The sequence below is a fragment of the Panthera tigris genome, chromosome A1 (genome assembly GCF_018350195.1).
Source record: "Panthera tigris isolate Pti1 chromosome A1, P.tigris_Pti1_mat1.1, whole genome shotgun sequence".
Classification (NCBI taxonomy): domain Eukaryota; kingdom Metazoa; phylum Chordata; class Mammalia; order Carnivora; family Felidae; genus Panthera; species Panthera tigris.
In genome coordinates, this window is record NC_056660.1 from 28,012,113 (window position 1) to 28,272,965 (window position 260,853).

The window sequence follows — 260,853 nt, forward strand, 5'->3', positions numbered from 1 at the left end:
TCTGGCAAAATACCCAAGCTGTGGCTGGCTCTGCAGGTTTGGTTTCAGGCCCTTACTCCTCGCTTTCGAACCCTTGGTCTTACCCCTGGGGTCAGCTGGGCTGCTTCTTCGCCACAGGCTAGCCTCGCTTTGTTCTGATTGCCGTGGTTCTTCCCAAAGCGGCGGCCCCACCAGATCTGACGGCCCAAGTAAGGCTCATCCTTTGGGGGTGGCTCCGCCCCTTCTCTCCAGCATCTCTAGGGAGGACCACTCACAGCGCTTCAGGCCCACGGCCCTATCCGAACCTCAACAATTGGCATCAAGGGATCTCCGGGCCCTAGTGCTCACCCTTACCAATTTACGCGGCATCGGAATCAGGAAGTAAAGCATTGGTCACGGAGAAACCAAGCTCTAGATGAAAATCTAATGTGTGATTATTTACATTTGCAATCGGAAGGGCTGGTCCAGTCAAGTTGCACAGTCTCCTCATGGACATCTATTAAAAGGTGGAAATACCTGATAGATGAGAAAGGCATTTTGAAGTATATCCTCATTATGAGTTTTGGACTGTTTGGGAGAGGGGGACAGGGAACAAAGGGTGCATACATACTTTATTTCTTCCTTCAATAAGTTTTTGTTGAGATAGTACAAATGTTAGACACTACTCCATCTGTCTTCTGAGCAGTGATGAAGACAAATGAGTCTAGGTTCTAGGAAGCTTATGGGGGGAGGCAGAAAGAAAAACTATTTGTTTGCCTTAAGCTCAATGCAAAGAAAATACAGTAAATGATGTGATGGTGATTGTGATTGGGTGGCTGCTTGAGGGGCCGACCTTTGGAGGAGATGGTAAGCAGTGATTTGCCTAAGAGGCAGGCAAACATCAGAGGGAAGAGCCTTCTAGGCAAAGGAGACAGCTAATTCAAAGGCCTTAAATTGGATTTGAGGGAAAAAGATGAGAAAGTAAGAAGAAATAAGGTCGGAGAAGTAAATAAATATGTGCCAGATCCTGTAAGATTTTGTAAGCTAGGAAAGTAATTGTTGGGAATTTAAATGCAATGGAAAGCGGTGGAGAATTCTAAAGAGGGAAGAGATACCTATGCTGTACTTTTGTCTTTAAAGCTCTTCCCTGCAGAGAACTGATTGTAGGTTCTGAACCTTTTAGAATCTGAACTGATTTCAGAACCTTTTAGGTTTCAGAGGAAGCAAGGAGATTGAGACTTGTAGTCCAGGACAGACACAATCCTGAAAGACTTCATTCCCAATGACCTTGACATTATCCATTTGGTCAGAGCATTGGTGCCGTTTAATGCCTTCTGTTAAAAACATTGGCTACATCTTCATTGACTGCTATTTAATGACAGTGAAAGAAATAAATGGAAATTTTTTGTTACTTGGGCACATGAATGTCCCGAAAAGAAAGTCACATTTGATTTTTTTTCTCATCCATTTATACCACACAGATAACCACCTCTTTTGTCTATTCCTAAAGTCAGATCTAAGAAAAACAAACATAAAGTGATGTTCAATGTAGATATTTATTCCTGGGTATCAAATTTAAACAGATAGAAGTTGAAGGCTAGAAAATGAAGGTATTTCACTAAAAAACAGAAATCAGGAACAAGTTTGAATTGGAAGACCTCTCATTAACTGCTAAAGCAACCAAATCAAGGTTCCTTATCATTCTTGAGTCTCAACTTCCTCATACATAAAACAAGGCAATTTAACTAGCCTACACACAAAGTGGTTAAGCCTGAATTACACTTTGGCATGCACGCACCAGTAACACGGAAGCTGGAAAGGGAAATGTGATAAATTTGTATAAAATCTAAGAGGGTCCGTAGCACAAGACAAATGAAATTGGATTTGTGTGCACATACACCACACATACACACACACACACACACACACACACACACACACACACACACCAGCTGAGGAGCTATGAAACTGATTAATACAGATACCAGGAATGCTTCCCTAAGAAATCTTGGCCTTCTCAGAGTGTGAAAACGGAAGCATTGCCACCTGCTCAACCTCATATTCCCTGTAGCTATTTTGAACCTATGTACTATTTAATAAATAATGGTTCACATGTACCTAATCAAGACTGAAGGAATGGAAAATATTTAAGAGATCTGAGGCAACATTTTAAAGTTAGGCTAACACTTTAATTTTAATGAAAATAAGATTTCAAGGAACATTACAGGGTTCTTTTTTAAAAGGAAAAATGCTAAAAAGAGAAAAGTTCTTCTTTTAACAAATTAAGACCATTCTTTGAAAATGTTGAAAAAATGGAGCACTCTTGAGTGCTGTTTGCAGTCATGATGATTAACCGAACCAGCTGCGTGGTACTGCTAATTTAGATGAACAACGGGCTCAACTCTGTCATTCTAACATGTATTAATAGAGCCATAAATCCTCCCAACTCACCCTTAGCAGGACAGTCTTTGTGGTATCTTTTGCTAGCTACAATTAGTCAGAGTACAACGAACATGAAGGGAGAAGAAATTTAGGATTGAGATCCATTTCTACAGATGTCCCTAGTTCCTGGATTGTTTTTAAAATTATTTTGCTTTAGCAGCTTTATTGAGATATAATCCACATGCCATACAATTCATCCACTTGACGAGTACAATTCAATATTATTTCGGTATATTCCCAGAGCTGTGCAGTCATCACCAAAATCTAATTTTAGAACGATTTTGTCCCCGCTAAAAGAAACTCCACAGTCATTAGCAGTCAATCCCCACCTCCTCCCCAGCCCGAAGCAACCACTGATCTCCTTTATGTCCCTACCTTTGCCTGTTCTGGACACTTCGTATAAATGGAATTATACAATATGTGGTCATTGGCGTCAGCTTCATTCACTTAGCTAAATGTTTTCAAGGGTCATCCATGCTGTAGCCTGTGATGACTAAATGAAGAAAGTACTTCATTTCTTTTTATTGCCAAATGATGATTCCATTGTATTCCGTTTATCAGTTAATAGACATGTGGGTTGTGTCCACTTTGGGACTCTTGGGAATAGTGCTGCTTTGAGCATTTGTGTCTAAGTTTTGTGTGGACATTCGTTATTCTTTCTTAATACTTTAAAAGATAAAATGTACCCAGTTTACAAAGTCTATATTTCTTTTCCTAGCACTTTCCTAGCACTTTTCCTAGCATTTCTAACCCTAGCCAGGGTTACTTCGCTCCTGGCTTTGTCTTTCTTGCCTGCTGTTTGAACTGTGTGCTCTCTTCCCCCACAGGGCTGGCATTTCTACTCTGGCAGCTCAGATCTGACAGTGTCATCCCCCTGCTTAAAAGGCTTCAGTGGCTTCTTATGGTTCCACCAATGATCTTTCTTTCTCTCTTCTGTTGTTCTCTCTCTCTCAGAAAGTCTGGTTTTTTTTCCACTTCCTCAAAATAGGGCCAGATCCTCTCTGCTTTGGAGCCTTCCCACGAGATCTTCCTTCAGCACTGTGTGTTCTCTGTCCACCCCTTAGCCTCTGCATGCCTGAGAATCCCTCAGCATTCAGCTCTACTCTCAAGAACTCAAGAACTCTTGTACTAATTCCCCAGACTAGGTAAGCTCCTCCCCATCTGGACTCTACTTTTTCTCCAGTGCATTTAGCAACTTAGAATGATTTTGATTTGAGTGATTATTTGGTCTTTCTCCTCTGCTAGACCGTAGAATCCATGAGCAGGACCACATCTATTTTTACTTACACATGCCTGGCACATAGTAAGTGTTATTCATTACTCATTATCTATTCATTGAAAGGAAGGAAGGAAGGAAGGAAGGAAGGAAAAAGAAGGGGAAGGGGGAAGGGAGGTATCTTCACAGCTTATTCTGTGTTCTATTTTTCCTTCCCTTGATAGTGTTGAAATAAGTTTCTAGGCCCAAGGTGGAGCTGCTCCCGCCCAGGATGCCACCTCAGCAACCAAAGCTTAAATAACTTTTGTGTCTGTGTAAATGCTCCACTAGACCAAAAACACAGTATATCCAGTCAGCCAGTCCCCCCAAACCAAGCCAACTCTAGGCTCTATGCTTATTTGTTTCTTCTCACTCCAAGCAAAGCTGGGGTGCCTGGGTGGCTCAGTAGGTTGAGCATCCGACTTCGGCTCAGGTCATGATCTCATGGTTTTGTGAGTTCAAGCCCCGCATCGGGCTCTGTGCTGACAGCTCAGAGCCTGGAGTCTGCTTTCGATTCTGTGTCTCCCTCTCTCTGCCCCTCCCCCACTCATGCTCTGTCTCTCTGCCTTGGAAATAAATAAACATTAAAAAATTAAAAACAAGCAAACAAAGTTGACAATGTGGCCCCAACCAATCAGATATTTCCCACTTTTCCTTTTCCCTGCTCTTTTTTCTTTAGTCTATAAAAGCTTCCCGACTTCTGCCCCATTTTGCAGTTCTCCAAAGGAAACTGTCCACTTAAGGAAGTGTGAAATAAAGTTTATTTGTATCACCTAAGTTGTTTCCTTTAATCATTTTTTAATACTAGGAATCTTCAGTAAAGTCTTGATAAATGGTATAAACCAAATCTGTCCTGTTATAAGAGGAATTAATGGAAAGCTTGTTCTATGCCTGGGATAGTGTAGGAGGGGCCACAAGTGTCCCCTTCCCATGCTCCCTATACAAGGTGATGTGGAGAGGGGAAGACCAGTACTAAGGAGCCAAGGCAGTGTGTGACCAGTCAGAGAACACAGGCTTTGTCTAAGTGCACCTAAGATTGTACCAAGGAATAAGAAACGTCTCACGTGTCCCCAGGAGACATTTTAGTGGGCTAATTTCTAGTAATCAAGTTGGCAGTGTCTCCTCCAATGTAATTTTGCTATTTAACGGAAATGTTACTTTCATCTGTTTGCATAGTCTAATGGAGCCAAGACATTTGGATTATATGCACAGGAAAGAAATTTGGCCCAGCAAGTTCCAGTGAATTGTTCTAGATCACATAGGGGCACTAAATCCCACCATTTAGACTAAAATTAGCTGGTTTAGTCTGGTTCCACCTATACAAAACTAGCCTCTCAGCTTAATGCCCCTAATGACCTTTAGACTACAAAGGCAGGCATCGGCTTTCCCCCTGAGCTTTACACTAGCAATCTCTGACAGCCAGAAGCAGATTCCATGTCGCTTCCTGTTTGAAAGCTTAGGTCTCCCTTTGGCCCACTTGCCGAATTCCTGTTTCCTGCCTGAGTGATGGCCCCAGCTGGCAGTTCTTGTAAGAGAGAGAAGTCAAGTCCTTTTTTTTTTCACATTGCTCAGTTTTTGGATTTTGTTTTTTTGTGGTAATAAATTAATATACACTCATTATGTAGAACACCGGAAAATACAGGAAAAGATAATGGAGCAGACCACCTCTTTTGGTGGGTGATTTACATACATTATTTAATAGTAGTTAATAAACCAACGTAAAACATACTGGAAGTGGAAAACTGTGGACATTATAATTTCATCAGCCATTTAAACATATAAAAATGCTTTTCAAATTTGAAAGATAAAGTACCTTGGGGTGCCTGGCTGCCTCAGTTGGTTAAGCCTCCAATTCTTGATTTTGGCTCAGGTCATGGTCTCAGGGTTTGTGAGATCAAGCCCTGGGGTGGGTTGGGCTCTGCACTGACAGCAGAGCTCCTGCTTGGGATTCTCTCTCCCTCTCTCTCTTCCCCTCCCCCCTCCCCTTCCCACCCACCCCTCCACCCATCCCTGTGCACACATGTTCTCTCTCTCTCAAATAAGCTTTAAAAAAAAAAGCTAAAGTATCTCATCAAGCCTTTGTTTTAAACGTATGTATATTATACCACAATCTGATATGCCTTTTAATTTACATACTTACCTAATTCTTTTGTAGTGAATCTCTTGAAGAACAGAAACACATCTGAACCATTATAACATAATACCTAGTCATGGCTTCATATATTGTAGGTCTTCATTAAATGCCCAACGACTTCTAAAATCATGACTATAATTATTAGCAAATAGTACAGATGATAATTTAGAAGTGCCACTCCAAATTAGACTTCTGAATGAGCAAAATAAAGTTGACTGCTATTATATATTGTACTAGAGTAAAGTGAGTCTTCCTTTCTTTTTTAAGATTATTTATTTATTTTTGGAGAGAGAGAGCGAGCACATGAGTGAAGGAGAGGCAGAGAATCCTCAGCAGGATCCACACTGTCAGTACAGAGCCCAGCACCAGCTTGGAACTCAAGAACCATGAGATCATTACCTGAGCTGAAACCAAGAGTCAGACGCTTAACCAGCTGAGCCACCCAGGCACCCTTGAGTCTTCTGATTTAAATCATCATTGTCATAACTAAATTACTGACTCAACTTCCAATAAATAAAATACTACCTCTGTACTATCTTTTAGGAAAATGTAATACGTTCTTGTCTGAAATTCAAAAACAAATAATCATTCATAAATGTAATTACTTCATAAGAAAGTCTTAAAGATATCATTGCCCGACTGATTTTAAATGGTTGATACAGAGTTAATTATAAAATAGAAGCACAAAGTTTTATAAAAAGCTTTCATTATAGGGGTGCCTGGCTGGTTCAGTCGGAGGAGTATGTGACTTGATCTTGGGGTCATGAGTTTGAGCCCCACATTGGGTGTAAAGATTACTTAAATAAATAACTTTTTTAAAAAGCTTATGTTTGACGTCTCCAATTCAAAGAAGCACAGATGTAATCAAACATTTCAAATTCACTTAGTATAAGTAAATGGAAAAATGCTTTAATCTGCAAAAAAACATTATACATAACTCTTCAGAAATGTCTTTTGCAAAGATGAAATACACTTCCTCTTCATGTGAGCCAACAGTATACATGCTTACTACTTAAAAAAAGATATTTGATAACTTCTCCTGGATTAGGTATCTAAAGGGCCAGGAAAGTCCTTTGAATAGTGTCATAAATTTATGACAAGATAAAGCAGATCCTAGAACAAGTTGTTCCTGGGTCTATCATTCCTTGTTGCTTGGCTGCTTTGCTTTTCAAAGGAAATATTAACATGCAGATAAGAACATCCTTATTTATTAGTTAACTCACACGAAATTCAGCCGAAATGTCTTTATGTGATTAGATCTTTAAAAGTAGGTAATACTCATGCATGCAAAGCATGAATATTGATTGCATGCCTATTTATGGTCCAGGAAGCATTAAACGTTGTGATAAAAATCTAGGCCCTAAAGTAGCAGGACTTTGAAGATACCTTAAATTCTTCCTAGGCTTTATTCTACTTGGGGTTTTAAGTCATCGAACCATGCTAGAGATGTCTAGTCTAGCCCCATACTAATGTTGATTCCTATTTGTTTTGGGTTTCCTGGGATCAACCTTGAACAAGTTGGCTCCCCTTCCCTGTAATGGAACTTGTGACGTCAGCCTTCTGCAGGACAGAGTGGGATTCCTCAGAGCCAATCCTCAAGAACTCCAAAGTAGCCCAGTATCTCTGGTTTGGGCTAGACAAACCACTAAGACAAAAATGTCTTAGACTTTGGTTCTTCCAGAGGGAAGGGTGTGGATTTGGGTTCAAGTATAAAGGGGAAAATAATCAGTACTGCATTAGAATGGAAAGTGTTATCTTTATAAAGAGTGGGTATCAAATTTCTTAGCATCTATGCAATTTATTTTTAACATACCCTTTTTACGCCCAAATTTCTAAAGTCCCAATCTCTTTTTCGTATTCTGCTCTTATCTCTAAATTGATTTTAAAATTCTTCCTTTTGAAGATGTGTCCTTATCTCACATTTGATTATACAGATTGCCATCCTTATCAGTTGCTGTAATAAGATTCTTACCAAGATCTTGTTATCTTGAAACATCATGCCTATAGGCAGGGTATAATGGGCGTAACAAGATTCCTGCAGAGCTCCAATTTAACAGTTTAATGGCCTATAATTTTCTCTCTCTCTTTCAGCTGTTCAGTAGCTATTTTGAAATTGCCGAATAAATTCCTGATGAAAATAGGTGTGCAATAAAATGAAGTCTGATAAATTTTGTGGATGGCTTGAGGAAATGCCATTATTACTATTTTTTTTAACGTTTTTTCATTTTTGAGAGACAGGGAGAGACAGTGTGCATGGGTGGGGAGGGTGGAGGGGCAGAGAGAGAGAGGGAGACACAGAATCCGAAGGAGGCTCCAGGCTCCGAGCTATCAGCACAAAGCTGGACACGGGGCTCAAACTCACAAAACGAGAGATCATGACCTGAGCTGAAGTGAGACGCTCAACCCACTGAGCCACCCAGGCACTCAGGAAATGCCAATGTTTTATGGGAAACAGAAGTCAGCATTTTACATGGTTCTGATTGGATTTTGGTTTCAAACCCTGTGCCATTCAAACTTTAATATTTGCCTGCATTTTCAAAATAACTTTTAAAGTTATCAGGAGCATTTCTTGTTCACTGAACTCTTTATGCAATTCTAAGAATTCTCAACAAGGTTCTAGGAGGAATTAAAGTGCTATAATTGAAAGCTGCTGAAATATACATTACCCTATCCAAGTTTTATTTATTTATTTATTTATTTTTTGATTTTACTTTTTAGTAATCTCTACACCCAATGTCAGGCTCAAACTTGTGACCTTGAGATCAAGAGTCTCATGCTCTTCCAACTGAGCCAGACAGGCACCCATATCCTATCTGATTCTTAATCATTATTACCTCTCCACACCAGCATCCACTGAAGTGCTTGCATTTTTAGCTCTATCTACTTATAAGGTCAACGCTGTTTTCTGCTATAGCAACCCCACATTAAAATATGACCAGACAATGCCATTTTGCAAATAGCTCTTTCTGCAGAAATAACACTTGCTTCTTAGATACTGTACAGAATCCATATACCAGTCCCTTCTGCTAGTACCTGGCAAATGCTTCCCCTCCTTGTTTTCAACAATCTGATTCACCACCTCCATTGGGCGCAGGGTTCTGTGACACCACAATGTTTCATCTTCTGTTCTAGCTTGTATTGGACCTCTTGTCTCTCATCCTGAAATGTCAAATAATATGTGAAGAGACCAAGTAAATCCTCTACTTGGCCTCAGAAAGAAGTCTCTCGCAAATCACGTGCATGTCATAGAAAATTAACTTGAATTCTGCCCTCTGCTCGTTTGTTCGCTTCAGCCAACTTAAGGTTCTATTTACTTTAACTCATGACTTTTATAACCGCGGGTCAAACAGTGAAAGTAACGGAATGCAACGATATACAACACATATGCAAGAACAAACACCTGCTGGGAGAGGCAAGCCAAAGACTTTCTGTGCCCACTGCCAAGCATTCAGTTTCCCTGGGCCACCTTCATAATGGATTTCCTCACTAAGCTCCCTGCCTTTCAGTAATATAAAACCAGCTCCATGGCTGTTCCAATAACAAGTGGCTGGCTCACTTCCACCCATGCCAGGAGCCACTGGGATATATTCATATCGGTCATCTTTTACCTCCACAAAGCATCAACAACATTGCTCTGGTCTGGGGATCCCCCTGCTTTTATATTCAGGGTGACTTTATACCCTGTTTTTACCCAGTGTGATCACATACAGTCCTGGCACACTCAAAGTTTTTGCCTATTGTTAGCGCCTCTTTTCTTTCTCAAAAATATCTCAGCGTAGAAAATAAATTATCAGGACATCTTATTTATATCCTGCCTTACACAGAATCTCTTCTTTACCTCCCGGGTCTAAAGGACCTGGCCCAAGATACCACCCAGACTGCTAGCTGGGCAGAAATAACCAGCCAAACCTAAAGCTGTCTCTTCAGCTCCACTCTTCTTCCCACTACCAAGCTAACCAACTGATTGTTTCTCCTACCCACCATCTAACTTGTTTCTTTAAATGTCATCTGCCCTTATCTCAGAACACCAAATATACATGAGCTACATTTTCTAACTAAGGAACTTCCTGGGCTTTATTCTCTTTGTCAGTGTTTGTGGTCATAGAATAGGTTGAGGAATTCTAAGCCACAAAAGAGCATTCTTGACAGGATCTCTTGAGGAAGCCCAAATGACCTTGAAACCATATGTCAGCAGGGGACCCCAGGACACCCCTAGCGGGATGTTACTAGTCTCCATAACATCTTCATAACTTCTCTTCCTACAAACTTTCAACCAGCTGCATGGCACCCTTATCATCTTCTCAGCACTATAGCTGTCGTGTGGGTGACCTACAACTACAGCCCCTAAATGCTCTCAGAATCTACAGCTCTCAAATGCATCAGCCTCTCCTTTGTTTTGCCAAATTCAACTCCTACCCTTCGTGTTAACAAAGGCTATTCAGGAATACGCAGTTCATGGCATACTAAATTCATGGATGCACTGGAAACGACAGCAACAACACCACCACCACTCCAAAAAATGTAATGCAAGCAGACGGGGACTGCCACCTCACCTCTGCTTGCCATTTGGAGACCATGGCTACTACCCTGCAGAGATGATGCAGAGGTCCATAATGCTGGGATTTCTATTGCCATCTGGTCCCTAGAAAACTTCAGTCCATTTAAAGGATGTGGCATCACCTCCTATCCCTAAGGATCTGACTCCCCCTGAGAATTCTTGAAAAAATATTTGGCAGGAAGCCTTCATAAGATAAATCTCTCTAGACTCTGACTCTGCCCGGCTCCTGTTTCACCTATCATTTTTTGCTTCTTTATGACCAGTTTGACAGCTATGCCACTTGAAGGTAGGCAGGGACGATGTCTTGTTTATTGCTGTCACAGAAAAAGAGTAGGTCTCAGATTTTGGCAATAGCATCAATTATACAACAAACACGTTTCTGCTGCTCTGCTACATCTTTTCACTCTCTCTTTTCATATGTTTGCCTGAAGAATGGGCACAAAATAGCAGCGGAGGTCTGGAATCAGGGTCCATAGATTTGAAGATAATGGGGCTTCAGGTTGGGTACGGCTCAGTTGCTAAAGAAGCTAAATCAGACATGAGCCGTAACAGTCTCTAAGAGGACAATAAACAGAGGGATCTTGGGGAGAAGCAAAGAGCCCACCTAGGTAAGAGCCAGAAAGAAATCTTCAGACAGCAGAAGGGCCAAGCCGTTCAAAGGCAGAGCTATTCAGGAGACCTAAAGGAATTGCTTACAGATGTTGTATTTCACAAGGCAAGTAGCTTGGGAGCGTGCCTTCCTGGGCACACACTTAAAAAAACAATGCCCCAGTCATCTCTAAGACAAATGGTTATATTTCCAAGAAGTACTTTATCTCTAGGCTGAGGAGTGAGTGAAAGAGAGACAGCTGTGTTCTAATAAGTGGATTTCTATTTTGAGGGTCTGGATCTCAAGAGTCTTTAATTTGATCAGTCTGACACAGGTTAGGAAGGAAGTCTGAAAGCTTAGCAAGTGCTGAGAGCTGTAAATTTTCATCACTCTTAGCTGGGCTATCTATTACCCTCCTCCACTAGATTGGGACAGGCTTTAGGCAATGGAGCTGAATGGAAATCCAGTGGGAGCTTTGAGCTTCACATCCAAAGAATAGTTCATGAATGCAACAGGTGTCAAAAGATCCAATACCAGGTATAAGAGGAGATCCAAAAAGCTGATAAGACATCAAGGAATCTAGGCTCAAGAGATACTCAACAACCCAGGCTGACATCTGGCAAGCACTAAGAAAAGGTATCAACAGATAAAATGGCCTCTATCCATATGGGTGCAGGAGTAGGACATCAGCTGGCAAAGAAAAATGGCCCAAACAAGGGAAGCCTCCAATCCCCAGTCGACACCATAGTTACAAAGAAACAAGGTTCAATGAAGAACTACATTATATGAATAAGGAAACAAAGTTATTAGATTTGGGGCATAAGATCAGAGTCAACACCAAGGATATTTTGTGCATCCTAAAGAAATTTTGAAGTAAGGATAAATCCTAGAGCTGGGTTCCAGGTTGTTCTGCAGAGAGAAGATGGAGGCACAGGTGGGAGGTGGTGGAGTAGAGTTTTAAATTATGAAACACTTAAAACAAACTGAAAATAATATAACATAGTTTTGAAGAAGCAAAATGTTCCAGGTACAGATAAAGCTTTATTCTCACTATCTTTTCTGTTTCCTTTCTCTCCATAGGAAACCACCATCCTGAAACTGATGCATATCATAACCATTCATGTCTTTATACTTTTACTACATAGGTATGAACCTGTAAATAATATATACTATTTGAGGGTATAAATTTTTACATAAATGTTATGTGGTGTATATATTTAGCAACTTGCCTATTCTTAATGTTTGTTTGTTTATTTATTTGTTGAGAGACACAGTATGAATGGGGGAGGGCCAGAGAGAGAGGGAGACACAGAATCCGAAACAGGCTCCAGGCTCTGATCTGTCAGCACAGAGCCCAACACGGGGCTTGAACTGTGGAATGGTGAGGCCATGACGTGAGCCAAAGTTGGCCATTCAACCAACTGAGCCACCCAGGTACCCCATCAGTTGTCTATTTTTTTATTCAGCATTAAGAAATCCAACATACTGATCAATGCATTGATTCATTTCATTCAATTGTATTAATAAATGACTTTATTTATCCACTCTACTACTATTAAATGTCTCTATTTTATGTTACTACAATCTTGCAGTAAACATCCTTATACATATCTCTTTGGGCCCATATGTATATATGAGTGGAACTGTTGGATCATAGAACAGACACGTCTTCAACTTACTAGGTATTACCAAATAGGTCTCCAAGAGGTTGTACTGATTTATATTCCCACCTGCAGTGTGCACAAATTTCCATTTCTTTTAATCCTTATTAAAAACAGTTTTGCCAATCTGAGGGACCTAAAATAATATTTTATTTCCCTGTATTTCTCTGGCTACGGTACCATTGAACATATTTTTAGATATTTATTAACATTGATTATTCTGAATTCCTTTGATGGAAATAGCCTGTTCATATAATTTGCCCATTTTTCTAGTGGCTTGTTTGGTTTTCAAAAATTGATTTGTATGAATTTATACAGATGGCCAAGAAGCACATGAAAAGATGCTGATAATGACTAATATCATTAGTCATTAAAGAAATGTAAAGTAAAACCACAGTGAGATAACCTGACCTACTAGAACTTACCTATTAGAATTGCCTTAAAAACTGATAATAACAACTATGGCAAGGATGAGAGCAACAGGAACAAATACTCATACATCAATGATGGTAACAAAAATGCCACAGAACTTTGAAAAGTATTTGGCAGTTTCTTATAAATACATAAGTACATATATTCCATATGACCCAGAAATCCTCTGTTGTTTAACTGAAAGAAAACTACATGTTCATATAAACACCTGTATGCAACTTTTTATAAAGGTTGCATTCATAATCACTCCCAACTGAAAACACCACAATGTCTTTGATGGGCAAGAGGACAAATAAACTGGAATATCCATATAATGAAATCCTTCTCAGCAACTAAAAGGAAAAGCTACTGTTATAAACAATGAGATGGATAATTTCAAACTTTTTAAAGCTACATTAATTATATGAGACCTTAACTGCAGTGCTGATTACACAGCTCTATGCAGTTGTCAAAATGTATTGATCTGTACTAAAAGGAATGAATTTCCTTGCTTGCGAATTGTAGTTCAATAAGCCTGACTTTAAAAAATAAGTGATTTGTACAAGATATGTATATATATTACATATACATGTGTGTGTCATGTATCATGTATCATGTATACATTAGTATCATGTATACTAATCCATGGTGGTTTATTATTTTTTTTAATTTTTTAAATTAGTTTTCTTTATTTTTGAGAGGCAGAGACAGAGCACATGTAGAGGAGGGGCAGAGAGAGAGGGAGACACAGAATCCGAAGCAGGCTCCAGGCTCGGAGCTGTCAGCACAGAGCCGGATTCCGGGCCCGAACTCACGAACCGTGAGATCATGACCTGAGCCGAAGTCAGACACTCAACCGACTGAGCCACCAGGTGCCCTCTAATCCATGGTGGTTTATATGCTTAAAAACATTTTTTTTTTCAGTCTGTGGTCTGTCTTTTGACTTTTATATGTTATTTATTATTTAACAGAACACTTACATTTTTATTTAGTCAAATTTATGAATCTTTTTTTTAAAATGGGCTATGCTTTTAGTGCCTCACATAAAATAACTCTTCCTTAGCCCACTGACATAAAAATATTGTCTTGTGTTTTCATTTTGACATTTGAAGTTTTGCTTTTCATATTTATGTCTTTTATTTATTAGAATTAATTTTGACTATGGGGTGAGGAAGGGATTTAATGTTTTCTTTTCTTTATGAACATCTAATTATTCCAGCACCACTTACTGGACAGTTTTTTTTTCCCCCTTAACTATTAAGCATCAACCTTTTTTTTTTTAAGATTTTATTTTTAAGTAATCTCTACCCCAACATGGGACTCAAACTCACAACCCTGAAATCAAGAGTTACAGGTTCTACTGACTAAGCCAGCCACGTGCCCCTAAGCATCAATTTTCTTTCTTAATGTCTAGGGAACATGACTGACACCACCCAGATTTTTCTACATACATTTTTCATCCTCTAAAATAACATGACATTTGGAGTATCTGGCTGGCTGAGTAAGTAAAGCGTGTTCCTCTTGATTTCAGGATTGTGAGTTTGAGCCCCAAGTTGGGTATACAGATTACTTACATAAAACCTTAAATAAACAAACAATCAAACAAACAAGCAAATAAAATAACATGACATTCTACAAGCCAAAAACGTTGTCACTTCTGAGAGATGACATTAATAACAAATCAAGTGTTTATTATATGCTCTTTTTTAGAATAAAAATTCTAAAAAAAAAAAAAAATAGAAATCAAAGTCTCCCCCAAAGTTAGTTTTTAACAATTATTATCCATTTAAAAAAAGGAAAATCTGCATTCATGCTCGTAATACATAAACAAACTAAGAAGTATTCTGACTATATATTAAAAATTCAATATACAAAAGATGAATCTAATGCTGTGGTTAAAAATAAATACATTTCCTCAATAATATTACAGACCAGATTATTAAAATGAGGACAGTCTAAAATAAATCTAATGTGAGCCATGTACATAATTTAAAATTCTGTAGTTAACAATATTAAGAGTTAGGAGGAACATGCAAAATTAATTCCATAATGTATTTTCTTTAACACAATATATCCACAATGTTATCATTTCAACACTTAACCAATGTAAGAATTATTATTGAGACATTTTACATTCTTTTTTCGTATCAAGTTGCAAAATCTGATGTGTATATCTAAATTCATACTAGCCCCATTTCAAGTGTTCAATAGCCACACATAACTAGTGGCTACCATATTGGGTAGTGAGATTTGGTCTTTCCTTCACAACTGACTAAAAGTGCTGGATAAAATCTAAATGAAGACAAGAGCCTAGAACGTTAAGCTTATCACTGAAACAGATTTTATTTGAGGGCATTTGCTAAAAGGGCTAAATTGAGCTCACAGGATCTCAGGAGGGAGATAGTCAAACTAGAACCCACCCTAGGTGGGGAATCTAACAGGAAAACCTCCTTCCTCCATTCAGCTAAAATACCAAAAGGTATTTTGACTTACTGGGGGAGAGTGTGAGGGTGAATCAAGGTGAGGGTGAATCAGAAATTAACCTGTCCCATGGGCCAGGACTAGACCATCTCCAGGGGGGAAAGCTACCTTTAAAACATTATTGATTCTTGTGAATAAAGTAAAAAAAAAAATCATAATGCAAAGGATTAAATGCTTGAAATTGGATAATAATGAAACCACATGTTAAAAGTTGGGGGTTGCATGAGACCTTGCCCAGGTCTTGCAAGGGCCCAGTCTTTCCCATTCAGTCCTGAGCAGGGCATGGGCCTCTGCCCATTGGAGGGCTTATCATGTGGAATTAGTGTGCAATTACAAGTCTGGTGTCTGGGGGATTTGCTCTCCGGTCTGAACACCCATAGGATTTTTCCACTGAACTCCATCTCTCTGATTTAGAGACCTGTCCTGGGTTTCAGTCCACTGACTTCCCTTATGTGATTGAGCTTGTCCCTTGGATTTCTAGACAAACAGATGACCATCTTGCACCCATGAAAAGTGCCTAAAAAAAAAAAAAAAAAAGAAAAGAAAAGAAGAAAAAGAAAAGAAAAATTCTTTGTGGGATGTAGCTAAAGTAGTACTTAGAGGAAAACTGATAATTTTACATGCTTTTATTAAAAATAAAGATGATATACTAATCATCCAACGAAAGAAGTTAGAAAACTAAAACAGAACAACCCCCCCCCAAATAGGAGGAAGTAATAAAGCTATGAGGAGACAGCTTTATAGATAATTCCTTCATACATTCAAAGAGCAGACAACTCTATTCTTACACAAGTTATTTTACAGAATAAGAAAGAAGAAATACTCTCTCAACTCATTTGAGTTACTGTAAACTTGAATCCCAAACTGGACAAGGGCAGTGAAATATCACTTAAGAACATAGAGGTAAGAGTTTTAAACAAAATATTGGGTGTCTGGGTGGCTCAGTTGGTTAAGCATCCAACTCTTGATTTCTGCTTAGGTCATCATCTCAGGGTTTGCCTGAGCCCTCCATCAAGCCCCACGTTTGGGGGTGCTTCACGCTGACAGAGGGGAGCCTCTTTAGGGTTTTCTCCCTCTCCCTCTCTCTGCCCCTCCCCTGCTTGGGTGCACACAGACTCTTTATCTCTCTCTTTCTCTCTCAATCAATAAATAAATAAACTTTAAAAAAAGAGTTCTAAACAAAATATTACAAGTAAGATATTCTCTTTATTCATTCAACAGACATGTTTTGAAGACCAGCCAGAAGCCAAGCTTTGTGTAATGCAATGGGAATGTGATGAATAATATATATTCTCTTGTTATTAAGAGAAAGCTAATTTGGTGGGAACAAAGCTGCATTAATAATTATGATGCAATATAATCGCTGTAGTCAAGATATGCAATGGGAACACAGGGTAATAAGAACAGAGACTAGAATGTCTAAGTGTGCCTTGGCAAATTTTAGAAGGTTCCACTGGGAGATTCCTTGAGCTGAGAATTGATGGATAAGCAGGAGTTTGACAGGTAGAGAAGAAGTGGTGTTGGTAGTAGAGATAGAGAGGAGAGTAGGGATGTATTTTAGGGTAGTTGTGTGTGTGTGTGTGTGTGTGTGTGTGTGCGCGCGCGCGCGCGCACGTGTGTGTATGTGGAGGCAGGGAAGAATGGAACAGATGAGGACAAAAAAAACCCTAGCAATTCAGAGGAGGGCTTGGAAGTTTTCCTTTAATTTATACACAATACACAGGGGAAAGAAATGACTTTCGTTAGTATCTAAAATACTCTGTAAAGTTAACAGAGACTATAGAACAAATATGAGTAGGTATAAAAATGAATATAGGTTAGGGGCGCCTGGGTGGCTCAGTCGGTTGAGCATCCGACTTTGGCTCAGGTCATGATCTCATGGTCCGTGAGTTCAAGCCCTGTGTCGGGCTCTGTGCTGACAGTTCGGACCTCGGAGCCTGGAGCCTGCTTCGGATTCTGTGTCTCCCTCTCTCTCTGCCCCTCCCCTGCTCATGCTCTGTCTCTGTCTCAAAAATAAATAAAAACATTTTTTAAAAATTTTAAGATGAATATAGGTTAATATTTAAGTTTACAGAATTTACAATGAATTAATCCACTAATCTTAGTGTTTAACTTTAAATTTTTGCTTAGGCTTATTTTTGCTATTGTTTTTACTTCTATTATTTCAATATATTGAAGTCCATATAGAAAGTCTATGTCAAGATAACTTATTTTCTTGATGAAAATAGAAACTGATTTTTACTTTTAAATTTAAAAATTACTTCAGGCCAAAAAAACTAAAAAACATATTGCCAGCATACTATAATCACTTTCAAATCAGCTGATGTGCTTTAATAATTTGATTTCCAGTTGAAATGGCATAGTTCATCAAATTATAATTAGGCTAATTACAGTGTTCCATATTAGTGTTTCTTGTTAGTTGAAAAATTGTCATCATGTAATAATGAGCTTTTAGCCATTTATGCCTTTGGGCTGAATGAACTTTTATGGTAGTCTTAAGATATTTAATATTCTTATTATCAGTTTAATGGCCATTGGCTTCTGTCCCTTAATTGGTTATCAGTGTTGCTGAATTTCTGCAGGGATATATATTGAACAAATTATAAGAGATACATTTTATATCCTGTTTCAGATTTCTTATTAATTTCCAACTCAACTGCACTTGGTGAGTTCCCAGTTTGTATGACTTGGGTTTTTGAAATTCATGGACAACTGCTTGGAGCCCAGATCTTAGCCTTCAAGCTTCACTTTATTTTTGTTAGATGGTGGCTGTGGGTGAATGGAGAGGTTGGATCAGATCAGCGGTTCCTAAACTGGCTGCAGATAAGAATCCCCCAGGGAGGGTGATTAGAGGGTGGTCTGACCCCTCACCCAGAGATTGCAGTTCTGTAGGGCTGGAGTAGGTCCTGGACACTTTTACACATGCTTTCTGGATGATTCTCAAGCAGTCAACTGAGCACTGGAAATTGATGAACTAGTGTTGCATTTGAAAACTTGGGACCTGTGGGCGCTGACCTGTCAGTGCAGGGGTTGGGATGTGGTCTGTCTCTGTAAAGAACTTTATTGGAATATAGTCCTGCTCATCATTTATATATCATCTATGGCTGCTTTCCTGCTACAGTGGCGGAGTTGAGTGGACCTGCCAGAGACTGCATGGCTCACAAAACCAAAAATATTTACAGGCTGACCCTTTACAGAGAAAGTTTGCTTACCCTTTCACTACTGGGTTACAAAATCACTTCGATAGGTGGCAATCAGTATTAAAAAAAAATAAAACAGAAAATACCAATACTATTTAATGCATGCAAATACGTGCTGTGTTGTTAAATTTGCTATTATAAACATGCATGTTTGTATATGTGTATATGTGTGCATATATATACAGATATCTGTATATACACATACATTTGTGCATAATGGGGAATATGTATTTCTAATTGTGGGTAGCCGCCAAAAAAGTTTGAAAAAATCAACCTATAATCTGAGGTAGCTTTCATCTGTGGACTTTGAGCTGCCAGCGTGCTTTGGCAACATGGATGTGGGCGGGAGAGAGGAGGGAGTGGGACAGGAGCTACGCAGACAATATGCTTTACCTGACTCACTCTGTGCTTCTTGGGGGCTGCTTCCTACTTGGTAAGGCAGTGTCACTCCTCTAAGGAATGGTAGTGCTCAATGTCCGTGTTTGTTCAAAATGTCATTGCTAGAAGCGGAACCTACTAAAGTTGTGTGCAGGGTGTGAGGGCGCTCTAATGGGGCGAATACTAAATTTACAGGGTTGTCATAAGGAGTAAATGTACATAGAGGGCTTCAAACTGAGAGGTGCTATATGGTGCTATGATGCTACTAGCTTTTATCTGCAGCCTCTCATTCTTACAGTTGTACCCACATCCCAGTCGTAAGACTAGCTCCCGAATGTTACCAACCATAGCACTGATTGTCATGTTTTGTGAATGCACTAGTGGCGGTACAGGGACTAAGGGAGACAAACACTGGGGCCAGAGCTAGGGAAGGAAAGATGGGGTTCAAATTCTTGGACTGCTGGGACGATTCTTGTTTCTAAAAATAATAATAATACAGAAAAATCTGTATTTAGACTTCCCGGTGAAAATTCTAATTCGCTAGCACTATGCTATGGTCTGCATATTTGTTGGAATCCTAACCCCCAATGCTATTAGGAGGTGGGGACTTTTGGAGGTGATGAGGTCACGAGAGAACATCCCTCATTAATGGAATTAGTGCTCTTACAAATGAGACGCCAGAGAGCTCTCTGGACCTTTCTGCCCCATGAGGACACAGAGAGAAGATGGTCTTCTATGGCCAGAAAGTGGGCTTTCGCCAGACACTGAACTTCCTCGCGCCTCGATCTTGGGATTTCCCGGCCTCCAGAACAGTAAGAAATAAATTTCTGTTGTTTAAAATCCACTCAGTCTATAGCATTTCGTTAGAGCAACCCAAAAGGACAAAGACAGACTATAAACTGTTGGCTGCCAAGATTAGGAAATGGGCTTTCTGATTAATCAAGAATCGTAATTACGTAAACACACTGCTTGTTAAAAAAGAATTCGTATATAATAAGAGATAATTTGCAATGTAAAGTGTAAGTAATTTAATATGATTCAGAAAGCCCTTTGGAATCAAGCCGTGCCTCAGGGTCACCATGGAGATGCATAAAAGTTTCGGTTGCTTTTAATGGGATGCTGAATGACAAGCTTTTTCAGAGTTTAAACTCAGGTTCCTTTGTTTCCTAATTTGGTTAGGGCCCTGGATATTTTTAATTTATGTATAATCAATTGCAGGATTGATAAACAGACCCCAAGGTGTTCTGGTCTTCTGATCAGATGCTTGAATCACTTCTGACTTAGTCAACAAATAGGTATTGTGCATGACCATGTGCCAAGTACTTTTCCATACACTGGGTCGTACTAGTGAAAACATTTTCTTCTCACGAGGAGTTCACATTCTTGCAGCCTATGTCTGAACACTTTTCTCAAAAGGGAACACATTCTGTGACACAGCCCAGTGCATCTTTAGACATGGCAGTTTTTCTTGTCAATTTCACTTGCTTCTCACATTTAGAATGAATGCAAAACCAATCCTCTTTGATAGTCCTTCAAAGATTTGAAGACAATTCTTACATCCAACCTCCTATCCTCTTGTATCTACTCCCAATCTCCAACCTTGAAACACCCTCTACGCATTCTCTTCCTCTGTGCTCCCCACATACGTGGTGGCGTATTTTTTTCATCGCATGCCACTGTTACAATAAACTGTCTTCATCACTCGAAGCATTACTCACAGCTCATTACCACTGGAGACAACACCTGCCATGCATTAGGTAACAAGTGCTTGTTGGTGAACTTCAAGGACTCATTGCTATAAGGATAAACTAAACTATATTTTACCATTAAGAATTCCCCCTCCTGGGGCATGTGGGTGGCTCAGCTGGTTAAGTGTCCAACTTTAGCCCAGGTCGTGATCTCAAGATTTGTGGGTTCAAGCCCAACGTTGGGCTCTGTGCTGACAGCTCAGAGCCTGGAGCCTGCTTCGGATTCTGGGTCTCCCTCTCTCCCTCTCTCCCTCTCTGCCCTTCCCCTGCTCGTGCTCTTCCTCTGTCTCAAAAATAAGTAACGTTAAAAAAACAAAAAAAGAATTCCCCCACCAGATGGATCTTACCAAAAAATAAAAGAACTGAACTATTGTTACATGCAACGGTTTGGATGAAATCTCCACGGAATTGGGCTGGGGGGTGGGGGTGGGTGGGAATAAGTTGTACACTGTATGATTCCATTAATATAAAATGAAATGACAAAATTATAGAAGTGGAGATAGAGAGGATGGAGGCAGGAGGGAAGTAGGTGTGGCTATAAAGGGCAGCTTAGGGGATCCTTGTATGGCCTTGGGGTGAAAGAACTGTCCAGCATCTGGACTCTGTCAGTGTCAACAACCTGGTTGTGATATTGTACTATAGTTGTGCCGGATGTTATCATAAGGGGGAAATGGGTGAAAGGTACACATGATCTCTCTCTGTACTATTTTGTACAACTGTATGTGAATCTACAATGATCTCACAATAAAAAGTTTAATTAAAAAAATAAGACTTTCTCCCAGAAAGAAAGTAGGCTTCACACATTCTCCAAATGCATTCTTTTTATTTTGAGAAGGACGATCTCAAGGCAGTGCCCTTTGGGAAAGGCATCTCTCATCATCATATACATCGAGATCAACCATTACTCCCAGCAAAGTACAAAAATACACACATCAGTGACTTCCGTACAATAAATACATAATCATGCATCCCACAATAAAAGGCACGGAAAACTGGTCACTTAGTAGTCATAAAAATTACTAGCTACATTAACAAAGCCACCCAAATTATCTGTATAAGTAACTGTAACAATATATTCCAAAGGTGAAAACACATAAAACATCTTTAAAATAGTATGCAATAAATATCTCAATTGTATATATTTAAAAAATTATGCCATTGTAAACAGCATGTAAACAAACAAAACACATTTCCTTACCATTATTAAAAGTAATTAGAGCCAAAGTTATAACCTCTGCTCTGTCAGGTATATTTCACTGGCAAATGTGCTAAGCAGTTAAAAGTTTCACTCTTTTCTGCAGCAAACAGAGCCCATTGTGTAATAATAAATAGACATGATCTGCATCTTTCAGATACAAGTAAAAGTTTTGAAACAGACTACCAAAATGTAGTAAATTCTTAACTATAAATAATACGGCAAAGGCTAGAGTAAAACTATCTTTTGCAATGTGAGGGACAAAAGGAGCTACACTGTCAGGTTTTCAACATGATAATAAACAGGAGGCAAATAATTATGATTATCTTTATGGGAAGGTAAATTAAGTGTCCAGCCAAGTCTCCTCCTTTTGTGGACCTTTTACAGTATTGAACAAAGAGTAAAATTGTATCAAACTAAAAATTTCTTTTCCTAGAGAACAAAGAAATGGTTGATACTTTATTTATATTGATGGGAAAGAATGACTTCAAAATATGCCTATCAAAAGGTAAAAATACACACACTTAAGGTTTTTTCCATACTTACTGACAATATTTTTTTTTCCTTCTCATAGAGGAACCCTATTGCCTAACCATCAATAAATATGCAGAGAAGTTAATTTTTTATAACTCAAATATTTTTGCTTTCTTTCGTCAATATCAGTGCATTGTGGCATACAAATACTTGTAGTATATTTACTATATGCTCAGATAAGTATGCTACCTGTTAAATATTATTACTCTCTACTCCCCATTAAAAATTAAAAATAATTGAGGTGGAAATATCAACCCATTAACTTCAAACGGAGTCTTTGAACTATACTAGAAAGCATTACTTTATAATTCTTTTCCTTCTGCTGGGAGTTTACAGCCATACCTCATATATTTTGGTGTATGGCATTAATAGGGATAGATGCCTTTCTAAAATGGACTTGAAATTGAATTCATGTTCTAGAAATCTATTAGCCACTTGGACCACACATAGCACCTATAGAGATGGGGTTCTACGGGATTGATGAAACATATACTTGACGAGTGATGGTGAAAAATTATTTATGGCTGACCTCAAAGTGCAAAAACTGGACATAAAAATGGGATTAATTCTTCATGACGCAAAGTTTGTTTTTTTGGGTGGAATGAGATTATGCTAAAATAACCTGAGGAACATTTGGTTTAAACAGTGTCCCCCCAATTTCTCAGACTGTAGAAAATCATTCTGAAGACAGATTATTTTATTGTATAACCAGTATCTAATCAAGTGCCCTGTACAGAGCAGGTGGAAAAATGTCTCTTACATGAGCAAAGGAAGAGGGCATTTAATTTAATTACATGCATTTTTGATTACTATTTAACCTTAGGAATTATTAACTGTAAAGAATTTTTGTGTTGACCTCTATCACAATTTGGGGACATGGCTGAAGTCTTTTATAGAATCAGAAAACAAAACAAATGCTTAGGTAATAGATTTTAGTCTTTATGTTCTAGAAGGGGGGACAACAGGCACAAACAAGCCATCTTACATTTGCATCATAAAAAATGAAATAATCCTTAGCTATAAATGACCTGAAATCACACCAATTCAGCCTAGATCTCTGGTTGGCTATTACTTTTGAGAAACTTTCACCTTCATTATTAGTTCTGATTCTTTCCCAAATATCCTTCCTTATTTTGTCTAGGTGATCAATGCATGTGTTTATATAGACTGTAGACACTAAATGTGTCTGCGAAACAGCAAGGTGGTCTTTAGGGCATATGCATGAATTACAAACAAGAATTTGACAGCGATTTGAAAATTTTGTAAGCCTCGTTTTTAGAAACAAGAATTCAGGTTTGGTCAGATTTGGTAAACACTTCTGACGAAAAACTAACAAATGATTATCCTTTTCGAAACATTCTCTCTTCCTTGATGTTTATCTCCTGTTGGCACGTGTGCCCAGAGTGCACACATGCTCACCTGCTCATGAATACACACATCCCTCGTGTGGCTCAGGGAAGTCTAAGCTTGCATTTGTGAAAGTATAAAATTATAGAGAAGTTTGGGTTCCATAGGACCTTCATTCTTTCAAAAACATTTACTGAAGTCTTATTATATGGTAGCTTCACACTGAGACTACAAAAATGGAGAAATTTGGTAGGGGGAGGAAAGGCAGGCATACACACACACACACACACGCACACACACATATGAAATTACTGAAATGTGATGTTATTTTAACAGAGAAAGTTTCAAGATGCTATGCAACATGAATGAAATACTTAACTTTGGTTGGGAAGTCAGGTAGAGCTCCACGGAAAGTTAAATCTGAACCGAGTTTTGAATGAGTTGATCTCTAGCAAGTGATTATGCTAAGGCAATGAATTACAAAAGGCCTCTAGAGGAAATGGCAGCTGAAGATGGGAAGAGGCAAAGCCATAGAGACCCTTATCTATCACAGTAAGGGGTTAGGTTGCTATGCTCAAAAAAAAAAAAAAAAAAAAAAAAAAGAACCTACCTAAGAAATTGTAGCAAAGGAATGACAAAGAAAATGCATTTCAGAAAGACCACTCCCACTCCGTTCAACCATGTGGAAGATGAACTAGAGGTAGGAAACAATGTATGTAGGAAAACCAGTTGCTGAAAAACTACGGCAAAAGCCGTAGGAGAGAAAAATCACGAAGGTCTGTATTGGCAGAGGGCTGAACTAAGGCAATGGAATTATCACTTTACTGCATATAATTAGAAATGGAACATAAGGGGCGCCTGGGTGGCGCAGTCGGTTAAACCTCCGACTTCAGCCAGGTCACGATCTCGCGGTCCGTGAGTTCGAGCCCCGCATCAGGCTCTGGGCTGATGGCTCGGAGCCTGGAGCCTGTTTCCGATTCTTTGTCTCCCTCTCTCTCTGCCCCTCCCCTGTTCATGCTCTGTCTCTCTCTGTCCCAAAAATAAATAAAAAAAAATAAATAAATTAAAAAAAAAAAAAAAAGAAATGGAACATAAAACGCCAATGCAACTTTTGAGATGGACAAAAAATGAAATATGCAACTGCATAAATACTGAGAAAACTTTGATATATGAAATGCTTTTGCTCACACAATCCAAAACCAAGATTGGGGTTAAGCACTTGTTTTGTTCCATATTTTAGTTCAGGAGTTTCTTGGCAGAAGCAGGCAGTCACATCATGTTGCTATGAAAATTATGTCATCTCTCAAAAGCTTTTTGAAAGCTTTTCAAGTCAAAGAAGGAGAGGAAACAAAAGAACTGTCCAAGTTCGCAATTCATTCATCATTATGTATATTAAAAAATCGCTGCACAACAGATTTGTAAACAGGATAGGTTCCAACAGAAGTTATAATTAATGTTAATTATACTAGGGCCGTCTGTATATCAGGTCATTGTGAGACACAAATACCCAGAAAAATAATTTCTTCCCGTCACTCTACCAAATCATTCTGGAATTGTTTAGAGACCCGTCTTCATGAAAACTAGGCTGTGTCATTAAGACAGATCCAAATCCCATGCAAACGAGTTCTGCTTTGGTCTTTTCTCTATATCATCCAGTTTACAGCCTCTTATAATTTCAACATTTTTAGGGGAAGGGGATGTAACAGGACCTTCAAGTTATCATATTATGCTATATTCAGGACAAAATTTTTAAGTTATCAGTTAATGACTGAATTCAAATGTTAGGTAAAAATAGAAGGCAATATTCACTTACCTTCATCGATATTTAATGATTTTAACATGGTTATTCGAATTTTTTCCCCTAAATTGTACTCAGATTTCCATTATGGCAATAATTAAAATAATCTCCAGTTTAGTTTCTTTACAGGAAGTTTTGCAGGTACTTTTCATGAGGGAGTACCATTCCACAGCCAGGAAATGTAGCTAACCATCCATGCTTCAGATCAAACAGCAAGAAAACCATTCAGAATTCATTTAGTACAGAGAGCAAGCGATGTCACAGCATGAAACAAGTTAAGTCCCATATTTCATTTTTGTAACCACTGATTTAAAGTGACATTTTTCTCTTTTGGGTGTTAATCTAAGAAAAGACATGAAGGTCTTAATAAAAAAAAAAAATCAACCAATCTGCTACTATACAATGGTTGTTTGTGGTGAATGTAGAAAAAACAAAATGAATCTGAATTTCTGAAGATTTTAGAAATGAGAGTTTAGCCTGCCTTTAAATGAATAATATGAACCTGTAGTAAGTAAACAGGTGAAAATACCCATCCCCTACTCTGCTACAGAGAGGATTAATGTAACTTCACTTTCATTTCAAACGCAACATCAGGGATATTAATCTGGACTTGTAATCTTCATGCTATAGTTTTGGAAGTCTTTCTTTGTATATCAAATGACAGTGGGAAAGAACTGGTAAATTTAAGGGGCGCCTGAAGGGCTCAGTCGGTTGAGTGTCTGACCAGCTCGGGTCCTGATCTCGCAGCTTGGGAGTTGAAGCCCCTCATCAGGCTCTCTGCTGTCAGAGTGGAGCCTGTTTCAGATGTCTGCCCCTCCCCCACTCACTGTCTCTGTGCTCTCAAAACAAATACACTTAAAGAAAAAACAATTGGTAAATTTAAGTATGATTCACACTTACATAATTTCTTCGGTAAAAGAAGAATTACCAAGTACTTATAATTGATCATTTTGAGTGCTATGTCTCATTGGGAAAACTGCAACACCAAAACATACATAGTTTGTAGAAAAGGCATAGTGAGCCAGTGCCAGAGTCAGTTACAGAACCACCTAAATCTAAACCATGTATCCATCTGCAGAATCATATAATTCAGCTATTTATAATATTGTAAATTCTAATAGTCTTTTGTTGTTTCAAGTAAAAGGAAAATCTATCACTGCTAACAAATCTCAAGGTTTAGCAAGTTCATGAAAATCTCTTCAACTTGTGTGGTATGGTCTGATCCACATTTACAAATATTCTGTGGGAACTAGCTAAGTCCTTCTGACTCATTCTCCTTCTGTCAATCACAAAGTTGACAAAGCACAGACATTTGCTTTGTAATAAACACAAATGATGAGGTCATCCAAACTACCTGCCTAAATGACTTCTAAATTGCAACAGTGGGATGAGCTCCCTGAATTCATTGGCTATTTTGGTAACATACAGATACAGTCTCAGACATCATGGGTGTAACTATTTTGGGTTTTGTGGTATTGTGCCTACTAGACATGGAACACATGTTCTGTGTTTCTACCATACAAGGTGAAAGATATCTATGTTCAAACTATTCATTTCCAAATCTTTGGCAAATATCCAGCTCAAGCTCCATTTTCTTTATAATGTTTCCATATTTCCATGTAATGTTTCTCATATGTTTTTTTCTGCCTTTAATCATTGCTTATACAACAGTAAAATTAATACAAAACTCCGTATCTTTAAAATTATAGTAAATTCTTAATCTCCTACTATTGTTCTTAAATAGTTCACAATTCACCTATTGCTCACACTGTAAAACAATAAAATGGTTGAATTTAGGGCTAGTTAAATTGTTTTCTTTGGTATGCAACATTGCCTCACCTTAAGTCAGAACATGTGATTTTATTCTGGTTGGTAGGTTATGCCCTTATGTTTTCAATTTCTAGCTTTTTAAAGAGTTGAACAGAGAATACTTTTTTAAAACAAAAATAACTCAAAACTCAATTCAAGCCTCACTGACTTAATTGACAGAAACAAATAAAGCATTAATCATCACGGTTACTATTTGTAAAGTAGACAAGAGTCAAATGCAAACACGTGTTTAAAAATATTCACCCTGGAATCTAAAGCTGGCCCCTTGAAGTTCGCGGTATTTTTGGGGTTTGAGAATTTCAATGTTCAGTTTAGTGTTATATTGGCATACAATCACAGAGCTCTCTCTCTTTTAAAAGAAAAATGGAAAGTTTATCACAGAAGTTCTGACTTGAAGATAAAATATATACTGGCAAAATCTAGCACAGTGAATCCCTTGGTTACATTAAATTCTTAATATTGGTGATTTTATTTTGGCTTTATTCCTTTTTTCTATATGTATTTTAAGTATGCAAATTATTTTTTAACAAAGTCCCTATAACTATTCAGTTACCTATGATGGTAAAAACAAAAAAATACCATTTTTTTTAAGAAGGAAAAAAAACTGGGCATCTGTTTGACAGAAATGAGTACTTCAAGTATGTAAGTAAATCATTAACAGAGCTATTATACCCTAAGCCACAGCAGTAACAAAGAAAAGAGCTAGGATATGCATTTTGTATAAAGATTAAATTTCACAACATAATAAATAAATGCACTGATTTATACAACTTGAGAAAACCTTCTACTGATGATCACAAGTAATACTGTCTTATTATTCAGTTTGTTGATATGAGCACTGCCTCACACAGAGATTCAAAGGTAGAATTCTCACCTCCAAAGCCACAAAATATACAAAGCTGGTTTGTTATTAAATATTTTGTCTGCCAAAATTCCTGCAAACTAAAATACATCTTGGCAGTTTGAATAACCAGCATGATAATTATTTTGGTATCAAAAGATAAGAAAAATTTTAATATGAAAATTAATAAAACCAGTAAAAGGAGAAACCTGTTGTATAAATAGACATTTTAACACAAAAGTGAGACTTTTATCTCACTTAAGAGGAAGAAACAAATTTGATACAACTTACGTGAAGATTTGAAAATAATTATCATATCTTCCCAGCTCTAGATAAATATATTACTCCAATTTATTAATCATCTTCAATATACAATATATAACTCACAAAACTGGGAATGTTACAACACCAAAACCTTTCACAGCACTAGTTACCAGTTACCAGAACTGTAAGAAATCTTTAGCTACATATCAGCTTAATACTTAGAATATACAAATAGATATGGCTAACCTGTGGTAAACAATAGTGCAAACAGTAAGGACCACAAAATATATTCTTTTTCTTTTTAGCTTGTTTATCTAACTGCATTATCCTACTTCAATAGCATCATCAATGGAATATGAAACTTATCTTAATGCATTTTAAAAGTATCCCTATGTTCTTTTAGGTACGGTTAATTTACTCTTGAAATGCAATTCCTATGAAATACCCAGGCTATTTATAAATTCCTATACAATGAATAACTTGTAGCTAAAATGAAATATTTTAGGTGGAGTTTTTATAGCTTTTAAGTAGTGTCTTGGTTTCTATTTTTCTAACTTAAACTTGGGTGTGCATAAGAAATTAAGAGAGAAGATATAAATATATGTAAATAGAATATCTTAGTTACATAAGGGGAATCAATCTGTCCATCTACAGTAGTAATATGGGTCTTTATCTTAAACATTGTTACCGAGTTGAACGAAGTCTCAGTTACTGTTAAAGTTATTTTCCCGAAAATAACAGAAAGAAGTATACAAATAGGTACAGTCCAGCTGTCTTTTATCTCTCTGTTCTCTGTAATGATAAACATTTACAGTTTTTTCTTCTAACAGAAATATCTCAAAACAAAATCTGGAGACAATAACAAAGAGGAACAATAATAAAGGTAAAGAATCCTTTGGGTATGATAAAAACCAATAATCTTTGCCTTTTTAAAGTTTTGCGTGTTTCTTTAAGAAGGCATCCGATTGCAAAGGCATTGTGTTACCCATCTGACACGGAGATTGCTACACAAAAGTCACCTGGGAGATGCCATAGCAGAGACGGGTCCCAGGCCCCATGGCCCTGGGCAAGGGGAAGCCAGAGGGGGAGAGGTGAGGCTACCGAGTGCTGTGGGAACTGCCCAGAGAGGTTATTCCATTGACCAATAGTTAGTATTTGAGGAATCTTCACTTTTCACTCTTTCCAACTGACTTTAAAAGCTTGGTGTTTTAAAACTGCCACTTGTATTATTATCAAACTCTGAACCCATGGTTTTACCCAACTTGCATCTGAAAAATGCAGGATGAGTTCATTTGGCAGGAAGAGGGCAGGAGAGATCCTAAATGTCAAGGTTGAGAGATGTAACATTTAAGGAACTTTAGTGAAAAACTATATCCTTGTAGGATTCACATCTGTAGAACATGAGAGTCCACTGTGTTGTCAGTTCAGTCAGAAATAACAGATAATGTACTTTAGAAATGATGTATATATAAGTTTCTGCTGTAATTTTCTAAGTCATAGCTTTGCATGAATATTTTCTTTTTTGATGCCTGTTAAAAATAACTTCTATCAAGACTCAAGTGGTGCCCTCTTTATTTATTAAAATTAGCTAAAGAATCTGTAGCCAGTAATGTTTTGGTAAACGATATCAATATGTAAAAATTATTAAGTGAAGGATTATTGACAATATATCATTGGGAAAGATCTTATTACAGAATAAAATAATTTGTATTTTGAGGATCAAAATATATCTCAGGTACTATTTTAAGGAATTATTAACTGTCTGAAAATCAAGATAAATTAGCCTTAAAAAAAAAGTCCAGCAAAACACGCCTTCCCGAGAGCTTTAATGACACATTCACTTTACTTGGAATCATTTTGGCTCTTTTTTTTTTCATGCTTACTGGTTCATTTAATGTGTGTGTGCTGTTTGTATCCTCAAGCATGAACTACGTCAACAGGATAATCTGCTGATAAGAGAAAGTGAAATGTACGAGCTGTAGGAGACTGACCTGGTCTTTACTTATCTCCTTACATATTCTTCTGAAATGTTCCCTGTGACTTAAGTTGTGAACAAATGAGAATGTGACATTAGCAAGAAACTGAGCAAATGTAGATTGTTAGTGACTTCAACATGAGGTAGGGAGCTGGAGAGAGGCCAGTTACGCCTGCCAGCCCATCCCCTTTCTATCTTAGCTACCCAAATACAACTCCTGGGTAGGCAGGGTTTATCTAGAACCAGAATTAGGAATAAGCATTCAGAAGAAAACTTAGCAAAGGTGATGAATGAGCTAAAGCTCCTTTCTGGGATTTCTAGGAAGTAGTGTGTTGGGGAGTGAGCTATTCGAGGGCTTTTTGAAGCATTCGGATCCCTAATATCTGGGAGCGATAAAATGTGGCTAGGCCAGTGCTAACCACCACCAAATCTTGTTTGCAAAGAAGATTGAAATTCAGTAGGTCTGGAGGGGACCTGAAATTCTGCATTTCTATAAGCTCCCAGGTGGCATGGATGCTGCTGGCCCAGGGACCACGTTTGAGTAGCACTGATCTAGACCAGTGTTGGCCAGTACGATTTTTGCAATGATGGAAATGTTTAACACCTGCCCTGTCTATTGTAGTTACTGCACACTTGAAACGTGGCTGGTGCAATGGAGAAATTAACTTTCTAATTAAATTAATGTAAATTTAAACAGCCACATGTGGCTAGTGCCTATAATACTGGACAGCAAGGGTCTCGACATTCACAGGTCATCTCTTCTCAGCCAGAGCAATCTATATCACGGTCCCGAAATCATCTAACCCGTCGGTTCATTTAGATTAGCAAGTTTCCTTTGTTAAAATGTGAACTGTAAAATTAGTTTTCTTTAAATTGTTTTCTTCCTAGCACTTTGTTCAGAAGATCCGCAACAGGCACTCAAGCGGGGAGAGGTGAAAGCAGTCATTCTGTAGTATGGAAGTTGATGAAGAAAGGGTAACAAAGAGTAGTGAGAATCTGAGCAACCATCAGTGCATTGGGCATGTGGGAAATGGGAGGCCAAAAGCTGGCAAGGAAACTCAGAAAGGGAGGTGGAATAACACTGAAGGGAAGAATTGAGTCCTTTGAAATTTTACTTAGGCCTGACCCTGTCCCTTTCCTTCTTGAAAAGCAAGTTTTGGAATGCCTGGCTGGCTCAGTCACTGTAGCATGTGACTCAGTCTCGGGGTTGTGAGTCAAGGCCCATGTTGTGTAGGGAGATTACTTAAAAATAAAATCTTTAAAAAAAAAAAAAAAAAAAGGCAAGTTCTTCCTCACGGAAATAAGACTTGAAGGAAATGGATGCTGGCTGTGGTTCCCCTTCACCTCTCCCAAATTATCCAGGTGTGGGAGAGCATAGCAGGGAGGAACAGTACAGTTACAGCTGACAGTCAAGAGTAGGCTTAAGCTTCTCACCTCAGCTTCTGAATGGACCAGGGTACAGAGGCCACAACTGCACTATCACCTCCCAGAGAGAAGCTCTTTCTACTTTCTATTTATAGCTCCATCTACTGTAAGAAGCTGGCTCCTCTGTGAGGCTGACAGGGGCCTAAGGAGGCTCTGAGGATACTATCCTGGCAAACAGGTGTGGGCAGAGTCATGTGGGTCCTACACAGCCATGCATAGACAAAGCATACAGGAAAGATTGCTCTAATTTAACGACAAAAAAAAAAAAAAAAAAGATACTGAAATTGTCATTTTAAAGGATTTTCCTCATCCAAAAGCCATCTGCAGGAAAACTCTAGTTAAGAGTCTATTAACTGAGGTTTTACAACATAAAGAGTTATTACCTAAGAGTAAAAAGATCAACATCAGCCAAAAAAATATTAATCATTTACATCTTACTCTCAAATTCTGAACATGTAATAGCTTAAGTCTCTTCTATTGGCAAAGGGGTATTTTGGGTGAGTGAAAATCAACCCAAAATTCATTCGTGAGTCCCATGCCTCTCTGCACCTATACATTTCCCTTTTTGGTAGAGCTGGACAGGTATCTGTGACCTCAGCAGAATTCCGAGACTCTGCCATCTCTATTTTAATTTCACAGGGAAGTGCCTGGAAGAGAGCGGGACAACTTGCAGGGGACAGGGGGTGCGGATTATCAAGGGACTGGAAGAGAAGCCCTTTGATTTCATAGCTGAGGGTAACAATACACTTACTAAGTGAGTGGCTTTTTACTCTTTCATGCTACTTGATATAATTTCCTTTGAAAATTTTCTATTTATTCACAACTTAGACAGGTAGGATATATAGTCAGACATATTTGGTCAGGAACCCATCAGGCTCATTTATTTTTAAGATGTCTTAATTTTGTGATTTTACTAGTAAATATGCAATGTATAAATAAGAATAAAGTGTCAAATGTTTAAACTTCTTTGATACAATTAAATTATGTCTGACAATAGTTCATTTTAAGTGCTTTCCCGTTAATATTTCTCATTAAGCATTTGGCAAATAATTGTCTAGAAAATATCAGTGAGAGTACATTTCAAGATTATGTGTGTTAAGCATGAATATACAAACACGGTGTATGTGTATAGACACATATATGTGTCTGTGTATGTGTGTGTATTTGTATCTACAGAGCACCTGCTTAGAAGGCTACTTCATGAAAATTGTTACCACTGGGTCAATACCCTGTTTACTTCTCTTATATAGGAGATTTTGAAATATTACAATTAATTTTTGGTACATAACGCCTAAAGAAAGATGGTCTGAGGATATTTTGGTGACTTTTTAACACGTATGCCTTTGGCTTTCAAAGATTTGATAATTGTAATGTTGACTCCTAATGAGCTACACTGAAGTAGAGTGGTTTAGAAACAAGCAAATAATACCTGCCTGATATAAGAATTAGGTGAGATAATAGTAATAATGGTATAAGAATGAGATGAGATAAAAGCCCTTAAGAAAAAATGTAAATCTCTTGTTGGGAAGTTGTGTCAGTAGTCACTCTAGCTAGTGGATAAGTCTGGGTGACCAATCAGCATACGATCAGTATACAAATCCCAGCTGAGACCTTCAGAAAACTGGATGTCAACAGCCCACTATATTACAAATACAAACAGAGTATTGAATAAACACTAAATTAAAACCAAAAATAAGAACAAAATGTGGGAATTTTGGTTTGGGAAGCTATAACAAGTTTTGTTCGGCAATAGAACACATACTTTTATGAAAATATCCAGAAAATTTTCCTACTGTGCATACCTAGTGTTGATAATAGAGTGACATAAAATTGGCTTGCATAAAATGTGTATCATTTGTTGATTATGGCACAGACACGTGTTCACAAATTCTCAGATACAGAATATCCAAAATCCCACATCAAAGAACAGAAAAGTGCCTTTAACCAACAAAAAGGTACTTAGGCAGTAATAAATTAAATTACATTAAAACTGACATGGAAGCCAAGTTTTAAGATATTACATGTGACATGCAAGAAAAAGAAAGACAATTCAGGCAGGAATGTCGTGCATTAAGATTTGCATTCATTCATAATATTTCAGGGGTTTTAACCATATTCTATGACCACTGAATGCTAGCAAAGTGAGGCGATACCCATCTAACATTCAAAACACAGCTTAATTTACATCTTAATCTCCTAACCAACTATTTTAAGGAAGAAGCCAATGCCTCCAATAGTGAAACCTAAGAGTTTTAGCCACATATTGTTATGCAGTCACAGAGTAAGAACATTCCATCTGACCAGGTTTAAGGAAAGTAAACATTTCCATCTTTTAGACAATGCAATTGTCTCAGATTCCTCCTACCTTCTTACTTATATGAGCATATTTTAACATGTCAAGTTTGCACAATAAGGAAATGGCTTTGTGGAATGTATTTTTTTGGCACGAAAATATTTTCTAATACCTCAAATCAAAATTTTCACCCACAGCAAAATATCAAGCCACAGAGGTGCTCAGTGGTGCTTACTTTTCTAGGCAGAAGACTACAGAAACAGACAACTGCTTCCAAGAGCTTTGTATTAAGTAGCAATTACTTCCCTTCCAAGGAATAGCACCAATGTGATTACACCTCAGACTGGGGAGTGCTCCTTCCAAGCTCTTTAATTCCCTGGAGAATTCGCTTCATATGGCCCACTTTCGTTATCCCCAGGTCCTGAAAGAAAGAAAGAAAGAAAGAAAGAAAGAAAGAAAGAAAGAAAGAAAGAAAGAAAGAAAGAGGAAAAAAGGTGGAAAGAGAAAAAGAAAAAAGAAAGAGAAGGAAAAGAAAGAAGTTTATTGACCAGAGAAGACCGAGGTTTAAATATTTCACCAGCAAATAGTATAATTAGCATCCAGTTCATTAAGTTTAGTTTATAATCAATGATTTAGGAAGCAAAAACTATAAAAGTCAATTTATAAAGCAAAAATTGCCAACCAGTAAAAAAAAATCACATCCTACACAAACTCTTAAACGTTAACACTATCATAAATTATACACAATACAGTTCTTCAAGAGTCAAAATTGGTTTCTCCTATTCTTCTTCTTTTTAAAACACAGGTCCTTTTGGGATCTCTGAGAAAAGTGGCATGTGACATCAGGGCATCCACAATTAGTCCTAAGGCAACCGTGCACATCCTTCCTAAAGTAGTAAACTTAAAAGTAAAGCCTAATCCTAAAGAAAGATATTAGTGGCCACCACCTACATGTGGAATTTAAATGCATTTACAGTTACATTTAGAGTCTTTGATTTGAGTGGTCTATTTAAATATCCTTTCTACTTTGTAATGCAGAAGTATAAAAAAATTACATAAACATAGCTCTCTGTGGGTTGATGCTTTTCCTCAAAACACTCGTGGCTCCTTTGCCTCAGAACTCTCCTTGTTTCTTACAGAACTGTCTTTCTATAAAGAGCCAAGAATTCAATATTTAGCTTTCAGAGGTGGAGGATGGTTCCAGAGTGTGCAGCACACAGCAGGCACCTGGCAAAGAAATACTTGTTGCAGGAAGGAAGGAGATGCACACAAGACAGCCATGATGCTCACTACCTGAAAAACTAAAAGAAAGCGTGAAGGCCTCCAAACCCTGTAATTTCTTTTTTGTTTAATTAGCTTTTATTTTTTTTTATTAAAAAAATGTTTATTTATTTTGAGAGAGACAGAGAGAGAGAGAGAGAGACAGAGAGCAAGCAGGGGAGGGGCACAGAGAGAGGGAGAGAGAATCCCAAGCAGGTCCCTCACTGTCAGCACAGAGCCCGATGTGGGGCTCAAACTCATGAAACTTGAGATCATGATGACCTGAGCCGAAATCAAGAGTCGGACGCTAAACCGACTGAGCCAATCAGCCGCCATCACCCACCGCCATAGTTAATTTAAGTGTAATGGGTATGATCAATTTGCTAACAGGTGAAGTCAAACAAATTCTGTATAAAACAGAGGGTTTGGTATATTTGAAAATTAGCAAAAAGATGGCTTCCAAAGTAGCATCGAAAACAGGATTATGAGGTACCACAAAATCATGTGTCTGAGAAGATAAAGATTCCAAATATCCATACTATTTTGTAGGCTAAGAGCATTATTTATTTTTAAGCTTTAAATGAAATAGATCAGAGTATTTGAAGTGAGTGCACACATGTGCTCTCTCTTCCACACACTTTCTGGGCTCTTTGAATTCTATAGCAGTAATGCTACTGACACTTTTTTTTTCTGACAATTTTGAATCTTTCTAGAAAATACTTTTTCTACAGCAAGTACTCTTTTCCAGCCTGAGATCATTTCTAGGTCATGCTTCTACAATATGTAACTGACCCTGAAAAATATTTTCTCATATGACACCAGGTCATTCTTTTTTATTTTTTTTAGTGTCTATTTTTGAGAGAGAGAGAAAGTCAGAGTGTGAGCAGGGGTGAGGAGGGGCAGAGAGAGAGAGAGGGAGACCCAGAATCTGAAGCAGGCTCCAGGCTCTGCACTGTCAGCACAGAGCCCAGTGGAGGGCTCGAACTCACGAACTATGAGATCATGACCTGAGCCGAAGTCGGACACCTAGCCGACCGAGCCACCCAGGTGCCCCAACACTGGGTCATTCATAACCAGTCTTAAGGAAGTGTGTGCTAAAATAGCAAACTCAAGGAGCGCCTGGGTGGCTCAGTCGGTTAAGCGTCCGACTTCAGCTCAGGTCACGATCTCACAGTCCGTGAGTTCAAGCCCCGCGTCGGGCTCTGGGCTGATGGCTCAGAGCCTGGAGCCTGCTTCTGATTCTGTGTCTCCCTCTCTCTCTGCCCCTCCCCTGTTCATGCTCTGTCTCTCTCTGTCTCAAAAATAAATAAACGTTAAAAAAAAATTAAAAAAAAAATAAATAAAATAGCAAACTCAAAAGCAAGACCAAAACCTAAAGAAAGATAGCTGCTCCTGCTACCTAAATTTGAGATATAAATGCATTTACAGTTGCATTTCGATTCTTTTATTTGAGTGGGATATTTAAATATTCTTTCTGCTTTGTTAACGTAATTATCTGATTAATAAATACACTTAATATTAAATATTTTATTTCAGGCCATATGCACATTGTATTCTTGAGAATAAAAACTTCTCTGGGAGAGGCAGACTCTACTCAGAATTACCAATTTGGTGTAATGAGATGAATGTTTTCCATAGAGTTACACTAACTCCTAGCTGTATTTTCTTTATTTTGAGTTCAATACTCTCATGTCTTCTAGGAGTTAGGCTGTGATAAAGTTATGCCATGACATCTGTTACACCTTTCTTATTTTTTCATATTCTTTATTAGTGGTCTTTTCTTTCTTTGGATGAATAGGCCTGATTTGGCAAAAACATACTTTGTAGACATTCAGTTACCTTTGTAGCCACACATATGCAACTTTCCAAATGGAAAAAAACAAAAACCAACCACACAAACAAAACCACTGCATCTTTATCATTTTCTTTGGTGTCCCTCACTTTTGCCTGTCTTCCTGGAGGTTAAATAACGTAATCAGTTTATTTGTCTGCTAAAGCACCTTAGAAATATTTTTCCTTTCCCACCTTTACAGGGTCACATTGCTATCTCTAGTCATCTTGCTAATAAGAAAGTAACACTTGAGCCAAGATCTGAGCAGGAGTTAGCCAGGTGAGGAGGGGTAGCGAGGAGGGGCAGGGCTGGAGTGGGACAGCAGAATAGAGGTTTGGTTTTTGACACGTGAAGACTGACACCCCTGTGTGATAGGCAAGTTTCAAGTAGAGGTGGTGATATAATCCTAGAGCTCTCAAATGAGGTCAGGGCTGGAAATCCAACCCTGTGAGCCACTGCCATGTTCATGGACCGTACCTGAAGCAATGGAAATGGGTAAGATTACCCAGGGAGTAGGTAATCCTTTACCAACATTGGTAGACTTTATGCCAAAAAGTCTGCTCCCTCTTACAGCTACACCCAGAGAGCAAGGGGAGCTCATCTTCTACCTTCATGAAGGCTTTGTCCGACAGCTGATTCTTTCCGTAAAATTATTTTCCTTTTCTCATTCCCTCAGACCGTGTTTTAGAACCGAAAGAGTTAAAGAGGACAGTGTCAATACAGATTTCCAAAAGACAAGTTATAAGGGAAAGAATGTAGTTTGTATTAAAAATAAAAACAAAGTAGGGGTGCTTGGGTAGCCAAGTCAGTTAAGTGTCTGACTTCAGCTCAGGTCATGACCTCACGGTCTGTGACTTCGAGCCCCGCGTTGGGCTCTGTGCTGACAGCTCAGAGCCTGGAGCCTGCTTCAGATTCTGTGTCTCCCTCACTTTCTGCCCCTCCCCACTCATGCACTGTCTCTCAAAAATGAGTAAACATTAAAAAAAAATTTAAAAAATAATAAAAACAAAGTAGAACAAAAAGTCCCATGAAAAGCTAAAGAGAAAATTTACTAAAATAATTCTTAACCATTTCCTTTCGACTCTTACTTTTTTCTAGCCAAGTCCTATCACTCTAACTTTTACTTTGCATACGTATGAGCTTTGTTTCTTCATTCTGCAAATATTTGCTTTGCTCACTGTGTATGTGTGTGTCTATTTGCATGCTTATAGGTGCATATACATATATATATAACATACAGAGATATATTTATATATACATACACACACAGTCTTTTCCTTTAATATACGCTTACTCATGGCAAATGAAATGTAAAGAGAGACTGGCATAGTATATCAATCAGTAGCTAGTCAATAAATATTGCTGCCTGCCAAGGATATGAGAAGCTATCCTTAGATACAATGATGCCTTACATTTATTTTTTTGTGCACTCATTCCACGTTTTGAAGCCAACTTACTCTATGAACTTTAGCACTGTATATTTTGCTTTTTTCCAGATTTGGGACTCTCAACTGTGATAATTAATTAATCTACTTCTTTATTATTATTCTGGTTAAAAACATTTACATATAAATGGTGTCCACTTTTAATGTGCTAAAACTGTATGACTCTGCTTTATAAAATCCTACAGATTACCCATACGTTGTTCAAAGATCTCTGCTAACGTATTTATAGATAAAGGCACAACAGTTCACAAATTTGTTAGGAATTTACTGTACCATAATTCCATGAGAATCAGAATCTGGCCTACTGGAAAAGGATCACTCCAAAATATATCAAAGGCTTTGTCATTTTCTTATTACTCAATCTTGGAATTTTAAAATGGCAGCGTTTGGTAAGAAAATATAAGATGACAAAATTCTACTCCCAACCTTAAGAGAGAATACTCTACTTTGGCCACTGGCAGTCTCCACCCGAAAAATCCAAATGATATTCTTTCTGGTCATAAATGACAAAGGGGCTCTAAGCTGCATTCCAGCAAGAGTAAAGCATAATTTTTACTTCATTTACTAAAGAAAATAATACATTTATTTTTGAGCATAATACAATTTTAACAGTAAATCATGGGAAGGGCATTTGAATTTATTGGTCTAGTTGTTCACGTGACTTCTGAAAGGGCAATCAGAAACACAACAAAATCATAGGACTCTAAGTAGCCACTGCTGTGAGTCCCTTATTTAGTTCCATATATTAGGAAGACTTTGTTACTGGTATTTTGAATTGATTTTTAGTTGTTAACCTTTGGTTAGATTTTTAAGTCGTCTTCAGCAACAATTACCACCTTTCATGCCGACTCAATAAAGTGAGCTGATGGAAACATGAGCCATTTGGAAATATTAGCACAGGAACAGCCATATGAATGGATGCAGAGGAAAATTACTAACTTCATGCTAAGCTTTAGCTACAATAATCAGAGAATGATTTTTGATAGGAAAATATTGCTGACATTCTTGTTTAAAAAGCAGAGGAACTCCAACCACAGGACAATGCATATTAGATTACTGCACATTTGCATAACATAAGCCAAGCTAGAAGCACATAACAAAAGAGGTGCAGGATAAAGGATTCTGTTTTGCCAGGAAATTTTCAAAAGCAGAAGAGTAGCACAAAGGAAATACCTTAAGATCTCGCCTTTCCAGATGCAAAAGTTCAGCCCCTCTGATGTCATGACGGATGAAGATTTCTTTGTACTCTCCCAAACTGAGCAGATCCAGCCAAGCAGCAACTTCCTCTGTGCCCCATTTTTGAACTACCAAAGTTAAGAGCAAAACCCCCTTAATTTCTACATGCTCAATGCATTACAAAGCAAAGGTTGGCCAAAGAAGATGCAAAACAGAGTACAGCGGGCAGTGCTAGCAAAGGGAAAGGTTAAAGGTGTTGTTTCAACAAAACTCCAATTTCGTTGTTCCCCATGCAGGTTACAGACCATCAATCAACACAAAGGTCTGACTAGGCAAAAACATTCACTGCTGGGCACCCAAACTACACAATAGGAATAAAAAATGTATTTCTCATGATTAGGATAAATAGTACAAGGTCAAAATAAGCTCTGATGATTTCTTTAAGACCATATATGGCACTAATTTAATTTAAGTAGCTACAAGTGCTAATTAAAATATGAAATCTGAAACAGGGTACTAAATTTTACACAAACTTCTGTTTTGGGTCTTGCTGTCTTCAAGTATTGCCTTTATTGATTCTATTACTATTTATAATTATAATTATTGATAATTACAGCACCAAACATGTTGTTAGATCATTTTAATGTCCTCTAAAAGCCGTCAATGCTTCTAAGATTCGTTGGATTGTTATTTACCAATGTAGACAATCATGGTTGTATACATTTTATTCAACGTTGCTTAGCTGAATTAAAGTTTATTTATTTGCCCTATTTGGTTTTAAAATGCCCTTCAATAGCTGCTCTACGATTGTCAAAAATAAGGTCATGTATCACTTTTTAAAAGGAGTTAGCTAACTCGGAAGAATTATAAAATGACTTGATTATGAAAGACACCTACTGTCCCATACACAGAACTTGAAGGTGTTTTAGCACCAGTGCAGCATTAACGTTAATTTCTAGGGGAACGTGGAAAGGGAACCAGACAAACAACATCAAAGGCAGAGTTTAATCTTCGCTTGAGAATGCAAATGTCACAGTAGATTGTCATTACTGAAGGAATGAAATGGTGTAGTAAGTCTTCGAAACAGGAGAAAAAGAACAGGTAACTTTAGGTAGAAGATATATTTAGCAAGTTAAAAGATATATTTAGCAAGCTTCTATATTTCATTTATGAAAATCTCGATTTTGAACTCTGACGAGAAACAAGTTATCCACTGATGCCTTGAATTGTTAAGCAAGACAAAGGACCATCTAAACAGATGCACTGATGTCCACTGAAGGGAGTACAAGCAAACCTCGTTTTCTTGTGTGCATCATAACTACAGGCTCTTACTGGTTTTTGGACTTTGCTTGGGTATAATATGATTTACTTTATTATGGTAAAATGAACACAAAACTCTCCATTTTAGCCGGTTTATGGTACACAATTCAGCAGCATTTAGTACATTTGTAATGTGCAATGGTCACCACTAATAGTTCCAGAACATTTTCATCACCTTGGTGACACTGCTTTAATAAGTTATTTTTTCCATAATGTAATACTTTCCCTTCCAGTGTGGATCACCTACCAGGCTGTGAACCTGTCTTCTGTTTCTGAACCTTTTCCTTTTTAAATTTTGGCACTATACGAAATACTGTGCTTCTGCTGTTTCTCTTGGTGCAATCCATGGGGGGTTCCTGTTCGGGTTGAGCAAGAAGAGAATTTTCTCAGGACGTTAAGAGAAGAACAACTCACTCTGATATTACAGACAATGCAGGAATAAATGCAAAACACTGCTGAAATGACAATGCAGGAATAAATGCAAAACACTTCTTAAAATAAAAGTGTACAATGTTATGTACTACCGAAGATGTACTGATTCCCCGAAGATACCTCTGTTCATAGAAAAGCCTTTTCTTGCTTGTTCAAGAACAGCACATTTGAAAGTAGCGTCCAGAATTCGTTTTCCCTGGAATGTCCCTTTTTCAAAAGATGATTTCAAATTCTATTGTCAGAAAGTCTACACTTACAAAGAAACAGGCCAGATTTTACATACCTCATCTTCGTTTGGATGTAAGATATAATAAAGCCAAGGAATCTCTGTTAACTTCTGCAACTCCACCTCCACAGAATGTAAGGCATTAGATACCCGCTCTTCATGTGGGGATTCTAAGTGCTATTTACCAGCAGGTTAAAAAACAAAACAAAACAAAACAAGTCTCAGTGACCAATCTCAAACAGAATAAACATATTTTATTTTTATAGCAGACATCCTCAACTCTTACTAGGCTAGGTTATTGTTGTTGGTAATATAAAGGAATATAGAAAAGAGAACACATTATTTTATATTGAGCTCATTTAAAAAAAAATCTGAATTGATTTATCCGTACTTCCCAAAGACAATATAAGTAGTCAGTGTGACTTTAATAACGTCACAGAAAAAAAAAAGTATCACTTTGGGTGGTGTTGTTAGTTTTTTTTTGTTTGTTTGTTTCATATGTAAATTCTTTCCTCTCCCTCCCTTCCAAACCATGCATCCATCCATCCATTCTGCTGCATTCTGGTAAGTAATCTCACTATTCTACTTATTTGTGGCAGAAATCCTTCTGATTTCCATAGGTCACTACGTAAACAAATAATGCTATTTTAAAACTTGGTCAAAAACATGTCACATAATAAGAACTGGCTGGTACAGAAATCTCCTGGAGAAATAGAAGAATAAGTTTAAGTGGGGGGGGGGGGGTACCCATGAATCTCAGAAAAATTTATGACAAAAAGCTGTTGTCAAAATAAGGGCAAAAGCTAAATGGTTTGAAATCCGGAAGGGGTTTTGGAAACTTTATAGAGAATTTAACCAGTCACCTATTACCCACTTATTTGAAACAGTTATTAAAAAGCATGTAGAAATTCAATGGTAAAGGTGAAATAAACACTGTTATGTGTAGGTCAGGAAGGGAGGTGACTACATTCTAGTTACTTGTTACTATGCAACCAAAGGAAGGCTGGCTGATTTTAAGAGTCTTAGTTTCTTCCTAAAATAGTATAAAGATTATTTCTAAGGTCTATTCCAGCTAATCAATACTTCCATAAACCACTTTAAAATTGTAGAGTATCTACATATAGGCTTGCAGAATTTTACACTTAAAGTTCAGAGAAAATGTTACTGTTATTTATTATGGTCATTCTTCCCCCCCCCCCCAGTTATTCAAGGTCTCTACCATTTCTAGTAGTTAATAAAAATTTGGAGATTCTCCAGCTTGTCATGTAAAATTCACCATTTTCCTTTGAGTCTAAGAATATATGCCTTATAAAATTGATAAAATGGTATTATACATTTATTCAAGAAGCAAAATGAAGTGTAAACCTTAGTAGATCTCGAATATGAGTGACTGTATTTTCACAACAATGTTATCAAAGGTTATGGAAAAACTCACTGGTATACATTTTAAACCAAACACCCACATTTGACAATGACAGAAGCAGACTGAAATGATTAAAAGTCTGCGTGGGTGGTCCTTCTATATTAACATAATATAATTAATTAATATTAACCAACTAACACTCAGAGGGTACTTTCAGAGTAGAGGGCTAAAATACAGAATAACTTATGCTTCTAGTTCTCATCAATCATAAGTTATCTTAATCATGTTTCAAATAAGGCAACAAATACATGTCCTTCACCTAAACTTGGGACCAAAGTCACAGCTCATTGGATTTCATTGGACACATTTTAGAAAAGCAGCAAAAAGACTCCGGTTAATGACAGAAGTTCCAAGAATTGGCAAAATGTTCCATTGGTTTTATCATAAAAGATACCCAATGTTTCCTCCTAAAAGTTTTTCTTCACAGCCAAAGCATCAGCAGCCACCTGTGACCCAAGGAACTTATATTTCAGCTTTCTCTGGAGGTGGGTAAGAGCAGTGGACACCATTCAACCTTTATATATTCACTCTTCTCAGAGTAGAAGATGCTCCAAGGACGCTCTTCTGGACCCCAAGCAAACAGAAATTCCAACCACAGTCACTTAGTTAGCTAGCTAGCCTGTGACACACCTCCCATTTTCCCACTAGGCCAGATACTATGACTTTTACTACCACTTTTATTTAGGTGTATATTTTCCAAAGCAAGAGATAATATTAGTCAAGAGAAATGTTTTAAGATCACCACCGATCAGTTAATCAGAATTGTTACAAGGAAGTTAAAAACAGCTAACACATTTAGGCTTTCTACACAGTTAGGACAGCATGTGTGAAAACCCACAAGTGAACACTAGGTGACGAGAAGACCCAATATTCTAGAACATTTGAAAAAGGGGAGAGAAGAAAGGCTGACCGGTCAGACTCTGGGCAAACCAAACAGGATGTCCGTGGAACAGTTGCACTGTAGCATTTATGCTTGAGGTCCATGGACTGTGGTTAGATTCACACCTGCCCTAAACTTGATTTCCAGGACCACTCTGAGTTAATCTAGGGATATGGCTAGTTCTTGAATTTAGTTCTTGAAACATCCAGTCTAGAAAGGGTTGCCCTTTAAGCAAATCTAAAAATCATACCAATCACATTTCAAAATATCATGTTTCAAATCTATCAAAGCTGACTGGGGACAGTAGAACTGCACAAAAACACAATGGCATATGCGAGGGGAAACTTCTCCTCCTGTTAGCCTGAATCATTACTCCCTGGTTTAGCCATGTCCTTTCCTGAAGGCAAAAGCTAGGTACAGAGAAAGCTGTAAGGATGGAGGCCAGAAGGCTGATCCTGCCTTAGAATCTGATGAGTGCATGCTCCTGACTGAAAGGGAGGCCCATACATTGATCATCATTCTTGTGTTATCAGTCGTTTCCTCCTTACCAAAGGAACCCTGCCAACTAGTAAAGATTCTGTTTCATTATACAGTGCCTTCACATTGATGGCTATTTCAGTGGCAGTGTCTCTCGTAAGACTCTAGAAAAAAACACAACAACACATCAAAGACAAGTAGTTCTGTATTAAATTGGGATTCAATCATCAGCAAATACCTTAAATTTTATTCTTCCAAGAAATTCACATCACAATTTTTAAAAACCTACCAAATTTGTATTGTCATTGAATAACTTCACACTCATGTTTGTTAGTATGATTACTTCTTCTGACCTTTACAGAACAGAACCAAACAAATGCTCTGACTGTACTGATACACTCAGGACCATATCTCCTACATACAAACGTGTGCCTGCTCCCAACAACATACACATATTCCCACAAAAAAGTTAAGTCAAAGGGAATGATGCCTTAAAGGGGCATTATCAGATCATAGTCAGTTCTATCCACTGACTTTGACTCTCAGAAGTTCCAACCAGAATGCTTTTTTAGCACTTATCTATTAATTTAGGTGACTTCCATCCAATAATTAAAAGGAATAAAATGATGCTATATCAGTTTTCTGTACCCTACAGTCTTGTACTGTGAATCACATTTCAAGAGAGTTATATTGTATCCCTTTTATTCACTATTAATGTGTACATTAAAAAGTTTACAGAAGTTAAAAAATTGTAGTCTCTACATTAAACATTACCAGTTTAGTAGAACAAAATGAAGTGAGAATAGCTTCTGTGTACAACTTCAACAATGAATAAACATCGCTAATAAAATACATAGTATCTACCTGTGCCCACATCAAGGTGTAGGGGAGAAGGTAAAAGAGAAGACAAGGAGGAATGGTAGCAGCCCGAACAGAAAGAGTGGAAGGAAGATGGCAAGGTGACAGATGACTGAGAGTGAAGTGTGTGTGTGTGTGGGGGGGGGGGGGGGGGGGTGGGAAGAAGAGAATTTAAGAGCAGGAATGGAAAAATGGCAGGAAAAGAAAAATCAGGAAAAATATGGGCACAAATTTACCATAAGCTTCTGGCAGACACTATTATAGGTGTATAATGTTTTTCAAAGGGCGTGGCACATTTTATAGCATCGAAATACATGTGTAATACCAAACAATCCGTAGAATAAGAATTTACCATGAGCTCCTCACCTCTGGGAACCGCGGGTTGGCTTTATTCAGTGCGTGGGAACACGCATTCACAGCGTGGGCCAGTTCTTGTTCCAAAAGACAATGGATGGTGGCTGCGTCACAGATCCTGTAAGCAAAAGTAAAGCAGACGAACCAAAAAAACTTTGAGCACTGCTGATTTTTCTCAAGTGCAGAAGTGGTACACTAAGGCAAGTAATAATAATAATAATAATAATAAAAAGTCATTATGGAAATTTTTTTAATGAGTGCTCAATTACGAATAACAAAGGGTAAATTTAAAAACTTCAAACCCCATTGCGACAAAGAATACTAAACCAAAACTCTTAATAGGAAAAATTAGGCTGAGCATCACAGATAAGCATACTGAAGTGCTATTTGGAAGAACAAAATGTAAGAACACTTCATTTTGAAGTATCATTGTAAAGTGAGACAGGTCCCAAATGTCGGGAGCAGAAACTTAATCTTTTATTCATTGAAGCTTCGACTAGAAAGAAATAGAATGGATTAAGGGAAGAACATTGCTGTATTTGTCATCTACTGCTAAAGTTCTTTACAGACATTATCTAATTTAATATTCACAACTTAAAAGGTAGCTGTGATGAATTTTCTCTACTTTATAGACGGAGACCTTGAGGCTTGGAGAGATTCAGTACGCATACAAAGCTAATTAAGTAATAGAGCTAGGATTTGAATCTATGTCCATCAGTTCCAAAGCCTGTTGTGCCACAGTCCTCTAGAATCTCAACCTTCAAGAATGTCCTGAACAGACAGGATCCTGGAGGGCACTCAGGTCAAAGAAGAGAAAGCAGGAAAAGTTCCACCAATTGCTAGAAAATGATGGAAAGTTTGCAGATAAGCAAGACAGCCAAACTATTCAAATCCTTTGTTTCTGGCATCTTCAAGGAGAACGAGCTACACACAAGAGAAGAGACTAGTCCTGTATGGTTGAACCAAAAGGAAAGGAAAAGAGTTTAAATCTTAAAGATGATACAATTGATATCCAAGGCACAAAGGAATTTGCAAATGTCGTCTCAGTATTGCTACCAATAATCTTGAGAAATGATGAAGAATGGGACATTTATCAGAAGGACAGAGGTGGGTAAAAGTTATTCTAACTTTCAAACAAAGGAAAAGAGGTAAATCGATTTCAGATGAATACTTCGACTGCCTACTAAATCTAGAAATTTCCAATGTAGTTTAAATTCTGTAAGTCCAACATAGACCCTGTCATTTTCCCTCTCAAATCTCCTTTTCCTCCTGAATCCTATGGTTCCTTGAAAGGCTCCATAATCCATCCAGCCATTTGGTAGAAACCTTAGAGTCGCCCTGTCTCATAATTCAGGCCATTTAGCAATTTTAGATCCTAATCTATCTTAAGTCTCTCTTCTTTCCATCTCTATTACCTCAATCAGCTGTTTCCTATCAGGACCATTCCAAGAGTGTTCACCCTGCCTCTGCTTTGCTGTCTTGCAGACAATGCTCCACATTGCTTCCAGAAACATTCTGATGAAGACTTGGCTCTTCTTCACCTCTCCATCCACATATCCCACTCTCTCACGTATACCATGCCACCCTAGTTTCCTGAGATTTCCTAAAAATACTATGCACTCACACTCCTCTGGGCCTCTGTCCAGGCTTGTTCCCATGTTTAGAATGCTCCTTCTCTTACTCTCCACCCAAGACTTGGCTGGGAGATCACTTCTTCTAGGCAGCCCTCCCTTACTTTTGTGGCCTCCTTTGTTCATCCACAGCGCCCCACTGTGAGTCTTGTAAGTCCTTTGGCCACACTTTTCCCTACTACCCTGCCAGCAAATTAAGAAGAGGGACCACAACACAGCCATTTTGTCATCCCCAGGGCTTAATATGGAGGTTGGCATGTAGCAAAGACTCAAAATTATTTGCTGAATATTAAATGAATAAGTTTTGAAAATAGATGAGTGAGCCTGATTTTCATCTTTTACAAAATTAAACAAACAGACTAGTGAATATATGGGGAACCAAACTAGGTTGACCAAAAGCAAGTCTGGCCAACCTTCACTTCCCTTTTTTTGATAAGGTTATTTGGTTAGTTGACAGGAAGTTAATATAGGAAGTATATTTGGTTTCAAGGGAGATAATATAGGAAGTATATTTTGGTTTCAAGAAAATGCTGTAGCTCTATTTTTGATTTTTTGAAAAACCACCATATTGTTTTCCATCGTATGTTAATTAGCTTGATTATGGTAATTATTTTACAATGTATACATATATCAAATTATGACATGTATATCTTGTGTATATAAGTGATTTTATTTGTCACTTATCCCTTACCAACCTGGAAAAGAAAGAAAAACAACCCCATTGTAATGTGGAGTCCACAGAAGTTGTTTGTAGTACCCTAAAACTAATCTCTCTGTGAATAAGAAGCTGGGAGGTACGATAATGCAGTTCTGTGCATATAGCTGCCTATTCATTTTCCTTTACCTTGCTTCTAAGCTACTTAGTATCTTTCAGTTATACTTTATTCTAATTCTGAATGTTGGTCTCCAGCTATAGGGAGGAATGCATATCTTTTCTCTTATATCTCCAACTTCTAGTACATTCTAGGTTTCTAACAAATATTTAAAGAGCTTTGCTTTCCTTCTTTTCTTTTTCAAGATTTTTATCAGTGACCAGATGAAGTGTGGGAAGAATATAATAGCTACCACTACCCGAACACTAAATAGACCAGATATGATGCGACAAGACATGGTGGGTCTCATTAAACCTTCACAAAGACGTGCAAAGTTAGCTCTTATTATCCCCATTTGGTAGAGAAGATTTAGGTGAAGAGGTGGTAGGAAACTTGTCCATGGTTGCCCACCCCCCCTTCCTCCATTGAAGTTTACTCCTGCTCATAGTGATTTATATCTGTTCTACATTCATGGAACTTGGTTTTTTGCTTGTTTCTTTAATCTTTTCCCTTTTTGTCTACTAAAATTAATTTCTGTGCTGTCTCCCAATCTCCGGATATGTCTTTTGGAAACCGATTCTCAGACTCTTCCCACCCCCACACCCCCAAACCTCCTTGCAAGCAGGATTAATGTCTGTATTTCTTTCTACATTCCATAACCATTTAATAATTACAAGGTAACATATCAGTAAGTAGTATAGTGTAAAGATTGTGTAAAACTGGGGAAATAAACAATAACAGAAAGAGCATTGTGTGTTAGGTAACATTAGGCAAGCTCCCCACTGGGGTTCAGGAAGTCCAAGGTCTGTTCGACAGAGAACACAGGGTGTGCACCTGTACGTGCTGGCGGGGGTCTAATGAAGGAGCGCAGTCCTTAAGGAGGCATGAATGAGGCAGCAAATGAGGAAGGGGAGTAAATGCATCTCTCTTAGATACCCTCGAACAACTGAAATTATGTATCAAAAGTAAAAAAGCACATTTGCCAAGGCTAGAGTTCTCCCCGCCCACAGCTGGTAGGCCCTCCATACCTAGTGATGAGCTCCTCTGCCGCCTGGGAGCATAGCTGCATCTGGGATACCTCCTCTGTTGCCAAGTCAACGGCATGCTGGATGTACAAATGGGTTCGAAGAACTGGTTTACCGGAATCACACTTCTGTTTATCTTCCCAAGATTTTAGAGTGCTTTCAAAAGCCTATTTATAATCAATATTGCAAGGAATTGTTAGTTTGAAGCTCTGAGACCCAAATAAATGTGTATTTAGATGTTACATGAATGACTTTGAAACTATTGCTGTTTTCCTAATCTAAAGCCTCATTAAAGAAATCATAAGATACAAAAAAGGTATCTTAAAGTTTTCCTGTGTTATCAGAACAAATAAGTAATGTGATCAATGACAATGAGTGTATCACTGAAAGTTTTTAAAAAGACAGCTTCAATTTATGCTTCAATCTTTACATGCATAACGGATAAGATGGGTGTCGGCAGTCTTATCTGTTATGGGTGTAACCTTAATTAAAACATGTATTCTGGAAAAGGCAAAACTGGGGAGGCAGTAAAAAGGTAAATGGTTGCCAAGGGTTGAGGTAAGGGAGGGAGTGGTGGATGACAGGTGGAGGACAGGGAATTTTTAGGATAGTGAAACTATCCTGTAGGATACTATAATGGTAGATACAAGTGATTACAGATTTATCAAAAACTGTAAAACGTACAGCATGAAGAGTAAACTATGAACTTTAGTTAATAATTATCAATATTGGCTCATCAACTGTAATAAATGTACCACATTAATACAACATGTTAATAATAAGGGACAATATGTCCATGAGGTAAGGAGGTATATGGGAACAGATTTAGAATTCTCAGTATTTTCTGATCAATTTCTCTGTAAACCTAAAAGAAACAATAAAAATATAGTCTATTAACTTTTTTAAAAAATTAAATGTTGATATTTAAAACTACAATGACTTGTCAGATTTAAGAGACAATTTAAATATTTTTCCGTGGTTTCTATTTTTCATAACAATTGAATATTTTTTAAAACTCTTGATAAAAATCTAGAAGAATATTTTTTTTACATACCCTGTCCCTTGTTAGCATCTGAGCTCTGTTTTTGTGCACAATTTTGATAATTCCTGGAGGCTGAACCCATGCTTCGCCATCTACCTGCACTGGGACTCCCTCATCACCAAATATAGTGATTTTTACCGTACGGCACTGAAATAAAACAAGTCATTTTAGAGAACAAATCATCCTGAGAAACCGACAATCGGCATTCAAGCTTGACTTTTTGTCCATTCCGTGGAATGGAATGTCTATTTTTCCACTTACCACGGCACGGTAACAACTGACACGACAAGAAAGTTCATATTTTATAGATGAACAGACAGCGTAGGAGTCATTTGGAATAGCTTCCCCAGTGGCCCGAGTAGTGAGGTCAGGTCTGATCAGAGAAAACCAACCTGGGCTATTCGATGATGCTGCAGTTTAATGACCCTGGAAACTGCCATTTGCATGCTATCAAATATTGCAACGACTTCCAGGATCTTGTCATCAAATGATGGTGCAGCAAATATCTGAAAAGAAAACCTATATTACATTTCCCCTGATGAGGTTAAGGTTTCGATGAAGTGGCACATCAGCAATGTAAAGTCTGCAATATACATAGTAAAACCTACAGAAATAGTAAGCAGGAAAGTAAGTCAATTTTAATAGGAAATGATAGTCCAAGGACCACCCCCCCCCAAAAAAAAAACCCACTGTAGATGATTTAATGTAAACAAACTTAATACAAAAGATTTAAAACCCACATGGATAAAATGTTCATGCCCTTCATAAAGCACTCTTTAAACCAGCGAACTATTCTATTCTAAATAATCCATCTTGGGGGGACCTGGGTGGCTCAGTTGGTTGAGCATCTGACTTTGGCTCAGGTCATGATCTCCCCATTTGTGACTTCAAGCTCCGTGTAGGGCTCTGTGCTGACAGCTCAGAGCTTGGAGCCTGCTTCGGATTCTGGGTCTCCCTCTTGCTCTGCCCCTCCCCTGCTCATGCTCGGTTTCTCTCTCTCTCTCAAAAATAAAATAAACATTAAAAAATTTTAAATAATCCATCTTGGCATAAAATGCATCAAATATCTGTTCACACATAACTCAGATGTCTTGATAAAATGATGCATGTAATTTCAGGAAACCTAAAATACCCAGTTTACCTGGCATGTTCTAAGGGAAATCCTTCAATGTTTACAAGCAATATGTATAATGTGCTTTATATATTAATATGACAACTTTTTAGGGCATTTGAGAAGATGGTAACAGACACCTCAGAGGATAAAAATGATGCAGGCTTACTTTGTTTTGATGTTAAATGCATTCCCACAAAATCAATGTAATCAAACAATTTAAATTCTGGCTGTCTTACTTTGTCCCCTTTATTCTCTCTTTGAATATATGATAAACAATTATGCCTCGGAAAAAAAAATTATTCAGCATAAAGCAGTATCTAAATTAAAACTGAAAATATCAGGGCATGAATTTGCAAACATTGATGATTTCTTGTCATTAAAAAATTTTTTTTTCAATGTTTACTTATTTTTGAGAGACAGAGCATGAGCAGGGGGTAGAGAGAGAGGGAGACACAAAATCCCAAGCAGGCTCCAGGCTCTGAGGTGTCAGCATAGAGCCTGACATGGGGCTCGAGCTCACAAACTGTGAGATCATGACCTGAGCTGAAGTCAGAGGCCTAACTGACTGAGCCACCCAGGTACCCCGATTTCTTATCATTTTTGTTAGCAGACTGGTGGTTTTATTTTTTTAATTAATTAATTAATTTTAATTTTATTTTTTTAATTTACATCCAAGTTAGTTAACATATAGTGCAACAGTTATTTCTGGAGTAGATTGAGACTGCGTGGTTTTAAATCCTGTCTGTGCTACTTCCTGTGTGAACTTTGTGTCAGTTTCTTCACTGGTAAAATTTAGATAAAAATCGTGATTGTCAGTAATGAATGTGAAGCTCTCAGAACACTGTCTGATTACCTAGGAGGAGTCATTAGCTTTATTTACCTTTATCGCCTTGATTTCTTCCCTTTAAGATATTTAAGAGTGGAAGAGTAGTTATAGGGTGACAAAAAGTTCACAGCTAATGTAAATTTTATAGTTGTTACATTATTTACATTATTATATGCGTTACATTGTTAAGTTGTGTTTTTTAGTCCTTTGACAGGAAAGTCTAAAAGGATGACAAACATAGACCTAAATGTTAACGGCCAAATGAGCCCTGTTAACATTTCTAAAAATAAAAATAATAGCCACATAGATGTAGAGTTAAAAATACAGAAAGGTATTTTGGCAGGCAGAATAACGTCTCCCTTTCTATTCCAAAAATGTCCATGTTCAAATCTGCAGAAGTAGTGAATGTTACTTTACATGGCCAAAGAGACTTTGCAGATGTGATTACAGGGGGAACCTTGAGAAGGGGAGATTACCCTGGATGATGCAGTGGGTCCAATGTAATCACAAAAGTCATTCAAAGTGGAAGAGAAGGGCAGGAGGGGAGATCAGAATGATGCACTGTGAGACTCAACCTGCCTTTGTTGGCTTTGGAGACGTTGGAAGGGGCCATGAACCAAGGAATACGGGCAGCCTCTAGAATCTAGAAGGCGCAAGGAAATACTTACATCATCTTCTTTAGTTCCACCCCAAAAGTTGGTGCCTCCGGCATAGCTGGGAATGTTCAACACTGCTATTCCTTGCAGACTGGGGAGAGGGATATACTGCCCATCACACTGTAAGGTAAAAAGCTTAGAAGTTAGAGAAAAAGAGCAAAACCACTAGTTGGGAAGCCACTAGAATGCCAAAGACAAAGGGTGATGGCGGGAAGTGTGTTGGTAATGTTTGCTCTCCTAGAAACATATTCCTACACATTACCTTTATCTTATTTTTTTAACTAAAAAAAAATTAAGGTGTAAATTACTATAGTTGTTACAGAAAATGAACCTTAAAAATATTAACTTTTCTGCCCAGATCAAGCGGTACTTTTCTTTTTTTTCAAGTCACTTACATTTTCACTTGTATTATGGTCATCTTTGTGCTTATTATAAGCATCCTTTTGAAAGCAAGCTGAGTGAGGGCGTCTGGGTCCTAGCCACCCCATCTAGCCCCTCTCAGAACTCCTGCCACTGTGCTGGCACTCTGTCACTAACGGTGGCTGGCCAAAACTCCGGGTGAGTTTCTCCAGTAGCCAAAACCAAAGCCAGGGAGAGAAAAACCATGCACGTCAGGAAGTATCTTATACTTACTGTGTCTTCTAATTAATCACAAAATGAAAACTAAATTACCACTGAAACAGGAAACAAATATCATATGGCTGGTGAGTAATTATACATGACATGTAAGTCAATTCTCAATCCTTCACCTTAAAAAAGAAGAGCTTGCAGATGTCATTCTTAAAATAGGGGCTATATTGTCATTAAATAATTCCTGCAATAAAAGATAATTAACGTAACTTTATAATATTGCCTTTTAATACCCAATCAAAATCATCTCCACTCCTTAGAACAAATGAAAATCCAATTCCAATCCATATTCAACCATTTTAAATAACTGAGAACATTTTATGCTTGATGGTACTCCTATAGGTATTTTTTACACCTTCTTTTCTTTTTCATAAAAACACATTCAAAGGTCTATACTCTATCCAAAGGGCCAATCATGGTACACAGCAGGTGCTCAATGTGTATTTCTTAAAATGAACACACATTGCGTATTTAGTAGAATAATGAACTTTTTCTGAATCCAATAAATTGAACAGGTAGCTCTGCGTGATTTAGAACAGCTGTTCAAATCATATCACTAACTTAAAGGAAATGGAAAAAATGCCAGTAACACCCATCTTAATTTTTAAATATATTTTTTAATGTGTATTTGTTTTTGAGAGAGGGAGACAGAGCATGAGCAGGGGAGGGGCAGAGAGAGGGAGACACAGAATCCAAAGCAGGCTCCAGGCTCTGAGCTGTTAGCACAGAGCCCGACGCCAGGCAGGCTCGAACTCAGGAATCACGAGATCATGACCTGAGTTGAAGTCAGACCCTTAACCGACTGAGCCACCCAGGCACCCCACATCCATCTTAATTTTATAAGCGGTGATAAATCAAACTAGCTGATCATGTGGTTATGTTCTAGGGTGGAAGGCATAACGGGTTTATCTTTACTAAAACATTTAGTTGATAATGAATGAGCCAGTGCTCATTCCAGTATTAAGATAACACCTAAAATAATAACACTCTGTTTAATCTACATACTTCTCTGTACGTAGGCTATACCTTAATTTAAAATATCTGGCCATAAAAAGACACAAGAAAGAAAGACATGCATATTGGCATAAACTATGACTCCTGGACCAAGGGTGAAAGAAAATAAAAGTCACAGAAGTTAGTAGACTTTTCAGAGCCATGTCTCCAACCATCTTTCTCCTCTTATTGGAGGAGATTAAATAACTTTTGCTGTCCTTAGTTTCCCATGTAAATTAGTAAAAACTACTGAAAAATTTAAATGCTCAAGATCTCTTTTTAGTTTACTAACTATTGTTAGAAATAATTGGAACGAATATACATTTGAATTAAAAGAGTCTATTTACTATAAATGTTTTTTTCAGGGATTTCTGAAACATCAGGCCATCATAGAATTGGGTCAAGATTTATAAACTTAAATGAGAAAATCTGTGAGAATCTGTTACAAATGCTCTCCTATAAATGCACTCTCATGGCTGCACCTTCTCACGGGGCACCAAGACTCCACAGTAGCATCCAAATTTCAGGAGCCAATGATAATGATAAGTGTATTGGTCATATCCAGGGTCTAGCCCTCCCTTAGTATAAAGTTGGTAATCACTTCCACTGAGTGTTTAAACACTCAAAGAGGAATTGAAGCCAATTGAGTTGCCCAAATGAAATTATTTTTCTAAGTAAGATAACATGAAATATCTTTACTTCAAGATGAACTTACCTCAAGTTGAACTCTCTGTTCTAAATTCTTATACGACCTTTGTAATAACTCCCGGGTTCCGAGGACTCCATACCACATCAAATTTTTAGTTCGGCTCCTGAAAATAAATATTGGCAGACATTTCAATAGCTGTTATTTATTCATCTTTAAAGGCAGAGCAAGCAAAAGAGGTAATAAATGAAATTAAAGTGAAATTGCCTTCCTGTAATAACATTATAACTATTACCCAAAATTACCTGCATTTTTCAGGGTGTTCTTCTCTCTTATTATTAAATTCTAATGAAATTTTTGCGTCTAATCCAATCCCAAAGTAATTGTTCATGACACATTTTTCTGAATATCCATCTCTGTGATAATATGGAAAAGTACATAAGAGTCAATTTCAGATTCATAACAATTACAACTTGCACACAAAGCAGCACTTAAAACCATTTAAGTTTCCATTCCTTACAGAAGAGGGTAAAACTTAGCAGGAATTATTTCCTGTTCATATGCCATGTGTACAACCCCAGTACATATGTGTAATTTTTGGTACATGTGGTAAAAGGGATAGGGGGCCAAGCAGAGACAGAATCATAGTAACGCTTTTCTAAAACTTGTAATAAAACCTTGGTTCTTTTACTTCCTACGTGAACCCTTTACTACATACATAAGTGGGAGGGTCTTGCAGTCAGGTGCCAATCCTCCTTTCTTGATCATTAGAAAGTCTCATCCGCTGTACTCTTATCAATGGACAAACTATATGTTAACTAACATGAATTTCAATTAAAAAAATATGGTGACATCTTTGAGGAGTGTCATTAGAGAAATGAGATGTAACAAGAGAAAAATTATATGCAGAAGTAAAAGTTCATACTGAACTGCCAAAAAAAAAACCCCAAAACAAAAAACAAACAAAAAAACACCTGTACTTTTAAGAAGGGAAGAGATCAATGTGGGCCAGATGCTTCCTGAAATAAATAATACAATATTCCAGAGAAAAGTGAATACAGGTATGCCTCATTTTGCCATAGGGAAATGGGCTAGACAGGAGCTACCTCGAGAACAGATCCTGAAAACAACTGTGTTTCAAATGCATCAATGTACTCATCATTATCAACTTTTGAAATTTTCTGATGACCCCCTTTTTTTTTTTTAACGTTTATTTATTTTTTGAGACAGAGAGAGACAGAGCATGAATGGGGAGAGGCTCAGAGAGAGAGAGGGAGACACAGGATCTGAAACAGGCTCCAGGCTCCGAGCTGTCAGCACAGAGCCTGACACGGGGCTCGAACTTGTGAACCACGAGATCATAACCTGAGCCGAAGTCGGACACTTAACTGACTGAGCCACCCAGGCGCCCCTGATGACCCTTTTAATATGGGGAAGCATATTTCTTATAACACATTGACAATTTTACCGTTCGTATAAAGTAGAAACAAGAAAAGTCAAAACGAGATATTTACAAAAGTATTTCCTTACACGGAATCTGGATCTGGGTCAATAAATGGCGTTGCACCAAAAGGATCAATATTTGCCAGTAACATTTTGTTGATAATAGAACTCCCAGCAATTGAGGCAGCTAATCCTGCTCTTAAACCTGGACAGAAAAATAAATACATACAGGATCACATGTTAAGAAAAAGGATAAAGAAAGAGCCAGTGCATTGTTTTCAGGCTTAATCTCAGATACCTTGCCCCCAAAGCATGATTTTCGGTGTCTAATCTCATTATTCAAAACCAAAAACTATAACATTGGTGATTACAACCAGGATCCGTATGTTGTCATAAAAAATGAAGCTGATGAAGACTCAGAGTCTCTTTGTGACCGTTTCTCATTTACCATTCTTGTGATTCTATACTTCAACAAGTAAATATTACCTCCTATGTTATAGCAAATAAGGCAGTAAATCTGTAAGGAATTTGCAATAAAGGCTGAATTAGCAAGAATGTCACGGTGTTACTACTTCCATACGCTCAAAGCATAGATAATAATATTCAATTAAAAGTATTAACAGATATACTAAGTGAAATCCCAGTGTTGGTATCAACGGTAAGTATGAAAATATTAAGCACAGGTATTTAAGAGCAGTATTGAACGTAAAAAAGTGAAGCATTTATCTTACCTCTAAATATGTAAAACCTCAAATTTATTTCAACAAGTAGTTAGCTTTCTACTAAGTAGTTACGATATTCAAAGCTAATCAATTTTATGACCTACCCAACCCAAAACTGAGGCTAGAAGCATTAAACTCTGCAAAGAAGAAAAATAACAAGGGCCTAAGGGAATAAACAAACAAAAAGGAAAGAATAGTGAAGAAAAGTATGTCCTGGAATTGAGAACCACTAGGAAATTAGGAAAAAAGTCCTTTTTTTAAGCCAATATTCCTTTCCTCAACAGTGTGTTCTTCTTAGAAGATAATTATTCATTATTTCAGCTACAAAGTTTAGCTGGTTATTAAATAATCAAAATGAATTTTATTCTGTCATTTATTTTCATAGTTTTGAATATGCCACGGCAGACTTAGTTAATGCCAGTTTCTTTTATGTCTACATAAGTAAATAAATGGACAAAGCCACTATTTTGGTAAGAAAAGAAGCACAATTGACAGGTGAAGAATCAGGCTCCAGCCACAGAAAAGGATAATATTTTCTAAAATGTTTTAAGGTCAGGCATATTTACAGCTTTAGCCAGAAAGGTCATCTCATGGTTTCAGGTTTGAATAGAAATATAACCTCTAGACGTGGAGGTCTTTTTCCAGAATCAAACATGTTATGGATTTATCTACTTTAATATTTCACTGAGATATAATTCACATACCATGAAATTCACCTTTTAAGTAAGTGCATAATTTGGCTGTTTGTAGTATATACACAAAGTTGTGCAATGATCACTACCATCAAATTTAGAACATTTTTTATTACTCTACAAAAAACACCCCATACCTGTTAGTAGTCATTTTCCTTGCCCCCCCACTCCCCACATCCTCAGACCCTGGAAACCACTCACCTATGTTCTCTCGGGACTTGACTACTCTGGGCATTTTATATAAATGTAATCATATAGTATGTGGCTTTTTATGTCAAGCTTCTTTCACTAGGCATAATGTTTTCAGAGGTATTCATGTTGTAGCATGTATCAGTGCTTCATTCTTTTTTTTAAAGATTTTATTTTTAAGTAATCTCTACACCCAGCACGGGGCTCAAACTCGCAACCCTGAGATGAAGAGTTGCATACTCCCCTGACTGAGCCAGCCAGCACCCCCGTTCTTTGTTCTTTTTAATGGATGACTAATAGTCCACTGTATGGATATTGTACATTTTGTTTTTCCATTCATCAATTGATGATTATTTGGGTTGTTTCTTCTATTTGGCTATTATGAGTAATGTTGCTATAAACAGTAACGTACAAGTTTTTGTGTAGACGTGTATTTTCACTTCTCATGGGTGTATACCTAGTAGTGGGTTTTTGGGTTATATGTTAACTCTGTTTAATTCTTTGAGGAACTGCTCAACTGTTTTTGCAAAATGGCTGCACCATTTCATATGCTAACCAACAAAGTATAAAAGTTCCAATTTTTCCACATCCTTGCCAATATTTGTTATTATCTGTCTTTTTTGATCATAGCCATCCCAGTAAAGTGAAGTGGTATCTCAATGTGGTTTTGATTTGCATTACCCTGATGACTAATGAAGATGAGCATCTTCCCATGTGTTTATTGGCCACTTGAATATCTTTTTGCAAGAGATCCTTTGCCCATTTTTAAATTGAAGTATTTGTCTTTACTGTTGAATTTTAAGAGCTCTTTATATATTTTGAATACTAGTCCCTTATCACATATACTATTTACAAATATTTTCCTTTATCTTATGGATTGTCTTCTTTCTTTCTTCCTTTTCATTTATCCTTTTTGATTTATGAGAGGAGAAAGTTTCATGGAAAGCCACAACAACCCAGAATCTGCAAAAACTAAAAATCAATGTATCATTTTGATGATGGCATATTGTCAGTTCATCAGACCAACTACCCCTCCTTACTTTGAGGGAAAACTGAGCAAAAGGTAAAATGAATTTATTTGAAGATCATTAAAGAGGTAGACCAAAGATGAGGGCTTACCAACCAACCATTAGAAAAGGAGAATGACTCAGTCAGGTGAGCCCAGGACTCAGGGATAGCTCTTTTTTTGTTTTGTTTTTAACTTTTTTTCTAATTTTTATTTATTTTTTTTGAGAGAGTGAGCACATGTGTAAACGGGGAGGGGCAGAGGGAAAGAGAATCTTAAGGTCAGCATGGAGCCTGATGCAGGGCTCAATCTCACAACTGTGAGATCGTGACCTGAGCTGAAATCAACAGCTGGACGCTTAACCGACCGAGCCACACAGGCGTCCTTAACTTTTCACTTTATATTATTGTGGTAAGAACACTGACTATGAGACCTACCCTCTTAACAAATTTTTAAGTGTACAAGGCAGTATTGTTAACTCTAGGTACAATTTTGGACACCAGATCTCGAGAACTTACTCACCTTGCTTAACTGAAATTTTATGCAGCTTGACTGGCAACTCCCCATTTCCTCTTACTTCTAGTTGTTGGCAACCACCATTCCACTCTTTGATTTTATGGTTTTGACTGTTTTAGATACTTCATGGAAGTGAATCATGTAGTACTTGTAATGTTGTGACTGAATTATTTCACTTAGCATAATTTCCTCCAGGTCCATTCACATTATGACAGATTACAGATTTTTTTTTTTTTAAGCTGAACAATATTCCATTGTATGTATATACCATGTGTTCTTTATCCATTCATCACTCAGTGGACATTTAGGTTGCTTTCACGTCTTGGATGTAGTGAATAGTGCTACAATAAACATGGGAGTGCTAATATCTCCTCAAAATTCTGATTACAATTCTTTTGATAAATTCCCAGAGTGGGATTGCTGGATCATATGGTAGTCTTAATTTTAGTTTTTTTTAAAAAAAATTTTTAATGTTTATTTTTGAGAGAGAGAGAGAGAGAGAGAGAGCAAGCAGGGGAGGAGCAGAGAGAAAGGGAGACACAGAATCCGGAGCAGGCTCCAGGCTCTGAGCTGTCAGCACAGAGCCCAATACGGGGCTTGATCCCACAAGCTGTGAGATCATTACCTGAGCTGAGATCAAGAGCTGGACACTTAACTGAGCCATCCAGGCACCTCACATCCTCCCCAACACTTGTTGTCTTTTGATTTTTTTTGTTTGTTTGTTTTTTGATAATAGCCATCCTGAGTAGTGTGAGGTGACAGCTCATTATGGTTCTTAATCTGCATTTCCCTGATGGTTAGTGACTTGAACATCTTTGGTTTGGTAACAGGGTAACACTGGCCTCAAAGAATGAGGTGGAAAATGTTCCTTCCTCGTTTAGTTTTTGGAAGAGTTTGTGAACTGCTGATATTAATTCTTTAAACACTTGGCAGAGTTCATTAGTGAAGTGATTTGGACCTGGCCTTTTCTTTGTAAGAAGTTTTGTTACAGGTCTAGTTAGATTTTCTATTCTTGAATCGGTTTTGTGGGAATAAGCTTAGGAATTTTCTGAGCCTCTCACAATGGGTTAACGAGGCATAAAGAATTAGAAAGTCATGGGATGTTCACACCCAAGTTTGGGTAAACAAGATTAGGTAAGTAAGATTAGATAAGGTGGAGCAAAGGACCCAGTATAGATAGGGCGGGGCAAAAGCCCCAGTATAGGTAAGGCCTGGGCACAGGCCTCAGTATAGATAAGGTGGGACAAAGGCCCCAGTATAGGACAAATGTATATGAGGTAAACAAAATTAGGTATTCAGGGTGGAAACAACCCCCAATTTAGTACTTACAATAGCAGAAAGCTGCTTTCGCAGGAAGGAAGGACCAAATTAGGTAAACAGGTAAATAAGGCTGGAGACTGAAGCAGGGCAAAGTTGCCCAGAGGGGAGCTAATTAGCAAAAGAAAGGTGCCTTGTTGACCCTGAGGTATCAAGCTCTGTCTTTCTTGTCCCCTGGACCAGTTTAGGTAAACAGAGGTGGTGCCTCATGTCTGCTATAAACAACCTTCTGCCCAACACCAGGATTTTGTTTTGTATTGAATCAAATCCCTAACCTCCCCCCCCCCCCCCCCCCCCGCATATCTTCAAAACCCCCTTTCCCTCACGCCCATGAGTTAATGTTCACGATTTCACTGTCTCTTTGTGCACACCCATCACCACGTTTGTAAGCCTTCTGATCCTAATAAAAACAGAACAAGGACCCTTACTCGGGGCTCTTGTCTTCTGGATATCAGCTTCTCTCTCGCATTTTTAATTCTGCATCCCACTTTCTTGCTAGACAAGAAAGAACTCCAGACCCAGAGTCTACGACACAGTTTTAGTAGTTTGCATGCTTCTAGGAGTTTGTCCATTTCATTGAAGTTATCTAATTTATGCCATGTAATGTTGATAGCTTTCCCTTATTTACAATCCTTTCTATTTCTGTAAGGTTGTTAGTGATATCTTTCCTCTTTTATTCCTGATTTCAGTAATTTGAATCTTCTTTTATTTCCTTGGTCACTCTAGATAAAGACTTGTCAATTTTGTTAAACTGTTCACAGAACCAACTTCTGGTTTCATTGATTTTCTGTATTGTTTTGTATTCTCTTTGTCATTTATTTACACTCCAATATTTCTTCCTTCCTTCCTAGTGATTGCTTTCAGTATGTTTGCTCTTCTTTTTCCAGTTGATTAAGGTGGAGAGTTAGGTTTTGAGATCTTTCTACCTCTTTAATATAGGCCTTTACAGCTATAAATTTCCCTCCAAACACTTCTTTAACTACATCAAGTAAGTTTTGGTATGGTGTATTTTTGTTTTCATTCATATCAAAGGATTTCAAAATTTTTCTTATGATTTTTTTTTTCTTTAACCCACATATTGCCACATTCCCAAAATTTCCATCTGTTATGGACGTCTAATTTCATTCCACTGTGGCCAAAGATCATCCTTTGTATAATATTTCAATCTTTCTAAATTTATTGAAAGTTGTTTTATGGCTTCATATATGGTCTATCCTGGAGAATGTTCCATATGCACTAGACAATGTGCATTCTGTGGCTGTTATGTGGAGTGCATTGTAGACATTTGTTAGGTCTACTTGTTTTATGTGTTTTTCGGTTCTTCTATTTCCTTGTTGATCTCTCTCTAGTTGTTCTATTCACTACTGAGAGTGGGATACTAAAGTCTCCAACTATTATTATTTTTGAATTGCAATTCACCTTTTAAAAGAGCATGTAGGAGAAACTGACTTTAAGGGTGTAATTTGGGATCCAATCTACCCTGGAATAAATCTTGACAGTTCTCACTAGGTCAAACAACTGGAACTTAAGGAGACATCTGAGACATCTCTATTTTCCTCCTTCCCTGCTGTACAAGTTCTTTGGTTTTCACTAGCACTGACTGAATCCCGAGGTAAATTCATCTCATCAGAGCTGGCATAGACGCCTCAGATGTTCCAAAACGAAGCAATATTAGTAGTCTAAAAATGACTACAGAGAGACCTGTGGCTTACAACTAAAAGGAAAGCTGTGGAGATACTTAAGAGGTAGTAGAACATAGGATTAGATTTACCCAAGGTGTTTAATAAATGCAGATTCTTGAGCTCTATTCTAGATAAAATTTCTCAGGACAGGGCCCCAAAACATATATTTTAATACTTCCAAGGTAATTCTTACACACACACACACACACACACACACAAGTCTAAGGATCTAGAGTCTGGTTGATAAGAGTGCCAAGAACATTCTCTCAAAGGGACATTTATCTTTCAGACCACATTTCAATTCATGGAAGTGAATACTTAATACATTTTCACAGAAATACTTAAAAAAATACCATGTTTCAGAATCTATCCTACCTGGGCAGATTATTCTGGTGTTGAGCACAGGCAGGTTTTCTTTGCTGGTTGCCACAGCTGGACCAGGGCCAGAGTCAGTTTGGGAACGACTTGCCCGGCCATCTGGAGACCGAGGTGCAGGTGCAGTTTTAACTGTTGGCAAAAAGTCCCAATTATAAAAAAGATAATGATAAAGCTATTAAAGTAAGCAAGTCCTTATAAATTCAGGACATAAGATAGTTTAATGCATGTTGAAATCAATTAGCAGAACTGAAAATACTACATTGCATTTACCTATTCTTTTCCCATTGTTTTCACTTTCTTGAGATTTACTGAACGGAGGGATTCTGCCATGGGTCTTGATCACTCATTTCAAACAGATGGAGATCAGTAGAACATAGATGCCTACCATAATTAAAGCCCAGTAATACTCATAATTTGAATGTGACCAACCCATATGGTGTTTTATGTAGGTGATGAATCGTGGGAATCTACCCCCAAGACCAGGAGCACACTGTATACACACTGTATGTTAGCTAACTTGACAATAAATTATATGTATATAAACAAAGATAAAAAGAAATTTTGAAGCCTGATGATTTTTGCAAATGGAACATATGTGTTATAATGTATACTACCAATGCATTCTTTTTGTCATAAATGTTGAGTGAATGATCAGAATTAATTAACGTAGTTCCTACAGCTAATGTGTGAAACATGAGTTAACATCGTCTTCTATACATGAAAGGAAGATGGCATTTTTTTTCAAACGAAACCAACATACGTTTCCTGCACTTCTCAATTAATTATAAATTCATAACAATGATTCACCCAGAACGGTTCTATCATATTCTTGTAAATGCTCAATACATTTAAAAAGTTATACCAAAACAGAATTTTTCTCAAAGAAAACAACAAAAAAGGAGATTTAATTCTGTCTAAACTGGGGTAATTTTTAATGGAGAGCAAATAGGATCTTTAACTCAATTAGGAGCTATTGGCAGGTGTTTTAAAAAAACCAGTAATCCTCAAACTCAATTTAAAAATACTTGAAAATTTAATTATCTTTACTCTCCCTTAGACTAATTACAAACTAACCATATTAATCTTACACTCTCTTCTGTCTCTTCAAAAACAGTCCAGTTGTACTAAAGAAAACTAGCAGAACAGCTCACTGTTTTCTTTTTTTTGGACAGATGTGAGACCTGGGGCTAATTTCTAATAAAAACAATCTTTTGATATTCATCTCTGATCAAAAGCAGACAGCATCTTAGTGACTAAGATTGATGTAATATTGCAGGTAACTAAATTACTGTTTCATGGTTTTTCTTAAACATAACATCTCATTGATCATAGTAACATACTGTATTATACATTTCAGGCATATGAATTATTGCATAATTTAATAATATAATGAATGTTCTTAAAAATAATGATTATTTAATACAGAAATTTTTCAATTGCTTCAATTGAAATGCTTCAATTGCTACTGACTCCCACTAAATTGGATTACTAGCTAGAAAATAAAATCAAATATTGCAACATTAAAGACTTGTATAAATTTATGTCTATTTCAATATCAATATCTATAGTTGCATACCCATATGTTTCAGTTTTCTTTGCAGACTACAATGCAAGTGCTCAGTTCATGAGACTATAGTAAGATGGGGTGGTAGCTGGTTGGAAAACCAGCTACCGTTTTATAGTGAGTGCTGAAAAACCAATCATCCCAAGAGAGCCTTCCTTATCTTAGGGAAAATTGCCATGCAGCATATTGTAAGAATGCCATTTGCAGTCCTGCTTAAGTCAACTTCGTTAAGGGATGAAAACATACAAGTCAGCTTATTAAATTCTAGATGAAGTAAATTTGAGACGATACAATGAAGCTTCCAAAGATTTTGACAGGATGTAATGGCAGATCCATATTGAAAAGATAAAAGTTCACAGGGATGAGCATAAACTACTATAATTAGATTTTAAAAAAATCACTTGCACAAAACAGGAGGAAAACAGGCTTATATGGCATTACTATAGAACACTCCATAACAAGAACTCTTAGGGAAGCCTTCGAAAATCAAAATTGCCCAGAATGTGTAGTGTATGGCTAGCAGTGTGCCATTATCTGGAGGGCTGCATTCAAAATGGGGCATCATATTGACCAATTGAGTGCAACCAGAAAAACAAAAAAGTTTGAAATCAAGTTAAAAATTGGTAAAAGAATTAGGAGATAATATGGAAAAGAAGATATAAGGGGTAGAAGAGGATATGATGCCATGAAAGCTGTTTTCAAAGGTCTGCCACATGGTAGAGTTATCTTCAATACTGTGAGGTAATGTATAGGAAATTGTTTTTAAGCTATCCATAAAGCACCACACAAATGCCAGCAGTTGTTACTATTAACATTATCACACATAAAACTCCATTAGTTAGTGTGATCATGGGTAGATATTTAAGAAGAAAATATAAAGCTGAATATAGAGAAAAGCTTTCTAACAATTGAGAGCTGATGTTAAGAATGGGATGTATTGAAAGTGAGTGGTGGGGCATCTGGCTGGTTCAGATGGGAGAGCTTGGGACTCTTGATCTTGAGGTCATGAGTTCAAGCCCCACGCTGGGTGTAGAGATTACTTAAAAAAAAAACAACAATATTAAGAAAAAAACAAAAGAAAGTGAGTGGCCATCTGTCAAGAGGGTTATAAAGTATGCCTGTATTGGATTATATGCTGCGACAGGGACCGTTAAGGTCCCTACAGTCTAAGGTTATAGAGTTGGGTCGTGTGCTGAAATAGGTACACGTAAAGTCTACAAGGGCTAAGGTTGTAGAATATGTATGCATTGGTTGCATGCCAGACATGTGAGGTCTAATTTCAAAGCTGCGAAGAGTTTCACATATAATTAAGGAGAATTCTTTGGAAGTTAATGTAATTAGTAGCAACGGCAGTGGCAGGAATAGCACTGGTAATTGTGATAATGACTGCAAACACTCTTTCAGAGCACTATGTACCTGACTCTATTCTAGGCACTCCACATATCTTAACTTCCTCAACCTTCTCAACAGGTAGGCATGTCATTATCCACATTTCACAAACGAGGAAACCACAGAGAAATGAAGCAATCTGCCCAAGTGTATGTGTAATGAAAATAAAGCAAAAGCTTAATGAACGCAGTTCTGATTTAATAGTGTTGACTTTTCATTAGTATTATGCGATTACTTTCATATTACTTCTCAGCTTCGTTAATACTTTAATTTCTGCTTTGTTTTATTCTACTAAATTAACAGCTATTCCTTTATACAATCTGAAATATTAAAAATATAAATTCATCTTTGAACTTCAACAGGCAACTACATATTAATTTCCTGGAAAAAATAATTTTAGTAGAGATAGGGTTGTAACTAGATGTCCAGTGATTTTAGAGATTAATGTAGCAATAGGAAATTCGCAAACCATCCGAGCTGATCAGTGGAATTCAAGGGACCGCTAAACTACTGAAATGCCAAATTTTGTGCCTGTGGGACCTACTGCTTTCACAGAATTCTCAAATGCATCTGTAGGCTAAAAACAGGTTAAAATCTGTTGATTTAGGTGTTTCTTCCTTTTTTCTTCAGGAAAATGAAGATATTTAGCTATGGTTGGTCCCAGAATCCTTAGTTTATTATGATGATCTCCAGATTATCTGATAAAAAAGGGATGTGAGTACTTGACAATACTCTAAATGTTACCTTTATTATTTTACTATTCACGAATATCTAAGCTTTAACTTTTGAAAAGCCTTGTTAAAATTAAAATACAAAGTTTATTACAAACCGATAAGCCTTTGGAAAAGTAAAAGCAGAATTACATTTTATTGAATTCCAAAATAATTAGTTTTCTTACCAGTTGAAGGCTCTTTTGCACCATCATCTTTAGATTCTTCTTTAGATTCATCTGTTTCTGTGCTATCATTTTCGAATGACTGGCTAACTGGTTCACAAGGGTGAACACTCTGGTCATCCAGAACTTTAAGTAGTAGGAGAGAAATATGTTTGGACAAGTAAAAGTAAAATCCATAAATATTAATGTATGCTTAAAAAGGAAAATGAAACATAAACCAAAAGAAATTCCATATTCACAAATTAACACTAGTTGATAAGTTTGGGGTGGTGTCTCTAAGTACTAGAGATTATACAATTAAATATTTAAAATTGTAAAAGTTATATTTTTACCAGAAGAAAAAAATAAAAAATTTGAGAATGAAATACAAGTCCAACTACAAGTTATAACCTATAAAAGGGATTTCAATATTAATTTTTAATTAAAGTTAACTTTAGTCCACTATTCAAATTCTAAGAGAGGTATATACATTATATTAATACAAAAAATTAAAATATAAGTGGAGCTTTTACAAACTCTTTAAAAAACAATATAAACATTCAGGAAACAAATTTAAGAAAGTATTTTCAAAGTAGTTTACAGGTTTGATTTTCTTTGAGAACTCAACAGATTCTAATGACATAGAAGATATTTAAAATTTTATAATTATTACTTAATTTTCAATATTTCCAGTGTACTTTATCTCTGAGATGTTACTTTATTTAACATCTTTAACATATTTAACAATAAATATGCTCATCCTTACTACTAAAACAAGAGAGGGGATAAATTTCATTCTAATGGCCCTATCTTCTGTCTTGCCTGAAAATTTTCTATGTGTGTATAGCCTGACCAGTGTGAAAATTCCATTGTGCTTGCAATATAAGAATGCTGCTAACTTCTTCAAAAGCTAATTTCGTTCATGTGTACCTTTGCCGGCTTCTTCAATGACTTGCCTCACTGCTTTCTTTAAACTGTTTGCCCGCAACATTATTTCGTTTGGTCTCACAGCTTTCTGGGAGGAAGGTTTTGCAGGGTCATCGGTGAGTTGTTCTTTGTTTTCACACAAAGATTCTTCACTGGAAGATTCCACGGTATCTTCTTCTACAATGAGAGAGCTGATGCCTGGGAGAACGGGGGCAGCCTGGGAATCTGTGTGCAAAGCTTGAAGCAGTTGTTCAAGCTTTTCATTTAGGACTGAACACTAAGAAAACAAAAATACACTAATGAATCTCCATTTGGTGGGAATGGAAAATGATAATTTAAGTGAATGGCTTCTGATTTTAGAGGAAAGATGCCTATATTAATATTTACCATTAATATTTGCCATCTATTATAAATTATACTTTAGATAGTTTATGGACTAAGTAATCTATCATTTTTAAAAGAAGTACAGTTATGTGAATTTTTACATGCACGTCCAGAATATTCCAATTCTACCATCTTTATATACCTATTTTCCCTTAAAAGAAAATCTCTATTATCTTTATATAGTTGTTTTTTCTTAAAAGAACAAACACATTAAAGTGACACATTACGCAGAAAATTTACACGTTACACAGAAAATGTATGCATTATACAGAATATTGCATAAACTTTTAAAAATAATCAATGTATGGTACTGTTTTGAGCATCACAAATTGCAGGTCTGGCTGAGCCTTGGTAAGCTCTCCTTCAAAGCTGTGGTTTTAAAAGGAGTGAAGGGCACCTAAGGGATTAATGGCTCAAAAAAAGAGCAAAAAAGGAAGATGCACAATGATAAAGAAGTAAAAGAAGATGGAGAAAGAAAAACCAGCTCTCGGACCTTGTTTCTGTCTGCTTCTCTTGAATGACTATGGGTAAAGAAATATTTAGGACGGAAGCTGTTGATGTGACTGCCTAATTTACCTTTTATTCCACACAAGTTCCAGTTCGTTCCGCCTCCATTTATTGGCCTTTGATGTCATGCTAACACAAGGTTACAGTGGAAATAGTTAACAGAAAAAAGTGTGGCTACAGAGGCCTTTCTGAAGCTCTCCACAGAGTAGAAAAACAAGAAGAAAAGAGGCTGAAAATGTCAAATGTATGTTTACTTCTATATTCTTTTCCTTTCACTCAGTTAAATCACCATCGACAGCATGAATCTGGAGGAGACCATTCCTTTTCAAGCCCAAGAACCTTTCGTAAGAACTCCCTGTCATGAACATATGAGAGTAAAGAGAGTAGCTTTTAAGTTTCTTATGTTAGCCTCAGAAAGCTCATAAAGGGGGGAAAAAACCTATAAAGAAAAAGGCAAAGCAAGAAACAGAACCCTGAAAGGGACCAAGGGCCATACTGTCTGGGGAACTTAAGGAATGGCGCTAAGATGGACGGACAGAGCCTGACGCCCAGTTTGCCTGGAAATGGAAAGCCATTCCTCTCTCTGCACTGGAACACCAGTGGCTCTGCATCTCCCACCTGTGACCCAACTACTGTGCATTTCTCCTTCAAGATGTCAATCAGTGGGAAAAGGGAGTTGAGTTATAAAATTCGTGTTGTCAGATGGTCTTCAGTAATGCAGTTTTCCTACCAGATAACCATAAAATAGAATGTTTTAATCCCTTACATCTGATTCAAAAGGACTTTTTCTCTTGATTTAAGATGTTTTGGTAAGAAAGCCACTTAATGAATCTAGCTGTAAAACACCGTTCAATGCCAGCATTGTTAGTCAAAACTTTCATGCTCTAGAGGTGACCTGCTTACTTTATTGGCCACAGCATCAGCTGCAACAGCATTTTCCAACGTTTTTTCGTATGCCTTCTCTACTTTGGCAACAAAGTCCTTTACAGTTTCACATAGGATCCTTTGAGGAAAAGAAATGGTGAAATTCAGTAAACCCAGTAGGCTGATTTGGTTTGATTGACAAACATTTTAAAAACAAGCACAATTAGGTAAACTATACCTAAAACAAGCACAATTAGGTCAAAATATAGGGACCATTTGTATAAAAAGCCCATACTCTATCTGCTGTGTAACACGTACTATAGAAGTTCAAGACATTCTAAGTGATAAATGCAAATGTACATGAATAAACTTTGCTCTATATAATTTAACTAACAGTCCTTTTAAGGTTATAATAAGTCCTTCTCAAATATTTAAATTAAATTCTTGAGAGGAGCATTTGTAGATTCCATCTAGAAATTTAAAGCATTATCTCCGGCATCTTATATATTTTCATAACAGAACTTGCAATGTTGAAAAAACAAGGATAAATTTGTCACTTAAAGTTGTCACTGTCACTCTAATGTTCATTATCTGGGTATCTTGAAAGTATATTGTTCCTAAAGAGGAAAGAGATTGTGTAACCAACCTGCCGCTTGAATTGAGTTATATTCTCTGGAAATCTATTCCCTTAAGGTGACCAGTATAGTCATAGGCAAGACTAATTTAATTTAGATTTTGTTACTGTCAACAATATATGCTTTACTTGTTCCTTTTACATAAATTTCGTTTCTTTGCAATAGAAATAGATTAGGAGAAAAAATAATCTGAAACCCCAACACTGACAAAAATCTGTCTTTCAAAAGTCTTTGGGGCTGGAGTTGAAACAATCCAACAGAATGGTATGTGACCAGCTTTTTGTAGCATGGGCTTAGTGAGTCTGAAAACAAAATCAGAATTATTTTAAAACAATTATATTTCTCTTTATTATGGATACAGTTTAGGAATTTGAAGGAAAAAATAAGCAGGTTCCAGCAATTATTTTTTTCTATTATACTCACAATTTTCTCTGGTATGTGAGTGATATAATGATTAAGTTTCCAGATATTTAAGTGTTATGAAATCAAGCCATTCAATAGATAGAGTGTATACACACACACTCCAAACGTTCACATTTATTATCTAAGAAATAAATGAATTATTCCTAACAATTTAACAATTTTTATTTTCTTTGTTGTTTTTTGGCAACCATCTCTAGATTTCACTCGGACAAAAAGTAGTATTTCCTAACCTTCAACCTTTCTGTTGGCTTTTTCAAAAATTTTTAAATTTTATTTATTGTTTATTTTCTTAATGTTTATTTATTTATTTTTGAGAGAGAGAGGCAGAGTGTGAGTGGGGGAGGAGCACCGCGAGAGGGAGACACGGAATCCAAAGCAGGGTCCAGGCTCTGAGCTGGCAGCACCGAGCCCAACGCGGGGCTTGAACCCATGAACCGTGAGATCATGACCTGAGCTGAAGTCGGACACTTAACCGACTGAGCCACCCAGGCGCCCCTCTGTTGGCTTTTTAAAATCACAATTCTCCAGAGACTCTAGCTTACTATTTATTAGAGACGCATTCATGTGCTCCACCTCAAGGTTTGTCCTCTTTGTTCATGCATAGCACTTTTACAGAACTTGTTGAAATATTAAAGTGAGGCTATCGTGAAAGTTTTTCTATGAAGTTTACTGAAAGTTTCTCTAAGATGTCCCACCTCTAAGAAGAGGAGACACGGACAGTTTCCCCTCTTTACAGAACTCCAAAATAGACCTTTTCTTTGCTATTGTTACAACACTGCCCCGATATAATTTTCTGTCGGAATTTGTGAAATTGCATATGCCATAACATTATCATAACTACTTTTGCTGGCATTTTCCTAATTCTTAGGGACAGAGCTTGTTGGCCCATCGGCCTAGGAATGCAAGGGGCAACAAAGGTACCATGTTGTTGAGGCAGGTGGAGGCTGGAGGGGAGAGTACGATTCTGTGTTAGAGAATACTTGCCATGGAAGTTGTGGGGAAAATCAGAAGAAATGGTCTATCTTAGGATCCAGTAAGTTTCATATTCCAGAAGATATAAGATACGTACACTCAGGAGAAATGAACTAACTTTTTACTACACCTAAATAGTGACTGTAGAATTCTTAAAATTGAAATAAAACGTACACTAGTATGATTTCAAAGTCATATACTACCTGGGAACTTGCAAACTGGACAAAAGCAATTTAAAGACGTATTTACTGTAGGGGTACCTGTGTGGCTCAGTCGGTTAAGCATCCAACTCTTGATTTCAGCTCAGGTCATGATCACCCTGTTTGTGGGTCCAAGCTCTGCATTGGACTCTGCACTGAAGGCACAGAGCCTACTTGGGATGCTCTCTCTCTCTCTCTCTCTCTCTCTCTCTCTCTTTCTCTCCCCCTCTCTCAATGTCCCTCCCCACTTGCTCTCTATCTCTCTCTCTCAAAATGAATAAAAAAATAAATAAATGTATTTACTATAATAACGTAAAAGACATTCTCCAACTGATACAGTTTCTACTTTAATGCATAGACTTCCAGAAAACAGGTTCAAAAATCAAATAAACGAAAATGGAACATGGATTTTCTCATAGAGTTATAAATATTTTTAATCCCTAATTATATTTTAAATTAATGTTAGTCATAACTTTGACAAGCTATTTCCAAGCATTTTATTTCTTTAGTTTTGTTCTCTTCCTTCCAAGTTGAACACAAATATGTAGTTGATTTTGCACCAGATATTCAGTTGGAGCCAACAATAGTCCACATTTAGCATGCTTGATGATTTCCACTATGATCTCAATCAGATTGTATTCATGGCATCTATACTTTTCATCACTAGTAGCAGTATCTTCATTTATCAGTTTTTCACTTATTTTTTTAATAGTGGCAAATGACAATAAAACATGCAAACACTACATGCAGAAAAATATGGCAATGGTGCCCAAACAGATGTGCATATTGGCAGGCAGGTATCATCTGAAAAATTCATTTTCTATCTGATATAAAAAAGTTCCAATCAGAAATTAAAGATGATTTTCAAATATCAATGCATAATATGTAAAAAAAACCCATTACCTACTTTGTGTTCTGAGGAAAGATTGTAATAACTACATATCTTATCTCATCTATTTAATGGGGGAGAGGAGCTAGCCCAAATTATCTCTAAGATAGATTCCAAATCTAAAATTCTATGGTTCTAGGGGCATCTGGATGGCTTAGTCGTTTAAGTGTCCGACTTCAGCTCAGGTCTGATCTCACCGTTCTTGAGTTCGAGCCCCATATCAGGCTCTGTGCTGACAGCTCAGAACCTGGAACCTGCTTCTGATTCTGTGTCTCCCTCTCTCTCTGCCCCTCCCCTACTCGCACTCTGTGTCTCTCTCAAAAATAAATAAACATTAAAAAATATAAATAAAATAAAATTCTATGGTTCTATGGCAATAGTTCCAATCTTACTATTTTTTTCTGGCCAGCGATCCCATATTCTAAGAAGTTTTATCCTCAGAACAACTTGCATTTACTTAATAACTTTGCTTTGTATTTTTATTAATAAATGACATCTATAATTGCTAGCTAATACTTCTGATTCTTAGAAGGTAACTCATGTTTACAAAATTTCAAAATCAAAGAAATGTTGACATTATGTTGGTTAGTTCATAGTAACTACGTTAGTTAACCTACATATTAGCTATGCTAATGGAATATAGTATTTCCATAGTATTTTCAGCATTTAAAAAATAGTTAAAACAGCTTAGTCTGCTGGGAATTACTATTTTATAAAACAAGTTTAAACCTGCACAAGGAGATTAAAACATTCTTCCTGAATATTATATCACTTAACAAGTAACTAGCATTATCAAAGGAAGGGAATTATTTATGTTATCTAGGTGGTGGTTACAAGAATGTGTATGTGAATGTGTGTGTGTATTTTCTCTCATCACTTAAGTTATACCTTTATGATTTGGCTACTTTACCGTGTATATGTCATGCCTTGATAACAATTTATTTTACCTTATTTTATTTTTATTTACTTTATTTAACTTTTATTTAATTTAATTTAAATTTAATTTTATTTTAGAGAGAGAAAGTGAGAGTGAGTGAACATGACTGGGGGAGAGGGGCAGAGAAAGAGAAAGAATCTTAAGCAGGCTCCATACTCAGCATGGAGGCCGACGCAGGGCTCGATTCCATGACCATGAGATCATGACCTGAGCCAAAATCAAGAGTTGGATGCTTAACTGACTGAGCCACCCAGGTGCCCCGAAAAAAAAATTTTTTTTTAAGCAGGGAGAACTATTTTATACTTTACAAGTCTTAAAGGGACATATAACCCAAATGCAATAATTGAACCTTGTTTGGTTCTTGACTTGAATAAAACAACTGTTTAAAAAAAAACTTTGAGATAATTAGGGCAAATGGAATATGGATCGAGATGGTCTTAGAGAATTATTACTAATTTTATTAGACTTTTTAATAAGATTATTAGGTATATATACTGAAACTAGAATAAAAGGATTTCTGGGATTTGCTTAGAGATACTGTAGCATGGAAAAGTGGAAGTGGATGACAAAATTTTGACAGACACTGAAGCTGTGTGATGGGTATGGTGGGAAACCATTATACTAGTCTCTCTACTTTTATGTATGTTTGAAAATGTTCATAACAAAAATTAAATTGAAAATATACTATATTAATGGTACAAATTTACTACATTTTGTCCTTTCTTTTCAGTCTTAAATCTTTTTATGGCAAATCCCCTAAAATTTTAACCTGGGGTTATAAAGGCAGCAAGACAGCTGGGCAATATGGGAGCACACAGGAGTGACAAGAGGGGACCAGGGTTGGAATATAATCTGCTTAGAGGCAAACGAAGGTCAGAGAGAAATCCAAAGCTAAAGTTAATAATAGTGGAGCCTAGACAAAGAGCCAGGCCAAGGTCAAAGAAAAATTTGAATGTAATTGATTAAAACATGAGATGATGATACCATAATTTAATATAGCACTCTGGAGTTTATAAGCTCTATATTTATTTTATTACTCAACTTAAATCTCCTAGCAGTTCCATGAGAGAGGAAGGACATTCCTACACTTGATAAAACAGACCTGGGCCACAAAGCTACTAAATGGTTGAATCTCAGCTAGGACCTCAGATTTACTTCTACTTGGCCCAATACTGTGACTTTCAAACTGTGTTTTTCAATACTGTGTTTTTCAAACTGTTTTCCAGAAAGACTTCAAGGATTTTGCAAATACTTGATTCAAATTTCACTTAGAAATATAGGATATATATATATTTTTTACATGCTCAAAGAATCATTAGAAATATGAGAGACAAGTAATATGTTAGCTTTCACTTCAGAATTCACAGTTTTTTTGGGAAAATCTTAGACTATATTCGATGCAGTTTTCAGATATTTCTGTATTTTATTTTGGTTACATGTTAGTAAGGAAATTGTCTTCAATAATCAAAATAAAATACAGAAATAATTAGAAATTGCATCAAATAAAAAATTATAACTGTTATCTATAATCTCATTGCTTAATTTTTCTCACAAATGGCTAATAATTTAATCTTGTCCAATTTATTAATGACAACAAAATAGATTTTTAATTATTTAAATATTAGAATTCTACATAATATTTTGTTTAAAAGAAGACAAGGTTATAAGCCAATTATATCTCAGTTAAGAAACATATCAAATGTATAGAAGGCAGTAATCAAACACATCAAACACATGAAGGCCAATATCAAGAGATTTGCTAACATCCAAATTTGAAATATTTAAAATATTAACTGCACTAAAGAACAATTCTTTTTATAACTTGTTATAATTTTAAAAAGTTTCCAATCAGCTTTCCATTTTTTCTAGCAATAGCTTCTAAAATGTCCTATAAAAAAAGCATTTGATTCATAGAGCAAGGGTGGCAAGCGCAAATGTCTTCCTTGTAGAAGTAACTTAAGAAGTACCTAAGGAATGACTTGGGTATATTTATAAATTTGGCCCAGTATGAGGAAGGCCTAGGGAGTGCTGAGGCTTGGGAGGAACTGGAGATTTTTACATTTCACCATAAGCCATGCAACTTGTCAGAAAACACCCAACCAGGGGTGCCTGGGTGGCTCGGTCGGTGGAGCGTCCAACTTCGACTCAGGTCATGATCTCGCGGTTCATGGGTTCAAGCCCCATGTCGGGCTCTGTGCTGACAGCTCAGAGCCTGGAGCCTGCTTCCAATTCTGTGTTTCCCTCTCTCTCTCTGCCCATTCCCCACTTGTGCCTCTGTCTCTCCCTCTCTCTCAAAAATAATAAACATTAAAAAAATTAAAAAAAAGAAAACGCCCAACCAAACAACAGCAGCAAAAACCCACCAGCAGCACTGTGCATCAGAGCATCTGCTGCCCACCTCTCTGGGCAACCATTCTGCTCCCCTGCCTTAAGCTGTTCCTTCCTATTATTCCTTAAGCAATACCCTTCCTATTGCTCAGCCCGGTTTCCTATTCCTGGGGGTTATGGCAGCAAAAGCAGTCGTTACTTTGTACTCTGTCACAAGCAAATTTGTTTGTAATGATTTATCTGGTCTTCCCTTGAGTTTTGCAAATTAAATATATAATATACTAAGGTTTGTGTATTTTTCCTCCCACTACTTCCCCAGTCCCTCACTCCCTTTCTTTACTTCTTCTTTGTCTCCTCTTTCTGTATAACAGTAATATTTCCTTGCTAAGCCAGAATCCTAAAGCATGCTTTGACCTTTGCTTATCAGTTGAAAATTTCAGCGGGTTTCACCCCTTACTCTAGTTGACTTTCCAGCTCTCAGGATATCAGTATAGGATATTTCAAAACTAAATTCTAAATTCCGGGCAGGCAACATTTAAGATAATAAAATCAAGTAGCTTTGGCTCCATGTACAGAATCAACTTAACTAAAATCTGATAACTTTGAATTAAAATATAATTATGGAATTCTAACATGCTGATAAATGTCACTTTGAAAAATCTCTTCAATATTTTCCCTTGCCTGATGTAAACAGTTCCTAAAGAGTAGTGTTTATGGAAATAATAAATTATGGTGAAATGTGTTTTCCATGTTATAATCATAAATGCTTCTTTAAATAGGAACTTAGATTAATTAAACTCTAATTCATATCACACCTTTCTGATAAAAATATTTCAAATTAAGCATTAAAAACCCCCTCTAAATATATACTTCACTGCAAATAAGATGCTAAAGTGATTTTTAAAAAAACCAATGCAAGTTTAGTATATCTAACTTTATAAGCTACTCTAACTTTATAAGCTACTTCACCAATATTTTTTGGGGGGGGCGGGGGAATCACAAAAAAAGTGACATAAATGGTAGGAACAAGCTGTCCTTTCATTTTCACCATATAACTCTTTCATGACTTGAACTCCATTACTCACTTGGCAGATGATATGACCACGGCATGTTCATCAGAATTGAGGATTTTTGTAAGATGAGCTGCAACTGAGTCCTCATAAATTGTCATCTGAAAAAGTAAAAAACCTACACTGTATTATTGTTGCTGGCATTTATACAACTCAGTTTATTACCACTTCCAAAATGGGATCATTTAAGACACATGTGACACAGTGCCGTGACTATAATGAATTATATGAAAAGTCATCATACAAAATAGATAAATACTTCCCTTCTATAAAAGGCTTTTAGTTTCTGAAATTCCTTAATCTATAGTCTTAGAAAAAACCCTAAAATCCATTAAATTAGAAAAAAATGTCGAATGGCTGAACACATAAAGAACTCCTCCAGGTAGGCACAAAAAAAAGCCAGACAACCCAATGAAAAATGGGCTAAAGACTAGAAATTTAAAGAGGAGGATAAAAAAAAAATGGTCCACAAACAGATGAAAGGAAATCAGCCTCATCAGCTGTCAGGCAAACACAAAATAAAACCACAGTGAAGTTCCACTGTATTTGCCAGAAGAGTTAAAATGAAATAGCAGCAACAATGCCTGGAAAATGCCAAATATTGGCAAGGTTGTAGAGCTACAGAAGTCTCATTCACTGCTGGTGGGAGAGCAGGCATTGGTATAAACACGAGAAAACTGCTGGGTGTCTTTCAAAGCCAAACATATGCATATAGCATAGGATCCAACAATCCGATTTCCATACACACACACACACACACACACACACACACACACACACCCAGAGAAATGTGATGTGCGTTCACCAAAAGACATGTGATAGAAAACGTTCATAGCAGCATTCACTCAAATGCAGAATGGATAACACATTGTAGTATATCCTCGCAATGGACTAGATGGGGGCAATGAGAATGCGTGGTTTACAGCTATGCCATAACACGGATGAATCTCACAGACATAATGTTGAATAAAAGGATTCAGAAAAGAACTGCTTACAAAATGATTCATTTTATAAAGTGCAGAATGGACAAAAATAATCTATGCTGTTAGAAACCGGGAGAGTGGTTCCTGGGGTGGGAGGGGAGGGTGGTGAACGGAAGAGGGCCTGTGGGGGCTCACAGCACGCTGATAATACTGCCTTGTGATCTGCATGTTGATTACATGGGTGTATTCAGCTTGTGGAAACTTACCAACCGTACATTTATGATTGGTGCACTTTTCTGGGTGCACAATTCAATAAAAAGTTTTTTAGAATGTTGAGTACCCTGTCATACAGCCATGTAAATAAATCTCTCAAATTAGGAAGTAATCAAAATGCTCAGGGAGTCCTGTCTCCCCTTTTCTGTTTGACTCAAAATGTAAGATTCTGTTGAAAGAACAGATCTTCCTAATATGCAAACATGTGCACAGTATTTAAACAGCCTCTATTCAGAGCCTTCCATCAAATGTTTGCCTCCAATATCTACAACGTCCTACAGCTCAAAAATTTCCAGTGTAAACCACCTGCTCTGTTCCAGCTGGCCTCCTGTGTTCTTCCGCCCTTCTCTGATATCCTTTTGTTGCTTCTTACCCATTGGCACCATGTCATTCAGACTTAAATGCAGATTCAGTTACCAACCCCCCTCCTTAAAGCCTTCCTGACTAGCGTCTTTCCAAAGAGATCTCATTCCCGATTTCTGCCCAGTTCCATGAGTGGCTAATCAGTATGTCACTCTTTTACATTTCTATCTTACTTTCTTCAGAGGCAGACCACGTATAGAAAGGAATTCTTACATTAAGGAAAGGATGGGAGGGGAGGAGCCTCAAAGCCTCACGCAATGTTGTGTTCACTTGCAAATCCACTTTATTCATCTTCCAGTGTAAACATTAAAAGTTGTATCTTTATACTCAAGATCAGAAAAATGAAAATACATCTTTTAAAAAAGCAAAGAAAGGAAGTATTTTTCAAAATGATTAGTTTCATTTCTTTTCCCTACAGGATAGATTGTCATAGAGCCTAAGAAGGTAGGGGAAAGTATTTTATACTGTCAGTAATTCCCTTTGAAATTACATGTAAAAATCCAAGTTTTTGCCTGTTAAAAATAAGCAAAGGCAAAGAATACAACCTCTTCCAGAGGAAAATGAAATAACCTCTATGTCCAAAGATAAATTATTGATGTCCCTTATTAAGCTATTATGTAGTCACTTAGAGTCAGGAAGGTAAGGTAAGAATAATAGTTAACATTTTTATTGTGTACAGACACTGTGATGAAATATTCGATACATATTTATCCCATTAATTGTCCTGTTTTACAGCCAAGGAACCTAAGGCTCAGTGAAGTTGTGTGATTTTCCCACAATCCTGGGCTAATGAAGAAAAGACAAACTAGGGGGCCAGGTCTGCAGCTTATCCAACTATTATTCCCGCCCCACCCCCCACCCCCCCACTCCAAGCAAGTCCTGATCTTTGGTTAACTGTCAAATATAAATTTTGTCATTTCTCAAGTGCATCATTATACCAGCCTTGTAGCTGGGATCCCTATATCTCTCTAACCCCTTTCAAATCATTCTCCACTTCATGATGCAATGATCTTTTTCCAAAACACAAATCTGAGCATGACACATCTCTACCTAACATGTTAGAGGGGATCTTCCTACTTTCCAGACAGAGTCAAAATTCTTCAGCTAACACGCAACACCTTCCACAATTCCCAGGATTCTCCATGATCTGAACCCTCTTTCTCTCCACTGTCATGTCTTTTGATGCTCTTCCTTTGCACCATGAGCTCTAACTCAACAGAATTACTTGTAGTGTCCCAAATGTATGAAGCTCCTTACTATCAAGCTCTACATGATGCTCTTTTTCGACTGGCTAATTCCTACTTCTCTTTGTGCTGAAAACCCAGTTTAGGTACAATCTCTTCTGCAAAGACTTCACTGAACTTACCAGACTGAGAGCCCTCTCTTCTGTGCAGCCATTATACCCTGAAAATAACCTAAACATAGCTGATCATTTATTGTCTGTCCCTCAAAATATATTCTCCAGCTTTCTCGCTTTGTGGCATCCTTAATGTCTGAATGATTTTGTCACATACCCCTAGGCCTAAAGGAACGGCTAACAGTAGTTAAGTACACACAACTTAGTATTTATGTCCTAACAACTTAATAGCCACTTGAAAAAATAATACACATAAATTAAAAGAAAAAATAGTATCATATTTAACTCTTAAATAACGAGCTGTGAGCCTGTAGGCACTGTGTACGTCTCAAGCCTTGGAATCAGGTTGGACAAGAACTCTCTCATTTCCTATTCAACACTGACTTTTGTGTGGTGTTTGCTTTTTGTCACAGTGACTACTGAGAACCCAAGCTTCGCAAAAATGTGATGTCATCAAAAGAAGTGTAGTGCAATGATGTTTCAACTGTCCAGTACTTCAAGCTGTGTGCTGTCCAATAAGATGTTGAGTATTACAATTAAATTCTCTTTGAAATTTGAACACATCTTATGGTAGCCCTCTGAATTCACCAGAGTGAGTGCCTGGAGGCCCCCTGCACACAGCTTGGGAATCGGCACTCTAAGCTGACTGGAGCTGGAGGGCAAATCTTCTATGTCTACTCCCGGATGCCAACAGGCATTTAATATTGTTAAGTGAATGAAAAAATAACGTTATAACATCTTAGCATGCTGTTACCAAGCATCTAGGAAACAAAGAATTGAGGGGAGAGGAGCTTTCTCTAAGAGCAAATTAAAAAAATAAACTAATAGGAAGAATTTCGTTTCCAGGGATTTGAAGCCATTCGTTCCTGTTGTCAGGATGGAGGTACAGCAGTTCACATCCTCTTTTTTATGACCTTACCATCAATAAGTGAGCATCTATTGACTCACTAGACTGGTGTGATTTGGGTATGATACAAAAGAGACTAAAAATATGACTCTTACATCAAAAAGCTTTGAAACCAATTGGAAAGCAATAGGAATCTGGCTTCCGAGAAACAGACAAGGTCAGAAGGCTTTGATGCCAAGATGCTCCTAGTTCCAAAAGTGTGTGGTATTTAGACAAAAAATTAACAATAAGAATTTTTTATTAATTGCCCGCTTTGTGTCAGTCATGACACGAGATGACAATATAATGGTGAATGGATAACACGTTGCCGCACCGTGACAGTACAATTGCACCAAGATAATGGCAGGTGATAATGGAAGGGGGCTATGGAACTCCCAAGAAGGAGACAGTAGTGGGACTTGGGGGATGAGGGGTGGCTGCTTGGAGCAAGTGATACCTGAGGTGAGGACAGGAGTGAACTAAGCATGATATCGCTGGAAGGATACATATCCATTCATAAAGGGGTACGGGAGAAAAGGACATGACAGCATGGGGATTTCACACTAAATATCAACAATGTGTTTTCTACCAGTGAGTATCAATAGAATCATTGTTACTGGAGGAAATCGTGGAATCACTACTTTTTCAATGTTTAAAAAGTATAACAGGAAACAGAATTACTTAATTATGGCCATAAGGAGTTCATCAACAAAACTGTCACAGTTCTTTAAACTCTGCAATTCTACGGTGCCAGCGGAATGCTAAGTTAATAAGATAATCAGGAAGTTCAACCACATTTGTGTCCTTTTAAGGAAAACTGAAAAAGTAGTAATTTCACAGTCACGCATAAAGGAATTTAAAACGGATAAAAAATATATAAGCTGGGAAATTAGGTTGGGCCTAAGAAGGAAGGTTCAGCTTGCTGTTCTTACAGTCTTAAAGGTAAAAAAGTCACATGGTGATGAGTCAGAGTGATGTAGAACACTCACTTAACGTGTATTCTGAAGGCATGCTATTCCTTTGTTATGAAATATTTTAATAGGAAACCAAAATAAACTGTTTCATTCAAAACCTTTTATACTAAAAAAGAGATTTCTTCCATGTAGTTATAACCATATCCCGTATTTAACGACTATACATATGCAATAAAAGTAAAATGGTTTACCTGTATTTTTCATGCTAGGAAGTAGACATCTCTTAAGTAAGTAGAGCAAAAGAATTCCCCCTTTTGTCTCTTTGGGGAGAAAATTAATAGCGTTTACAAAAATACTATTAAGAAAAAAGACTGGTTCCTATAAAAACATGTATTATATTTGTAGTTGGATAAAATAATACTATAAATAAAAATGCTGCTAGAAAGAAAATAGTAAATATATTAATCCTTAATAGCAATTATCCTTGGGTGTTAGGACTAGAAGTAAGATTATTTTTTCATACATTTTTGTATTTTCCATATTTTTAGAGGCAGTTTTTGCTACCTTTATGTGAGAAAAGGGCATTATATAATTAGCTGGTTTAAGGCATAGCCCCATGTTTCTAGTTATCATTCCTTTCCTCAGTTTTGACAAGACCATAATTTTCTTAATGACAAAATAAAGATTTCAACTATAAACAGATGAATTTTCCTAGAGGGAAAAATAAGTTATTATAGACCAAACGGTCTTGTTAGTCACAGAGTAATCCTTTGAAAAGTAGGGTCTGTTTTAATTCTCCAGTGCTTTGAGGTTTAATCAAAATGCTGAATCTTTAAGAACATCTAAAAACTGTAGTTAATGGTCTGTACCAGGGATGGAAAAAAGTGCACTGTCTTTTTTCCTTTGTTTTTATCATGATCAGCAGGCTTAAACTGGAAACCTATGATGGTGAACACTCAACAGAGCACGCAAAGTAGGAAGAAATTATATAATACTCTGGCCACAAGTATTAGTGTGTTTGCAAATTGCTTAAGGGAGCTGAGCTAACACCTAATAGACAGGTGATCATGGCCAAAGCAGAAGTTGAGTAAAAGCTAACAGGAACCTGTCATCAGCTGGCCTGCCCTGGAGCCCTGTTGGTAAAATGAAGCAGGCAGGTGGAATATCAGGGGGAACCATCAGGGGTGAGGAAGGGGAACTTGCATGCCTGGTCCTTTGCACACATTTGTTACTGCATTAACTCTTTCCAACATTGCAACCTTGTTCTATAGATAAAGTAACAGGGGCCCATGACAGTGAGTGATGTGGCTAACTTCACGTTTCCAGTGTGGGTGGTCATAGAACGACTCTAACCTGCATCGTATGAATTCTTCCTTCTGAGAGAGAAGACTAGAAGCGGTCAATGAACCCATACCCAAAATAATAAAAAATAAAACTAAGCAAGCATGCTACCGTATCTTATAAAGTTTTCTTACTTGGTCAAGATATTCACCCCTATTTCCAAATGATAAATAGGCAAAAGGTTAAAGTCTTACATAAAATTCTTCGGACGCTTCTGGAGGTTCTGGAAGTAGAGAAGCTTTTGGAGGCAACTTGAGTTCATAGGTCATTATACTCCACCTGAAGGGAGAAAAGTCTTTGGTCTAAAATTCCTTTAAAATTTAATAAACAGACTCTGTTCTCATACATATGCACAAGTCTGCACAAACTATGGTTTATTGTATCTAAGACAACCAGATACTGGAAAAAAGAGATGGAATTTTTGGCAATCTCATAAAATGCTGAATTCATGCTTTATGATTTCCATATCTTACCAGTTTTCTGGTTAGTGACTTCCAAACTCCATGAAGTAAGAAATGCACATACATAGTAAAACTTCCCCTTCTTCACTAATGCAATGAATTCTGACTTTTCTATTCTTGGGGTGCAACGAGAACAGTGTTTAAATTTGCAGCAAAAAGCCATTTCAAATACCCTGCATAGTTTGGTAAGCACAGAACTGGGAAATCACCTCTAGGGTCTTATAAAGACTGGAGACAGAAGCCCCTTTAGGCACCTAAATGACCGGGGTATCCCTCTCCTGAATAGTTTGGGATAACCATAACTTTAGACAAATGCTGTACCACCCAGCTCTCTTTTGAAATATTCTGTCAGCAAAAGAATCGACCATTACAACATTACCTTAGGACAGGCAAGGTTACAATTAATTAGGTTATAGCTCATTTTAGAGTAATTACATTTTAGATTGGTGACTCCCTGATGAGATTTTGTTATTTTCGGGAACAGTTCCACAGATGGCTAATCCTATCAAAGTTGTTTTGATTCATGCTAGCTTAAGTCCATAATGATATTTTGACATTTGTCTTCTACTTATGGTGGTGGGGGGGGGGGTTGGTTACTGCGTACTGAGTCCTGTTGCTCCTAAACTCCAATCCTAAACACCTCCTCTAGAATATTCAGGGTACACATACGGTGATTTCTTTTTTATACGTGGGGCGTTTAGAGAAAAGAGGTTGAGATGTGGTCAGGACATCATAAACACCTTGATATGAAGAGGTCTTTCTAATATTTCTCGGTCCCTGGGAAAGGATTATCTTTTTTAGTATTCAGTTCTTTGTTGGTTCAATTCATTCTTAGTATGCAATAATTGAGAAGAGATATTCTAACAAATCTAAACTTTATGTGTCTTCCGTAGCTTTAATGAAGCCACAAGATGATGGGGCCTGTTATATGACCTATTATAGTCATCAAAAGCCCCCACACAAAATGAACTATTGAAGCTTTCTGACCTGAAGAACAAGGACAAGTAATTGCTGTATCAGCATAGCCTTCTGTTTTTAAAATAGAGAATAAACTGAGAATTGATGGGGGGAGGGAGGGAGGAGAAAGTGGGTGATGGGCATTGAGGAGGGCACCTGTTGGGATGAGCACTGGGTGTTGTATGGAAACCAATTTGACAATAAATTTCATATTAAAAAAATAAAGATAAAAAGATATCTTCTGTATATAAAATAAAATAAAATAGTGGGTTCATTAGACTAGTTTTCTCAGTTATTGTTACAATTCATTCATTCACTCAAAAAATATATTTATTGAGTGTCTACTCTACTGGGCTCTGTCCTAGACCTCAGGCGTGAAAAGAGTAGGTAGGACCAGGAAGTCTCTGTCCTCATGGGGCTTACAATTCGTAAAATTTAAACTGCCAAAAATGATTTAGTAGGCCATATTCAGTCTGGTTTTGGAAGAAAATTCTCTTTTACCTGTCTAGCATTTTGGTACTGGCTCGTTCCAGCTTCTCTAGTATCTGAGGAAGTTGGGTGTCGTCATCATATGAACCTCCCCAGCCCAGAACACGGGCAAGGTCATTTCCTGTACCCAAGGGCAATACTCCCAGCTGACACTGAAAGAGAATACAACAGGGAGACCTCAGACACGCTGAGAAACAGGAGCTATGGCATTTCTGCACCTCCCTGGTCAGCAGATTAGCATACGTGCATGCTAATGAGTACATGTTAATGTAGTTAATGAGTCAGGAAAGACTGAGTACTTGCCTGTTTATTCAAGTTGAGCTTATCAATTTCTGACAAAACCCAACCTACACTTCCATCTCCTCCACAAACAAGAATTCGAAAGTTGTCAAACTTCTGGAATAATCTTAAACTGAAAGTAAAAAGGATTTTATTTTAATACAAATAAATGAAAATCACTTCCCCCAATTCTTTGTTATTCTGTATTTGTTGGTATTCATGTTCAGATAACTATAAGAACTCTTACATATTAATTATACTATAAAAATTAAAGTGCAATTCTTAACTCAAGAAAACTTCTTAATCGTAAGGAGGAAAGGGGATTATAAGTAGAAATGGGAGATAAAATTAGGTGGAAAAGGGAGTTGGAAATGAGAAAACAAAGAAGCAGACCCGGGAAAGAGAATGAAAGGTAAGGGATACAACATGGTAAAAGTAGTGACTTTTTTTTCTTTCCATTATAAGGATATGTTATTTCCTTAAGAATAGTATACTACCAACCAGGGATGGTGAATCTAGGGCACTGATACTATTGATGCTCAAGGCAGTTTCTAAAGAGACCCACCAAACCTTGTCGATGTATCACTTTTCGGACACCCACTCGCTTTTCCTCCGCCTCATCCCCTAGACTTGGGTCAGTCTTTTTTACTTTTATATTCCTTTTCCTTCATCTCAACTTTTGACACATTGCACCTTCTGAATGTACCTTTGTACACCTCAAGTATTGTGGGAAATCTAAAAAATATAGAGACAATCTCAAGAGGTTTCACAAAGGGCCTTCCTTGGAATTATATAAGTGAGAAAAGGAAATGTTAAGAATGTAAGATATTGGAACTGTGAAGGATTATTAAACAGATGTGCTAGAAAGGAAGACACAGCTAACCAGCAACGGAAAAGACACAAGTGAGGGGAGAAGCCAGGTAAGGAAATACCAGAACCCAGGGAAGGGGTTGGAGACAGATGAAAAAGATGAACATCCATGGGCTCAGAAGGGCCTGAGACTTGGCAAGAAGGCAGTGGGAACAAGGAGAAAGACTCTGAAGAGCTAAAGTGGAAAGAAGCACAAAGACTGAGGCAAGAGATAGAAAGGACAGGAAAGGGTAAGGGCCTTCTGGGGGTACCTAAAATCTCCATTCCTACTTCTGTGTTCATGCTTTAAGAGAAAAGTTGAGTTGACAGAAATAAATCATGGAGAGGTTGCAGGCCCTTGGTTCTAATGACACTGTATCACCTCTTCAACAAAATCATATGCATACACTAAAAATGTATTTAAAGTACTGGAAGGTATATTTTCCCTCACTGAAAATACATTTAATTTTTTTTCAGATTGTAAGTCATAGGATATTCCAGAAAGCTGAAAAGAACAATCAACAACAGTATTTTTTGTCATTTGTATGAATGAGTCTCCAATCCCTGGGACCTGCAATAGTATCTGTGCTTTGGTTAAATAATTGATTATTTGTATTACATAAAAATCAATGCTAGCCTTCCACGCAGATCATTTTCTAAAATTATCACGTATTTCTATATTAACATAGGTTCCTTCTCAAAGCTAAGTAAACTGTTAGTACTATTTGATGTATGATATATTCTGAAACATTTTCTAAACAAATTTTGGGATTTTCAGCACATAAGGAAGTTGTATAAATATCAAAAAGGGGAAGTTAAAACGTATAATTAGAGCTTTAAAAAGGGAGGAGTGGGAAGATCAACATAGAGATGTCTAGATGAATTGACAATCTTCATGAACTGAAAAATCAAACATTTCATGCTTGGTGCTACATTTCATTCTAATGAGATTAATCAATAATCAATTACCCTAAATGAGGACCTCCGTTCATTAAATCAAACACCTGAGCCGGATTTAGCAACTGTTTAAATCGACGAAGGAACTTTACTCCCTGATTATCTCCACTCTTAGAATTGACAAAAACCAATAGAGGACTAACACAGAATGAAAATGTCGCTCTACAGAAACCTGTAAAAAAAAAAACAAAAAACAACAACACAGTACAATATGTACAGCTGTCTCTATTAAACCATTAATGAAACTTCAGAGAAAAGAACATAAATTCATAAAGAACCTTGTTTATTACTTGAACAATAAATTATAATTGAGCCCCCAAAATGGAGACAGGTTTATTATTTACACAATAAGACTACAGAACTTATGTCTTATAATATGCTCTATAATGAAAAATCCTAGCACAGATGGGAAAAGTGTTAATCATAGATATTTGAGATATACCACCTACCTTAACACCCAATTATCAGAAACCGATCACAGTCTGTAAATTCACATTTGTCAAAGAATTCATATTCATATTCAGCATTATAAGATATTTTAATTTCTCCTTCATGAGGCTTTAGAAAATATTTTGAAAGTTATCATGAGTAATAGAACTTTATTATAGCAGGGCTTGGGGGAGGGCTGTTAACAGCACAGATTTTAAAAAATTACATATTCTGCAGCCAATATTCTTGTATTTATAATACCTATTGGCATAATTTATATAAAAAGTTTGAAAGCCACAGGCACTTTTTCAATGCAAAACATTACTAACGGTATACGGTAAAAGCCTTTTGTAATATGGTTTGCTTAGAAGGAAGACAGGTTCTTCAGCACTTAACAACCAAGTTGTAAGATTCCGGAAAAAGTGATGGAATTTACAGGAATATAAATTCCTCAAGGAAATTATAGAAAAACAGATTTCAATAAGTGCTATGCTGATGGGTAATTTCAAAATTATGGAGGGAAAAAAAAACACAGAAAGTTAACCTTTTTGGATTGCGTTTTGTTACAGAGTAATTTTATTTTATTTACTGAAATGTAAAATGTGAAATGTAAAAAGTCTTATATGTAGGAATTTCACCAGTGTAATAATAACTATGTTAAATTTTAATTTTAAAATGTTATTATAAAAGTTAAATGTACTGGGGCACCTGGGTGGCTCAGTTGATTGGGCCTCCAACTCTTGATTTCAGCTCAGATCATGATCTCATGTTTCAAGCTCCCTGACGGGCTCTGTGCTGACAGTGTGTAGCCTGCTTGGGATTCTCTCTCTCCGCCTCTCCCCTACTTACACAAGCTCACTTGTTCTCTCTCTCTCTCTCTCTCTCAAAATAAATAAACTTAGGGGCACTTGGGTGGCTCAGTCGGTTGAGCGTCCAACTTTGGCTCAGGTCATGATCTCAAGGTTTGTGGGTTCGAGCCCGGCGACGGGCTCTCTGCTGACAGCTCAGAGCCTGGAGCCTGCTTCGGATTCTGTGTCTCCCTCTCTCTCTGCCCTTTCCCCGCTTGCACTCTGTCTATCTTTCTCTCTCAAAAATAAGTAAACATATAAAAAAAATTTATTAAAAAAATAAATAAACTTAAAAAAATTAAAGGTACGATTCAGCAATTTGAATGAATTATTATATAAAAACTGACCAAAATAACCAATTACAGTTCAATTTATTCTAGGAAAGTGAATGCACATATCAACATTTAATACCAAGAATATACATATTTACACAATGATACATACCATCAGAATCGGTGCTGTTCAGTGCAATTGGAGGTATGACAGACACTTTACACTGGCCAAGGGGACACACAGGATGGTATAAATCTTTGCAGGCAGTGTGTACCTAATAACAAACAAATAAGCCTTCAAGAACCATAAAAACACACTGATGTTTTCTTTTGGTATAGATTACATCTATGGGACTAATAACTGAAGATCAACTATATCACAAGATATTCAGTAACTCATAAATTACTTTCATGGTATAATGTTTATAACTCTAAGGAATGAGCTAATTATTTTAGAGATGGGAATCTGATGTACTCTGTGCAGCCTACTTTCATGGTGGCCTCGGGCAAGTAGTGTATATCGAGAAATGCCTGGTGAGGGATGCCTGGCTGGTTCAGTCAGCAGAGCACGTGACTCATGATCTTGGGGTTGTAAGTTCGAGCCCCCCACTGGGTGGAGATATTACTTAAAACACAAAAATAAATAAAAATTTAAAAAAGGAAATGCCTGGTGAAGGCAAGGAGAGAGGAAGAGAAGAGAACAGAGTACAGAGGAAGGGAGAGAGAGAGGAAGGAGGCAAGCTAACTAGTACTTGTCAATATCATCGTCCATAAAAAAGATGATGGGCTCTACCTTATAACATTCTTACGGAATTTCATGAAAATCCGTGAAATTTTTAATGTGTCTCCTCTTTCTGCAGTGGTCCTATAACTTTCTATTCACATCTTTTTTTAAAAATAACATTTTCATGTTCTTATAGGTATAAGTACATCTGTGCCTATGGGCTCCGTAGAGAAAAGGAAAAGGTCCTATCATTATACACTTATCTTGGAAAGTGATAAATATCATAGACACCCAGTAAACATGTGAATTCTGTAAAAACAAAGTTTCAAGGGTAGTCAATATACTATTTCAAACAAGAGCAGGGCTAACTTATTAAGTAGAACCCAGGGAATTTACAATACTTTAGGTACTTACTCAGAGAGACTTAAAATGTTTTAAGCAGTAAAAGCAGACACTTCATAAAGCATTTACTTAATACAGCTTTATTTCATTAGTCTTTTTAGAAAATTGGCATGTTAATTAAACACATATTTATCAAAACTTTTGAGAAAATAACTAAAATTAAATACTGATTCTTATTCTACTGATGACCTAATTTTGGACAGTTCCTTATTATTATTTATAATAATTAACATCCCCAAATGGATTTCAGAAAAAACAAGCATGCACAGATAGTTTTAAAAAGATTTCAATGGGGAACCTGGGCGGCTCAGTCGGTTAAGCAACCGACTCGATTTAGGCTAAGGTCATGACACATAGAGCAAAACAGAAAAATATTTACAGCAAAGTTAAATGAAAAAAGCAGAGGACAAAATTGTATCTTCACTTTTTTTTTTTAATTTTAAAGAGAAAGAGGGAGTGTTAGTGGGGAAATGGGGCAGAGGGAGAGAAAGAGAGAATCTTAAGCAGGCTCCATGTCAACGTGGAGCCCCATGCAGGGGCTTGATCCCACAACCCTGGGGTCATGACCTGAGCTGAAACCAAGAGTCAGTCATTCAACCACCTGGGCCCCTCAGGCTCCCCTCTTCCCTCTTTTTACAGAAAAGGTAAAACTATGTCCAAAGACTGGATGACAACCGAAAAAATTAGCAGTTGACTCAGTAGAGTTGTGTAAGACCACAGTTGTGTGAATACCATAGTAAAGACTATGGTCTTACTTTGTTTTGTTTTAAAGTAGATGACTGTTTTACAAATTAGACACTCTGTGGGAAACATTATTTTAAAGGCAAAATAATATGCAAAGACGTATACAGGAAGATCGTGTATAGAAAGTACAAGACTGAGAAGGATGTAACAAGGTGATGGTGGTCCAGAAACCCGCGTGTCTAGTGGACGCAGTACAGGTCAGGAATGACTTCAAGATAAGGTGATATCTAGGTTTGCCAGAAAAAAAAGGGAGAAGACATTCTAGAATACCCGCTTCTACATCCTGTAAAAATCCTTCTATCCTGTTTGTGAAAAAATTTAAAGGTAGGGGTGAGTAGGGTGAGAAAGCAAAATATCTAATCAACTCCTACTGTTAAAATTAACAAAGTTTAAAAATGACTGGACCAATACAAGTAGAGTCCTATATATTGTAGGTAAAGACAACTTTCATAAAACCTTTCTAAAATAATTCGTCACACACAAAATCTGCTTTCTTTTCAACAAGTTAGAAAGAAACAGCTGAAGTTCTAGAAATAGAGAAATAGATCTACAGACTAATGAAAATAGCAGTAGAAGCATACATCAGTGGTTGCACCCTAAAAAAGAAGTCTTAGGTGGGATAAAGTTTTAAAATCTTATTTATGAGAGCACTTTACTTATTTGTTTATAACGTTATCTTACAGGCCTTTGGAGAGTACTCTTTATATTATTAAAAAAAAATTTCTTTAACATTTATTCATTTTTGAGAGACAGAGAGTGATCAGAGGAGGGAGACCTAGAATCTGAAGCAGGCTCCAGGCTCTGAGCTGTCGGTATAGAGCCTGATGTGGGGCTTGAACCCACAAACTGCAAGATCACGACTGGAGCCGAAGTCAGATGCTTAACTGACTGAGCCACCCAGGGGCCAGGAATACTCTTTTAAAATAAGGAATGTGCCTGGCTGGTTCAGTTGGGAAAGCATGTGACTCATGATCTCGGGGTTGTGAGTTCAAGTCCCACACTGGGTGTAGAGATTACTTAAAAAAAGAATTTAAAAAAGATAAATAAAATAAGGAATTCCACAAGAGGGTTTTAGGGGATATGGTTGCACCAAAACTGCAAAGAGACATGTCTAATACAGTTTATATATTACATGGGATAAGAGAAATTAGAAGTAACACCTGTGGCTAATAAAAGGGGCAATTGATGAAGAATAACAAAAGCGTAAGGATAGAGGGAATCACTTTGATTTATAAATAAAAAGGAAAACAGGGGTCCCTAGGTGTTTCAGTTGGTTAAGCATCTGACTTTGGTACAGGTCATGATTTTGTGGTCCATGGGAGCCTGCTTTGGATTCTGTGTCTCCCTTTCTCCCTGCCCCTCCCCTGCTCATGCTCTCTCCCTCTCTCTCTCTCTCAAAAATAAATAAACATTAAAAAGTTTTTTTAAAAAATAAAATGAAAAGGAAACAGATTACCTATCAGGTTTGACGAAAAAGCTATACAGGACTTATCTTCTTTATGGCCTATGGGATGAATCTCACTCATTGTGAAATCAACGCATCATACTCACATCTTTTTCATTTGATGATCTACATCATACTTATTAAAAGAAATGAGTTTTCCATATTTTGGGGGGGCTGGGGAGTGACTTCCAAGACTCAAAACAAGACCAAAAAAATCAGCCCAATGCAAGGCAATCACTGTCATAGTTGGACAGCATCGCCCAGTGCTAACATGAGCACCCACAGCGGTTGCCTCCTCACCCTCCACGCCACCCTCTGAGTGGCCTGCGTTCACCCTGTAAGTTCCTGCTCTGACTGCCCTCGTGAAGTCTAGAGCCCAGCACTCACATAGTATGGCATGGACAGGACCATTCCTTGCTGTTGATTCCATGTTATGCTGTGTGTACTTCTCACTGCTTCCTTACACATGCAAGAAAACTTTGTAATATATAAATATATATATACTATGTAAATACATAAATAATATATACAACATATAATATATAAATATTATATAATAATACTTATCTATATAACATACATATATCCCAACAAAACTGTGGGAAAGAGGTCTTGACAAGGGAAATATAAAACAACAGTATTGCAAGAAGGATATTTAAAAAGTAACCAGACTGGAAGGAATACTTTGAAAAAAATGAACATTACAATGGGCAGGTATGCTACCAGGCTTTATTATACCATATATTCCTTTCCCCTAAATCACATAGGTTAAAAAAACTATGAAAAGAACGAATTAAAAGGGGCTCTCACCATTGTCTTACACCAAAGGCATTTCCAATCTTGTAGACGCAGAACACTCCCGCATGTTTTGTCACAGACAGCACATTTGGCACTCACTGGCAAGTTACCCTCTAGCCATTGGTGAGGCATAGCTACCTGTGCATCAGGAGTAAAGAGCAGTCAAATTAAAGACTGGAGGACGTCATTCTCACCCTAGGGAAGATCTAAAATATTTCTTACTCAGTGGAATCAATATATGTACCACTCATGGCATCCATTCATTTAGCCCACATTTATTGACATCTATTGTGCCCAGAGCACTGTAGCGATACAAAAATAATTAAGACTAAAGCCCTGACCTTCAGGATTTGTAGTCTAGCTGAGGAGCAATGAATGTAAAGGCATTATCATAAAGTGATTACAAAGTGCTGTCAGAGATTTGAATGCAAGGTGCAATGGAGACAAGGTTTTGAAGGTGGGGGTCACTGTTGAAAGGAGGCCCCAACATCTGAGGAGTGAACATCTGAATAAACACCTGAGCTAAGCCTTAAAGAGTATCTTACTTGTCAGGTCGGGGTCTACAACACCAGCCCAGCACAGCAGCCACTTGTAAGCTCTATTCACATTTCCCTCAAAATTTAAGAGCTGAAGGCAACTATGAAGGATCTAACTGGAAATAGAAACTCATAATTAACCAAAACCTTCCATTTCATCCTGCTAGTAAATATTCCCACCAACTCTGTCATTTTTCACAGGGCAGACAATAAAGAGAGGAGGTACTGGGAAGAGACCAGAGACAGAACTGGGCTTACTCCGTCTTCGTCCTCTATGATGTCCTTCCCAATGGAGGCCAGAGTCGTCCATTTGCAATTATTTGTTGCCCTCACTGCACATCTTTTGTGAGCCTTGAATTTACACACTAAAAAAAAAAGTCAACCATTTCTAAATGAATATATACTTCTGGAATAATGATTAAAGGAAATCATAGCATGAAATTAAAAAGGAGGGGGTAGAAGAAAAACAATAATTTAAAATCTTAAATTACTCTTCAACAATAATAAAGGTATTCTGAAAATACCTTTCCAGAAGGTATTCATGTATTTATGATACATATGGCTATGTATATATAAAGCTTTTTATCAATCTATAGATTGCTACTTAGAGAGGTTCTACTTGTTCATAAATAAAACGTAAAGGAAATGAATACAAAAGAATTAGTTCTTTAGGAGAAAGGAGACAACAGTCACATACGCACACAAACACAGAACTAAACAAAATTTAGTAATACAGAGGTGCTGGTAACATCCTATTTCTTAATCTGGATGTTGATTACATAAATGTGTTTCATTTGTGAAAAATCCTATGTGCTGTACTCCTCTGTTATTTGTATTTTTCTGTCCATATAATATATTTAAAATGAAAGATTTGAAAATATCAGTAAGATAAAGAACAGGATAATTCAGAGGAGTTTTAAATTGCAAGTATGTCGAGAAAATATCCAGTCATCATGGGAAATAGGTTGATAAGGGTCACAAAGATGGCACTGTCTTTTAAAAGCATTATTGTTGGGATTACTACATCATAATGTAGACTAAAGTAGTGATGAAGAAATACGCTACATGCATCACTAATTGGCTCAGCAATAATATCAAAAAGGAGCCTATAAAAGAGACATAAGAGACACTGAAGCCTACAAGACATTGATGAAAGAAACTGAAGACACAAATAAACTGGGGAAAATATTCTATGCTAATGGACTGGAAGAATTAGTAATGTAAAAATGTCCATAGGACTGAAAGCAATATACAGATTCAATGCAATCCCTGTCAAAATTCCAATGGCATTTTTCAAAGAACTAAAACAAATAATTCTAAAATTTTTATGGAACCACAAAAGACTCCAAATAGCCAAAGCAATCTTCAGAAGGAACAAAGTGGAAGGCATCATGATCCCTGATTTGAAACTATGTTACAAAGCTATAGTAATCAGAGTAGGACACATAGGTCAATGGAACAGAATAGAGAACCCAGAAATAAATCCACACATATATGGCCAATTAATTCATGACAAAGAGACCATGAATACACAATGGAGAAAGAATGATGTCTTTAATAAATGTTGCTGGGGAAACTGGACAGCCATATGCAAAAGAATGAAACTGGACCACTTTCATGAAAACTGGACTGAACTGTACATAAAAGTTAACTAAAATGTATTAAAGACTTGAATGTAATACTGGAAACCATAAAACTCGTAGAAGAAAATTCCTGGACTTTAGCTCTTTGACATCAGTCTTGGCGATGATTTTTTGGGTCTAACACCAAAAGCACAGACAACAAAGCAAAAATACATAAGCAGGAATATATCAAACTAAAAAGTTTCTACACAGCCAAGGAAGCCATCAATAATATGGAAAGGCAACATACTGAATGGGAGAAAATACTTAAAAATCATATATCCAATAAGGGGTTAACATTTATATACATTAATATACAAAGAACTCACACAAGTCAATAGCAAAAACCAAGCAGTCCACTTAAAAAATGGGAAGTGGATCTGAACAGACATTTTTGTAAGTAAGACATACTGACGGCCAACAGAGAAATGAAAAGATACTCAATATCACTAGTCATTGGGGAAATGCAAATACAAAACCACAATGAGATATCACCTCACACCTGTTAGGATGGCTATTATAAAAAAGGTAAGAAATTACTAGTGTCGGCAAGAATTTGAACGAAAGGGAACTCTTGTGGACTGTTGGTGGCAATGCAAATTGGTGCAGCCACTATAGTAAACAGTATGGAGTTTCCTCGAGAAATTAAAAATAGAACTATAATACAATCCAGCAATCCCATTTCTGGGTATTTATCTGAAGAAAATGAAATCACCAACTTGAAAAGACACCTGCACCTTCGTGTTCATTACAGCATTATTCATAACAGGCAAGGTACAGAAACAACTTAAGTGTCCATCAATAGATAAATGCATACAGAAATTGTGGTATCTGTATATGTATTTACACATTGGACTATTATTCAGCCATATAAAAAAATGCAATCTTGCCTATTGAGACAACACGGATGGACCTAGAGGATATTATGCTAAGTTGAAAGAAGTCAAAGAGAGAAAGACAGATACCTTATGATCTGACTTTTAGGTAGACTGTAAAAACAACAACAACAAACCCACAAAAAAACACCAAGCTCATAGAAACAGAAAACACATTGGTGGTTACCAGAGGTGGGGGTGTGGAATTGGGCCAAATGGGTGAAGGGAGTCAAAAGTACCAACTAAAATAACTAAGTCACAGGAATGTAATGTACAGAATGGTGAGTATAGTTAATATAATGAATTGAATATTTGAAAGTTGCTATGAGAGTAAATCTTAAAAGTTCTCATCATAAGGAAAAAATTCTGTAACTACGGATGGTGACATGTTCCATTTGGGTAATCATTTTACAATGTATACAAATATCAAATAAAAAAATGAGAGAGAAATAAGAGGAAACAACCAGGAAAGAAGCAGCTCATATATGAAAAACAAGTAAACCACAGATTATTTGAGAAATTAACCCTTACTTATGAAAATCAGTACTTGAGTACTACTAAACTGATTTATCCTTTTAAGGACACCAATTATCCAAGCATTAGTGGATACTGACGTTACACCTGTTTCTGACTTCTCAGAATATATTTTTTTATTGTACTAAGTTTTATTCTAAAGAATATAATTAAAAGTTTGAGATCACTTTAGTGGAAATAACAAAGATAACTGCTGCTAAATGTTACATGTAAGGTGACTCCTTTTCACATGATTTTGTAATGTCTAACTGTAAACTGCTAACAAATTTAAAATGATGGGTTATATGCCACTGGTTTAAGACAGTCCTAATTTAATGTGGCATGCAAATGAGAGGGTCAGGTAAAATAATGTTCAAAATGCTTCAGATGTCATGGATAGCCAATAGGTAAAAGGTCACTTAAGCTGAACTGTTTTTTTTTTTTTTTTGAGAAATATTAGTCTACATTAGTTTCATTTATCTGTTCTTTTGTGCACCTTGACAAATGCTTTCCTGGAAATCATACAGCTTTTGTTCTAAATGATTCTGTGACTCAAGCACAGATTTATATAGAATAACTAATTTTTTAATGGAATCTCATTGCCAATAAACAGTAGTGTAAAGAAACAGGAAGTATAAGCTTATACTATAGGAAGTATAGGAGGTATAAGCTTAGTTTGAAAAACAGTTTTCGCATGACCTGCTCCCTTTCGCTCTCATGTTCTATTTTAAAATTGAGGTTAATTAGCATCCCTAGGTCTTTTCATCTGTTATGGTGTTTCTTAAAAACGTGGTCCTAGTTTTAGTTTTATTCGCAACATAATCCCCAGGCTTGCTTTTTAAGTACAAGTAAGTATTTGGTATTAATAGTCAATAATTGTTTTTTACAGAGAAGGAAGTAAAAGAGAGCAACAGGGAATAATTTCACAGCTTTTTAAAAATTTCGCCATTAAAAATCAAACAGCTCAGTAAAAACAAAAATTACTCTTGTAATAATAAAGTGCTTCATGCAAAGAGTCTTGAAAATTGCGAAGTTGCTTAATATAGCATATAATAATAAAAAAATAAACCAGACTGTGATTATGGTCACTGAGGAATGGAAATTATTAATAAACACTTTAATTTTGTTAGGCGACAATTAGATTTCTCCAAATAAGTTATTGTGAAATAAATCACTTTTCCCTGACCTATAAAGCCATTATCTCAAAACCACAGAGCTTAAAAATATATACTGACAAGTAACCAAATTATGATTTTTTATCTGCAATTTCCAGTCTACCACACTGAATCTTTCTAAGTGTTCAACACTGGCTATGATAAAAATTCATAGAGTCCCATGTTAACATATTTGATGATATTGATTAAAAGAGAAAAAAAATCACCATTTAACTTTTTTTTGTTCAATTACTGTTTAAATAATTGTGAAGAACAATTATGCTTTGAAATTATAATTAACATTCTCAATTGATTTAGGGAATTATTTACGAAAAGTATTCTATCTTCTATTTTTCATTCATTTATTTCATGTATGCAAGGCTTTAAAATAACAATTTTAGTAGTTATTCAACACAAACCCAGAAGACAAATCATTACAGCTTGTTTTACTGTGAAACACATTAAGTAAATGTAGTGATGGTTTCACACACTGGAAACTGATTTCCATTCCAATACAAAGTTATTCATGGTCACAGGTGAATGAAATTTTTTATGTGTGTTTGCATCTTTGTTATGTCTTTTAAAGCTTCTTGTATCCTATGCCTTTGGTTTTATCAAGCAAGCAGCTTATTCAGATTTGGAGGTAGTTTCTAAAGTTTAAGTATAACTTGGATTACAAGAAAATTATGCTAAATAACCACATTCTCATAAAATAAAAAGGTAACTTCTTTACACATTCATAAAACCCTTGGGATTTTTAAAGCCTTCTGGTGTATTTCTAACAATACCAAGGTAGGATGCCACAGATTTAAAATTTTTATCAGCAGAGGGGTGCTCCTGGGTGGCTCTGTCGGTTAAGTGTCCGACTTCAGCTCAGATCATGATCTCACAGTTCATGAGTTCAAGCTCCACACTGGGCTCTGTGTTGACAGCTCAGAGCCTGGAGCCTGCTTCGGATTCTTTGTCTCCCTCTCTCTCTCTGTCCTTCTCCTGCTCAGGCTCTCTTTCTCTCTCTCTCTCTCTCTCTTTCAAAAGTAAATAAACATTAAAAAAAATAAAATAAAATTTTTATTAGCAGAGAAAATGAGTACTAACAGACATTCTTCTAAAACTATTATTTAAAAATACAATAAAGAGCCATAAAGAAGTCAGGAAGGCTTCATTATTAACAGAATAACATAACAAACTTATTTAAAGACTTTTAAGTTTCTTATTCTCATCAGCTAATGTAATTTTCATTTTTCCTTTAAAATGTTTAGAAACGACTTAGTCATCCCAGCTTAAACTCAATTCACAAACAAATATATTTAATAATGCCTAATTCTCAAATCGGAAGGGTACCACAGAGTAGCTCAGATCTGATATCTTTTTTTAGCTTTTTTTTTTTTTTTTTTTTTTGGAATAAGAGGTTAGGAGGCAACACTAAGGGGACCTTCGAAAGAACACCTCTGAGTATTACAGACCGGGTAAGAGTAGACTCAGAGCTAGGAACCCTTTCAGATTACTAAAGTCATAAAGAGTAATTACACCTGATTTGCAATCATTGTTTAAATCTAAAAAACAAAAAACAAAAAACAAAACATGTGTAATGGCTCTTCCAAGTGTTTGTTTTCATGCATTTTCATGCATCAATCAGGCCATGCTGCAATCTTCAATTATTCACTGGATGGATTTCTTACACAGCACAGCTACTAACTTCCCCAAGTTACTTGACTAGAAAAGTAGCTTTCCTGTTTATATTCTCTCACTTAATTTTCATAGTATCTATACATAATATAAATGACTATTATCTCCGTTTTACATATGAGGAAATGGAAGTCAAAAACAGTGGAACTATTTCTCCTGGTCACCATTTGTAATGCTGGGAGCGGAACCAGAACCCTGAGGGTAAAACTGAGGAACTCTATTCTCAACCTCTGTGCTGTCTCATATTAAATAGCTGAAACTATGACGTATCTCAGATTTTATACCTTAAAATGAACGAAAACTGTGACTCTATTACTATTTTATTATTCAAGAATAAAAAGCTATTCAAAATTAAGACGTTTCTGTATTAGAGAAAAAAAAGCCAGTATTAATATTAGATATAGTTCAGAAAGTAAAGTGTGCTCACTGAGGTACGGAATTAAATAAATCTAAAGAAGTTATGAGTTTTCTTTTGGTAATTATTAGTATATTTGCTTCTAGTGGTCACTGCTTTTTAATTAAAAAATGCACAAATCCTAATACGGAAACTACAGCATTGGCCTTATTTTTAGAAAAGGATGGCCTCCATGTAAATGAAACATAAAATGAAATAAAAGAAAACATTTAAAATAACGAAACAGAGGGGCGCCTGGGTGGCTCAGTCGGTTAAGCATCCGACTTTGGCTCAGGTCATGATCTCAAGGTTCGTGGGTTCGAGCCCCTCATCGGGCTCTGTGCTGACAGCTCAAAGCCTGGAACCTGTTTTGGATTCTGTTTCTCCCTCTCTGCCCCTCCCCCTCGCATTCTGTCTGTCTGTCTGTCTCTCTCTCTCTCTCTCAAAAATAATAAAAAAACATTTTAAAAAGTTAAAAAAATAATGAAATAGAAATAACAGTAGAAATAACAAACACCAGAAATTCTGTCAGCATATGTGCTGTCCTCACTGAAAGTTTTGTTCTCCGCAATCAATTCAGAACAGAAAAAGAATTCTAGAAAACCAGCATGACAGACAAAGTCTAGAGATGTTTTGTGGAGCACCTGCTAGTTCCTCGGGAGCGAAATGCTACATTTTGGTTTCTACTTCCTTCCTAATGATTCGTATCATCTTTCTCTCGGTAAAATATTTCCCCATCAGTCCTGTGTGCTCCGAGCTCCACTTTAAGCTGCAGTGAAACTTAAACACTGTGTTCCCACTGAGGTGCTCCCAGATGCAGCTCCCACCCGAGGGAAACGTTTTCCTGGGGTGATGTTTCTCTGTTCGCAGCACAGAAGTACCCACAAGATGTGGCAGCATCTTGCCACAGTGGTCAGTGCAGAGGGAGAACGCAGGCTGGGCGCTACAGTACCTTCGCAGGACAGGCCGTGGGAGGTGACTCCAGAAAGACTCTCTCTGCACACGTTACAGAAAGTGGGTCGGGCATGGGAGCAAGCGTACCAGTTATGCATCCCTGAGAAATGTTCCACGTTAAACTGGGCCACCTAGAAACGAGACACAGGTTTGGCAAACAAGAGAAGGAGACGACAGCGAGTTAACATTTGGAATGCATGAGTTATGATTAAAGTTTCAAATCCGTAATTTTTACAAGAACATTCTCCTTTAAGTAAAAAAAAAAAAAAAAAAAAAGAAAAAAAAAGAAAAACAAGGAAGAAATGTCAATATCAGATTTAAGCAAGTTACTTAATGAATCTACACATACTTTGCTTTGTGGAATATAGCTTTAGTTCTTCAGATAACATTGGTTTTCTAAGAACATGAGGCGCCAGAAGAGAAGCCACTTTACCTCGTAAGGCTCTCTGGTCTGGACAGACTTCAGTGAGCTCATCCAATCCTCCATTTCCTTCCTGTTCTCAGCGCACAGCATTAGTCTTCTGAAGGGAGTGATTATCTGAAAGGGGAATTCAATCTAATGATTGTTAATCACTGAAAGGACAGATTACTGCAAAACTTAGCAATCGCGCGAGGAAATTGTATTTCTAAACTCAGAGTCCTCATTTCCTTGATGAAGCAAGTGAGAGTCTCTGTAACGTAAATAATTTTCTTTCTCTGAGTATGATACAATGGGGTCTAGGAAAGAAAACTTAGTTCTGAGGAGGAATTTCTTGTCTTTAAGCTCACTGCTATTTACTTAGACTTTTTTAGTCCATTACCAAAGACTGTGAATCCAAATCAACAATGTATTCTTACTTCATGGAAGGTATCTTGAAAAGTGATTTTAAGTATGCTTCGAAATAATTCATGGTAAGCTTCAAATTAGTACATAGTTTTCGGTATGGAAATTTAAAAAAATTGAAAACCAGAGGCATGCAACATCGAATGATTCATAATTGGTTTTTGACAATATCAACAATATTCTGTTATTAAATAATGTGGGATTTACATACCATTTCCACTGTCTATTTTAATATGATTTATATGAAGGATTGTTTCTTCGTTGTATAGAATTCCCCTATACTACTTTTTAGCGAGAGCCAGGGAGGGAAGAATTAACATAAAAACCCTTCGGTTGGCTTTAAGGGAAGAAAATAATTGTGACTCTTATCTTTTTTCATGTCACTAAAGAACACAGACCAAGAGTCTTACAGCAAATGAAATGAAGGCTTTGTGCTGTTATAGCATCAAAAGTGCTCCAAAGTGAGATTCTGAAATGGCTTGAAATTAGCCCTATTTATGTGTGAATACAATATTCTGTTTGTAATCTTGAAGTTGCTAAGTCCTAAGCATTCACTGCAAAGAAGGGACTACTTATATACTTGTGGAAGAAGAGCAAAATTTACACACACACCTAGAAACTATTTCCAAATAATAAGTTATATATTTATATAGCAAATAAGAACTTTTCTTAAGTTAGAAGCCATTTGATCGAGTGATAATCTACATACTTCATTATAGCACAGATTTCTGAAGTCATGAAAAAGGAATAATCATCTAAAAATAAAAGGAACAATTCCCAACAGGAGTAAACCAGCGAGCCTCAAATCAGTACTGTTCATCATAGGAAATAAGTCCATTATTTAAAACTGTAGAGACCAGCCCAATCTTAGCTACTCACCGCTCATTGCTTCCTTTCTTTGGTCTTTAGTGTAGACTGCACAATCCTTCCTTAAACCAAGGGGCCCTTTCATACATCTGACAGGCACTCACACTTAAATACAGTCAGCCAGAAGTCACATGGAGGAGAAGCATCAACCGTTCAGCTTTGGGTATTTGTTAATTGCATATGAAACTGAACAGAACCTCACTTCTGCATTTTCTTCTGTTTTCCACTACCCTCTTTGGATAAAGCTTTTCAGCAGTTGGTCACTTCTTTTCCTGAATAAATAGTTAATGAAAGAGCACTGACTCCCTCATTACTCAGGAGCTAAATGGATGCTTTATTGCTTCAAAACGTTTTTCTAGGACAGCTCATCCAATGCAGCAGAAGAGATACCATTATATCATAATACTCTCCTGGCTCTGATGACTGGCATGGTACTCCAGAAATCTCCCACTGACTGACTGAATAAATCTGACATTTACCTGAATAAGTATTTACCTCTAGCATTTGTTTTTCTTTCTTTCTTTCTTTCTTTATTTAGTTAGTTAGTTACTATACTATATGATGAACTCTAAGGATTCCCTCTCTTTCACTATGATCTTGTAGTGAGACAAATATTATTCAGATAAATAAACCAGGCTTGTTATTTTATTCTTTGATTTTGTTTTGTTGTTGTTGAATTCGAAGGAAAGCAGTATATTTGGTGGTTTTAACTATCTTTAATGCCTTTATATTCATCATAAGTCATCGTGAATTCAACAACAAGGGGAGAAAAAGAATAGGGAAACAGCTTCTAATTTTTCTTATAGCTTTTGGAACTACATAAATGGCTCAATCCTAAAAAAATTTCAGCAATGTATATCACACTGATATGCCAATGAAGTAAATGTATAATTTTGCAGCTTCCTCCTTTTAACATAAATTTGTTTAAAAGTGGTCAATAATAAGCAAGTAAACATCATAACACGTTCTTGGGGCACCTGGGTGGCTCCGTCAGTTAAGCGTCTGACTTTGGCTCAGGAGGTGATCTCACACTTGGTGAGTTCGAGCCCTGCATCAGGCTGTCTGCTGTCAGCACAGAGCCTGCTTTGGATCCTCTGTCTCCCTCTTTCTCTGCCCCTCCCCTGCTCATGTGTACATGCTTGCTCTCTCTCAAAAATAAATAAACACTTAGAAAAAAGATCGTAACACATTCTTAAAAGAAATGTTAAGTTTTTAAGAGCCAGAAATAACTATAAGCAATTTTGATTTACAGGCCTTGTGATCAAGGGTGATTAACAAAGCCACTGATTATAGTTATAAGAAATATGCATGAAAAAGAAAATCTTTTGCAAGTCATGATGCAGAGATGTTTGGTTTTGTGGCTACCATATTAAAAATGCTTCCTCCAAAAGCCTGGAGTAGTCTGGGCCTAACTGAAGAGAAGGCTGGTTTACCAACCAAACCCATAAAGTCTCCCAGATTGACCCTTTCTCCTCTGGGGTAATCCCTCACCAGCCCACCAAAGCTCTGAGTTCTCTCCCCACCTTTTATTTGAATTCTTCCTCATGTTCCACCTTTGTAGGAAAGAATAGGATAATCATAATTGTTAGCTGACAGGCTCTGGTTGTATCCTAACTAAACTCCCTTACACTACAGTGGTTTCTCATCCAAATCTTTATTAGGAAAATATTTGAGAAGCAGCAAACTCTGAAAATTATTTGCTTCTCACTCTGAAAGTATATTGAACTCAGCGTTTTTATTATGACAGGTGAGTAGTGTGGGAAGGTGGAAAGACAGAGGTGTGGGAGGGGGCTATTCCCAGGGAGGGTTCTCTGAGCCTGAGGGGGAGGACGTAGGCCAGGAAGTCTAGAAGACTAGAGCCCAGAGCCCAGAGCCCAGAACCCAGGGGTACAAACCATATGGGCTTTGCCTTAACAGTCCAGAAAGGAGATAAGGAGGTAAACCAAGGTTTGCTTGTCTGAAAAAGTGCTGTATAAGATGAACACATAGGAGAGCCATCTAAATCAGTTTCCTAAATGCTACCTCAAATAATATACAAACTCTCCATTAATAGAGATATTGCTCCATTTGGAGAGTTATTGGCCTATTTACTATTAATCCAACAACACTATTACCTATGGATAAGAATCAAAAATTTTTCAGTCTGCTAAAGCATATAAATACATAAGAAAGGAGACATTAAATACATAAAGTTCTATAGAAGAGTAACATTATAGTTAAGACTTTAAACACATAAACATGCACAGGGAAAAAACCCCCACAAATACTGTATTGGTGGTCATCTTTCAGTGAGGGGATTACAGAGAAACATAATTGTATTTTTTTGTTTGTATATGGTTTCTAAAGCAAATATGTAGTACTTTTGTAACAAAAACACTAATTTTTTTACTAACGGAAGGATGGGAATTCAGAATTTAAAACTTTGCATTGTTCTGAAGCAGTTCTTTTTTTTTTTATTTAAAAAAATTTTTTTAATGCTTATTTATTTTTGAGAGACAGAGAGACAGAGCGTGAGCGGGGGAGGGGCAGAGAGCGAGGGAGACACAGAATCCGAAGCAGGCTCCAGGCTCTAAGCTGTCAGCACAGAGCCTTACGCGGGGCTCGAACCCACGAACTGAGATCACGACCTGAACCAAAGTTGGACTGAGCCACCCAGGCGCCCCCGAGGCAGTTCTTAAAGTTGGCTGCACATTAGAATCACCTGGGGGATTTTTTAAAAAATACCAATGTCCACGCCACACTCCATACCATTTAACTCAGAACATCTGAGGCTGGAACCCAGCCGCCAGCTTTTTTTTTTTTTAACTTCCAGATAATTGCAAAGTGCAAGTATGTTTGAAAACCAGTGTCCTGAAGATATTTTACTTGTTCCCCACAACACTGTTAGAACTTAAGAAATGACAGAAGTTTCTGTAGCCAAGTGAATTACAGGGAATTGCTAGTCTGCAAATTCCCTACTGGAAGCCATTAAGGTAACAGCAGAGTGATTCAGCGCCCAAATTCTGGAGTCAGGCCCACTTAGAATGAAGACCAACAGCGTCCTTTCTTACTTGTGTGGCTGTGAACAATGTTTCCTCCTCTCTATGAGCCATCGTCTTGCACCTGCTAAGTGAGGATAAAGCATTAACTCCCAGCTCTACAGAGTGTGGTGTGGGATTAGTGAGACCATCCAAGTAAAGCATTCAGCACAGCGTCTGTTAGGAAACCAAAGCTCAGTAAATACTAGCATCACAGTTCTTGGCGCTGACAGCAATTATGTATCTATTTACAGACTTCTTCTGTAATGTATATATTTCTTTTTTAAGTGTGGTCCACAGTCCAAGACAACACAAACTGGAAGCAGTTCGCTAACAAAATAGTCACTGACTAGCAAACCACCAAAACCAGAATAATGATAATGAGTTTTCTTTAGAAGATACTAGGAAAATATCAACAAACAGATTAGGAAAAATATTGTCTTCCCCCCCCCCCCCCCCAGCCCCTCCCGTTAACTGTGCTGGGTCTCAGCTTCCTCACAGCAGGAACATAAGATGGCAAAAGGCTTGGCAGAGTGGAGGGCATCAGATCCCTGTGTAGTACTGAGAGAGTTCAGCATGCCCTCTCTAGTAGGTGTCATGCTTAAGACATTCAAATAGAGAGTTTCTTCTTCTAACTTAGATTTTTGATTCTGCAATGAAGGGCACTTTACAAACTTTTGTGGTAATTTTTTTTTTAAGCTTACTTGTCAGTTTAAAAAAAAATTTTTTTATGTTTATTTATTTTTGAGAGAATGAGAGACAGAGCATTAGCAGGGGAAGAGCAGAGAGAGAGAGAGAGAGAGAGAGAGAGAGAGAGAGAGAATCCAAAGCAGGCTCCAGGCTGAGCTGTCAGCACAGAGCCTGACGCGGGGCTTGAACTCACGAACCTTGAGATCATGACCCGAGCCAAAGTCAGATGCTTAACTGACTGAGCCATCCAGGTGCCCCAAACTTCTGTGGTAATTTTAAATGTCCAACAAACTTTTTCCACTAGGAAATCCTTATTTCTTTACACCAAACTGATCATCTCTGCTCTATCAAAATACTTAAAAATAAACTATACACATTTCCTTTTCCTTTTTATTTTTTAATACCGGCTTTATTGAGATATAATTCACAATACTATTCAATCCATCTGCTTAAACGGTACAGTTCAATAGTTCTTACTGTATTTACAGCATTGTACAACCATCACCATAATCTATTTTAGAATGTTTTCACGTCAAAAAGGAACCCTCTTAATAACAGTAACTCCCCATTTTCCTCCGAATCTGGCCCCACCCCCAGCCCTTCACAACAACAAATCTACTTTGTCTCTAGTTATAGAATGAATACATCATGGAAATAAAAGGCACAGCATAAGGAATATTGTCAATGACATTGTAATAGCACTGCATGGTGACAGAGGGTAGCTAGCTACCCTGGTGGTGAGCATAATGTTTACAGTTGCCAAATCACTATGTCATACACCTGAAACTAATGTAACATCGTGTGTCAACTACACCCAAATAAAAAAAATCAAATATTTTTAAATTAATTTTTAAATTAAAAATTACTTTTTTTTAAAAAACATTTAAAAAAAATTTTTTTAACGTTTATTTATTTTTGAGACAGAGAGAGACAGAGCATGAACGGGCGAGGGTCAGAGAGAGGGAGACACAGAATCTGAAACAGGCTCCAGGCTCTAAGCTGTCAGCACAGAGCCCGACGCGGGGCTCGAACTCACTAGCCGTGAGATCATGACCTGAGCTGAAGCCGGCCGCTCAACCGACTGAGCCACCCAGGCGCCCCCAAAATTAGTTTTTTTAATTAAAAAATAAAACTAGGTCTGACATCAAGCAAAATTGAAGCTATGTTTGATAATGACTACATAATTAATCTGTTTAAATCAAATCAGTTTCTTGACCCAAATTCATCTATAACGTTACCCTGCTCTCCCGACTTGAAATTCAAAATCAGTATCACTTTCTAGAGATGTCATGGCAAAAATAAAAAAGGGAAACTTTAAAACATGGAGTAAGAAAAGAGATGGACAGCATTGCAACATGGATGAACCTTAAAAACATTATGCCAAATGAAAGGAGCCAGTTACAAAAGACCACATATTGTGTGATTCCATTTATATGAAATGCAGTACTTATTTTTTTTATCCTTAGTGATTAATCCTGAACTGTCTGATTGAAATAAAAATTCATATGCAGTGAGAAGTCTTTCTTGGATAGCAGAACTAACAGGAAGTCTAAGTTTACTCGTAACAATTTTCTATTGCCTGAATTTTTATAACTTAGGGGATATAATCTGACTTTTGTTAAAGCCAAATCAGGTAGAATTATGTCTTTTTAAAACTAGGTTTGCTATACTTGAAGTTGCCAAATGCTGGGTCTTAACATACCTGCCTCTTCCATCCTCCCTCAAATATATTATCCAACTCTTAAGTGGTGTATGTTGATTTTTTCATTCCTCTTGTATGAAAGGAAATAATTCACTTGAACAATTGAAATGCGCCAGAATGCAATGTAGTCTCTCATCCTAAGTGAGTATCATGAGGGTAGAGACATTTACTCCTTTATTTCAAAGTGGCCCGGGGCACTCTACCTCCAAGAGCACAGGTCCTCAACCACATGGGTGCACCTGCATGGAGCTAAGAGTTTTTCCAAAATATACAAAACTTAGCTAGTCATGCTCCAAACCAGACTTGGTAAATCGAAATCTCATTTTGGAGGGAGGCATGGATAATTTCACACGTAATCAGTAGTTTGGCAAAGCTATACAGGTGATTCTGATGCACATCTTTGCTTATCAGCCATGAAGGGCAATGGAAGCATCCAACCCGTCCATTAATCAAGTCAGGATCTGGTCTAAGTAATGCAGAGAAAGTGCTGTTAATCTTTACGGCTCCGTATCTCCCTTTTCAGGACCCTTCTGCTCCCCAGTTTCCAGTGTTCTCATCTGTACTTAACAGTATTCCTTTGTATGCTATCAATCTGAAATAGTCTACCACCTACAGCACCCCAAGGGATATAACAGAGGTCACCAAATGATGACCTCTGATGTTTTTGTTTGGTCAATCTGTTTGAACCCAGAAGTGGTGAGTTATAAAACAACAACAAGTTAACATCCATTTTAGACAGGTACTTTGCTCATCACAGTACAAGCAGCTTAGACCTATTTTCTTCAGCTGGCCACTTCATACACTTAAATTACCAAGTGGCCCCTGGAGGCATTTGAGTTCGCAAGTCCTGCATAGATAGACTGACTCCTTTTTCTTCTGGGATCAATACTTCACTGTTTCATCATCCAATTGCCCCGAGTCCCATCTATTTTCTAAGATGACAACTTCTGACCTAAAAGTAAATTTTTCTGAGGCACTACCAGATGATAAAGGTTCAATGTGTATTTTCTCCCAATGATGCTTGAATTTTAGTGGGAGACTAAGAAAAGTACAGTCACAACAAATGCGCATCTGGCAAAGGAAGAGCTATGGACGTTTTCAACAGATAGTATAATTTAAGTCTGTAAAATAACAGAATTGTATATTAGGAAGAGACATTATTATACTGCTGCAATATAGTAAACACTCATGATATAGCTGTAAACACTGTGGAATCTGCATTACGTGCTCGTGAAGAGAGTAGTTCCATAAAATCGCAGAGCACACATTTAACAATATGTCAAATGAAGTAAAATAACATACAAAGATGTAGTGGGCTAACGATAAGACTGAGGTTGACAGGTAATTCACATACACTCAAGAGCCAATTATTAACCCATTGCTGGAATTTATAGGGAAATCCTGCCATGCCGATAGCACACTATTGTGAACAGGATCCTAAATCATATGGCTTGGATGCTGAACTAAGGTCTTCCTATTCCCTTTCAGAAAGCTCTACAAATTTTTTCAGATGTCTATTTAGAACTATATTTAGATTTATACACAAAACACACGTACACACCCTTTACTAAAAGTTAAAGAGGATCTTTGAAAGTCATTCTACCCTTCTGGTTTTGGCTGACTGATCATCCCTCCAATGGATGAGTCATTCTAGCTGAATAACAACGTACTGATCTTTGTGGGCATTCCTGTAATGTAGACTAGGAAGTACCAAACATCTGCATAGGTTCTCAAAATAAAGAGGGAGGCATTAGTCATGAACACAGGGAAGTCTGCCCCAATGCTGCTTACTTTTCTAAGGAGAAGTTATATATCATTTGTATATATAACATTAACTTCAAAAATGAAGCTATAAATCAAGTAATTACCTAAACTTTGGTATAAATAATTGAGAATTCTGTAGCATAGGGGCGCCTGGGTGGCGCAGTCGGTTGGGCATCTGACTTTGGCTCAGGTCATGATCTCACGGTTCGTGAGTTCGAGCCCTGCGTTGTGCTCTGTGTTGACAGCTCAGAGCCTGGAGCCTGCTTCGGGTTCTGTGTCTCCCTCTCTCTCTGCCCCTCACCCGCTCATGCTCTGTCTCTCTCTCTCTCTCTCTCTCTCTCTCTCAAAAATAAACATGTAAAACTATTATTCTGAGAAATGTACTAATTATAGAAAGGAAAAAGACCTCTGGACAAGAGCAGACGTCTTTGCCAAGAAGATGTCTGTCTTCTTATCTACAGGAATACTTGACTACAAACTTATGGCAAAAAGACAGTATCTCATTGATTCTTTAATCAGCTCTGTAAATTAAGTATGGAATTAGTTTTGTTACAATACATTGAAGAGAAAAAAACAAATGTAGATACTAAAGGGGTTGTCTACAATTACAAGCGGAGTTAAAATCTAGCACCGCCTACTGAAGAATGAGGGGTCAAGTAGAATGGTGTGAAAGGTTTGCTTTAAAACATTCCAGAGAAAATAGGGAAAGAGAGAGACGAGATGAAGCAATGTGGCAACACGCAGACGGCAGCAGGAGGTGGGCAATGGGAATGTGGGGTTCACAGTTACCCTGAGTTTGTATATATTTGAAAGTTTTCACAGTGAAAACAACTGTACCCAAACATTGGGGAACCCCAAGCAAAACTCTTCAAGGAACTAAGGAGGTGAGAGACCTGGGAGTCTTAGGGATATAGGCTCTATTCAATCCTTGCTCTGTACTCAACTTGCAGACCATACCTGCCAGGACTCAAGTTTCTGACCTTTTATGGCCTTCTCCTGTATCAAACTCAAATTAGATGAATAATGTGGTCTCCTTAATCAAATGACCTGAAATGTCCATAGAAGCTAAAGAGGTAAGTCTTCCAACCACTGAGTGAGATGGGGTGGGATGGACTGAGCTGAAGACAGCGTTGCAAATCTTACTTCCATATTCTTTTTTTTTTTTTTTAGGTTTGTTTATTTATTTTGAGAGAGAGAGAGAGCATGAGCAGGGGAGGGGCAGAGAGAGAGAGGGAGATAGAGAATCCCAAGCAGCTTCTGTACTGTTAGTGAGGAGCCTGAACCGGGGCTCAATCTCACTAACTGTGAGACCATGACCTGAGCTGAAATCAAGAGCTGGATGCTTAACAGACAGCCATCCAGGTACCCCAACTTCCATAATTCTTTTTTTTTTTAATTTTTAAATGTTTATTTTTGAGAGACAGAGAGAGACAGAGCACCAGCAGGGGAGGGGCAGAGAGAGAGGGAGACACAGAATCTGAAGCACACAGAGCCCAACGTGGGGCTCAAACCCACAAACTGTGAGCTTGTGACCTGAGCCAAAGTTGGACATTCAATTGACTGAGCCACCCAGGCGCCCCATCGACTTCCATAATTATTGAGCTTTGATGACTCTGCTTAAGATTAGGTCGGCACAAAACCTGCTTCTTGACTAAGAATAATGGCTTCATAACAAAGTCATTGTCCATGTTAATCTGATTTTCCTCTATAACCTAATGTTGTTTTTTTTTACTGCCTTAAAGTATTAAATATAAATAAAACATAAATTCTGATATGTTTCCATGAAAAAAGGAAGCACAGATTTCAATGCTATCAAGTACCAACCTTCTCATTACATACCCAGGATTTCCAATGTATCTCACATTCTAAAAAGTAAATTTTTCCTTTATTTCAATGTAAAAATCCAAAATACTCTAAAATCAAAATGTTACTGAAAGCGTTTAATAAAATATTAACAATAAAATAGAGACATGTAAGCTGGCAGGATCCAGGTTTCAAATAAGCAAATGAATTCAACATGGTCTAATTCATATCGTGTTAGAATCTATACAGAAAGTGTTAAAGCAAGCCATCTATTTAAAATCTTTTGGGGACTATCTAGTCTTTAAGATTCTGTTTCAGAGTAAAGGACCTACCTGGAACTTCCCAGAAGCCTCTGGTCCACTGGAGAACCAAAGACAGAAGGACATAGTGAAACCACAGAAGATAAAGACAGTCCCTGTGCAGGCTTCGCTGCCCCGCCCTGCCCTGCTCTCTCTGGAGAAAGGCCATGGCAAAGTCCTCAGGGAGTCTATCAAGAGAGACTTTCCGTGATGCTTACTGGGGTATCCTATTCTATCATTTATATAGGTAAATTACATGTATAATAATAAACCACTGCTTCTCTGAAGACTTTGATAAAGAAAGTTTGGATTCAAGTCGGTATTAACAGTTTCTTAGAATTCAAAAAAACTGTAGTTATTAATGTTTGATCAATCCCTATTGCATTAGTTTCCTGTTGCTGCTGAACAAATTATTCTCTTCAGTTGTGGTGGTAAGAAGTTTAAAGTCAAGGTGTCCAAAGGGCTGCATTCCTTCTGGAGGCTGTAGGGAAGAACCTTGTTTTTTCCTCTTCTAGAGGCTACCCTCATTCATTGGCTCATGGCCCCCTCCTTGCACCAAGCCAACTTCACATATTCTCTGACTAATTCCTCCTGCCTCCCTTTTACAAGGGCCCCTGTGATTACACAGGACCCACTGATAATCCAGAATGATCTCATCGCAAGATCCTTAACATGATCAAAACTACAAGGTCCTCTGCACCATATAAAGTGACATTCACAGGTTACAGACATTAATTAGGATGTAAATATCTTTGGGATCCATTCTTCAGCCTGCCACACTCACAAAATAACTATGATACACAATTCCAGCTTTTGCTATTGTAATAGTGAACTGGGAAATCAAGGAGACTATAATCTATTTTCCTATTATATTCATAATTCTAATTACTATCCATGGATGCAAACAACCTTTCCTCAGAAGAATTAATAGTTAAGTTCTTGAAAAATAAGAAGGGTGTAGGGGGCTATAATCTTGATAAATAAGCAGAATGATTACTTTTGCAGATCTTACACTTTCAAAGTGCTTTGCTGTCAGTATGATCACATATATTATCTCATTCCATCTTTCATATGAAAGGTCCATGTAGGATTTGAAAATGAATTCTGTCTGCCTCCCTAGCCATCTACTAGCAAGGAAGGAATATCAAAGAGTTTACTGACATTACCCTGGACGAACAGGCAGAAAAGGCTTCACATGATGCTCACTTTTTCTTCTCTTAAAAATGATCAGGGCAACTGTACAGTTATATCTCAATCCTATACATACTTGGAGATTCTTTAAAGATGAGCAAGAAAAGGTGCTGGTAAATTAATAATAATGATAATGATAATGATAATGATGATAATAATAAGAAGAAGTTGAAGGAGAAGGAGAAGGAGAAGGAGAAGGAGAAGGAGAAGGAGAAGGAGAAGGAGAAGGAGAAGGAGAAGGAGAAGGAGAAAATTTGCTAACATAGATAGGTCTCTGCAAACCAGGCACCTTTACAAAACAAAATATTGACAAGATATATAATCATATATAGTATCGGAAAGTATCACACTGTACATTGGAAACTGAGAGGGTTTTTTCTTAGCAGTAATTATAATAACAAGGATCACAGTGATTTTAGAAATTATTTATGTAAGCTATCACACACACTTCTGCTGTAAATTAGCCATAAGTACTAGTTAATGGACACATTAAAAGTTTTACCACACATTTAATATTTTCAGAATGTACCAGAGATTGGAACAAAGCATTAGCCTCATTCCCTTGGCACAAGCTCTATTTGTTTGTAACCGTAAATTGCTTTGTACAGAACACATATGTAATGGGAAAGTTCAAAACAAAATAATTATCTTGTTTGTACCAGTCACCACAAAACTAAAACATTTCCAAAACCTAAATTTTCCATTACACCACAATCATACTTAAGGAACAGAGAAGACACCGGATATGCTAGAAACTTACAAAGAGCCATGAAAATGATACCGAAGGAGTACTTTAAGCCATTTTAATAGTTTTTAAAGCATCTTTCAATTGCCTACTAGACATTGCCAAGATACCTTACCATCATTTCAAATTCTCAGTGTCTAATTCACAGTGCCTTCTTTTCACTCCCCACAAGCCTACTTGTATTCTTGTTTTCTACCCGTAATTAAAGGCATCATTTATATAGCAGTCCTCCCAAATTCAACAACTCTATGTTAGTCTCCTCCTCTCCTCATTCCTTTCCTGTTGGCCATGGCTCTCCAGTCTTTCCCACAAGATCTCTCATGCACCTCTTCCTTCCCTCCCATTACAGATGGCCTTTATGATGGTTTGCTTGAACAGTGGAGCAGTGTCCAACATGGGCTTCCTGCTAAATCCATAACTCTTGTCAAATGCATCTGATAAGAAGTTGCCAGAAAGGGCTCTCATGTAGCATTTAGAACTTTTTTTGAATAAGGAATAAGGATTTGTGACACAAACAAAAAAGTTCAAAATACATTTAGGACGAAAAGTACATCTCCCTCCCAAGCCTGCCCCCAGCTACCAAGTCTCCTTCCTGAAGGCACATATCTGTCAGCTTCTACGTATCTCTCCAGAGAAATGCTCTGTATTTACAACAAATATACCATCTTTCAAGGTTTAAATGTATAGCTGCCTGCACATACACACAAACAAGCACAGAGTAACAAACACAGAGTAACATTTTACACATGCTCACTGTTCTACATCTGGCTTTTCACACTGATCACAACTTGGGAGTTCGGTGTGCATTATTATACGCAGAGCAGACTCCTTCTTCTTCACGGTTGCGTAACACTGTACTCTGTGAAATATTTCATAATTCATTTCAACCAGTCTCTAACTTAAACATTTGGGGTATTTCCAATCTTGTGCTATTGCAGTGGGTAAGTAGCCTTGTCCATATGCCTTGGCATACATAAACAGTACCTTTCATGACCTCTGCTAATTCTGGATAGTGTGGGCAGGGAAGGCACTGATGAACCCAAGGACTTAAAAAACCTTCTTTACAATCTATCCCGTGAAGTGTGTATCTTGGTCATATTGTATTAAACCTCAGGTTAAAGTCTTTTGGAGGTTTTTCAGTAGCACTTTTGAGGACAGACCTGTGAGTCCTTGGTGGTAGGCATGCTTTTATCCATCCTGAAAAGGCATGTACAACCTGAAACATATTCACGTGAACAACAATCTACTTGTACAAAACAGCAACTCTAAATTCCTACAAGGGTTCTCAAGGGGAGAAGGATTAGCAGATTTGCCCTGATAGCTTTTCTTACATTATGAGCCTAACAAATAGAGCACTCCAAGTTTTTAGTTTAGCTACAAAAGGACCAATGGTTTCTTGTTTCCTAGAACTTTGGTCTGAGGAAGCTCATAATAACTTTAAAGAAGTATTTCTCCAGGCTATACTCTTGGAAAAGATGTTATATCATTACGTGAAAAGATAAACATGATGTACTTACAGAAACAATGATAACGCATTTCATTTCTAAAAGCCTGATGTCCAAGTGAGAGAAAAAAGAATGCAAATTTCAAACTCCACTTTTAAATTATCAGCTTTCATAGTATAAAGCCATCTATACTGCATATAAGTCAATTTTAAGAGGCAAACAACCACTCAGATTGCATTAATGTGGTATCATTTTAGAGCGCTATAAAATAGGTTAGCCACAGAGACATAAAAAATATGTGGTTTGCCATTATCAGGCATCAGATAATTTTGAGACCACTGCAATCATCAGTCACAGGCAAGAATCGTGTTTTTAAGACTTACTGTTAGCATAAACATCATCTGGTCATGATGTAAAGAGTTCAACGAGGATACAAATATTTATGGGTATATTATAATCTGTCATCATTGAGGAGAAATGAGGAAACTGTGTGCTTTAAGCTAAAACTTGAAATGACACATTTCTCTGAAAGGAAAACTAGGGTTTACAAATATCATTCATTCATTCAACAGCACATTCCTTCCTTCTTTCAACAAATACTTATTGTCTTTCCCCTCTGTTCCAGGCCTTGTGTTAACCCTGGGGATCCATGGTAAAGAAGACAGTCTTTGGGTATGCAAGAAATTTGAGTCCCCACCATCTCCCCTCACTCCTTGCCACATACACACACCATGCAAAGGTCTCTCCAATAGCATTCTTGAAGGATGGTCCCTTAGCTCTTGCTGTTTGGTAGAATGAGACTGTGTGCAAAGTGCCTGGGAATCTCTAAATCCACTCCTTGCCTACTCCCAACAAACCCCAAGAGCCGGGAGCCCCAAATTCTACATTAGCTGTATATAGCTATCAGCCATCCAACCTTGAGAAATTCATTTCAGCCCTCTGAACCTGAGTCCACTCTGAGAACTCTGTTCTTGAAGGCCCCTTCCAGTTCGTAGGGAATGAGAGGGCTACAGATTTCTAATAATGGACAGAGGCATTACCTCACAAGAGGCCTGTTCTATCAGATGACTCACGTTAGAAAGTTCTCTTTTAAGTAGAGCTAAAATTGTCCCTCTGTGAATTCAACTGTGAATCTTTTTCCTGCACACTGCAGTAACATAAAACCTGTCGACTGCCTCTTAGACATGAGAATCCATCACATATTAAAAAGATGTCATTTCCCCAAATCTTTCAGATAGAAAGTGGCCTCTAAAGTCAGTCAATCTCATGATTCCCAGACCTTTGTATAATATGGGTTGCCTTCCTCTGTGAGCTCTTGATCAACATTTCTATTCAAAATATAGTGCCCAAAATAAAATATAGTATTCAAAATCGGCAGTATGACCAGCAAGTGTTTAGCAGTATATCAGGCAATGCTATAGAAAATTCTGTGATTGACTTGGAGGAGAAGAGGCAACCGAAAACATAAAAAAAAACAGAGGAATACTATCTGACCAAACTCATTTAAAACTCCACAATAAATGGGGCACCTGGGTGACTCAGTTAAACATCCAACTCTTGATTTCAGGTCAGGTCATGATCTCAAGATTTGTGAGATCTGCTGTCTGAGCTGGTGACGCAGAGCCTGCTTGGGATTCTCTCTCTCTCTCTCTCTCTCTCTCAAAATAATAAACAAATATTTAAAACAATAAAAAAATAACTCCACAATAAAGAGTCACAATGGCAGAGTGGTCAGAGCACAGATTGAAGCCAGATGACGTGGACGGGTTCAGATTGTCACTATTTACATGTATTAGGTGTTGCTTCTCCATTTCAGATTTGTCATCTATAAAATGGAGAGCATAATACTACCTACCAGGACTGATATAATTAACTGAATGAATTATCAGCATTTCGAGACGGCACATCGTAGTTATAGTAAATATTATCATCAGAGTAGGTAACTTATTTATCTAAGTGATTATTTATTTAGATGATAATCTAAACACCTGTTTTGTGACATGCAGTCACAGATGACATAAAAATAACTTTTCATTCCTTCCTTTGTAATTGAAGATTGAGGTATTAGTGGATAAAAGTAAACTAACACTTCCTTAGGTTCAAAGGATCTGATATCTCTCTTAAGAGAGAAGATGAACTGAATTATAATAGAGAGGAAGCTAAGGGGAAAACAGAATCAACAAAAAGTATACATTAAAGAAACAAGTTCTGGGGCACCTGGGTGGCTGGGTCGGTTGGGCATCCGACTTTGGCTCAGGTCATGATCTTATGGTTTATGAGTTCGAGCCCCGTGTCACGCTCTGTTCTGACAGCTCGGAGCCTGGAACCTGCTTCGGATTCCTTGTCTCCCTCTCTCTCTGCCCCTCCCCTGCTCGTGATCTCTCTCTCCCTCTCTCTCAAAAATAAATAAGGATTATCCATTTCATCAGTTGATGGAATACTACATGGCAACAAGAAAGAATGAAATGTGGCCCTTTGTAGCAATGTGGATGGAACTGGAAAGTGTTATGCTAAGTGAAATAAGTCATACAGAGAAAGACAGATACTATATGTTTTCATTCTATGTGGATAGAATGTGGATCCTGAGAAACTTAACAGAAGACCATGGGGGAGGGGAAGAAAAAAAAAAGAGGTTAGAGTGGGAGAGAGCCAAAGCATAAGAGACTCTTAAAAACTGAGAACAAACTGAGGGTTGATAGGGGGTGGGAGGGAGGAGAGTGTGGGTGATGGACATTGAGGAGGGCACCTGTTGGGATGAGCACTGGGTGTTGTATGGAAACCAATTTGACAATAAATTTCATATTTAAAATAAAAAAATTAATAATTAAAAAAAATAAGCATTAAAAAAACTTTTTTTAATAAAAAAAGTAAACAAATTCTTAAGAACATTTTCCCCTCCCATTAAACAGCTGCTCATTTCAGTTATACTATGAATGTATAATTTTCAGCATTTTATGTGCCATAAACATTATATTCTCTGTATTGGTTTTCATGCCTACTTTTTGAAATTTCATTGGAGGAATCAAATCTAATGATAATCAACTTTCAGTCATGTCTGCAGTGGCAAGTGACCCCTGAACTAAAATGACTCTTTGTTCCAGTGCTCATTTAGTTCTAAAAATAAATGCTACCACATGGTTTCTGTGTTTTACACAACCGAGAAAAGCCAGCATGGGTGTGCAGTAACCGCGAGATTCCAAACGCACCCACAGATAGCTCACTGAAAATGTTCAGGGTAGTTAGATAAACCAAATAAATTGCCTCTGTATTTCTTTCTAGTTAAAAAAAAAAAATTAAAAAAGCTTTCTTTACAAACTTCCATAAAAAGTGTTAACAATGTCATACAATAATTTCCTTAAAAATGATGACTCATTTAAGATGTAGCCTAAATGACGTTAAAATGTAATGAAAGCAGTCATTTGGACAACACATTTTTTTTTAATTTTTTTTTTTTACCATTTATTTATTTTTGAGACAGAAAGAGAGCATGAACAGGGGAGGGTCAGAGAAAGAGGGAGACACAGAATCTGAAACAGGCTCCAGGCTCTGAGCTGTCAGCACAGAGCCCGACGCGGGGCTCGAACCCACAAAACGTGAGATCATGACCTGAGTCGAAGTTGGATGCTTAACTGACTGAGCCACCCAGGCGCCCCTGGACAACACATTTTGAAAAGCCTGATGTATAAATGTGATTGTGATGGCTTTCAAATCATTAAAAAGCTGTTCTTTATCATATACATCTACATAACAAGGTATGATTGAAATTTCATTCATTATAGCACAGTTGCTTTCCCGAATAACCTATTAATATGAGGTAACAGTGGAGATAAATCTTCACTGCACCTCTGAAACATAGGCAGGGTGGGACGTTTTCTCAAGATAAAGTTCATCCACATACTCCTTCAAAATTCCCAAACTTGTTGGGAATTGGCAACACGCTTCCACTTGTGAGGCGCACAGCGGGGATAATGACCTCAGGGTTATGACAGCCACTAGCACTTGGTAAACTATATGTGCTCGTCACTGGGCTGGGGATTGCGATGTGTTATCACATTTCACTTAATCCTCATAACCCCATGAGGCGGGCTCCGTCGCCGTCCTCAGTTACAGGTGAACTCATTTGTCCAAAGTCACGTAACTAGACAGGGCCAAGCAGGACACAAACCCACACTGTTGGACTTCATGGTCTAAAGTCTGCAACCGAGTAAGTCACAAAAAGCTGGGATATACGCATCATGGTAAGTGAGAAAGAGACAAACAGAGCAGCGGAGGTGAGAAGAGAGAGAGAACAGGGGCAAAGACTAACCAGATGGAAAGAACACTGTGTGAGAGGGAAGCGCCCTGGCTTATGCATCAGGAGGGCTGGGACCCTTCCCCAGGAGGCACTGGTGTGACCAAGGGGAAGTCAATTCTCTCCGGTCTAAGAGAAGAACACCTTTGCCTACAGCACAGTGGTATGTTAAAATAAAAACGTGAAAGTGGAAATAAAACACCAGAACACCATGCAGAAATCAATAAAACAAGAAAAAAGAAAGGAAAGGAGACAATTAGAAAATGAACGACAAAATTAAGAACGTCTCGTAGACGCCACCATTGTAGACATGCTATGGTAGAACTTAAACTACACATAAATTCGTGATGAACGTTAATGAATCCTGAAGGATTATAAATTGCCAAGAAGGCTGTCAGGGTTGTCCTTTTCCATTCCCTGATCACATCACTGACACCTAATGTCATGGAAAATGCTTTCAGTTTTTTGTTGTTATTGTCACTGCCGTCTATTACAGAAGACACATGTAAAACCCGAAACTCCAACCTTGGTTAAAATTAGCCCAATTTAAGGGCTAAATATGCATGTATGGATGTGTACATACACATATCTGTATATATTTAAAAATCTGTTTATTTCAACGCTGTGAGATCCGGAGGAAAGGAATTTGGCGATGTTGTGTGCCCCACAGAAACAGTCAGCTAACAAATGGGCGTTGTTTTAAACCACAAAGTTTGTGGTAATTTGTTACAAAGCAATTGAAAACTAACATGTACCTGAGGTGACTAAGACAACCAAAAAAAAAAAAAAAAAAACACCACCAAGAAAATTATTCATTCCAAGGATGGGAGCACAGGACTGTGCAAGGAAGGAAAAGTAACCATCAAGTAGGCAGGTCTGAACCATGTCCACAAGTCCTTTTACGCAACGCTCATGGTGTTTATGTTCCCTCCCTTGAAGCTCAGTCAGCCTTAGTGACTCACTCGTAACCCACAGAATGAGGCAGAAATGATGCTGAGTAACCTCCCATGTTAAGTCAGTTTCTGCCGTGGTCTCTAAAACAGTGCTCTAGGACCCGTTCTACTAGAGAGCTTGGCATTGGGTTTTCAGGCAAAGCACTGCATTTCTGTTTTCCATTCGCTAATTATAGATTTTCCATTTACTATTGTCCCTTGTCAATATATCATCCTTAGGGACTTCAAGGCATGGCTGTAGTGAAGCTGAATTTGGCCATTCCTGTATTCTCTAGCCATAATACCACCAAACTACACCATTAACCTTTGACATGAACTAGCTAAAATAACAGCATTAATAGCAGTCAATGCAATCCAGAAAGGTAGGATATTTAAATATTTAAAGATAGAGAGGATTGCCAATTATTGGTTGAAAATCTATCTCTTATTCTATTTTATGCCATAGAAAGTTCTACCAAACTGATTTGCTATAAGACTCTAAGCAATCTGCCTAACATTTTAGTCTCCCCATTTCTGGACCAACAAATTTCAGGAATAACGTTTGGTTGAGTGGATAAATTTGTTGAAAACATTTCAACCAAAAGTCTTCTCATGTGTAAAATAAACTTTCATCTTATTAATTAAATCAACAAATACTTATGGGTAAGGTACTATGAGGTAAAACAACATGACAGTGTTTCTGTCTTCAGGGAGCTGATAATAAACATAAGTACCTAATTAAATAAAAAGGCAGAATATAGTGAGTTCTATAATAAAAAAGACACAACAGGAGAGATTGAATGTACTTGTAGGCCAAGAAAGAGCTATGCAAAGGATCTGAATAACTTCTCTTAAATCCAAGCTTTTCACTTCCTTTTACCTTTATATACACCAACACCTTGGACCTCATCTTTACCTGAAATTGTTCTATCTTTCAAATCTTAAATTTTGGAACCCTCTTTCAAACTAAATTCTAGATCCCTTTTGGGGGGAAACTCTTATTGTCCACTCCCCCATGAGTGTCCAGTGTCCACAGAGGGGAGAGGACTACTAGGGAAGGCAAGTGGTTCATCACCCTACCCCACCTTCACTTGGGAGGAAGGAAAAAGAAGCAACAATTTATCAGAAGCTCTGTACTTAATGGTTGTTGGGTCTTGTTCAGCCATGAATAAAGCCGTCCCTCACTCCCTACGTTTTATTCTCAAGAACCGAGAACACAGAGGGGAAGATGGATGAGTTATTGATCCCTCAAACATCCAATAATCCCTTTATCTTTCTGTCTGATACATCCTACAAACCATCTACCCTGGATCAATTTAGTTGTTTCCTCTCCCCATCCTAAAGAAAATACGACAGGCATAGAAATAAGGTGCATTATTAAACTTGACCTCGATCTTTGCTAGACATTATTTACCACCTCATGATCTACTACAGGTCCCTGTTCAGTGCCAACTCTCATTTTCTACAGAAGCGACTCCAAAGCCACCTAAACTCTTACTCAGGGCAGATGACCCTGTCTTCAATTTCATTAAGAAAACAGTAGTATTTGGGTTTGAGATGAATGAACTTCCTGCACACACCTCACTCCATAAACTTTCTGTCTCCTAGTCAATGCTGATCTTTACATGAGCTCTGGCTCCCACACCCTTCAGCTTATTCAGCAGTCATGCTCCGTCCATTCTCCCCCTACTTCCTGGACACTCCAACTTTGAGTCTAACACTTCTTTTCTCTCTTCATACACATTCAAAGCCCATTTTAAAGACAAAGCAAAGCAACAACAACAAAACCAAAATTCTCTTCAAGCCTGAACATTCTTCTAGCTATACTGGTTCTCCTTCTAGCAGCCAAGCTTTTCAAACCAGCAATCCACCCCGGCCTCCCTGCCTTCCAGCTTTGTTCCAGAGTGCAGCCTAATGCATTCCACCCGGTCCCTGAAGTCATTCCCATCAGTGTGACCCAGTCACCTCCAAGGTAACAAATTCCATAAACGCTTTCATCTCTCCTTTGACTTGACCTCTCTGCAGTATTTGATGTTTGAAACTTCTGTCCTAAAACTATCTTCCACAGGCTTTTCCTAACATCATCACCTTCTAAAACTCCTTGTATACTTCCGAGTGCTCTGTCTTTATTGGTCCAACTTGAAATTTTAACATTTTCCCAGGATTCTATTCTTGGCTTTCCTCTCCTCAAACTAAACTCTCCCTGGGGAAGGGGGAGGGGCAGGAATATTTACACCATGAATTATCCCACGTGCCCATAAATCAATATGGCTAAATCTGAATGCATTTTCTTCCTCCCCCACCCCCGCCCCTGCCAGTGCTTACCTCTACCGCGGCACTGCTCTGTGTTTGTTCATCTGTCTGCCTTCCCTGCCCTGGCATGTCTGGGAGAGGGACACAGCTCGCCTCTGTCAGTAGTGGTAGCTTCTTGAGCAGGGGCTGGGAGGGTGCAGGGGGCAACAACATAGCAAGAGCAGTGCATCTTAGAGGGCCTAGGAATATGAAGTTATAAAAAGTACCCCAGATGGACTTCACTGGACTGTATTGTGACTAGCACACAGTGGGTATTCAAATCATATTTTTTGAATGAAAGAAGTACAGGAAGAATGAGATACGTGGATACGCTTTGCAGAAGTGGCAGAATTCCAACAGCTACAGAAGGAGGAGGAATCATTCAAGCCAGAGGGAACGGGAAAAGCCCAAGCGCAGACAGAAAGGCTGGACGAGGGAGCTGCACAAGGACAGAGTCTCAGGAACACGAGAACGCCGAGGCGTGATTTTATACGACTTTAGGATGGAGCCGCAAACGCCACTTGACGGGCAACAGCGAGCCAGTGAGTTCCTTCCAGCAACGTGATTTGTAATCGGGAAGGAATTCGCTGAAACCGAGGCTACCTCTTAAGTAGCTATCAAATGAATTACTTAAGTGAGAATAAGTGAAGGCCTGAACTATAGCAACCACCTGAACTGCAGCAACAGAGCAAAAGTAGAACAGAAGGAAAAAACATTCTTTTTAAGATTGAAGATAAACAACCTTTTTGAATATTCATAAACAACAGAATTAAAGTATTACATTTAAAGGAAGTGAGGGGCACCTGGGTGGCTCAGTTGGTTGAGTGTCTGACTCGATCTCAACTCAGGTCACGATCCCAGGTTCGTGGGATTGAGCCCCACATGAGGCTTTTTGCTAAGCGTGGAGCCTGCTTAAGATTCTCCCTCTCTCGGGGCGCCTGGGTGGCTCAGTCGGTTAAGCGTCCGACTTCGGCTCAGGTCATGATCTCGCGGTCCGTGGGTTCATGCCCTGCATCGGGCTCTGTGCTGACAGCTCAGAGCCTAGAACCTGTTTCAGATTCTGTGTCTCCCTCTTTCTGACCCTCCCCTGTTCATGCTCTCTCTCTATCTCAAAAAATAAATAAATGTTAAAAAAAAAATTAAGATTCTCCCTCTCTCTCTCTCTCTCTCTCCCTCTGCCCCTCTCCCCAACTCGTGCTCCCTCTAAAATAAAATTAAAAATTAAAAAATTCAAATAAGTAAACTTAAAAGAGGTAAAAATGTTAAAGCACAAAAACTAAAAGGTCTAAAATGGAAAACACTGTAAATACTTAAAAAAAATACATTTAATACATTGGTTTATTGACCCAAACAATCATGAACAGTATTGGGTACACAACGTGCTCATCAAGTGTATTGTGTTGGCATGAATTCCAACGCACAACAGTTGACACACAGTTGGTAACTAAGAGGACTTTCTGTACACGTTTAGGAAAGGTCATTCTATGACTTCTGAGAAGGGAGTCAGCAGAATAGAACCATACCGTGAAACTGTTGTTAGCATTTTTGGTGCTTGCTTCAGCTACACTGGCATCTGAGAGGTCGACTTCATCAAATATCAGAGACTGTTAATGAAAAAGAACACAAACACATTAAATGAAAACCTAACTCAATGCTCGTCAATAATTTTGTTGTTGTTGTTGTTGTTGTTATTGGGCCATGACTACGAAGCGATGTCAGGAATTAGGAATAGAAAAGGAAAGGAAAGTCATTCGTGACACTTTGCCATTTCTTCTTAAGAAGAATGAGTAAAACCATGAAGCACAATTAACTCTTAAATCACAAACTGGGAAGGTCTTTAAAGAACCCTGGCACAGTGTTTCAATGCAAAATGCTGCGTGCCCTCTAGAAGCGTAATTTATGGGGAACCTCCTAACTGTGTCACACACACGTACACACAAAGCAACACCTCCTGACAGGCAACAAACAGCCTGTAACAACTTTGCCAGCAGGCAAACATCCTCCTTCCCACATTTGCTAAGTGAGAAATGAGAACTAGTCCTGGGTCGGATCATGGTGAGTTCCTGAACTTTCTGAACCCTATTTTCTTCATCCATACATGGGTTCAGATGAGAAGGTGAATGTGCTCTGCAAATATAAAATGGAAGTTTCTTTTGTACTCTTCAAAATGGTTTCAATCAAAAAAAGTTCCCGTGAGAAAAACTCCATTTGGAGATTAGGAGATTCTAGTAAATGAACGTATCCGTCCCACTTTGGGTCATTTGGCCTTTGTTCGCACTCATTCCGCGTCCCTGCAGCAGGGCAGGGATGACAGCACACGTCTGGGGCTGCAGGCAAGGGACCGTCCTCTCATAGCTTCCGCCACCACCCCCAAGATCTCCAGGGCGCTTGTGAGTCCACTTCACTCCAACCAACCTGTTAGACTTGTTCCCTGACCAGAAGGAACTTAAAATCTAGCACAGGAGAAGAAACAGACACAACCCATTTTAATGCAAGAGAGACTATTAAAAGTGGAAAAGAAGAAATCCAACAGAATACTATGAAATTCAGATAATTTCTCCAGCAGAAGACACTTGAAATCTTGCTCTCATGAATGATGGAGTAAGAATATTTGAGGGGACCTTAAAGAAAGCAGGGAGTTTCATCAAGTGGAGACAGAGGGAAAGTCATCTGCCGATGGTACACATGGGGCGAGGCCAAAGGCTGTCAAATGGCCAATGCTTCCCTAGAGATGAATGCGAAAAGTCAGCATGGAGCCAGATCAGGGACAACCTAGAACATAACGACTTTTAAAATAGAATTACTTGGTTTGTTATTACTTCTACAGCTGCACAGACCAAGAATTAGGTTTGTTTGCATATTTGATTTTGTCTCCTAGTATATAACTCTACTAATTATATCAGAAACATACAGTTTTTAATATGGAAATTATCAATTATCCAAGTGAGACAGCAGCAAGACATCTTAATGTTAACTTCTCAAGGAATATTAAAATGTCAGTTTTAAATGGAAGCTCATCTTTACTCATTTTTTTCTTACCCAACCACATCACTCTTATTTTATTCAACTGTTATGTAACAATCATTTAAAGCCTTGATTTTATTTCACTGTGGTTTTTATTCTTAACTGCCAGCACAATGGAATGATTGTTTGTATTATCTCATTTAAGCCTCCTCAGAACAACACATGCTGCCCACAGCCACTCCACTGCAATGTGCTGGAATTGGGATACGAATCTTGTCTGAAACTGGAGTATGGATTCTTAGCAACTATAGCAATTCTCTCTCTCATGGTCAGGGAAAGATTTATAAGGTAAAAAGGTAGCAAGAAAAGAGGGAAACCCAAAATTTTTGACTTTATTACATTTAATAAACTTTACATTTAAAGTTTTACTTTAATTGTAAGGGAAGAGGAAAGGAAGAAAGAAAACTACTTTAGAACCTTCCCATAAGATTGTCCTTTGTGGACATGCCACGAAATTGACTTAAATAGACTCCCTTGGGATTTGATCCAAGGTGGATCACATTCATAATACTAAATGCACAGAACAGTTAAGACTATCGTGAGCACTAAGACAAAAAGTTTACAGAACCAAAATTTTTAACCCATTCACAACTTCAAGCGCTTGCAAGTAATATTCTCCCAAATTACCTTTGAGTCCTTTGCATAATAAAGTGTACGGCCTCGAAGTTTGAAGTAACGCTTTTTCCACCTCTGGAAAGAACTGGTTTGCTTCAATAGCTGTCCCTCTTTAATACTGGTCTGAGGAGAAACAGAAGCATAACAACATGATGAAAATCAAATTCAAAACCAAGTAAAATTCAGGGGCGCCTGAGTGGCTGAGTCAGTTGAGTGTCCGACTTCGGCTCAGGTCACAATTTCAAAATTCGTGGGTTCGGGCCTCTCATCGGGCTCTGTGCTGACAGCTCTGAGCCTGGAGCCTGCTCCTCATTCTGTGTCTCCCTCTCTCTCTGGCCCTCCCCTGCTTGCATGCTGTCTCTCTCTCTCACCCTCTTAAAAATAAACATTAAAAAAAAAAAAAGGAAAATTCAGAGTTAATGACACCCTATCATTGACATTTTGAATATTATTTCCCAGGTCTTACAAATTACATGAGAGAATGTTTTCTTCTTTCGACTCAACTAAGGCAGAGCATGTGCAAAGCCCCAAAGAGCTAAGATGAACTTGACATGGTTCCCTGCCCTCCAAATAGTCACAAATAATACAGGAGACACATACACCAAACTAATATTTATAGTCAAGTGTGATGTGTACATTGCCTCGTATATAGTATTTAATAACGGTGGAAAACGTAGAGGGGCAATATAATGTAATGATTAAGAGCACGGGGTCTAGAGCCAGAAACCTTATGTGTACCTCCTAAGGCCACCACTTAGTGGCTGAATGATCTTAGGCAAGTTACTGAACTTCTTCATGCCTTTATTATTCATCTATAAAATGGGGATGATACCAGGGCATACCTTAGAGGGTTGTTGTGAGGAATGCATTAAAAACATATAGAAGACTTATTGCATGGCATACAGTAAGTGCTCATCACATGTTATCATTAGCTGTGTGTGGCTGTAACAAACACACAGTCAAATCACTATGCATGGTGGTCCAGAGAAAGTCCAGAGGGCTCAGGGTGGGTTTTGAAGGAGTTTATCAGAATGACAAAGGATGGAAACGTGTACCTGAGGTGTGTGCAAAAGTAGAAGGGTTTAAAACAGCATGCATATTTGGGAAATCTTCAAAGGACTTTTGGTTATAAACGCAGGGTAGGGTTTGCAGCGATAGAGCAGCAAGAGTTGTGGCTGGAGGAGGTGGGCAGGGGCTCTGTGATTCTGGGCCAGCCCCTGTGGCCACGTGCCTCGTGTATGAAGTTCATTTCGGTATCACCAACAAGACCCTGAGAACCCTCTGGCCTCATCTAGTATCTCTCCATCCCTTTCTCCCCTCTGTCCACAATGGTGCTGTGTTTTTAAGCTGCCATCAATGCTCCTCTTAGGTCTGGACACCACCTACTCTCTCCTCCTGGGCCACCCTTCCCTCAGATATCCATCTGAGCAACTCCTTCACCTCCTTCAAGTCTTTGACCTTCTCGGTGAGACCCACCTCACTGACCTCTTATTTAATACCACAACGAGCTCCCCTGCTTTTCCCTCATCTTATTTACTCCCTCACACAAAGGACTTTCCTCTTCTAACATATAATGTAATTTTCGCACGTACTACGTTTATTGTGCTACCTCTATTAGAGTAGAAGTTACCTGAGTTTATTATACCTAATAAAATTAAATTTAATGTTTCATTTTAATCGGAAGGAAAGAAGAAAGGAAGGAAGAAGGAAATTACACTTACAGCAAATTGAACTTATAGTCTTGCTCTGAGAATGTTCTTAGGAGACACGTCACAGGACTGACTCAAATAGATTCCACTGGGGTGGGGTCCAGGAAGGATCACATTTATACTGAATTCATAAAATGCTATAGTGAGTCTCCAAGTCAAAAACAGCTCATAGAACCAAAGTTTAAAAACCCATCTCACTGGACTGCCCACTGATATACCTCAAGTGCCAAAAATATCATTCAGCACACACGATATTAGGATCTATATGAATGAACAGCGGGTACTGAGTTTAAACACATGTCTGTCTGACTCCAGAGTTTACTCCCCATTTCTGTGCCATACCATCTTTTATTATTAACCAGACATAAAATATTGAGAAAAATCTGTTGCTACCAATAAGGTAGTTAAGGTATATGAATGTTTACTTTCACTTTCAGTATGAGATGTTCTCTATAGCTTGCTCTAAGATTGTCTTCCAGGAATTGTAAATTTAAAAAAATTGTTTTTTTATATTTATTCATTTTTGAAAGACAGAGAGAGACAGAGCACAAGCAGGGGTGGGGCAGAGAGAGGGGGACACAGAATCTGAAACAGGCTCCAGGCTCTGAGCTGTCAGCACAGAGCTCGACGCAGGGCTCGAACTCACGAACCGTGAGATCATGACCTGAGTCGAAGCCGGATGCTCAACCGACTGAGCCACCCAGGTGCCCCGCAAACAAGATGTTTACATGTTGAAACTCTAAAATTAAAAATAGCTGCTACTTTCATAATAATCTTTGTTTTGCAAAATGTCTCACCTTATTATGCACGTAAATTTCCACACAAACTCATGTGATAAGTGAAATCACTGTTAAAGATACTAAACAGCTTAATGAAATAGTTGGATGCCATTTCACCTGACTTTCTCTATGCTTATCAAAAATTTTAGGAATTGTAAATTTTGATGATAACAAAATATTTTCGAAACTTCGTACCAAAGAGCTCGATTTGGAGTCAGACAGACAGACTGCAAGCCAGGCTCCATCCGACACCAAAAATAGGAACGTGGGCAAGTTGCTTCAGCTCTCTGTGCCCTAATTTCCTCTCTTGAAATACAGCAATAATAATACCTACTTCACAAGCTTGTTGCATCTAATTTAATTATACAGTAATGGCTGCAGAGCACTTAGCACACTGTCTGGGTTACAGCAAACATTCAATAAATGGCAGAAAGTGTTATTATTATGATATCATTATGCTATTAAGTTCAGGGAGTATTTGCCAGGCACCAAATCCTAAGAGCTTCTTGGAAGAAGAGAAGTGTTTCCAGGCCACCGTAAGGGCAAAGAACAGCTGGAGCAGAAGGAGAACGTCAAGAGATGAGGTTCAGGGAGATAAGAGCCAGGAGATGCGGCCACAACGGCGAGTTCGCTTTTTATTCTAAGTGCAAAAAGCTAGTGAAATGGTTGAAGCAGGAGAGCGAGAATGAGGAAATGTCCCAGGGAGAGGGGCTGGAGATCGAGCGCAGGTGGTAGCATCACTGAGACGAAGGCAAGGACAGCAATTTTATTTTGGAGGCAGAATCCACTGGACTTACTGATTGGCCTAAAAGTCAAGAGAGAGGAGAAGAGCCAACGAAATGTCTAAGCATTTGGCTTGGGCAACTCGATGGGAAAGGCTGAGAGAGAAAGGGGCAGGAAGAGTGAGGCAGTGAGCTGCTTTACTGTACTGCCGTAGCATCTGGTGTTGCCTGGGGGAGAGAGTCGGAATTCTTAAATCTGAACACAAAGCACTGAAATGCTGTAAAAAGATAACTTACCCAAAGAACAAATCATTTGTTCTGTAAGCGAATGTATCGGGATTTCTTATAAAGTTTCCTTTAAAGCAACGAGGAAGAAAACTCCATGTTTGCTCTATTTATATTCTAGAAGCATTGTCTAAGGAAAGCATAAATACCCTACTTCATTCTCCACCTGGTTATCAGAGTGATTTTCTAAAAATGAAAACCTGAATATACCAAAGCTTGACTCTCTTTTGCCTGCAACAGAAAGCCCAAACTTCTGTATGTATCAAAGAACACCCTGCATGAGCTCCCCAACCTCATCACCGCCCCTGCTCATGCTCCTCCCTCTGCCCTAAATGTCCTGTCCTCAATTTGCCTGTCTTGAAAGCTCCTCTTCATGGAAAACTCTGATCCATGCCAGTGCCCCGTGACGGCTTCTCTGACCCTTAGGAGGAAAGAAATAACTACTCCCACGTTTGCCCTCTAAGGCGCCCTTACCCTATTTGTATAGCAGCATCTATGACACAGAATGGCGCCAATTTACAGGTTGTGGCCAACCATGGTGTGAACCTCCCATGAGCAAAGACTGCATCCCACACCATCTAACGCATTAGCCAACACCTTAGGGCCTCCGTAAACGTTGCACTGAACAACTTTTAGCTGAATGTAAAAAAGTATGGAAGAGAACTTTGTATTTTAGAAGAACAAAAGAATTGGAAAACCGAGTTAGTGGCTGGAAATGATTTCACGTTTTCCAGCATTTGGCAGATCTGAACCTGATTCTTTGCATGTATATAACAGCAGACACAGTGCACGAAGGTGTATGTGGTCCCAGATGCACTCCCTGGGTGAGGGCTGGGGAGAGATGGGAAGAGGGATAGGAAAATGTCTATCTACCCTGATTTTAAGGATACTGCTAAATTCAGAGATGATCCTTACATCATCACTTTCAAAGCAAAGATGTAGCTTTTTCTACATCACCTTTTGTTCTTTAAATCTTGCATAAGCATGGGTTAATCTGCAGTGTGTGAGGCTGTTGGGGGGGGGAGGGGTTACAGACATGTGTAAGACATAATCTTTATCTTCACGCATTTACAAACTTCTTTATGTTACACAGTTCATCTTAAATTCTTAAAAACGAAAAAAGAAAGAACATTCTGAGGCTAGCTTACTTACTTTTAAGAGATGGGATTTAAAATATTTAACTAGAAGGCAGTTATTCACATGAAAGTCAATCCTCAAAATAAACATCTGTTTATATGCGGCTAGTTAAACAAACACTTCTGATAAAAGAAGAAGCATAACAAAAAAATGATTAATTTGCAACAGTCCTAGAAAATATAATCATATTATCAAAGTGTGGTTCAGAGAAAAACATGCGTGGCTCCAGAAATCTCAAAATACTGCATACACTAAGAGAACAAACAGGGACTCTTTCTTTAAGATCACAATATTTATTATGTTCAATGTTAAGGCTCAACTAGAGTAAATACTTGAGGTTAGTAACAGATACAAGAAAGTTACGACCGGAGAGTTATAATTAAGAGCCTATTAAAATTAAGTATTACATCTTAATTTTATTTTGTTCATAATCTCTAGGGTAAGGGATAAACTCTCTCCTCCCTCAAAAACGGGCTTAGAAATGTTTACATTTAATTGACATTTAGTCGTATACTCTGGCAGATACTGGTTTAGTAATATCTAACACGTATGAAAAATCAGTGAAGCCATGTAGACTTGACTATATACCAATAACCCAACTTGCAGATGTTAAAAACAAAAAGTCAGAGGTGCCTGGGTGGCTCAGTTGGTTAAGTGGCTGACTCTTGATTTCGACTCAGGTTATGATCCCACAGTTCATGGGACTGAGCCCCAGTCGGGCTCTGGGCTGATAGCGTTGAGCCTGCTTGGGATTCTCTCTCTCCCTCTCTCTTCCCCTCCCCATCCCTCTCTGTCTCTCCATCTCAAAGTAAATAAGTAAAACTTTTAAAAAGGTTAAATAAACTTGGCTTTGAAAAAATTATTTCAATGAGATAAACTTTAAGTTGAAAAGTCTCTTGTTTAGCTGGCTTTCTAAAATGGCCTGCAGCCTCATGTCTCAAAACTGTGGAATTGTTCATTTCGTGCTCCCGGTTTATATCAAACAAAAGTAATTTCTCTTTTAAGTCATTCACAGACACGGTGCTCTAAGAGTTTCCCTAAAGTTTCAGCAACACTTGTGTGTCACAAGTTGAAGCTGCTTGGACGGAACACCACTTTCACGTCCCGAGGAGAACGCAACTGAGTCAGTCACTCAATGAGTCTTTTTGTAAAGCTAAGAATTTTCGAAAAATCAGTTACTGCCTGATTTATCTGATAAGTGCACATTTTCGTATGCTGACTTTTTTGGCCATCAAATAGGTGTGGTGAAAAGCTTGATATAGTGAAATGGAAATGTCAGCGATGACTCATCGCTTACAGATGTCTTCAAAAATTCCAGAAGAATCTCTGCTTCTCCTCATGTTGTCCCTACATGACCCCTTAACTTCTCTTCTAAGAAATGGTAATAATAAAATTTGTTGTTATGGACTGAATGTCTGTCTGCCTCCCCCCCAAAACGAAATCCTAACCCCCGATTTGATGGTATTAGGAGGTAGGGCCTTTGGGATTTGTGCCCTTATACAACAGACCCCAGAGAGTTCCTTCTGCCACTGTGAGGGTGCACAGCGAGACGACGGTCATCTATGGACCAGGAAGCAAGCCCTCACCAGACACTAAATCTGCCGGTGCCCTGGTCCTGGATGTCCCAGCCTGCAGAACTGTGAGAAATGAATTTGTTGATTAAGCTCCCCAGTGTGTGGCATTTGTTGTTACGGCAGCCTGAACAGACTAAGATGTGGTTTGAGAGAGTTTTCACAGCACTTCTCTCCCATCTTTTTTCTCTCTAAAGATTTTATTTTTAAGTAATCTCTACCCCCAAGGTGGGGCCTGAACTTAGAAGCCAGAGATCAAGAGTTGCGTGTTCTACTGACTGAGCCAGCCAGGCACCTCCCTCGTCTCTTGTGACTTCTGTCAGCTCCATCCCCCCCGAGAAGAGAACTTTTCTCTGGCGCCAACATTTCCTTACCCATTTTGTTACATAAGCTCCAGGAAAGCTGTCTATGCCTTCCTGGGTGGACACCTATAAGTGTTATGGGTAGGTGTTATAGGCAGACAGAACCTATAACATCGTGAGTCTGTTTGACTTTCTTTAATGGTGAGTCTCTTTAGCTTTACAGACTTTAATCCCTAAGTTGGAAATAATACCGGTACCTGTATATCACTATGTGCTATGATGACACGTGAGACAATGGATATGGAAGAACACACAGTTCTTTAACAATGTGGTATGACAGGGTGCCTGGGTGGCTCAGTCAGTTAAGTGTCCAACTCTTGGTTTCAGCTCAGGTCCTGATCTCACGGTTGGTGAGAGTGAATCCCGTGTCAGGCTCTGTGCTTACAGCAAGGAGCCTGCTTAGGATTCTCTCTCTGCCCCTCCCCTGCACACTCTCTCTCTCTGTCAAAAAAATTAAAAAATTAAAAATTAAAAAAAATTTTTAAATTAAAAACTGGTATGGCAAGATATTATCTTGGCTAACATGAGTCCCCATCAGAAGCATTATTTATTAGAGGAAGGTTTCATTTCTTCAGTCCGTCTTTTTCCACTTCTCCTGCCATTGCCTTGTTTCAAGCTCCTCTATGTCTCTACAATTCAACAGTCCCCTAAATGTCCTCCACACTCTCGATTTTTCCCACCGCTAGTCCATTCTTCCCACTGTGGGCAGAATTATCCAGGAAGAACAGATTTGGTGCCAGCAAAGTTGGTTTAATATGTCCAGTGGTTTCCTATTGCCCACAGTATAAACCCAGCCCTGTGAGCTGGGCACACAGCCTCTTCCTTCCGCAAGGGACCCACCTCCTTGGACAGCTTCCTCTTCAGGAATCCTCTTAAATTCACCCGACAGCAGGGTAAACGAGAAGCACTCGCTAATTCCCAAATCCCCCATGCTTCCTTATGTCCAGCCTCTTTCACAAGTTCTTCCTTCCACTCACCGTCCTGTCCTCTGCTTCTTCTTGCAACCCCCACTACATACTGTCATCTTTTAAGGCTCAGGCCACCATCACACCCTAGGTGTGCCCAGAGCACTATGCTCACACATCAATCTATAGCATTAATCATGTTCGGGAATTTTTAAAAAAATTGTGTCTCTCTCCCGCATCTTATTTATTTTTCCAACCTCCATATAGTCCTGTCCTTGATATTAATAATACATGTGAATCAATTCATTGAGTAATCAGGAAACACAAAGTAAGAAATTAAAAGGATTATTTTTCCCTCAGTAAGAACTTGGGGAACTCAATGGAGAAACAGATTTCAATTTTTCTGTCCAGCAAGTCAATATGCTGGCAGAAAGTACAAAAAAGATAGACTTGACTCCCTAAGAGAGCCCCAGGTTGGATTCCACTTCTGACTCCATTTATTAGCTTTGTGACCACAAGTAAGTAACAACACCTATGAACTGAAATTCCCCATCTGTGAGGTGAAGATAAAGGTCACCTGCCCTGTACGGAGAAATACCTTTCATAAACACCCAAATGCTATATAAAAATCATATAAAGCGTTGTCAGTAAGGTACTATTTTAGTAGGTCACACTTGGGGGAAAAGGTGTTTTAACTGGGACTGACACAAGTTAAATAAAGAGATAACACTCCTGAACAAGGGCCTGATGCTTACATAGAGAAAAATTATCACACAAAGAACGTGTGTGCACACGTGCATGTGTGCACGTGGGTGCACTAACCACTTATTTTATTCTAGTGCGTGGTGGACGTAGACAATTGTGTCCGAGCCTTGTATTTTGTAAAAACCTTAACGAGATGAAGAATTCCAAAGAGAGTAAAAAAAATTAATATCGTATCCTAAGGGATAAATGAGACATTTTTAAAGAGTAACATAAAGCAATGTGGGCATCCGTGTGCAAAAGACTACAGTGGCAGACATAACAAAGAAAAGAGAGGATTGCACCTGTACGTAAAATCCCCATTAATGCACCAACAGCAAATGCCAGCTGATACGGGAGTGAATAGTAAGGAAACCAGGAACATAATTTTCTGAAGTTGTAATTAGCTCCTGGTAAAGTTCTGGTCACAAACTGAGCTAGAAGCTTCCCTTTTTACACATAGCAGTTATATACCTGGAAAATTAATACCTTGTAGCAATATTTCAAGATTTTGTGTTGCATGACATTAAGTTTTAAGCTTGGTGATTATAAACAGTGTCTGCCCATAATAATACCCTGTAGGATATCTGAATACAATTCTTGGAAGTTTTAACCTGGCTAGTGTGTTGTAGGATTGCTGGCTAGTAACGCTTACTATGCCAAAAGCACTAGGGTGAAGAAAAAAAATACATCCACAAATTTCTGAAACGCCTCTACCGAGAATCACTGAAGGGTTCCAGGTCTATCTGTACTTCTGTCTTTATCTGAGCCATTTTTCAGGAGCAAGTATAGTATCATTTTGGTGACATATCTGGCAAGTTGTGGATTTTGAACCACTTCCACAAAGACCATGTTTAGTCACATAAAGTATCCAGTCCCAAAATGTGCAAAGCTTTCTAAACATTAAACATAAGAACATGATGCAATCATGTACTGGTACTTAATAATGGAGCAGCGTTTACAGCTACTATATAATATCACTGTGTTAAAAAACAATCAGTGTCTTACTTCTTGGACTATTGGTCTAAGAATAGTCCAGTAAGAATAGAAAAGATGGCAACAATTACTGGATAATGCCACCTGGATGCCACTGGCACTCAAAATTCAATTAGCTGAGTCAACCGAACTGCTGTATCTATGTTCCCAACTGGCCTGTGAGTGGAGTAACAGGGCCAGCCCCACTATATTCATCGCAGTAGCCCCAGCACTTATCACACTTCCTTGCACAGAGAATAGCTCCTAACAATTATTCATGGGGACACATGAATGAATGAAGGAAACTTGAACTGTATGTTTTCTTAAGGGCTCTTAAGGGAGAGTCTGGGCAGGAACCTTGCCAGCATTCTGAGAGCTGGATCCAGACGGGCTGCTTTTGTGGCCATCTTTCTCCTTTGCCAATGTCCCTGCAGCAAATACAAGCATTTAGTTGTTGACTATTCTTTCTTTTCCAAATCGAAAGTCATTCTGTTTTTATCCACTACCATTTCATTATTCTTAAGGAAGGCCATCTATCTTGTCAGCACTAACCTTGTGTTTGGGTGGCATACAAGGCAGATATGCCTAAGAAATGTATAAATCAACTATTACTTGGAATAGATTCTCTAGCCTCCCATATTTTACCCAAGAGTTGAACTTACATCATTTGGCTTGAAAGGTGGTCAAACACACATCACTCATTTGACCCAACATCTCTGAAACTACAAGTCTACCTTCATCATAGGTCTCAACTTAATGGATTGTGTTTCCTATCACAACATTGTTTTTTCTTTTATTAGCCCTTCTAAATAGTCTTTGTGTGATTATAAAACAAGAAATACTGGTCTCCACGAACATGCCAGATGCTGTACTGAAGGATTACTGCCCCTCTTCTCACAGTTTTGGAAGGTCGGCCACTGGATCTCATTCTGATTCAGTCTGTCAACGTCTTTGATCAGTCATGGGTTAAACTGCTTCAAGGCTGGCTCTTCTATCAGCCTCCAAAATTTCCCTCAGTTCCTCTTGATTCTGGACCCTTTTGGGTTTTGTGCCTTGTATCCTTCTTTCCCCGTTGGAATTTTATTCTACCATAAATTTCCTACTTCCTTAAAAACAAATTTGAGGGGTGCCTGGAAGGCCCGGTTGGTTGAGTGTCTGACTTTGGCTCAGGTCATGATCTCATGGTTCATGGGTTCGAGCCCTGCTTCACGCTCTGTGCTGATAGTGTGGAGCCTGCTTGGGATTCTCTCTTTCCTTCTCTCTTTCCTTCTCTCTCTGTCCCTCCTCCACTGGCATGTATGTTCTCTCTCTCTCAAAATAAATAAGTAAACTTCAAAATAAATTTGAACCTTTTTATTAAAAGGAATATACATATATTACATTAAGCTCTATTAAATACACCAGTTGTTCTAAAATCTGGCTGGTCATCTGAATCACATGGAGAACATTATGGACATTAAGAACCTCTATTCATCTGGGAGGTTTTGATTCAATTGATCTTGGATAGGGCACAGAAACTCACATATATTAAATGCTCTCTTGGTGACTTTAATCATCAGTCAGGGTTAATAAACACTCACATACACAATCTTTAAGTAACAATTTGTAGAAACTCTACACTTCAAACATGTCCTTCTCTGTGTGTAGAGTCCCATCAATAAGCCACTCCTGCCCTCTCTGCATCCCCACTGGCTCTGCTCCAGCGGAGATTAGGGGAGTAATTTGGGTTTAATAATGGAACATTATTAACCCACTCCAACTCTCCCCTTCCTCCTCTTGAGAGCCAACTGCCCACAGGGGACCAGGTTCTACTCAACCATCATTCAGAGAGAAAACAGATTTGACTTACAGAAGATAAAGAGTGAAGAGCTGGGATCTGCACTGGACACTACCACGTGCTGGGTAACGGGGGGGTTGGGGGGGAGGGGACACAGGAATTGCCCACCTGCTTAGCCTCCCCTGTCCCCTAAAATGCCTCCAGCCTGCACCACCGCCCAAGGCACGTGCCAACATTGGCCTGACCCGGCCAAGGAAGCAAATGCTGGCAGGGGGGCTGCAGTGGTTACAAAGAGGATGTTTCGGCAAGAGGATGATGCAGTAAGAGAGGGGTATCCCAGCTCACAGCACAGTGGACACAGGGTGCATTTCTAGAACTAGTGTTTAATGATAATGTAATAGTGTATAACACAACACAGTACCCTTTTATAAGCAGCCCCTGGGAGCAGTTGTCCTCAAGCAGTTTTGCGTGTCAGAATAATCTGAGGACACGTGACGGGGCACTTTGAGGAAATAAAGTGACCAGCTCAGCCTTCTCATTCTGGGGTACCTCAGAGGAGTTCTACAGCTCCATGAAATCCAGTTCACGAGCTGGGAGGCAAAATGATTACACGCATTTAAATATAATGACATTTAACATTCATACAACAAAATCTTGATATTTAATTTTCTAGAAGTTTGTGAAATAGTTTTATTTATTTGTATTCTCAGAAAAATATACACTCTATCGGTTTCAATTTTACCAGAATTAATTATACATGTAACACACACATGCACGCACGCACGCACACACACACACACACACACACACATTCTGACTCAGGTTGTCTGGGTAAATGTAGTGTGGTCATCCATCACATACCCGGAGCATAACCCTCCAGTGTTGTCAAGTCAAGTGAGGCATAAAACTCTAAAATGGGTCTCTCGGTCTGCAGTTTTTTTCATCCTGCTGCGCTCAATCCAATGATGGAAAAGGCATTCCACCACTACTCCTGTCTAAAAAGGAAAAATCCAATGTGGCAAACAAAAGCCAGTCGTGCTGCAGCAGGCCCAGACCCGGAGAAGTGATCAGGTCTGCTCTTCAAGAAATCAAGAGGAAACATGCACCGGAAAACAGAATGACAAGCCTATCATTTCCTGGTGCCTACTGAGGTATTCTGAGAATTTTCAATACATTCAAAATATCTTCATTATTTTATTTGAAATCCTATTAACTCTAATATTTGGGATATTTATATTTAAATGTAAATTAATGCATTCTAAAGCAAAATCATGGCGATTACCCAGCATATTCTAATTACCCTCTTTACCAACAAACCATCTAGTTCTTTTTTTTTTTTTTAAAGTTTATTTTTGAGAAAGAGAGAGAGAAAACAGGTGGGGAAGGGCAGAAAGAGAGGGAGACAGGGGATCTGAAGTGGGCTCCATGCTGACAGCAGAGAGCTCAATGTGGGGCTCGAACTTATGAACCTGAGAGATCATGACCTGAGCCGAAGTCAGATGTTTCACCGACTGAGCCACCAAGGCACCCCTAAACCATCTAGTTTTAACAAAAGTATTTTGTCCCTTATATTGGTTTGTAATTTTCTTGAGAAGAGCTATAGATATAAATTACCTTCCTGAGACTGGTTATTTTGTGATGTTTTGTTTATTAATTGCTAAAATTAAGTTCTATCTCTACTTTCAATGTGTTCCTTATTCAGGAGTTTCTAAATGTATTTTCCTAAATAACATTAAAGAAGTAAAAATATATGATCTTATAAAGTGCTACTACACTTTTATTTAAAGGAAAATATATAAAATGCGCAAGGCATATCATCAGACATTTTTTTCAGAAAATACAATGAACTACAACAGATTACCACTGGGTGGCAGTGGTGTTACGCCTAACGCTCAGGTTTTCTTTCAGAGACGAACATTGGATACGCCTCTTGTCAGAGTTACATGAATCCTTGACTACACCTGTGAGTGGCACATAATAACTACATTGTAAAGGGGCAAAAAACAAATCTATTTTTCCAACTCTGAATTTACTTCTTCCCTTATCAAATGCCCCTACTCACTTCCAAGAATAATCCCTTTGCCCACACATGACGTTCTAATGTAACCACTTTCCTACAAGGCCACAATGACACAACTATTTTGATGTACAGACATTTTGATGTGGCCTAAAATAAACCACTAAATGTTATGATAATTTTTTTTTAAGTAGTAACTAATGTACAAAAGAGAACCGCATGCCCCAGGCAGAAACTGGGGGTCAATGGTAAGGCCAACCACGGGATGGGAAATGGGGTGAAGCTCAAGGTCTGGAAGACAACTGCATATAACCAGGAGTCATATATTTACCCTATATACTTATTTCTGAATGGGCTATTAACCATTCTATGCAAAATATCTGCTTAGTTTCTGGAGTTTCTATTTTATTTCCCTTAATCTGCCTCTCAAATTCTCTGGTTCTTCTCCAGAGATAATATATGGGTCTCCAATACATAGGAAATTCTCAGATTACTGCCAGTTCTCTGAATTCACAAATAGGTAGGTAGGCAGACAGACAGACAATATACTTGTATTCAACTCATAAACTATTTTAACGATGGTTTCAATGAGCAGGACTGATGTACCTAAGGGGATAGCCCACTTCTATCACATTTTTTATTTTTATTTTTATTTAAAAAAAAATTTTTTTTAACGTTTATTTATTTTTGAGACACAGAGAGACAGAGCATGAATGGGGGAGGGTCAGAGAGAGGGAGACACAGAATCTGAAACAGGCTCCAGGCTCTGAGCCATCAGCCCAAAGCCCGACGCGGGGCTCGAACTCCCAGACTGCGAGATCATGACCTGAGCCGAAGTCGGACACTTAACCGACCGAGCCACCCAGGCGCCCCATATCAGATTTTTTTAAAAAACATCTTAATTGCTTACAGAAATGAATGAAATCGAATGTGAGTGTCCTGTGTGATTAGGATGGGGCAGAGAAAAGGTCAGAGATGAAGTCTGTGTAAAATACTAAGTGGAACAGTAACACATACACACAGACCTCATTATCAGCATGGGTTGGATCCCAGTGAAGGAACCCGTTGTCATGACCAAAGCAAGTTCCCTCATCGGGATCCATTCCCCTCTGAGATCTTCCCTGCCCTACTCTATCCCTTACCAGAAAAATTTAACCCCTCCCTCCTCTGTGCTACTTCAGTAATTGTTCTTCTGTCTCTCTTTACATTTTAGCATAATAATCTGTTTACATGATGCGTAGAGGTGCAGCACTACGGCCTGGGGTGCACTAGTTGTTAAAGACATTGGGCAAATTACTTAACCTTTCTGAACCTGAGTTTCCTCTCCTTCACAGTGCAGATAATGACGATGGTAACTAACTCACAGGGGTGTCATTTTGGACTACAAGATTCAATGCATGTAAAATACGTTTCCTGATATGTAGCGCTCAGTAGACATTAGTTGTTCTCGTGTTATTCTTGTTCCTGTCGTCTAGTAGCAGTAGACTTCCCAAAGCCAGAATCAAATTTACTTCCTCTTTGTATGGCTTGTAGCCAGCACCGCGTCCATCATCCCAGGCATGCTCGTTCATAATCAGTTTCTTGATCTAAACTCAACTATCCTTTGTTTACGTATCCAATTGTTCCCTCTCCACCCATTGTTCCCTTAGCCTGTCTGATCTTAAAAACTAAAAAGTTTTTTCACCTGTTCATTACATCCTAGGTCACAATCGATGCCTTCCTCTCTATTACTACACAATTTCTTAAAAAAAATTTTTTTTTGAGGGGCGCCTGGGTGGCTCAGCAAGCTAAGTGTCTGACTCTTGATTTCAGCTCAGGTCATGATCTCACGGTTGTGAGATCAAACCCCACATCAGGCTCTGTGCTGAGCATGGAGCCTGCTTAAGATGCTCTCTCTCTCTCTCTCTCTCTCTTCCTCTGTCCTTCCTGCATGTGTGTGTGCTCTCTCTTCAAAGAAAAAAAATTTTTTTTAATATGTTTGCTGCATATTCAGTCTTACTGGATAGCTATCACTTTTTCTTCAAGAAAACGGCCCTATGGCTATTTCTAATAATACCCTACAGGCCAAATACCTTTGGGTGGACTTACCCTTCGCATAGCTCCAATTATGTCCTGTAAATATACACATAGCTCCCAAAACAAACTTCTACACTTATTCTCCATTTTCCACTCCAGCTCCATTTACAACTGCCTGGTGACATCCCCGCGTGGAGACACTCTCACCACCTGAAACTCAACCAGTACATTTTATCTCACGTAACGTATGTCTTCATATAATGGAAAAAACATCGCTCTGGTTCCGGAAACCTAGATTCTAATTTTGAAACTTCTAGGTAATGACTATACAACACTGGGTAAAAGTCACCCATCCGGAATTCAAACTGAACACAGCACCCCTTCCCACGGCAACTCTGCTCCTCTTCCTGTGCCCCCATCTGTCAGCAGCAACGTTGTTTCCTGAGGCACCCAACCTCCAAACTTCCAAACTACCATCTACCCTCCCTTGCTCCTAAATCCTTTAGTCTGCCATCAAAATGGTTTTGAAATCTGGCCTTCCTTTCTGCTCTTACCACCCAATTCCAGTAACGTTGTCATTTCTCACTTAGACATTAACAATTACCTCCCGTGACACAGCCAGGACCGGCACTGGAGAAGGAATTGCTTGAGACACGAGGCAGACCAGCCGACTGCCACCAGCGCTAACCCTTCATTTGGAAGTTACTGCTGCTCCGGTATGAGTTTGACCCAAGGGCGGAAGAGAACTCTACCCTTAATAACTCCTAATAGAGGCAAGACAGATTACTCAGACAAGTCGTTGCCAAAGGTTGGCAGTAACAAAAGGGACAAAACACCATATGAACAAAATACCTCCTGTCCTCCAGGTCCGTGAGCCCAAACAGGGACCCTGGACCTTTCTGTCTGGGTTCCGCCAGCAGGGGCACACCAGGTATTCCCTAATCATCAAGAAGCACAAGCTCAGAGAAACACCACACTCAAGGTCTCCAAACCAAAACCAAGAAGCTGACCCCTCCTGCTGGCCTGTCTGGGGCCCCATCCTCACAGCTCTGGCTCCTCTGAATAGAGGAACAAGGGATGTTGGCTAACTGGGGCGGGCCTCCACTGAACACCGCAATCCAAGCCAAGTTTCCAACTGTTCACAAAAGAAAATCATATGGACATAAACTACTCCCTCCTTCTAATTAATTATCCACTCTCCTTCCCTCAGGAATTGATTCCTTAAGATACAGCCCTCATCCTAACACTTCCTGGCCCCAAATCTTTGTTGGTTGCTCATAAACCACAAAACAAATCAAAAACTCTGTACGTAAGCCCCTTGCCTGTTTACATCTTTACTGCTTTTGTAGCCTCCCATCAAGGTGCAGTTTCCCTCCTCACTGCCCTGGAGCTTTTGCTCCCAGCAGACTGGTCTACCTGCCACTGCCTGAACGGAACACACATCCTCCTATCTAGGGGCCTTTATTTAAGTGTCTTTCCACAGGCCCAGAATGCTTTGCCCCAGGATCTTTCCTCTCATTGACTCATCCTTAAATGCTGGGCTTAAACACTCTCCTTCCAAAACGTGTCACCCAAGTAGAGCTCACTCATTCGCAATACCATGTGCTCAGTCCTCACAGAGCCTTATTTGTAAAAGGTAATGGATTCACAGAGGAGAGCAGTGTGCTAAGATTATGTTTACTCTAAGAAGCTTATCTCTCTCATTTTCAATATTGTCAGCGGCACATGAATTCTGAAAAATATATTACAGTATGAGAAGAAAATAAATCATAAAATAGGTCAAGTTCCCCACTCGGTCTTCAGAAGATGGTTTAACCCTATCTCCCTAACCCTCAAAAGTCCTTCTAGGACCCAAATTATTTTATTTCTTCTTCATCCTACTTGAGAAAACTGCAATCCACTTGAGAAAACTGCATTAAAAAAGTGAACATTTTTGTTGTTGTTGGGATGGAGTGAAACATTTCCTTTCCTTCTCTCCAGTTCACATATTCCGACATCTTGGATGCTTACGTTAGGCCATGTTACAAATGTGTTACTTTTATTATATATGATTCTTTGAATACACATAGGATTTGTCTGCTGAAGTTATACAGAGCAGGGAGACTCTGTTGTTTGCTGCCTCACTTTCCACTTGGAAGGTGAGGCAAATAAAGACTACTTCACTCAGTTGCCTAAGAAATATGAATTCCTTAAGTGCGGAGCTAAAAATCAGATTCAATGGAATATATTGTGTTTTATATCTCTTTAATTCATTAACACATATGTATTGTCTACTACATGCCAGGAGTTAGTCTAGGCACTAAAGACAGAACAGCAAAAACAAAACAAAACAACAACAACAAAACCCAGCTAAAAACGCCTGCCTTCATGGAGCTGATAATATATTGAAGATCATGCTTAGGATTCTAGAAAAAAATCTAATTCATAATTCATGAATCTAATTTCATTTTAGTCTGTCTACATATAAAAGCTATGTATAATCTATTCATCAACTTATAAACCTTACAAAACTAGTTCATAAGTAGGACCAAAAATAAAATCTGAAAATAGCATATAAAAGGGTAAATACAAAAGTTTAGGACAACATCCTGTGAATAGTTTCCTACATGAAAAAGCAAGCAGCCACCTGAGGGTAACAGAACCAAGGTATAAACCGGCTTTGAGAAGAAAATTTACCACTCACTTCCAAAGAAATGCCTGTTGTTTTCCTTTCGATTTTATACATCAAATGTACAACCCTAGTTATTCAGTTTAAAACTACACACAGATGCATGCACTCACACACAGCTATACAAATTGTTTTAGAAGGCCAAGATCATGCATAACTTTTTAAAAAGCACCTTTGGAAAATTTTCTATTCAGAATGACTCCACTCATACTGTTTTACTGCTTATATTGGTTTTTCCTATAGTGGAAGAATGGAAAGTAACCAAACTCAGAAATGCGACGATGGGTGACTAGTGGCCTTAGGCATTAAACAGAACTTTGTTTAGTAAATAAACAGTCTCCGGATAGAAAGATCCTATGCAGAACCCAGAGAAACCTTTGTGTGAGAGAACACAGCCTACCATGATCCATTCTTCCCTTGTCCTGATACCTGGCCTTCCAGCATCACTCCATTTCCTGGCCTCCCTTGCACGTGGCCACGTGACTAAGTTCAGGGTAATGGGGTGTGAGTAGAAATGATGGGTGAAACTTGTCATTCCCTTACAGACACTTCACCTAGGTTTGAACTCACTTTCTGCTGGTGATGCCATGAGCAACTCCGGAAGCTGCCTGGTAACACTACATTTCTCCCAGGTGTGACAGAATGAATATTTGTGTCCCCCACCCCAAATTCCTATGTTGAAGCCTAATCCCCAATATAATGGCACTTGAAAGTGGAGACTTTGGGAGGCAAATAGGTCATGAAGGCAGAGCCCTCATGAATGGGATTAATGCCCTCATAAAAGAGGCTCCAGAGAGCTTGCTCTCCCCTTCTGCCATGTGAGGACACAGGGAGAAGATGGCCATCTGCGAACGAGGAAACCGGCCCTCGCCAGACAGTGAATCTGCCAGTGCGCTGATCTTGGACTTCCCAGACTCCAGAGCTGTGAGAAATAAATGTGTTTTTAAGCCATCCAGCCTACTATATTTTGTTATAGAAGCCCAAATGGACTAAGACATGAGGCTTTTTGCAACTGCATATTCCCTGTGGTTATGATCTTGCCAATGGAATGTGAGTGGAAGTAAGAGGTCACTTTGGTCTAGGCCTTTATACAGGGGCCCACCTCCTATACACTCTCTTCTGCCATTCTCTGGCAAGAATCTGGAAATGGTGACACAGCTTTGCCCCCATAGGAAAGGACAATCCCCTGGGGAGACAGCAAAGAAACAACATGGACAGAACCAGGAGCTCTGAATGGCCCAGTGCAGCAGACGTATCCTCTCACCTCAGAAGCTTGCCACAGACTGTGATGTCAGAGTGAAACTTCTTTCTTTTCTACATCTCTCATTTGGGGAGGTTTCTTTGCTATCACAACTTGGCAACTCTAATATTCAAACTATGTTAGAGCCACCCCACCGGCTCTGGACCAAGGGCTTTGCACTATTAATTGGGAGAGAACATTTTGGGGTTTTGTCACAGCAGACTAGTTAGCCTACCTAATACGTAATTAGTCATTATATATAATTCTAGGAATAGCTACAAGACCCTACCCAACATCCGTTTCCCTTTCCCTCCTTCCTAACAGAACCCTGAATTGGTTTAGACATCCACTCTTTCTCGGCAAGTCGTATGTTTAGGCGATACTAACCCTATTCCTAGCTTCAGCAAGCACCTATCGATAAGTTTAATAAGTTGCTAGGAGGAATCCTTTTCCCTTACCATAGGTAATTAGTTCAGAGGCAGGATGTGACCCATTTCTGGCCAATGAGATGTGAGTGGGGGTCTCTTGGGAGGGGCTGGGGGAGCTGCTTTTGGTATACCTGAGATGAAATTCCATTGAGACCTGGAATTGATTCAGGCATTTATTAAGGATACAGCTAACATGGAGAGGAGGGCAAAATCTGGACTATCACGAAGAGAAGGGAGTCAGAGCCTGCCCTCCTCCAGATGCATCAGCCAATATGGTTTTGGGTTTTGTGTTACCTGCAGCTGGTGGCATCCTGACTGGTAAAGTATAACAAGGGTCCCCATTAAGTATACATAATAACTGAACCAATCCTGAACTCAACCAATCCTATACTGGTTGAACCAATATACAACCCCAGCCAATCATGAACTGAAAGAAAGATATTTAATTACTACCATCCTAAAAGCATCAAGCAGCACTTGAAGAGCACACTAGAGCAGAGAGGATAAGGGCAGGATGGGGACTAGGTGGGTAAGCTAGAGATGGATCATAAAGACCACTGGCAGCTGGGGGAAAACTCATGGAGGTAATGTTTAGAGCAGAGAAGATACTTACAGAGGAGAAAACAAACATTTGCCTAAGTCACACGGCATTTTGTGGCAGAGCTACAGCCACTATCCAGGTTTACTCTTCCCCACAGCAGGGTTTAGTTTCAAGCATTTAATGAAAAAATGAAAAACTTCACTGAAAATTAATTCTGGCAATGGTACACAAGAGAGGTTAGAAAGACAAAGTCTGAAGGTGCTGAAGGCGACTACGATAATCCAAGAGTAAGGCAAATTGAATTCCTACGATTCCTTGGTTTTCAAATAATATTAGTAGTGGATTCTCAATATATGAAATACGTAGGTGAGATGTTTTATTAAATTCATCTTTAGGTTTAATCAGGTAAAATCATATATTATGGAGATAACTCATATGAACAGAACTCGTGGAAATCAAAGTCTTTTTCCAAACATGAGCTTTCACAGTGGCACAAATTTATGTGTCGGTGGAATCTAGCGTGTAAAATTATGTACTTAATGTATTATTTTTTGTCCATACGGTTTCTCATTGCTGTTTTCGAAATGTTTCAAAACACCTTAAACGACACAATTCAGAACGAATGCTTATTGACCCCCTGAAGCACTTCTGGAAGCACCCGGGGGCTCTCTGGAGTACAGTGTGAAAAGTAGTCGACGGCAGGTCAGGGCTCAAGATCCCCGTCTCCATCATCCTGCTTTGCTGTTTTCCATCACAGTTATCACCTTCAAATAGACTACACAATCTACTTATTTATCATTCTTTCACTATGTTATATGATTATATAATTTACATTTATATCTGGTTTCTGTATGTTTTGCTCACTGCTGCGCCCAGTTGCAAAACAATTGCCTGGCACATAGTCGATGCTCAATTAATATTTGTTGAATGAATGAGTAGAGTACCTTTTGAGCCTTCACCCTTGTTTACAGTGCTGCTCCGCCTGCAGTGAACATGGCCTCAGCCCCACCACCTTCTACTCCAGCCACGCTAACCCATGTCCAAATACCCTGTGTGGTGTGGGGCCTTTCTCCCTGGTGGATTCAGCATCAATCCCCTGCTGCCAGTAGGATCCTGTGCAAAACACTTTCCGAATACGTCTGCTTTTCTCCTGAAATTTTCAAGTCCATGTCTACTGTGTCCATGAGGGGACACAAGCTCCTTGCAGGTCTTTATACGGCCCCAGCTCTTTGCACACTCCCTGGCACATATTAGGAGCTTAAGTAAACATGCTGAGACGCTAGAACTGAATAGATGAACTGGAGACATATTGCAAAGGGGGCATCCACAAGACCTGGTAATGTGAAATAGAGAGGAAAGAGAGAAAGGAGAATGGAAAAATCGGTACTGCCATTACCATAAGGAGACCTCAGTGGGCTGCCTAAGCTCTGTGATGTTCAAGCAGAGGCAGGACAAGCACTTAATGGGGAAGCTGTGGGTTGGAATCAGCCAGGAAAGAGTTGGTGAACTGGGCACCTTTGTGGTTACCCACAAATCTGTGGCTATATGAATCAGTGTGGATGAGGAGTTTTAAACAAGCATTTGTTACAAAAGGATAGCCAAACAGAGATGAAGCATCCCTTTGATGGGTTTCAGTCCACGTGGATTTCTCTCTACTGTGACCTTCCGTAGCACTTAAGTCTAATATAAAATTTGCCATTTAATTATGTGTATATGTGTCTATATAGAAATAGAAAATGCAACAGAAGAGTTGGAAACTGAAGTTGGAAAATCTCCCAGAAAGCAGAGCAAAAATACGAAAAGATGGGAAATGGGGAGGTGGAGGGAAGAGGAAAATGAGATGATGGGTGGAGAAGGTCCAACATTCACATGATAATAATTCCTAAATAAATAAATAAATAAAACAGAGAAACAAAAGAGAAAATTTAAGCCAACTTCTCAGAACTGAAAGGCCATACAAAAAGCCCATACAATGGATGAAAATAAACTGAATATCGCTGTGAAGTTTCAGATTCCTGAGGAAAAGTGAACTTTCCAGAAGCTTCCAAAAATAAGGGGGCTAATAGGCATAAAAAGCATCCGAAATCCAAATTGTACAGGATTTCTCATTTCTGGAAACTAGAAGATAGGAGAACAATGTCTTCAATGTTCTGAAGGAAAAAATGGCTTCCAAGCTAGAATCCGAAACCCAGCCAAGCCACCAACCTATGTGATAGAAAAACAGAATCATCTTGACATGGAAACCCCCCTGCCCAGGACTCTCTCCTCCTGTGTGATCAGACTCATCACGAGTCCCTGAATAATCTTTGCACATTCTCCTTTCCCATGTGGTTCTTTACACCCCATCCAGATGACATCTTCCCTTTGAACCAGTCCTCAGTCAGGTAACAGGAGATTCTCTCCCAGTAGGGCAGCAATTTTATTCATTGTGCAAATCCCACCAAGCACAGCAGAATGCTCAATGCATTACCTACTGAATAAAAACCACTGAAATTCATTGATGGAATGGACTAGGCTATTCTGGAATGATTGTAAAAAGTTTACCACATAAATAAGATTTAAGCTGAATTTGAAGTCTCTCAAGAATTACTTTATGACCTAAAACTACTGGATTTACACAAGTCAAAACAAAATTATTCATAAAATATAACATTTTCAACTCGGGGTGTCTGGGTGGCTCACTTGGTTTAGCGTCTGACTCTTGATTTCAGCTCAGGTCATGATCCCAGGGTCATGAGATCAAGCCTCAGCATCAGGCTCTTTGCTGGGCGTGGAACCTGCTTGCGATTCTCTCTCTCTCTCTCTCTCTCTCTCTCTCTCTCTCTTCCCCCCTCCTCTGCCCCTCTCTCTGCTCATGTGCACATGTGCATCTTCCCTCTCAAAAAAATTTAAACTCTATTAAGAAAATAACAACAGGGAAATGACATGATTTCTAAATAAATGGACGTTTGCAAGTACACTGCTCTCTAAATTAGACGAAATTTGGGGAAATCAAACATAATGTTTAAAAACCAGAATACCAAAGAAAAAATAAAAATAAAAACAATAATAAAAAAATAAAAAAAATAAAAACCAGAATACCAACAATATGTAGTTATTTGTCAATTCGTGAAACAAGTCAGGTTTAACTTTAGGTTTAACCTTAAACTTTAGGTTTAACCTTAACTAAACTGTGTTAATTATGACAATATCAGGTCAACGGTTATTCATGGGTACCAAATCAAATACTGTTTTATAGAAGTGCTATGTACAAATACAAATATATATACATTCATAGGTGGACAGAGATACAGTAAAATTTTAAATTCACCCTAAGGAAAAATAGAATAAGCATCTATAACCTTTTCTCTGAAGTGAGAGAATATAGAAGAAGATTGGAAGTAATAAAAAATGACTAATCATCAGTGTTCTAATAATGCAAGTTAAAAGACTGCTCCACATTGCTGAAAACACAATTCCTAATGCCAGCAGTGACTCTGTTCTTCCGACAGGTATTACACACTAAGTAAAAGTAGTCAGCATTTATTGAACAACTGCTGTGTGAAAGAAAGTACTGGTATTTTCCACAGTCACAACAGAGAAAAACACTGCAGAGCAGGTGAAGTATCTCAGGAGCGCGGTGAGTCCTTCCACGCCCCCACCTGCTGTCTTTCAGTGACCTTGCACACCCCAGCCTTCCCTTCCTCTCCCCACTTTACTGCGTTTTCTACCTATATTTCAAGTATAGGTAGAGAGTAAGTCAGGGAACCAACTGGCACACTTCACACTACTTATTGGCTTTCTGCTGCCTCTCTAGGGTTTTCTTTTAAAACTCAATGACTAGGGGCGCCTGGGTCAATTAAGCGCCCGACTTCGGCTCGGGTCATGATCTTGCGGTTGGCAAGTTCGAGCCCCATATCAGGCTCTGTGCACAGCTTAGAGCCTGGAGCCTGCTTCAGATTCTATGTCTCCCTCTCCCTCTCTTTCTCTCTCTGCCCCTCCCCCACTCATGCTTTTTGTCTCTCTCTCTCAAAAAAAAAAAGAATAAACATTAAAATAAATAAATAAACAAATAAATAAATAAAACGAAAAACCACAATGACTAAAAACCTATAAGGAAACCAATGAGGGGTAGCTGTGATACATGAGATACAGATGTAGGAATCTGTCGATCAGCATGTCTCTCTGACACTGTGTAACACAACATATGGGCTTTGCATAAACAAAAATGAGTTCTGAACTTGAAATTTGGCAGCAGTTTGGATGAAAATTTAAGTCTCCCTGTTCAACAAAATTCTGACACAGTGCACTGTTATACACGGATCCCTTAAGGCTACCCAACTGAGAGCACTCAGTTCATGACACAGATCCAGGCCCATGAGAAATAGGAAGGAAAAATATAAACCCTTTACAAAACATGAAAATTGAAACAAACCATCACTAGAGAGATACCAGAACAAATCCCTGAGACCTTTGTGGTGCTTTGCACAGACCCATACTAAATTCTATGTCTCCAAACCCAACTTTAATCTATGATTGGAACAATGCATATTTAAAGATGAATATGGTATTCATCTTTTGAGTAGTTTTGAGTCAAAGTTTGGCTTTTTTTAGTTTTTAATTTATTTTTTTAATTTACATCCAAGTTAGTTAGCATAGAGTGCAACAATGATTTCAGGAGTAGATTCCTTAATGTCCCTTACCCATTTAGCCCATCCCCCCTCCCACAACCCCTCCAGTAACCCTCTGTTTGTTTTCCATATTAAAGAGTCTCATGTTTTGTCCCCCTCCCTGTTTTTTATCATTTTTGCTTCCCTTCCCTTATGTTCACCTGTTTTATATCTTAAAGTCCTCATATGAGTGAAGTCATACGATATTTATCTTTCTCTGACTAATTTTGCTTAGCATAATACCCTCCAGTTCCATCCACGTAGTTGCAAATGGCAAGATTTCATTCTTTTTGATTACCAAGTAATACTCCATTGTATATATATACCACATCTTTATCCACTCATCTATCGATGGACATTTGGGCTCTTTCCATACTTCAGTGATTGTTGATAGTGCTGCTATAATCATGGAGGTGCATGTGCCCCTTCGAAACAGCATATCTGTATCCCTTGGATAAATACCTAGTAGTGCAATTGCTGGGTTGTAGCGTAGTTCTATTTTTAATTTTTTGAGGAACCTCCATACTGTTTTCCAAAGTGGCTGCATCAGTTTGCATTCCCACCATCAGTGCGAGAGGATTCCTCTTTCTCCATATGCTCACCAACATCTGTTGTTGCCTGAGTTGTTAATGTCAGCCATTCTGACAGGGGTGAGGTGGTATCTCATTGTGGTTTTGATTTGTATTTCCCTGATGATAAGTGATATTCAGCATTATTTTCATGTGTTGGTTGGCCATCTGTATGTCTTCTTTGGAGAAGTGTCTATTCATGTCTTTTGCCCATTTCTTCACTGGATTATTTGTTTTTTGGATGTTGAGTTTGATAAGTTCTTTATAGATTTTGGATACTAACCCTTTATCTGATATGTCATTTGTAAATATCTTCTCCCATTCCGTCGGTTGCCTTTTAGTTTTGCTGATTGTTTCCTTCACTGTGCAGAAGTTTTTTATTTTGATGAGGTCCCAGTAGTTCATTTTTGCTTTTGTTTCCCTTGCCTCCGGAGACGTGTTGAGTAAGAAGTTGCTGCAGCCAAGGTCAAAGAGGATTTTGCCTGCTTTCTCCTCGAGGGTTTTGACGGCTTCCTGTCTTACATTTAGGTCTTTCATCCATTTTGAGTTTATTTTTGTGAATCGTGTAAGAAAGTGGTCCAGGTTCATTCTTCTGCATGTCGCTGTCCAGTTTTCCCAGCACCACTTGCTGAAGAGACTGTCTTTATTCCACTGAATATTCTTTCCTGCTTTGTCAAAGATGAGTTGGCCATATGTTTGTGGGTCCATTTCTGGGTTCTCTATTCTGTTCCATTGATCTAAGTGTCTGTTCTCGTGCCAGTACCATACTGTCTTGATGATTACAGCTTTGTAATACAGCTTGAAGTCCAAAAAGTTTGATTTTTAAAGCTGCTTAAAATCTACAAGTATAACCAAATCAGAACAGTTGTTTCTGAGCACTGTTTTAACAATCACCGCTATATAATTTCTGCCAGCTTTTCTAAAACATTGTGGTAAGATACACATACCACAACCATACATCTTAACCACTTCTAAGTGTACAGTGTGGTAATGTTACACTCACTGTTGTTCAGCCAATCTCCAGAACCTTTCTCAAGCTTGCAAAACGGAAACTCTATATCCTTTAAACAACTCCCCATTCTCTTCTACCCCCAGCCCCTGGCAACTACTTTATTTTCTGTCCCTACTCGAGGTAGCTCATGTAAGTGAAATCATAAAGCATTTGTCTTTTTCTGATTGGCTTATTTCACTTAACATACTGTCCTCAAGTTTTATCCATGTTGTTATCATGTCAGAATTTCCTTATCATGGTTGAATAATATTCCATTGTGTGTGTGTGTGTATATGTGTGTGTATATACATATATGTGTATATATATATATGAATATACACACACGTATGTATATATATATATATATACATATATATGTACACACACACACACACACACATATACCACATTTTGTTCATCCATTCATCTGTTGATTGACATTTGGAATGCTTCTATCTTTTGGCTATTGTGGATAATACTGCTAGGAATATTCTTGAGACCCTGTTTTTAATTATTTTGGATATATATCCAAAAGTGAAATTATTTTTTTTAATTTTTTTTAATTCAAATTTTAGTTAGCTAACAGTATTTAGTTAGTTAACATTATTAGCTAACATCATTGGTTTCAGGAGTAGAATCAGTGATTCATCACTTATATACAACACCCAGTGCTGATCACAAGTGCCGTTCTTAATACCCATCACCCATCTAGCCCATCTCTCACCCACCTCCCTCCATCAACCCTCAGTTTGTTTTCTGTCATTAAGAGTCTCTTGTGTTTTGTTTCTCTCTCTTCTCTTCCCCCCTTCCCATTCATCTGTTTTGTTTCTTAAATTCCACATATGAGTAAAATCATATGGTATTTGTCTTTCTCTGACTGACTTATTTCAGTTAGCATAATACATTCTAGCTCCATCCAAATCATTGCAAATGGCAAGGCTTCACTCTTTTTGATGGCTGAGTAATTTTCCAAATTTTCCATTGTGTATATACTGCATCTTTACCCATTCATCAGTCGATAGACATTTGGGCTCTTTCTGTAATTTGGCTATTGTTGGCAATGATGCTATAATGTTCATTAAGGTGCATATACCCTTTCAAATGTGTATTTTTGATCCTTTGGGTAAATATCTAATAATGCAATTACTGGGTCATAGTGTAGTTCCATTTTTAGTTTTTTGAGGAACCTCCATACTGTTCTACAGAATGGCTTCACCAGTTTGCATTCCCACCAACAGTGCAAGAAGGTTCCCCTTTCTCCACATCCTCACCAACACCTGTTGTTTCTTGTGTTGTTAATTTTAGCCATTCTGACAGGTGTGAGGTGGTATCTCATTGTGGTTTTGATTTGTATTTCCCTGATGCTGAGTGATGCTGAGTATCTTTTCATGCGTCTGTTAGCCATCTGGATGTCTTTTTTGGAAAAGTATCTATTCATGTCTTCTGCCCATTTCTTAACTGGGTTATTTGTTTTTTAGGTGTTGAATTTGATAAGCTCTTTATAGATTTTGGATACCAACCCTTTAACAGACATGTTTTTTGTAAATATCTTCTCTCACTCCGTAGGCTACCTTTTAGTTTTGTTGATTGTTTCCTTCACTGTGCAGAAGCTTTTTCTCTTGATGAAGTCCCAACAGTTCACGTTTGCTTTCGTTTCCCTTTCCTTCAGCATCGTGTCTAGTAAGAAGATGCTACGGTCAAGGTCAAAGAGGTTGCTGCTTGTGTTCTTCTGTGGCATTTTGATTGTTTCCTGTCTCATATTTAGGTCTTTCATCCATTTTGAATTTATTTTTATGTATGGTGGTCCAGTTTTTGTATGGTGGTCCAGTTTTATGTATGGTGGTCCATTTTTATGTATGGTTCACTCCCCAGAAGTAAAATTACTGGATCACATGGTAGTTCTATTTTTAATTTCCTGAGCAACTACTATACTGTTTCCCATAATGGTTGTACCATGTTACATTCTCACCATCACGGCACAAGGATTCCAATTTTTCCACATCCTCATCAACACTTGTTATCTCTTGTCTTTTTTATATTAGTCACCCTAACAGGTGTGAGGCAATATCTCATTGTGGTTTTCATTTGCATTTTCCTGATGATGAGTGATACTGAGCACCTATTTATGTACCTATTGGCCATTTGTATGTATTTTTTGGTTAAATGTCTATTCAGTTCCTTTGCCCATTTTTAAATCACATTGTTTGGGCTTTTTTTCTATTGAGTTGTATGAGTTCTATATATATTTTGGATATTAACCCCTTCCCACATATATGATTTGTAAATATTTTCTCTCATTTGGTAAATTGCTTTCCTTGTAATGATGGTGTCCTTTGCTGTTACAGATGCTTTTAAGTGCAGCCCCACTTATTTATTTTTGCTTTTGTTGCTTTTGCTTGCAGTGTCAAATAAAAAAATTACAGCCAAGACTGACATCAAGGAGCTTACCCCCTACACTTTCTTCTAGGAGTTTCATGGTTTCACATCTTACAATCAAGTCTTTATTCCATTTTGAGTGGACTTTGTGTCCATTTTAAACTACGTTTAAAATCATTTTATAATTGAAGTTTACTGAATGCTTTCTACATGTCACCTTTAATTCTTAAAACGTATGAGGTAGTTCTAATTCTTTATGAGGCAGGTATTATTTATTCAGTTCAGAGGAGTGAAGTCACCTGCTCAAGATCAAACAATTGATAGCTGGAGGAGGTAACATTTCAACTCCAATGCTTTCTCATCATAAAACATTAATTTGTAATTATGACTGAAGAAATATACGGATGTCTTACTATGTCTTTTAGGTGCTTTCCTTCCTATACCTTAGCTTACCAGCCATGCTATATGAACTAGGCATCGCTGGCCCATTTTACTGAGCAAAACAAAGCACTGAAAGTTTAAGGGACGTGCGCAAATAACAAGCGACAGAATTCAAAACAGGCCCACTGTCTTCCCACTACGCCACACTGACTAGTGAAAGAAGCAGAGAAAGCTGACACTCGTCAGAAAAAGGTATAGCTGCCACTTTACAGCATTTTGTAACATCATGAGCAACACGTGGAAATGCGGGAAGTTAGACAAAATTATACAAGAATGTAACCATCTTGCAGGGTTTTTTCTAAGTGTAAGAGAGACAGTTGAGTTGGGTGGCCTCAATTTACTAAATTTATGCTGCTCATATTTTTCCTATGAAACTCGATGAAATGGATATTAAGGACTTAACTCTAAGCGTTTGGCTTAATGCCATACATGCTAATGTTCAGCAATGTACATGGAACTTCTTTCTGAACATGTTCATTTTTTTCCATACCATGCTTGCAAATAAAATATCTTTGTTTATAAAATCTTTAAAGATTGCTCTGAATTGTTTTCATTTATTTTTAAATTTTTTTTAATGTTTATTTATTTTTGAGAGAGAGAGAGAGAGACAGAGTACAAGTGGGGGAGGGGCAGAGAGAGGGAGAGAGGGAGACACAGAATCTGAAGCAGGCTCCAAGCTCTGAGCTGTCAGCACAGAGCCAGAAGGGGAATTCGAACCCATGAACTGTGAGAACCTGACCTGGGCCAAAGTTGGATGCTCAACTGACTGAACCACCCAGGTGCCCCTGAATTGTTTTTTAAAAAAGTAATTCTTCTATATTTACAGAGATAACATTATTTTTCATTTCCTTTAACTTAGTCATATGATTTAAAACATTTTTTTTTCCTAAAGTACACAAAGATACCTGTTCAATGTATTGGGTTCAGGAATAGTTGATTATCTTACTAAATACCTAATATTCATTCATTTACTAAATACACATTGAGCTCCAGCTATCTGCCAGAAATGGCCTTAGCTGCCAGGATACATTATGGACCTTTGAATGCGACTTTTTCATGAAAAAGAAATGCATGTTCTGCTGTTGGATTGAGTGCTCTCTGCAAGATTCAGTCAGATCAGATTGATTAATAGTGGTAGTCAAGTCTTAATATCCTTAATGATTTTTTACTTGTTCTAGCAGTTATTGGGAAAGGGGTGCTAAAATTTCTAAATAGAATTGTAAATTTGGGCATTTCTCCATTCAGATCACTTTTTGTTTCATATATTTTAAAGCTGTTATTGGCTGCGTACACATTTAGGAATTTTAAGTCTTCTTAATGAACTGACCACTTTATTATATGTAATGTACCTTCTTACTCCTTATAATAGTTCCTGTTCTGAAGTCTATTTTGTCTGACATTAATATAACAACTGTAGCCTACTTTTGATTAACATTTGCATGGTATGCCTTTTCCCATTCTTTTACATTTAACACATTTGTATCTTTATATTTAAAGCAGGTTTCTTAGAAACAGTAAATAATTGGGCTGTGTCTATTTACCCAGTCTAGCAATTCATTCAAAAGAGAGTATTTAGAACATTTACATTTAATGTCATTACCGATATAATGAGGTTTAAATCTACCATCTTGCTATTTGTTTTAATTGGTCTCACCTGTCCTTTGTTACTCTTCCCCTTTTTTCTTGTCTTCTTTGATATTAAAAATGAATATTGTCTAGGATCCAATTTAATCTCCATTTATTGACTTATTAGTTATGTGTCTGTTTTTAGGGCTTTGTATTTTTTAAAGTGGTTTCTCTATTGTTTATCACAAACATATTTAATTTATCACAGTGTACACTTAGATATTACTTTCTTTTCATGAGAATCTCACAATGGGGACATCCAGTTCCTTCCAACCCCCTCTCCTTTGTGCAACTTCTATCTTACATTTTATTTCCACATATGTTACAAGCTCCACAACACACTATTAGTTTTGCTTTTAAAGGGCCCATTATCCTCTAAGTTTTTAAAAAGAGCATGAAAACAAAAGTCTTCTGTATTTACCCATATACTATTTCTGATGTTCTTCATTCCTTTCTTCACGTCTAAATTTTCATCTGGTACTATTTTGCTTTTGCCTGGAGAGTTTCCTTTAACATTTCTTTCAGTGTGGGTCTCTTGATGATGAATTTTCTCGGTGTTTGTCCAAAAGACTTCATTTTACCCTCATTTTTGAAAGACTTTTGCTGGGCAGACAATTCTAGGTTAACATGTTTTTCCTTTCAGCAATTTAAAGATGTCATTCTATTGTCTTCTGGCTAGCACAGTTTCTGTTGAGGTCTGCTACAATTCTCATCTTTGTTCCACATACAATTTTTCTTTTTTCTCTGGCTGCTTTTAGGATTTTCTCTGTGCCACTGGTTTTACAAGTTAATTTTGATGTGTCTTGGTGTCATTTTCCTCATAATTTTTCTCCTTGGGGTTTATTGAGTTTCCTGGATCTGTACATTTAGCTTTCATTAAATTTGGAAAAACTGTGGCCATTGTTTCTTCAAATATGTTCTCTGCTTCTCTTCTCTCTTGCTCTTCTCCTATTGGGATTCCAGTTATACATATGTTTTAAGTGTGATATTGTCCCACAGCTCATTGAAAAAAAATGAGCAAAGCATCAACTCTTTACTCTTGATTTATATTAGGTATTTAAGTTTACATCTTCAAATTCACGAATCTTTTCTTCTATAGTATCTAATCTGTTGTTAATCCCACTCAGGGTTTTTTTTTTTTTTTTTTTTTTTTCATTTCAGATATTGTATTTCTCATCACTAGAAGTTGTGTTTAAGTCCTTTTTTGTATTTTCCATTCCTCTTCTCATCATGTTCATGGTTTTCTCTGCCTCCTTACACAAACGCAGCATACTTACAATAATTATTTCAATGACTATCGGCCAACTATCATCTCTTTCATTTGAGGTTCAGTTTCTATTACTTTTTTCTGCTGTTTAAAGGTCCAATTTTCCTGCTTTTGTAGACCAGGTAACCTTTTTATTAGATATTGGAGATTATGAATTTTGTCACTGGGATCTGGAATTCGTTGTATTCCTTTAACTATCATTGGGCTTTGTAGTGGAATACAATTAAATTAATTTGAGACTGACTTGTAAGCTTTATAATGGCATTTCCAGAGCAGCCTAAAGCCTAGGGCTAATTAGTTCCCATTATTGAGGCAATATCCTTCTGAGGATTCCACCTGATATCCTGTGTATTATAATTTCTTTCCACTCTCTCCAGTGAGAAAACAATCTATTCTCAGCTCTGTATGAGCTCTGAGTATCGTTTTGCCTACTCCTTTCTGGTGTTTCTTTCTCCTGTACATGCACTGACTAATTCTCGGTCAAAGACTCAAGAGGACTCAACAGATCTCTTCAGCTTTCTCTCTGTGCAGCTCCCACCCCCTTCAGGAATTTTCCCCACAAACTCTAACCCCTCCTCAAACTCTGAACTCTGTTTCTTCAACTCAGCAAGAACACAGAACATTCTTTGGGTTTCCCCTCCAGCACTGTGGCCTGGAAACTCTTCTCTAGGCAGTAAGTTGAGGCACTCATGGGGCTCACATCTTGGTTTCCACACACCCCTTCCCCCTTTCTCTAAGGGATCACTGTCATGTGCTGTCTGTTGTCTGAAGACCATTGTTTAGTATGGCTTTTTAAGGAGGGCAGTCTCTTTTACTCCATCATGGCCAAAAGTAAACTGTTTTCTTGTTATTGATTTAATTTTTCATCCCTTTAAGCAACTGTTTGTATCAAATCAATTTTAAGTGAACATACTGTAACTCATGTTTGCTTAAGGAAGAAAGTTAGAGTTGGGAAAATATGTATATTAGAGCAACTTTTTCATCAGTGCATAAAAATATTGAAGAGTAAAACAAGAATCTTCTGGTTCACTGTATTCACTCATTAATAAACACTTACTGAATGTCTGATTATATCTAAGCAATGCTTTAGGAACAAAGATTGATACAAAGATGCATGAAATATCTTTGTTCTTATTGCTCTTATAAGAAACTGAAAGTCTAATAGGTGAGATAAAAAAAATAGATATCACACATACATACCAGTATATAGTAAATGTCTTTGGAAAGGTATTTCTTAAGAGTTACAGAAATTCATAGAGGAAAGGGATAACTCAGACTACGGACTTTAGAGATACCTGGATTTTTCAAGAGTTGAAATAATTTCTTAAAAGCCATTATTTCATCTGCCTACACTAGCTTCAAAAAAAAAAAAAGCATAGAACTGTGTTTCACAGTCTTAAATCCTGGCGGCACTGTTTTGTTTTCTTTGAAAATGTTGCTTTGACTTTACATTTTTCCCCCCAAACATCCATTCCATCCATATAAAAGACTGCTCTGCTGCAAAACTTCCATCTTTGATGATTTTTTTTTAACATTTCAAGATGCTTGCTGTATCATAGCAGCCTCACTGCTTCTAACGTTTATTTATTTTTGAGGGGGAAAGAGAGAAACAGAACGTGAGCAGGGCAGGGGCAGAGAGAGAGGGAGACATAGAATCCAAAGCAGGCTCCAGGCTCTGAGCTGTCAGCACAGAGCCTGATGCAGGGCTCGAACTCATGAACTGTGAGATCATGGCTTGAGCCGAAGTCAGATGGTCTATGGACTGAGCCACCCCGTCGCCCCATGCAGCCTCATTGCTTCTATTTTGACAACAGTCAGGACTGTCAAACTAACTACTGCCATAAACTCCAATTCACAATCACTGTACTTTCCCCACATCAATATATCCCAAAGTATATTCCGTGGAGCATGGCCATCTTGGGAAGTTTATAGAGGCAGGATGGCCATTATTCTGTGGGGGAGGAGGATGGAAGAAGGGAATACTTGAGACTATTTTGTTCACATATATTTTACAAATATGACATGTTATACTGATTTACAAATAGTTGTTATAATCCCAAAGCTTCCAGATGCCCTATAAATATAATGTTGGTCAGTATCCCCTAGCTATGACTCAGTTGCCATTACAACCTATTTCTGCTGACACTTTTATCATTTCATCCTACATTAATATAACCTAAATTTGCATTTTTTTCTTATGTTGTAGCATATGTGAAATTCATAAAATGAATCACTAGCTCAAAATGGATGACTACTGGATATTTAAAAGTAAGGATAAAAATAGAAGCATAAAGTACCATGAGCAAAAATAGTAAACAGAAGTCCAGGGTGCATACACAATATCCATTTATGGGATTAAAGGTTATTTTATATTAATAAAGAGCAAGCATTATGAAAACTGTCACCGGTTAATAACACAGGATAACTTTGACCACTAACATTTATTTTCCAAAGTTGCTATACTTCTCTGTTCTACTCAGAACCTAGACAAATATAAAATCTGTCATTTTGTCAGAACATTGCTAACCCAAATTATTATAGGTATATTACAGGAAATAAAAATCTAGCATGTTTAAACTACTAGTCTGAAAAAAAAAATCAAATCTTTAGCTATCCTTCTACAGCCTACACAGGATATTTTTAACTGTAAAATTATATTCTAAGAATACATTGGTTGGGTCAAATATAACCATAAAGGTTATTTTAATATTTGTTCAGAGTGAAAAGAATATAGGCGACGCCCTATTATGCTAAAGCTTACAGTAACATACATTTTTCAAGGTAACTACACCTTATTATGTTTATATAAAGTTAACCTTAGTGTCAGTTTTTTTAAATAGTAAAACTCTTTAAGATGAATGAGGCTATTGTGAATAACTTCCTGAAAAAATCTTGGTAGCTTTAAATATTTACACCTAAACTAAAAACATACAAGCACTCTTATATACAACACTGAATAGCAGATGGGATCATTTCCTACAACGTGGTAGCAAAGAAAAAAAGAACAGATTGTACTATTTCTGTTTGGACAGCAATAAAACGAACAGCAAAGAACTTCTAAGATATACCTATGAATAAATAATTCAAAAAAATATTTTCCTTTAATCACGTTAGGTGCAAACGTTCATAAACATGTAAAGTACATGTATGTATAAGTGTATGTTTTTTATATTATATTAAATATTTAATATGTTTACATAAATATGGGTGACAAGGTGCTCTTTCACTTTGTAAAGATCATTGTGAAAGTTTGGGTATCAGTTTCTATTATGGCTGATGAGTTCGAGCCCTGCATCTGCTCGTGTATTTGGTCCTCTGCTGTGGTCACTGCCTCGATCTGGAATGCCCAGGCTGCCTCCTGTCTGTGTCCTTCATGCTCTTTAAAACTGCTGTTAACACTAACTCTGGTTTTCTTTCTTACTGTGTATAATTCTTGAGAAAATACGAAGAGTTTCTGGTTTGTTCGATTTCCTTCACTCTTTCTGTCTCTGTCTCTCTTTTTTTTTTTCCTCTTGTTTTGTTTTCAGTATTTTCCTTAGCTTTTAAAGACTGAGAAAGCGGTCCGTCCTAGCTCAGGCACCCTAGAAAACAACCAAGCCCCAGTAGCAAGAGTTAAAGATTAAGTGAGGAAAGGAAATAGGGTCTGAAAAAAGAAGAGAGTGGGTTAATGTGCCAGTCATGGATTCTCAATGTGTTCCTCGGGGAAGCTGGAGAGAGCCCAGAGCAGACTGCAGGGGAGAGGGTTGGGCCCTATCCCTACCTCTGGCCACTGCAGGTCAGTGGGTTACCCACCCCCGCTAACTGGGCAATGCCCACTCCCAGGCCCCTCCCACAGGGCGCCCCCTGCCGGGCCGCAGCGACAACACTAGGTGAGGTGGGACTGTGAATCTGGGGAGTCCAGTCACTAACAAAGGCCATCGATCTGTTAAGCAAATGTATTTAGGAAAACGCGAGCCAGGTTTCTTATTCTTCGAGAAGGGAGAAAACTTAAAACGTGTGGTGTTGGATTGAAATGAAGAATACCAGTGTGAAACTATGGTTTTCAATACGAACAGATACACAAATAAATACGACGTAAATGTGCCCGTAACTCTGGCCATTGAGGGATGCTGGCAAGAGTACCGCTGCAACAGCAGCGAACCTACCTGATACTCAGATCTTGATTTCTAAATTCTATTCTCCTTTTAAGGAACTAGGGCTTTTTGGAGAAGGGGCTTGTTTCAAGGCTAGGGAAAGAACAAGATGAACCTGGGATATCTCCTCATGTCAGAGTAGACTTAAGTAGACTACTACTTAAGGAGTACTTAAGAATGATGGGGACCTACCAGAAGAACAGAGAAACTAAGCTGAGGGGGCCGCTACTGGATGCTCTAAGAATTCAGGCATCAAAATAAAGAACAGTAATGGTGTATAACCCACTGAGCAAAATAGGAAGTCGTGAGTCCACATGGACATACACAAAAATAAATTTTAAAATCAATGGAAAGAAGAGAAAGCATTTCCTTAGGATGGCAACTAAAAAATACAGAAAGAATAATTAAATTAGAGAAACCACTTGGCATATATCATAGTCATTAGTCAAAAAAAAAATTATCTCTAGCATTTAAAGATATTTATATAAAATGATAAAATTTTAATGTTTCTTATTTTATTTTTGAGAGAGAGAGAGAGCACATGAGCAGGGTAGGGGCAGAGAGAGGGAGACAGAGGATCCAAAGCATGCTCTAAGCTGTCAGCCCACAGTCTGATGTGGGGCTTGAACTCATGAACCTGTGAGACCATGACAAGAGCCGAAGTCAGACGCTTAACCGACAAGCCACCCAGGCATCCCTAAAATGACAATTTTTTTTTTAATGAATAATGATCTGAACTGTGTTTTCCAGCATGGTGTGGCCTAAGAAGCATAAAAACTAGGAGTAAGACTCTGGCTCAGAGGCTCTGCCTCATCCTTAGCTACTTCTCTGATTGTTAGTTTCCTCATTGTAAAGGGATATGAACTAGATTCATGGTTCTAAGCTGTTAAATTCAAGAGAGCCTTTTTTTTTTTCCAAAATAAAATCTTACAGCAAACTATAATGTGTAAAATTCAGATAAATAGCTTGGGAATAAAATTTTCTGAGGAAAATTTAAGTAAAAATGGGTATACTTAATAGAAAATGCTCAGAAATCAGGAGCTTCCAGACTTCAAAAACCAATGTAGAGGGAGGGAAAAAGAGTGATAAACGATTCTGTTACAACTTAATATTGCAGATCTGACATTAACAATAGTAAGGTTTACTGTGATTTCCATAGCGCAGTGGTTATCAAGTTCGCCTAACAATAGTCAAGTTTAGTAGCTTTCCCAGAACCTAAAACTTTTAAGGGAAATTTCTGACAGATGAGTTGACCCATAAATTAGTTTTTAAAAATATTTTTAAGAACTGGAAATAGTTCATTTGTTTTTTATTACATCAAACATAATTATCAAAGTATTTCCCCAGGATATTGCCTAGTTATGGGCTGATACTAGAAGTCACAAAGTACTAATTAAGGAAAATCCAAGCTGGGAAGGAACTTAAGGGTCACCCATTCCAACTTTCTATTCCAGAGGACAGAAACATTTCATTTAACAAGTGCTCAGCCACCTATATGATGGGAAACTCAGCATCTCATAAGGTACAGAGCAAATCTGGAACTGAAAAGTTACATGACTTCCCTAATATTCTTACATTTGATCTGAGAAACATTAGCTATTATATGTAATGCACTACATCAAAAAACATAAAGAAAAGGCACCAATAGGTGAAGATAAAGAAATATAAATCACAGTGTTAAATAGAAAATTTTCTATTTGGGGATAGAGAAAACTAAGCCATTATTTAACTTCAAGGATAAAGAACGAACTATTCAGGCATCCAGAGAGAAAAAGCAATGTGGGAAAATCAGGCTGTTCCCAGATTTTTCCACAATAAAAAAGTCAGAAGACAATGAAACAAAATTTGGAGGGAAGGAAAATGGGACTCAACAATATTATATACAGCCAAATTATCCATGTATAAAGACCACAGACATTCTCAAATCTAAAAAAACTAAACTAAAAAAACAAAACAAACAAACAAACAAAAACATGAGCTATTCTTGAAAATATCTGTAGGTATGAGACAGCTGTGATAGCAAGACAGGTGTTTCCAGAAACAGCATCAGCTTCCTGATCTTTGGATGGCACCAGTGGTGGCCTCTGATTTGTATTCCCCCAAACTCAGGGATTTTGTAAGGACCCAATTCCCTGAATTAAGTCCCTTTCTACTTAAAATACCTAGAATGTTTTGTTTACCTAATTGAAACCTTGCTGACACAGCACTTTACTACATTCATTTTGATTCTTTACGGTTGCGTGTTGTATCATACTTATTTTTGCAAAAGCAATAACAGTGATTTTTGTTCAAGCGAATAAAAAATATGGAAGCAAACAGGACAAGATATTCATGCTTTTTAATTCTGGATGATAGAATATGAAAGACTATCGCCTTTTGCTTTTTAAATTCCTTTTTCCAGAAATATGCCTGCTTTAAAGAAATAAATAGCTCGTTTTAGCTGCAGAGTAGAAATAGGATTATAGGGAAGCAAGGCTGGAATCAGGAAAACCATTTAGCAAGCTGACGCGATAATCCCAAACTACCCTTGCAGCCCACACTATAGCTAGGTATTTTTATCCTAATTCTATCTGGTGGAAACAGAAGTAAATAACATATAAATCTGGATGGTCATCAGGCCTTTCTATTTCCTTTAGCCACAACAGCAGATGAATGCCTTGAACCTAAAGTCAAACTAGACCAAGAGGTTTCACTCACTTACTTACTTACTTATTTGCTTATTTATTTATTTAAAGATTTATTTTTAAAAATTTTTAAATATTTATTTATTTTTGAGAGAGAGAGAGAGAATGCGAGCAGGGCAGGGGCAGAGAGAGAGGGAGGCACAGAATCTTAAGAAGGCTCCAGGCTCTGAGCTGTCAGCACAGAGCCCAGCACAGGGCTCAAACCCAAGAACAGCAAGATCATGAGCCAAAGTCAGACGCTTAACTGACTGAGCCACCAGGCACCCCTTTATTTAATTATTTTTTAATTTAAATCCAGGTTAGTTAACATACAGTGTAATAATAATTTCAGGAGTAGCATCTAGTGATTCATCACTTACATATAACACCCTGTGCTCATCCCAACAAGTGTCCTCCATAATGTCCCATCACCCCTTTAGCCCTTCCCCCCACCCAACACCCCGCCAGCAACCCTCAGTTTGTTCTCTGTAAATAAAAATCTCTTACAGTTTGTCTCCCTCTCTGTTTTATATTATTTTTGCTTCCCTTCCCTTATCTTCATCTGTTTTGTATCTTAAATTTCACGAGTGAAATCATATGATATTTGTCTTTCTCTGACTGATTTCACTTAGCATAATACACCCTAATTCTATCCACGTTGTTGCAAATGACAAGATTTCATTCTTTTTGATCACCAAGTAATATTCCATTGTGTGTATATGAATATGTGTATATGTGTATATCTTCTTTATCCATTCATTAGTCGACAGACATTTGGGCTCTTTCCATACTTTGGCTATTGTTGATAGTGCTGCTGTATACATTGAGGTGTATGTGCCCCTTCGAAACAGCACACCTGTATCCCTTAGATAAATACCTACTAGTGCAGCTGGGTTGTAGGGTTGTTCTATTTTTAACTTTTTGAGGAACCTCCACACTGTTTTCCAGAATGGCTGCACCAGCTTGCATTCCCACCAGCAGTACAAAAGAGATCCTCCTTCTCTGCATCCTCGCCAACATCTGTTGTTGCCTGAGTTGTTACTGTTAGCCATTCTGACAGGAGTGAGGTGGTATCTCATTGTGGTTTTGACTTGTATTTCCCTGATGATGAGTGATGTTGAGCATTTTTTCATGTGTCTGTTAGCCATATGGATGTCTTCTTTGGAAAACTGTCTATTCATCAGACTAAGTTGTTTCTAAATAGGAGGACCTAAACCTCCATAACATTCCCATTAATCAGATAAAAGTTCAAGGATAAGGCCAATGACAACAAAAAGTTGCTTTCCAATTTCAATCCTATTCCAAATAAACAATCTTCAGAAGCTTGTATTTGTCATTCCTTATATGAATATTAAAATACCTTTTTCTTTCTTGAGTAAATGAGTTTTTCTTTGAGTATTGCAACATTAAGCCAAGTGTCACCAGGATTAATCAATAGTAAAGTTCTGTGCAAGCTTTTAAAGGCCCCTAGTCATAGACTTTCCCTAATGACGTATTTCTACACTAAAGTCTATGACATAATCTGTTTAAGTATTAATAAAATGGAGATGTTTTATTAATACTTAAACTACATTAACTTATTAGTAAACTACATTAATTTATTAATACTAAACTACATCAGAAAAAAAGTTTGTTATTTTTAGAAGTGTTAAATTCATAACATGGGCAGAACAATGAAGCATCTTGTCTCTATATAGTATCTGGTTTCTCAAGGGCTATGTTACATAATTTATTAAATGGTCAAGTGGAAGGATTATTACAAATATAAGCAGTTTAAAAGCACCAAGAAGAACGTCTGAACTAAACTGCCAGAAGAGAGTGAATAAACACTGTGGAGAAAGAGAAAGTAGTGCATAATTCTATATTGTATAAAAGTTAAGGAAGAAAAAAACTGGGGGACTTTTAACAGAATAAAAGTCTTGGGGTGCCTGGGTGGCTCAGCTGGTTGAGCATCCGACTCTTGAATTTGGCTCAGGTCACGATCCCAGGATCATGGGATTGAGCTGTGCATCAGGTTCCACGCTCAGCATGGAGCCTGCTTAAGATTCTCTCTCTCTCCTTCTCCCCTCCCCCCACTCACATGTACATGTACACTCTCTCTCTTTCTAAAACAGAAACGTAAAAGTTTTAAGTTACACACTACCAAAAGAAAAACCTACACATACAGACGTACATACAGAAAACAAGCTGATAACCAATAACTTTTTTCTCAATACTATAGAAACTGGAGCTATATCAACTTATTTTAAATAGCAGCCTTAGCTGTTTCCCTTGGATAATTGTACTGTCACGTTCTTTAGCCCAATATTCTGTTCCTTACATATTCTTGGAGTCATTTATGAAAAAATAGTCAAATTCTCAACATTATACGTTAAAATTTTACAGGCCCAGGAAATGGAAACAGAGTCATCTTCAGTGAAAGCATGGTTGCTGAACATGAATATGAGTAAGATTTCTAGAAAATGAGCAGTAAAAAAAGTTACAATGTTTCCTTACAAAACACTTTTCTGATATAAACATTATATCTTTCCCCTTCCAGCTTTATATTGGAGGTTGATTTTTCTCTTTTTTCTCCAGTTGGTCATTGGCCAAAAGGCCAGTGCAGAAAGTTTCCATGACAGGGAATAGAAAACAAATTACTACGTTAGCACAGATTATACATCCAAATATACATATTGAATTCTTTTTGATATGTAGTAATTGTCTTAGCTCTTTCATGCTACCATAACAAAATGACAGTAGAAATTTATTTCTTACAGGTCCGGAGACTGAAGTTCACAATCAAAGCACAGGCAAATTCTGTGTCAGGTGAGGGCCAGCTTCCTGGTTCATAAATGGCTATTTTTCACTGTGTCCCCATGGCAGATGGGGCGAGGGAGCTCTCTGGGGTCCCTTTTAGAAAGGTACTAATCCCATTCATGAGGGATCCCTTTTCCTACGTAAGCACCTCCCAAAGGCACAATCTCCAAATACTATTACGCTGGGAATCAGAACTTAACATATGAATTTTGGGAAGACACATTCAGTCTATATAACATAATTCTTTTATTCTACAGGCCAATAAAGAACTGAGCTATTTCCTCTCCAACATAGCAGCATGGAGGCTACTTAACGCCATGAATAACAATTTTACTAGTGAAGTAATTCATTTTAAGTTAGTGTCTTGGAGACTAGAGACTTGTCTTTTTTTTTTTAAAACAATAGACTGAATTTTGAGAAGTTTATCTATAAAACCATTTGTACAATATTTACAAACACCATCTGCAATTTCCAGAGAAAGGTTATAAGAGGATTACGTGCAATGATCCAAAATGAAAAGTGTAATCACGTTGAACGTCGGATCACATTAAAAGGAAAAAGCTCTTATCGTATGAGATTCAAAGCTGACTGTGTTATATGTTGTTTAAAATTGTTCAAGACAAAAAAAAAAAAAAAAATTGTTCAAGACATTTTGAGCCTTCAAAAAGAGAGAGAGTTTCAATTAGGAGCACGGAAATCAAGGATGGAAATAGCTCATGCTAGTGGATCCGAGGCGACAGTTGAGTAAAAGGTAGATAGCAGTGTGAAAATAGAAAAGACTAGAAAGAAGCCGCAGAGGCAGGTAGCAGCAAGTGTTCGTGTGGTAACCACTATAATTAAATGAACAGCCAGCACTGTATGAGACATAAAGGAATCCCCACCTTCCCCCTCCCTAAATTTCAGTTTGCGGCTCCAGCAGCCCATAGACGTTAATAAAAGACCTTTAAGTCAGCTAAACAGGCAGAAGCAATGGGGACTAGTTGACAAATGTGTTAGGGGCTAAATTTCAAAGGGACTTCTGAAAGATTTGCAAATTAAGGGAAGAGAATGACAGGATTTTATTTACAGATTAACAATCGTGCAAAAGAATGAGAGTGGAAGTTGAGCCAAGTACTTCTTGCACTTTTCACTTAGATCTCATGTTCACTGATGTCCTTAGCCCCGAGAGATGCACTTTCATGATCAAGTAAATATTTTAGTTATAAAATTCTTTCCCTGTAGAACAGTGAGAAACGATGCAGCAGCATAACCACCGCTAGTCTGCCAGCCCGAAGATGAATATTCTAAATGTATCGCCAAACTGGAGGGATTATTACACTTTCAAACACCACTGGTACATTTAACGTCAACTTAACACATTGCAGAAAAATGACCTACCGCGGGAAAAACTTCAAAAGAGACAGACAGCAAGTTGAAGCTCACTTTTACACCTCATCTCATTTAAACCTCAGCAAAGTGATCTACTTATCTCGATTTTAAAATTAGAAAAGTGAGTCTTGAGGTGTTACCTAACTCACTGACTATCATACAACTAGTAAGTGTAAGAGGCAGTAGGGTCTGGATGCCTTGAAAACTCAAGCAATATCTCAGGGCACCTGGGCGGCTCAGCTGGTTAAGCATCTGATTCCAGCTGAGGTCATGATCTCAGGGTTAGCGACTTTGAGCCCCATGTCGGGCTCTCTGCTGACAGCTCAGAGCCTGGAGCCTGCTTCAGATTCTGTGTTTTCCTCTCTCTCTGGCCCTCCCCTCCTCATGTTCTCTCTCTCTCTCTCTCTCTCTCTCTCTCTCTCTCGCAAAAATAAACATTAAAAAAATTTAAAAACAAAACTCAAAAACTCAAGCAATATCCATCACCAAGCATTGCTGATCTATTGCTCGATGTGAAACAAGGCACCAGGTACAATTCATTGCAAGCAGGACCTCTACATTCAAATATTCAGTTTTATTTTTCCAAAACTTGCTCTGCTAAATCAAATCATGCATTTATTAGAAGTTTTGAGGTATTATTCAACACTAGAAAGCTACGCCAGATGGTGAGTAGTTAAAATGTAGATGTGTTTTATTAATCTTTGTAATTCTAGTACATACATTGTAGTATGATGTATATTCAAGATGTTAGGGGAAGAGTGGATGGATGGATACTGGACAGCAAAGCAACCTGTTTTGAAATGTCTGAGTTAGGAGTTACACAAATATGTTACAGCCCATATGCCAAAGTAGGGCAAAGATGCCTTTTTTTTTTTTCCTTTCCATACTGTGGATTGTTTCAAGTGTCATCTTAATAGTTATTTTAATATGTCATGACACATAGTTTACAAATATTTCCTTTGTTTAATTTATTCAAAGGAGAAAGGAAAAATAACATGTAGTGTCCTTCACAACTGATTTTTGAGTGGAATATCTGAACTTTTACCATCCTCAGGATAGATTATTGGTAAATGTGGTGATTTTACTGAAAGCATGAAACTGTACGAGTAACAGGGTTTAATCATGGCAAAAATCATACTCTGAAAGATTACTTAATATGTCTACATTACGCTTTAAAAAAACCACACATAACTCAGTAATAATTTTCTACGTCCAAACCACAAAAACGCAAATAAACTAGCACCCTTCAACTGTGCTAGTAGAAAACTGTGACTGTTTTCTACTATGTACCTTAAGACCATAATGACTATAATGAAAATTCTTTACTTCAAAAACATGTATAAGATCATAACAAGAGCATGAACTTTGTAAATTTTCTGATTAGTTTTCCCTGTTGTAGACAGCCTAACAAAAACGTCATGGTAATTTCTGGGAGAACCCCTGAAACGAGCTGTGTGAATTCAGTGGACACACGCAAAAATGTGTTTGAAAACGAGGGTAACCAAGTATTGATATAGCAGAGTAGTAAGAGGAAAAGCCATCGTGCGGTTCAAGCTTGCTAGGACACAGTTCTCTGCCGCCTGACTTCTGTTACTTATGCTTCAAGACTCAGTTCAATAGGACCTCCCAGAAGTCTTTCACATCTGCCCACGAGTGCCATGTCTGTTTCTGCTACTGCATGCATCCATTACCATATAGATTTGTATACAAGGATGTCTGCCCACCCATCTCCTACAAGAAGGGACTGCATTCTACTAATTTTATATCTCTAGCACAGAATGAACCCTTAATAAATGGCAATGAAAAAAAGGTATTAATATGCTGCATACCCAGCTGTATAAAATACTGAGTGTCTACCCGGCAGGACACTGTTCTAAATTTGAGTTACTCCCACCACACAGGTATCAAAGAGAAGGCTGAATATTACCACCACGACTAAAATATATAAAAGAGTTTCTCAAGACTAGGACTACTCCCTTATTCATTCAACAAAGACTTTTTAGGCAACAACTTTGTAACAGGCATTGTTCTAGGTACCAGAGATACAGCAGGGAAAAAACCAAATATCCCTGCCCCTGCGGAGTTTTTATTGCACTGTTTAGAAGATGGACAATAGAGAAATAAATTACTATGTAAGCATTAGATGGTGATCAGTGATGAGGGGAAAAGTAAAGAAGGGAAGAAATTGAAGCATGCCAGCCTGGTGGCAGGGAGCTGCAGGGGAGGGCAGGTCTCACTGGAGTGACATCTGAGGGGAGGGAGGGAATCTGATTAGTTAAAGATACCTTTTCCCGTGTTTAAAAATTCACTGGTTAAAAACACTATGTTCTATAAGTTGCTGAAATAAACAAAACTCCAATAGACACTGCTCTATCTACCGTTTTGTAATGACATTTCACAATCCAGTAAATTTAGAAACTATTTTCAAATAGAACTAATGAGATGCCATCGTCTGATGACAATGGGCAGATCTATGTTTCTTTGCAAGCTAAACTTTTTTTTCTTGACCATCACAGAGTAAATGTTGTTTTTTAGATGCTGATTTTAATTTAAACATCAAACTTGCTATGGTACGTTATTTTTTTCCTTTAATAGTAATATAATAAATGACCTCTATTGAGTACCAGTTATGTTCCAGCCACTGTTCTGAATACTCATATTATCTAATTTAAATCCTCACCCAACTCTATGAGGTAGGCACTACTATTTTCCCAATTTTACAGGTGAGTCTGCTTTAGAGAGATTAAGTAACTTTCCCAAAGTCACTTAGACAGTAAGTCAGACAACTGAGATTTAAAACCAGGCCTTTCTCAAAAACAAAGTCCATGTTCTTAACCACAACATGCTACTGCCTCAAAGGTAAGCACAATTGTGTTACATCAGCATTTCAGCATACCTGCTTACTAATTCTTTAAATATAGATTAATATGGAATGAGACCTCATAACAAAAGGTTTTCTTACAATCCAGACATTAATCAGTATGAACTCCCAGAAGCAGAATACAGCCCCTATTTTTCAAGACCACTTTGGGAATCTATTACATAAACTCAGTGAATGGGGATCCCAGAAGAGTCAATATGACAGGGAAAAGGAAATAAATGTAACTGATAAAAACAAAAGTAAACCACATCCTTCTGTCTCTAAGAATATCTCTAGTCTCAGAGTTGTTCCTTTTAAGTTAAACCAACACAGAAGCAAGAAATGTATTATTAATTGTTGGATCAATTGTAGCAATAATTAATAATTAACCCAAAGATTAAGACCTAATGTAAGCTGTTGGTGTTCACACACACAATGGTGTCTTCTTGTCATTTCAAACTTTTATGATCTTTATGTGATAAGAAGCCATTTTTCTATCACATGAACAGATTATCTCAAAGTCAAATATGTTTGGTGTAGGAAAAATGGATCATTATAATGAAGTGAGTAATTCTGTGTTCTACCATCGAAGTTCTTTTTTTAAGTGTATTGAAAATTAAAACATAAACTAGTTTTTCTTCCGTCACAACGGATTTTTTGGTATACTATTCTGATTTGATGGGTTCCGAGGTGACTGGTTTCAACTCAAACACTGGCTCCGCTTTCAGGAATAATAAAAAGTATTTAAAAGTTTCTGATAACTCTTTTCTCCCGAGGAATAAAAATAAGAAATTCAATGAAGTTAAACTTTTTAATAGATGTTTTCTCGTAGAATCATTTCCTAAATTGGATTTCATAGACCGTTTTAGTCTTCTTTGAAAAGAAAAACTTAGAAATGAATGATACTTTTCCTTTGAAATGGCTTAATATATAGTTGATTACTGTTATTTGCAGTAGTTATGCTCTGTAAAGCTGCTGTGGGAACAGCAAATGATACCAATAAGCCAAAGAAATCTTGAAAAAGAAGAACAAACCTGGAGGTAACACACTCCTTGTTCCAAGCTATATTACAAAGCTATAGCAAGCAAAACAGTATGGTACTGGCATAAAAACAGACACAGGTCAGTGGAACAGAAATGAGCTTAGAAGTAAAACCCATACATATACTGTCAACTAATTTACCAAAAAGGAGCCATGAATATATGCTGAGGAAAGGGCAGCCTCTTCAATAAATGGTGTGGGAAAAACTGGACAGCCATATGTGAAAAAATGAAACTGGACCATACATAAAAATTAACTCAAAATGGATTAAAGACTTGAATGTAAGACCTGAAACCTTAAAACTCCCAGAAGAAAACTCCCTGGCAGTAAGCTCATTGTCATCGGTCTTGGTGATTTTGGGGGGTCTAAAACCAAAAACAAGGGCAACAGAAGTAAAAATGACCAAGTGGGACTACACCAAACTAAAAAGTTTCTGCACAGCAAAGGAAGTCATCAACAAAATGAAAAGGCAGAAAAGCGAAAAATGAAAAGGGAAAAATATTTGCAAATCATATATCTGATAATGGGTTAATATACAAAATATATAAAGAACTCATACGACTCAATAGCAAAACCAACAAACAAACAATCTGATTTAAAAATGGACAGAAGCGGCACCTGGGGGGCTCAGTCAGTTAAGTGGCTGACTCTTGATTTTGACTCAGGTCATGATCTCACAGTTTGTGAGTTCGAGACTTGCGTTGGGCTCTGTGCTGACAGTGTGGAGCCAGCTTCAGATTCTTCTGTCTCCCTCTCTCTGTGCCCCTACCCCACTGGCGTGCATGTGCTCTCTTCTCTCTCAAAAATATATAAATAATCATTAAAAAAAATTAAAAATGTATAGAAGGCCTAAATTGACATTTTTCCAAATAAGAAATACAGATAGGCAAACAGGTACATGAAAAGGCGCTCAACATCACAAGCCATCAGGAAAATGCAAATTAAAACCACGATGAGATATTATCTCATCGCTGTGAGAAAAGCTATTATCAAAAAGACAGGAAATAAATAACATTTTTGGCAAAAATGTGATGGGAATGTAACATGGTGTAAAATACTATGGAAGTTCCTCAAAAAAAAAAAATAATAGAACTATCATGTGACCCAGCATGTGCCCTTCTTGGTGTTCATCTGGAGAGAATGAAAACATTAAGTCAAAAAGATACATACACCCCTCACCCCCATATTCATTGCAGCATTACTTACAACAGCAAAGACATGGAAACAACCTAAGTGTCCATCAATGGATGAACAGATAAAGATGTGATGTATGTACATACAATGCAATATTATTCAGCCATAGAGAAAGAAATGTTGCCATTTGCGACAACATGGATGGAACTTGAGGGCATAATGCTAAATGAAATGTCAGAGAAATACACATACCATGTGATCTCATTTATATGTGCACCCTAAAAATACAACAAAAACCCAAGCTCACAGATACAGAGAACAAACAGATGGGTGCCAGAGGCTGGGGGTTGAGAATAAAATGAGTAAAAGGGCTCAAAAGGCACAAAATGCCAGTTATAAAATAAATAAGTCATGGGGATATAATGTACAGCTTGGTGACTGTAGTTAACAATACTATGTTGCATATTTGAAATCCGCTATGAGGGTAAATATTAAAAGTCCTCGACACAAGAATAAAATATTTGCAACTATGTATGGTGATGGATGTTAAGTAGACTTATTGTGGTGATCATTTTGCAATATATACAAATATTGAGCCATTATGCTGTACATCTAAGATTACCATACTTTATGTCCCTATAGCTCAATAATTTTTTTTAAATAAAACAAAATTTAATAGAACAACGAAAAGACATCTCAAAACTCAAACGAAAAAGTCTTTATGAACACTGAGTTAGTGAATACTGAACCATAGCTCCTAGGGGAAATGCAGGGCTAAGTTCCTGTGAGCCTTTCCATCAACTGATCAATACCTAGCCCCGTTTTCTGCCCTGTTTAGTATTTATTGTTGATCCATTAACATTGCACTCATAGCCAACAGCATTTTAACTCACACTTCAAGGAAACTTACCTAACACACCTATTTTTTCCATAAGGCACATGCAGCCTTCCTGATTTCAGGAACTCTAAACAGCATTTCAGCACTAAGCTTGGGACCAGTTTTGCACAGCAAGATCACCAACAGAAAGCACAAAAATGTGGAAAATGTCTCACTAAGTAGATCACAAAAAGGTCACTTGTTTACTGTATGGGAAGGCAGATTGGCACCTGAATCGACCCCGACTGGTGACATGCCCATGCAGCAACTCAAATTTCCCCCTACTCTACACATGTCCACAAATGACCACATAAGCATTGCAAGTATTTGGAGTAACAAATACATCTTAGTGAGTAGGCAAATTAGCAAATACAGAATCCATGAATAATGAGGATCCACTATATATACAATGTTAAGCATATGCATGTAGTGTTGTTTGCTATGTGAAAAACTGTACTAAATGTTGTGCTGTGTTACAAGATAACATCGGCAAGTTGTAGTAAAAATTGCTGGACATCTGAAGGTATGACTTCTAACATCACAATGATGCAAAAGCAGCATTTCACTATTTGTCATTGGATGTGTGTCATCACTGGCTTGGGCCATATATTTTGTCCAATAATGTCAAAATGAATTTCAATGCATCCAAAAAATTTCTAGTAGATGTGCTTATATTGTTTCAGGGGCTGAAAGAACAGAATTTTCCACAAAAGAGGTACACTTTATCAAAAAAGTTCCTATTCTGTATTCTGTCAAAACATTATAATTTACTAAAAAATTTTTTGTTCAAATAAGTTTTAGAAACGCTACCAATAGTCAAGGCTTTTTATTATCAGATTTTTAAAAGTTAATATTTAATTTAGGGGCACCTGGATGGCTCAGTCAGTTAAGTGTCTGACTTCAGCTCAGGTCATGATCTCACGGTTCACAAGTTCGAGCCCCACGTCAGACTGTCTGCTGACAGCTCAGAGCCTGGAGCCTGCTTCCGATTCTGTGCCCTTCTCTCTGCCCCTTCCCCACTTGCATTCTGTCTCTCTCTCTCTCTTTCAAAAATAAATAAACATTAAAAAATTAAAAAGTTAATATTTAATTTATTAAAGAAACAAATTAAAAACCTAAGTCATTCTGAAGGCAAGTTCAGCTTATAAGCCATATTATTCTATTTACAAATCTGGCAAATTTTAATATCTTGTTTTAGGAACTACTGATTTTATTATCATATTTGACCTTTTGCTTATTATAAAAATTAGGTTATGCAGACTTTCAGCTTCTAATATCTCAATAATATCTTTATAATAACCATACCAATAAATATGGAGCACATCAGTAGGAATTTTCTTGTTTTTGCTTTTACAAAAATGATAAATTACTGAATCATTATTCAATTATCCCTTTATATAGACAGAGAAATTAATGCATGCTGCTAGGTGATAATACCATCTATCTTTGATTATTCCTACAGAAATATTTAATCCATCTCTATAAATACAAAGTATTATGCCACCTAATTATCAGATGTTTTATTAATACAAACTGAGTGGTATTTGAATTCCTTTGGTGTATAAGAATTCAAGATTTCTCTTTGCATTTTTCTGTAATGAGGTACATCCAAATTTAAAACCTAAAGGTTTTTCTTATTACAAAAGCAAACAGGTAAACTGTAAAACAGAATTGAAAATAGAAATAAATAAAAACCCTCAGCAAAGTAGGTTTAGAGGGAACTATACCTCAACATAATAAAGGTCATGTATGAAAGACGCACAGCTAGCATCCTTAATGGGGAAAAACTAAGAGCTTTTCCTCTAAGGTCAGGAACAAGACAAGGATGTCCATTCTTGCCACTTTTATTTAGCATGATACTGTTAGTTCTAGTCATAGCAATCAGACAACAAAAAGAAATAAAAGAATCTAAATTGGTAAGAAAGAAGTAAAACTTGAACTATTTGCAGATGACATGATACTCTATATAGAAAACCTGAAAAACTCCACCAAAATACTGCTAGAACTGATCAATGAATTTGGTGAAGTCACACAATACAAAATCAATGTACGGAAATCTGTTGCATTTCTATACATCAATAATTAAGCAGCAGAAAGAGAAAATAAGAGAACAATCTCATTTATAATTGCACCAAAAATATTCAGATACCTAGGAATAAACATAACCGAAGAGGTAAAAGACTTATAGTCTGAAAACTGTAAAACACTGATGAAAGAAATTGAAAATGACACAAAGAAATGGAAAGACATTCCATGCTCATGGATTGGAATAACAAATATTGTTAAATGTCTATACTACCAAAGCAATCTACAGGTGTAAAGTCATCCCTACCGAAATATCAACAGCATTTTTCATAGAACGAGAACAAACAATCCTAAAATTTATATGGAACCACAAAAGACCCTGAATAGCCAAAGCAATCTTGAATGAGAAAAGTAAAGCTGGAGGCATCACAATTCTGGACTTCAAGTTATACTACAAAGCTATAGTGATCAAAACACTGGTACTGGCAAAAAAAAAATAGACACCTACATCAATAGAACAGAACAGAAAACCCAGATATGAACCCACAACTATATGGTCAATTAATCTTCAACAAAACAGTAAAGAATATCCAGTGAGAAAAAGACAGTCTCTTCAACAAATGCTTTTGGGAAAAATGGACAGCAACATGCGTAAGAATGAAACTGAACCACTTTCTTACATCATACACAAAAGTAAATTCAAACTGCATTAAAGGCCTAAATGTGAGACCAGAAACCATAAAAATCTTAGAAGAGAACACAGGCAGTAACTTCTTTGACACTGGCCGCAGTAACTTCTTTCTAGGTATGTCTCCCGAGGCAAGGGAAACAAAAGCGCATAAATAAACTATTGGGACTGCATCAAAATAAAAAGAAAGGAAACAATCAACAAAACTAAAAGACAACAGACAGAATGGCAGAAGTGATTTACCCGATTTGCAAGTGATATACCCGATGAAGGGTTAGTATCCAAAATATATAAAGAACTTACACAACTCAACACCAAAAAAACCCAAAATGATCCAATTAAAAACGAGGCAGAAGACATGAACAGACATTCCTGCCAAGAAGACATACGGATGGCCAAAAAACACATGAAAAGATGCTCATCATCACTTATCATCAAGGAAATGCAAATCCAAACTACAATGACATATCACCTCACATCTGTCAGAATGGCTAAAATCAACAACACAAGAAACAACAGCTGTTGACAAGGATGTGGAGAAAGGGAAACTCTCCTACAGTGTTGGTGGGGATGCAAACTGGTGCTGCCATTATGGAAAACAGCATGGAGGTGTCTCAAAAATTAAAAATAGAATTACCTTATGATCCAGCAATCCCACTACACGGCATTTACCCAAATCATACAAGAACACTAATTCAAAGGGATATATGCACCCCTATGTTTATAGCAGCATAATTTACAATTGCCAAGATATGGAAGCAGCTCGTGTCCATCAATTGATGAATGGATAAAGAAGATGTGGTGTGTATACATATATATATATGTGTGTATATATATGTATATATATATACACACACACATATACATATACATACATATATATAATAGAATATTATTCAGCAATAAAAAAGAATGAAATCTTTTCGTTTGCAATGATGTGATGGAGCTAGAAAGTATAATGCTAAGCAAAATACATCAGAAAAAAGACAAATACCGTATGATTTTGCTCATCCATAGGATTTAAGAAACAAAACAAACAAGCAGAGGGAAAAATTAAGAGACAAATTAAGAAACAGACTTAATTACAAAGAACAAACTGATGAGTTGAACAGGTGATGGGGATTAAGGAGTGCACTTGTCGAGGAGAGCACAGGATGATGTGTGGAAGTGATGAATTACTATATTGTACACTTGAAACTAATATAACACTGTATGTTAACTAACTGGAATTAAAATAAAACCTTAAAAAAAGAAAATAGAAGTAAATAGCAAACACCCATAATTCCATAACACAGTGGGAAACCACCATATCTTTGGTATCTCCTTTCGTGGGGCTCCAAGTCTACACATGGTGTTACAATCTCCTTTTCATATATTGTGAGTACTTTCCATGTCAGCATGGTAACAAATAGTAATTTGTTCCTCTATCTACTCTCATAGGACTTATTGAACATCTACAGCCTGCCAGTTACTGTGTACCTGATGGAATTTTTTTGATATGGATATAGCATAATTAATTTAACCAGCTCTTTATTTTTGGACATTTTTATCATAAACACTAAATGAGAAATAATCTTTCTGGCTAAATATTGAATAGGTTTGAGAAATTATTTGCCTTGCCACTTGGTTTATGGTGAGTTTCAATATGTCAGGATTCAACAAGCTTTCACTTCCTATTTTCTTCCTTAGTGTCACATTTTAAAATTCTTGCCAAAAAAAGAAAGAAAGAAAGAAAGAAAGAAAGAAAGAAAGAAAGAAAGAAAGAAAGAAAGAAAATTCTTTCCAACCCTGAAACTATACAATTACTTATCTATATTTATTCTAGTACTTTTATGATTCATTTATTACAAATGTGATCTTTAACCTATCCAGAAAGTATGTAGTTCATGGTGTGAGGTAGGGATTGGGCTTCCAATTTTTTTTAACTAAATCGTGAGCCAGTTGCCTTAAGAGGAATTACTAAGTAAACCATTTTTCCCCACTGATTTGAAATATTATTGTACTGTGAGATATATTCTTATATATTTATGGACAAGTTTCTGAACTTTTTATTCTGTTCCATTTATCTTTCAATTTACTCCCATATCAGAGCCACATTTGTTGTTTTTGTAGCTTTGTGCTAAGTTCCATTACATCTGATTGGCTAAGGCCCTTTTGTTATTCTTCCTTTTCAGTATGTAACTCGGCATTATTTTATGACCTTGCAGATCATTTTAGTAAGTCAGTCAAAATTCAGATAGCAAACGTATTTGTAATTGTGTAAAATTTACAGACAAACTGAGTAAAACTTAATAAATAGCATTTGTCCAAATTCTTTTTGACCTTCAGCAAAGTTTCACTGTTTTCTTGATGTTTTCAGTTTTTGTGATGTTCTGCACATTGCTTAAGCTTACTTTTCATTTTCATCTCACTAAAAAAACTTATAATATTATTTGAGTTTATAGCAGGCCATTCCTATGAAGCATACTTATAATTGGTTTTAATTACGGTAAAATGCACTTAACATAAAACTTATCATCTTAATCATGTTTAAGTATACAGTTCATTGGCATTAACTACATTCACATGACTGTGCAACCATCACCACCATCCATTCACAGAACACTTTTCACCTGGCAAAACTGAAACTCTGTCCCCATTAAACACTAACTCCCCATTCCCCAACTTCCCCCAGCCTCTGGCAACCAACATCCTACTTTGTCATTGTTAATTTGGCTACTCCAGGTACCTCATGTAAGTGGAGTCATAAGTCCTTTTGTGGCTGCTTTATTTCACTCGGCGTTACAGCCTCAAAGTTCATCCATGTTGCAGCATGTGTCAGAATTTTTTCCTTTTTCCGGCTGAATAAACTCCTCTTGCAGATATATACACCATGATTTGTTTTTTCAGCCACTCGCCAATGGGACATGTGAGTCACTTTTTCTTTTTGGCTCTTGTGAATAATGCTGCTATGAACAGGGGTGTGCAACTGCTTTATAATTTAAACAGGTTATATATCACGTGCTCATATTGTGTAGATGGCTAATGAAAGTGTACATCAAGTTCCCAGGCCTTATCAGCCTGTAGGTATACAAGAGGTCACAGTGAGGACAATAACCCACACTTCGCTGGCTGTTTCTCTTACTTGTTCATATAGAACCCCAGTCCTCCTCCTTCATATAAATATTTCCCAGGGAATGTCTCCTGTATGTTCACAGTTTCCCTTGACAGGAAAGTCAGCACATGTGATTTCCCCCGTTCATTCCAGCTTCTCAACTACACCACACACACTGGGCCCTGAAGGTAATAATGTCATAGAATGAGTATTATCCTGTCCCCTCATTATATCCACTCTCGTGTTCCTTAACAAAAGAGAATGAAGGTGCCCATCCAATACAGAACGCTCCTCTTTAAGAACAGGAGGGGAAGGATCACGAATGCTTGAATGGTAATAATTTAGGATTGTTGTGCTATGCATGGATGAATGGACGATGAGAAGATTCAACAGGAGAAAGCTGAATCTCCTTCAACATTGTTCCCTTCCTACTGTGGAACCTTCGCTAGATCTATGATAATGGCTCTGGCCCCTTATCAACTCACAGAAAGGTTTATAATTACACAGCTTTGATTCTGGCCTGCCAAAGGCTGGATACGAATGGGGATTTTTCACTATGATCAAAGGTTTCACCAGCACCTCACTGACTTGTCCTTCTGAGTGCAAAGGTACCTCCGGAAAGAGTGCCCTTCACCTCGAGATTCTTGACGATGTGGCCAACATTTACTAGCACTTACTGTGCACCAGGCACTGAACTAAGGACTTTATCTCTTCAATCCTCACCAGACCCTTAATGAGAATTTACAGACAAGGAAATGAACACTTAGCTTAGCCAATAAATACTGGAACTAGGGCTCACGAGTTACTTAATGCATGTTAAGGTTTCATTTGTATGTTTTTTAAAAATTCCAACCCCAATCCATTTATTTCTTCAAGGAACTGTTTTCATGTTCTAAGTAAAAGATTCTTTGTATTCTACTATTGAAGGGACCCCAACTATGCATACATGATCCAGAGATTTCCCCAGCAAAACCTATTATTAAGGCATCCATAAAGCATATTTAAAATAATTAAAACTGCATAGCATTTTTTAGTAGACTTTCTTTTCTTTTTCTTTCTTCTTTTTTAATTTGAGTGACTAAAATGAAATTCTTTGCAATGATTTTCTCTTCTAACTTTCCTTAGCTGCTTGGTCCCATAGTTACTTCTTAAGATGTCTCAAGTGCTCATTCTTTACCCAGCATGAATTCCAGAACTTGTCATTGGAATCTCTCCCTTATATCCACCCTCAATCTCCCTGTCCCCTCTTGTTCTGCCATACTTACTTAACCAAACCACAACCCTGGTTTACCTTAGTTCTCTACTTACTCTGTGCCTACAGCTATGCTGCTGAACATGGTCCCATGGCCAGGCTGACGGTGCTTACCTTAAACTCATGGCCACTTGCCTCAGGTGTGCCTGAAATGCCACCTGATATTCACACTGCATTCCTCTACTCCATTCCCTTTTCCACTCTCCTATTCAAGTATTTCGCACCTTCTCCTCTCTCCCCAGATCTCCAAGATCCTCTCTACCCACCCCCCCCACCCCCCCACCCCCGCCGGCTCTTATTCTGAGCTGAGGATCTAGATTCTTACTCCACAAAGGAAGCTACAAAAAAATCAGAAAAGAACTTCCAAAAGTGCCTACTCCTACATCTACTGCAAACTCTGGATAAATAATCCAGCTCCCAGGAAAGGTCAGCCTTTCACAAGACCCCATCCTGCCCCACATATTGGTGAGGGGTGCATCTATATCCCTCAGTGACCCCCACATGGAAGACTGACAGATACATTTCCTTGGGACCTAGGGAAAAAAAATTCTGACAATAAAATTTGTAAATAATCTTGTTGCTTTGGCTGCCAGGAAGTTTGGGGTCAAATTTACAACTCAGCTTTAATAATAGATAGACTAGATAGATAAAGAAAGAAAGAAAGAAAGAAAGAAAGAACACAGACCCTACTTTATAGATTAACCTACTAACATCCATGGTCCCTTAGTCCTATCTATATTTTACCCAAGCTTGATACACAATGTTGAATGTAAACCACTTGAAATATTTTCAGAAATGTTGGGAAATAATAGTACATAAAAATAAATCAGGCAGAGAAGTGGGAAGAAAGGAGCATTTCAGGTAGATGGAATATCATGGGAAAACACTTGGAGGTACAACAGTACCTGCCTTTCTTTGGGAACAGAGGAGAATATGGCATGATCGGTCACAGGATGACAGTGACAGGAAACACAACTGTAAGAACATGGCACTGACTCCGCCTGGTAGGCTCTGACACCAGATATCACTTCATTCAGATCTCTGTTCAAAATCACTTCATCAAAGAGAGAGTCCCTCCTGTACCTAGTCAACCAAAATACGTTCCACACACACATATACACATACACCGCCCCTCACTTTCTCTGCCTTTACCCTGTCTTATTTTCCTCTATTGTGCTTATGAACATCTGACACATGTTTGTATATATATGTATTAACTTCTCCCTCAATAGTGATCTAGTAAGCAGGGTTTTTTTATATTATTTTATTATTCCAGCACCTACAGTGGTACTCAATAAATACTGGTTAAATGAACAGAAAAGTAGTTTACCATCAAATTGAGAAAGACCTACTAAGCCCTACAAAGAAATTTAGAACGTATTCTACTAGTAACGGGCAATGTCTAAGGGTTCATGTAAAGTGTTCCCTCTTACAAAGATAACTCTGGTAGCGCACCAGAGAGGAAATCCATTGCAAACATCCAAATGATGAGTTTTGCAGGTCAAATGAAGTTAGGGTAAGTGGCAATGGAAATACAAGGGAAGGGATGGATTCACAACAGACACACGCAGCAGACAGTATATCACAATAGTTAAACCAGGCACCAGAAAGGTCACTGGACAGCGATGTGACCTTGGGCAAGCTACTTATCAAATTCTTGGTTTCCTCGCTTCTAAAATGAGTATGCTAGTTGTACCCACCGACTTGACAGTTTTTGTTATAAAGATTATATGAATAATGTATGGGAAAAAAAACCCAGAATTGACCACATTTGGTGGCTGCTCCATCCGCACGCCTAGCACTCTGCCCAGCCAGAATGCATACGTGCTGACAGCAAATGAGTTAATGAAAATGAGTAGCAAGATAAAAAGTCCAAGTTAGCTACAAGGCAAATCCTGTAAGAGAGAAAAGTAGTGAAGCCAAAAGTACTCAGTAGGTGGGGAGACTATGTACATACCTGTTCAGTTTGAGAATATCGAGGCTGAGAAGGCAATGGGGACCCACTATATTAGGCACTGGTAGGCAAAGGAAATAGAAGTCCAGGTCTCAGAGGCTGGAGAAAGACGGGTACAGCTGGTAGCTGAAGTCTAATCTAATCGATCGCATTAACTAAGACAGAGGCAAACAGACTTAGAATAAGAATCCTAGGAAACAAAAACATTTAGCATTAGTGAAATGAGTTGGGGCTAGAGACTGACAGGCTGTAAAAAGGTAATAAGAAAGATAAGAGAAATTTAAACGTTGAAAACAAAAGAGGAAGATGCGAGAAAAATGGTCAACACTGTCAAAATTGGTATGGATACGGCAGAGTGACAACTAAAAAGAGACCACAAGATTTTAGCCATTAGGTTGTTAGTAACCTTTGCAAAAGTTTTCATGAAGTGGTTGGGGCAAAAGCCAGATTATATGGACTGAGGAGTAAATAGGAGTTGAGGAGACAGGGAAGGTGTAGGGAAGATCATTTCAGGATAAAGTAGATTTGGCCACAAAATCACCTAAAAGCCTACCTGGCCAATTATTTCCACTACCACCTCTAAGTGGTCACTCATGAAAGTATTTTTTTCATAAGAGTCTTGTAACATACATTACTCTAGAAACAAGGGTGACCCTAGCTAAAATCATCAAGTAGAGTAAGCCTATCTTCGTTACTCTTGCAACATGAGTTTTCACCTGCCCAAAGGTAGCTACCCCTTCATGGTAGCAAAGACATTTGATTTTTAATGTCAAAATAATGGCCTATAAAATTATAGTCGTTTTAGCAAGTCTTTCCAATAGTCAGCAAAGAACAGTAATCTATATACCCTACTGATTAAGTTATGCAGAAGATACATGTATCATGAATAACTGAGTTATCAGAATTTTATACCCATTTTTTAAAATAATTATAAAAATCAGGGATACAACAGCATACTGTGTATTTCTTTAGCCTTCATTGCTCACCTACCACCCTATGAGCAGAAATCACTATATCCATTTTGCATGCCAGAAAGCTCGAGTTCACAGAGATGAAGTATATTGGTAAGAATATGCTAACTAGTGTAGCAAACCATGCCCAAATCTCAGACACTTAACACAGTAAAGGTCTATTTCCCTCTTGTGTCACAATCCAATGTGACCAGTGAGGTTTGGGAGCAGGAACACAGATGCTTTGGTCCATGAAGTCATTCAGGGATCCAAGCTCTTCCCATTAAATTATCTACATCTAGCTGGCAGGTGAGAGAAGGGACAAAACAGAGAGAGTCCCATAAAAGGCTTTGGAGGCCAAATAACAAACATCACTCACACCCATATTCCACTGGCCTGAACTCAGTTACATAACCCCACCATTTCCACCAAGGGGAAATGAAGTCCAATGATGGGCCAGGAAGAACAAGAGAAACACAAATACTGATGAGCACAGCATTCTCTGTCACATTAAGTGACATGACTAAGGTCATCTAATAGTACCTGAAAGAGCCAAGATGCAAACCCAACTCTGCGAACTCCTGAAAGGAACCTTGCTATTCTATGCTTCTTAATAAGATTCATTTCGTTGACCCACCCCCAATTTTAGCACCTCTCCAAATGACCACGATTTGGGTGATGACCAATGACCCAGTGATGGGTTATAGCGTGTGTATTTTTTCATCTATATTTGTTGCCTGTCCTGCAATCCTCCTTACAGATCAATGGTGTTAGTCTTCCAAGAGGTGTATGGCCAGATATAAAATTTGGGGGGCCCTCTGAAGTCCATCCATGCTATGGAATGCATGAACCCCAGGCTAAGAACTCTTCTCCATAGTACCACCTGACTTTTGACATTGTTAACTTACTTCTAACTTTCTACCTGCTTCCCTCTAACTTCAACCACCCCCAACTTCAGTCCCACTGACCTCTTCCTCCTCATAGCTTCTGTCTTTTGGCCTTCACAGCTGCTGTTCCTTCTGCCTACACGGCTTCTCCCTCAGAGGTCTACATGGTTCACTCCCTCAAGATCTTTGCTCAGATGTTACCTTTTCAGGAAGCTCTTCCCCTCTCCTCCTCCCCCACCCATACTTTTCCACTATAGTACTTCTCACCTTCTACTATGCTACTCATTTTACATATTTATGAGATCATAACCTTTCCTGGCATTAAATTGTGAGCTCCATGAAGGCACAGGTTTTTGTCTATTTTGTTTATTGCTCAATCCCTGGCACCTATGAGAGTGCTTGGAACAACATAAATATCTTTTTGAATGAACTGGGGGGCAACAAAGGACTAAAAAAGAGAAGGAACACACAGGTAGATGTATGGTGTTGGAAGTGTTCGGGTTCTTAAACTGGATTCACAGGTGCTCATTTTATCATTCTGCTTTGCAAACTACAGAGATATATTCATATATATATAACACATATATAACATACTCATACACTATTTTAATTGTACACATTATGTTCATATAACATACAGAACATATTAACATATGTAAACATATATAAAACACATTTATTGCATATTAATTATATATAACATTATTTTGATGTTATAATTTTAAAGTACTGTATGAGTTTGTACAAACAATCCTACTCAAAACAGTGTGCCCGCTCAGCTATATGCCCTGGCAGCCTTTCTTATCTAAGTAAAATAGGCAGATAGAGAAAATGGCCCCCCAAATGTCATTTGCATTCCTTAGCTAGTTAAAAATAAATTTTACTCATATTTTTTCCTCACCTATGTTTTAATAGGCCATGTGGAAAATTACCTTATATAATTCTTTTTAGTGCTGTATCATGACCTTTTAAAATAGCATCTTACCTTATGGAAGTGAAACTAAGAGCTGTCTTTGAGAACCTGTTTGGAAATTTAGATACCTAAAAGTATTTCTTCTAAATTAGCCCTTCCAAAGATGTTTTCAAACATGTTTGTTTGAAATCTAGCTTTATTTGGTCCCTTAAATGCTGATCATGATTTTGCTAACAGTAATTAAAATCCGTATAAGTTTCAGATTTCAGCGGAAATATTTTCTTCAGAAATTTACTTTTCAAACATAGGCTCCAAACATGTCACTGAAACCATGGGATTCAAATGCAGAGAGACATTAAAAAATCTAGCACCTTGGTGAGAGATATGCTTACAGACTAAACAAATTGATAAAGGGCAGGGCAGGGAGGAGTAGGAAGGGGCAGGGAGAGGGGAAGCAGGGCTGGGAGGGGGAAGAGGGAGGGGAGAAGAGAAGTTGAGACCGCCTGCGTACATCCGTGCCTGTACCCTGTGGAGGTAAGGCTCCAAAACCCAAACCCAAACCCAAGATGCTCACGAAGCTCCTGAAAACAGGCATTTGGAATATTGTGTCCACTGTGCCAGGGAATATGGTGCAGTAGTTGGAAGTCTCGCTTTTGAGTTCCAGCCTGCCCTTTTACTCAGCACATACTAAACTGAGCCTCAGTTGAATCATTTGTAAAATTTTAGATAATTTCACACAACTGTTAAGTAAACTCATGCTTATTCAGTTAATAAAACTGCTCTGTAAAAAATCAAATGTTAAATAGAAAGGTATTTTAAAATTTCTGACACAAATGCCCCAAGCCTGTACAAAAAGATTCAGTATAGTAAATTACATCCTGGTGGTTTGAAAAAGTCCTGGTACTCAAATGGCACAGTGAGAAGGTTAGAAATCCCAGCTCTGCACATGATAAAGTTGATCATATTTCTTTGGTATAAAACAAGAGCCTAATAGTCTTCCAAATATCCTCATAACAAAAAGCAAAGCGGGGGGAGGATTATTACCATGTATGTTCACTGGGAAAAAATAAACGACTACCTAAAGCAGAAACAACATGCACTGAATCCTAAATTAAGGCTATTATCAATAATGGTTATTGACCATTTTAAGCCAGTTAAAGTAAAAAACACAAATGTGTTTCAAGTAACTGAATATTCATGGAGAAGTATACTTGATACCCAGAAAAACCACACAAATTTGCCAAGGGAAAATTATGTGCTAACATGTTATGGCCTTTCTCAAAGGTCTATTCTTGGATAGAAAACAAATGCTCTTTAATTAAAACCTTTGCTTATAAGCACATTTCCTGAGTAAGTAAAGTCTAACAAATCCAATATGAGTGAAACACTGCACCCTGGAAACAGAGAGGAGCCCCGGGTGGCTGACAATAGTCGTTTCATATAACCTTTTGCCATCCCTACCACAACAGCAAACATGCAACCTTAAACTAAGTGAAAGCTTTCTAAATTTAGACACTTTCAAATAAGGTATCTTAAGTTATATGTAAAGGTTTAGTAAATTATTTATTATGCCTCTTATCTTTAATAATGGAATACCATGTTTAACTTGTAATCAAAATGGAAAGAAAGCTGTTATACCATATATTACTGTACCAAGACTCAGAGTTTCCAGTCTATATTTAGTTCACATTAAAATGGAAGCAAAGACGCAAACCAAGCTAAAAATAAAATGTTCTACAAAGATGAGATTTTTAAATGGATTGAAATCTAGCTTTATTTGGTCCCTTAAGTGCTGATCGCATCTAGCAGCACCTTAACTTTGCAGTGCTTTGCAAACCTAACTATACCATTTTCCATCACCTAGAATAGGGGTCAGAAAACGTTGGCCCACAAGCCAAATCTATGGGTCATTTCCTTCCGGCCACCTGATTTTGTACAGCCTATAAGCTAAGAAGGTTTTTACAAGTTTAAATGGCTTTTTTTTTTTTATTAAATGCTTATTTATTTTTGAGAGAGAGAGAAAGACAGAGTGCAAGCAGGGGGAGGGGCAGAGAGAGAGGGAGACACAGAATCCAAAGCAGGCTCCAGGCTCTGAGCTGTCAGCACAGACCCCAATGTGGGGCTCAAACTCATGAACCGTGAGATCACGACCTGAGCCAAAGTCGGACGCTCAACCTACTGAGCCACTCAGGTGCCCCTAAATGGCTTTTTTTAATAAAGAAGAAGAGGATGAAGCGTATTTCTTAATACCTGAAAATTATAAGAAATTCAAATTTCAGTGTCCTTAAAGTTTTACTGGACATCACCACACTTATTCATTTAAGTATTGTCTATGGCTGCTTTTACACTAAAACAGTAGAGTTGAATAATTTCAACACAGACTTTATGGCCCACAAAGCTTAAAACTTTACTATCTGGACCTCTCCAGAAAAAGTTTGCCAATTTTTGCCCTAGATGAATGTTAATTATTCTTATTATTCAAGACATATTCCTGCTCATTATCCAGCAAAATGTTAAAGTTCTTACTTGCTTCTCATATCATATTGAGTTTCTGAGCTATAAACCTGTCAATATTACTTTATTCTCATTTCTTAACAATCTTCTAGCCATGTTTCTATTTCTCATCATATTTGGATCATTACTGAGCCCAATGATTCCACTCAGAACTGTGGGTAAAAGTTTTAAGTAATATTTTCTTATCTATTCTGTCTCTGTTTCAAATGTTAGATATGAGCCATCATGGCCCACTAATGGGCCACCACCTACAATTTGAAAAATGCTAAGTAAGTCTTCCCTAGACTATTCTAACTACAGTTATGGTGAAAGATAATGTTTTAATTGCACAAATTGTATCTCATAAAGCAATGAAAAATACAAATTAATACTTCCATGTATGGCCTTACCATCAAGGTACAAGAATTTATTTATATATCCTTCATGTTAAAGTAAAACCAAGGTACTAACTGATGATTGTAGTGACTATTTTCTTAACGTGCTTAAAGACATGTCTGAATTCAGGTATAATGTTGCAAAGTTCTGAATATGTTTCCAGTGGTTAGGTAGGTTTTACCTAAATTTAAATACCCATAAATATTCCATATTAACTGCAAGAAGACATAGAAATATTGGAGAAATGAGAGCACAATAAATCTACCTAATTAGGAGATATTTTTGACACATGAAGCTTCAAGAGCTTGGCTGAGATGACTCATTGTCAGAAAAAGTCATTGACTACGGTATTGGCACAAAAACAGACACATACACCAATGGAATAGAATAGAGAACCCAGAACTGGACCCACAAATGTACGGCCAACTAATCTTTGACAAAGCAAAAAGAATACCCAATGGAATAAAGACAGTCTCTTTAGCAAATGGTGCTGGGAGAACTGGACGGCAACATGCAGAAGAATGAAACTGGACCACTTTCTTCCACCATACATAAAAATAAACTCAAAATGGATGAAAGACATAAATGTGAGACAGGAAACCACCAAAATCCTAGAGGCAACAGGCAACAGGCAACAACCTCTTTGACCTCAGCTGCAGCAATTTCTTACTCGACCCATCTCCAAAGGCAAGGGAATTAAAAGCAAAAATGAACTGCTGGGACCCCATCAAGATAAAGAGCTTCTGCACTGCAAAGGAAACAATCAGCAAAACTAAAAGGCAACCGACAGAATGGGAAAAGATATTTGCAAATGACATATCGGAGAAAGGGTTAGTATCCAAAATCTATAAAGAACTTAACACCTGAAAAACAAATAATCCACTGAAGAAATGGGCAGAAGACGTGAATAGATACTTTTCCAAAGAAGACATCCAGATGGCCAAAGACACATGAAAAGATGCTCAACATCACACATCATCAGGGAAATACAAATCAAAACCACACTGAGATACCACCCCACACCTGTCAGAGTGGCTAAAATTAACAAGTCAGGAAACAACAGATGCTGATGAGGATGTGAAGAAATGGGAACCCTCTTGCACTGTTGGTGGGAATGCAAACTGGTGCGGCCACTCTGGAAACCAGTGTGGAGGTTCCTCAAAAAATTAAAAATAGTACTACCCTATGACCCAGCAATAGCACTACTAGGAATTTATCCGAAGGATAAAGAGTGCTGATAGACAAGAGTGCTGATACATAGGGGCACATGTACCCCAATGTTTACAGCAGTACTTTCAACAATAGCCAAATTGTGGAAAGAACCTAAATGTCCATCAACTGACAAATGGATAAAGATGTGGTTTATATATACAATGGAATACTATTTGGCAATGAGAAAGAATGAAATCCTGCCGTTTGCAGCAACGTGTCTAGGACTGGAGGGTATCGTGCTAAGTGAGATAAGTCAGTCAGAGAAAGACAGATATCATATGTTTTCACTCATATGTGGAACTTGAGAAACTTAACAGAAGACCATGGGGGAAGGGAAGGGAGGTAAAATAGTTACAAACAGAGAGGGAGGGAGGCAAACCATAAGAGACTCTTAAATACAGACAACAAACTGAGGGTTGATACGGGGGACCGGGGAGAGGGTGATGGGCATTGAGGAGGGCACTTCTTGGGATGAACACTGGGTGTTGTATGTAAGCAATGAATCATGGGAATCTACTCCCAAAGCCAACACTGTATGCTAGCCAACCTGACAATAAACCATTTTTTAAAAAATTAAGTAAGATGAATGTATTGGAAATTTCTATATGTATGCTATCCATAAAGTTAACATTACTTGGATCTCTTGGAGAAAAAAAAAGAAAAAGAAAAAGTCATTGAGATGGTTCATTTGTTGATACCACGTGGCTTATGATGGTTCAACAATCTTAGCCTACAAATCTGACCAAGGTTCCTCCAGCGATTCCCTGTATTCATGGGCCACAGTATTCACTGGCCAACAAAAAGTAAATGAAGCTTCTTCCACATTCGTGTTCAAAACCAAGTTGGTCTGAGTTCATATTAGTGTTGTTTCAGAATGTCTCTTTCTCAATAAATACATGTGAAATCCTCTGCAACAGTAAAACTGAATGTAAAATCAACCTCCTCCTTAAGACAGAACTAAGGATTAGGAATAACGGCCAAGAGTAACGAGATAGGAAGAGATAGGATGAATTATAGCTCCTGGTTTTCCCACATCAGCACCACTTTCGCTTTTGTACAGTAAGGATTTTTTTTTTTCCTTTGGGGAAATCGAAGCAGCCACAAAATTTTCTAGAGTTTACCACCTGGGAAGCCAGATTAAACTACCTGAAATTCTACTTAGCTGAAACAGTGATAGATAAAAAGTAAAAAACAGAAAGAGAGAGAGAGAGAGAGAGAGAGAGAGAGAAATAGTACACAGCAAGGACAAAGAAACAGGAATAAAATGAAAAATGAAAAGAGGAACAAAGATGTGGGGTAGGTACTAAGATATGCATGAGAATTTTATTATTAAACCACACTAATTTTAAAAGCATGCTAGTTTTATTCTTTACTTTAAAAGTCATTATATCCACTGCAAATAAACCCCAAGATTAGTGTTGTCCTAAAATAACCCATATTTCTTTCCATAGAGAAGTGGGTAATTAAATGATGATATATCATGTTAGGTTGAACCACATGAAATTTCCCACTTTCAACCTGTATTTTCCAGCTTTACTGAGATATAATTGACAAACAAAATTATATATACTTAAAGTATACAATGTGATAATTTGACCTACACACTGTGGAATAATTACTACACTTAGGTCAATCAACATATCCAGCACCTCACATAGTTAATGTGTGTGTTTGTGTGTTAAGAATGCTTAAGATCTATTCTCAGCAAATTTCAAGGATACATGACAGTATTATTAACTGTAGTCGCTATGCTGAACATAAGAACTTACTCATCCTATAAATGAAAGTTTGTAGCCTGTCTCTAACATTTCCCCATCTCCCCTACCTCCCAGCCCCTGGCAACCCACCATTCTACTCTTGACCATTTTTGACCTACTGACATAGCAAATTCTCTTAGTTCAACCTAATATCATGGAATACTTTCCCAACACTAGGAAGAATGAGGTAGATGTATACACGCCATTAGGGAAATGATCATGTTATAGCTCCAAACAAGACACAGCATGTGTACGGAATGTTCCCGTTTGTACTTTTTGAAAGAAACATATGTATATTCATAGACATTTTCTGGAAGCCCACCAAGAAAAATGTCAACAATTGCCTCTGAGATGGGAGACTACAAGGTCTGGAGGAAGAGGGAGATTACTTGTCCCTGGATACCCTCCCATCACTGAATATCCTCTCACATTGTTAAATATCTTATTATATGTATTATTACTTGTTTAATTAAATTAAAGAAAAACCTGGAGACTTTCCAAGTGCCACAATTAATTTGAGATTATTCAAATTATTTAAAACATTAACCAGCATTTACAACAAAGAACACTTTAAATAAAGTAATTACTTTAGTGGCCTTTTTGACCCCAAACCTAAACTAACCAAACAGCTTTATGCTCATTAAGGCTCTTAAAAGAAACTAAAATAAGTACTCTGTTTTCACAATAATATCCATATATATGAAGCATTATATGCAAGTGTATAATATATACATTATTCATTTAAGTTATTCATTTAAGAAATATTTTTTTTGATTTCTAGGTACAACTCACTCTGCTGTAGGCCTTCTGTATATCTACATACAAATGTTTTATAAAGAGACAGCATGTATATGCATACACATGAATATATGTGTATATGTGCATAGGGATGTGTACATGGACCACACACACCATCCTGGGCTGCTATTCCTCCAGGATCAAAGATGCCACTAATAACCATAACCTGTCAGATCTAATGGTCCCTTGATGCATCAATCGTATGTATGAGCAAGAACGGCTTTCTGTCTTAAAAACCACCGGGCCTTGGGCTAGTCCTGGCCTCCTTTTCCTCCAGACTGTCCCATCTTGCATATCTGTGGAGGTAATCAAGCAAGTATAGTCTTTTTCTAAAAGATTTTTCCCTTAACTCTTAGCTGGGTCATAATTGAAGACTGGGCACCACTATTCAATTTAGCAGTTCTCATTCTATGAATCCCCTCACTGCACTAGCTCTCTTCCTTGAGAATCAGTACTGTGTGATAAAGAGATACAACTAATGAAATCTGTAGCACATAGGAACAGTCTGGATTGCCCGTGGGGGCAGGGAGAGAAGTTGAGACTCACTGGTCTCAAGAGTTTTAGGCCTGGATCTCAGGTGTTCAGATACAAAAAGGCTGATGAACTTACATGCATTTGTATGAGTTAGTATAAAATATAGAATTTCTGAAATTTAAGAAATGTTTCTTGGGAAATTTAAGAAATATTTCATTTAGTGATCACTATGTATAATCATGAGAACAAAATATGTGTGAAATATTTTTATTAGAAAGTTAAGTGGAAACCCAGTAATAAGTATGCTTTTTGAAATTATTCTTAGTCTCAAACACATGCTTTACCCCCAATCACAGAGAATACAACATTTGAAGAGTATAATCTTAGCTATTACCATGAATTCACGACACCTACAAATTTTAGTTTTACTCCCCCCCCAATTTTTAATTAACTTTACTCAACACAAATTAGAGCCATACATTTTCTTTCAAACAGTATAAATTCACCGGCTAATTTTAATATAAGTTTGCATGGAATTTTAACCACTTCATATGAATCTATAAAATACACCATTTTTTAAACCTGCTGAGTTGCCATTAGTAACACGGTTTTATGAACTTTTTTTTTTTTTAAGTAAGATTTCAAATGTTAAAGGCACTGCTAGAAAGTCCCTATCTTCTTTAGGCTTAATCTTCTAAAAATACATGAAACCCTATATCCTTAGGTTATCATAAATTCTATAAAGAATATCACTATTAAAATGAATTACAAGATGTGCAGATTTAAAAAAAATGACCAAAGTGGGGCACCTGGGTGGCTCAGTCGGTTAAGCATCTGACTTGAGCTTAGGTCATGATCTCCTGGTTGGGAGTTCTAGCCCCCCATGGGGCTCTGTGCTGACAGCTCAGTCTGGAGACTGCTTGGGATTCTGTGTCTCCCTCTCTCCCTCTCTCTGCTCCTCCCGCAGTCATGCTTTCTCTCTGTGTCTCTCAAAAATAAATGAACATTAAAAAAAAAATGACCGAAGCAATCTTTGACTCTTTGCTAAGTGAATCTTGCTAACAGTTGTGTGTGCTTACACATACTTATTTTAGAAAATAAGGAGGCAGGCTAATAAAAGCACAATTCCACAGACCTACAATAAAAGTTCTATTCTCATATAGGGGTCCACTGACCTTAGGAAACAAATTCTCATAAAAATAACTATATAGTGAATTAACTTTTGCAAATTTATTTTTTAATGTTTTATTTATTTTTGAGAGAGAGACACAGAGAGTGAGCAGGGGAAGGGCAGAGAGAGAGAGGCACAGAATCCGAAGCAGGCTCCAGGCTTTCAATTGTCAGCACAGAGCCCCATGTGGGGCTAGAACTCAGGAACCGCAAGATCAGGACCTGAGCCCCAGTCAGAAGTTTAACCAACTGAGCCACCAGGCACCCAGCAAATTTATTTTTAAAGAGAGCACACAACTCCCGGGATTTGATTCTTTTCAATTTGATTCTTTTCAAATACCTCATTAAAATCCAACCAGGGATAATTGATCGTTAAAGTAAGCCTTTTAAAGTACAATGAAAACTTAAAAATATAAATAATCCTTCAGTGATAAGCATTTGCTATGTATATGCTTAAGATGTAATTAAAACAAATCAACTTTGTTGATTTGTCAAGAGTCAAAAGCACCTGCTACATAAACAAGAGTTAACACAACATAGTAAGTCCACGTAACACAAAGAGGTTAATTTTCATTAAGTTAACCATCGCTGGTAAGATCTGAACTCTGCACTTAGCAGGAACCCAGGACTCAAAAGCCTGGCTCGCTGTTGTGTCGCGCAGGGTGTGCTTAACCTCGAACATCACTTACACAGGCAGGGAGCCTCGGCTTCTGCCTTCCAAAGGGCAGCGGGAGGCAAAAGGGGGGTATCCGCTGTCACCTCCTCAAACAACCTTTCGGAGTGGGCCTGGGCCCGCGGGAAGGAAAGGTGGGGGGCTTCTTGCAACTCAGGCTGGTCGGCCTGCACTGGGCTCCCTACGCAATGCACATACTCCACCCAACCATTGCACGCAGGAAGGACAAAAAAATAAAACAGTCCTTTTAAGTTCCCTGAGTGGGAACTCTCAAGAGCGCTTCAGCATTTTCCCACGCTCCCGCCGAGCCGCTGGTTCCCTCTCCCCCACGTCGGCAGCCGAGCTCCCCGGGAGCCCACCCTCGCGGCCTCTCGCGCGGAGCCCGGGACTCCCTTCCTGCCGCGCGGCTGTCCGGCTCCCGCGGGCCCCGCCCCCGGGCCAGGCCCCGCCCTCACCTTGTGGCCCACGTTCCCGGGATCGCCGGCGCGCTCCGCGCGCTCCGGGCGCCCTCGCTCCTCTTCCCCGCCCCGCAGCTTCCCGCCGTCCGCGCTCCCCTTAGACCTCACCTTGGTCCGGATCTGCCCCGAGGTGGACACTTTGCGGATCAGTTTCTGGGGTCCCTCTTGCTCCGCTTCGCTGTCGGAAGAATCGTCTCCGGGGCCCGCCGAGGCACCGGCGGGGGCGACCGCGGCGCCGGTCCCGGCGGCCGCTCCTCCCGCGGCGCCCGGAGGGTGGTGCTGGCCGCCGGCCCCGGCCATCCTCTCCGATTCCTGCGGGGACACAGCACCGCCCTGCGGGGGCGGCGGCAGCGGTCAGTGGGTGCGCTCGGTCCGAGCCGGGCCCAGAGCCCCGCGCCCGGCTGCAGCCGCCATCTTCCGCTCCCCCAGCCGCCCCCGCGGGGAAAGGGTCGCGCGGGATCAGACGCCCTCCCGGCGGCCGCCCTCCAGGCCCCTCTGCCGGGCTCTGGCCAAAGCGGCGACCGCAGTGGCGCACGGGGGACGCGGACCCCTGCCCGCCTGGGACCCCTGCTCACCCAGCCTCGAGACGTTACAGGGTTCCTGACCCAGAATACGACTTGGCGCGGGTAGAGAGGATGGGAGTGACAGAGGGATAGGGGCAACCTACCACCTCTTGTGGGGTCTGGGCTCCCCAGGATGGACGGGAGGGCGGGGGTCGGGGGGCAAGAAATCTCCGCAGCCACCCTCCACAGGCCGGGCAGTGGCGATGCTCCCTCCCTTCCTCGGTTCACGGGCCGCTGGGACAAGAACGGCCCTAGGAGTAGAAGGGGAACCTACAGCTTCCTCCCGACTCCCTTGGGTACACCCTGCCACCCCCTAGACCTAGAATCTCTGTCGAGTCTTGGGCCTTACCACACGGTTCCCACTGAATAAAAGTCCCTTCGGCCCCCTAGATGGATGGGCGCTGCCCCTTGTCAGTCTCACGACCCCCCAGCGCATCTCTGATGAACCATACCTCTCCCGCCTCTGCCTTGGGGTTCGGGTCCTTTCAGCTCTCCCGACCGCGGTGTTTAGTTTCTGGCCCACCCCCACCTCCATCCGGCGCACACGGAAGAGAAGAGCATTTTCCGGGAGGTTCCACTCCGCTCTGAGAACTTTTCGTTCAGAAAGAGCGATCCCTTTGGCTAACAGGAAACTGGGAAGGGCGTGGAGAGAGCGCAGAAACAGGAGAGCACACGCAGCCCAAGACCACAGAATGCAAAATAAATGTCTAAACTGAAGCGCTAAGCGAGACTGCCTGGAAGGAAACAATGCACTGAAGCCATGTGAACGCCAGTGCCCGAGCACGAAAACATTGGAGGTCCTGGGAGAGCCACTCCCTAACCCGGACCAGAGCAGGAGGAAACGGGATCAGCAGGCTGCAGCCACAGCTCACAACTCGTCCCAAGTGAGCTGGTTACGCGGGCACTCGGGAATAGCAGCCTTGCGGCGCGTTGTGCGAGCTCAGCGTCAAAGAACCCTTGTAGGTGTGGGAGGACTTGGGGGAGAAGATACTAAAATGACAGATTCCTCTTGTCATCCACAGAGAACTCTAAACTTAGCTGTATTTTTAAGTAGGGCAAAAGTCCCCGCCAGACTGTGGAGTCTCTTCACACTTCAGTAAAGCATTTAATCTCTTAAGCGTGTTCAAGTCCTTCAGTACCCATTCCTATTTTTTCGGTTGACATGGCCTTCTACGCTTTCAGTTGACATGACCTTTAAGAGTCCTCCAAACTACCATTCTGTTGGGGTTTTGTTTTGTTTTCTGGGTTTTTTTAGTTGAAATCTTCCAGTAATTTGATTGCTATGTCAAAACTAATTTGCTATGTCAAAACTAACTAATAGACTAATATGTCTGTTGGGGTTTTGTTTTGTTTTTTGGGTTTTTTTAGTTGAAATCTTCCAGTAATTTGATTGCTATGTCAAAACAGTTCTAAGAGGTTATAAATTACAATATTCAATCCCAATACTGTATATCCACACTGTTCGTTAAAAGGTAAAATGTGATGGTTTGAATCTTCCAAGGTAGGAGATTGATGCCTTGAAATACTAACTGATGGAAGCTACTTCTCTAGCTTCAGTTGTCTTCTTTACGAAGGGAAGGAGCTAGGCAAAATAAACTTGGAGCCCTTATGGTTTTGTAGATATGTAATTCTATATCTACAAAGAATATTTTGTCGTGAAGGGAATGCTTTAAGAGAAAAAGTGATCAAAATAATGGTCTTTAGCTCAACCTAATTGTTTGGTCAGTGAGGAGTCCAAAGGTTTGAAAGTGTAGCCAAGAACACCTAGTAAAGGGCCTTTTGAAAGAATAAACCTAGTTCAGACTCTTCCTTTAGTGTTAAGTGAGGCCCAAAATCATGAGCTGGGGCCAAAGTCAAAACCATGTGATTAGCTATTCTAATGTTCTACTCACTTTACTGCACCAACTTTTGTTATACAAAAGTTAGTCCATTATGTTTTCATTCATACTTTAGGCTTTCAAGTTTTGTATAGTTAACATTTTCCTGAATCTAGGCTATTAAACTGACACTGTTTTCACACCTATGCCCATTCTGTGGTCTGAATTAGAGAATTCAATACATTTCTCATTCTCATTCAAACACTGGTTGCTTACAGATATCTTAAGAGTTTCATGTGCAAGAGCTGGGCAATTAATACCTCAAAGTAAAGGTATTTATTACTCCATAAAAATTTACCATCAGTTATCCCTGCTCTTCAAACACTCCTGTAACAAGTTCTAAAACTTGGTGGTGACTTTGAAAGCATAGCCAGTCTTAGCCTACTCATGCTAAATAAATTATCCCTGCTCTACAGTTTATAGGACACTCAGAGTGAAAATACCATGTAGGTAAACGAAGGAATGTCACTTCATTTCCCACAAAAGGCAACTCATGAAAACCCTCTTTTCTTCTGAGATTGTTTCAAGTAATCCCTCATGTAAGGTACCCAATCCATTAGATTTTTCTCAGGTCTTATCCATAAATTAGAACTTCCCAGAATGAATATCCAATCCTTATATCATATACCTGCAATGCACTTCACTGCCCTTAAAAATATAATAGCAATGTCAAGAGCTCCATATTTTCAACCATTTTAATGTAGCTCAAAATGACAACTGAAACAAATTTCAAATATGTAGTATATTGCATTATTTCTTTGATTGACAAGATTCCCTTGATTTTTTTCCTTACTTGGTGTTTTCAGATAATTTCTTAGATGTGTCTTACATATTTCTTTTAGTATTGTTACTTTGAAATCTTTGTTTGGAACATAACATATCACAAACACACTATTAAAAACTTGGACATAAGCCATGTAGACACTGCATTCAGGATGAAAGGGAAATAGAAGCTACCACTAAATTGGGTTTCTACTTTATAGGGCTTCCTGCCCCATTTAAAGAAATAAAAATTATTACACTCAAGATGTATAAATCACAGCCAATTCTCATTCTGATAACAACTTTATGAATATTAACATATTCTTACTGATAGATATTTTTAATTATATTCTTCTTATTAAGCATTACTTATAAACAAGAGTTTAATATCCACTTGCAACTTTTAAATCCCATATATTCTGTGCTTTTATGTTAAACATTATATCACAAATACATAGAACTCTACCTTTATATATTGAAGAACCCAAGTTGGCACTTTCAAACAGTCACGTCCTAGGATGCACATTCCTAATCAATGGAAACCATGCAAAAAGAACACTGCTGGCTGAATAAGTACAGGCCTGCTTCCATTCAAACTTTCCATAATATACTGTTACATATTTGGAACTTAACATTCAAAACTTTACTCCATTAAAATGTCCTTGGTTGTTACCTGAATGAAAAAGATTTCCTATTAATCATGATATAACTTCATGTACCAATGGTCATCCCCGTGCCTAGGGCAAAACCCACTGTCATCTAGACCTAACACATAAATACGCTTAGAGCCTCTCGTTTACATTTTTGCCCTTTTTCCTTTGGAACTCTTACTTTTCTAATTCTCCATTAGTTTTGAACAGTTTCATCAGAGCCAAGTAGACAAAAACCACATAAAAATAAAAACAAATTTTAGTAAGTAAAATGTACCCTAGGATCCTAGTATCACTGTCTAAGGACTACTTTGTAAATACTCCCACAATTTTTAAGTTTTGGCTAGAATTCAAACTACCCATCCCCTCACCCCCACCCCAGGATATCATCTATGATATTTGGCTAAGTATCTTCCCACCCATCTATTCCCACCACCGAAATATTTTCGTACTGATTAGAAATTTAGGTAATGCCTCTATTTCCACTGATATGATTGCATTCTAAAGCTAGCATTAAAGAAAATACACAGAAACCTGAATGTTAACATTTATCTTCTTTCAGGCCCAATGCCCTGGCTGGAGGAATGATAAGGCTGTTTATTTAAATGCCCTCACTTAACTAAATAATTTCATTTTATCTCCAAATATGAAAAATGTCATGAAGTCCAGTAACTGACTCTCAACTCCAGACATGGGTACATTGCAGGCCAGAAGTTCTGTTCTCCTTACTATTATTCAGCATCAGTACCTGAGATTATGTCTACTCTTTTGAGTAGATCCATGTAGAATCATGGAATCATATCATCATGTTTTAGGTTTCATCAAAAAAAGAATGAGGAGAGTAAATCCTTATAGGTATGCTAGTATGCACAATAAGGAAGAATTCAGGGTCTGTGTAATGTGAATATTTCCTATTCAATATTAAATGTTCCTATTATAAATATAAATGAGTATACTTTTATGGTAAAGTATTAAAGTTGCCTATATTTGCAATCAAACAGCAGATCTTCAATAACTGCCAAATGGACTCCTAGTCAAAGCAGACGTTCCTTAGTCCAAGGTCTGTGAGGATCCACAGATTGGGCTTCAGGAACTCTGGTTTGCTTGAAATATTATTATTGGTTTTATATGGCATGTTGCATAGGTACATCGTGGGGAGAGACTCCACAGCTTTGGTGAGGTTCTTAAGGGGAATCACTGACCCAAGAGACACTGAAGAATCCCTGATTTTGAGGAATTTTGTGTCTTTCAATATATATTTAGATTCAGCTGATATTTCCTCCCTTAGATCCAAAGGTCTGAAATAATTAAAATTTAAGTATTCTTTTTTCCCTAACTTATCACCCCTTTTTCTCCTATACATCACTTTTCAGAAATTTGGGTAACATTTTTTTTTAAAGAACTTAAATGAGAATTCCTCTTAGACTTTGTGGTCATACATGTATGCCCACAGGTTTTCAAATAAAATCACTTAAGTATCATTTTGTGCCACACATGTAAGACCTCTGAAGATTTTTTTTTTTTTTTGGACTATCTGAATATCAACTACTAACATATGAAACAAGATGTTCTGTTAAGAATGCATGCTTTGTGAGAATATAAGGATTAATGTCTGTGTTAACTGCTATATCCAACTGTCCCGGGACATAGTAGGTGCTGGATAAAATATCTGCTGAGTAAATAAAAGGGGCTTCAGTGTTTAAAGAAAAAAAAACCTGATTTTTTAAGGACAGTTCTGCAGTCTGGATAAAGTGTCATGGTTCATTCATACATTCCTATTAGGGCTCTAGTTTTAAAGGCTAATACATGAGCGTTTTCATTTTTGCCACTTAAGTAAAACAACATTAGAAGTTTTTCTCTACTTTTCTAGGCACAAAGTAGTTCTGCCATCAGTACCCTAGAGCAAAATGAACATAAAAGGGTACTTTTCCATGTGATTGGTGTTGGCTTACAGCATCCAGGTTCAAAAGATACTTCATATAGGAAAGTTTAAAAGTAAAAAAGTAACAAAATCAGGTCAGTAAGTTTAGTTCTCAATGGTCTTTGATTTAAACTTCAAAACTGAACTGTAGTTTTAGTTTCAGGAATAATTTAATCCCCAGTGATAACCACAGAAGAAATACGAGCAGATGGGCCAACCTAAGGACATGTTCAAATTTCCAAAAGCAAAGACAGCTGCAGATACAAATGGATCAGAGTCCAAGGACACTTCTGAAAGGTCGGGAAACAAGAGGCAGAGAAATGTATTTGGGCAAAGGAGCTGAGGGTGTAACATACTCAGAAAAGAAAAAGGAAAACCAAGCCTGGCACCTGACCTAGAAGCTCTTAACAGGCAGGGGGCCAGCCTGAGCAGACACGCAGAGTCCCTGGGAAAAGAGCATCCGAACACGTTGAACAGAACACGGGTGAGGCCAGAAATTTCAGACGAGGCTTTCCAGATAGGCTCAAGAATTTCACCCAACACGGAGTAGCAAACATCGAGGCAGGGCGTGGAGAGCCAAAATTCGATGCCAGGGAAAAGGCAGCCCACACAGGATTACAGAGCTCTGAGTGAGACGGGGATTCCGGGGTAGAATCCCTGGAGGGATGTGAGATGGTTCTGACTGTCTGAATTAGAAGAAAGAAGGAAGTTGGAGGAGTTTGAGGGAACAAATCCAAAGCCCCCCGGTCTCCTCCTCCTTATCCTCAAACACACAAAACACACGCACACGCTCCTCTCGGTCCCTAAAATTACCCAACCTCCGGGCTGCAAGTGAAGCGAGATCAAGGTTAGCTTCTCACTCCATCCCTGCCAAAACCCTTGAACCCTGGAAAAGCCGGGGCTGTAGCGGCTAGCGGGAGGCGTGGCTCCAGGCTCCCGGCCGGGAACAGCCTCCGCCGCCGGCGGTCCTTAGGAACCTGCGCGCCCAGGTGACGGCCGGGGCGCGGTCTCAGGAGGGAAGAGCGGTCCCTCCCGGCCCGCACGCTGACCCCACCGTCTGGGTTCCTCGTCTCCTTCCTCCAACCCCCCTCCCCCGGCTCTAAAATCAAGTCAGAAGTTGAGAATTCGATGGAGCAACGGAAACGGTCCTCCGAGGGCCGTCGTCAGCGGTTTGCCAGCGGCCGGCCCCACGGGGAGAGCCTCCGCTGGCCGGACAAAGGCGCTCCGGGCGGCGCGCGAGTAGGAGCCCGGGCGGCGGAGGAAGCGCTGCCCCGGCTGGGAAGCAGCTGGGGACCTCATCCCGGGCCATTTCCTGAAAGGAACCCGGCCCGGGCGGGGGGGAGCAGAGGAGAAGCGGGAGGGGGTGGGCGCGGGCGCTGTACCCACCGGTTCCTCCCAGGCCGGGCTGCGGGCGCCGGGCGCGGGGCGCACGTGCTGCGGCTCCATCGCGCCGCCCGCGCCCGCCGGCCGCCCGGGCGCGGGGACCCGGGCCCCCGCCGCCGCCGGGGCCGCTGGATGCGCTTCCCTCGCCGCGGTCCTCTCGGCCGCTGCCGCCGCCCCGGCTCCTGCCCGGGGCCAGCCACCGGCGCTCCCGCCGTCTCCGGCTTCCGCCGCGCTGCGCTCTCCCGCCCCCGCGCCGGTCCCTTCCTCCTCCTCCACCGCCTCCTCCTCCTCCTTCTCCTCCACCTCGGTCCAGCTCCAAGCGGTCCGCTCCCCGCCGCCGCTGCCACCGCCTCCCACGGCCACAGAATCCGCCCCTCGCTCCTTCCTCCGCCCCCGGCTCCCTCCCCTTTTCCTCCCCGCTTCCCGCCCCTCCCCCCCCCCGCCGCCCCCTCCTCCCAGCGGGCGGCCCGGGACGCACGTGACCCCCCTGTCAGGCCTTATAAGGCGCGGAACCGAAAGCGGCCGCCGGGTGGTCACGGGCACCGGGCGGCCCGGCGGGCAGGAGCGGCCGTCCCCGGGGCCGGGCGCCGAGCCGCGGCCGGGCGCGCCGGGAGCGGCGGGGAAAGCCCGGGCTGGGCGGGCCGACGCGCCGGCCACGGGAGCGGCCGTGGCTGAGAGTCCCGGGAGACGCCTCCCAGCGCCCCTCTCCCTCTCTCCCTCTCCCGGTGCTTGCAGCCCGAGCCCGCCTCCCTCCGAACGCCGGCTGCCGGTGCTGTGGGCACCTCCCCCTCCTCCGGGCGCCGAGGCTAGAACGAAGCCACACTGGACAGTTACCGACTTCCACAGAGCAAGGGAACTGCACTCCAGAGCCGCTCCTGAACCAGCTGTGCAGGGATGGTTTATTCTCTGTGATGTTAAAGAGATTGCAGATGGGTTAGCATCTGCAGGAGGGTCGAAGCTTGAAGGAGTGCTTCTTTTACTCATGTTTAATGATTAACGGTTTCGTGGAAAGAACAGGCTACGGAGTCGATCTGCCTTCCAATTCCAGCAATACATTCAAATTTGGGAGAGGGACTGGCTCACAGTGAGTGCTCAATAAATGGCAAGTCGCCTCCTCCAGCCTTTGAAAACAACGTTACAAATGGCGTTTCTGATCGTCTTTGTGGCGTAGAAATCGGTTTCCATCTAGTTCCAAGCCAAGAATGGCTTTTCACAGGTTATTCCCTAGCTTGGACTTCAGGCTCCTTCTATCAGCATCTTCCCAGGGCTCTTAATCATGTCAAACACATTCACGCATTTTAAAAACAAACTGCAAAAATTTAAAAAAAACACACAACAACAACAACACTTACTTGATCCAGTCCCCACCTTCTCACAGCCAAGCTCTTTTGGAGATAAACACCTGTTCTCATTATTTTCACATCCATTTCTTAATCTACCACTCATTCTTCCCTGCAGACCAACTTTCATGAGGTGACCCTGACAAAGGTCATTTATGGCTTTAAAAAGGCCCTAAACAAGTATACTGTTGTTGTTTTTATTTTCAATTCTCTTCTTAATTAACCTATCTGTAGTGTTTGTCATTGGGGACCAGACTTGAAACTATCCCTTCCATTGGCCCCTATGACACTTCCGTCTCTAAGTTCTCTGTTTCATGCTCAGCCTTCTTGCCACCTCTTACATGTTGGAGTGGCTAAATAATCTGCCCTTGGTCCATTTCTAACACTGCTTGGTCTTTCCACACAGCACCCATGACTTCAACTACCAACCATGTGCTGATAACTCATAAACGCCCACCCCTATCCCAGATCTCCAGTTCTGTAAAGCCAATTTCTTACCAGAAATTTCTATCCAGACATCCCATGGGCCTTAAACTCAGCTTGACTAAAACAGAAGTTAATTTTCCTGCCATCTGGCTTTTCTCTGTAGTCTTATGCTCTCAATAAATACCTTCACGATCCACCTAGTTATCTAAAGGAGAAATCTGAAAATTGTCCCAGCTTCCTTCTTCTCTCTCCCATTTGCCCCCTCCACACACCAGAGGTTCCTGTATATCACCTTCCCTCCAATGTCACTGTTCTTGTCTGGTTTCAGATCCTGTGTTGCAAGCCCCTGAAACATTGCATTTCTTCCCTTATTAGTCTCACTGCCTCAAAGCTGGTAGGACCTTCACCCCTGCCATCTCTCACATTGTGGCCAAAGTAAGCCTTCTAAAATACAAAACTGAGTGGGTCATTCCCTGGATAAGCCCTTCAAATGACTCCCCATTACCTGTAAGATGAAGTCCTAGTATCTTAGCCAGTACCTATTTCTCCAGTCTTATCAAACAACTCTGAGGTCCTTGCATGCAGTTCCCTGTAAGGCCACTTAATTTTATGCTGTGCTCTCTCATGGGATGCCCTTCCTCTTACTCAGCCTGTCCAAACACCTGCTCATCTTTCAGGATGCAACCTAAGGGCTGCTTCGTTATGAAATCTTTTGACACTGCTGCAGGTTAGAACTAGCCACTCACTCTAGATGCAATGCACATCCCCTACCCCATTGCAACGCCTTGGAAGATTTTATTAAACTCATTTTTTAACATATAATATCCCTGATGACAAGTATTATGACTGACTTATCTCCATCTTCCTAGTTCTCAGTACAGTTTCTGGTGCATCAAAGTTGCTCAGTAAATGTTGAATGAATTATGTGATAGAATTTGAGTTTCATCTTTTAAGGCTATAGAAAATCAGTTTCCTGGGCAACTGGGTGGCTCCCTCGGTTGAGCATCCAACACTTGATTTCAGCTCAGGTCATGATTTCATGGTTCTTGTGAGATCCCGACCCAAGTTGGGCTCTGTGCTGACAGGGCAGAGCCTGCCTGGGATCTCTCTCTCCCTCTCTCTCTGCCCCTCCCCTGCTCTAAATAAATAAATAAATAAATAAATAAACAAAATTTAAAAAAAAAGAAAATCAGTTTCCCATCATTATCTCATTTAATTCTCACATTTCAGCAAATAAAATATCATCAACTGTTATGGAGATGGAAATTGAAACTAGACAAGAATAAAGCAATTTGCCCAAGGTTTCACTGTATAAATCGCAAAGCAGGACTATAATCCAGTTGCCTAGGCAAATTCATTACATGCTTATCTGCCCATTGTTTTTCACCTTAAATTTATTTTGCATGATACCATAGCTTTCTTTTTGTTAGTGGTCGCCTGGTATATATCTTCTCATCTCTTTATTTCCCACCATTCTTAGTCACTATGTTTTAAGTATGTCTTGTAAAAAACAGTTGAATTTCGGTATTATTAACTCATTCTGAGAGTCTGCCTTTTATTTTAATCAGTTTTCATTTATCATGTATATTAATTAGGGTAAAGGGTTATTGTAAGAAAGAGATCTTCCTCTCTGACTCCTCTGAAACATAATGTTTATTTCTCTCTCCTGAAACAGTCTTAGGATAAGTGGTCCAGGTTGTCAGGGTGGCTCCTCTGTTCCATATCTCTATTCCATTCCTCAGAGCATTACCTTTATCTACTTGGTAGAAGCTTCTTAAGGCCTGGATCCAGAAGTGACACACTTCTCATTTGCTCATATCCCATTGGCCATAACTTAGCTACTTAGTCACACCTGGTAGCAAAGGAGCAGGAAAATGGAGCCATTATCTGGGCAGCCATGTTCCAACCACAACTCTATTACTATGGAAGACAGAAAACAGATTTTAGTAAAAACTAGCACTCTCTTTACATCATGAATACCCTCTTTGGATTTATTACCACCTTCTTGTTTCATATTTATTTAATTTTCTTTTTCTTTGCTTTCTTTTTTTCTCCTTTCTTGCTTTCTACTGGATTAATTGAATTTTCTTTCATTTACTCTCTTTTTCTAAACACTCCTAGTGTTTTGGAATTTATACCTTTTATTTCAATCCTCAGTGATTACCTTTAAAATATTAACATTTATACCTAACACCCAAGATTCCATCAGTATCTTTAACTCCTTCCTTTAAAGATAATCTTAAGCAACAAAAATAAATAAAATACTTTAACTCCCAATTCCCCTCCTATAAACTATGTATTGCTATCTAGCATTGTTTAATTTCCTATTTATTTTTCAATTCTTTACTAAATTAGTCATCACCATTACTACATTTATAATTATTTAATTAATTTTCCCAACATATTTCATCAGTGTGTTTCCTTACTATTTGCTCTTTTTATACCATTCTCTCCTCCTGGGCTCAATTTATGTCTTGGTGAAGCATGTTCTTTAGTATTTTTTTCATCATATCTGCTAGTAAAATTCTCTGTTTCATATAATCACTCTCATTTTATTTTCTCTCACATTCTTGAATCAGAATTTCATCAGCTAAGGAAATCTAAGTTGACAATTATTGACTTCAGCACCTCGATGTTTCTATTTCATGACTTTCTGGCATCTACTGTGGGTGATTAGAAGTCTGGTCAGTCTCATTGTTATTCCTTTATTATAGATTCTTTTTTCACCATAGTAACAATATTTTCTTTTTTTCCCCCAGTTGATGTTTACATTAGTGATTTGTGTCTAGGTGGATTTGTTTTTTAGATATCTTATTTGGGACTTGATATGCATCTTCAACCTGAAGACTCAAGTCCTTCTTCAGTTTTGGACAATTTTCAGCCCTTATTTGCTTCAAGTATTCCTCCCCCGCACCCCAGCTCCCACCCCATGCATTTTTTTGTCTCTTATTTTATCTTTCTGGAACTCCTATTAAATAGGAGTTTGAGTTTCTCTTTTTCTCAGGTCTTCATTTTTCTTTCATATTCCCCTCTTTTTCTCTGTGCTGACCTTGGGTGATTTTCTCAGATCTCTCTGATTCTCTTGCTCAGATTCCCCTTGCGGTTGTATCACATAGTCTTTAAAATGGACATTGAATTTAATTTGTTTCCATTTCTAGAATTTTTGTTTCTTTTCAAATCTACCTGTTCTTTTTTTTTTTTTCAAAATATCTTACTTTCGTATTCGTCTATCCTTTTCCTTTATCCCTTTGAACATTCTAAACACATTTACTTAAAAGTCTTTCAAACTGTTCTAATATAGCACACTTATCATGATGAGTAAGGCATAGAATTATTGAATCACTATATTGTACACCTGGAACTAATAAAACAATGTACATTAACTATACTGGAATTAAAATTAACAACATAATATAAACATTGTTCTAATATCTATAGTTAATAGAGTATCAATTCTCCCATTTGTTGCACTTACTGAGTCACAAATGTGGTGGCCTGTTTCCTTGTGTGCTTTATGTTTCGCTGTGAGTTCCTCTTCAATGGGACTTGTTTTCCGTGATGGTTATGCACACCCCATGTGGTGTTACATTTGACTCTGCCAGGGACCTGTAGGTTGTCCTGGCTCACTGTGAATAGCAGTGGATGCTAGAAGACTCAGGCAGATGAGGGCTGGCACAGCCTGGGGCTCCTAAGGTCTCTCTCACTCTTTCTAATAGGCTTCTCCACTACTCTTCTCGGTATGGTGGCTTCAAGATATCTGGTTTGACTTCTTATATATAGGATCAGGGTTCCCAAGGTGTGTGGCAAGAGGGAGCAAGCCAGACGGATGCTATATTCTATTATGACCTCACCTCAGAAATCACATAGCATCACTTTCACCAAATGAATTGGAGTTGTCGCAAAACCCTGCCCAGTTTCAAGGGTATGGAACGTACAGGTCTCAAACTTGTCAGTGGGAGGAGTATCAGAAACACTCGAAGAGAAACGTTTGGGATGAGACATACATACTTGTGCAGTCCTCTTTGGAACATACAATCTCCCATAATGGTAGATCTCAGTAAGTTTCAGGGTCGTGTTTCTCGGCAACCAGAGGTTCATTCTCAAGTTAGATTATATTCACAGAGGGATATTCCTCGTCTCTGACCCAGCACCTGGAGGACATGATGGATGTCATGAATGACATCAGTTATCATTCATGAGGAATACAGCCAACTAAAATGCAGGCATAGAGTGCTCTTCACATTGAAGAAACACAGAGCAGATCTTTTATGGAGCATATTGGAATCTAACAAAACTTCCCAAAGAAGTAATCTGATAAAGATTCTCTGCTTAAGGATTGTGCTTGAGGGTTCCCTGGATGGCTCAGTCGGTTAAGCATCCAACTTCAGCTCTGGTCATGATCTCATGGGTCATGAGGTCAAGCCCCACACAGAGCTCTCTGCTATCATCACAGAGCTCACTTCGAATCCTCTGTCTGTCCCCCTTTCTTTCTGCCCCTCCCCTGCTTGTTCTCTCTCTCTCTCTCTCTCAAAATAAATAAACTTAAAAAAAATAAGGATTGTACTTGAAGCAAGTCTATAAACAGATTACATCTTAGTAATACTGTACCTACCTAAGACAAGAAATAGAAACCGCAGCCCTCATTCCACTTTATCAAAGTAGTGTGGGGCGCACAAAAAGAAGAGCCATAATAAACCCAACTCTCTGTGGGTCACATTGGCTGTTATACCTGCTGCCTTAATAAAAGCACCCTTCATGGTTCTTCATGTAGCAGGGTGCTGGGGGGTGTTTTCTGTTTATTACAGACCACAATTTAAGTGTACAAATTATACAAATGATTTTATCTCATTCTTCTGCCCTCATCCCACACAATATCAAGAGAAAAACATTTAAAAATAATTAAGCATTTGTTGACTGTGAATCTAAGGATACTAAAAATACAAGTGAAAAGGTAGGTTTTAGGGGCACCTGGGTGGCTCAGTCGGTTAAGCGTCCGACTTCGGCTCAGGTCATGATCTCGCAGTTTGTGAGCCCGAGCCCCGCGTCGGGGTCTGTGCTGACAGCTCGGAGCCTGGAGCCTGCTTCGGAATCTGTGTCTCCTTCTCTCTCTCTCTGCCCTTCCCCAACTTGTGCTCTGTCTCTCTCTATCAAAAATAAATAAATGTAAAATAAAAAAAAAGAAAATGTAGGTTTTAAAATACAATGTATAAATAAAATGTAAATATTATGTGAATATGTATTAAGAAGTTTGGCAGGATATACCTCAAGGTGTTTAGTGATTATTCTCAGGCAGTTGGATTCCATAATGTCAGATATTTATTCTTTCTTTTTGATGTCTGGTAGGATTATGCATATTCTTTGACTTTCTTATTTTGCCCACAATAAGTATTTATTGCTTTTTAGAGAAGAAAATTGTTAATAATTGATCATATTTAAGTTAATAAAAATCAGTATATTTAGGGAAATATAAATCCTTAAATGCACAAAAAGAGGTATACTGAGACTAGGGAATAAAGCAGAGGAAAAGTGCAAATAACAGGGGCCTAGGGCTATGTCTTCTAGGCCAGATGAGGGTGAAGAGTTGGGTCTAAAAGTTAAAATAAAATGTGACAAATTTCATTGTGACTCAAACTGGTGAATTGTGGGGTTCCCACCAAGTGAGCAGAGCTGAGGATGGGGCTTTTGTGATCCCTGAGAATACATTCAGTGGACTTCACCTGGGTGGTGGCAGGTGCCCAGCCCCTTTACATTCAAGGTCAGAGTTCTAGATCCCAGAAGGAGGCTGTCAAGAACCAAGTATCAGAAATCAATCAAAGCAAAATGCTGGGAACTGGGGCAACAGACATGAAGGGAACGCTGACCAGGCGGCCCAGCACCCAATTCAGTGGCCCTCAGGGATGTGCGATCGGGGGCCAACAGGCTAGAGAGGGCAATGGGAGCCAGTGGTCAGTGGTGGCCTTCAACACTGGGGATACAAGCAGTGAACCTCAAGAAAGCTACCCCAGATTAAGGGACTAATATTTTTATAGTGGTTTTCTCAGAGCAGATTAAGAATATAGTAAAACCTTGGACTGCAAGTAACTTGTTCTGTGAGTGTTCCGCAAGATAAACAAACATTTCTAATAAATTTTAACTCAATAAACGAGCCTATGTCTTGCAATTCAAGTAGTACGTGACGCGGAACCTCACATGATTACAAGTGAGCCAATGGTTCCTTCTCTCTCTCTCTCTCTCTCTCTCTCTCTCTCTCTCTGCGGGATTGTGGGTGATTGTCTCCTATGCTTGGATGCTTGCTCTCAGGCCGTGGTGTTTGGCAGAAATCAGTGATTTTTCAGAGTGTTGGAAGGTGCCCAAAACTGGTACTAGTGTATTTTTTTTTTTTTTTTTTTGGTCACTTCAAAGCACCAGTGGACAGTCCTTTGCTTTTCCAAACAAGAGTAAGCTTAGGAATGATTTGCTTCTTTCTTGATCAGGCATCCTGCAGATACAGACCCTTTCCTCTGCTGCCTTATTACCAGTTACATTAAATACACTGTATGACCAGAGTTTACTAATTCTGTACTCTAGTCAGCATCCGTGTGAGCATATACAAAGGCCCCCATGCAGAAAAAGATTCCATTGAGCTAATAGATAGCAGTGATTCTGTTAGTGATAGTGAAAGTTGTCCTACACAATAACCCTCCTCTCTCTCGTCTCCCTCACACCAGCCACAAAGGTTTTCAAGTGTAAGTGCAGGTTAATTTGTTTATTTTCTTTATATTTTGTATTTTCTTTATTATTTTGTATTATAGCATTAAAATCATTTTTATATGAATATTTTTGGGTTGTGGAATGAATCATGTAAGTTTCCATTGTTTCTTATGGGGAAATTCACTTTGATATATACAAGTGCTTTGGATTACAAGCATGTTTCTGAAATGAATTATGCTCCCAGACCAAGGTTTTACTGTACTTTCTTTTGGAAAACTATACAAGGAAGAGATGAAGGCAAGGAGAGTGAGGTTTGGCACCTTGTCATTTGAGGAGCACTAATATTTAGTGGAAAGCACGTGCCATCTGCTGTTAAAGAGAACTGTGCTCAAACTCCTGCTCTTCTACTTACTAACCGGAGACCTTGGGCAAATTGTTTCCTCCATTGTGAAAGGAGCATAATAATACCAATTTCTCAGTACTGTTTAAGGGACAAGGGAAATCCTGTACTAAAAATGTCTGGTATAGTATAGGTGCTTTTTACACACATGAAAGTTCCAGCTGAAAAGGAAAAGAAATAAGGGGAAAACTACTTTGCTAAATCTACGTCACCTAGATTAGATGGGGAACATTGTCTTTCATTCCTTCATGGGGGATGTCATACAGTCTTCGACATCAGCAGCTACCGGAATGAGAAAACCATAGATTTTTCAAAAGTTTGCACATAACAGGTTTTTAAAAGTGCCTTTTAGGTACGTGACACTTGGCTTTGATCATCACAACAACAACATGAGGTAATTGTCATCAGCCCCATTTTACAGATGAGGAGAGTAACGTTCAGGGATTGAGCAATTTGCCTGAGGTCACAGAACTTGTCAGAGCTATAGAGCTGGCATGTGGAATTCTCACCATGTAAAGGTCCCATGAAAGAGGTGGAAGAAGGATCAAGAAACAGAGATACAGAGGAAGGACCAACAAGGACCATGGACTACATACACCTCAAGAATTTTGCTGGGGGAAGTTAGCGCCATTTTACAGCATGGGGAAATAAACAACTGTTTATAGAGTGGGCAGGAATTAGTCCAGGGGAAATGATGGAATGCCAGAGAGAGAGAGACTAATTCCTGGGAAAAGGTCTGATGCACAGGTTGAGGAATAAGGCTTCTGAAACCCTGCTTCTTCAGGGCCAAGAATAAAGGAGTCAAGGAAGAAAAACACGTCATAAATGTTGACTGTTATGAGCTGACTGGAATCCAGGTCTAAAGTGTGTATTTCTTTCCTGTCACCCCAGGGTACAGCACCTGCCCGCAGTACAAAGGTCTTAGACTGGCTGGGTCCATTCTTGGTCCTTTTCCCAGACTCTTGCACATCAGGCCCACTTTCCTAGACACTGCTTTGACTCTGTCTCCGGCTCCACCACCTTTCCACCCTGCCAGGGGCCTGGCCAGTCTACCTCGGGTGCCCCTTCCTCTCCTCCACCTTTCCAACTCTAGCCTTTTTAGTCCAGAAAGGGACGTGCAGAATCACAAGCAGATAATGGGATGGGAGCTCGGGAGCCTTTCCTGACCCAGCTGGCGTTGCCTTACGTCTCTGCCACAAGTGGGTCCCAGTTGCACCCAAGCCCAGAGCAAAGTACCTGCCATTCTGTCTGCCCAGTCCCGCCTCTCCCCCTTACCTGGCCCCGCTCCTGTGAGGCTGGCAGCAGTCTGGGAATCACAAGGATGGTGGCCAAAGGTGTAGGGAAAGGGTGGAAACTGGAGCTTGAGGACTGGGGCTGTTTGCATTTAATCTTCATGGGGATGGGGGCCATGTGCCCTGCAGCAAGTCAGGGAGGATATCTTGGGCCCCTAAATCTGATGTGAAAATCATTTAATGACACCTCTGCTTTTTGTGTCACCAAGGAAGTGTATCAATACCTTACGTTTTAATTTCTTTACCAATAAGAGTTCATTGAACACTTACTTTGTGCAAATCATTAACATTGGCTTGTTCAGAATCATGTTAAACAGTTCTCATTAGGTAAGTGTCTCTGGTCACAAGGTGTGGAACTTTTAGAACTTTACAAACTGTTAGACTGAAGTTAAAGTTACAGTTCATTTCGTGTCTTATTTACCAGTGCAATGTGTTTGAATGCGTTAAAGAAAAATGTTTTTTAAATCATGGTTATTCCATGCATGCACGCATTCATTCACTCATTCATTCATTCAACAAATATGTGTTGAGAACTTACTACACCTGAGGCCTGGTACCAGGGAGACATCTGTACTTTTATAAAATAGTGTGGTAAGCGCCACGATGCAGGGAGTACTGGAGCACATAGAAGCGATGCGCAAAGCCATCCTGAGTCATCAAGGGAGGCTTCCTGGAGGAAGTGACATGGAAAGTGAGACTTAACTCTTATGAATTAGCTAGACCACGTTGGATAGGGAGGGGCTGTGAGGCAGGAAGCCGTCCTGTGGGGGAAAAGGAACTCTTTATAAAAGTCTAGAGGTAAAAGAGAGCTCTGCTGGTTCTTTCAAGTTCTGAAAAGAATGGTAATATTATTGTTAACTATAGCATGAGGCAGTGAATGTGAGATGACACTGAAGAAGTGAGCATATGATGGATCATGAAGGGCTTAATACAGCGGCAAAGACTTTATGGGTTCACATCTTTAACACAGTAATAATAGCAAGCAGTGAGCACATCAGTTGATTGACTAATTAATCCTTTTAACTCCTAGAAGGCAACGGAGGTTGGATTATCACAATTTACTATCTTCCATCTCGAACACCCTGATATTATGTCTTCAAACCTAGAGGGCACAGGTACCATTTTAAAATATCTACTTCTCTTCTCTAATTTCTTTTTTGAATAAAGGCTGAAGGAGTGGAGAATCACAGGAATGATGATTGAAGGGGGAGGGAGCCATTTTGAACAGGCTTAGAAATCATCTGACTAACCAGTCTGGCATCTTTGAAGATCTAGAAATTAACAGTCTCCTCCAGGGCAGAGTGAGAAATACATGCTGGAACAGGCTTTACCCTTTGGAGAGCGGGTGAAGGATGAGGTTGGAAACTTATTTCAAACACAAGATTCTTATAATTTCATTTTTTAAAGCACACTGCTTTGAATAAAGAAATCAAAATGAACAAACAATTGCAGGTTCGACTGGCCTATTATTAGAATATGATATTCTTGCCTCACAATCTAAAAAAATACCCTGTCTATGACTAGACATCAGATGAATGTACCTTCAGAGTGAACTTTCCTGAAGAGAAATTTCCTGTTGGAATCAGTCAGTGACTAGGCCGCAGAATTAGTCATGTTGTTTAATTTGTTTAAGCATATCATTAACAAGATTAAAAGCTTTCCAAAAGCCGGGATTGAAGGTCAAGGGTCATTAGCATTAAACGCTTATACTCCAAAAAAATGAAGTGGTGATTTATGATATTAATATTCTAATGTTTTGTTGTCAGTATTGACGATAGGCATAGGTTAGGTTTCTCAGTGAACAGAGAGAAAAACAGACCAATTATCCTGCCCCACCATGGCCAGCCCTCCCCGAAGCTTCTTCAGAGATTAAAAAAAAAAAAAGGGTGAAAAGGAGCAGTGTGCCTCTGAATTACTATGAAGCTTTGTCCCAAACTGTGATGAGGTCCTTTGCTAAGTTTCGGTGGGCTAAGGCAGGTCTAGAGTCAAAGGCCTTCTTCCCTTGCTACTCTAATGGTGAGGAAAGAACAGTCCAAAGAAGATAGTCCCTGTTTCCTCACCTCTCCTTAACCCATTTCTAATCCAGCTGTCTGTCTTTCCCCCACGACAGAAGCTGGTCTTGTCAAGCTCACCGTCATCGTCCATGTTACCAAATCCAATGGACACTTTTCGGTCCTCACCTCACTTAGCTTTTCAGCAATACTTGACCTTTCAACACAGTTGATTACACCCTACTTTTTAAAATACTTCCTTCTCTTGACTTCTATGTTTACAGAGAACCATGAAACTACCCTCGTTTCCTTTTCTTCCCACCTCACTGGGCACTCTTTCTAATCTCCTTGGCTGGCTCCTCCTTTTTAGCTCAAACTCTGAATGAGATGAGTCCCAAGGCTCAGTTTTAGGCCTCTTTCTCTTCTCTATCTATACCTTCTTCCCAGGTGCTTTTGTTGGGTCTCATGCCTTGACTTTTAAATTATATGCAGAGGACATCTGTATTTATATTTCCAAGCTGACTCTTCCCCAAGCTCTGTTCTTATACACCCACCTACATACTTGACATCTCCATTTAGGTATCTAATATGTGCATTAGGTTTAATATATCCAAAATAGCTTTCACCTATAAACTGCTTCTCTCTCATACCAGTAAAAAATACCAATATTCACACAGTAGCTCAAATAAAAGGCCTAAAATGAGTCCTCTTTTCCCCCTGACTCCAATATCCAGTCCATCAGCAAGTTCTGTCAACTTTTCCTCCAAAATTGATCTATCCATTTCTAGCTGTCCCTACTTTCCTTTCGTGTGAACCACCACAATCTCTTACTGATTAGCGTGCTGGTCTCTCAACGGGCCTCCCTGCTTCCACTATTACCCCTCCTGTACAATCCACATTCAATACAACAGACAGAATGTTTTTGAGTTTTTTTACAGCATAAATCAAGTCATGTCAGTTATCTGCTTAGCATTTACTAATGGTTATGAACACTACTCCGAAGATATTTGAAATTCCGAAATTCTCAGCATCCTTTTACTGTCACCTGCCTACTTTTCTGATCTGATGTCATACCACTTTCACTTCATTCTCTGTACCCCAGTTATACCGCCCTTCTCGTTCCCCAAACATGTCATGTCCTGTCTTGGCATTTTTTTAATTGAAGTATAGTTAACACACAATATTCTTTTAGTTTCAGGTTTATATCATAGAGATTTGATATTTTTATACGTTATGAAATAGTCCCCACAATAAGGCTAGTTACCATCTGTCATCACACGAAGTTATTACAATATTATTGACTATATACCCTCTGCTGTACATTACATTTCCATGACTCATTTGTTTGACAACTGGAAGTTTATACCTCTCAATCCCCTTTGCCTATTTCGCCTACCCACCCCCAAATGTCTCTCATATCTGGTAACTGACAGTTTCCTGGATCTATGAGTCTGCTTTGGTTTTGTTTGTTCATTTGTCTTTATACTCCATCTATAAGTAAAATCATATGGTATTTGTCTTTCTCTGACTTATTTCACTTAGCATAATACTCTCTAGGTCTATCCATATTGCTGCAAATGGTAAGATTTTACTCTTTCCTAAAGCCTATTACTAGGGCCTAGTAATATTCCATCACATATATCTCACATCCTCTTTATCCATTCATTTAGTGATGGACACTTAGGTTGTTTCCATATCTTGGCTATTGTAAATAATGCTTCAATGAACATAAGGGTGTGTAAGTACCTTCTCAGTCTCTCTCAATCATTTACCCTGTTTTATAGTCTTCATAGCACTTATCACTGCCGATTACTTTATTTGTTCATTTGTTTACTTTCTCCCTTCCAGAATGTAAGCATTGGACAAACACACACCTGGTCCTGTTCATTGCTTTCTTCCCAGTATTTAAGTGCCTGACACGTAGTAGATGCTCAATAAATTATTGTCGAATAAAGACTTTACCCCAAGGCTTACCAGCTAACACTTGTATAGCAGCTGCTATGAGCCAGAGGCTGTTATAAAAGTTTTACACATATGCCCTCATCTCAACCCCAAGCAACCCTAGAGCAAGGTACTGCTACTTCTGTACTTTCCAGATGAGGAAAATACAGCACTGAGAGGTCACACACCTAGCAAGGAGCAGAGCTGGGATTTCACCCAAGCAACCTAGCTCCAAAGCCCATGCTCTTCAATACTGTATGACATTGCTTGGCTTAGGTTGCTCACCTGTGGCCTTCTCAGGTCAGGAAAGGACCCTCTTGCCTGTCAACCCTAACATCCCTGAGGGAGAGAGAACCCTAAGGCAAAGTAGTAAGAGCTGAACACTGTTAAAGAAAGAACACGCCAGCCTGGGCTAGAACTTTATGGCTTTTCTTGACATAGTGGGGTGCTCTAAACACTGTGTGCTTTGATACAACATGCAGAGTGTATGTGCGTATGGGCATTCACTCCCACCACACTCCACTGCCAGTGCAGAGAGGGAGGAAAGGTGATCAAGAGCCAACATTCCTCTGATTTTTGCTAAGTCACAGCAATGGTAAGTCAGAGTGGAGGAGATCGGTACAACAGCTGAAGAACCCTACCTGTATCTTCAAGAGGCTGCTGCTCATCTATGTCTTTGCCCATGAGTTATCCACCCAGGATCCATGAAATGGAGGGACTCAGCTTCTCAGGGTCCCCATATGATCTTGCCATAACTCTCAAGCCACAGAACTCAGAGGCCACCTTTCATCTTTCGAGGGACCTGAGATGTCTCTTCAGCAGGGATTCCAGTTTCCTCTCTGAGATCATCCTTCCCCCTCTAGAAACCATGCGCAGTCCAGTCACCAGCCCTGACCGCAGAGCAGTTAAGTGCCACTGCTTCTACCAGGTCTCATCTTGAAAAGCGGTTGGACCCAGATATGCATTCTTCCCCCTTTCACACGGGACAGCCTGACCACTAAGATCTCGAGCCATCACCTCTCTGGATCCTTGTCTCCTGTGGTGATGTCTAAGGCTAAGATCGTTTCCTGGGAAACAGCACTCTGTGCATTTGTAACACCCAGTGCCACTCTGCCAAAGACATCCTGCAGTTTCTGTACCAGCCTGGCTCCTCATAGGCAAGACTTTCAAATACAGGGTCTTTTTTAGTAATATTATTGATGGCTAGTTTTTTCCATGGTCTAATTAGACAATTACAAGGTCAAAATTCTCACACACCAAGACTGTTTATCTGAGGGTGACCTATAGCGATCACATGGAATTTTACTACTACTGCATATGGCCAGCAGTAGGTAACATGCGGGCAAGACAGACAAAATTAGATAAAGGGAAAAACCTGACTAGAAGACAGAATTTCAATTTTGTCTGTGGACATACATATATATTCCAGTGAAATTACTTTGCTCCTTCAATGGCACACTATTGCTCACCAAATCAAGTTCAAGTTCTATCATGTGGTATCTGAGGTCTTCAATAATTAAGCTTCACCCATGCTCCCTTTTTAGATTATTATTTGCTCACCAGAGTTCCCAGACTCTGGAATTTCATAAATGAGAGAAATTTTTAGTTGAGAGATCAATAGGAGGATGTTAAAGTGAAGAGCACTCATTCATAGCTGCCCCAAATCTTTTGAATAACCTTTCCACAGTGTGATAATTGTATACTTTCCCTCCCAAAGTCCATAAAGCTCCATTTCCCAGCGTCTCTGTTCTCTAGGCTTCAGACTTTAGACTGATAAGACATATCCCCAGGAGACTTTGATCCAGACTCGTTCAGAGGGTTGGTTCCAACTAGGCAGTGTGGTCCGTGTCAGCAGCTTGTGATGGTGGTGGTGCCTGACTGGATTCCTGATCCTGAGAGAAGCAGCAGTTCATTTGGGAGGCCAGTTCTGCAAAGTGGTTCTGGGAGTTCGAGCTAGAGTTCACCTGTTTAGGCTTCAGGACAAGCTGTCTATATAACTTAATAAATCCCTTTGTACTTAGATTAGCTGGAGTGAATATTTTTGTTTTCAATCAAGAATATCATTCAAGAGAGGTGTTTATTATTTTAGTTTGCCAAATGAAAGTATTTTTTACAAAAATTTTTTAAGCTTTTATTTATTTTTGAGAGAGAGAGACAGAGACAGAGACAGAGTATGAGTGGGGGAGGAACAGAGAGAGAGGGAGACACAGAATCTGAAGCAGGCTCCAACTCTGAGCTGTCAGCACAGAGCCCAATGCAGGGCTTCAAACCACGAACTGCGAGATCATGACCTGAGCCGAAGTTGGATGCCTAACAGACTGAGCCACCCAAGTGCCCTGCCAAATGAAGGTATTTTAAGAACAAACCAGTTTTGCCTTCCATTCAGTTGGCAACATAGATTCATGTCTGTTTATGACTTTTGTTCTCTGGGGACATAAAGGCCAAATGGCAGTTATTATTCAGAAATATGTAAGTTGGAGGATGTAGTGAAGTGAGATGTGATCCCGTATCAGTCCAGGGAGAGTTAATAAACATGGCACCAGAGAACAACATTAGCTTCTTTTAGACAGTTTCAATAAAGGCAAATAGCACAGGCATCTCACTTCCTCTATTTTTCCCTTACTGCTGTCCTATGAATAATACCCAGCCTGAGTTCTGCAGCTGAGCTCCCAAAGAAAAGATCTCTACAATGAAGACAAGTTGTCACTACCAACTGTCTGTATAATCTGTTCAACTGCTATCGTAGTTTACCGTTACAATATTCTGAATCCATTACCCTTGATGATTTGGACATTTATTTTTCCATTAGTGTCTTTTTCTCTAAGATCCTTGTCTTAGACAGAACAAGAAAAAAAGAAGAAAGAAGCAGATAGATCATAAGGAGAAGTTAGAACTAAGGGGGTTAGGAGAGAAGAACACCAAGAAAGAGAAGGAAAGAACATATTTCAAGTCTAGAGAACATCTAAAACCTAATTCTCTTTTCTCTTTGCAGAGCTAACTTATATTTTCATGTTTGCCTCCAGCTTCTGGAGGATTGGGTCCACCATTTGCCACCTGGGATGGGAAATGAGCAAAAATACTGCTTGTGGGGTACTATGTTGACATACTTAATTCTAATAACCATCATTTAGGTGGTAAATGGAATTTGATTTCATAGATCCCACCTAAATGAGGCCAGTGGATGTGCCATTTCCTTGAGACTGCCTTCCCTGACCCCTGAACTCAGGTTGGTCCCTCTTTACAAACTCACATGGTACCGCATCTGTCTTCATTTTAGTACTGATCATTACTTTGAATAAATAACCAATTGTGCAGAAAGACACTATCTACTATCACTATCACTTAATAACAAGATATTTAGAAAGAGACAACTTTATTTTGAGAAGATAAAAATGTTGTCAAATGTAGAAAAATCATACTATAATTTAAAATATACACTTTTTATAGTAGTTTTTTGATACAAGTTTGTTGACTTTGGCACTTTATAGACACTGCAATAAGGAAGAAGAACTCAATGTCCACCTGGTTTTAGTAGTGTGGTTTTTAATAGGTTTACCAAAGGATTTCAGTCAAATGGATGTCATAGTCTCACATGATCCAAAAATATTCCGGGTGGAGTGAGAAAGGCTATGGAGCAACAGTCCCCACACTTTTCACTGCTGTGTCTGTACTGTCCTCAGAGCATCAAGCCGTGTGTCTGGCTGGTCAGGGCTGCAAGAAATATTCTGCAGAAGACTCTCTGCTTAGGGCTGTCCAGCTCAAGCCTCTCATGGCCCTGAACAGTCAGAAATCCATCCCAGAGAGATTCTGTAGGCCAGAAGATAAGGGGATGAACTGGCATTCGTAGGGGACCAGCATTTGAAGACTACCTTGTTCAGTCCCCCTAACTATTCTCTACACATGCACCTTTCACTTCATTCTCCATGGATGTTGAGTTAGGAGCTTGTCTTTTATTCATATATAGTTTAGAAGTATTTAAACATGTTTAGTGATTTTTCATCTTTGTCATTTGTCAGCCATACTGCATAACTATGCTATTTTCCAATATAATTTCAAAGTTTAACTGAGGTATTTATAATTTACTTTGGCAGATGCTCTGTAAAGATCATAAGGCTGTTCTTAGTTTGTGCATGAATTTATAAATGGCTTTACCATTTGTTGGAAGAAACATAAAAACAATCTCTCTTAATTCCATATTACTATGCTTTCCATTCTATGCTTGACTTCTGTAAGGCTTGGTTGACTTCCATACATCAATTCGGTAGAATTAATTCAAACAGTAAGCACAATATACAAATCAGGTGTTACTAATACATAACTAGCTCTAACCTTAAGATTTATCAGAATGATGTTAAAGGGCTTCTTCAATAAATATAACAATTTTACAACTGTCAATTGCACATTAGTATAAAGATCCAAAAGATAATGATTGAATCGGATGTTAGATTTTCACAATCAAATTTCTTGAGAGAAATGTTCAAAAAATCATCCCAAAATTGATGTGCTCAATAACTGTTTGATAAACTTCAACACCCATTCCCAGCAACACTCTGCATAAGCTAGGAAAGGAGGGAAACTGCCCAACTTGTAAAACGGCATCAATCAGAAACAACAGCAAAAATCACACTTAATATTTATCCATTAAAGCCAAGAGAGCAAGACAGAAAATGTTCACTATTACTGCTACAGACACTCTTTTACAGAAATCAATAGCAATAATCAGTTGTTTTTTTAAAAAAATCTATTCATGGGGCATGCGGGTGGCTCAGTCGGCTAAGTGTCTGACTTTTGATTTCATCTCAGGTCATGATCTCACAATTCGTGGGGTTGAGACCTGTGTTGGGCTCTGCGCTGACAGCGTGGAGCCTGCTTGGTATTCTCTGTCTCTCTTTCTCTCTGCCTCTCTCTCTCTCTCAATAAATAAATAAATAAATAAATAAATAAATAAACGTTTTTAAAAATCCTATTCATAATGGTAACAAAAGACATAAAATACCTAGGGTAAATAGAAACAATTAAGATTTATATGAAGAAGACTATAAGGGGCAGTTAAGAAGATATGGATATATCTAATTCCTTCATGGTAAGACTTAAAAATATTATATATTTAAATATTTATGTTATTATAAGTTATTTATATAAATGTTATATAATGTTAATTCTCCCTCAGTTGATATATAAAATCAGTTCCTAAAACCATTTGACTACATCCATTCATAGACATTAACATGCAAAGATGTACCTAGTATATTTAAAGGCAACTAATGGGACAATATATACAGTATGGTGCCACATTTAAAACAAACAACAAAAAAACCTCTGTGTGTACATATAGACATGCATACAAAAAAGCTTGGAAGGTTGCACAGTAAACTATTAGCAGGGTTTTATTAATTCAAGAAAAATTCTAAATATCTATCCACATCAATACAATTAATAAAACCAAATCTATTTCTATATATATAAAATCTATAAACTTATTATATCACATATAATCAATCAATATAACTAATATTAATTTACCCAATAAATCATGTACTAAAATTTTATATTCATTAAGTATCCATTTCATAATATACCAAAAAGTTGAAGCTCCTTTTAAGAATTTTTTTTAAGATGAACCTTCCTTTTTTTTAAAAGTTTTTTAAAGTTTATTTATTTATTTATTTACTTATTTATTTTGAGAGAGAATAAGCAGGGGAAAGGCAGAGAGAGAGAGAGAGAGAGAGAGAGAGAGAGAGAGAGAATCCCAAACAGGCTCTATGCTGTCAGTGCAGAGCCTGATGCAGGGCTCAAACTCATGAACCATGAGATCAGGACCTGATCCAAAACCAAGAGTTGGACCCTTAACCAACACAGCTACCCAGATGTCCCTAGAATTTTTTGCTTAAGGTTTTTACTTTTGAATACTTTGAGGATTACTTAGCTAATTTATTTAATATATTTTAGGCAAACAAGTAGATTTCACACTACTAATTGGAACAAAGACCAATACTCTCATAATAATAAAATTAATCAGAGCATTTCACATTTCTTTGTCCTCTCCTTTATCTTTTTGTTTTGTTTTGTTTTGACACAATGACGAAGAGGAAACAGAGATTGAGTATAAATGAGGCAATTTTCTCTGGTAAACTATAAATGAGCAATTAGAATCATAGTTTATGGCATATTACAAAATGAACTTGGGTTCATTGGGGAGTTGAATGAAAATAATCAATTTTGCAATTGCCTCTGACCAAGAAAATAATTTTACAGCAAAAGGAGTGATACAATGGGTTCATGTCCATGGAATTCACTGATCTTCCCAAGTCTGCATCATCTAAATGCCCCTAGGGAATGCTGATATGGTACAAGGTTGGAGTGTGGCCCTATAGGATGGAGTACATGCTTTGAATCCATGATCAAAGTGATCAATATACAGCAGTGTGTCTCCCAGAGCCAGAATGCCCAGCCCAGGAATCAAGGTTTGAGGATGGGGATCTATCCTTTCACTATCATGTGTAAGGACCCACAAATGTTTGCCTCCCATCCCTGCAACTTTAGGTTCTGCTGGTTTAAGGTCATGGTTCTCAAGGAAGTAATACTCTCTTCAAAACCTACAACTACATTTCTTCTATTGAAATGGAAGGTGAGACTGTCACTTGGCCATTGGGAACTCTACTGAATTAACCTGTAAGGAAAAAATGAACAACATAGGGGCCACCTCTTAGTGGGCCTAAGCCCACTAAGACAGCAGTAGGTATCTTTAAAAGTTCAGCAGTTGTAGAAAATCAAATTCTAAGAGAGATGATTTTAACATTTAAAGCAGTTCAAAAGAAACCTATTGACCTAAAGAAACATCTCGCCAATTCAATCTGTGAATAGTGTTGCCAGAGAAAAAGAGGAGAAAATTATCACAGAGATCATACAGAAAGAAATCACCGAAACTAACTCGTCCTCAGTTTTGAAAGAGCAAGAATATCTGAGTCTCTGAGTATCTTGAATATCTGGAGAATTATTCCTGGGTATCTACTTGTCAAATTCTTGAGCTATAGAGACATGTGACATTTAATGGAAATAGATAAAGAGGAGAGAAAGCTATCTTTCAAAGATTCAGAGTAAAAGATGTTTGAATTTATGTAATAGAATATAAGCAAGTCCTAAGAATAAAACTGCCACGAATCTCTTAAAAACACTAGATTCTCACTACAAATCCATTATAATGCACTTTAAAATATATATATTAGTTGATTTCTTAGGGCTTTTAGTTGTTGTTTGTTTTGGTTTAAGGCAGACAAAATATTTGGCAAACGTAGAGCCTGAAGACATATTTTAACACAAACTGCATCTACAAAACAAACTACAGAACATTGGGGTTATCTGGAGGAACAATAAACTTAAGTGACTTAGATGACTATCATAGCAATAGTAATTAAGTACCTTAAGTAAAGTATTATTGTTATGAAATCCAGGACACAAAAGGAGAACAGTGTGAAAACTATTTCTGAACCAAATTTAAAGTATGAAAATAACACTAAGGGAAACATAATCTTGATGTATACTAAAACTTGGTACGTAGTAGAGAGCTCAATAAATGTTAATTTCCTTATTTTTCTATACCAAAAGTATTTGGAAAAACAGAAAAACAAAGCAGAGATGGGGGAAAAATATTGGTTTTATAAAAAAATAAAGACATCATATTGAGAAATTAGAAAGCAATTTTATTGATAGACTGAAGCAAGAGTGGTTTTTTTGTGTGTGTTACCAAAATTATTCAACAACTAGCAAAACTAGGCCAAAAGAGAGAGAAATCAAATTTAAAAATCTAAAATAAGGGGAAGCCTGGGTGGCTCAGTCAAATAGGCATCCAACTCCTGATTTTGGCTCAGGTCATGATCACATGGTTCAAGTGGGTTCAAGTCCCACATGGCGCTCTGTGCTGACAGTGTGGAACCTGCTTGGGGTTCTCTCTCTCTTTCCCTTCCCCACTTACCTTCTCCCTCTCGCTCTCTCTCAAAATGAATAAGCATTTTTTAAAAATGTGAAATAAGGAAGGATCTACAATAACTGATATGAAAAGTGAGTAGAGACTATCATCAGCAATTTGTACACTCATTTTTAAACCTAGGTGAAAATTCCAAATATAAAACTGCCATGATATAAAACAGATAATTATCCTATTGTTTCAAGTCTCAAAAAATCTTTCATTTCCAGAAGTCTGAGATAGAGTCAATTACATTGTCTTCTCTTTGTAACCTAAGTTACATTGATTTTTCTCAGGTCTCCCAAAGTTTTGGGATGGTCCCCAGAAGGTACTTCTTGGGAGGTGTAGTCAGTCCAAGGTGTTGTCACCTTTGCTTATTGTCAGGTTCTGCAGATGACATTGCCCTTGCCCTCCTGAGGTGCACATCTCCTCAAAGCTCACATGTTATAAGAAACTGGTGTGTTTGAGTGAGTGGCAGCTCTCTTCCACCTAAGTGAGGTGTGTTAAAGGGATCCTACAGTAGATTATTTGGGTGTAGAAGTGTTCCAGAGTTTGTTAAGTTCCCTCTTTTGGTTTACACACAGCTTTTTTTCCCCCTCAGGGCCCAAATTATCCGACTTGGTTGAGACTCACTCATGTTGTGGCCATTACTCTCTTTTGACTCTCAGAGTCTCTTCCTCATGGCACCTGACTCCGTTTTTATGGTGGACTCTCTGCCACAGGGTCCATATTCTTCTAGTAATTTATCACCTCTCATCACAACCCCTACCCTCATAACCCACCCACACATCAGTTCTCCATGTGTTGACATCTGTGTCTACAAGGCAGGTAGAAGCGAGATTTCATGTCTCCGCAGGAGTCTCTTGGCTTCTGTAAAAGTCAGTGATGCACATAGAGGCGGGCAGGGATAGTAAGCACCACCTATCTCCACCTACCCAGTGAATTCAAACTTCAGTCATGACCTAGCTGTTGTACCTTGTGTATTAATGAGAGCCAAATCAGGAACACAGAAACCACTCTAGGTATTTCAACAGACAGGGCTTAGTACAATGATGAAACACATGTTAGAGTGTTTATAAACACCACACACAATGGACCCAATCTTAATTAAGTCACCAATGAACTCTTAAATGCCAATCTGTCAGAAGTTGATAGCATTAACATACTTAATCTCTTTGCAATAGCTGATGGACATTTGCTACCTCCTGAAATTTCCCCTTGCTTTGGTTCTCTGATACTTCTCTGTTCCCTTACCTGTTCAACCACTCTCTCAGACTCTTCACATGGTCTTCTTCTTCCACCTACCTTATTATTTGAGAACTATTTGCTGAGCAAATTAAGTCAGCATTGATCATCAGAAAGATTCATAATTTAATATAAACAACCTTTTTACAAATCTTTCACCAAAAAAATTTAGGCTATCAATGCTTAAGCACTTGGCCCCAGAGGGAGTGAGTGAGCAAGTGAGCAAGGGAGCAGTTTGTTTGTTTGTTTGTTTGTTCATTTATTTTACTTTGCTAAACAGGAAACCTGGGCATGAGGGAAGTCATGCATTTGTATCTACCAAGTGATTGAAAACAAAAGAGCCAGCAGCATTTATACCAGCCTGATCCCTGGTTCTGATCTCTCATTTGAGACAATGGGGACTCTTCAAATAATAAGCAAATAAATATTGCCAGGGAAGTGACACAATTCAATCAGGCACTTTTTCCCTGTCATTATATTGTTTCTGTTTTAATTTACTTGTTTGTTCTGTGAGAAAGAAGTTAAGAAAAAGCCATATACATGCATATTTCTATCTTGCCCACCTTTTTTCCTCCTCCACCCTTAATACTATTTTTGGTTTTGAAAAGTAGTTTCATTTAAATAGGTTTAATTTAGTGAGGTTATGATATAACAAACTTCTTCATCTGGATATGTTTAGTTTACTCAATAGTATATTTATTTAATAGTTTAACATTGGATTATTTCACTGTAAATACCCATCCTATTTTGTATTGGATAACATTAATTCCCAATTTGATTGACTCTCCATGAGTTACTTAAATGAACCATTTTAGTGCGAGAAGGATGGGTTTTTAATAGTCTTTTGGACTATGAAAAAAATAATTTAAAAAATTAGGCGTGATGGCTCCATAATTTGAAAGCAGGCTTTCAAGGGGCACCTGGGTGGCTCAGTCGGTTAAGTGACTGACTCTTGATTTCTGCTCAGGTCATGATCTCAGGGTTCACGAGTTTGAGCCCCATGTGGGGTTCCACACTGACAGCATGGAGCCTGCTTGGGATTCTCTCTCTCCCTCTCTCTCTGCCCCTCTCCCACTCATGCTCTAAATCTCTCTCTCTCTCTCTCAAAATAAATAAATACGCATTAAATAAAAAAAAGAAAGTAGGCCTTCAAGGCCCCACATGATCTGTGCCTACCCCTACTCCTTACCTCTCTGGCCTTTTCTCCTTCTACTTTCTCCTCATTCATGTTGCTCTTCGTTGCTATACCTTAAAGCCCAGTCATGTCCCACCTGAGGACCTTCACAAGGGCTGTTCCCTCTGTTTGGAATGTTCTTTACTCAAAAGCCCTTATGACTCACAACGTTGCCTCTTACACACCTTTGCTCAAATGTCACTTTTCGAGGAAGCCTACTCTGACGGCCCTATTTAGAATTGCAACCTGTCCCTCCATCCCCAAGCCTGCGGGGTCTCCCACACACCCTATTCTGCTTTGCTTTTGTCCTTAGCGTTTGTTATCCTCACACATTCCCTGTAACATTTATGTTCATGATAAGTTTGTGGGTTTCACGGTCACTGTGAAGGAATTTGGAGAGAAGCCGAAGGCTCACTCCCACTCTTGAGAAAGGTGAGAAGACATCACCACCTGTTTACTCTGCTCAGAAAGTGAAAGCCAAGGAGGAGGGAAGGTGCTTTAGGCTCGGAACTCCAAGGGGTGTATTTTCCGCATTTTCAGGGCAAGCATTTTGGCTATAACTTGCTCAGAATTGCGACACTGTAGAAGTCATGCAACCTTCCAGCAGAACAGCCTGCTACGTTACTACTAACACCTGTGGCTTTAGCAATAAGCCTTACACTGCTAACAGAAATTGTGAACCTTTGACAAGCAGGACCTTTCTGGGGAGCATCCATCTGTATCCGTTCACAGGAGCTCCTGTCCTTTGGGAGGAAGGAGAGGCAAGTGCTATCATTAGGTTTGGTCTCCTCTCTTCTCCTCTCCAGACACACATAAAAGCAAATACTACTTCTGTCTACCTTCTGGAAGAAATTATAATCTGAAATATTGGGAAAAAGGAGGAAGAGAAGACACTGACCTTGATTACTTTAGATACTCCAAAAATTATTAAGACTAGATTATATAGGGGTACTTGGGGGACTCAGTCGGTTGAGCGTCCAACTTTGACTCAGCTCATGATCTCCCAGTTCGTGGATTAGAGTCTCGCATCGGGCTCTATGCTGGCAGCTCAGAGCCTGGAGCCTGCCTCGAATTCCGTGCTTCCCTCTCTCTCGGCTCACACTCTGTCTCTTTCTCTCTCAAAGATGCATAAACATTAGAAAAACTCTAATATATAACCAAATTTAGTACTTCTTCCTGAAATATACAAGATATATGATATTCAATAAGTGGGACCAAAACATTTGGAAAAAGATAACATTATAGCCCCACCTACACCTTATGCCTTACACCTGAATAAATGCCAATAAAGTCTAAAATGGAGAAACAAAAGAGGAATATAGTGGTATATAAATTAATATTCATTTATTATGAGAATGGAATATGCTGTTCCTTGGTGTCATGAAAGGTAGAAATGTACAGATTTGATAGATTTCATAGATTTTACTCTAACAAAACATAAACTTTTTATAGAAAAAAAAGACATAAACAGAGTTAAAAACAAAGCAAAAAAAGAAAACTATTCAAAGGCATAATTTCCTTCACATATAAAGACCTTGTACAAATCAATAAGAAAAAAGAATGTTTAATAGAAGAAAATAGTTTCAGGAAATTAATGAGCAATTTACACAAAAAAAGAATCCCCAAAGAAACCAAGAAAAATCTCTAGTTCAACAAATGCCTAGTGCTGGTAAATGTTGTAGGGAATTAACATTCTTAAATGCTTTTGGTGGGAATGTAAATTGGCACACATTTTTAGAGACAGTGTGGCAACAAGAACCAAACTGTAAAATTGATATGTTCTGTGATAGAGCAATTTTATTTCTAGTAAAGTATACTATGGGTATCTCATATAAATAACCAGATATGTATTTATAAGTATGCTCATTGTTGCTTCGTTTGAAAAGCTAAAACTTGGAATTACTTAAATATCCATCAACAGTGGACTAGTTAATAAACAATAGCATATATTGAGGCAATGACATAGATGCAAATGTGAAAAGGTATGAGGTAAACATACATGTACTGATTTGGAAACAGATACCTGGTATTTCATTGAGTGGAAAAAGCAAATTATAGAACAGTGAGAATGGAGGGATTGTACTTGTGGGCAAAATAGGGCTATCTATAGGTGTGGTGGGATAATCCTTCAAAATATTTACGATGCACCCCGCCCCCTGTCATCACCACCAGGCCGTGCCCCTCCACCCACCACAGGCAGCACTGGGGCAGCCCAGGCCTCAGGGGAGCGAGGCCACATGGAACAGAGAACAAAAGAATCAATTCTTCGCTTTTTAGTTTCAAAATAGACCTTCTGGAACTCTTGGCAGAGACAATAGGTTAAACAATAGTTTTGAAAAAATGAATGTTGATTTAAGAGCCAATTTTCCTGCTTTAAACTGGATAAAATACTCCAAGAGAGAAAGGAGAAGCAGAGAGGAGAGCTGGCCGGAACATACAGTGATGAGGGTCAGTCAGCACACTGCCCACCTTGGCGTGAGCCCCGCAGCGTGGGGGGCAACGAGAAGGAAGAGCGGTGCCCAGTCTCCTGTCTAGGCCTCCTATAGAATTCTCTTTGGTGTCAGGACACAGAACAGGGGAGAGGCAGGTGTAAGTTCTGCCAGGCAGATGGGCCTGGGACAGCTTCACTCACTGGCTGGGACCAGGGAGCAGCCTCTGGTTTCCTGCAAGAAATCAACAGCCAGTTGAGACCTCTGGCTGTCAAGAGACAGCCCCATCAGCAGCTGCCGCTTCAGCTACCTGGCGTGTACCAGATGCCAAGATGGAGGACTCATAGGCGGCAGCAGCCGGGCACCGTGGTGGGTAACATGGTAAATGCCTGCGTGTTCAGAGCTGGCTGATGGCTGGCCATCTCTTCTGCAAAACTTCTGTTCCGTCCCCCTGTGATCTAGAACAACAATCCAAGGCAGGCAAGCAGAGAGGAAGCTCCTTACTTGATTGAGAAAACCTTCAAATGCCTGCATTTCCCTTGCGTTGACGAATATTTTCTGCCACTTGATGGAACTGATACTCAAAGCTTACGATGTTATTTGTTTGTTTGTTGTTGTTTAAGATGTTATTTTTTTAAGTTATATTTTTGCACCCCTAAATGTGGTATCCTGAAATCACGCCTGCTGTGTATAGACATATGCTTGTCTATAAATAGAGAAATTCAGAAAGGCATTCCAAAATTTAACAGGGGACACCTTTGGGGGGTAGATGTGAAGGGATAGAGATATAAGGGATTTTTCACTTCTGTATTATTTGAGTTTTTGAGCATGTACTAATTTTATAATAAATCTTAACGACCCCATCTAGAAAGCACTCAGAGTGTGTGAGGTCAAGCAGACAGTTGAAGACAAACTTGCAGCAGAGTGTGATACATGCTCCCTTCCAATGCCCACAGAAGCACACATGAGACAGAACAAATGTTCCTTAGAGGTAACTATGCCAGGTTCGGATGAATCTTTGAGGACCCCAAGACATGTAGTAGGTGCAGCCTCCATTAGGACTATTTCAGATGTTCCCCGAGGACCAATCTGTGAGAAGAGGGTGAACTAAGAATTACATTTTTGACCTAAATCCAGGAAGAAAAGAAAAGGATACTTGAGCAGTCCAGATGTTCCAATTCATTCATTCCCTTACATTGATCCATGCAAAAGCTTGCAAATCTAACTCTTTTTGAAGAATATTTTTGGAGTTAGTTTTAGGTTCATAGAACATTTGAAGGGAGGTTAGAGAGGTTTCCCATCTACCCACTGCCCCCACACATGCACAGCCCCCCCATTATCAACATCCCCCACGGGTGGCACATTGGTTACAACTTAGGAATCTACACTGACACATCATGATCGCCAAAGTCCTTAGTTTGCCTGGGATTTACTCTTGCTGTTGTACCTCCTATGGGTTTAGACAACTGCATAATAACATGTATCTATTCATTATAGTATCATACAGAGTATTTTCATCAAATGTAACTTTAAAAAAATATCTAATTAGAACCAGTTTTTCAAGTAAGTGACCCCCAAACTGTATCCTCGAAACATTTTTCATCATGTGAATTCCCCAGGGTCGTACATGTGAGACAGTAAAGAACATGTGTCCTTAACTACTGCTTTTACACAGTTTAAATCACACTGAGTGGAGGTACCATTTGTAGAACTTTAAACAATGGCAGGAAAGATAATGTTTTTATTACTATTGTTATTATCATCAATATTCTTCTTCTTACTGGTGGAACTGGGGAAGGTGAAAAAATGAAAAGTATCATCTCAGCAAATTTCAGAGAGATACACGGGAGAAATTAATTCCAAGTTGAGGGAATAACAAAAGCCACAATGTGGGAGCCTGAGGCATTTGAGGAGAGCAGAAAGCCACACTGGTCAGAAAGCTTACAGGGAGCCAGGCGTGAGCGTGACATTTCAAGGACTCAGGTTTTACCCTGACTGAGACAGCAAGCCAAGGAGAGAGATGGCTGTGCAAATACAATTTAAAATCATCACTGGGCTGCTATGATCCGAGTGGACCATCGTTGGCAGGGGATAGTGGCACACACACATTCTGGGTAAGACAAAGCATTTGTCTTTCCCCTCTGGTGCTCCCAAACTGCCTCCAGGTGTCTTATTTCTCTTTTTAAGGCAGGCTTCATTATTCACCATGATTTAATCTCATCAAATAAAAATGGTCAAGGTGGGTGATTAGCCCACAGAATCTTTTACCCCTGTAATGTTCATAAAATAACCTCTCTCAGTTATGACTGAAAGCTACAGACAGGGAGACCAGAAAGATGGTAGTCAAGGCAGCAGAGAATGAGGCAATTAGGAAGGGACCAGACAGCCTTAAGGGATGAGGCAAAGACTGAGGAGTCTGAGTTCACCAACTAAGTCTGTGTGGATAGTTAGAGGAGTTCAGAGGCACTGGCTGACAATTCAAAAACTTAACACCATTTTTAATCAATGTATTATAACGGCATTTGGAAAGCACTGGGCTTCTGTGGAGATTTGGGGATGGCCCTTTGTGCATCCTGACGTTGCTTCAGCAGTAGAATTATAGCAAGAAATCATAGTTACTCAGAACAGGAGGGAACACTTTCCTCAAGGGCTGCCCTAAATAGAATAGGTAGTGAGGAGTGAGTGTTATGTTCCCTGACACCGAAGAGCTTCAGGCCAAAGCTGCAAAGATCACTCGGAATCCATGTGTGTTAGTCTGCTCTGGCCGCCATAACAGAATACCACAGACTGGGGGGCTTAAACAATAGAAATGCATTTTCTCACAGTTCTGGAGTCTGGAGTCCCTGATCAAGTATTGGCAGGTTTGGTTTCCTCTGAGGCCTCTTGGCTTTGCTGGCAGATGGCTGCCTTCCTGCTGTACCCTTGCATGGTCTTTCCTCTGCATGTGCACATCCCTCATGTCTTGGTGTGTGTCCAAATTTCCTCTTCTTATAAGGGCACCAGTCAGATTGGATTAGGGCCCACTCGTACGACCTCATGCAACCTTAATCACCCCTTTGAAGACCCTTCTCTAAATACAGTCACATTCTGAAGTATTGGAAGTTACAGCTTTGACATATGAGTTGCCAGGGAGGGGGGTGTCACACAATTTAGCCCAGAACACAATGATTCTGTATGTTTTCAAGAACCACAAAGACACATAACTAAAAATGGATTTGTACTCCAAGGGATACATGTAGAAGAATAGAGATGAAATTTAAATGTGCTAAAACACATTGAAAAGCAAAGCAAAGCAAAAAAAAAAAAAAAAAAAAAAAAAAAAAAAAGCTTAGTAGTAAGTTAAAGAGAAGCATTTCCCCAAAGAGTTAAATCACTGTCAAATCATTTCAAGCCAGTGGTAAGCTGGGTTAATTGTCAAATACTTCAGCAAGATCTAGTGGGGGAGTTAACTGCAGTTATTATCTTAAAAAGAACACATTTCTTTGAAATGCTATTATGTTTTAGAAGCACATAAAAGGTTTCCAAGGAGAGTCCCTTTTGTGTAATGATGCAAATTGAGCTGAGTGGTATGCATCATTTCTGGGGTGACATCTGTGGGTAAAGTCAGAGAAATCCAAAGGCTTCACACGATGTTAAGGTAAATCTTCTTGAACTGGAAGAATTGAGACCACTTCTGAAGATGGGACACACAAAGCTTTGTAAAATAGAAATAATAAGAGGGAAAATAGCAGGTTTTAGAACCTTGCAGGTTTCCTGCTGTTTATAGAACACAGATCCAAATATAGATGTATTTTAAGTTTTTAAAACATTCATTTTGTGTGAAAATCCTTCTCTGCAGATAGTCTGCTTCAGTGAAATAGGCCAGGAAAGGAATATATCTGTTAACCTCACAGATCTCTTTAAAAGGAAAAGGCTTGTGCCAAGGAGCCCTGGCTCTCTCGACTTTCTGAATATAAACGAAAGAACTAGAGAAAGAAGGGCAGAATGAAAAACATGAAAATAGAAGAAAGGAAAATGAAGTCACAAATTATTAAAAATTAAAAGGAAAAAAAGATCAAACAAGAAATAGAAGCATGTGCTGTGACTAGTTCTTACTTCTCCTAAATTACCATTTTATTTCCTGGCACTACTCCCCTTCAGAGACCAAGAACTTCTAGCCCACTTTTTTATGCTCTATTACCATTATTTCTCCTGAGATTTGGTATTTGGGTAGTATGAAACAAGTGAGCATTTGCAAGTGCCTTGGCAGTGAGTTTTTTGTTGTTTTTTTTTTTTAAATGTGAACCCATTAAACATCTGCCTTTATTACATTTGTAGATGCACCCTGAGTCTAATAAAGCTCTTGGTGCATCCAGGCCACACATCCAGTATCTCGGAAGTGTTTAAGTGCCAGTGTGAAAACTTCATAAATAATTATATGCTAGGTTATCACATTATTCACTAATGAAGCTTGCTCTCTTTAAAGCAAGCTTTAAGTGGTTGTGAAGAAATCATCTGTGAAATTCCAGTAAAAGATTCATCGGGCTTTTTTTTTTTTTTTTTTTTTTTTTAATACCCTCTAAACCCAGCCTACTTTGGCTCTGGTCTCCCATACTCCATCTTGCTTACAAACATCCTGAGGAGGTTGAAAAGCGTTCAGTGGTGTCGCCTCTGTTGATTCCATCTTTACCGCTGTGTCACAGGTACTTTATTCGAATTGCATCCCCCAAAGAACCATTGCTCTGTTTTGTTCACAGCAAGTCTGAGACAGTGTATCACAGTTCCAAGGAGGGGCTTAGCCTCATAATCACCTTAACATGAATGAAAAACAAAACAAAACAAACAAAAAGCCCACCCTGTGTCTGGGTCTTACTTTGTGGGTGATTTTTCAACAATATTCTATATTGGCAATGTGCTATTCAAATTTTGTACTTTCATAAAATGAAATGTGTAGCAGTAGGACTAATCAGCACCAAGAAGAGCAATGTTGGCCAAAGGGTCTGTCCTCCTCCCTTTCTTCCATATTTCTTTTTCCTCTTTCTCTCTCTCTCTCTCTCTCTCTCCCCTCTCTCCTCTGCCTCCCCCCGCCCCGCCCCGACTCCATCTGCTTTTACATATTTTACATAATGTCTATTTTAATCCAGGCTCTATATAAGGGCACTGGGCATTAACGATGCAAAGATGATTAAGGTAAAGCAGCAATGGTAATATAATGAATGTGATGGCAGAGGGATAGACTGGATACTCTTAGAGCGTGTCTTAGTTTGGGTACCCCCACCCTACTAAATCAGAGCCTACGAAAAATATTTGGGACAGGTAGTTTATTTGGTGTCATGCCAGGAAGCAGGGTTGAGGAAGTGTGGAAAGTGAGCAAGAAGGAGAAAAGCTAACACGGGACAGCGGGGAGCAATGATGACCTGGGGTCCAATCCCACTGGAGACCCTCAGAATAGAAAGGACCTGAGATCAGCGCTTGGAGGATCTACTGATTCCTGTCCCCTGTTAATTGGGAGCTGGCTCTGCAGGTATTAGCTTCTGCCACACTTCCACGTTGCTCCTGCAACCAGGCTGAGCAGTTAACTTCCTGTCGATTCACAGAAAGCTGCAAAGCAGTTAAGTGCAGAGACACTTCAGGGATGATTTGAAGTGAGGAGTGGGCACAGCACGTACAGCTGTCCCCAGGGAGGCTGAGTGGATGCGGCACAGTGCACCCGCGTACCTGCCACAGAGAGCATCAAGGGGCTCCTAATTTGATCTTGGGGAAGGTATAGGAGGTTTCGTGGAAACAAGGTCTCAGCTAAAACTCAAAGAAAGAGTAGGAGTGCGCAAAAGAGAAAAGGGCATCCCAATCTACAGAGGAGCTTGAACAAAAGAGGGAGATAGCACACTTGTTGAAGTGCAGGTGTTTTGGTTGGCTGGGATAATGTGAGACAAAAGGAAGAGATAAATCCAATGAGCTTTAGGAAGTAGACTGATAAGACTTGTTAAGGACAAATAGTGTTTTAATAGGAGTAAAAGGGAGGAAGAAGTTTCTGGTTAGGGTGACAGAGCAGGTGATACAGACGGAGGCATAAAGAACCCACTTGTAGGGTGAGGAATACGATAAATTTGCTTTGCACAGGAGATGTCTAAGGTGCCTGTAGAACATACAGGTGGATATCTGGATCTTTAAAAATATGAATCCATTAGATACTTGCCTTTATTGCATTTATGAAAGCACTCTTGAGTCTATTTAAGCTCTGGGTACATCTGGCCATACATTAACTATCTCTGAGCTCAGGGGAGCAATTAGGGCTAGAAATGCAATTTATGTAAACCTACCCTCAGGGATTACCCAAGAATGTAGATGTAAGTGAGATTGTGAAGGGATAGTATGTGAAATAATGAGAGAAGAGGGTCATAGGCAGAGCCTTGATGTTGAAATGGCAGGCAGAGGAAGAAAATTTTTGATGGATATTGAGAGCCTATGATTAGAGGTATAACATGAAAACCATGAGAAAGTGGTAAAATGGAAGTCAACAGAAAAGAGACAGTTAAAGAGAGAGAGGTCAACAATGTCAGACATCCCAGGAAGGTCAAGGAAGATAAAGGTGAAAAGTAGCCTTTGGGTTAGTGACCAGGAAGTTGGTGGTCATCACAGCATGGTGAGAAAACTGCTATTCCTATTTTGTACCAGGCCCAGGGGTAGGTTCTCTGTGTCCATTCTTTCATTTAATCTTCAAATCCACCCTCTCAGTTGTTACCACTATTTTTGGCTGGGTTTGACAGATGAGCTGGGGCGGGGGGCGGGGGCGCACAGAAAGATGATGTCATAAGCCAAGGAAATGGTAGAGCCAAGATTGACATCTAGGCCATCTGATTCCCAAGCCCAACATTATATTGTCACACCCCATAGATGGCATGACGTGGAGAAAGGGCACCTTTCCCATTGAGACAGAAGGAAAGAAGGTAAGAGATGGGTAGAAGCAGATGTTTGTTGTGTGGAAGTGGAGAGAGCTTTTGTAATTCACATCAGCCTCTGTTCTTTTTATTAAGATGCCCTGAGGCAAAGAAGAGCAACATGAAGATATGGTGGGGAGACAGGACAGAGACAAAACTTTGGGATAACTGGTTGAGGTAGGAGCAAACATGTCTAAATCTGGGACCTCAAAGCCCTTCAGCTTTTGAGAAGTATCTCATCTCTCTTGCCATCTTTCCAGCTGCAATTGGGTCAGCCATGTTATGATTTTTAGCCCACATAACATAAATGCTTTAGTAGTCATAGGTCATCCACTTAGGCCGATGGGTGAAGCTATTCACCCATCAGGTGAATTCAGATATTCAGGATTTGGCATCAGGTTCAGTGCGGTGATTCTGATAGGGTAAGCTGTTGCCCTCACACACTGGGCGATGCATATTTTAGATGATGGAGCAGTCGTGTCATGTATGAATTCCATGCACACTTGTAAGCACTGTCCCTGATAGCCAGTCTTGCCCAGAAATTCGGTGACGCTTGTTGGACTTTACAGGGCTTGTGCCCACAGTGGCGGCACAGCTCCAGTGGGATGGAGATGCCATGTTACAATTGACTTAACCTTCTGAAACCATCTCTCTTTGAGCATAAAGACTGTGAAATATAAAAGCCTGAGGGATGTTGGTGGCTGTGGGGGTTTCAGGAGAATCGATATATAAAACATATCCACCTAAGCTCAGAACCAATTGGGAAATAGATGCAGGACTCAGATAATCAGAGATCAAGATATCATATTTATCACTGATCAAAGCCAGCCTGGAGATCAAAGCAGAGTGTGTAACACACAGTCCTGCTCATGCTCCACCCCTAAATTAAAGAGAATTACCCACCCAGCCACAGGCACAGCTGCATGCGAGCTGGCTCCCTCCATGTGTCTAATCCTTTAAAACTTATTGCTTGGAGGAGTGGAAAATGTGTGCTCCTTGCGGGCTGACTGATCTCAAAAGGAAAGGAGGAAGGACATAGCTGAGCCACATTTATCCAATCCCTTTCCCCAAACTCACAAATCACACATTTTGGGGGGGGGGGCACTTGAGGAGTCAGGCTGCAGAGAAATGGAAGGAGTGTTAGTTACAGCAACGCCACCCCATGGAAACAGGAAAAGGGCTGAGAGTCTCCCCACCTCCCACCTGGGCACTCTCTTTCCAGGTGAACCAGAGAAGCAGATGAAACTGAGAGAGACAGAGGCAGAAACAAAGCAGATGAGATGCGGGGAGAGCCCTGATAGTATTTGACTCTCTGGTTTCAGTAGTTCCTACTGCCTATGGCTTTTTCCATTTTGCTGTATTTCACGAAAATCATAACAAAGTGCTCAAACTCAGGTTTTGGCTTTGCTCATTTGGCTGTAATATTATCTTCCATGCATTTCCCCCCCCCCCCCCAGCAGTCACTGAATTGGATCATCATCAGAACCACAGTATTGTATACTGGAGGCTGTCTTCGTCTGAGCTCCCCATAAAGCAAAGCCTCAAGCAAACACTTAAGTTCAAGTACTTTACAGAGGAGTGTGATTTAGAGAGTAGGAGTGAAGGACAGGGGAGCAAAGCAGGGAAGTGGGGAGAGCCAACACAAAGATGGATTCCTGTCTGCTCACTTACTCCCTTACTGGTGATTTGCCTTGTGAAACTCAGGGCTACACAACCAGGGCAAAAAGCAGGAAAATCATTTACTGATAGGCTCCAGTCCATCAAAAGTTTGTCTCTGCCCTTCCAGTTTGTTGCATGCTGTGGGTTCCCACTGTGTCTCTGCCTCAGCATCAACAGCAACCCCTAGAAGGGGAAGCCTGTGCCTGTCTGGTTGTGTTTGTAGGAAAATGGAGCGTGCCCAGAACTGGCTGCCACAGTAGGGGTTGGAATAAGAGATAGGTGGGGCCGAGAGAACTCAAGTTGTGCCCAAGAATTATCAGATACAAAGACCTTCTATCTTCATGATGAAATAGACTCAACTGACTAGTATAAAAAAGTAACATACTTGTCTCTTAAAGATATGCTATACATCTCTATTTGGAAATCTAAAAAACCCAACACAGTCCTCATGCAGTTGTAAACAGACTCTTCTTTTCTGATAGGTTAAAATAAAACCATTCATAGATTATCATTGTAAATTATCTTATATTTAATAATATGTCAGGCTCTTCCCCCATTCTCTTCACCCCCACTGCCCCAACCAGTCAAGCAAAAGTTAGGTCTTTTTTGTCATCATGCAACATTTACCAAACAAGAAGAGTGTATCTAAAAACCAACGAACCAACCAATCAAAGGATTGACATTAAGATCCTTTCCCTGACACAATCTACTAATTCCATTAAATGTACAATAAGAATACCAGTACATTGCCATTTTAAGACCACCCCTCAGCCTAATGGGAGTCCAAAACAAGCACATGAAAGGGATATTACGGTCGGAGCATGGAGTTTTTAGGATTTATCCTTGACAGATCCTCTAGCAGGCCCGGTACCACAGCAACTATGGACTCTTGGTTAAATTGCTTTTTCTTTTGTTCCATTAAGTGTTCCTAAAGTTGTCCACCATTGGGTAAATTCACCTTCCCTGTTTGGCTGTGCAACAATTTTTAATAGTCCCTATATTAAATCTCCTCTGTTTGAATACCTCAAATATTCTTCCCCCTACCCCAAAAAGGACACTGACTAGTATATATATATATATATATATATATATATATGTAATGTATATGTATATGTAATGTACATATATACATGTACACATGTATACATGTAATGTACATGTATATACATGTAATGTATATATGTGTACATACATGTGATATATATTACATGTATGTAATATATACACATACATGTATATATACAGGTATGAGTGTGTGTATTTGTGTGTGTGTGCGTGTATGGTTAAGATATTTTTTTTGAGAGAGACAGAGAGAGGGAGAAGTCACGGGTAAGCAGGAGAGGGGTAGAGGGAGAAGGAGAGAGAGAATCTTAAGCAGGCTCCAAGGCCAGCATGGAGCCTGATGCAGGGCTCAATCTCACAATCCTGAGACATGACCTGAACCAAAATCAAGAGTGGGGTGTTTCAAGTGGCACTCTTGACTGAGCCACTCAGGTGCCCCCACGATATATCCTTTTATTTGTACTGGTGATATCAAACTATTCCTATTGTCCTCTATTTCAATGTTTTAATTAATCATACACTTTGGAAATCTTTCCATATCAGCTCATCTCGGCTAGGTGCCTCATTGATTTTAAGAGCTACAAAGTATTCCCTTGGTTAGATACACCATCATCTCTATAACTAGGACCCCCACTGTGAGCATTTAGTTGTTTCTAAGTTTTTCACCATTACTAATGGCTGTAACTAACAGCCTTGCATGAATATATTTGCATACTTATGCAAGTAGATTTGTACAATGACATGGAATTTTGGGTTTGCTCCCTGCCTGTGGCCTACTTCTGGTAATTGGGTCACAGATTTGCTTTTCCACTTGGGAGTCTTGCCTTTCTTTTACCAGTACTCCAATCTCTAAAGAACCAAGACCTTGCTCTGCTTTTGTCATTTCCCTACCAGAGACTAAAATCCTGCAACTGAACCTCTAGGCATCTCGCTATCTTTCCACCTCCTAACAGACTTCTCTGATGTCTACTTGAATCTTGAAATATTTTCCATACCCCAATTTTTTTTCCATGCTTTGTCTGCCTATTGGGATACCTGTTGTATCCCATTGATGCTGTTTACATTGACTACCATTTTTTTGCTTTAGTTTTTGGATACCCCTTTATCTCCTGAGCTGGATTATTTGTATCTGCAAGTGAACTTTTGAAAACACAAAATTATATATTATCTTTTTGTTGTCTGCAGGCCTGTCTCATGATAGGGGTTTGTTACATGCAACAATGCACTTGTGAATCTGAGGATTATCAAAGATTAGAGGATACGGCGCTTGTGAGTACAAAGGATATACTGTAATTAGAAAAATGAATTTAGGATTAGGATACAAAAAGGAAGTAGAGAGGAGTGCAAAAATAGAATTCTTGTAATTCTGGGGGCCAGAGAAATGAAACTGATGGTGTTCATGTCCTGGTTTTAGTGCTACAGTCAAAGGAAAGGCAGAGCTCAGCGGGTTGGAAGGAGAGAGCATAAGAGGATCTGTGGTTTGGTATAAAGTGATCAGCAAGGTTATATAACCTCTTGGTACCGGGGAGTGGTTTGAGGAACACCTACTCTGTTCCTACTGTTCTCCGTGCCATCCAAGTGGCACTCTCTGCAGAATAGGAGAATAGGAGGCAGGAGAAGAGTCAAAACCTCAGAGTTAAAAGTTATAAGAATCCTGGACTATATAGGGGAATACACACACACACACACACACACACACACACACACACACACACGTGCGTGCCCACAGGCACAACCCCTGGAACAAAACCAGGAGAATTTTACAAGCATCTCACTAAAATTGCAGAGGAAGGAAATCCTTAAAAGTTTCTACTTAGCAAAGCGTGGTAAATACAGAAAGCAGACTGCCAATCATTAATCGCTGCCAATATTGTGTAGAATATAATTGTTAACTGTCTTTATCTGATAAACTTCGTGTGTTATTTCAAGGAATATAAAACATCGACGAGTACTTTTATACATGTATTCTCACAATTTCAATCTTTATAATCTTATTTTTGTCCCCATATAATCTTAGGATTGTTAATTGAAAATTCTTCCAGTGGAATTTATCAGGGCACAAATTCCTACAGTCAAAAGGACTAATACACAGTAAGTCTGCCTCGGGAGGATAGTGACATTTTCTGGTGGCAGTAATGCCTGAGATAGATCTTGAACATGAAGAGTAGAGTTTGTCCATCTGAACAGGTAAGAAAGGATATCCTAGGTGAGAAAACTTCATGAACAAAAGTATGCAAGCCCGACAGCAAGCTATGTTCAGGAAATGCAAGTAGAGAAGTATTGTTGGAACATAAAGGGCAGTGTGCTTGTTATCTATTGCTGCCTTACGAACTGCTCCAAACTCAGAGGCTTAAGACAACACCTGCTTATTATCTTAGTTTCTGTTATTCAGGAGTCTGGCACATTTTAGCTGGGTCCCTCCTTAGGGTTTCCTGAGGCTAAAATCAAGGTTTTGGCTGCTGAAACTTCACCTGGAGGCTCGACTAGGGAAAGATCAGTCACCAAGCTCTCTCAAGTTCTTGGCGCTTGTAGGTCTGAGGTCTCCGTTTTCTTGCTGCCTCTTGGCTGAGGACCACTCTCAGTTCCTAGAGGCCACTCTCAGGTCCTCACCATGTGGCCCCCTCCATTCTAGCAATGGAGATCCCGTCTTGTAGTGGATCCCTCTCACTTTGAATCTCTCTGACTTCTCCTTCTGCAATGGGAAGGAGAAATCTCTCTGCTTTTAAAGGGCTCACGTGATTAGTTTAAGCTAACCTGGACAGTCTTCCTATCTTACTATTAAGTGTTTAATAAGCTTGATTCCTTCTGCTGTCTTAGAATTCTGCCCAGCACAGTTAGAATCTTAGGAAACGATGCTGAACAAGCAGCAGTTTCAGATGCCTCATTTTGAATGGATATTGACCACCTACTAGAGAAGAAGACCACATAAAATAAAGTCTGTTACTTCAGCAAAACTGAGGTGTTTTGCCTCAAGAAGAGGAGACAAAGTCAAATGTTAAAAGGCTGTCAAAGAGGATGGATTGGCTTTATCTCTGCAGCAGGTAGCAGTGGGTGGAAGTCACAAGTAGAAATAGCACAGTGCAGTGCAAAGAAGAATTTGTATTCTCTGCATTCTTTGCATTTGTTTAAAAAGGCTCTTAAAAAATATTGATTGTGAGACCTTACCCAAATAGGTGGACTCCAGAATCTCTGAGAGCAGAGCAGATAACTTTAACCTAGAGTTGAAACTGCCTCTTCATGCCTCTCTCTATACTTAGCCCACCACCACCGCTAACACTACTCTGTTTTATTGGGTTTCACACCCTAGGCAAACTTTCTAAAGTCCCTTAGAAGAAAATTGATATGAAATATTATATAGATATAAAAAATTAAGTGTTTGGAGCTGCTTTCTTTTCTGCTCAGCCACCAAAATGGGAGACTGTAGACACATCGTACAACATGCATGAACCTTGAGGACATTATGCTAAGTGAAATAAGCTTAACACAAAAGGATAATGTATGATTCCATTTACATGAAGTACCTAGGGCAGTCAAATTCATAGAGACAGAAAGTAGAATGGTGATTGACAGGGGCTGGGGGGAAGGGAAAATAGAATTTCAGCTGTATTGGGTACAGAGCTTCCATTTTGCTAGATGAAAAAACTTCTGGGGATGGACGGTGGTGAGGGTCGTATACAATGTGAATGTACTTACTGCCACTGAACTGTGCACTTAAACATGTTTAAGATGGTAAATTTTATGTTATGTATATTTTACTGGAATTCAAAAAAATGTTTTAAGGGAGACCGTACCAAAGAAAAGTTACAAGAGTTCCTTAGCAAGCTTCTTTCCCCGAGGATTCCTACTACATCCTCATAGAACTAAAACACTTTGAGAGAAAATAATTTCTCACTCAATTTAATGATTATAAGAACCCAGAGCTTCAGTCACAGGATAGCCATGTTTTGGAGCGTGGCTCCTTGAATATAGCAACATTTAATAAATTTATTTCATTTTATTTGTGTGGTATAGATTATTAAACAGGCACTTGATTAGACTGTGATATAGAAAGGAAACACAAACACCAGGACTTGTTTTCAACAGGCAAGTCTACACAGAGTGAGAATAGGGTGCATAGAATAGGACCACTTCCTCCTCTGAAATAAATGTACAAGTAAATAAATTTTAGAGTTCCAAATTCCACCTACTTCCATATTTGTGTCTAGGTGCTGAATTTGCCTTGTTCTAGTTACAGACAGAGGGTTAAATGTCATACATACTCAAGTCCTATCTTGAAACAAATGCTGTTGTGCATACAGTGCTAATCATTATTTTATCAGGAGAACTCTTATTTTATAGTCCATTTCTACACCATGAGTTAATCTCCTTTTTATTTTTTATTTATTTTTTTAATGTTTATTTATTTTCGAGAGAGAGAAAGAAAGAGTGCAAGTGGGGGAGGGGCAGAGAGAGGAGAGGGAGACACAGAATCCAAAGCAGGCTCCAAGCCTCCAGGATCTGAGCTGTCAGCACAGAGCTCGATGTAGGGCTCGAACTCATGACCACAGGATCATGAGGACCTGAGCTGAAGTCAGACGTTTAACCAACTGAGCCACCCAGGAGCCCCAATCTCTCTTTTTAACAAAAAAAAATCCTTCTTCCTTAAATTTTCATATGTAATATTAGATTTCAAAACGTCTACCCTCAAGCAATTATTAAATTTGACATCAGCATAGTGTTTGAGGTTCCATTCTTTCAGAAGCCATCAAATGTGTCATGAGACATATTGAAATTCCCCTTCCCCTGCTTCCCAAGCTCATCTTTCCAACACTCACAAAGATTTTTCAGCAAAGAACCTCACCTTATTGGGCTACTTGTTTTCTACAAGAGCCTTTCTTATTTTATAAGACTAAGAAAAGAACACCAGTGTTTTGTTGCAACTCATGAATAGATCTGATAGTAAGAATAAATAAAATTTTAGTCTTTCCTAGGGAAACTAGACGTAAAATAGCTACTAAAAGTCAGTAAAAAGTTCACATAAAATCATGTATATAAATGATGACATCAATACTTGTTTGTTTCTGTGGCAGGGGTTTAGAGTCATGTATTTTCTGATTAATCATTTTGGCTCATGCCTAACTCTGCTGTAGAGGCTACTTAAATTCTCCACCCTTAAGTCAGAGAGACTGCCTTCTACGAGTTAAATATGATACTGTGGTTAATTGCATTCACAGAAGCCACCCTCTTCTTGTGCCTGATCTGTTGGCAGTCACATATCCGCATTGTGGGTTTTGGGGCCAAGGCCTCCACTGCTTCTCCAATGTCATCATGAGGATAGCCGTATTTGGCTATTGTCCTTGTTGGGTGTTTCATCACCATGACTCTGCATGTGAATATGTGTACATGATATAAAATTAGTACAGGCTTAAGGTACTTGAGAATGTTCTGCTCACTGACCAAAAATTTTAATGAAGCATATAATCTGAACTTGGGTTCTGTTCAATTATTTGATTTCTCAAAGTCGTTTGCCTCTGTGGAAACTTGTCAGAAGTTAAGATGCAATGGTTGTTTTTTTTCTTTCTCCCCCTTGGCTATATGCCGAAGCTACTGATTTCTTTTGAGTTCGCATCGGTAGCTTACAGCATCATAGGCTGGTTATTTCCTGCCCAGTTGTGGCATATTTAAAAAAAAAAATTCTTCTCTGTAGTATCTCTAGATGTTTCTAAGTTTACTTTTTTTATTATATTGTTTTCATTCCTTAAATATGTGCAGTTATTATTCCTTTTTTTAAGAAATCAAACTGTTTGGGGTGCCCGGGTGGCTCAGTCGTTTAAGCGTCCGACTTCGGCTCAGGTCATGATCTCGTGGTTTGTGAGTTTGAGCCCCGTGTCAGGCTCTGTGCTGACAGCTCAGAGCCTGGAGCCTGCTTCGGATTCTGTGTTTCCCTCTCTCTCTGCCCCTCCCTGGCTCATGGTCTGTCTCTCTGTCTTTCTTAAAAATAAAGATTAAAAAAAAGAAATCAAACTGTTTTTTATTTTAAAAGCTTTGCTATATAATTAAAACATTTTTTCTTAATTAATCTATATGAATAAGAAATTACAATATGGATTTTTTGTTAAAGGGAAGGGCTTGAATTAATAAATGTTCAAATTAATAAATTAATAAAGGGGTAAGGCAAAAACAACCACTTGGAAGGGTGTTAAACTGAAAGCATGGCCTTACATGTATTTTATTATTTATATTTCACACTTGAAAATTCAAACTGATAAGCTTAGTTGGACATCACAGCTAGAATTTAACACAAGAAAAGAGAATGTTGGCATTTTCCAAAGTGTATTCCATAGAACCTTAGTTCCTTAACATGTTCATGGCCAAAAAGTGATGGATAACTTTTCATAGCATAAAATGTTCTGCCTCAAAAAATTCTTCTATCCAAAAAAATTGGGAAGCAGTGGGTTAAACAGAGTTAAACAAGCTTATTTATAGTGTGCCTTTTAGGAATATTTATTTCATTAGTTTTTTTTAAAGATTTTATCTTTAAGTCATCTCCACACCCAGTGTGGACCTCGAACACATAACTCTGAGATCAAGAGTCACACACCCCACGACTGAGCCAGCCAGGCACTCTTTGGGAACATTTAAAATGTCCATGTGCACTGTAGAGCTCTAAGGGCCCAGTATAACAGGCAGCATCTCTAACATGTGTTTGTACCTGTGTTTTATCTGATAGGACTGGTGTTCTATAATGCACACTTTGAGAAATTTTGGAATATGGAAAAAATTCTTAACCTAGAGAACAGTCTGGCATGGTACAGTCTTAGTTGAAGTCATGTTCTAAACCATTTTAGTTGCTTTTTAGGAGCCACTGAAAAACTTCTTAAAAAGTCTTAAAGTCCTAAATTGTCCATTTAATTAGTTAGCTTCATGTTCTTATTTACACAAAGACAGGTGAGACATGAAGGTGTGTGGCCCACGTTGAGGGTGGGACACAAAGAGAATGGACAACAGTCAGTGCTGCCCGGAGAATATCTAAGTTAGATTCTACACCGTAGATGTCCTTGTGATACCTCATGGGAGAATCCGTTTCAGCTTGGACAGCTTGGACCAAATGGAGAGCACCCTCCCCACCCCACACCAGTGACTCACTGCAGGCAGTGCTGGTGGAAGGGATTTAAGTATAAATCTGCCGGTATACCTTTCTCCTTCTTCCTCTGCACACAATACTGACCTGTGGCTGGGCCAGGCAATAGCCATACAGTGATCATGAGATACTTAAGAATAAAAGCTGATGAGGTAAGGATGGCAGGGCGAGGTGGGGGACAGGGGGGCGGAGAGAGAGAGAACAAGAGCGCATATGGGTCCTTGACAGTCTCCTTGAGCCACTGCACTGGCCCCAGCCTGCTATGTTTGAATGTTTTGTAATGAGACACAAATGAAATCCTATTTGTTTAAGCTACCATTCATTAGTCAGGCTTCGTGTTATCTGCACTGGGAACACCTCCTTAACCAAACCAATGCTCTGTCTTGGCTGAGAAAGGGCTACTGTGGAAATAATGTATCTGTATAGCTGAGAAACTGAAAATCAGATGTGTCTGAACATATTTGACAAAACAGTGGGATGAGTCTTCCAGAAGCACAGTTTCCTGTGCTCTGAAAAGCCTCTTGGGGGAAACTCATCCTGCACAAAGCAGATGCTAGACATTGTAAGAGCTTGACTCCAGTAAGAGAGCTTTGGTTGTTGGAGGAGGGGACTTTATGGAAATAGCCTTGATCCTCAAATATCAATCTCAAATATCCAATACTGATAATGAAATGTGTTTCCTGACCCAGAACTCATTAGAGTTTACACTGGGTTATTAGGAGGAGGGAGTCTGTAAAAGAAAAGGAATGGCGATAACCTCATGGGACAAGCTTAGCTTTCCAGCCCCTGTAAGGGTATAACACGTAAGGGGCACAGCACTCTCCTGCTTTGGAACACAACACTGCAGTGTTTTAACATCTCAAAAGCTCTGTGTCCTCAGCTGTTTCAGGAGGTGCTAATGCTCCAGTAAGGTGGCAGATGCCACGTGTGAGAGGGAATTTGTTTGCAAAGGCATATAAGATATTGTCTGGGGGCTCCCAGAAATATCTAAAGGAAGCTTTGCAGGACTCATAGGTAAACTGGATGGGGCAAAAATCCATTTACCCAAAGAAATTTGGTAAATGCTATTAACATAGCCTTATCTATACCTGTAGCCTGGTGAAACTAAGGCAATTTATGTTATAGAATGTGCAAAGGTGTTAGCCCCCACAGCTTTACCCCTTCATTACAGCCTCCTCAGAGAGAGGCTCCTCAGGGTGGAAGGCTACAGCACCCAGCTGGCAGAGAGACAGGATCACAAACGTCATCTTGCTCTCTCCTTTCTTCATGCTTTCTCTCTTGCAGAATAAGGCACGAGCTGTACATGCCATCTTAGCAGTATCTTTGATTCTGGAATTTTAAGAGGAAACAAGGTAAGGTCAAAGAGAGTAGGATTTACTACTCTCTTAGTAAGGCTAAGGTTGGCTGCTTAGCGCTGGCCACTGGCTTAGGAAGAGGATACACTGCATGTCAAGTATGTATATTCTCCAGCTAGTTCAACAGGATAGAAAAGCAGGCGAAGATGTAGGGATGAAACTCTAGAAGAGTGCGCTTGGGCTGGAATAATTCCCTGTATTGTATTTCTTATATATCATAGCACAGCAATAGGCAACAGGCAGGATTCAGGCTCATCTAAGTTGGGAACCTCGATAATATATACTCAGAAACTGAATGGGGAGGGGGCATTGAGACGGTTTCATTTCTCCTTCCTCCTGAGTGTGTGTGTCTCCTGCCTCGGATTCTATCTGTTGACGTACATAGGATGCTCACACACTTGACGGTTCCCCAACTCTGCTAAGACAGCAGCTCTGCCCAGTGGGTGGGTTCCACTCACCTTGATTTTAGTTTCCCTGAAAATCCCTGTAGGTGGTGAAAACCTTTGCTGCTGCAGGAAGGCAACTGGAGCTGATGAGAACTTAAGCTTGGAAATGGAAATGAATTTAGTAGTTTTTCTATTATTTTACTTTTCCTCCCAGAAATAAAGTGAAATCTAGGCTTTCGATTTGTCTCCAGTCCACTAAATGATAGCTTTCCTTTTTCCTGTAACTGATTTCTGTCTCTAGAACTCACACATGATCCCTGTTTTTGGAAGACGCACTTGGACTTGCCAAATCGAAAGAATGAGAAGAGCTATATTGCTCCCAATATTGTCCTGGGAGCTGCTCAGTCAATGGGGGTGGCCCTGTTTCCCTGAGGAAATGGCCACACTCTTATCCAAGGGTTTTTACCTTCCTGCAATGTAAGAAAGTCTTTTTTTTAAATGTTTATTTATTTATTTATTTATTTATTTATTTATTTATTTATTTTTTATTTGTGAGAGAGAGAGCATGAGAGGGAGAGGGGTGGAGAGAGAGGGAGACACAGATTCAGAGGCAGGCTCCAGGCTCTGAACTGTCACAGCACAGAGCCCGATGCAGGGCTTGAACTCACGAGCTGGGAGATCATGACCTAGCTGAAGTCAGATGCTTAACTGACTGAGCCACCTAGGTGCCCCTGTAAGAAAGTCTTAATGTCTCCATATCCTTGCCAAGATTTGTCTTTTTTATTATAGCTATCCTAGGAGTGCGAGGTGATATCTCTGAGTGGCTTGATTTGCATTGCCCTAATGACTAATAATGTTGAGTACGGTTTCATGGTTTTATTAGACTTTTAATCTTTTTTTTTTGAGAAATGTATATTCAAGTCTTTTGCCTATTTTTAAATTGGATTATGTTTGTAGTTTTTATCTTTAGGTTGTAAGAGTTCTTTAGATATTCTGGATACAAGTCTCTTATCAGTTATATGCTTTGCAAATATATTCTCCCTTTTTTGTGAGCTGTGTTTTCACTTACTGGAAGGTATCTTTTGAAGCGATAAGTGAGCATAATAGCAAGTTAAAAGTTAAAATTGAGTATAGCCATCAACAAAATTAATAGCAACCTACTCAGTAGAAGAAAATATTTGCAAATCATATACATGATAAGGGATTAATAACCAAAATATATAAAGAACTCATACAACTTAATAGGAAAAAAAGTCATCTGATTTTAAAATGGGCAGAAAATTGAATAGACATTTGTCCAAAGAAGACATAGCAATGAGCAATCAGCACACAAAAAGATGCTCAATATCACTCATCATTAGGAAAATGTAAATCAAAACCACAATGAGATATCACTTCATACCCATTAGAATGGCTATTATCAAAAAGACAAGAGATGACAAATGTTGGCAAGGATGTAGAGAAAAGGGAACTCTGAGTACTTATCCAAAGGAAATGAAAACACTAAGTTGAAAAAATATATGCACCCCAATGTTCACTGCAGCATTATTAAAATAGCCAAGACTTGGAAATAACTTAAGTGTACATCTAGATGAATGGATAAAGAAGATGTAGCATATACATGTATAATAGAATATTATTCAGCCATAAAAAAGAAGGAAATCTTACCATTTGCAACAATGTGGGTTAACTTTGAAGGCATTATGCCAAGTGAAGTAAGCCAGACAGAGAAAGACAAATATCATATTACCCCACTTACATGTGGAATCTAAAAACAAAACAAAACCAGACTCAAAGACACAGAGAACAGATTGTGGCAGCTGGGGTGGAGGGGTGGGGAGTGGAAAGGTACACAGGGTGTGGGGGGCAAATGGGTAAAGGTGGTCAAAAGGTACAAACTTCCATTTATAAAATTAAATCCGTCATGAGGATATAATGTACGGTGTGGTGATTATGGTTAATAATACTGTATTGTATATTTAAAAGTAGCTAAGAGAATAGATCTGAAAAGTTCTCATCACAAGAAAAATTATAATTTTTTGTGGTGATGGGTGTTAACTACACATATTGCAGTGATCAATTTGCAATATATACATATATGGAATCATTATGTTGTACACCTGAAACCAATATAATGTATATGCCACTTATACCTCAACAAAAATTTAAATAATAAAAAACAGAAACAAAAAAGAATGAGTATAACTTTGCACATCACATTTAAGAGTATCATTCATGAATTAAATAAAGTGGACAGATATTGTAAACCATAAAGAATGGCTGAAGGAGGAGTCAGTGCTGACCATGGAAGGAAGTAAGGAGATATGTACCTCAATGGTTAAATATATAAAGGGCTGCAAATGTCCATTGGATAAAGAAGATGTGGTATGTGTATATACACACACACACACACACACACACACACACACACACACACACACAATGGAGTATTACTCAGCAATCAAAAAGAATGAAATCTTGCTATTTGCAACTATGTGGATGGAACTGGAGGGTATTATGCTAAGTGAAATTAGGCAGTCAGAGAAAGACAGAAATCATATGACTTCACTCATATGAGAACTTTAAGAGACAAAACAGATGAACATAAGGGAAGAGAAATGAAAATAATATAAAAACAGGGAGGGGGACAAAACATAAAAGACTCCTAAATATGGAGAACAAACTGAGGGTTACTGGAGGGGTTGTGGGAGGGGGGATGGGCTAAATGGGTGAGGGCACTAAGGAATCTACTCCTGAAATCACTGTTGCACTATATGCTAACTAATTGGGATGTAAATTTAAAAACAAACAAAATAAATAAGTAAATATAAAAAGGGTTGCCATAAAAACCAGAGAACAGACATGATATGAGTTACTCCCGAAGGAAAAACTGGTACCAAAGATGGAAGTACTAGAGCAGATTCGGGTTCAAAGATTTTAGATGTTAGACTTGTTCAACAAAAACGGGGTTTCAGAGGAGCTCTCTACAGTGGACACATCCAAGTTAAAACGGTCACACCTCAATGACGTATTAGAGAGAACTGAACATTCTCTGGGAAGTTAAACTAGATAATCTTGTGGTTTTCTTCCTGTCTAAATTCTATGATTCTTTTAAAGTACACATTTTCAAATCATAAGAGATCATACTGGTCAACATAAAAGAATTTTTTCACTTAATCAAGCTGTGTGAGAATTTTGAATAGTCATGTTAAAATTATACTAAAAATATCCATTCTCTCCCCAAAAAGTCATCCAGTAGAAGCCATTCTAGAAACACTGCTCAAAACCTTAAAAGTTTGAAAGTTTCAGGGGTGTCTGGGTGGCTCAGTCAGTTGGGCATCCGACTTTGGCTCAGGTCATGATCTCACAGCTTGTGAGTTCGAGCCCCACGTCGGGCTCTGTGCTGACAGCTCAGAGCCTGGATCCTGCTTCAGATTCTGTGTCTCCCTCTCTGTGTCCCTCCCCTGCTTGCACTCTTTCTCTCTCTCAAAAATAAATAAAGATAAAAAAATTTTTTTAAAGTTTGAAGGTTTCAGTATCTCAGTAAAAACAGTGTTATACAATTAATTATTTCAGAGTATAATAGTGCCTGTCACGTGTTAAATACAAATAATAAACATAAAAGACAAAAATAAACATGAACCTTCCCCATTTAACTTATTATTATTATTATTATTATTATTATTATTATTATTATTATTTTTGCCTCTTAGTTGCAGAGGTCAGGTCAAATTATCTTTATAGAACAATACTACTCCATTTTCCTTCTGTGGTCATGACAGGTAGAAGGAGATTGCTAAACTGTTCACAGAGCATAACAACCAGGGAATAAAGTTCCAGAAAACACTGGTTAAAATATTTCCTGGCTCATGATACAGAGAATAAAAGAAAAATTCCTTTAGACACAGAGTGGTATAAAGAGCTTGCAGCACTATAAAATTCAATAAAATCATTGTTCATTTTCCTTGAAAAAGATAAAAAGTCCAGGAGAAAATTGAGCATGAAAAAGAAATCCAAGGATAATTATTTTTACTCCTATAAAGCAGGCTTAGCCATAACCACTCAGTTGTTTGCCCAGGGCAGCTGAGAATTTATACCAGATGAAGACATAATGAAGAATCCTGAATATTTTACTCTGCTTTTCTTTAATGTTTATTTATTATTTTTGAGAGACAGAGAGCACGAGCAAGGGAGGGGCAGAGAGCAAGGGAGACACAGAATCCGAAGCAGGCTCCAGGCTCTGAGCTGTCAGCACAGCGTCCGATGCGGGGCTTACACCCAGGAACTGCAAGATGGTCACCTGAGCAGAAGTCGGATGACTAACCTACTGAGCCACCCAGGCGCTCCTGACTATTTTACTCTTATGGGAAGGCTTAGGTAGCCGAAACAAAATCAGACATTTGTAATATTTTAAACATTTTCACTTTTGTGTAAGAAAGATGTGACGGCAGAAAAAATAAAATTCCCAGAGGAGCTAATGAAAGAAAAGAAGTTACAACTTAAAAAACAAAACGAAACAAAACAGAAAACAGAGTGTGAGCTAGTAGAGCACAGACCCTTCCAGGGTTTAAACAAAGGAGATTCACCACAAATGTTAAAATGCAGCAACAGCGACACAAATTGGGACAGTCAAGCAAAGAAAAGCTAACCGAGTAATGGAAAAGCAACGAAAAATGCGAGACAAGTGCAGCATTACTTCTAACAAGTTCACCAGAAAGGGAAAAGGACAAGGCATTCCTTACCTGTAAGGAAATATTTGTTGCAGGAAATAACGGATTCTGAGGGGAGGCCCGAGAGTAGGAGGAGTTACATGGATCAAAGGGGATCAAACAACTGGGTTCAAAAAACTTAGAATTACTCGGAAAAAGGATTTTAACCTTAAATTTCTTTTAAATAATAAACATATTTAAAAATACCTGCTCATTTAAGTCTTTCAACAGAAAGTCCTTTCATAAGATGGATGAGAGTCAGAAATAAAACCACGGGGGAAATGCGTACTTTTTCTTTTTTTTAACTTTACTATCATAGACTCTTGCATCCCCTATAAAACTTAACTTACTGCGGTCTTGTTTAAACAAACAAATGCACTTTCTGGTAACACTAAAGGCATCCAATAGTGAAAGAGCGCCATGGTGCTGCTCTTTAGAAGACTGACTGCCCCACCTAGAGCATTAAATTATTTCAGACCACTGAGATGCCCTTTGACATTAGACTCAATTATTTAACAGGAAATGGTGACCCGAGAGTTATGCTGTTTTGAAAAGATGGAGGGGGGGCTATTATGGGATAGTGAAAAGAATACCTAATTAACTTCCAGAATGGTATCTCAATTTTTTCATCTGCAAAATGGGGATAATAAAATCTATCTACCTTTTGGGTTCTCGTGGTGCAAATCTAGTGGACTGCAACCCAGGACTGATGGCATAAGTCACCCCTGGACTTATTACTGGGAACAGAGACCTTCAGAGTGACCCTAGCTGTCTGTGAGGGGCCCCCACAGGGCTGCATAGGTGAGCTTTGGATCTGAGCCCTTGGGTCCTCCATTCCAACCTCTTTGTTAAGCTGCCATCCTGCTGCTACGAGGATCAAAGCTCTCCTGAGATGTTCCCTCTCTGCTGTCCCAAGGGGTGGACTGTTTCCCCTTCCTCACAACATGGTGGATACTGGCATGTGCCTTTTAGTGAGATTTTCTGACATTTAAGGGAACTTAGAAAGTATGACACAGAGAATGATTTCTGCACAGGCCCAGAGCCATTCCAGGGCTGCTTAGAGTGACCACTCCCAACTGTCTCCTAGTTGGCTTCCTTGTGGTGGTGTGTGTCAGATCCTTTGGAAAGCAGATGTGGGCTTGGAATTGGCAGTGCAAAGACTTTACTGGGGAATAAGACCCACAGGAAGATTGGGATTGGGTAGAAGAGCCATTAGACTGGATAGAGATCTGACAAAGTCTCTCTTGTCCAATGGGAGCTCCAGAGCAAAGACTGTCTTTGTTGAGGGTGACCTGAAGGAGCTAACAGCTGGAGGCTATCAGCTGACCATACTCCTCACAGCTGGGCAATGAGTCTTTCTTGAAGGGGTCTCTGAGCAGCGTACATTCCTGTGTCTGCACACAACTCAACACCTCTAGGTATTCACTCCACATCATCAGAAAGGCCTCTGCATCACTTGGCCTCCCAAGTGACCAAACTGACCCCTCACCCAGAAAGGAGAAAAAGTCTGAGACCTGATTCCTATATCTTCAGGTCCTGCCTCATGCCCTACAGACTCCCCCCTCCACCCCCACATGACTGACAATGGAAAAGTCTATTCCACTCATAGAGACATACTGCCATCCACAAGAGTGTGGCTGGTCTATGGCCCTAATAAGACAATCACACAGATATCTAGTAGTAGTATATTCCCCAAATATGGGCTATTCCATCTTGAAAAGTACCACATGTGGCATTTCAGCAGCTAATCCAAATGACACTGTGCCAACCTCAATAAAGATCCTTGCCAGTCTCTTTTCTTCAAGGTGCCATAATCTTGGAATCCAGTTGTATCCAGAGGCACCTTATTTAAAAAAACAATATATGTCTAAAGTGCTTTGAGACTCATTTTCTATGTAAATGCAAGAAATTATCCATATAGTGCCAAATATTTATGGATGTATGAAAACATTCTTGACTGAATTTCTCACTTTCCTTCTAAATATAGCTATCATGCACTTTCAAATAGTGAGTAATCAGCAAGAACATGCCAAAGTTTAAGAAGAGAGCATTTAAAGCATTTTTTGATTTTCCTCTTCAGAGCATATACTTAATATGGTTAGTCTCAAGCTCAAATACAGATTTTTTTTCAAAAGTTAATTTTAAGACATGTGTTTGAAACTCAGAACATATTTCCCATTGAAACAAGATGACATCTACTTTCCTGGGTGAACCCACAGCAGGAAAAGTACCTGGAACTGTAAGGACTTACCTCTTCTTCAATTATAAAATATTCTTAGGTGTATGATGCATATCAAAACATTTTTAAAAAGACAGATCATTCACCTCCTTCACCGTTCAATTCAACCTAGCAACTTACAGTGTAAAGAAGACTCAAAACATTGGAACAGAAACTCAGAAGAGTGGAAGAGACAAGGCTTTGGAAGGTGGACTTGAGGAGGAAGGCTAAGAGGAATTACCCCCTCCCCCATGCCAATCTCAATTTGTCTTGGCTTTCACCATTTCTTACGTCCACCATAGAGTCCATCCCCTAGCAAACACAAACCCGTGCTTCCAGCAGTGGCGTGAGGGCAGTGATGAGAAGTCCCTCCCTCCTTTTCTCTCCACGCCTCTGCTCTTTCTCCCTATTCTACCTCTCACCTCCATTTTTCCTCTTCATTCTCCTCCATCTTCTGTCTCCCCCCTCTCTCAAAAGTCTTCTCTATTCTTCTTCCTCCCTGAGCCACATGTCCCATCATGCCTTATGTTGCCTCATTTCCACCTTTAAATTCTTCTCTGGTCTATCTCTTTCTTATACCCATGGCCACTGCCTGGATCAGGCTCTCACCATTTCTCCCCTGCAACCCACATGATTCTCCCTGTCTCTACTGTCAGGTGTCCCATCCATTCTCCATCTTATAGGTACAACACATTTCATCACGTTGCTCTCCTCCTTAAGGACCCCAATACTTTGGGGGATCAAATCTAAATCCCTCATAGCTGGCTCCTGCCTCCTTTTGGGCCTCATGTCCTTGCCACACCTGCACCCATTTCATCTGACTGAGTCCTTCCTGACCCCTCAGGCTGGATTGGGCAGGCCTCCTTGAGCCTTCCTTAGTGTAACACCTTTAACTTAGCATTGTTAGTTGCTTCCTTCTGTTTCTCCTATGAGATGGTGAGCACTTTGAGGATGGACACTAAGGCTGTTGTCTGTAGTGCAGTGTTACAGAATCAAATCCATTCTACTACCAGTTTTGGGCACAGTGACAGGAGGAGTGAGGCCCTGGATGAGACGAGAGGTGACCAGGAGTGATGAGTTTAAGGAACAGCAGCACACGTGACAGTCATGTGTCACTCTGGGCTGCAGAGGGCCTGCTTTAGCATGAGGGAAAGGATCCAAGTGAAGGAGGGAAATTCTCAGCAGCTGATGTAAGAGAGAGCCACTTTTACAGCAGGCGGCTAGAGCACAGGAGAGCAACTTGGACTAAATTGAGCACAACTAAGTCAGGAAATTCCGGTATTCTCATTTTAATATATCATAGCATCAACAAAAGCAAATGTTGATAATCAGTATCACAGCTCAGATGCTTTAGACCTAGATGTCCCATTGAAAATGAATGCTAAATATCTATCTTGTTTTAAAAATTCTTTGAAATGCAGTAATTTTTGTGAAAAAAAAATCTTCCTAGGATACTTTTGTAAGTCATATATATTGTGAATAATGTACACAATATTGTGTATATGAATAATGTACATTCTGAACCAAACCTTGCTGAATGGTGCTGAATGAGCATTATTAATAAGGAGTATTAATTAAGATCCCTTTTTGTATTAGAATGCCCTCCTTCAATCTATGAAGCTTCTTCCTCCCAGGCAAATCTTGTCTTTAAAAATAGTACTTTTGGGGTGCCTGGGTGGCTTAGTCGGTTAAGCGTCCAACTTTGGCTCAGGTCATGATCTCAGAGTTCGTGGGTTTGAGCCCCGCATTAGGCTCTGTGCTGACAGCTCAGAGCCTGGAACCTGCTTCGGCTTCTGGGTCTCCCTCTCTCTCTGCCTCTCCCCCGCTCACACCCTGTCTCTTTCTCTCTCTCAAAAATGAATAAAAACGTTAAAAAATTTTTATGAAAAAAATAAAAATAGTATTTTTGACCAGAACAACATAAGTAGCCCCAGATTCCTGGTAACACAAACATTTGCCAAGAATTTTTCTTCCTTAGGAGTTGAGAGTGGCTGTGTGTTAACTATGTCAGGCTACAAGGGAAACACTAACTTGCTAATTCTGGAGCAGAAATTCCTTTCTCATTGCTGTTTTTCTATCTACACCTGCCGATGCACAGCAGCAACAACAGAAATCAGTCAAGGGATACACAAATATGTAGCTTAATACAGGTTTTAAAAAGAGAAAGTGTTCCATTTCATGCTTTAGTACAATAAATATTTAATAAACAGAGCAAACAAAAAAATGCTTTTGTACTTTCTTTGGGTGACAGGGCAGGCAGAGGAGAAGGGAGGAGGAGGAAGGGAACAGAATTAGACATAAACAAGAGGGAAAGATGAGAGACAGATAGGCACCGGGAAATCAATATACAAGCGGGAAGATAGATAAAGACAAAAGCAGAACCAGATAGGTAGAAGGGTTAAATTTCGGTGGTTGATTGAATGCGAGGGGTAAAAAGAGAAGACACAGAGGTTTCAAATGTCCGCATAAGGTGGTACCACTAACCCTGGTGAGACAGACCAAGAGAGGAACAGGGTAGCGATGAGGCAGAATACTGAGTTCTGTCTCAGGCATAACGTGTTTGAAGGACCTGTCCCAGAACCAGGCTGAGGTTGCCTTTCAGGAGTTGGAATTACAAGACTCAGAGAAAGGGACTTAAATTCAGAGTTCATCCCCTTCGAGATGGCAACCAACGGTGTGAAACAAAAGGAGCAAAGTGGTAGGTGGAGAGCAAAGGCAGAAGAGACCCACAGTGAATGCTAAAGAATGACGTTGTTAAACTCTTGTTAATAGCTTTTTCCAGCGAAAGCCATGTGATGGAATATGCTGCATTATTGTGCAAACATTTGGGTTTGACATTTTGTGATACGTTGATCTAAATGTCTATTGCTAATTTGATTTGTGGCTTTACTCTGTTTTAATGGTCCAGGATCTCCCAAAGATACACAGAATCAAAAGGAAGAAGCAGCACTTCCTAAATAATGACACTCATTGTCTATCCTATACATTAATTATGCAGAAGTATTTGCTGAAATCCAGGTGGTCGATTTACATCTTCCCTGATATCAATTGGTTGCTCTCTCAAATTGGAAAGTGTATTTTAAAATTTGTAACAAATGGGTTGAAAGCCTACTGAAACTCTTCATTGGGTAGATGTTTAAATGGGTTAGAAACTTATATTACCAAGTTTTCCCAAATATTTTTGGTGTGCAGATACGAAAGTTTTAGCAGGTGTCATGTTTACATGGATTAGACAAGAGAGTCACTTAATGGTGGAGACATTGCCAAACTTCTGTTTTCAAAATGCTCTCTACATAACACAAGTTTCTTGTGAAAAGGAATTAATTTCTCTCTCTTTAGTTGACTTCATTTCAGATCTGTTTAGTATGTGATTGCTTACCCCTCCCAATGTGGCTGATGAAAGAGCACTTACTAAAAGGTCAGTTCTGCCATTTCATAATCTCTTGGCTCAAAATATTAGCACCATTTTTAATCAGCAGCTTCTCTGCAGTGATTTTTTTTAATTTTACTTAAATTCCAGTTCGTTAGCACATAGTGTAATATTAGTTTCAGTGGTAGAATTTTATGATTCATCACTTACATACAGCACCCAATGTTCATAAGAACAAGTGCCCTCCTTAATGCCCATTTAGCCCATCCCCTACCTACCTCCCCTTTAGCAAACCTCGGTTCTCTATAGTTAGGAATCTCTTATGGTTTACCTCCCTCTCTGTTTTTATGTTATTCTGTTTTTCCTTCCCTTCCCCTATGTACATGTTTCATTTAATTCCACATATGAGTGAAATCATGGTATTTGTCTTTCTCTGACTGACTTATTCTGCAGGCTCCATCCACATGGTTGCAAATGGAGAGATCTTATTGTTTCTTTATGACTGAGTAATATTTCAGTGTGTGTGTGTGTGTGTGTGTGTGTGTGTGTGCATCACAACTTCTTTATCCATTTGTCAGTCAGTGTTTGGGCTCTTTCCATAATTTGGTTATGATGATAATGCTGTTATAAGACATTAGGGTGCATGTGTCCCTTTGAATCAGTGTTTTTGTGTCCTTTGAGTGAATACCTAGTAATGCAATTGCTGGATCGTAGGGTAGTTCTATTTTTAACATTTTGAGGAAATTCAATACTGTATTTTAGAGTGGTGGCACCCCTTTGCATTCCTATCAACAGTGTAAGAGGGTTTCCCTTTCTCCACATCCTCTCCAACACCTGTTGTTTCCTGTATTGTTAATTTTAGCCACTCTGACCTGTGTGAGGTGATATCTCGTTGTAGCTTCGATTTGTATTTCCCTGATGATGAGTGATGTTGAGCATCTTCTCATGTGTCTGTTAGGCTTCTGGATGTCTTCTTTGAAAAAAATGTCTTATTCATGTCTTCTGCCCATTTATTAAGTGGGTTATTTGTTTTCTGGGTGTTGAGTTTGATGAGTTCTTTATAGATTTTGGATATTAACCTTTTATCAGATATGTCATTTGCAAATACCTTTTCCCATTCCAAAGGTTACCTTTTAGTTTTGTTGGCTGTTTCCTTCACTGTGCAGTTTTTTTTGGTGTTTTTTTTTATCTTGATGAAGTCTCAATAGTTCATTTTTGCTTTTGTTTCCCTTGCCTCCAGAGACACATCTGGTAAGAAGTTGTTATGGCAGATGTCAAAGAGGTTGCTCCCTGTGTTAACCTCTAGGATTTTGATGGTTTCCTGTCTCACATTTGGGTCTTTCATCTAAATGATCAAGACAGTATGGTATTGGCACAAAAACAGACACATAGATAATGGAAAAACTGGAAATGGACCCACAACTATATGGTCAACTAATCTTTGACAAAGCAGGAAGAAATATCCAATGGAAAAAAGACAGTCTGTTCAACAAATGGTGTTGGGAAAACTGGACAGCGACATGCAGAAGAATGAAACTGGACCGCTTTCTTACACCATACACAAAAATAAATTCAAAATGGATGCAGTGATTTTTTTAAAAATGATTTGTCCATTTTTTGAGGGTTGGTTTGTTTAGAGGTGTATATTATAATCCATAAATCCACGTAAACAGTGGTTTGTGGCAGTATGCTGAAAGCAGGTGAATGAATGAGATCACAACGGTGAACCTCCTCATTATGCAAGATGTTACAGTCTTCCCTGGAACATTTTGTGTACCCACGTGACACAGATGGAGTGGAGGCAACAATGTTATTCTCCATATAAATATCGGGAAAGCCTTTAAACTGAACTTCCAAATGTTAGGAAAGCATAATTTCCTTCTCATCTGGAAATTAAAAAATATATAGATAGGATTTCCATTA

At 38.6% G+C, this 260,853-nt stretch overlaps 1 protein-coding gene across 3 annotated transcripts; it reads right to left on the minus strand.

Moving 5' to 3' along the window:
- Nucleotides 1-34,585: 34,585 nt before the first annotated feature.
- On the minus strand, nt 34,586-197,180 carry DGKH (diacylglycerol kinase eta). Of its 3 annotated transcripts, XM_042977273.1 has the most exons (31): nt 197,103-197,180; nt 196,196-196,420; nt 126,239-126,349; nt 124,111-124,191; nt 101,160-101,264; nt 100,725-100,857; nt 93,787-93,893; nt 93,005-93,130; nt 89,053-89,155; nt 87,344-87,503; nt 85,550-85,658; nt 85,259-85,398; nt 83,534-83,618; nt 77,298-77,383; nt 69,868-69,967; nt 68,077-68,350; nt 67,171-67,293; nt 63,317-63,448; nt 56,905-57,022; nt 55,680-55,790; nt 55,444-55,540; nt 53,118-53,225; nt 50,902-51,015; nt 50,522-50,656; nt 49,471-49,634; nt 46,012-46,117; nt 44,859-44,951; nt 42,065-42,184; nt 41,597-41,705; nt 40,027-40,157; nt 34,586-34,738 (listed from the first exon to the last, which is right to left on the minus strand). In XM_042977273.1, exons 2-31 carry the CDS (start codon nt 196,385-196,387, stop codon nt 34,649-34,651), a joined length of 3,663 nt encoding a protein of 1,220 aa, XP_042833207.1. In that variant the 5' UTR covers nt 196,388-196,420; nt 197,103-197,180; the 3' UTR covers nt 34,586-34,648. The 3 variants fall into 3 exon arrangements, with proteins under 3 accessions (XP_042833207.1, XP_042833220.1, XP_042833214.1); XM_042977286.1 differs by lacking the exons at nt 124,111-124,191; nt 126,239-126,349; nt 196,196-196,420; nt 197,103-197,180 and adding an exon at nt 117,290-117,310; XM_042977280.1 differs by lacking the exons at nt 124,111-124,191; nt 126,239-126,349; nt 196,196-196,420; nt 197,103-197,180 and adding an exon at nt 115,989-116,077.
- Nucleotides 197,181-260,853: the final 63,673 nt, after the last annotated feature.

Coding starts and splice junctions, on each gene's coding strand:
- DGKH (XM_042977273.1), bottom strand. CDS start 196,387: ATGGCCGGGGCCGGCGGCCAGCACCACCCTCCGGGCGCCGCGGGAGGA. Junction 85,399..85,549: donor AGCTCAACTTGAATAAACAG/GCAAGTACTCAG, acceptor ATTCTCTTTCAG/TGTCAGCTGGGAGTATTGCC. Junction 55,791..56,904: donor GACCCAGATCCAGATTCCGT/GTAAGGAAATAC, acceptor ATATTATCACAG/AGATGGATATTCAGAAAAAT.